Genomic DNA, 288,358 nt, shown 5'->3' with positions numbered 1-288,358 from the left:
CAACCGTTACTTACATGCACAATCACACCACCACCCTGCACAAATAAACTCCGTAGCCAAGACTCTCATCTCCAGAACCAAACGCCTGGCTGACAAAGACCACTTGACAACTGAGTTACAGAATCTCTCAAATGTGTTAATCGCCAATGGATACCAGAAAAACAGGGTTACGAAGCTAATCCAAAAAGAAACACCCCCCAAAAACCAAGACACAGAAGAAAACAATGGCATGGCCCTCCTTCCTTATATCAAGGGCACTACAGACAAAATCAGCAAAATCCTCCATAAACACAATATCAAAACAGCCTTCTGCACCAACCAAAAAATAGCCAATATCCTCAGAAACCCAAAAGACAAAATCCAGCTGGAAAACCAAGGGGTCTATGAAATACCCTGCAAAGTCTGCCCAGCCACGTACATTGGACAAACAAACAGACGAATAAATACACGTATCGCAGAACACAAGAATGCCGTCAAAAAAGAAGAAAAAACTTCCTCTCTTTTCCAACACATGAAAGTAACAGGACACGAAATTAATTTTGCAGATTCCAAATTGCTCTTTAACATGGAACATCACCACAAGAGAATAATCATGGAAGCCATCGAGATAGAGAAACACCCTCACAACATGAACAAGCGTGACGACACGTCCCGCCTGCCAGACATCTGGAAATTAGCCCTCCCCACAAAAACCGACACCAGAACCAGAGGCACACAGAACGCCGTCACCAATCAACCACACCAGACCCAAACCCAGACCCTCTCCACAGACATATTACAGACTCCATCCAGCAACCAAACTATAGTGGCACCTCCGGATGCTGCACCCCCCTGCAATCCCTACACAGATCTGGCTGGCACAAGGCACAAAACCATAGCTCGCCCCTATACACGAAGCCAAGCCAGAGCACAACTAAATGCAGCACAGCCATCTTCTCAGAAAAACTCTTCACAAGCTCAAGAGGTCAAGACACGAGAGCTTTAGCAATCTAATCTACACTTAATGACCCACCCAGTGATATTCAGAATATCACTCATGAAATCACCCAAGATATCCCTCAAGTAATTAATGACCCACCCAGTGATATTCAGAATATCACTCATGAAATCACCCAAGATATCCCTCAAGTAATTAAGGAACAAAAGAAGAAAAGGCACACTAATCTAGGAACTTCCTCTCTACCCAGAACGTTGGAGGCTATACACCACACCCCTCAACAGTATTTATAGGAACTCAAACACCAGACTCTGCTCTGTTCCAGTAACAAGAAGCCGAAAGCACCAGCCTGAAGATGACGAGTGAGACCTCGTCGAAACGTCGCACAGACACCCCGACTCTTACACGGGAAGACACCCGAAGACACCAAAACCTGCATATATATATATATATATATATGAAACACGTAACCTAAAAGGTGTGCCAATTCAGTTACAGAATAAATAAAATAATAATAATAATTACTCACAAATATTGGCACACAGATATCAGCTGGATTCCTAGATAGAAAAATGCAGTTTTGAGATCACTTTGGAAGATGGGTACTACACACACACACACACACAGAGAGAGAGAGAGAGAGAGAGAGAGAGAGAGAGAGAGAAACAAATCCGTTTCTACCATTCTTTTGTAATGCTTGTTACAAGATACCAATATCATATAGACCGTGATGTGTTTATTTACACCCATAATGGGATTTTGTGTATCTCAAAACCAAATATAGAAGCTTTGTAACAGTGGCAGTTCTGTCACAGAGATTTTCAAAGCGTCTTATTACTATGTGTACCTTTTTGTCCTTGTCAGTATATTGACAATATACTGCAGTGCTGCAGATGGGAGAAAGAAATAGGGCCCTGCTATAGCCTCCGTTTAAAAAGTTGTCAGGCAAAAAGGAGGGGAGGCCACACACAGCATAACAATTAAAATGCTACACTGAAATTCTTCTTTTCAGTTTCACCATCTAATTCATTTTCATTCTCTCTCTCGGCATTTATATACTAAAAATAAAGCTATCAAGTGCTTGCCATTTTAGAAATAGTTTGAAAGGCTAAGACCTCCATTGAGCAGAAAAATATAACTAGTTTCTATAAATTACTTTCATCTAAATGGAAAGACGCTCTTTTTCACTGAGTAGTGAATTGAATTATTTATTTTCCTCACAAATATATGCATTAGGAGATATCAGGTGGAATTAACAAGCAAAAAAGAAAAAAAAGAAAAAAGAAAGTTATTAGCCAATTCCATTGAATCTTTGTATGTTTCATTCTCGGGGAAATAAAAATATCTGATTTGCAGAAGGCGGGAGCAATCATTCAAAACTTAACCTACTCTTGTACCTCAGTACTTCATGTATTAGCCATGGTTAGATAGACTTGACCAGGGTTGCAGAGACGGCAACCACAGTTCATTTATTTTTATATTGTAAGTGAAAATTTGTTTACAGTGCATATAGGCTAAGAAATAAGTCTCACTGAGTTTAATAGGAACTATGTTCAGCTAGGATTGCTGCCTTAAAGTCTCCACTAGAAGGTTGAGCAACTTGTGCACAAGTATAAATACAGATATTTTAAATAAATGTTTATTCAAAACAAAGGAAAGAATGGACAAAAGTACAGACACTCCTATCTTGGTTTAATAAGCTAAGGTACGAATGCCATCTTTTGGCCACACAAACAGGTTCTTCCCTCCTCTCCTCATGTGAGCCACACAGAAAAAGCCAGAAAGCCTTCTGCTAACTGTAGTTTAACACTGAAGTTATTACCAGCCATGGTTGGAAGTTGGCTTAATATTCTTGTTTGTTCTGAGGCCCTTAACCACAGTTTCCCAGTTTGGTTGAAACAGGAAACAGGGCATCCACAAAGGTGCTGTCTGTTCAGCCGAAAGGCTCATTCATACTTTGGAATCTTAAGATGAGATAGATATCGACGAAGTAGTGAAAAGATAATATATATGTAACAAGAAATTGGGAAAAGGAAGGACATGGATAAAATATATGAGAAACTCATGCAGTGGAGTGAGTTGAAGAGATGGAAGATAGGATAAAATAATACTTAACCAAACATGAAGCAGTATAATTACTTACTTATAATAAAAGATAACGTAATAGCAAAGAAGCCCAGAGGAGGAGGAGAGAGAGAGAGGAAACCAGCCAGGTATGTAGAGAAAAAAGCTCAAGAAAACGGGGAAAACTTCAGAACAAATAATCCCTTTCACGGCAGACCTTTTACAGAGTCTAGTGTTATCGCACTGTCTGATCAAAAAGCTTTTGTCATCTGCACTAAAGAAACTATAAGGAATCACTAATTGAATAAGCCATTTTTTTAAAAAAAAAGCTATCGCTAATTCATATTTATATCATTATGTGATGTTTTTCAGAGTCCTTCCACTTTTGCCCGCAGAAGCTTTTAAAAATAGCAAGTAGGCAAAAGATTAGAACTTTGTGACAGCTAGAAATACACATTCTAAGCAGATGAGATCACTCTCTTCCTTTCAGTTCCCACAAAGCTAATCAAAAAAGGAAGCATAAGCTTTATGATGCACCACGAAGATAATTCAAGGTGATTCAAAATTAATAACTGATGCTAATAATGCTTTGGATGCAAGCTCACCATTTAATTACTCTGTGATAATCAGTTTCTAACATCCTCATAATTAAGTGCAATAGTTCATGGTAATGCTGGTGGTTAAAAATATGGATGTCACAAAGGATAGCAAACCCTGCATTTGTAATATGCATCTACTAGCTCACTGCCATGCTCATTTCACTGTGAGACAAGCATCGCCACCCACAAAAACGGTGCAACCCGATTACAATTAATTACAATTTGTCCCACTGTTGCACCTGTGTGACCAGCATTCATAAGACAAAGCTGGCTGCTGTTGGTACATGCTTAGGACTTTTTCTGTTAATGTTTTTTAACTCCTTACTTGGACTTACTTCTTATTGAGCATCCATCCCAATTTGTTTACACCAAGTTTGCAGAGAGGTGAGAAAATGTTCCGGTAACTTCTTAGTGAATAGCATACAACCTGAAAACTATAGGGGTACCTTGGGTTACATACGCTTCAGGTTACATACGCTTCAGGTTACAGACTCTGCTAGCCCAGAAAGTCCCTCAGGTTAAGAACTTTGCATCAGGATGAGAACAGAAATCGTGCTTCAGCGGCGCGGCGGCAGCAGGAGGCCCCATTAGCTAAAGTGGTGCTTCAGGTTAAGAACAGTTTCAGGTTAAGAACGGACCTCCAGAACAAATTAAGGACTTAACCCAAGGTACCAGTGTATATGGAAAAAGCTTATGCCCCAGTTCCAAAATTAGAAATCCTCAAGTTAAGCCAGAAAGTTTAATGGTGCAGAATGCAGGCCAGAGCCAAACCACCAAACAGAAGGGTCCAGGAGGCAGCTGCTCCTCAGTTTTTCCTCCACATATTTGCAAAGCCAGGACTACTAAAATGTAATGTCAGAAGTAGCCTTCCAAAAACACAGGTAAAAGTACATCGTCAGTGCTCCTGTAGAGTTCTGTGACATTACAGTAATTGCATGAGGAGTTGCTTTCTTTCCAGTACGTTTCCGGGCACAATTCAAAGTGTTGGTGCTGACCTTTAAAGCCCTAAACGGCCTCAGTCCAGTATACCTAAAAGGAGTGTCTCCAACCCCATTGTTCTACCCAGACACTGAGGTCCAGCGCCGAGGGCCTTCTGGTGGTTCCCTCGCTGCAAGAAGCCAAGTTACAGGGAACCAGGCAGAGGGCCTTCTCGGTGGTGGCACCCACCCTGTGGAACACCCTCCCACCAGATGTCAAAGAGAAAAATAACTACCAAACTTTTAGAAGACATCTGAAGGCAGCCCTGTTTAGGGAACCTTTTAATGTTTAATAGGTTTTTGTATTTTAGTGTTCTGCTGGAAGCCGCCCAGAGTGGCTGAGGAAACCCAACCAGATGGGGTTTTTTGATTATTATGATTATGATTATTATTTCCATCCCCGCAGACGACCATGATGAGAGAAGAAGAGAAGAGGAGAATGGAACAAGAACTGCAGTCACTGGTGCACTATATGACAACTTTATGACTAGCAGACAACAGCACACCAAGGAGAGTGGGGGGTGGGGGGAGGGGGACTAAGGATAAGGATCCTTTACATTTGTTTCTCTTCTTTGTTTCGTTTTGTTCAGTACACAACATGAAGCTTCTCTACTTTGATTACGATGTCCTGGTTCAATCTTCTTTGCTCCGACCCTGTATGTTTTTCATCTTCTTTTGAAAATCTAAGCCCCTCTGCAGAATATGTCCACACACACACGCACCCTAAATATTATTTCTCAGCTCTAATACCTCTTCAAGGCAACATGTGCGAATGACCTTTAAATGTTAGAAATCCTCAGAGGTCTAGGGGAATGTTTGTATCCTTTGCCATACCGGTACTTGTCAGCCTGTCAGGGCCGGAGCCTCGTAGTGTTCGGCTTGTTATACTTTTCTATGGGCAGCGGGGAAAGTATAAGAACTAGAAAGGCATAGAGGCGTGTGAATGGAGATTTCAGGACCCTTGTGTCAGATATTACTGCTCCCATGTGGAATCTGCTCAAACAAACATTTCTGGTGTTGCTGAAGTTGCCTGCAGGTAACCTTATGCAAACCAGAGGTTGGAAAATATTTCCATATGGAGATTCCCCCTATGATTGAGCCAATCCATCTGATAAGAGGCTTGCAAGCATTGCTACTCCTGTGTTTTTCAGTACACTTCATGTAGTGGGCTGGTGACAACTGAATTGGCTGTCGTGTGCATTTTAAGTTATCCTTCATAGATGTATGAGGTTACTCATGGGCAAAAAAGAGAGACATAGATTAACTTGACTTTTCATATGACAATCAATTTCCGTAGTTAGCAAATCCTTTGCTAAACTACTCACGGCGTGAAACATTTTTGTACCCCAATTGTGTTGCCACATGGCCCAATATTTTATTATCTAGTAATGGTCAGTTAAGATATGGAACATTACTATCACTTTTGGTGCCCTCTGATGAGAGGGAGAGCTGATATTCTGCATCTAGCACATTATAAAATGTGGCTTCTGGCTTTAACAATTTCTTGTCAACGCTTGTTATATTTTCAACTGCATATGCACACTTTTTAATACATAAAAATGCAATTAACAGTTATTTGGTGACGAATGTTGTACCATATGTCATCTGTTCTGCTCGCAAATGCTGCGCTCGACTTAAAAACAAGAATTTTACATTCATTTTTCAACCACACTGTAAATTAAAATGATACCCTACTTGCAAGATTGAAAGAACACACAGCATGAGTCCATGGTTTGATATTCTGAAAACTATTTTCCAACTGCTGTTAAAAACAATTAGAGGAATGTTTTTACATTATGAGATTCTGGTTTAACTTATTATGCATAGACACCATCCTCCACAGTCCTAAAATAATTTTAGGAATTTTCAAAACAACAGCAACTACCCCAAACAATAAAGGTATAGGTGTGTGTGTGTGTATAATTAAGCTAAAATCTATCAGCCCTACTCTTTTTCTTCCAGTTTTGCCAACTTGAATTTGTAACAAAGTAGTAAACATATTTTAAGCTTCCACAATTGTATATGGAAATATGAATTAGTTTACCGCATGCCACTTAGGTGGGTTACCAAGCCAAGGCTGCTGTTTCCATTGTGATCTATAGTTGTGTTGCCAATTAAGCAACATTTATGTATGGGCAGGGGGAAGAAACACTGTGCTATGAAAAGATGGCATCGTCTATTGCTAATTTCACCTGTCATTTTCAACCATCTGTTGCGGCGATGTCCAGAAAGTAAGATTTTTTCCCCCATCTGGAATCACACAGGCATTAATATAATCAGCATTAATATGAACCTAGGTTCCCTGTATAATAAATTGTATGGGTTACATTTAAATCCATGTTGTCTGATATTTTGCTATACTTAGTAAGAATGTATTTTAGTCTCCCATTATACCTGTGGAGCTCCTGTGCCTCTTCTTTTCCATTCCTGCTAACTGGAATCAGAAGTATCTTTTTTATGTTTTCTGCCCCACCTCCCTTCTCTTTGTGTTGATTTATCATTTCTGGTAGATTCCACATACTGTGATCAAAGGACTAGCAAGCTATACGTCACAAGACACACCCCCAAATTAGCAGAGGCAATCTGCATGTAGAAGCAGCCTTCAGAGAATGGATTACCTTGCCCAATATGACCCATGCATAAAAAGAGAGGTGGTGGGGCTTTTTAAAAATCCCACATGGGGCTACCTAAATGATGCCCTTTAGTGACTCACATGTGTCTCACTACTTATCCACACTTCCTGCCCTGCTGCCTTCCTTTTGGGAAAACCATTCTTTAAGCTCAATTGGAGCAAATGGCAATTTGGGTTTTCTCCAGATTGACGTTGCCTCCCATTTAGCACTAAGGAGCAGGTTTTCCCCAGGAAAGGAGAGAGGCAAGGGGGAAACCACATGGGGCAAGCAAAAGTGTGGACAAGCCCTCAGTCGAGTTGATATCCTCAGCTAAACTTTGGCTTAGCTCTGCATGGCGTGGCAGTAAAAAAGAGAGTGGAGAGGAACAAAGCAGTATATAAATTCAATAAATACGTAATAATAAAGCAACTGTGAACTCTCCAGAAGCCCAGTAAACTATAATTTGGAATGTGATATCATGTGAGCCAATTTTTTTCCATATGGGATTGTATGGGCAAGATTCGACTAAGGAGTCCCATCAGTGGAAGCCACGCACAAGAACCTCTGCTTGAGCAGTGAGGTTCCCCGTGCCCCACCAAGCACCCCTTGAATTGCTTGTGGGGGGTTCAGGAGAACCCCTGGAATAGCACATAGGGGGAAGATAGGGGAGATGGTTCTATCCGGCAGGTTCCTGGCAGAACAGTCGGAAAAGTGAAGCTGAATTCCTCCCCGTGTGTTGTTGAAAATAAGCAATGTGCACGCAATAATATAGTTTCCCATTTTCTTTTGGCTTGTGCTATACAGGCACATGCTTATGCAGACTAAGTAGTTTTTTTGTTTTTTAAGAGCTTAGTTAGAAGTACACACAGTAGATTCTACAGAAAATATCATAGCTGGACATGAGCTTGGAGGTGCGTGGGGTTAAATCCAGACTATGCCTACTGCCTCCACCCTTAGCCATATGTTTGGTGCTGCTTGGCGAGTGTGCCTGTAGGTGGTATCCTGTGAACATGAGGATCCAACTGGGCCAGTGCACAGCAGCAGCAAATTATTCCTCTGAAAAGCCTCATCTCTGTATGTAGTGGAGAACCAAAGCCTACTGGCATCTAAATCCCCTCAGGCAGCATTGTGATTAAGTTTTAGAAAGGAGCAGACAAAAAGGGGACCAGGCTAGACAATAGAGGAATGTAGAAAAATATGCAGACACACGAAAAGCTGTTTGAACGTCTACTGAAGATGGAGAGGTGCACGACATAATTAACTACCAAAATACTTGGATTGGAGCCTATCCGCCCCCCGCCCCCCCCCCTTGCACATGACAGTAATTTCATTGCCATTTCCACTTAACCTTGGTCCTCCTTAACAGTGGTGCTTCTTTCTGAAAGTTTTGCCTCAGGATGCTATCACGAAGTGTGAAGCAAACACAGAATCTCAGACGACAAAGGTGGGGAAGGTCGATTAAATCGCAACAGTCTGGTGTCAGATTTGACTCTGTGACTTATCATTTTCTCATTTGGGACTGTAGGGCTGTATGTGCTTTCGGGTCAGGCGGGGTGGCCCTTTTTAAACTAAATAATGCAGGCAATAATACAATTCCCATTTTCTCAGCTAACGCTGCACACAAAACACTCTTAATACAGCCTAAGTAGATTCTGTTAGAGCTTAGAGAAACACACGCACAGTAGGCTCCGCAGAAGATATTAAAATGTGTGAACTCTTACATTAACACCAAGTTTTACTGACATCTAAAAGATATACCGCCCCCCCCATCCTGACTGCCTTCACAATACTTTGCACATGGAGAACAGAGGCCCTATATTACTTGTGTTTGCATCCAAAAACTATTATCTTAACGTTATTGTTCCTAGGTGTCCTTTTCATGTCCTCATTCTACACTGAGGGGGAGACTCTATGCTAGCAATTGTTCTGGTGATTGACAAGTTTCCTTTTCATAAAAAGTTTACAGATGAGATGTCTGGGACATTACTTTCTCTAATATTGGACCGCATACTATTCACTGCAGCTAACTGTAAATCTCTCCCTGAAGCACTGAAAAGCCTCTTTTGTGAATTAACACTGTTCTGCTTATGCACTTAATTTCAAAAAAGACATTTCTCTATATGCAGTGCATGTTCGCTTTGCTTTTAAAATGACAAAGTTAGCAAAATATGTTGGATATATTTTCTTGGGAAATAGGATTTTTATCATACAATTCATCAAGGATTTGCCTTACCCTGACATTTGTGATATAAAGAAAGTCAGAAAAAAATGTAATTTTCTTGATCAAAAATATGTTTTTACTTCAATGCAAATAAATGTAGTCTCTTGCTTGCAAAATATCTTCTAATATAGACTGCTAAATAGGGTTAACACAAGCCTCTTTTGTTAATCTGACATTTAAATGCTGGACTCGCTGATGAATCTGTTCTTTTCCTTTTGTCTGTGCCATACATAACTGAAAACTCTAACAAATGATGCCTTCATACTAAAATGTTTGTGAAAAACAAAATCAGAATAAAACTTGTTCTGAGATTGAAGCTGAATTGCTTGTGTTCCATTGGCTCTGTGCTATTTAACATTGAGTTTAGTCCTATCAACATTGTCATTGATGTTTTGCCTGAAGAAAGAGTGCTCATGATGTTTGAAGATTATTCAAATATCGAAAAATATTGCAAAAGCTATAGAGAACATTATTTAAATAGGAAGATGCACAAAATTCTCACCACTGTTGAAAGTTCTGGCCTTAGTATAGCTGCTTTCACCAATAATACGCTCTCACCCTAAGATCATCAAAAGTATTGCTGAAATATCTGAATCTATACCAACACAGAAGTGTGTGCACGAATCACAAGAATTGGTTCAGACACCAATTCAATGCTTCAGGAAACAGACTGCCTCATCCCAAAGTGCTTTGACAGCTGCCTGAATCAGCTCAAATTTTGTTTTATGGTTGGTGGTTTGCTTGTTTCCTTTGTCTGCATGAAGGGCAGGTGGGAGGCACATATCCTGAGAAAGAGCACATGCCAAAGAGTTATGAGCTCTTGAAAAATTACCAGTGGCAATGTTTATCCCACACATTCTCCAATGATGCTTGTTACTTGCCAACTCAATTCTCAAGTAAGCCAAGGGAAGTTTGCCTTATCAAGGGGGCTGGAAAAAGTGTAGCTGTAGGATTGTCAGTATATTATGCTCTACACTATGAAGTATAAAACGTGCAACAAGCCCATATCTGGTAGTTGATGGTAGTTCCAAAAGAGAAACCCCAGAATTTCTTAAATATGGTAGCACTACAACATTTCCCTGTTTTTTAGTGGTTGTAAGAGAAATGTAAGGTTAAGGTAAAGGTACCCCCGACCATTAGGTCCAGTCGTGGACGACTCTGGGGTTGCGGCGCTCATCTCACTCTATAGGCCGAGGGAGCCGGCGTTCATCCGCAGACAGCTTCCAGGTCATGTGGCCAGCATGACTAAGCCGCTTCTGGCGAACCAGAGCAGCGCACAGAAACACCGTTTACCTTCCTGCCGGAGTGGTACCTATTTATCTACTATCAGACCATTAATCCATCAGTGTTTCTCAAACTTAGGTCTCCAGCTCTTGTGAGACTACAATGCCCATCATCCCTAACCACTGGTTCCGAAAGTGTGGGGTGATGGGAACTGTAGTCCAACAACGACTGGAGATGCAAGCTTGAGAAGCACTGAAGTTCATTCTGGTCAACACTGACAGATGGTGGCTCTGTCCAGGGAGATCTGTCTGGGATTTAGAACTTGGGACCATATTTGTGCAAGAGCGGATGCTCTGCCATTGAACTGCAGCTCCTCCAAGCAAGCAAGGAGGCTGCCACACATACATCTACGTGCCAGCAAGAAAACAGCACCAGACATCCAAACACATTCAACACAGATGCAGAAAGACATCCACCTGCTTACTGCTGATGGGCAATGACAAGAATTTCCTGCACATCAAATTTGGGAGGCAAAATTGTTATAAGAACCTGGCTGGAGTTGTTTTTTTGCTCTAACCTCACATACGGCAGATTTCACAGTGTGCTGTCTAAAGCAAGCCGTTTCCACAAAAGCCAAACAAGCTGCACAGGAAACCCAAGTATTTCCATAAGTAAAACCATTCAGCCAAAACAGCTCTGAATCAAAAGTTCCATCAACACAGCTAGCTACCCTGTTTTGAGTGCAATGATATTGTTATTCTGATCCTCCAGCTCGGGTCAGTAGTTTTCTTCTTCCCCTTGGAAATCCCATCCTGGTCCACTTGCCCAACAAATGTGCATGAGTACAGCTGGGGGGCAGGGAGGGGTCAAAAACGATAGGAGGCCATATCCACTTTGCTAAATGAAAATGATACAGCGAGAGCTTGGTTCTACAGCCACTCCAGATTTGGGATGAGGTTTGTTGAACATCGAAAGTGCTCCTTAGCCGTTTTTCCTCAATGAGATAATGCTGGTAAAGCAGACTATCTTTTCTAGCCTTCTGCCACTGTGGTTTTTGTGTCCCTGTTTAAAAGCCCAGAGTAAGAACAATTCAACAGTCAAAAATTCTTCCATTCATCTCATGTGTTGCCTGCAACTACCCTTGACAGCTCCACCCAATCCTTCCTTCCTTCCTTGTTGATTGAATATATATAACACCCTATACCACAAATCAGGTGTTGAGTTTGTACTTTTCAGGTTGGTTTGAGGTCCACATAAATCCCCAGCTATTTTTAAACCCATCTTTAGTGGAAGGGGCAGGGAGCAGGGGATACAGGCAAAAATCAGATTTTCAAACACGCACTACACGTGTCCTTGCACTTCTTATGTTGTTTCATCTTTCCTGGCAAAATGCTTAATCAAAATGACAAAAACTTGGTTGGAAATTAGGGAAGCTAAAAGGCTAGACTGGATGAATCCCAAGCCGGAATTAAGATTGGCGGAAGAAATATCAACAACCTCAGATATGCAGATGACACAACTTTGAAAACAGAAAGTGGGGAGGAATTAAAGAACCTCTTAATGAGGGTGAAAGAGGAGAGCACAAAATATGGTCTGAAGCTCAACATAAAAAATATAAGATCATGGCCACTGGTTCCATCACCTCCTGGCAAATAGAAGGGGAAGAAATGGAGACAGTGAGAGATTTTACTTTCTTGGGCTCCGTGATCACTGCAGGTGGTGACAGCAGTCACAAAATTAAAAGACGCCTGCTTCTTGGGAGAAAAGCAATGATAAACCTAAACAGCATCTTAAAAATCAGAGACATCACCTTGCCAACAAAGGTCCGTATAGTTAAAGCTATGGTTTTCCCAGTAGCGATGTATGGAAGTGAGAGCTGGACCATAAAGAAGGCTGATCACCAAAGAATTGATGCTTTTGAATTATGGTGCTGGAGGAAACTCTTGAGAGTCCCATGGACTGCAAAAAGATCAAATCTATCTATTCTGAAGGAAATCAGCCCTGAGTGCTCACTGGAAGGACAGGTCCTGAAGCTGAGGCTCCAATACTTTGGCCACCTCATGAGAAGACTCCCTGGAAAAGACCCTGATGTTGGGAAAGATTGAGGGCCCAAGGAGAAGGGGACGACAGAGGACGAGATGGTTGGACAATGTTCTTGAGTTTGACCAAACTGTGGGAGGCAGTGGAAGACAGGAGTGCCTGGCATGCTCTGGTCCATGGGGTCATGAAGATTCGGACACGACTAAACAACAACAACTCTAAAACATCCAGAGGGCACCAGGTTGGGGAAGGCTAGACCAGATTCTTGTGCATTTGAACTGCTGGAAAAAAAATATGACGTGGACTTCTAAATGCTGCAAATGTGGCTGTAGGTGGATGTCCTGATTCCTGAACTACAGTGACCTAGATAGACTTTTGCTCCTTTCAACTCTTTGCTTCTCTGTAACATGCTTTATGACAAGTTTTTGTGAACTATGTTGCTTAAATTAGAGTAAGGCCAATTGTGTTGGCAGGAGACGAGGATGCCCCCTCCCTTTCCCTTCTAGGTGGCTTCTTCAAGAAGATCTGCAGAGGTTGTTTACCATTAAGAATAATGTAGCATATTAACACTTCCGGGAAAACAAAAAAAATAATTGCATCCCTTTTCAAAAATGATAATAGAGCAGCAAAGTTTTTTAGTTGCTCACTGAGAGTTCTCTTCCCAGTGTGACAAATTAGTCCTTTGCCTTTGACTATCTTCCATTTAAATTAAACACAAGATAAAACACAATGAGAGGCATGGAGTGGTTTGTTTTGCAGAAAAATAAATACATCCAAATGGGGAGCCCGAGACCAGGAGCAAAAGGTCATAGGATACATTTAGCACTTTGGATATTGCTGCATAGCCATCCAGCTGCGATGGCTATATGACATGCGATGCCTGATTGCTTTTGTACAGTGGTAGCTCCTGCCTATTACTTTCCAAATTAAAATCTGTTGCTTTTGGTAGCGAGACCAAATCCGAATTCTGCTTCAACATAAACACTTGGGACAAATAGCCTCTCAACTAGCAATGTCAAGTTTCACTGGCCCTTTTCAATCCATTTCTAAGATTATCAAGTAACCTATTCATTTCAATAATTGCAGCTGTTCTGCTCATTACTCAATTATGCCAAATCTCTGTGGAGTCTTTGTTGCGATTTGTTTGTGGGGTGGTTATATGACAATGAGCATTCATCGTGGGTTGCTTGTGGGGTGTTTATATGTCTTTTCCTTAGTCGTTTGTCTATCCCACACTTCTCAGGGCATTTCCTCACCTAATTGCAGAAAGCTGCTGTTATTGTTTAAGTAGCTTTGTTGCATTGAGCAGTGGCGTAGCGTGGGTTGTCAGCACCCAGGGCAAGGCAAGTAATTTGCTCCCCCTAACCCGGTAGGGGCAGAGAGCTGTGAGTGCGAGCGCCCCCCCCCGATGTTGCGCTCGGTGCGGCCGGCCCCCCCTGCACCCCCCACGCTACGCCACTGGGTGACAGAACAATTTTATGCACTTTTAATTGCACAAATATTGGGCTCCAGTGTGCACTTGAATCCCTCCTGCAAAACAGTGACCATCTGCAGGTGAACTTAGTCCTTTGCTTGTTTTTCAGAGCACAAGCTCCCAGAATTTGGGTGAAGGGTAGCAATAGCAACATGTATCTTATATAGACATCACTAGTTCAACTGGCTTAATCCCCACTTCCTCACCCCAAGCTGTCCTGGGAGTTGTAGTTCTAGGAAAAGGAAGGGGAAAGCCATAGATCATTCGCAGAGAATTCTCAGCACCCTTGCCAGACAACAATCCCCAGGATTGTTTTCCCTGGTCCCCTGCTAGCAGTGTTCACTCACTTGCAACCAGATCCTCTACATATTTAACCATAAGCAACTTCCACTAATTTCAACGGGACTTGCTCTCAACTATCAGTACTGTCCACCCCGAACAGATAAAATGGCTTGGGGAGGCAGGCAGTTAGAATACCCAGTGATTTGTACATAATGCCAAACCATGAAAGACAGTCAAATCCCTACGGAGGACTTTTGAGCCTAAGTTCACATTTAAAGGCAGACTTTTCAAAAATTGCATTTTCCAAAACAATTCACAAACCAAAGTACAGCCAACCTTCAAAATTTGCACATCTCTGAATTTTGCAATGCAGTTCTCAAGCCAAGTAACGCTTACCAAAAAAAAATGCATGTAAGAGGGCAAAGTGCGCATAACAGTGCATTTCTCATAAATGGGGAAATTGCTTTGCCTAAAGAAATTTGCACTGACATTTTTTTTCTAAAAGACAACACCCAAATATTGCTGCAGAAATGTGGAGCATGGAATTTGTGATGAGGAAAATGAGAAACAGAATGAAATGAAACTGACAGATTTGCCTATTCCTGTTCCTCCAACTGCCTAATCCTCAATCCCAGGGTTCTTCCCCTATGGAGAGAGACAAATATAGGCAGGAATAATGGCAGAGACTCTTGGTAGCTGAGATAAAGCTTGGTTGGCCTCAAGCCTTGAGGAAAGATTTCTGATATATTCGCAACCATTGATTCTGCAAAAACAGCAAACTACTGGTCACTGAAGAAAACTTTTGATCACACAAACAATAGGATTTGGGATGGATCTCCAACTTCATCTGCATCTCATAGCCTTGTCCTAAAGTCTGAGTCACCCTGACCCTATCCTTGTTGGAAGGCCGTGTAGGCATTTAATACTATTAATCAGGCGTAGGCAAACTTGACCTTCCAGATGTTTTGGGACTACAACTCCCATCATCCCCGACCACTGGTCCTGTTAGCTAGGGATGATGGGAGTTGTAGTCCCAAAACATCTGGAGGGCCGAGTTTGCCTATGCCTGCTATAAATACAAATGCAAAGGAGCATATATCCAGCTCTACCCCCTGCAAGCTAGCCTGGATTTAGCAGGCAAATCCTGGTTTCCTCTGCTAAGCATGTAACTGAACAAAGCCAGCCAGGCAAAATAGATCCTCATTCAACTGTCTCCTGCTGCTGCATTGAAGTGCTGCTAATGAGTGCAGTGATAATGTCTGAGATCACAAACATGCTATTAAGCAGTGACTGGAAACACTGTCTAAAGAAGCATGCCAAAGTGAGCCTTCTCCCGTGATCAAAGAGTGGGATTTTAACTCCCACATAATACATTCTTACACCTGCCTCCTAGCATTTCAGGTGAGCAAACACTGACACTACAATGTAGGGTTTTCTCCATGGAAAACATGTACTAGCAATACCACAAGCTACAAAAATGGGTGCATGATCAATGACTGTAATGATTCCTGTAACGACTCCAGTGTATCAGGGGAAACATTGCGAATCCATATTCAAGACAGCTCAGAACATTGGATATTGTAATATGAATGCCGTCAGAAACAGTAGCAACTTTATTAAACATTTGTGAATGCCCAAAGGCTCTGACTACTTCATTTGTTTAGCACAAGTGGTGTGCTAGGTGCTGAACCCAAAGGGCTTTCAAGTAATGGATAAGAAAAGGAGAAAGATAGGGGAAAGCCAGGGACTGATTCAGAATAGTGTTAATTCAAGATGCCAGTAAAGTTCACCTGCCAAGCTTCCTTCAAGGAAACCCTTTGGAGAACCACAGACACAACCAGATCTACTTCTTAGTGTGCATTCATGATGAGTTGTGCTCATATTGTGGCTGCTATTGAGGCAGCCATAGACAATATCCCTTCACATCTGTTTGCACTTGCAAAAGTTTTGGGGCAGTCACACTGCTTCATTTCCAGTCAGTGCACATCCCATAACTTGCTGCTGATGTCTCACACAGGCATACACACACACACACACACACACACACACACAGAGCACACACAGTAGCAGTCCCAAAGTCGCAGTGGGGTTTAAATTGAGAAAGCAGGGCGAAAGCGTACAGCCGTGCAGGGGAAAATTCTAAGAAATAAAGCAGGCACACAACAACTGAATGGGGGGAGCGTGCAGCCAATAACTCACGCAAAACTTCCCTGATGAAAGAGCCTCCTTTTTCCAAGTAAAACCCACGTGGTCGCTTCCTCGCTGCTGAGCTCGCGGAGGAGATGCAAGGGAAGGTCCTGATTCGCGACCGGAAGGCGGAAAATGAGGCAGAATGGCTGGCGCAGCAGTAACATAAACTGCAATCCATGCCCACTCCAAGCCGCCTGGTTGGGCACTTACCTGTGGGCGTGGTGCGCCAGCCAGGTGAGTGGGTGATGCAGAAATCGCGTCCCGCCCAGAACACCTCCCCTCTTGGAGGGAGGAGAGGCTAACCACAAATGTTCTGCTTAATCTCATGTTCTGATCAATATCCATTTCAAAACAACAAATAACTTTCTGCTGGGATAAATACAAACACAACTACTCTGTTTGCACTTTAGTAAAGTACCTGATCCATGATCGGATGAAATAATATTCCTTAAATGTGAAATGTGGACCACTTATAAACACCATCTCCAACTCCTTGAAAGATTCCATCAATGGTGTCTTTTTTACACATCACTTGGGAAGACAAGTAAACTAATGCCAGTGTACTGGAAGAAGCAAAGATCACCAGTGTCGAAGCAATGATTCTTCAACATCAACTTCGTTGGACTGGTCATGTTGTTTGGATGCCTGATTATCATCTTCCAAAGCAACTACTCTATTCCGAACTTTAAAATAGTTAGCGTAATGCTGGTGGTCAACAAAAGAGGTTCAAAGACTCTCTCAAGGCAAATCTTTAAAAATGTAGTATAAACACCGACAACTGGGAAACACTAGTTTGCGAGCGCTCCAATTGGAGAACAGCTTGTACCAAAGGTGTCATGGGCTTTGAAGACCCTCAAACTCAGGATGAAAGGGAGAAACACGCTAAGAGGCAGACATGCTTGGCAAACCCTCACCACGATCAACTCCTGCCCGGAAACCTATGGCTCCACTGTAGAAGGATGTGTGGATCCAGAATTGGCCTCCACAGTCACTTACAGACTCACTTTTAAAACCGTGTTTATGGAAGACAATCTTACTCGGCTACGAGTGATCGCCAAAGAAGAACAACATGTTCACATGAAATAATATTCCTTAAACTGGCGAAAGTGGTTATCAACGTATATACAAGAAGCTCTATATGGTATAGTTTGAAAAAAGAGACAAAAGTTATGATAAAATGTAAGTTATCTTATTTGAGATAAATAACCAGCCGAATTCTCGGGGTCACTGTTCAGGGATTATTTTATACAGTTGTGACCTTGGGGAAGTAAAGGAGATCTGAAGAAATTTGTGAATGACACTGAGTTAGGAACCACAGTAAATGGGGAGAAGAATTGCTCCGTTACGCAGAATAAATTGCATGACCTTATAAAACGGAATGATAGAAATATAATGAAATTCAATAGTACATAGTATAAGGTCATGCACACAGGGATAAATAATCAACATTTTTGTTATCACCTGGGGACTCATCAGTCAGCCACTGTTGACTTCATTCACACGAGGGAAAACAAAATTCTGCATGTGGGGACAACTTTGCAGTCGGGATGAGAACTGCTCTGCATTTCTGACAGTGGTAGGACCAGTGTCTAGTGACAGATATGTGGCTGGTGTGTGTGTGTCATAGCTGTCAACTTACAGATTTGAAAATAAGAGATCAGCAGCCAAAATAATGGATTTTAGTCAACCAGCTGAAAGTTAAAAAGGACCAGATAATTTTGGAGAGCAGCACCGGTTTTTAGCCCTTCGTTTTCAGAGGTTGCTGCTCAAGACACCAGCTGATGAAACACTGCAATTAAATAACTACAAGCAGCAACCACTTTTCGCGCAAAAGGAAGTCCAAGTTACGAAGATGCTGCTGCAGTTCTGTATCTTTTCTCTCGTGCTCCATTTGCAGCTCTCAGTTCCATCAGCCAGGGCAGGAGGGAGGCGGAATAGCGCCCAAAGTAAACCCGTAGATCAGACCATCTATGCTAGTCTACCACTACAAATCTATGGGACTTGCAGTCCTTCCTCCACTTTCCCCCTCTATGGTTAGCCCTTGGAACACCTGCCTGCGCCTCCTCCTCCTCCTCCTCTCTCTGAACTGCTTTCTCTATGGTTGCCCTCGCTCTCCTCTCAAGGCTCCTCAGCAATTCATAGGCCGTGCCAGGCTGCCCATCTCATCTGGGGCCTTCGGCAGCGCAGCCGCAGTACAGCCTAGCGAGAGCAGCGGCGGCGGGGAGGCCCCAGTTATGTGGCCGCGAGGAGGATGGCGGTGGAAGGGTCCGAGGCTCCCGCCAGTCCCGACAGGGAGGGGCTCCTGGGGGCCGAGGCTGGTGAGAGGAGGCCAGAGGGGGCCGGGCCGGGCAGCCAAGCAACACAGTTGGAGCCTCCCTCCTCCCTGGCTGGCAGGGAGGGAGGGAGAGGAGCTGCTTCCTTTGAAACCCGGGAAATTTAAGGGATATCATCAATAAGGGACAGCAGCGGGACACGGCGCTGGGATAACGGAGTTTCCCACCACATAAGGGACGGTTGACAGCTATAGTGTGTGTGTGTGTGTGTGTGTGTGTGTGTGCGCGCGCGCGCGCATGCAATGTGTTCCAAACTGTGCAAACACAAGCTTATCTCAGCAACCTCAGGGCACATTCTACCAAGCATAACAATGAGTCATGTGTAGTAAAGATAATGTGGAATTTCCATCTCTTGGTCACACTTTCTGGGCGAGCTCCTGCCCATCAAATTGGTTGGGAGCAGAACAGCCATTAGGAACTCCACCTGAAGGAGGGAGCGGAAAGTGAAGAAGGCCTGTTGTGTGCCATTTTCAATGAGGCCAGATGGGCGGTAGAACTCCTTTCTACCCCCACCGTTGCGCCACTGCCAGTCCCACCAATGCTTTACCCGTTCCACCACAGCACCATTGCCCTCACTGCTGCCATGGGTGCAGCCGCGGGTGAGGGGGAAGTGGCAGGGTCAGTGGGAATGTGGGAACAATGGTGGGCACGGGAGGATGGGATAGATCTGCAGGGCAGCTGGGGCTGTGTGAGAGGGGTATTTTCCCTGCAGCGGCAAAACATCTCAGGCCAGCCCTGGGCATAATGGCTTCCTCTACTGTGTCCATGTTTGGATCTGGGACAGACATGAACAGGGATAGGGATGCCTTGGGGAAGTAAAGGCGATTTGAAAAATAGGGGAGGGGAGGAACAAAAACCGGAAAAATAAGAAATCAAGATAACAAACTTTTTATAAAAGAATGGAAATGGCTTGCTGAATATTTACAAACAAATTGTAAACAGGCAAGAACATTGGCAGGATTATTGTAACAACCTGCAGTTTCCTAAGAGTATAATATTTAAAGTAGATGAATAAATGAACAAATTAAGTTAACCTGGATATGCAGAAAATATTAAAAATAAATTTAAGGAACCACAGAAAGACGGGGAAGGAAGACATGTTTTTAAATGTTAAAATGACTATAAATTTATTGAAATGAAAAACCTGAAAATCATAAAGTTTTAAAAAATGGATAGGGAAGCTTGAGGTGTCTGATTTCAGGCCAGGTTCAGAAATGGACTTTGGTAGTGCATAAAAGCCTGCCTTAAAGGAGAGGCAAGCTTTCAAAAATACTGGATTCCTCCCCGACCCCCAGCTCATATCAAAATACAGGCCGCAGAAGGATTTGTTGTTTCTCCCCTCTCTTCAACCCAAGTCTAAGCAGGTGTGCTCAGAAGTAAGTTCTACTGAATTTACTCCCTCTCAAGGGATATTCAGTGTTAGGCGGCATACACACCATGCATTTGAAGCATGCGCGCGCACACACCGCAAAATCCTTGGGAACTGTAGTTTGTTATGGGTTTGTTTCTTGGATTCTGATATTTACTGTGAGTAGTAAATAACAGTTTCTTGCAGCTATCATCCTACTCAGAAGAGATCCATTTGTTTAAATGGGTCTACTCAAAATATGACTTAGTTGGATATCACCCTAAGTGCACTGCAGACTCAATTCCAAATAAGCATGCTTACAACTCGTTTCATGCCTGCAAAATTTATGTAATTTGTATATTTGCATAAGTCACAGTAACAGCCATCTGAATATCTCTCTCTCTCTCTCTCTCTCTCTCTGTGTGTGTGTGTGTGTGTGTGTGTAAATTACCTTTTCAGGACATGAAATTGCATCAGAGTGCTTCTCCGGGGTTTTGGAGCATATCTCCATTTTGTTCTAATCTGTGTGGTTACTCACATCCAGTTTAGCCCCTAAAATAGCACTTTAGAGTGAACTTGCTGGATCCTAGGGATGGATGGGGATTAGACTCAGTTCACTTTTAACATTCAAAGTTTTAAAAATGAATATATTTGTGAAAATAACATGCAAAATTGCGTCACATTACTGGAAACTGCCTTGCAAAAAATGCACATATTAGGAAAAAATTGCATGCAAAACTCTGTATTTGTGAAGAAATACACACCCAAATGCTAGTGTATTTTCACAAGACCTCTTTTTTTAAAAAAAGCAAACTGATATGGAAATGTGAACAACTGATATTTTTCCAAGAATGGAAAATTTAGAAACTGAAACAGACAGATTTACCCATCCCTAATCCCAGCATAAGGCTGCTGCTCTCTATTAGAAATTTCTCACGCCAATGTCAGAAAGGCATTGATGCAGTCCTTTGAGAAAGTGTTATAGCTTAAATAGCATTTATAGTCCACAGAAAAAGGTGATTAGAGGCTTAAGTTGGCACTGATGCTAGAACAGGTGTGGAATTAGTGAGGAGGCAAACTCCTTTCAGCTCAATTCAGAATTGACTCAATGTTACGAGTTGTCTCAGCAAGTGAAAGAAGCTTGCCTGCGTCTGGTGTGCTTGTACGCATGCAGACTATGACCTGTAGGTTTGTTTTTTTCTCTTTCAACCTATCCCATAGACACCTGAAAATTCAGTTGCCTGCCCCAGACACACACAACCAGAAACAACAGTCATAGGTAAGGCTTATAAGAAAGAACCAAGAGAACTGACTGACCCACAGAGTATAGAATCTCACCCAACAAAAGGCTGATTTGCTTGGTCAGGTAATCTGGGTACAGAGGTAGATTGAGGGCAGAGAGCTGCAACTATGACCTAGTGAACTGAGCAGAAAGGAAGTTGAGAAGCAAGGGGTGTCGTGGTCTGGCTGGCTGCAGAGAGCAGACTGGGAGGGGGTGCCGGAAGCTGAAGAGGTAACAGGGTTTAGTGAGAAGTAAGAGGCTGGGGCAGAGAGCAGTCCTGAATCGGAGGCAGGAGAGGAGTGGGGGCCAAGAGACAGAAATGAGGCAGGCCGCTGAAGAATCCAGGGAGTCTCCCCTTCTTGCTGCGACCTGCTCCCCTCCTCTCTGGTCTCCCAGAACATGCAGAGAAATGTAGAGGGTGAAGCAACAAGAGACAAGACAATGGAGCCTTAGGCTACTGGGGAAGGAGCCTTAGAGAATGGTGGGAAGGCAGGGACATTGTCTTTCCAACTGTTTCACTGGGGCAAGACCTACTGGGAAGAGTTGCTGTGACCACTAGGCCTGTGCTGTTTGGGTTTCTTTGAATAAAGTTAACTTCACTGACACCAGTGTTTTTTTATTGCTGACCTACTCCTAACAGGGTGCCAGTGAAATTTGAAAGACCAAAGCCTGCCCTTGCTGGGTATGTCATTCACTGCAACCAAAAGGCATTTCATAGAGCGCATACAATTAATACGAAATACCTCTGGACCTGCAAAGCAGCTGGCCCTGTTGCAGCTGACAGAAAGGCTTGGTGCACTCTAACCCTCCAGGTATACACTATACAAGTGAAGAACTAATGGGCCACGACTGCTGCCCCTACCCATCACACCCCTACGCCCTACAGTCTACCTTGATGCCCACTCATTGAGAAGAACTTTGGGTAAGTGAGCTCATTTGGATATAGTGGGATGTTCATAAGCTCTCCTTCCTAGCATTGCACTCAAATGTATGGACATGATGGACATTATGGGAGCCAGTGGACAATCTCCAGCTGTCCCTTCCACAAGCTGGCTATCTACATGGACGGAGGGAGGCCTCTTCTGAATAGCCCTATACAGTGGTACCTCGGGTTACATACGCTTCAGGTTACATTCGCTTCAGGTTACAGACTCCACTAACCCAGAAATAGTACCTCAGATTAAGAACTTTGCTTCAGGGTGCAAACAGAAATCGTGCTCCAGCGGCGCAGCGGCAGGCTCCATTAGCTAAAGTGGTGCTTCAGGGTAAGAACAGTTTCAGGTTAAGAACGGACCTCCGGAACGAATTGAGTTCTTAACCCGAGGTACCACTGTATTTTCACAGCAGTCAATGAGAGTTTCATCAGGAGTGAAAAGTAGCCTTAAGGAACTTCCACGAGTTCACTTACAAACTGCCAAATGCTAGCCACATATGCTCAGAATCTCATTTGGCATTCCTAGCTGGAGAAGAGCTACTCTGGGGAATGGCACTTGGTTCCTAACACAGCTGAGCAGTATTCTGGGTAAATTTGTATGCTGCACCAAGCAATTATGAATGTAATGCTGATAACATCCCCTACCCGGAAATACAGTCGCTTTGTAGGAGATGTTGTTTCGCTCCCAGCAATGCACTCCAGCAAGTCCTACCATTTCAAACTCTGTTGTCTGAAGCACCTTCAGTTTGGAGGGCAGCTCTAATTAATGAGTCAGGGTTTATTGGCTGTGATAAGCAGCTCAATGGGAAGGTCAAACGCAGACGGCGGTCTTTGTGAAATATTTCTCGAAATGGCAACCATCTACTAATTCCTGGCCCGCACCTGCCGTTTCCTAATAGAAATGCTTCAGGCTCCCATCAAGAATGCTCGGTAGTTTGGGAGAGCGAATGTAATTTAGCTTATCTCATGCAGGGCAATAAAGCATTTTGGTAGCACTGGCATGTGCATTTTATCATGGTCAATAAAGCTGAAGGTCACACCACTAAAAAAAAAAATCGGGGACTTCTCCCTTCAGAAAATGGCAGTAAATATTTGGCAGCAGCTTTTGATGAGGAATGTGCTAAAAACAGTTCGATATGGGAAAGGGGGCATTGTTCTACTTTCTCCCAGGTGCAGAAGGTTTAATAGATATGATTGATTTTTGGCTTTTGGAACCAGATCTTGAACCACTTAATAATCCAGATCAGTGGGCCGGGCTGTGGTTTCTTTGTGGAAATGGAAACTCACTCTAGCATGTTCTTGAACAAAATCTGAGCATGAACACTGCAGAGCCTAGTAGGGCACACCCTGGGTTTTTGTGGGTTCATGGCAGAAGTACTTGCACTGCAAGCCTCGTTCTTAGAAGACACCAAAAGGTCAAAGGAAACAGGAAAGGGAAATGGAGGTGGGAAATTAGAAGGATTCAGCTCTGCACCACAAGGAGCTTATAACATGGAAAAGAGCAATGAACATTAGTATATTTCTGTTGGGAATAAGAAAATATTTCTGGCAGTAAAAATAGAATAACAGTGGCAATGTAGCTACCATATTTTCCGCTCTATAAGACGCACCAGACCACAAGGCGCACCTAGTTTTTGGAGGAGGAAAACAAGAGAAAAAAAATATTCTGAATCCCAGAAGCCAGAACAGCAAGAGGGATCGCTGTGCAGCGAAAGAAGGGATCGCTGTGCAGCTGCACAGCCTGCATTAGCTCCATAAGACGCACATACACTTCCCCTTACTTTTTAGGAGGAAAAAAGTGAGTCTTGTAGAGCAAAAAATATGGTATTTGCTGGCCTTCCGTGACATCCAAAATCAGCTGCCTGAGTCAGCCACCTCATAACTAGCTCTGCCATTTTGATAGGCCATGATCTAGTTCTCTTCAGATATTAGACCAACTCCCATCAGCCCCAGCTAGCATAGGCAACGGTCAGGAATTATGGGAGTTGCATTCCAACACGGCTGACCCAGAGGGGAAAAAGGACCATGTAATATGTCTGCACAGTGCCAAACTTGTAGGACAGAAGCTCACTAGGCCGTCTAGCTTCCCAAAACCAGCTACAATATTGTTTATGGAATAACAAATGCTGTGTTGGCAAACTCATTCATTCCAGATGGAAACCAGGATCAGTCATCAGCTCTGGATAAATCCTCGGCTGAAGCAGAGTGCACTGGAGGGATTCGAGGTTTGTCTGGGGGTAAAGGAGGACCTTTAAGAAGCATGTGTGAAGGGTCAAAGTTGGGGGCACATATTGAAGCGTGTCAGGGTGCCTCAGACAGACACACACACAAAATACTTCAGACAAGTCTCTGCTCAAAGTAAAACCAATGTTTCCAAGCTTCTCATATAAGGAAATTGCTAGGGTGCAAGGGGAGGTGGGAGGTAGGGCAAACACCAGGGATGGGGTGGGGTGGGGGAGATTTGCTATGACTAACAAATCAAGCCAAAGGGGATGATTTTGCCCTGACTTTCCAGTATCAGCATTTTGGACGTAGAGGCGGTCTAATTCAATCCCTTTTAGTTCTCCACCCGCCTCCCCAAAAGTAAACTTTAAAGAAGATTGCAAAAACATAGTGGACTGATTTATCTGCAGTTTGGCAGGTTTCTTACCTAGGGGCGCCTCTCTAATGTGTGCTGTTTTTAGACAAATTGTCCACAATACATCATGAGAGATGAAGCGATTCCCATTTTTGATCCATCCTCAAACTGCAAAGTCTGCCCTTGCAGAATATCCACCTTCTGAACTTTGGCAGAATTCATCCTCTCACGTATGGCCCACAAACTTCATTTGATTATGTAAAAAAAGTAAAAACTATTATAGATGTTTCTTTTACAAAACAAAACAAAACAAAACAAAACAAAACAAAACAAAACAAAACAAAACAAAACAAAACCTAGTAGTGGCACCTGCCCTCTGGAATGCCCTCCCATCAGATGTCAAGGAAATAAAAAACTATCTGACGTTTAGAAGACATCTAAAGGCAACTCTTTAGTGGGAAATTTTTAATGTCTAATGTTTTACCATTTTTTTATGTGCTGTAAGCCACCCAGAGTGACTGGGGAAACCCAGCCAGATCAGTGGGGTATAAATAATAAATAGTAACAACAACAACAACAACTTAAAAGCCCCTGAACCCATTGCCCTGTAATTAGGCAGACTTAACTGATTTGGCGGAGGGACGCGGGTGGCGCTGTGGGTAAAACCTCAGCGCCTAGGGCTTGCCAATCGCATGGTCGGCGGTTCGAATCCCTGTGGCGGGGTGAGCTCCCGTCTTTCAGTCCCAGCTCCTGCCCACCTAGCAGTTCGAAAGCACCCTTAAGTGCAAGTAGATAAATAGATACCGCTTTATAGCGGAAGGTAAACGGCGTTTCTGTGTGCGGCGCTGGTGCTGGCTCACCAGAGCAGCTTCGTCACGCTGGCCACATGACCCGGAAGTGTCCTCGGACAGCGCTGGCCCCCGGCCTCTTAAGCGAGATGGGCGCGCAACGACTGGCCCGTACGGGCAGGGGTACCTTTACCTTTACCTGATTTGGCAGGAGTGGGGGTGGATAGTGTGTTTGCAAATTTCATCCCATCCAAGGGAAAAGTGTAATAGCTATTTTTAAATTTTCCAGCGATGTAAAGTTGTTTTCCGAAGTGTTGAATCAGGAGCTGAACCAAATCTTGTGGTGGATGCACACCCCGAACGGCAACACAAAGCTCAGTACCACGCTGCCTCAAAATATTTTGGTAGGCAGCGTCTTTAGAGCCACTCTGTAGAAGACCGAAATCCATATAAAGATTCACAGAGCTCTACTCTGAACAGCAGACAGCAGCTGAAGACAACACAGGAGAGGGAAGCAGGCGCATCTGAAACGGCAAATGGAATCTAACCCACAGTTGGAGTTGAGTCAATTTTGCAACAGGGGCATACGTAAAAATATATTTTCAAGCACCACCACCACAAAACTATGCTCTTGAGAAGACCTAATCAAGCAAAGCTGCAATTATTTTAATCATTTCCCTCACTGCCGCCATACCCATCCTGGGAGTATACTTCTGTTTACAGCTCTGCCTCGGCTTCAAATTCCAAATAATGTTTTGCTATGTTCTGTTTTGACAACTCGAGTTTGGGCAAGACAAGCAAACTGGTAGGTTTAGGGAGAGTAGCTTTGGGGATTATACTTTTCTATCCCACGCTGACTTTTCTTGTCAGCCAAGGTGTATCATGGCACACAGAGAAGCGGTCACCTGAATACAGATTAAGCTTGCCACCACAAAACGCTTCAAGATGGCTGTTTCTCAAGGTGCCATTGTAGTAACTTGACTTCCAGCCTTGTGATAGAGTACTCAGGCAGAAAATACCCATTTTATCTGTACAGGCAGGTAAACGCCGATAACATTTTGTAAACTAAGGTGATTGGACCACACACAGGAAAAAACAAGGATATAGTTTGAGTGTCTCACTTGTAGTCTTACAAATCATTTAATGTGTCAACACAAATTGAAGTTATTAATATTGCAGTTGTTGTATAGTGGGATTATTACTATGACTGAAATGTAATTGAAATTAGCAAGATTTTGGAACACAGAAATAAATAAAATCATCAAACCATCAATTCTAACACACGGGGAGCCACCTAAATTATATAATTTGTTATTTGAACGATTGGTATTAGTAATTGTATTATAAATTGGTATTGTTATAATGAGGCTATTATTGGAATGTAATTTAAAACTAAGAACAATTATTATCAAAGAAAAGAAAACCAAGGGGGTCGCATGACTCATTCCACAGTCCCTGTGTGGTGAGATCAGTGCCTCGCTGCCATTTTAGAGTCCAGTAAGAAGCAGCAAGATTACCTGCCAAGCTTGAAGCACTGCTTTCGTATATATCAAATATTAAATTGCAAATAAAACAAAACAAGAGTATATTTTTAGAGCATTTGTCATGGCTTTTTAAAAAATACACCTTACAATTATTACAGGCAACGAACATTTTACCGGTGTTCGATTGATGTGTGATTAAGCACACATTCGTCGCTGCAAAGCATGTAAATATGGGCCATACGATATTTAAAATGTGCCTTCCCAGTGAGTCCCAATATGTTCCCTTTTAGAAGCTATTTCCAAGCTTTCCCACTTCCCTAGCATAGAGTCCACATTTTTGATAAGTCATAAAATGGCTTACTTACAAACTCTCTGATTAATAGGCTTTTCCATGCAGGAGTCAGCAAAGGTGCGCAGGAAGTTGCAAATGTTGCTTAGTCACAAAAGTTTCTAAACTCTTAGGGCAGAAAAATGCTATTTTCAGACTCCATTCTGGCCTGAAATGAAAGAATGCTGCTTAAAGCCAAGCTCAGAGCTCCTTACCTATTGAAATCCACAAGGAGGGAGGGAAGAAGGAAGAACAAAGATTTGATGACCCATTTCCTCCCAAGGTTAGAGGAAGTGACATAGGCAGGACAGCTAACTCTATGGTTTTAACCTCTTCATGCACTAATTAGATCTAAGCACGCTAGGATTATATATGAGGTGGGGCCCTGCAATTTGGGGACTTGGGTAGAAAGGTTGGGTTCAATTTGGTTTGTTTTTTTCTCTGGGATGGAAAATAATACTGGGGCTTTATAATGCTCACCTCTAGCAGATATGGGGTGAAGATGGAGTGAGGGGATTGAGACTTTGTGCTGGCCATCAAGCATTGGCTTTTCCCCACTGCCTTGCCCCACCCTCCAGCCCAGCAGAAGCAGCTGGGAAAGGAGAAGTGGAGTTATAGGTTATATATATAATTTTATGAGTTGAGTGTCTTTGTTTTTACATGGTTTTGCTTGCACTGTGGTGTTTTATGCATTGCAGCTTGCTGTTATTTTTATTGATTGTAGTTTAGTAATTATGATTGTACTTGTACTTGTTAAGCGTGAATTTGTTTCATTTTCATTTGCTAATATATTACATGCTGATAATTGCACTGTGTACTACTCTATTCAAATGGATTGCTGAATATTATTTTATTTGACAGAAGTAGTTTAAAGTCGTGTTTTTATTATGACTTTTGTATTTGGTCAGATTGTGTTACAAGGTGTATGATCTTTGTCAGGGAACTGCCATCGGCTCAGGGGCAAGAGGGGAAAGGCTGGATGGATTACAGAGAGCCCCCAAAGATCGTGGGAAGCAGCACCTCCTCAGGGAGGAAGGAAGCCACGCCTCCAGTGGAGAGGAGCTTCAGGGCTCGGAGGAGGCGAGGCGGTGCCAGGACACCTTGCCTGAGCAAAGCAGGGAGGAGAGAGGTCCTCAGTTACCCATGCCCTCCTTGCGCAGTAGGCTTCCGTGCAGAGAGAGGAAGCGCAGACTGGGCGTCAAGAAACTACAGTGGTGTCTCGCAAGACGAAAAGAATCCGTTCTGTGATTCTCTTCGTCTAGCGGTTTTTTCGTCTTGCAAAGCAAGCCCATTGAAGGATTAGCGGATTAGCGCTATTAGCGGCTTTTAGCGGCTTATCTGCTGATCGGATCAGCTGATAAGCGGCTTAGAAAAAAGGGGGGAAACCAGCAGGAACTCGCAAGACATTGTCGTCTTGCGAAGCAAGCCCATAGGAAATTCGTTTTGCGAAGCACCTCCAAAACGGAAAACTCTTTCGTCTAGCGAGTTTTCCGTCTTGCGAGGCATTCGTCTTGCGGGGCACCACTGTACTCTGCTGGGGAAGGTTAAAGGACCGCCCACTCTCAGATTCTGCCAGTGAATGAGCAAGCCATGGAATAGCAGTGCTCTGCACGGTGAAGGTTGTTTTTTTTTTGACACCAATAACAAGGCTTTACAGCCGACCAGGGAGGCATTTGCCTGATTGCTCTCGAGCAACCCCCTGATACCCTTACAATCTTTGTGGCATTATTTTGTTGTTTCTTTAGCCTGTAGACTGCCTTGTGTATAGCAATATAGAAAGGCGGTGTAAAAAGCAAAATGAAAATAAAATGACTGGTGTAGCTTCCTCTTAAACAGGCTAAGCTAGCTGGTTCACCTTTTTGTGGAGACTACCATTAAGGCTGCAAGAGTGACTGCTTCAATGAGGGGCCATTTCTTCCAGAGATTTTGCTTTTATTGTCCTTCAGACGTTACCGTTGCTACTATATTATAAAGTGCTCCTTTGGGTAGAAATCATAAATGGGAGAAGTGTTGATAGCTTGATATGTGTGACAAGTGATGGGTTGTTTTTGGCTTTAAAAAAATTAATGCACTTAAAACAGATGGAATCTCCATGAATTCCATCACTTGATGATTTATGCCGTTGGAACAATTAATTGCTTTCCACATTGAGCTCGAGGCCTGTAAAGAAGTGCTTGGGGGTTAATAAGCTAAAGTATTTGCAACTCACAAAACCTTCACATCTGTAAAACCCTTCTGGGAAGTTATATTAACATCACATTACAGTGGAGAAGCTATAAAGCAGTGGGACTATGTTTCCACCTGATGGGGGAATCTGTCTGCATATAAAATTGTGTCGGAATTCACATATGCATGCCTGGAAGCAAAAAAGGGTCTGCACCTTCCAAAAATTGTTTTAAATCCTGGAGAAGAGAATGTTAAGTTTTCGGCGAAAAATCAGAAGAGACATTCTGATGATCAGAGCCACATGAAAAGTGGAATAGACAGCCTTAAAGAGGTGGTGAGCAATCGCTTGCCGGAGCTGTTTAAGCAGAAGCCAGGCAGCCGTCTGACACAGAGGCTGTAGAGCAGCGGCTTCGGCTGGATGAGCTTTAGAGGTACCTTCCAGCGCCATTACCTTTAAGGCTACAGTGTTGTTATAATATAATAATACTTTATTATTTTTACCCCTCCCATCTGGCTGGGTTTCCCAGCCACTCTAGGCGGCTTCCAACAAAGATTAAAAATACATCAAAATGTCACACATTAAAAACTTCCCTGAACACTTACTTGAGAGTAAGCCCCATGGAATTCAGTGTGACTTATTTCTGAATAGGATTGTGCTGTATGCTTTGTCATTGTCTCTGCGCAGCTCCCCTGCTTCCCCCTTGCTTTTGTACAGTCTAGGGCCAGGCAACGTTTACTTTATTTAAGTGTGTGTGTGCCAGGACATCTCTTACTATGACAGGGGCAGGGAAAGGTAGGTCTATCCAGCCATGAGGGCTCTTCCCTGGGAAATCCCCTTCCCTAGGCCACGCCCCTTCTTATGAGGCCACGCCCATCACAAGCACAACTGTATCCTCTTCTTGGGTGCTTTTGCTTGACTGGAATGTGTCCTTAAACTATGAAGATGCTTCCTGATTACCTGGATGGATAGGTGTGTGCATAGAAACCTCTGGATTGCTCGACTAGAGCCTATTGTACTCAGTTAATAGTTGCATCTATCGCCTCATCCACTTTTGCCCCTGCCCCTTCTCAACTGCAAAGCTGCCCCCAGGTTGCTGCCCAGGAGGCACAGCTGTCAACGTTTTCCTTTTTTTGAGGGAAATTCCCTTATTCTGAATAGGATTCCTTGAAAGAAAAGGGAAAAGTTGACAGCTATGCCAGGAGGCAATGAGGTCCCCCAGCTGAAGTGGGGTAGAGAGGTAGCTCTTAAGGTTTGTTTAACTCATAAAGCACCACCATGGCTTTTTCCTATAAAAATAATAAGAAAAACATTTGTTTGTAAGTCAAGCTACAGTCAAAATCTGGCAAGGTTTGTCTTTCAAACTGAAAGCACTTGCATCTGACCAGCTATCTTTCTCGCAGTGCTTTGGGAAATTTGCCAAGTTGCCTTTAATTAAGTGTACAAAGGCTATATTCATTCCAAGGTGCCATATTGATTGGAGCCAACGTTTGTATCAATCAATCATTGCAATTTAAACCCCCTGACTTTTCATTTAATCAGAGGAGATACAAATCAAACTATTTTGAAATGTAGATGAATTAATTCTTACAGGAAACAAATGCCAATATGAGAGACAGCTATCACTTAGGTGATTTGCAGCCTATGTTCTAATTGGTTGCTTGAATAGTTCTCCAGTCACTTTCTTTCTTCTCCATGGCCTGAAACGCCATCTAGTCAATAATTTTAGGCCCATTTTCCTGCAATGGAAATTTACCTATGACAAGGGGAAGTCACAATGCCAGGATCAATTCTGCCTTTTACTTCTAGTGGCAAATTTGTTGCAGCTGGCTAATTGGTGATGTATAAATTGCCTGCACTGTTTACTTTATTATTATTATTATTTCTCATGGCCCAGGGCCTGAGTTCGGAAAGCGGTTTGAGATACAACTCTGTGGAGTATTGGCCCTATCCTAAAACACACAGGACCAAATTTCACATCAGAAAGATGCTTCCAAAAAGGTGACGACTTTTTTCTTGTTATGTTGTTGAAGAAGAAGAAGGAGGAGAAGGAGAAGGAGAAGAAGTGATTGCTATTAATTTGCTGGAACGGATTCAGTTTATGACAGGCCTTAAAAATATATCACCATCTTTTTCTTCTTTTAATGTTCTGTGAGGAAAGCCTGAGGGAAAGGCAGAAATACCATACTTAGCATTCAAGTAGCACTTCAGAGTATTCAAAGCACTGCACATATATGAGCCCAGTAACTCTTCTAAAAACGCCTGTAGAATCACTGTGGTATAAGGAGAGAACAGTGGGCTGACTAAAGGCAGGGTTAGAAAACCTGTGACCCTGACCCCACCAGACATTGCTGGACTCCAGTTCCTATCAGCCACAGCCTCCTTATTGCTTCTTAGGGTTGCCATACATCTGGAATTCCTTGGACATATATGGAATACTGCAGTTGGCAGCAGTGTCTGGGCAGAAATCGGCAATATGTCCTTGAAAAGCCGGACGTATGGCAACCCATGTTGGCAGTGTGCTTTTTGCCACCAGGCCATCTGGTGAGTGAATGGCTGCAGTGTTGTTTCACGCAGGGCTTTCCCGGCTAACAACTTGCCTCTTAGCTACTGTGCTGTTCCACACCAGCTCTCAGACAAAGGCCTACCTGCTTTAGTAGCGTTGGCGTGTCAATCGCCTCGTGAGACAGCATGATGCATCCTCACTGAACACATGACAGTAGATTTGCTTGATACAGAATCTCGATACATGTCCTGAAATGAAAGCCACATGGATTGGAAATTGACAACTGCCTGGAGCCAAGCTTTTTGAGATACGGGGTGTGATCCTGCTGCTGCTTCCTTTGGAGTTGCCGGGGTGTTTCGCCTAATGAGCCCCATCAGCAGAAACAGAATAAAATGATAATAAATATTCAGGTGTGCTTTCCCAGTGTTGTTTCCTTTCATTTTAGTCTGCAATTGATTTTAAGATCCTTATGCAGTGGAACCTCGGTTCTTGAGCGTCTCGGAAGCCAAACGTTTTGGTTTTCGAACGCCAAAAACCTGGAAATAATTGCTTCTGTTTTCAAACGTGCCTCAGAAGTCAAACAGCTTCCACTGCATGTTTTCCAATTTTCTCAGTGGATTTTGCCAACCGGCCTTTGTGCCTTGGTTTTCGAACGTTTCGGAAGTTGAACGGTCTTCTAGAATGGATTACATTTGAAAACCAAGGTTCCACTATATTGTTAGTTATCATGAGCATCTTCCCTGCTGGGCGAAAAATTCAATACAGGAGCAGGAAGAAGCACATCATAAAAAGGCACCGGGGTCAGTTATGAGGAGGAGTAACACTTGAGTGAAAACCTGGACCTTTGCTGTCCGCTTGTTTCACCACCTTCAGAGGTTGGGAACGTCAGGCCCAGGCACTGAACGTGGCCCTCTGACCTTTTCTATTTGGGCCTTGGGAATCCCTACCCTTCCTAGACACTTCCCCCTCTCCCTAAGCCATGCCTCTCATCAGCCTTGCTTCACACCCAGAGCCGGCCCACCAGTGGGGCAGGGTGAAGCACCTACCTCAGGCAGCGGAAGCACAAGAGGCAACACCCCACCTGCTCCACTACTTCCGCCAGAATGCCCCCCTCTTGCCAGCGAGAGGGAGCCATGTTGGCGCACGGCATTGCCACTCCTCTTCCCCGCCCCGGGAGTGCCCTAGCTCTCGCCGGGTTTGGCGAGGTTGGGGGCATTCCAGTGGAAATGGCACATTCCCATCTTACCCCAGGTAGTGAACAAGATGGGACACCTTCCTGAGTGTTTCTTGCCTTGCTGGTATGCTGTCTTTGCATGCCTGGATGGATGTGTTTGTGTGCACATGAAACTAGCCAATTTTTACAAAGGTAAACCACCACTTTTGCCTCTGGCACTGCCCACCCCTGGCTTGCCGGCCCCTGAAAGGTTGCTCAGAAGGGAATGTGGACCTTTGGCTGCAAAAAAGGTTCCCTACCTCGCCTTCTCTGTGTGGCGGAAGAGTCATAAAAAAATGCAAGAGAGTTACTGAGAGGCTGAACAAGAGAGAAATGCTAGTAAACGTGACCGGCTGGGCCAAATAAAAGTCTCTCGGTCATCATATTCTCGCAGAAAGAAGAAAACTTTTACAAGCACAGAAAGCTTGCTAGGATTTTTTGTCCTCCGATAAGGGGTGAGTCACACCGATTTTGGCATGTGAGGGAAGTTTTTGGTTTCAAATGCTGATGAGCTGTGTCAAATTACCGAAAGGACCGGCATGCTTGCCGCAACAATGATACGCAGCGGGCAGGGAGATGCTACAGCAATTTCAAAAGCTATTACATATCCATGTACTGAAGGACACATTTCTTCATCTTACACTTCTCTCCCTCTCTCTTTTAATCTTCCCAACGCTCTGACAATGATCAAATTCCCTAGCTGGGGACCAGCTCTCCAGGCGGCAGATTGACAACTAATTGACAAGCTAGAAGCACTAAAGAGCCTCATGAGAGCAGAAAAATTGAAATGGGGCAGCTCAGGCCAGTATCCTGCATACACATCTCCTCCTGCCTCCTATTAATGTAGGTGATGTTCCCAAGCCCTCGCACGGATTGTATTTGATGCAGGTTAAAGTGTTTGCTAAAGGCAAGACGGGGTGGACAGAGCAATGCTTTATTGAACTCATTTATCTTTATGGGCTGTCAGGGGTCCATTTATCATTTGCTGCATTGCAGCTGCTGTCCCTCCCAATGCACTTTGAACTTGACCGATCCTGATAACATTGGCCTGATAGCTGAAGCCGCACAATCCCCAGTCCCTTGTTTGACTCACTGTCTAGTAAGCACATACGGAAGGTTGCTTGTTGCAGATGTATAGATTTCTGTTGGAATATCAAGTTTGCAATTGAAGGAGTCTATTTACTCCTGGCTGTTTGGGGTTTCACCACAAGGCAAACCTGCTATTGCAGAGGCAGTTGATTTAGAGTTTTTTAGACCATGGGTAGGCAAACTAAGGCCTGGGGGCCAGATCCGGCCCAATCGCCTTCTAAATCCAGACCGCGGACGATCCAGATCAGTGTGTTTTTACATTAGAATGTGTCCTTTTATTTAAAATGCATCTCTGGGTTATTTGTGTGGCCTGCCTGGTGTTGTTACATGAGTAGAATGTGTGTTTTTATTTCAAATGCATCTCTGGGTTATTTGTGGGGCACAGGAATACGTTCATATATTTTTTTCAAAGTATAGTCCGGCCCCCCACAAGGTCTGAGGGACAGTTGACTGGCACCCTGCTGAAAAAGTTTGCTGACCCCTGATTTAGACAGCAGCCCCAGCCATCCTCAGCAAGAGGAAAAACAAGGAAGTATTTTGTCTTCTGTATGGAGAAGATGGAGAGAGAAGGCAGAAGTGCTCCGTAGCCAAAAGGAAAACAGTGTCCAATTGGGTGATAAAGGAATAAATGGTGCAAAGAGGGAGATGCAGCCCAAGAAAGGAAATGAAGTGGCAAGGGAACACCTAGCTACTTTAAACAAATTGAAATCTCCAGGCCTGATGAGCTGAACCCAAGGGTACTAAAGGACATGTACATGTAATCTCAGAGCCTCTGTCTATACCTTTGAAAATTCTTGGAGAACAGGTGAGGTCCCTGCAGACTGGAGGCAGGCAAATGTTCCCTCTTCAAGGGGGGTGGAGGGGAGAGGACCCAGGGAAAGACCAATCAGGCAGCCTGATGTCGATACCAGGAAAGGTCCTAGAACAGATAATTAAAGAGTCGGTCTGTGAACACGTCGAAGAGGATGCTGTGATTGCTAACAGCCAGCCAGAGTCTTCAAAAACAACTCATGCCAGACGAATCTTTTTTCTTTTTTTTCTTTTTTTGACAGAGTTACAGGCTTGGTGGATCAGGGGAATGCTGTGGACATAGCATATCTAGAATCATAGAATCACAGAATTGTAGAACTGTAGAATCTTGATTTCGGCAAGCTTTTTGACACACACTCCCATGATATTTTTGCAGAGAAGATGGTAAAAGGTAGACAAGACAATGTTGCTGGCATGTGCATTTGTAGCTGAACTCGAAGAGTGCTCAAGTCCTGCTCCCATCAGCCTCAGACGGCATGGTCAACGGACAAGAATGTTGGAACTTGTAGCCCAACTCCCTGAATTTCAGGAATCTCAACTAGATCATACATGGCAGTAGTGTATTCTGAAGTTTAGATAGTGGCGACAGAGCTAAGTTGTTGATTTGTTTAACTTGTTTCTTGTAAAACACTTTACTTAAGAATTGATGTCACCATTCAAGTTCTCTACAGAAAACCTCTAAAATTAAGTGATACTTTGGCCAATATTTTTGGGTGCTGTAGGAGATTTTTTTTTTTATCTGTTCAGTCTCAGTTATATGTTGTCACCCAAGCTGGAGGGCTATTGCCAAAATCCACGAATAATTAGAACTTGGGTCTAATTGCACGTGTCTGACCAAATGGGGTGCTGTTCTTAAAAATTCAGACAGAATAACTGAAAATGTGCCTTATTTTTAATAAATACTGTTCATGTTTATCCACAAGATGCTTGCATGTTTTCAGTGCTACAGCAGGAATAGTTATGCATATTTTTGTCATATATTTATTATTGCAATAACTTAACCCCTTTCATCGCACATGTTTGAGAGTAACAGTTGATGGAGCTTTATGAGTAAAGAATTCCTGCAGCAAAATAGAACAGCTGCAAATGTAGCGGAAGGACTACAAAACCCTTGACACATTCCAATTAAAAAAACATATGCAACAAGATCCAGGGCCTACACTGACAAAGCAGGAAATGAGAGAAGTGCACATTGAAGCAGGTAATTTTAATTAGGGCAATAGATCTTCTTGGGTAGCTTACTACCCATAGTATAGGCCAAGACAATGGAATTGCCATTGTATTCTGCACAATCCTGTTTAACATGGTTTCCCCCCCTGTAAGCACATGTTGGACTTTGTCTCCATAAGAATGAGATCTTGCTTTTTAACAGCTAATTTACAATTAAACTCTGGCAGAATTTAGTTCAACAAACTAATAAAGAGGTTGAGACTCCTGGTGTCCTGCAAACATAATTCCCATATGAGCCCCATTGAAATGAATGGCATTGTTACTTTGTTCTCTTGCTCAGTTTCCATTCATTTCAATGGGTTTTGCAAAGGAGAATTCCAGTGGATGGTACTCTTAATTTAATATTATACCTAGAGTCATCATGTGTATTTTAAAGCAATCTTCATAAAAAAATCAAATCAACACAGAGCAAAAATGTTTAGCATGCCAGTGCCTTTCTCTGGAACTTTTCTTGAAGGACATATCCTTCCTAGTTTGAAATGCAAAAATGTAGAAATGGTGCTCATCATAAAAACATAAAACAGCATTGCATATGCACGAAACGAACAAAGCTACAAAATGAGGCAGTAGAGCCATTGTTAGCAAATTACACAGCTGATCTCAGCCATTTTACAGCCTTGAAATGCTAAATAACCAAGTCACCCTTAATGAACTGTAAAGCCATGATATTCATTCAAATATGCCATATTGATTGCAGCTCGCTCCGCACCCAATCCATCATGCCAATTTAAAGTTCTTGACTGCTACGGAAGCAATAAATGCACCCAATGGTTCATGAGAACTATTGATAATCTTGCAACATGTTTCTAAGAATCTTGCAAGTAATCCAGTATTTGAAGGCCTGTCGATAGCCCTACGCCTGCCTTCAATCACTGGACATTCTCAGCAGATTTTACTAATAGCTAGCTTTGAGTTGCCTTGGAGTTCTCCTGGTTATCAGATACATTTTTAAAAAATATCTAGCAAATAAATCTGCACCCTGGAATAAATATTTCAATATTTGCTTTCATCCAGATTGTATTTGATTCATTTTGCCATACTTTTAAGGTGGAAAGGCAAACGTAAGTTTATAAATTTCAGTCTAGGAATATCCTGCTTAAATCTGATTTGCATGACTGCGTGCCTAGCATGGCTGCCAGTACTTCTACCAGCAGAGCATTTTGAGCAGGATCATTCTCCTCCTCCTCCTAAAAGTCAATGTATACAGAGATCTCTTCTCCATTTTCATGCATGCAATTGCCTCCATCCACACTGCCAGTAGGCAGAAGTCAATGCAGTGGTGCTCAGAAGAGCTGGCTCTTAGTCTGCCATCATAACTTAAGTCATATACAAAGGAGCAGGTGCACCGCCTTGCCCCCATGACAGTGGGTACCCGGGGCGTGTGTGCATGCACATGACATCATCACACCCACTGTGTGCACGTCACATTGTCATGCTCGTGGCGTGCTGACGTCACTCCCACATGTGGCAGGGGCGTGCTGATGTGATACACACACATGCCCCATGGCATGTGCACACCACCGAGTGGAATCTGGGATGGGCAGCTCCTTCATTTAACATCTGTGGGTGCCTGGGCACCCAGGGCCCCACATATTCAGCGCCTATGCAAAGGAGACATCCCGCAGTTGACTGTCATGGAATTCTACTCAATATTGATCCAGAGTAGATTCCAATGTCTAGTTAGCAGAGTATAAACTTAAACAAGTTGCAGGATTCCACCCCAAAAATAGACCAGAGGCAATTGTATTTCATCCAGCAGAGCTTTACTGCTACTGAAGGCAAATGAGCTTAATGGTCACAAATCCAATACATTCAGGATTGGCACTGTCCCTAAGAAATCCAGTTGCAGAAGACTTAACTTAAACTTATAATAAGTCTAAACCTTAACATTATAGCATACTTATGTACAGAACACCACACCAGAAGGAAAAGAGATGGAAAGAAAAAGTAAAACCCAGGCTCCTTCTGGCCTTACTTTTACAGTCAGCATGACCTTGCCAAGAAAGGTCCGTATAGTGAAAGCCATGGTTTTCCCAGTAGTGATGTATGGAAGTGAGAGCTGGACCATAAAGAAGGCTGATCGCCAAAGAATTGATGCTTTTGAATTATGGTGCTGGAGGAGACTCTTGAGAGTCCCATGGACTGCAAGAAGATCAAACCGATCCATTCTGAAGGAAATCAGCCCTGAGTGCTATCTGGAAGGACAGATCCTGAAGCTGAGGCTCCAATACTTTGGCCACCTCATGAGAGGAGAAGACTCCCTGGAAAAGACCCTGATGTTGGGAAAGATGGAGGGCACGAGGAGAAGGGGACGACAGAGGACGAGATGGTTGGACAGTGTTTTCGACGCTACGAACATGAGTCTGACCAAACTGCGGGAGGCAGTGGAAGACAGGAGTGCCTGGCGTGCTCTGGTCCATGGGGTCACAAAGAGTCGGACACGACTAAATGACTAAACAACAAACAAATGACCTTGACAGAAAGAGATAACAGAACCAGTTTAAACCAGCTGTACAGTGGTACGTTGGGTTACATACGCTTCAGGTTACAGACTCCGCTCACCCAGAAATAGTACCTCAGGTTAAGAATTTTGCTTCAGGATGAGAACAGAAATGTGTGAATGTTGTGAATCCCTCCACCGCAGGCTCAGGTTGTGTATATGTGTTAATAAAACATATATAATAAAAACAACACAGTCTCCGCCTCGCCTCATTCCAAAAGGAAACATAAACCCTGGGTAATTGACTGGAACCCCTGCAGTTTCATGCTGCTCAAAGCATGCACCGATACTTAGCATCCATACAATGTTTTCAGCATGTTCTTTATATCTTATCTTGTGTAATAGGCCAGGATTTCGAGTCTCCTGTTGCAGAGTAGGGGTGAGGGTGGGAGTTGTTGGCTTCCTTGAGGCCATCAAAGCAAGTGCGTGGCTGAGATGAGATATGAACCAGCCATCTCCCAGCTCACAGCTTATTCTCTTGACCACTGAGCCAGACCGGTTTTATTTAGCTATGTCATAACCTGAGGAGGAGAGCACAATGTGAGGGGTGCAATACCGGGTGTTCCTACAGCATGAAATCTACCCAGAAGTGCAGGCCAGCCAAGATTTGTGTGTGTGTGTGTGTGTGTGTGTGTGCAGTGACGCACACATGTGTACAAGAGAGCCAACATTTAGGAAGAGGTACCTGAGGTACCTGAATGGTTTTGGTGGCAGCAACAACAAAGGGGTATGGAAAAGGCCTTGCTGCATGATGTGGCTACAATGAACCTGTTGTTACCTCTTTATTCTGCACCCCCCTTGTTCCAAAAGTAGGTCTTCACGTTCTTCCCTGGTGGGGAGGGGCCGCCACTTTGTGGTTCGCCTCAGGTGGCAAAATGTCTTGGGCCAGCTCTTTCACAAAGAAAGGATAATATGCAGAGTATGCATTCCCAATGTGAAAATACAGAATAGTGCTATAACCGGCTTTTGTGGCTGCTAAATATATGAATTCTGAAGGATCAGCAGCTTCAATTACCTACAACGTGGCTTTATAAAGTGTCCCAGAATTACACATGGTCAGAAGCATAGCAATATTAATCTGTAATCACTTGACTCAGTACGTATAATGGGGATGAACTATTATTACTTCATAATAAAAATTGCTGACAAGCATCAGGCAAATTGTTCAGTGGCATCAGTGGAAAAATAGTGATAAGCAAGCCAGAATTAACTTTGCCGAAGAGTTGTGTATGTGTGTGTGTATACAGAGTGGTACCTTGGTTTTCGAACAGCTTAGTTCTCGAACGTTTCGGCTCCCAAACGCCGCAAACCTGGAAGTGACTGTTTCAGTTTGCGAACTATTTTTGGAACCCGAACATCCGACAGGGCTTGCGCCGCTTCCACACTTCGGTTTTTGAATGTTTCGGAAGTCGAACAGACTTCTGGAACAGATTCCGTTCGACTTCCAAGGTACGACTCTGTGTGTGTGTAGTCAAGGAAGAGACACACAATTTCTTTTTTTCTTTTGCAAATGAGGAAATGGGAAGGAAAGGGATTGCTTTGGCCCCTCCAGCTGCAGTTAGAGATGAAATATGCAAAGATCAATATTAATGAGAAGCAGACAGTATCAGTGCCATAAATCTGATTCAGCTGCCTACACCATCTTCCTGTAACTTATATATTGCACAAAGTATGAAAGCCAGCCAAGGACCTACTGCACAGATGGGCCATTCTGTTCGTTGCAAACTTGGATGGGAGCAGAGTGGCCTTGTTTGCCAGGCTGTGAACTTTTCAAGCACTTATGCCATATGTGTACTGGTGATAGGATGCTGTTTCCCCCACAAAACGAATTACAGATGCTCCCTCTAGTCCGAATGGGCACATTTTCAATTTTCTTTAACTTCCAAGCTTCCACAGTTTGCTGTTGTTGTTTCTCTCTGCCCTCCCTCTCTCCTGAAGCCAGGACTGTGTGCTGTGGCTAATGTATGGGCTTGGTGACGGAGGAACAAGGACAAATAGTGAAATGGCATGTCCCTAAAGAGAGCTCTCTCTTTAATGAACCCTTCTGCTTGAATTAGTGAGCATCTTGAGGGACCCAATGTGGAGGGGCGGAGAAAAGAGGGGGAGAGGCTAGCAGCTCTCAAAATTTAATGAGTGCTGGATCTAAATGGCATGAATTACTAGTCCTGGAGGAAATAAAATGGAAACATGCCCAGGCTTACTCTGCCCAGGGAAGACTCTCAGAGGCATTTGTTGCAATGGACTTTTTAATAAACCCGCAGAACTGAAATTATCCTTCAGCTTGCCATTCATTTAAATGGGGGGACCAAAGCTATTTTAAAAGGCTTAAGGGGCCTGATCAGTAACCCACAAAAAAACAAACAATTCCCATTTACTCGTTTTATGGAACACAGCTTTGAAAACTTCAGCTCGTTTCAGGATCATTTAAAGGGGAAGCGGAAGGTGCAGCCTAACCTTTGAAAATGTGGGAAGATGCCTTTTCCCGAGGCAAGGAGGTAAAATAGGTGTTTCCATAGGATTGCTTCTGCTTATGTCAAAATGGCTCACTGAGATATAGAGGACTTGCTTTTACTGTTACTCCACAAACATGTGGCAAGACTATGATCACAGTGTACAAGCAAAGCAGCTGAGCATTTCATTACTTCCTACGTTATGGCTTTTCAGAATTATTTATTTATTTATTTATTTATACCCCGCCCATCTGGCTAGGTTTCCCCAGCCACTCTGGGGGGCTCCCAACAGAATATTAAAAACACAATAAAACATCAAACATTAAAAACTTCCCTAAACAGGGCTGCCTTCAAATGTTTTCTAAAAGCCATGTTGTTGTTTATTTCCTTGACATCTGATAGGAGGGCGTTCCACAGGGTGGGAGCCACTACCAAGAAGGCCCTCTGCCTGGTTCCCTGTAACCTCACTTCTCACAGTGAGGGAACCACCAGAAGGCCCTTGGAGCTTGACCTCAGTGTCCAGGTTGAATGATGGGGGTGGAGACGCTCCTTCAGGTATAGGGATCACTAATGACAAAAATCAGCTCCATATATCTTGTGCAGCAAACAACTGAACATAATTAGTAACAGGAAATATCCCTGTCTTTTGGGACATTAGAAAAGAGAGGGGAGATCCCTCCTGGTTGATAATCTTATATTAGGGCTGTATATAAACACCAAACACCTGCATTTAGAAGTTTTAATTTATGCTGCGGATGCTCTGCCCTGCCTAGATATGGTTTCCACTATCGTTTGGTATTAATCTGCAATGGATTGATGCCCAGCAAGTGCCTTCCCTCCTGCCAAATAAGAAGTTGCGTGAAGATCATGGCAAAATACATCATTTCATTCATGTCAGCCTGGTTGCTAGGACACCAGGTTTTGTTCAGTCGGAGAACTGATCTCTCTGCAGCAGCCAAATCTACATGATCAATTATACTGATGAAGCACTGGCGGGGAAGACCTCTTCCCGGCTGAAAATGACATTATACTGATAGAGCCAGAAAAATATGGGTGGTATAACCTCTCTGGGAGCCGACACAGTGCCCTCTAGATGCTGCTTAGAGTACAACTCCTGTCATCTCTTTTGTTGTTGTTGTTTAGTCGTGTCCGACTCTTCGTGACCCCATGGACCAGAGCATGCCAGCCACTCATGTCTTTCACTGCCTCCCGCAGTTTGGTCAACTGTTAGTAGCTTTGAGAACACTGTCCAACCATCTCGTCCTCTGTCGTCCCCTTCTCCTTGTGCCCTCCATCAGGGTCTTTTCCAGGGAGTCTTCCTTCTCATGAGGTGGCCAAAGTATTGGAGTCTCAGCTTCAGGATCTGTCCTTCCAGTGAGCACTCAGGGCTGATTTCCTTCAGAATGGAGAGGTTTGATCTTCTTGCAGTCCATGGGACTCTCAAGAGTCTCCTCCAGCACCATAATTCAAAAGCATCAATTCTTCGGTGATCAGCCTTCTTTATGGTCCAGGTCATCTCTTAGGACTGGCTAATGATGGTTAGAGTCCAACAACATCTGAAGGAGCACCATGTTGGCTCCTCCTGATATAGATTCTGTGTGTGAGTCTCTGTGTTTATGCCTTCTTTATGGTCCAGGTCATCTCTTAGGACTGGCTAATGATGGTTAGAGTCCAACAACATCTGAAGGGGCACCATGTTGGCTCCTCCTGATATAGATTCTGTGTGTGAGTCTCTGTGTTTATGCATGCTTGCTCCCGCCTAGCTTTGGCGGTGCCCATACCTCCTACTGGAATGCAGCCCCCGAGAGCTTTCCAACTCAGGTAATATGGCCTACAGGTTGAGAAAAGTTTCCCATCCTTCTCTAGAAAAGCCATAAAAAGAGTGCGCCAGGTATTGCACCCTTGATTTCACAAGGGCAATGCTCGCAGAAGCCCCCTCATAGGGTTGCCATATTTCAAAAAGTAAAATTCCTGACACCCGCAAAGCATTTTTTAATGAGGACCCCACCCCAAAATTGTTGAGCTTTTTTTTGAGAAATACACAAAGCTTTTTTGGGAAGCCTCCCCCCCCCCAATTTTTTTTTATTATTTTGGGAACTTTTTTCTTGCCATACACCCAGGTTTTCTCTGACATTTTGCCAATTCAGCAAAATTCCTCCCATCACCATTTTTACCAGGACAAAAACCAGGACATTTTCCTGACATATGGCAAGCCTGCCTCTCCATATGTTGCCTTGCTGTGTGGAGATAGCGGTGGAGCTGTGCCCTGACGCAGGAGCATGCCTGTGGCACATGCACATTCATTGTTGGGGTGAAGAGGGTCATCTGCACATACAAATGCATGTGAGCCCTCCACCCAAATGGAAATCCTGTCTGACCAGGGCTCTTCCTGCTCACATCTCCTGGAAGGGCCCATTTTCACGTGCATCTGTACACCTTTAAGGGCCTTTCGCACTGACGCCATGTACGCCACTGCCATGCTCTTTGGCATGCAGGAAACAGGAGGCTAATTTGATGGAAATGAGACATATAAACCTCCTAATCAGGGGTCTGCAACCTTTAAGACAAAAAGAGCCACTTGGACCCGTTTCCAAAGAAAAACAACAACTGGGATCCGCAAAACCATTGCGACATTTAAAGCATGCGCGCTGCTGCCCTCCGATCTGACAGCGGGCGGGAAGGCGACGTTGGGACGGTGCGTGACTAACGCATGCACCGCCCCGCATGCAACGTCACAGCCAGTACAGCGCCCGCCACAGTGGGGAGTGTCGGGGCGCACAATGCGCCTCCTCCCCTCGCTAGTATCCGCCCCGGAGCCGCGGCAAAGCTGTAAAAGAGCCACATGCGGCTCCGGAGCCGCGGGTTGCAGACCCCTGTCCTAACTAAATAATAATGACTAGCAGGCAGGATCCTACTTCCTTTCACACATTTGGGGAACACACGGGGGGTGAACATCTCTGCCGAAAATGATGACTCAGAGTCCCATTTTGAGTCCCACCGAGGCCACATTCATGGCATACATATAAAGCGCTATGATACTACTTTAAACAGTCATGGGTTCCCCCAAAGAATTATGAGAGCTGCAGTTTGTTAAGGGCGCTGGGTGTTGTTAGGAAAGCCCCAGTCCCCACCCAGAGTGGTTTAAGAATCAGTCCCTCTGCCCAGGGAACTCTGGGAATTGTAATTATATGAGGGGAATAAGGACCTCCTAACAACCCTTGTTCTCTTATAACGGCAATGAGACAGAAACTGAGTTCTGGTGACTTCTGGCTGAAAAAAGCCCCGCTTAGGCATATAGCCTCCCCCCCACCCCCGCAAAAAAAGAACAAAAGAAACCCTCACAAAAATACAAAACATCACAAAAGAAGCAGTTGTGATTAATTGGACTGCCACTACAACGTATAAATATTTAACAAAGATTACTGACGCTGGAGATGTAGCACAGATAGTGAAATAAATAAAAAAGATCTGAGGCTCTTTAAAGCATATTAGGAACAAAACAAAACAAAATAAGTCAGGGTTTGGAGCTATTATAGAATAAGAAAAGGAAGTTGGTAATAATGATGAGTGAAGAGACTGAATTAACTGGAGTTAATATTCTCTCTTTCTCATCAGAGTTCAAAGGAGGGCAATCTCTTCATATATGCAGATACGGAAAGGAAATCAGAGAACGGAAACTGCCTTATATTGAGTCAGACTAATTGTCGGCATTTTCTTTGACTAACTACTTAGTATTTAGGGCTCTACTACACATGCGTTTCAGCACGCGATTTTAGTTTTCCGTTTCCGCAAAAACACGCCTAGAGCACACACTATGAATTCCGCGAGCTTCATTTTTCTTCATTTTACGACAAATGCTAAGCGTATAAATAAGCAAATTAAAAAGTTTGTTTCTTTTTCCTCCCTTCTTTTGTAAATGAGATAAGGGGTAAACATGGTGTCTGACATAAGCATGATAAAAGTTAATTTGGGGGCTAAACTAAATTGGAGGGGCGCTGGGTAGATCATTGCAGCACATATGCTAAAGATGGCCCTTGCTGGGAGATGAGGGGAAGATGAGGGGAAGACATCTGTGCCTCTTCACAGGCCTGACCCATCTCTGCTTCTTGGCCTTCCTCTTCTGCTTCTGCTTCTGATCGTGGACTTTGCTCTTCCACCAACTCTCCCCACTCACTAAGCCCTGTTACCCTTTCAGCCTCTTACATCTCATCCTCACAGTCTTCTCCCTATGACCACCCATCGTGGTCCCCTGGCTCTGAGCCTTCTTCACTTGGGGGTTCCCCAGCTGCTTCCTCTCACCATTCCTCTGGGTCCAACTAGTCCATGACACCAGCCCATGCCAAAGTCAGAGGATTCTATGCTCCCTCTACCACTCCACCTAGACAAAGAGGAAGAATTTCAAGGGCATGTTCAAGCCAAACAAACATGCTCAAGGAGCTTGCACAGCAGGGCTGGTAAGGTATGTGGCTTAGGGAGATGGTGTGACCTATGGAAAACCTCAAGGGCCAACTAAGGAGGATGGGGGGGTGCATCTGGCCCCCTTGGACTGAGGTTGGTAGGTCCCATCTCGTCTCCCCCAAAGGGCCTTCTCAGTAGTGGTGCCTGCCCTGTGGAACACCCTCCCATCAGATGTCAAGGAAATAAGCAACGATCTGACTTTTAGAAGACATCTGAAAGCAACCCTATATCGGGAAATTTGTAATATCTAATGTTTCACAATTTTTTATGTGCTGTAAGCCGCCCAGAGTGGCTGGGGAAACCCAGCCAGATGGGTGAGGCATAAATTGTTGTTGTTGTTACGTAGAGAACTGGTATCAGAAAGGCCTTTCGGTAGAACAGATCTTAACCCAGCCATTCCCTGGTGGACGGTCATGCATAATGTTGATGCAATTATTTTTTTAAAAAATAAGGACTGCAACACACACACACACACAAAGCAAAGCATGCTTGTTTGTCTGCCTTTCTCTCCAAAAAAGCATAAGTAGCAGCAATAGTAAGGAACAGTAAATTGTAAGGGGCAAAGCAAAAGAGAAGCAATGTTATGATTCTGGAAGACACCAGCTTGAGGGCCTCAAGTGTACCATCTACAGCAGCACTCACTATAAACAAGGAGTACCTTTTAGATCTCGTAATGGTGATAAAAAACAATGGAGACAGTGAAGTTCATCATAGCAGCCTAGGAGAATGTTCAGGATAAGCCGAGTAGAAATGTTGTCTCTCACTTCCTCCTCCTTATTTTGAACAGGAATTTTTTCTTACCTAGTTTGAACAATAAAATACTGCAAAACACAATAAACCACCATACAGTATTTGGAAGTTTATTTAGCAGTGGCAGCACCTCAGTTGCAGAGGAGGGAGGGATTGCTTTAATGGCTTGATGACCTTAGTTAGTGTTGTGCATTGGCTAAAAGCATTTTGCAGTTGTTGCTATAATGTAAGTGAGAGGAAGTGAGTTCCAGGTCTGCAATTTTCAACAGCAAGAAAATCCGGGTTGCCAACGTTATGGTGGTTGGGAAAGGGGAAAGCCAGCCTGCTCTGTAAAGCATAAAAACAGGGGGTGGGGGGTGCGGAGCATTTATAAGATGCACTAGGAAGGGATATTAAGGTTATATCTCCTATGGTGAGTCAAAGAAGTATGGTCTGTTGCCAGAAGAGGTGAATAATTTACTGTTCCATCTGCTACAGCAAACGCTGCATTCAAAAATTATTTACTACTTTAGCATGTTGGTATTATGGCCCGGGGGCATTATATATACATGGATAGTTATTTTCTGCTCAAAACAAAAGAAAGAAAAGGAAGAGAATGGGAAATGTAGCTGCTGATTAATTGTAGATATGTCTGAACTGGTTTGTAAGCGAAACTCATAAAAGAAGCCGGAAGCTAGAGGCACTGTGAGATGTAATAGGCAGTGTGTTGACATTGGCAACTTTTCTGCCTGTGCAGGCCTCAGATGAACTTTGTATGACATGACGTTAGTCTCTTAAGCAGCCAGAGATGGAGTCCCAACTCAAGACACATTGGAATATACATCCTATGGTGCCATGAACAGCCAGAGATACAGCATGTCTACCTTACTGAGCAAACAGAGCCTCTATCTAGTTGACATTCTCCCATGGTCACTCAAACCAACAACCTGCCGGGCTTCTCTTTTAAAGGGAAATTTCGTTAAAGATTCGGAAATGCTGCTCAACCCCCTGTTGAGCTGTGAAAAGTTCAGCACGATACCTGAAGTGGCATATGATTTTGCTATCTACCTATTCTCTACCCCTCTTCTTCATTTCCTGGCATGTCTGGTATGGGGGAATGTTCAGTCACTGGCTTCCATGGAAATGGTTCCACGGGGGGAATAGCCGACCGAAAGGCAGGGAAGTCAAAAGAATCCTCATAGGAAATATTCCTTGATTCTATAATCATTGAGAGGAACGGCCCTTGAACCATCCTGCAAATTAGTATGCACTGGAAAGCTCCCCCTACATAGCTTCCACGTATAAGATGTCAGCTCTGCTCTATTTAGAGTCAGAGGTGTGTTGTTTGGCACCATCTAAACCAGGGATGGGGAACTTGTGGCTTTCCATTAGTCCTAGCCAACATAACCAATGGTCGAGGAGGGTGGGAGCTGGAATCCAACAGTGTCTGGAGAGCAAAATGTTAGCTTTTCCTAATCTGGACTAAATTCCAGTGGCCTTTTGCTCAATAGGACTGGAGGTTCCACTCTTTTTTGCTTTTCAGATTCCTAATAGGTAGAACATCCAGCTATGAAAACAGATATGTGGTGGTTTTAAAGCAGGGAATCATGCATTTTTAAAGGTACTGCATGAGTATTTAGAATAAGGTATCTCAACAGTAGCCTGTTGGAATCAGGAATGATTTTTTACTTCTTCCCTCTCTTCATTGAGCCACTGTAGATAAGATAATGGAAAAAATCTTATGGATTAGAAATTTGACGTTAACTTTGGATAATTGTGTCGCTTACACCACAATCAAGTTTGTGCTCTTTTCCATAACCTAAGTACAAATGCTTACTAATATACAGTTGCCATTCCATCCCTGAAACATCCACAAATACGAGACAAACTTTCCTACTCTTTAACAACTTTGAGTGCAAACTTGTGGCTTCAGTGTGTTAAATGATGAATAATCAGTGCTTTCTACAAGCAAAAGCATGTTAGTCTGTTGCGGAGAAAACAACAGAGTCTTGCAGCACCTTAAAAGCTAACAAATTTATTATGGCAGCAGCCTTCATGGAGCAAAGCCCACTTCATCAGATGCAGCATTCATCAATCAATGTTGCAAGCTTGAGCACGTACCATTGTACATCACTGAACAATCTGGATTCATCTTCATTCTTCTCCCAATACAATTTTGTAAAAGATTCAGAAATGCAGGAAAGTGGAGGTGATGTGAAACAGCCAGTAGATTGCCCAATTACTTTGCTTTGAAACTCTCATCTGGCAAACGGAGATAACACCAAAAAAAAACACCTACTTGGGTTTTCTTTTTGTCAAAGAAAGCTGATAATAGACATTGAAACTACGCACTGAATTCCTTCCTCTCCTCTGAATTAGCATGGAAATATAAGGAACTGTCACCTTATTGGTCCATCCAGCCTGGTGCAGTGTTTTCTGAATGGTTGCACCTCTGCAGGCAGCAAATTCTTTCCCAGTCTTTCCCCATATATATGTATTTTTATCTAGAGGTGGGACTGTATAAATGCACAGGATGTGGTCTCCCACTGAGCTATTTGAGTATGCTGATGAACAACGTAGTGTGTGCACACTCAGAAGATGACCTCCAAACCATCATAAATACCTTCGCAGAAGTTTACGAAAAGCTTGGCCTATCGCCCAACATCCCAAAAACCAAAGTGCTGCACCAAGAAGCACAAAAGAGCCCCTCTATGTTATTTCAGTTGGAGATGCCAAAGCCTGGGGTCTTCTGCACCCAGCATATGTGCTTGATCATGATTTACAGCCTTTCCCTGTTAGTCATCAGACCAGTTTTTAGACCAAATGTGGTGTAACAATTAGTCTCAGCCACCTTAAGTTCTGAGCCTATGTCAATATTCTTTGAAGGATGCAGTTGGGAGTTGCAGCACACAAGTAAACAAAGAGGCGAGACATTCCAACAACTTGGAAAACAAATGTTTCGGCATGATCATGTGGACTGAGTGGAGAAGGCAGAGTGAAAAATGAAAACTGTCTAGGAGACAATGAAGCATAAATAGCTGTCAGAGAAGAGGAAGCATTTGTGGGTGAACCTTCACTTGTCATAACAAGTGATGGAGATGGGTCATCTGGGATGGAATTCAGATCAGAGGAGAACATCAGGAATTTCTCTGAAGCTGCCAAAGTTTTGCAGAAAGGCAAAAGGAAAAGCCACCAGGAATATAATAAATGAAGAGCAAATTGTAGCAAATTGTAGAATATAGGAACAAACCTTTATTACTATTTTTAAAAATGCCTTCAGTTCTCTCTCTCTGTGTGTGTGTCCAGGGGACCACATCAAAAAGAGGAATCCGTGTTTCTGTGGGTCCTCTCTTTTCATTTGTCTTTGAAAGGAGATCTGCCAGCAGTAATTAAAGGTTTTATAGATGACATACATAAAATAAAAACCCTACTGGATTTCCCCCCTAGGGACATAGCTCACTATAATTTTGTAATGAGAATCTCCCTTTACAAGTGTTGATTTTCTGCTTGCTAATTTCATCCAAGTTCAATTAAAAGCCACTTGTGATGTGAGGGGAGAGTGATGATTCTTTAACAGAATTAAAATCATCAGGGCATCAAATGGCAGGACTCTAATGGCTGCCCCCATCTCCTCCTCCTTCCAATGATGGAGACTTAATCCTGGTTTTATATTTTGTAGATCTACTACTCCTTTGAGCTGTCCATCACAGTCGTCCTCATTAGGATTCTTACAGCACATGGCTGCTAATACTAATTCCATAATGACAGTGGAACAGTGAAGTAACATTTAACAGTTCCTCAGTTAATCATTAAAATTAGCCCATCTCAGTGGATGGTGGATCGTCTAATGTTTCAGGGCAATGTAATTTCAGATAATAAATGAGATTATGAAAGACGGGCTTCTTTTAAAAATATAGTATCACACCAGAGAGGGTAGTAATAGCTGCCTCCCCCCCCCCCCCGCACCTGAGGTTTTGGAGAGGGCTGTGCCAATCAATGTTGGTGTGTTTCTGAGAGAGAGTCTGTTTGGGTACATCTAGTATACATCAAGAAGTCAAAAATGCTTAAGCTAATCAAAGAGCAACAGAGCATGCACACCTTATGAGTGCATTGTTTTCCCCAGTACATTTTCAGAAATGTTACTTACAAAGTGAGGAAGCCCATGTTATCGCTCAAATTGATGTGCAGCATGATTAACCCCAGAAGGCATAAAAGTTCCCATCCTTCCTCTATTCTGCCAGGGTTTCTTTGGGTCCCCTCTCCCAACTCTCTTCTGGCCTGTTGTGACCCATAGATTAAAAAGACGCCTCTCCGAACCTGGAGGGACATTTTTAAAAGCTCTGACTTTACTACGAGGTTAATGAGGAAATTCCTGCTGAAGGCAGCTTTTTTACTAGAAATGAGACAGTAGGAAAATAAGCATTTTGTCATTTAAAAGACAAGTCTGACAAACAGCAAAGCAGACACAAAAAGGCACACACCCTCTCCCCATTCTTATGGACCTGTGGCTGGTAGGAAATCATTATAGCAAATACTTCAAAAATAATCACTATCTTCTATTCTTCTTCTTCTTTTTCCAGTTTCAAAGACAGCCTTTTAAAACGGAGGACTGAGTTCCTTCAGTAATTGATTCCGAATGTCAAGTCCTTTCCTCGAAGCAGCCACAGATCCAATTAGCAGTATAACTTTTTGGCCTTTTCTGGAGTGTGCCTGCTCCTTTTTATGAGCTATTGATGTGTTTTGATTGCAAAATAATAATACTTTGCATTTACAGTTGTGATTGTTTAAACAGCTGTTGTTCTGCAGGGGGAAGGCTTCTTATTTTGCAGAACTAAACAAGGCAGTCCCGCTTTTATAGCTGTAATCAGCAGCTCTGTAGGCTACTCACGAATACTGACTTGAATCATGGGGCCTTCAAGATGGATATGGAAGCTGGTGAATGACACAGCAGAGAATTGCATGCAGCACTCCCATGACATGAGCGGAACAAATTGTTGCTCATGCAGTGGGACCTCCCACTCCCCCCGCCATGAACCCTTATAATCTTTTCCATTGGTAAAGAAAGGAAATGGGACAGAGGTGGTGCTGCGGTCTAAACAACAGAGCCTAGGGCTTGCCAATCAGAAGGTCAGTGGTTTGAATCCCCGCAACGGGGTGAGCTCCCATTGTTCAGTCCCTGCTCCTGCCAACCTAGCAGTTTGAAAGCACGTCAAAGTGCAAGTAGATAAATAGGTACCACTCTGGCAGGAAGGTAAACGCCGTTTCCATGCACTGCTCTAGTTCGCCAGAAGCGGCTTAGTCATGCTGGCCACATGGCAAATGCCTGCTCCCTCGGTCTATACAGTGAGATGAGCACCGCAACCCCAGAGTCACCCGCAACTGGACCTAATGGTCAGGGGTACCTTTACCTTTACCTTTAAAGAAAGGAAGGGGAAGCTCCAAGGTAAAACACTTCAGGCGAGGAGAGGAGAGGAGAATGAATTATCCTATGTGAGACAATTTCCCCATTATACCCGTGACAACAGAGACACACTGTAAGGTGTGCGGTTGAGTGAGGTGCGCAGCAGAAGTTCTGTTGCTGCGTGCCTCCAGTCATTAATCCTTCTCTCCTGATCTTCCCAGATAAGAAGTGTATCTTTAGTCTCAGCAGGGCAGGTGGTATATAAAAGGGTCAGCATGTGTGTGTGTGTGCGCGCGTGCACACACACAATGTAGGGAGAAAATGTTTCAAGCACCCTTTGAATCAAAGGAGCACGAGGGGTAGTGTGCTCTGTTGCAATTTTCACACGTGATGCAGAAGTACGATAGCTCTAGGCAAGGTACTTCCCACATAACCAGCAACACATGTATTGCTAAATTGGGAAAGGGCCGCTGTCCTCACGCTCAGTTTGTGGACCTCCCATGGACATGTGGATGGCGACAGAGAGTACAGGATGTTGGACTAGATGGGCCTTTGCTCTGATCCATCAGGGCTCTTAAGTCCTTCTTAACATGGCCAACCTAAATGGCTCATTCCCTTTGAGGGAGATATGGTTCTATCCATGACTGCAGCAGAACAGGGAACATGTGGCTCTAGGGCCGGCTAGAAGATGTGTAAGAAAAAATATGTTTTGCTCCGTTTAGGGGTCACAAATTATGTAGTAGTTTGAAGTCTGTGAAACTAGAGCATGGGTAGGCAAACTAAAGCCCGGGGACCGGATCTGGCCCAATCGCCTTCTAAATCCGGACCGCGGATGGTCCGGAATTCACGTGTTTTTATGTGAATAGAATGTGTTCTTTTATGTAGATTGCATCTCTGGGTTATTTGTGGGGCCTGCCTGGTGTTTTTACATGAGTAGAATGTGTACTTTTATTGAAAATGCATATCTGGGTTATTTGTGGGGCATAGGATTTCATTCATTTTCCCTCCCAAAATATAGTCTGGCCCCCCACAAGGTCTGAGGGACAGTGGACCGGCCCCCTGCTGAAAAAGTTCGCTGAACCCTGAACTAGAGCATTTCCTGATATTCCTAACTTGACCCCTGTTCTATAGTCTGCTTCCTAGGGAAAGTGAGCTGGTAGGAGGAGATTTAAAGAGGAGGAGAAGAACAGATGGAGAAAGTCAGGCAGAATCTGCTGGGTATGAGATTTCTGTCTCCCTCTGTCCTCTTCCTGTTGGGGTAAGGGAAGGGACTGCTATTAAATTAAACCCAGCCTCTTAAATTAAAATATTGATGCAGGTATTTAACCCTTGTGGATGGATTGCACAGAAGTCTGTGATGGGAAGATGCGCTCCCCACTCCCCGCCTTCGAAATGTAAATCACTTAATGATCACACCATTTCATATTGAAGGTGTAAAATATGGCTAGAAGATGTAAAAGCTGGTGAGGCTAAGCTCTATTTTTATATTTTTAGTAACATGTTCACCAATGAATAGGGTTGTTTTCCTTTAGGGTGCTCCCAGGTGGAGGCCTTTTTTGTAATTGGTGCTGCTTCTGCACGCAAGTGTTTTATACTGCTCGCATGATGCCATCAAAACCTCTGCCTGAAATTTGTTCACATTTAATATGGGTTTCTTACTGCAGAAAACCTCCCCCCATCTCCATGTCCCCCACCATCCATACATTGGACTGGTATAAAAATAGTCTCTACATAACACCATCTATATGTGCAAAAAGTTTTTTGGGGGGCGGGGAATAGTCACAGTACTTTTTGACAGTGAGGGTAGGATCTAGTTTGTGTGTTCACACATTTTTTCACTTTGGGGGGGGGGGCATCTCTTTCTCACCCCTCCCATTTCCCTCCCTGGGAAGATTCAGAGTCCACAATAGGCAGAGCCTGTATGATAAATGGCTGCCTTTTGAGTTGACGAAAGTAGATAATATTTATGGGTGCTCATGTTAAACTGTGGTTTTATTGTTGAGTGGTAAGCTGCTTGGAAAGCAGCCTATGAATAGCCTACACACACACACACACACACACACACACACAAGCAGGCTCTAATTAGAGTGTAATACATGAAAATGACATTTCAACTGTGAGACTATCCCTAGGCAATGAGGATCATCTTAATAAGAAATGCAGTGGAAAAGAGATGGTTAGCTTTATCCACCCTAATGAATGTGATGAGGACAAATACTCTGTTCATCAGCACCCTTTTGGCAACATGGTTAATTTGTTACACCCAAATGGACACACACAGTGAGCCCGTTCATCTTCATTAGGATGCATGAGAATCAACGGCAGAACAGTAGCGGCATTATTATTACGAACTGCTCCGTTTCCTCTTATAAATGAAGGGGCGCAAATTGCCTGGGTGGAGCTCCTTTCGTCTTCATCACAAATGGTACCATCCTCACATCTACCCCCTAACCGTGGTGTAAACACCGCTTCCATTATTTCCAAAGGTCACACAACACTTTACTTATGTTGCAGTCCCAAGGCTGGAGTGCGTACAAATGTAATCCGGAAGTGGTTTAACCTCACAACCTTAGAGAAATGCTTTTACACACCTTCCTCCATTTTGCAAGGTTTTTGTTTTTGTTTTAAACAAAAAAATAAAATAAAAGGAAAAAGGAAATCAGCCCCTCCCACGCACATTTGAAACAGGGGGAGGGAGGAAAGAAGGAAGAAATTTAGCACATCAGTTCAGGATCTGGTCTAAATCTCTAGTTTGGCGACAAAGTAGGAGACTGGGACAGCTTTGGACCCTTTGCATCCCACATCCTTCCCGGCACCCCCTCCCATATGACACCTCTACTTTTTGGCTATACAGTACCGGTGGAGATTCAATGTGTTTGGGGTGGGACAGGGCATTGGAGGTTTCCATGGGGAGGATCTAATATTGACCTTTTCGATCGTTGGATCTCTGTCTTCAGTGCTGAGGGAGATCCAATATATCCTAAGGGCCAAGGGACATCTATCTCCCAGGGGCTACAGCAATACAGTCATACTCATTTATAGTTAATTGTCTTATTCACATAGTTTACGGCTGACACAAAGCCAGGCTACGCATTCTTTTGGGCACAGGAGGTCTGTGATTGGATTTCCCAAGGTTTCCATTTTTCTTTCATTTGCATTTTGTTTCCCATTGAGCATAAAATTAATAGCCGTTTCATCTTGTCAAAATCCAGTTAAGAGAAAGTTTCAGGTTTACCACACATTAAATAATCAAGTTCCATTGCCTGATTCTTTCTTTCTTTCTTTGCCAATAATTAATACATGATTTCTGGTTTTGAGAGAATCCACGGCAGTTCAGTTGTCTTTTTTAATATTATTAAATAATATAATTTAATAATATTATTTGTTGATTTCCCAGCTAGTCACAGAGGAGGTACCAGGGGGGGGGGGTTGAGGAGTAGCACTTTGGGAGGGAGAATAAAAGGAGCCATTTCTGAGGGAGAGAGATAGGGCTTGATTTGAGAAGATAGGGTTTGGTTCTGAGATAGGGCTAAAGTCAAGAGATAGGGTTTGATTTGAGATGGGAGTTAGGGAGTGAGATAGGGAGAAGGAAAGGATTTGACTGGTGGAGAACAGGTTGGGCTTTGAGTAAAACATCTACATGGAGAGAGACCTGGTTCTGATTTGAGTTAGAAATCCACACTGAGGGAGAATTGGTTTGGATTTGAGTTACACATCCATATGGAGGGAGAACTGGTTTGGCTTTTAGTTAAACATCCACACTGAGGGAAAACTGGTTCAGATTTGAGTTAAACATCCACACTGAGGGAAAACTGGTTCAGATTTGAGTTAAACACTGAGGGAAAACTGGTTCGGATTTGAGTTAAACATCCACACTGAGGGAGAACTGGTTCGGATTTGAGTTAAACATCCACACTGAGGGAAAACTGGTTCAGATTTGAGTTAAACACTGAGGGAAAACTGGTTTGGCTTTTAGTTAAACATCCACACTGAGGGAAAACTGGTTCAGATTTGAGTTAAACATCCAAACTGAGGGAAAACTGGTTCAGATTTGAGTTAAACATCCACACTGAGGGGAAACTGGTTCAGATTTGAGTTAAACATCCACACTGAGGGAAAACTGGTTCAGATTTGAGTTAAACATCCACACTGAGGGAAAACTGGTTCAGATTTGAGTTAAACATCCACACTGAGGGAAAACTGGTTCAGATTTGAGTTAAACACTGAGGGAAAACTGGTTCGGATTTGAGTTAAACATCCACACTGAGGGAGAACTGGTTCGGATTTGAGTTAAACATCCACACTGAGGGAAAACTGGTTCAGATTTGAGTTAAACACTGAGGGAAAACTGGTTTGGCTTTTAGTTAAACATCCACACTGAGGGAAAACTGGTTCAGATTTGAGTTAAACATCCACACTGAGGGGAAACTGGTTCAGATTTGAGTTAAACATCCACACTGAGGGAAAACTGGTTCAGATTTGAGTTAAACATCCACACTGAGGGAAAACTGGTTCAGATTTGAGTTAAACATCCATACTGAGGGTAAACTGGTCCAGATTTGAGTTAAACATCCACACTGAGGAGACTATCTATAGCCAGAGGACAGACAGGAGTGTTCTGGGAGGGCTATGGCTGAGCCAGGAGAAGGAGAACCTGTGGGAATTCAGGCTCCCTGGGTCTCTTTCTGGCCATGAGGGAAGAGTTCTTCTAGGTACAGAAGATTCCCAAAGCAGTAACAAGGGGTGAGGTGATCCCCTGGGTCTTTTATACTATTTGGAATACCTCAGGAGTGGGATTGTTAAGAGAGTGGGTAACTGAGGAAAAGTGCCCCTCACTCATGAACCAGAGTATTAACCTGTGAAATAAACTGTGTTGCATTAAAAGGATTAAACTGAACCGCCTGTCATAACTAAGTAACAGAAACTGAAGTATAACAACTGGTTTTGACTGAAGAGAGGCTAAGAGGAGCTGTGACCGTAACACTGGGTTTAAGCTGGGGATATCTTATAGTTAGTTAAAGTAAATAAGTTAACTTCAAACTGAAAGTATGCAATTCCTGCCCAACTTCTTTTCTTGAAAATAAATTTTCCACCTGAGACTTTAAATCTAACTTTCCCCCTCACACAAGTTCCTCACAAGGCAACCTGTGGTAAACTGGTAAAAGTTTGCATAATTGGTATACAGTGAGGTGTGTACACTATATTTGATAGGACGCAGAGAGCTGGGTGAATCTCCCACATTATTAATTGGAAATAAGTGGTTGGATCTGCTACAGCTGGAGTAAAAACATTTGGAAACCAGGATAATCATATACACTCAGGGCTTTTTAGAGCTCACCAGAGCTCAGGTCCAGCACCTCTCAGGTGGGCACCATTGCCATTTTAAGAGAACAAGGAAGAAGTTTGTGGTGAGCTCCGGCCCCTCTTTTTCTAAAAAACAGCACTGTGTACAATATTATTTATTAGGTCAATAATTATTATTATTATACTTTTTGACCCAAAGGTCCACCAGCAGTGAACAGCATATTAAAACAAAATTATACAATAACACAGTACAATAAAGCAGCATGAATCAATCAGCAAGCAAACAAACCATACGAGACGGAAAGTCACAAGGTATGAGAGGGTGACAAGAAGCCCGTTCCAAGCCAGAGGGCCACAAAAACCAGTTAAAAATTAAATATGTAAAAATCAATCACAGTAAGTATTCTGCATTTTTATTAAGAGAATAAATATTAGATGAATTGGCTAACAATTTCCCTAACCATCTTCTTAATTGGACTGTATCACCATGTGCATAAAAGGCTCCATTCACTTTACTATATTTTTCATTCATTTTCTTTTAGGTTGCTTTCCACATGTGATACATGCAGACTTTCTAGATGATCTGCTTTTAGAGTGAGATTTCACCAGTGGCTTTTAGCTTGCACACTTACATAGCAAACTTAAATGTAGGCTCCTTTCCCCCCGGGAATTACTACCCAATAACACAATACCTCTGGCACATATCGATCTGTTCGTGGAAGATTATACACAGCTGTTGACAGATAAGATTTTTTTAAAAAAAAAATGAAACAGGAAACTCTTAGTGCTCGTACCGTACAAAACAGTTATTGAATAGCAATCTAAACATTCAGGCTGTTCCACTCAATAACCTAATGTTTTCCCGTGTTAGCACCTTCCCATAGAATAAAAATCATTACGCCCATATTGTTTGGGCGCTAGCTTTTTGAACTCTTATTCTTCTTCCTTTATTGTCAGCTAATCAATAAACCTTAAAAAAGAAGAAGCGCATTTTATACCTAGCCTTTGCAATAACCTCATGCATTTGTTGACCTTTTTTTCCCCCGTAAGCCTATATTTGAGTCCATTATGAAATCATGGCCTAAATCAGCTCTTAGTGACAAAAGCCCCATCTGTGCACATCCAGCTGAGCTTCACATTGGCCTCATCCTTTTAATTTCTTTCACTGATAATAATAATAATAAAAAACCACACTGTATTAGAAGTCAGACATCAATATTTCATGTTTTCATTTCTCATTGTTAATTGCTGCCATTCGTTTATTAATAAGCCGAGCAAGAATTGCCATAGCAACTCCAGCATGATGTTATTAGAATTTACAAGCAGCAGCTGCAGCAACCACGCCATAAACATGGGGGGGGGATGGGAAGATATCAGGTCAAGTTCACCCCTGCCTCCTTCATAATCTGTAAATCATCATCACCATCGTGGAAGGAAGCATGACACTGCCGTCTTATCTAAGCCCTCTGTGTGGCTGACCTCCTCTGGGTACACTGCTATCAGTGCTCCTCAGTCTCTTGACATTGTGTGCCTCTCAGTGATTTTTGCTAGACATCTAATTGCTTAATGAACAACAGATGCTGAGGACTCCACTCCACTCTCTGTCTCACACACATGAAGTCCCAAAGATAGAAGTCCAACCACATTGCACAATGTCTCTTTTCTACATCCCTTCCAACGCTTCCAGTGGAGACATCCTGGAAAACCAATCTGGGTACCATTTTGAACTTCCTTCAAACTTAAGAGTTAAACTAAACCTGCCCAGCTTCTCCAATGACTAATAATACTAAAAAAAATAAGCACATGAAACTGTTCAGAGTATGATGCAAAGTAGCAAATAAATTCCAGCAGGCATATTACCGAGTCTATATTCCAAATAGGATTTGAGAGGTCAAAATGTAGGAAAGAACAAGCAAAAAAGAAAAGCTCACTCTTATAGTCATCTATTTCCCATCCTTTCACCTTTTCCATTTTCTTTCTGCTTGCCCCTTCTGCTCTCTGTTCTGGGAATCATGGTCTTCACACCCAGACTATAAGCACAGCTAGACTCACACACACAAAAACACGTAGAAATAAATAGCCAAATCTGCAGTTAGGAACTTTTTTCATTACGTGGTTAAAATGCAGGTGGGATGCGGGAAACACCTTGTTGCCAGTGGAGTGTTAACTCTTATCATCCCTCATAGTTGGCCAAGATGGCTCGGGCTGAGAGAGCAGGGGTCCAATAACATATGGAGAGCGGCTGGCTTCCCACCCCCAAGTCAGAAGTTCATTTAAATTGGTTTTGCAGATGGGTTAAACGTGACAAGAAATGGCCAAGCATTAAGGTAAAAGGGAAAGAACTGGAGCTGACCACATCAGAATGCAATTCCTTTATTTGCTTTCTGAGCTGGGTTGTAGATATGGCATGATTTGTGTATGAATGGCGAAAGATGTATTTTCTAGCAAAATTGCCAACCAGCAAAATTGCCAACTTTCACTGAACAGTTTGTTTTTTAATCCATGCCTTCTCCTTTTTCAGCACTATTCTCTCCGGAATGAGGTTAGGAAACAGATGTAAAATCTGGGACATTTTCCAGACGGGTTTCCACATGCGTGAGATGCTTTCATCATTGGCAGCCAGCATCTCAGTGTCCATAACAAGGCTGTCAAGAGCATCAGTGATGCACTTTGGACACATCTGGTGTTTGACCAAGTAGTTTTTTCAGTTGTTTAGTGGCGACTAGCATATCTGCTTTCATCAATAAGAACAAGAGGACTGGACTTTCTTCTCAAGTCGTTGCGACTTGTCATTGCCTCAAGGCAATAAGCATTCTGGAAAACATTATTGCAGAGAAATAGTGGACACTGTCAACTTTAGCTTTAAAATCTTCCAGCGTTGGAGAGAATTGAAATGTATGTGCTCCGAACTTTAGATGCTTCATCTACCAACATTTCTAGGGTGCCTTCAGGGTGGCTTTTAAGCCTTTCATGCGACCAGAGTGGGAAAATGCAAATGCAAATGCTGTGTGCCAGATATGAACAATGCCAGTGAGTCCAACTCATTCTGTTCAGCCTAGATCAGATTCTGCTTAATTCACTATAACTCAGGGTGGTCCAACTTTCATACCAAGTGGGCAGCAAGAGCACTTTGACATGTAACCCGCGGGCTGTGCACGACCTTGTCATGCAGGGTGGAAGGAGCTCAGTCAAAACTGGATGCTCCCCACAGCCGTTGCACTGCCCTCCCAAAGCCAGGTAAACAAGGCACTGGGCTTTAAGAAATAGGTGTGAGGTTCTGGCAGGTCCTAGAGCCCTCCCACCTCCTTCCCAAAGTTGGGAAAACATTAACTAGGACCCCTATCAGAGCCCTCATGTCTCCTTTCCAAAATTCAGCACCTTGCTTTGGGAAGGTAGTGTGAGGGCCAGGGCATGGTGGCATCAAATGTTGCTGAGAGCTGCCAAAATCTGCCTTGAGCGTAGGGATGGGTGAATCTATCAATTGTAGTTTCTTTCGGTTTTTCATTTCTCCAGGCTTACATTCAGAGTTTCCATATCAGTTGGTGGGTTCTTGTTTTTTTAAAGTCCTCATGAAAATTCATCCGCGTTTTAATGCCAATTTCTCTTCATATACAGGTTTGTATGCAATTTTGCCTAATTTGCACCTAATTCTGCCTAAAATAATGTATTTTGTAGGCTATGCTCACTAGTACATGCATTTTATGGATATTTGAGACCAGTATCATTTTTATACGTGTTATTTGGCTGGTGAATTGCACAGCAAAAATGGGAGAAAGTGTAGTTTTCAAATGTTGGCTATGTTTCAGTTCTCATAGGGTTTTGAAAACTGCAGATTAAGAAGATTCTGCTGCTTTGGATGTGAACTAAATCCCCCCCTCCATCCCTACTTGAGAGGGGACGGGAAGGCTGAGCAATCTTCAAGGGACAGGTTGGGAAAAGCAGAACTGTGCCACATCCTTTCCCACAGAAAATCCAATAAGTTAAAAAAACACACCAAACTGTTGCCAATGACTCATTGGTGATAAGCAACAGCCTCCCAGTCTGGAACGACCCTTGGTCTACAAACACCAGTTCATATATTTCTGTTGGAAGCCATAACAGAGTTTTTGCAGCACCTCTGTGATTGGGTAAGACAAGTGATGCTCTTAGGGACATTAGTGATCTCAGAATAAACTTGTCAAACAGAAAAGCATAAGCCAAATCAAACTAGAAATCAGCAGACTGAAAATGTTGCCTCTTGCTAAAGCTGTTGGCAACCGAGGGAGCAGGAATGAACCACTAAATAAAATGCATCATGAACAAATTAGCAAAATGCATTACAACAATAGTGATAGCTAATGACCTGCCATGAATTACCAAGGTCTTCAAACCAGTTCTCCATCAATGTCTTGATATGATTAAATCTGGAAAAGCACCAGGAAAAACACAAAAGGAAAGCCCCCAGTGCAATTGGCAACACAGAGCAAACATTTTCCTTTAGCTCTGTCACTGTTCTTGACATTCTACAAATTAAACTTGATGTGAGGCTGCAGCATCGTTCAGATCAAACCTTCAGAGAAGGAGAACAGAAGCCAAATGATACATTGGCAGTTGTGAACAAATTTCTAGCAAAGGGGTCTACCCTTAGCAGCCCCTTTTAGAGGTGTCCAATCTTAATATATCTAGTACATGACTTTTGAGAAATGGAGAGAGAGAATCAACATAAAAAATACCAAAGAATAAAATAAAAAATCACTTGGCCTCTAATTTTGATGCCTGCATTTCTAGTGCATCAAACTAACAGTCAAATTAATTCTTGTTTTTTAAAAAGTTTATTCTATTGTTTCTAGAGATAGCATATGTCAGATAGCTAATGAATGAGTGCTACAAAACTGTGGAATGACCTTGAAGAATTGTTTCTCGTTTGATGGATGGCCCAATGGGAAAATGAATATGTGTAGTAGATTGCACACAAGATGTCAGTGTATCTGTTGTACAGCTGCATTGTTGTTGTTATTTTTTTTGGGGGGGGGTCAGTGCCTATCCTGGTGTTCTTAGTGTACAAATGAAGCAGAGAGTTGTGCCTAATGTGGGGTGAACTCCCTCCCTCCCTAGCCCACAGTGACCATATCTCCCTTCCAGATCTGTGGCCACTGCTACTGTAGAACTGCATGTCAACCAATAACATTAACAGATTGGAGAACTGGCTTAAAATGAAGAAATGTAATAGGGATACAGTGGTGCCCCGCAAGACAAATGCCTCGCAAGATGAAAAACTCGCTAGACGAAAGATTTTTCCATTTTTTGAGTCGTTCCACAAGACGAATTTCCCTATGGGCTTGCTTCGCAAGACGAAACGTCTTGTGAGTTCTTGCGAGTTTGTTTCCTTTTTCTTAAAGCCCTTAAGCCGTTAATAGCCGCTAAGCCGCTAATAGCCGCTAAGCGTCGCTAAGCCGCTAATAGCCGTGCTTCGCAAGATGAAAAAACCGCAAGACAAAGAGGATTGCGGAATGGATTAATTTCGTCTTGCGAGGCACCACTGTAAATGTAAGGTAGAAAGAAACAGCTGCACAAATATAGGATGGGGGACAGTAGTGATGTCTGTTTGAATCCAAGGCTGCAACTATGGGAGAAACAAGGCTCTTTTGGGGTGCTGATGCTGTGAACCCCTCCATCGTAGGCTCAGGTTGTAAATATGTGTAAATAAACCGTATATCACAAAGACACCATGGTCTCTGCTGTGTCTCATTCCCAAAAGGAAACACAAACCCTGGGTAAGTGCCAGGGACCCCTGGAATCTCGCACGGCTTGAAGATTGGGATGGTATGCAACAGAATAATGGTCTTTGGTAAGGATTACTGAACTAATGCATATGAAGGGCTGTAGACACTTGAAATAAACCATACTGATTTCAATTGTAATTGAGTCAATCTGATGCCCAACTGAGGTTGTGCTGCTGGCAAATGAGCCTCCTCAGGCATCTTGCAATGCCTTTGCTATAAGACTTGTGTTCTCACCTAGCACCAAGGCACTACCCAAAGCCCAGGACTGTTGCACGCTGAGCAGAGAGCTTTGGTGTGAATGTACCTAAAAATCACAAATAGTAAAGGTAAAGGGACCCCTGACCATTAGGTCCAGTCGTGGCCGACTCTGGGGTTGCAGCGCTCATCTCACTTTATTGGCCGAGGGAGCCGGCATACAGCTTCCGGGTCATGTGGACAGCATGACTAAGCCGAACCAGAGCAGTGGACGGAAACACCGTTTACCTTCCCGCCGGAGTGGTACCTATTTATCTACTTGCACTTTGATGTGCTTTCAGACTGCTAGGTTGGCAGGAGCAGGGACCGAGCAACGGGAGCTCACCCTGTCGCAAGGATTCGAACCACCAACCTTCTGATCGGCAAGTCCTCAGCTCTGTGGTTTAACCCACAGCGCCACCCGCGTCCAAAAATCACACATACAAATCAGCATATACATACATTTCCATTGTGAAGGCACTGTGTCAGCTCACTAATTTATTATCCAGCCCAGTCTTGCCTACTCTTGACTGGCAGCTGTCCCCCAGTGTCTCAGCCAGAAGCCTTTTCCAGCCTTGCAACCTGAGATCCTCTCAACTTATGGTTGGGAAGCTGTGGTCCCCCAGATGTTACTAAACTCCAACTCCTATCCATCAAAGCCAGCATGGCTGATGGATAATGAAAGTGGCAGTCCAACAGCATCTCCAGAGCCAAATGGTTCCCCTCCCTTTAGCTGGAGATTGCAGAGATTAGAACGCAGGCTAAGGCTTTCTGCATTATTACAATTTATTATTAATTATTCTCCCTGCTGCCAAATCTCGTTTGTACCACAATGCCCCTGTAGTACAAACGCCTGTTGTCATGCAGTACCAAAGCATGTATGGTGTTTGATCCAAATTGTTTTCAGTATAAACAGGACCCAAATTGGCCACAGGGGAAATTAGTATAGATTCCATTTGGATCTCTCACTTGTCATGTTTCATCAGATCTAGAGGGGCTGTTGCAACGACTGCAGTGGTTAAACTACCAGTGAATGGGAGTCAGTGTTAAATACCTCTGTTTTGTTTTTCTTTCCTTATTGAATTCAGTGCACACTTTTACAAATGTTAGCAGCAGCGTTGCTATTACAAAGAGCATCACTTGAGATATGACCACATAGTCCTTGTCTCTTGAAAACAGGGTGATATGAGATGACCCAGTTCTGACATGACCCTTGCATCCGTGCCAATTGTATGTATGCAGAGGTTATTCCCCAGGACCAAATAGATCCCAAAAGTACACTGAGGTCCAGCGCTGAGGGCTCCCTCATTGCGAGAAGCAAAGCTACAGGGAACCAGGCAGAGGGCCTTCTCGGTAGTGGCGCCCACCCTGTGGAACGCCCTCCCATCAGATGTCAAAGCGATCAACAATTACCTGACATTCAGAAGACATCTTAAGGCAGCCCTGTTCAGGGAAGTTTTTAATGTGTGACTTTAGTGTATTTTTGGTTTCTGTGGAAGCCGCCCAGAGTGGCTGGGGAAACCCAGCCAGATGGGCGGGGTACAAATAATAAATTATTATTATTATTATTATTATTATTATTATTATTATTATTATAATATAAAAGATTCCATGCCATAGTGTCAACTGCTTAGGACCATCCACACACCTGTGAAGAAACCATGTGCAAACACACTGCGGAGGAAAGAAGCCACCAACCCAGCATGAATGTGTGTTCTTGCATTAGATGGTTTCCTCTAGTTGATAGAAAAATGATGGGATTTTGCAGATATCAGATAAGGAAGGCCTTGTTTTGGTCCCTGATCAAATCCCTAGCACCCCTTTAAACGGCAGCTGAGCAGGTTTATGAGGGGCAATTCAAAAAGCGGGAACAAACTAGCTGCCATGAATGCAAAATGAGTGCAAAGGAAAGCTGTAATCACAGAGGGACGCATGCTGTAGGTGTTTATCACTGTAGCCCTTGTTTTGGCAGTTAATTAATAATGACTTGGAATCTTTCATTGGCTCTCATCCAGCACTATATGCGGAGAAAGCATGCTACGTGCTTTTAATACGATATGAGGGGGGTGCCTACATTTAAAGTCTTCGTAAAATAATCTTCATTTTGACTTTGCCAAAGTTGCCATCCTGTTATAGTTAGTGTGTGTGGTCCTCAATCTGTCTGCAGTGTGAAACTCTGGAAGTCACGTCATAGATAAAGAGTCAATGCTAGTTCTTCCTAGAGTAGACCCATTGAAATGAATAAACCCAAGTTACTGATGCGACTTAGTGTGTCTATTCTGAGTACAACCAACAATTGGCTGCGACCCACAGTAACTGAGGAAAGGCAGCTGAAAGCCAGAGCTTCTACCTTAGAGTCCTTCAATGGAATAAGCTGGAGGACAAATACAAAGAGGTGGAAAGAAAATGTGGAAAGGAAGGCTGCATGAGGCTGAGTGGAACTTTGATCTTTTGGAGGTGACTTTGGCACACACAAAAATGCCACAGGTCTTAATGACATTCTTTTCACCTGTATAGAAATCAGTGATTCAAGGCTACATTCATTTTCTACTGGAGAAATGCCTTGTCCTAAAGAATGATGTAGATGGTTTTGAACCCTCTTGGAGTGGGGTGGAAGTCTCCAAACAGTGGGATCCCTGCTTAGAAGTCCAGAACACCATTAGCTTTGTGACAAATCAGGTTTTCAGGTAGTGAGTTGGTGGAGAAAGGGTTCAAAATAAGTAAATCATAAGCTATTTTAAACACCAAGAAGCATGGGAATGTAAAACCGAGGACAGTGGCTTCCTGTTTCTGCATGGTATACAGTTCAAGGAGGAAACAGCACGATAACTATTCATTCATTAGACACCACATATAAAGTTCTCCACAAATGATTCAATCAAAATGTGGCTCAGTTTCCAAAGCACATCCATCCCATGAGTTATGGCAGGTTTGGATTTATTGTTCCTTGAACAGAAGCCTCCACTTGTTCTGTATGGCAAACTATTAGATCCAGGGGTCACCAACCTAAGGCCTATGGGCCGGATGTGGCCCAATCGCCTTCTCAATCCGGCCTGCGGACGGCCTGATAATCAGCGTGTTTTTACATGAGTAGAATGTGTCCTTTTATTTAAAATGCATCTCTGGGTTATTTGTGGGGCCTGCCTGGTATTTTTACATGAGTAGAATGTGTGCTTTTATTTAAAATGCATCTCTGGGTTATTTGCGGGGCATAGGAATTCGTTCATTCCCCCCCCCTTCAAAAAAAAAATAGTCCAGCCCACCACATGGTCTGAGGGACGGTGGACCGACCAACAGCTGAAAAAGGTTGCTGAACTCTCCATTTCACCATTTCCTAACAAACATGCAACAGATATAAGCTTTGATCCAAACTAGGCCTCCAAGGATGGGAGGGCTGCTTCTATGATGGAGCGAATTGGGGTCCAGTGGAGGCTCCTGAAAGAGTGTAAGGACAGGGTGGCATTTTCCACCTACATGCCCTTCCCATTGAAGCACCTGTCATGCTCCCTTAGTGGTTTCTCCAGCCCTCCAGAGAAGCTTTTTGAAGGAATCGCATGGGAGAAGACAAGATGGGTGAAAAATGCAAAGAAGACCCACAACCTTCCACTGGTGGGAGTATCCCATGAGCGCAAATCACAGAACGCTGCTGAGGATCTCAGCCATAATACAAAAGAAGTTCATAGAACGGACTCATTTATATGAAACAATTGTTAGATTAGTATACCCCGAGCACTGGAAATCATCTCACACTTAGAAGAATGGATCGTAAAAATGCAGAACGTTGTAGTCATGCCTGCACTGATAAACCACATAATATAAAAGGGAAATTGTCAAAACTGGGCTCATTTTCATGATAAGTGGCCACTATTTGTCAAATTTTGCTGACTCAGTTTATTAATTCCTAGCCCACATATTTGTTTCAAAATGATCTAAAGGGTTGCAATTAATTATTTCAGAATAGCTGGATTAATGGCTGTTATTTAAAATTATACTGAAATAGATTGTTGGTTATGTCTTCTGCGTGCATTCCTAGTGATGGTACATATATAATTTGGAGGTTTAAGGCATTGTTTGCTAACTTTGCTTCAAGTTTTCTTAAATATATTGTGATGTAGTAGAGGAAACATAATTCTCTGTGTGTGTTCATATTTTTTGTAATAGCAGCCAGTGGGGACCAGAGGCTCTTCACACACTCTCTCTCCCAGTCCTCTTTTCTCTTCTAGGTAACCCTTCCCCAGCTGCTTAAACCTTCCTTCCTCTGCCATTCCTGTGGCAATTGACCCCATGCTGTTATTAGCCTTTTCGCTAAGCTGAATAACAATGGCTAGGCAGGGATAGGAGTGGGATTTCCATCAGAAGTATGGGGTTGGGAGGGAAGGTTTGCACATTTCCTCTCCCTGCAATTCCCCTTGTGCTTCTCAACTGGCTAGGGCACACCGGAAAGTGGCTGAAATGGAGTTGGGACCGCATAAATAAACTGGTCTTTATCTGAAGCCCTTCTTCCCAGTACTTGACCAGTCATTGGGAAGGTATATTGTGACACATGTAAGATCAGGCATCAGGCCAGAAGCAACTTGGGGAGCGAAGACTGCACACTTCTGAACAGGAAATAGGAAAAAGGCATGTTTCTTGGGGACTATGCATACTGACTGGAGAATGTGTATATTGCCTAGATATTGTATAACATGTAGGTGAGATATGTACACACACACACACACACACCCCACCTGTTGGAGATAACAGCTGGAGAATGTACCAGATTTACTCAATATATGCACATTTCCAAAGGTCTGTTGGAGAGCATTTCTGTTGGCTGGAAAATGTGCACAATTCCCCCTCTTTGTGGAAGGATTACATGAACATTCTCCATGAAGCCTGGAGAATGTGCACAATAGTAATGGGGGGGGGGTGAAAAGCTTTCTTGTCCCCAATGTTTTTAATATTTGCAAAATGTTTGGGTTGTTTAGAATTCTCTGCTGAAAGAACGCCAGGGAGGAGGAAAGCAAGTAGGAGATTTCCTCAACTGGCTTTCCAAGAGGCACAGTGTACATAAAACCACACGGTCAAGTAATTAAAATAAATTCTAAAATCAATTCAGAATCAAATTAATGGCAACCATTGGGCTAGAGTTCTATGAGGATTACAGGAGAGAGGGGGTCAGACTGTGCCTTGGCCAAAGGCCTGGCGGAACAGCTCCATCTTGCAGGCCCTGCGGAAAGATGTCAAGTCCCGCAGGGCCCTAGTCTCTTGTGACAGAGTGTTCCACCAGATTGGGGCCACGGCCGAAAAAGCCCTGGCTCTGGTTGAGGCCAGCCTAACCTCCCTGTGGCCCGGGATCTCCAAGATGTTTTTATTTTGCTGTATGGGCAGAGTCATAAAGGTTAGAGGTAAAAAGAGCAGAGAAACAGTAGAAAAAGAAGGTAGCAGGGGAAAAAGAAGACCTGTTTAGTAAGGAAGGGAGGAGGAGAGATGGGTTTGGAGAGTTCAAACAATGTATGGTGCAGAGGAAGAGGACTAGGTTTTATGGAGTGGAGAGAAGACAGAGGAGGAAGGGAAACTGAGAGAACAGAAAGAGGAGAACGTGCCTCAGGGGTGTGCAGAGAGCACGGGCAATGGGTTAAGAAAAACTTAATCTAACAGAATCTAACAAAAACACTATTCTGTAGTTAATGTAGTGATGACTCCCTCTTGGATTTATAAAAATAATAATATTTGCCCTCAGAAACATTTGTTGTGCACCCGTGATCTGTTAGGTCAGCCCAGAAAGTCCCCTTTTGCCTGTGAAATTTGAGAGGTGATGCAACTCGTGATGAAAGAGCTGGGAGCTGCGATAATAAAAGCTGAACCCCTGACATATTTTGGATACCCTTCTGCACGGCATCTGCATCTCTTTCAATTATTTCTTTATGGCACATGTTTGCAGAGCTCTGTGTGAAGAGGGTCACAGTCAGTCCTCGAGCACAAATGAAAATTGAAACCTCGATTTTCCTGCCCTTATTTCTGGGTTTATGTCACAACAATGCTGGGCCATGCCTGTAAAATGATGGCTGTGTCAAAAATTCTATTATAAACCTTTACTGTCAGAGGTTTATATCTTGGCGGTAGAAACCACCTGAGTTCTCACACAGTAAATTTTACTTGTGAGCTGAAGAAAAGCCATGCTCCTTGGTTTGAGACGTTGACGTTTTGGTTGCTTAATTTTACAGCAGAGGGGCAGGAAAAGAACTACTTAGCATTCTTTTTCTCCCTTGTTTTTCATGGTTGCAAGAAAGAGAAGATGTGTTCGCACAGGATGCTTTAAACACTTGAAATTATATTAAAATACCTATTCAAAATTGATGCTATCCTTTTCTAAAAATGTGGAGAAGTCAAAATGGCCACATTGGCATTTTTGCTATTTATCACAGTATTTATTTGTTTGGGTTTCCTTTTGTTTTAAAAACCTACTTGCTGAGGAACTCAAGCCAAGCTGACAAGTCGAAAGAACAGAACAATATTTCAAATCTAAAACAGTCCCCAGGTTTAAACCAATCAAAACTACCATAATAACCCCAAACCCACAGTAATGATTTCCAATGCTGTTAAGCACCAGACCTAAATATAATCGGCTGAATTTTCCGATCTTGCACTTTTCTGTGACAGTGCCTGACAGGGCCAATATCCAATGCAATGCTTCATGTGTTGGGGAGTAACACTGACTGCGCATTCCTTGATGCAGCACCATCTTTCCCCTATCCACAGTATGTGTAGATATAGGACCAGATAAGAGAGCATGTAATACCTCTGCTAAGTCAGACCAAAGGTCTATCTGCTTTAGCAGTGGCCAACCAGATGTCTTGGGGACGCGGGTGGCACTGTGGGTTAAACCACAGAGCCTAGGGCTTGCCGATCAGAAGGTTGGCGGTTCGAATCCCCGCAATGGGGTGAGCTCCCTTTGTTCGGTCCCTGCTCCTGCCAACCTAGCAGTTCGAAAGCATGTCAACGTGCAAGTAGATAAATAGGTACCGTTCTGGCGGGAAGGTAAACGGCGTTTCCATGCGCTGCTCTGGTTCTCCAGAAGTGGCTTGGTCATGCTGGCCACATGATCCAGAAGCTGTAAGCCAGCTCCCTCAGCCAGTAAAGCTAGATGAGCACCGCAACCCCAGAGTCGGCCACGACTGGACCTTATGGTCAGGGGTCCCTTTACCTTTACCTTTAACCAGATGTCTTAGTGAAGCCTATGGCCCCATCTCATTGTTTGTCTCCCAGCAATTAGAGATAAACTGCCTCTACACTTGCAGATTTTCTCTAAGCTGATGGCTGTTGACCTCCATGAATACGTCTCGTCTTCTTTCGTTCCCACTTAAACCAACAGCTGGAGAACTAGATTCAGGTAGGTAGCCTTGTTGGTCTGACACAGTCGAAATAAATAAATAAAATGTCCAGTAGCACCTTAGAGATCAATTAAGTTTGTTCTGGGCATAAGTTTTGGTGTGCATGCACACTTCTTCAGATACACCGAAACAGAAGTCACCAGACCCTTATATATAGTGGGAGGGTCAGGTGGGGTTTTTCTCAGAAGGGTAGTTGTCTCATTACACATGCTAAAGCTATTTTTGGTCATCTGCATACTGCTTTTTCCTGTCGGACTAATTGCAGTCGTTAACAGTTGTCAACAGGTTTACCATACTCATTGAGTCAATCACCCATCTCCTACTACCCTCCTGAGAAAAACCCCACCCCACCCTCCCACTATTTATAAGGGTCTGGTGACTTCTGCTTCAGTGTATCTGAAGAAGTGTGCATGCACATGAAAGCTTATACGGTGGTACCTTGGGTTACAGACACTTCAGGTTATGTGATTTCAGGTTGTGCACTGCACTGAACCCGGAAGTACCGGAACAGGTTACTTCCGGGTTTCGGCACCCGCACATGTGCAGAAGCACTAAATCGTGCTTTGCACATGCGGAGAAGCGCCAAATCACAACCCGCGCATGCACAGACGTGGCGCTGTGGGTTGCGAACATGCCTCCCACACGGATCACGTTCGCAACCCGAGGTTCCACCATACCCAGAACAAACTTAGTGGGTCTCTAAGGTGCAGCTGGAGAGCTGTGTTTGAAAACCTGTTTCTGTGTATAGGTCACACTTGCTGTAATGTTAACTATATTGACGGTTGTCTTGGACTGTTTCCCCCTCCTCTGCTCCCACCTGCCTGTTTGCAAAGCAGAGCACCAACCGGCAAGCAGGCAGTGGCGTCTCCTGCTCCTCCTCACCGCCAAACAGGCATAAGGTATGACTTTGCAACAGGTTGGCTCTGTTTAAAATGAATTAGTTAAATCATGTGAAATTATAAGCAGAGGCCGAGGGGAGTCGGAACGTCTAATGGGTGATCATGCTAGAAGAGTCACGTTGCTGGGTTTTAGCTTTTATTAAAGATTGCAAAGCTTTGGAATTTGAAAAGCATATTCCGTATTAAAGATTGGCACACTGCTAACTTGAGCTTCAGGGGAAGAGGATTAGGGTTGAAGTTGTGGGTGCATGGAGCTTACGTTGTAAATGAGCACAATATGCAAGGCTCCCCCACCAAAAGACCTTTTGCATATATGGTACAGAAGTTAAGATAAATACCTTGTTGCAATGTCTATTATTTTTAGATCCTAATATAGACTTGCTTTTTTGAAAAGGAAATTCACCGAACTATACCTGTATGAATAATCAGGGTTTATAATAGTAATTAGATGTCCTAAATTTTAAGGTGCTGAACACAGTTTGCTTACATAATCCCATTGTCTTTATATCATGCCTGCAGGGGAGGCCATTCCCCCCCCCCGCCCCGCTTTTATTATCTTCACACTGGTGGTTTAAGATGTGTATTAAGCATACAGTGCAGTCCATTGTTGTAATCCTCAAAGTGCACTGAGGCAATGGGATAAAAGCTGAGAGAGGGGGTGGCTGACAGAAATCCTGGAATGCGGAGTTAAGAGCTATCTCAGAAACTCAAAACACATGCAGTTGAGATCACCAAACAAAGCAAATCAAAGTCACATGCTGCAACTGAAAGCACAATATGGATTGTATAGACAAATAATTAAATAAGCATAAATTAAAAAAATGTATGCCTTATCCATTTTGGCCCTTTCCGAAACTTGTTCTGCTTATACCCATCTCCCTGCGTCAATTCTGTGACAAACTGCAAGTTTGCTACAAGTTTGCATTTCATAATGGACAGAACTTTCAGACCGCATAGTTATAGCATTTTGGGAAGAGTTCTCTTGCCTTAAATGCTAGAAGCTGCCCTTCTTGCAGCCTTATAACTGATCACTGTCTAGTCAGTTACTTTGGATCATTAGTCACTTTCAGTATTTGCTGCCTCACCATGATTTTACTTGAGCTTAATTCCGCTAGTCTGCATTCCTTTTTTATTTCCAACGAATCGACCTGATTCACAACTGCAAGACACTCTGTTTGCCCTGCCTGTACAGTATATGCATATGAAATCTTTAGCACTTGCAAGAATTAAACGTTTCCAGAAAGAACTGAGAATTAAGCTGCATCGTGCACCAAGGTGCAGCATGTATTGACATTTCTCAATTAGGTTCATGTAATGAGTGTCTTGCCAGAATATGAATAGAAGGCCTCATACTGATATGATCTGCTCCTATGGGGACACCTTCATGTATTCACATTCCTTGTCGTGTCGAAAGGTTTCTCAGATGACTGCAGAACTCTCCAACCTTTGCACATCTCTGAACTGCTCAGCATTTCTAGCCCTGCTTTGGGAGCAAGCGCAGCCTGGTGGAACGACTGCCATGACACCGGTGAGTAATGTAGAAAGCATCTGACTACAGAAAAGAAGCGACTTGCAGCATATTCAGGCTGCCTATCTATTCTAAACCAATTTGGGCTTGGCATTTATGCCCCCTAATTAAACTGGCAAGCTACTCTTTCAGCTGGCATCATGCCACACCAACAGATGGCTAGGTTGAGAGCTGGGCTGGGACCATGCCTTGGTTAAGGACAGAATTTCCAACTTTGACAGCTGGAATTTAGCAAGCCTAAGACTTAAGAAAATGCTGTACTGTGCTCCAGTCTTGACGGAGATGGAAATTGAACATGGAAAGATATTTGCCCTCTGATGAGCACCAAATAAGGCTGTGCTGTGAAACCATTTGAGATTTCTGCAAAGAGTTCACATTTCAGGATTCATAGATTTTTTTAAAAAATCAAATCTGCTGGATCTGGACTGCACTAGTTAATCTTCTCCTTATAAGGAATATTGCATTTCCCCAGTACTCTAGCATATCATCTTGTCACTGGGAAAATTTGCATTTTCCCAGATGCATTTGTATGACACTTTGATACATAAGCTCTTCCATTGTTGTTTTAGCTGTCTAAGGCTGCAAGCCTAACCCCACTTACCTGAAAGTTAGTCTTGCCTAAGTTCTGAGTAAACATGGGTAGGAGTGCAGTCTTAGCTTCCTACGTGTGTTCCTTAAATTTGATGTATGATCCAGAGCTTGTTTGAATTAATTTACTTCTTTGCCTTGGGATACTGATTTTATTATCTTCATCTAGTTTTGTTTTTACATTTGCATGTAAAATACAGTCATACCTTGGGTTACAGACGCTTCAGGTTGTGCTTTTTTGGGTTATGGACTGCCAAAACCCGGAAATACCGGAACGGATTACTTCAGGGTTTTGGCAGTCGAGCATGTGCAGAAGTGCTAAATCTTCTTTGCGCATGCGCAGAAGCACCGAAATCACATCCCGCGCGTGTGCAGATGTGCCACTGCGGGTTGCGAACGCTGCGGGTTGTGAACGTGCATCCCGCACGGATCACGTTTGAAACCCGAGCGTCCTCTGTATAGGATAAGTCCTGTTGTTGAATTGCAAGGGTGCCATAGTTGTTTAGCTTTTTATTCTCCACTGTTGTGGGGCAAGGCCATGTGTGGAGGTGGAGAGGAGCTGCGGGGACCAAGGTGACTCCATTGTAGCAGTCAAGGACAAGGCACAGGCAGACAAAAAGGCCAGCTGCAAGAGAGACCATCATCAGCTGCAGCTGATTGTCACTCCTGGGTAGTCTGCTTGCCTTCAGGATCCAGGCTGACGTACATGCAGGGGTTGTCGACCTCTTTGGGCACATTTGCGAACAGGAGAAACAGTTGTGGCCACACAGAGACATACATACCATAACCAAGCATATCCTGCTACCTGCTCTATTGACTACAACAGAATGCCTCTTTCAAAACTACTTTCAGCAGGGAGGGCAGCCTCTGTAGGAACCCACATACACCTGAATGATGACTGTTGCCATACAGATTGCTGGTGCAATTCATGAACACCAGATTGGTCTGGATATCACTCACCCATGATTTGATTAGTGATGAGGTAGCAAACCTAGGATGGGGAAGGAGAGATGAGCTGGCTAGGCCAGTTATTACCCAGCTGGGTATGCAAGCTTTGGCCCACTTTAGTTATTCTTTGGCACCAGTTTTTTTCTCCAGCCTGATCTTGAAGAACAGAAGAAGAACAAGCTGTGTACCAGTTTACAAGGCCATGTTAATTAAAAAGGTTTAATCAGCGAAGGAGGATGGTACTTCTTAATTGCATTTTGTTATTTGTTCTCATTGTTTGTCATTTTTTTCAATTGTTGCAACCCACTCCAAGATCACAAGTGATGTGGGGTGGAATATAAAACATACAGCTAGCTATGTAAGTAAATAAGTAAAGGCAACCCTTATTCGATGGCATCACTGCTGCACAGTAAGAACAATCACGTGCTTTAACCAGTAACTGGGTTTGGTCACCTTCATGACAACATTTATGCCACCTGTGCTGGAAACTGATGGGGCAGCTGGGGTTTCCACATGTCTGCAAGAGAACCTGAGAGTGATTCTGTTGATGATCTATTCTATTCCACCATTCCACCCTGCGTGCAGGGCTTCAACTGGATCACCAGCTTTGTCAACAGGAAAATCTCACTCCCCACCCCAGCATTCAAGTATTCCTTGGATTCAGTGGCAGACTTTGGGTTTTAAGATTTCAACAGCACCCTGTGTGATGCCAAAGTTTGGTGCACCCTGCCTCTTGCCTTCCATCGTTTGTCATTGTTGCAGCAGCCTATCAGCTCAGTGCCCAGTTGCACTTTCCTGTTGCACTTTCCTAAATTTGCCTCTGCTGGGACTCCATAAGTCTCTGGGGAGGACCATCACGATATTCCCTCCCCTTGGGAAAGTAGAAGTCTGACAATGTGAGTGGAGTTATTCTCCTTCCCTCAGTTGCACCAGTCCACCACCCCCTACCCCACTTTTGGGGACAAAAATTAAATCAAGGACATGAGCTGTTTTGTGTGTTGGGTTGGTAACATATTGAGACAACCTCATGAAGTCCCAAGCTGGACCAGTTTCAGAGGACTCAGCATGAATGTTGAAATTTGGGGGCTCTCCAACACCACCCATGCCCAGGCTGCCTCCATCAGCTCAGGTAGGAGGTTGCTTTCCATAGGGTGGACGACACACTAGTAACAAACCTAGTCAATGTTTTGGGCCCAACAATAGGGGAAAGCCTACTGCCTCAGAGTGGAAAGTCCTCTTGATAATGGAAATGAAATCAATGTGATTTAATTTAATCAAGAGCACATTGTTTTTTTACAAGCGGCCTCCAATTCATTTGTATTATGAAGCCAAAGTCACTCTTCAAAATCAACCAATCTCTTCTCATTCTTCAAATTAGAATTCACGACTGACCCTATCAAAATTTAGTTTGCTGAGCTTGTTTAGATCTCTGGCTGAGCTATTTCTGTAAGGCAGCCTCTTCTCCTTGTGGTGGGTGGTTTCTGATGCTTCTCGGAGTGCATATGTGCAACATGCCAATTACCAGCCATTCTGGTGAGAGCTAAATGAAATTGCTACTCGGAGGCACACAGATCAGATTGCACAAATTGCCTTAGGTCTGGTGAATCTTAAACAGATGGGCAGCTGTGTGTTATCCTTTGCCTACACTTAGCCTTTAAATAAAATCCTCAGGGTGGAAATGGAACAGACGGCAAAGAGTGACATTTTAGTGTCAAGAAGAACACTCGCTTTGGAGACAAACATTGGCAAATATTAAAGAGACATTGCTGGGTTTCCAAATTGAGTTCATTAACAAGCATGTGCTCAGAACAGTTCATTGGGAGGTGAAGAGGACGGCCATAAAGCAAAGGCATGCTAAAACAATGGTAGACATCACTCCGTCATTGTAACAGTGATTCAAGTCAAGGAACATGTATGTCAAGCACACAGAACCCCCAGATGTGGTTCAACTCCTGGCTTTCATCAGCACCAGCCACCATTGTCAATGATCAAGAATGGTGGGAGTTGTCCATCCCTAATGTTGTTGTTGTTTAGTCGTGTCCCCATGGACCAGAGCACGCCAGGCACTCCTGTCTTCCACTGCCTCCCGCCGTTTGGTCAGACTCATGTTTGTAGCTTCGAGAACACTGTCCAACCATCTCGTCCTCTGTCGTCCCCTTCTTCTTGTGCCCTCCATCTTTCCCAAAATCAGGGTCTTTTCCAGGGAGTCTTCTCATGAGGTGGCCAAAGTATTGGAGCCTCAGCTTCAGGATCTGTCCTTCCAGTGAGCACTCAGGGCTGATTTCCTTAAGAATGGAGAGGTTTGATCTTCTTGCAGTCTGTGGGACTCTCAACAGTCTCCTCCAGCACCATAATTCAAAAGCATAAATTCTTCGGCAATCAGCCTTCTTTATGGTCCAGCTCTCACTTCAATACATCACTACTGGGAAAACCATGGCTTTAACTATACGGACCTTTGTTGGCAAGGTGATGTCTCTGCTGTCTAGGTTTTTTAATTTCTTTTAATTTCGTGACTGCTGTTACCATCTGCAGTGATCATGGAGCCCAAGAAAGTAAAATATCTCACTGCCTCCATTTCTCCCCTTCTATTTGCCAGGAGGTGATGGGCCCAGTGGCCATCCCTAATATTTTCCATCCTTAATATTTTCAGTAAATAGCAAGACAATATGATTTTGCACCTACCCAATAGAAAACCAGAAATACTGGACACTAGGAATTTCTACTTGGGGGGGACCACATGGACCCAAGAAACAGGGCCAATTAGCATCCAGTTGCCAGTATCCCCTTTGGGGGGCAAGATGCAAGAATAAGTGGGTAGCCATTCCAGACATGAATGCTACTCTTTATCTGCAAAGTATTTGGAGCATATTTCTTATTAGTGTCCTTGTTGCTTTAATTTTGTAAGGTTCATTGAGATCTCTGATAAAAAGCAGCATATAAATGTTTTAAATATATTATTTATTTATGTCCTAGACTAAAGGCACTCTATCCGCAAACACACATTATCCTTAACTGTGTGACGAATATTTTCTTCCTTAAATACCTCTCATACTCTTCAGGAGGGGAAGCCAAACGCAGGCGGGTGGGCAGGCAGGGAGTTATATTTTAAGAAGCTTTGAAATGAAACAGTGAGGAATCGTGGTTGATATTAGTGGGAAGAGCATGCGGTGAAGCTAAAGCAAAAGGATGGAGATGAGAGACAGAGCAAGAAAGCTGAGGTCGAACATGATGACAAAAGTGGAAAGAGCGAAGAGCACAAGAAGGAATGTAACAAGAGATCAAAGATGACAAGTACAGAGGGGCCAAGGCATTCAAGGCTTTACAAGTAAGAAGCAACAGTCTGAATTTCGTATGAAAGATAATACAGTGGAGTGAACAGTAAAGAGGCGAGATATGATCAAAGCACCATGCTGGATGGATAATGTGGGCAGCCAAATTCTGAACAGCAATGAAAAGGTTTAATGTGTGAGAGAGGAAGACCAGAAAACAAAAAAAAGCAATAATTCAAAAGTGAAACGAATCTCAAACCAGTATATTTAGCCGTGAAGAGAGAGAGAGATGTTTTGTGTGTGATTAGAAAGGGCAGGGATAGCTTAAATGTGATAAGCAAAAAATAAAAATAAATAAATAAATAAAAAGACACCAAGGCACTGAACCTTTGCCAGAGGAGTTGGGGAATTGATCAACATCAAGATAAGTACAGAGAGACAGAATTTTGGTTTGTATGTATTCAGCTTAAGATGCCTCTGGACCATGAAAGTGGAAATGGCCCGGCTTACAAGTCAGCAGTACCAAGGAGAGAAAGGGGCAGAAAGAGGGCTTGTTGTTGACAGCACAGAAATGACAACAGAGACCAGCAGAAGAGATGAGTTTATCAGGAAATAAAAGAGTGCAAACAGGACCAAGAATAGAATCCTGAGCAATGCCCATAGGGAGAACGAAGGGGAGATGAACTGAAAGAACCTGAGAACATGCAATTTCGCTGGAAATAGATGTGTATCTACGGTATTCTGTATTATATCTGCACACATCTGAGGACTCTGGTAAGCATCTAGGGCAAGAATGTTGGACTCCATCTTCCCTCTGTCTCATCAAGCATGGTCAGTGGTCAGGGTTGATGATAATTCCAGTCCAACATCTGGAGGGCCACAGGTCCCCCATTTCTGATCTAGTGTACATGGAAGGTTACTTTGAGAGCATGGTGGAAGACCGACAAACCAGTGGCGCCACCCCACCCCCTCATAGATGGCAGGAAGTCTCTTTGACACAGCTGTTCCTCCCTATCCTCTTTGCCCCTGTGTTTGGGGAAGGGAGTACAGTGGTACCTCGGGTTACATACACTTCAGGTTACATACGCTTCAAGTTACAGACTCCGTTAACCCAGAAATAGTGCTTCAGGTTAAGAACTTTGCTTCAGGATAAGAACAGAAATCCTGCTCCGGCGGCGTGGCTGCAGCAGGAGACCCCATTAGCTAAAGTGGTCTTCAGGTTAAGAACAGTTTTAGGTTAAGAACGGACCTCCAGAACGAATTAAGTACAGATTTGCCTCAGGCCAGCTGCTGACCTCACCACGAGCTGTTATCCCTGTGCCATTGGGAAAGCCATCTTATTTCTTAAAGCATATGCAGAAAAGTTTTAGAAGAAGAGCAACAGCTTATGATATCTCCTGAAGAGTGGACTCACTCAGAACATGCTGGTCTTGGAGCTCTGTTCATATGAAAATTATGCCTGAGATGAAAGCTTGTTCACTTACTTTCTTGGTAGGATTCAGTATATCGGTAAAAGGGAAATAAAACCAACCTCCCTGGCTCATTCGGCGGTGCCCCCCCCCCTTATGCTGAGCCTTTTACTGTCCTGGTGACATCAGCAGACATGGCTGCCATTTTCAGCCTCGATTGAGGGCATGAGGGCAAAGCAACATCATGAAACTAATCAGAGTATGGGCAATAGTTTGTTTCCTTCCTTGCTCCCTGCTTTTTAGAACAACGGAAATGGCATAAAAATAAGCAAGCTACAATCAAGTACAGTGGTACCTCGGGTTACATACGCTTCAGGTTACATACGCTTCAGGTTACAGACTCTGCTAACCCAGAAATAGTACCTCGGGTTAAGAACTTTACCTCAGGATGAGAACAGAAATTGTGCTCCGGCGGTGTGGCAGCAGCAGGAGGCTCCATTAGCTAAAGTGGTGCTTCAGGTTAAGAACAGTTTCAGGTTAAGAACGGACCTCCAGAACGAATTAAGTACTTAACCCGAGGTACCACTGTATAGCTATTGGAGGGGGTTTTTCCTGTAAAAAGGCGATCACTTGGCAAACTTGGGAGGAATGAAGTACCAGTAGCAAGTTACACCGAAGAAGCCATATTAGAAACACACAGAGTAGCAAGACAACCAATATTCCATAGCCATAAAAAGGTAAAGGTAAAGGTACCCTTGCCCGAGCGGGCCAGTCTTGACAGACTCTGGGGTTTGTGCGCCCATCTCACATCTATAGGCCGGGGGCCAGCGCTGTCCGGAGACACTTCCGGGTCACGTGGCCAGCGTGACAAAGCTGCATCTGGCGAGCCAGCGCATCACACGGAACGCCGTTTACCTTCCCGCTGGTAAGCGGTACCTATTTATCTACTTGCACCCGGGGGTGCTTTCGAACTGCTAGGTTGGCAGGCGCTGGGACCGAGCAGCGGGAGCGCACCCCGCCGCGGGGATTCGAACCGCCGACCTTTCGATCGGCAAGCCCTAGGCGCTGAGGCTTTTTACCCACAGCGCCACCCGCGTCCCTAATGACCATAGCCATAGTCATATGAAAAAGATAATATACAGTATACAGGTAAGACCTGCAAGGGGGTGGGGCAGAGACTGCAAGGAGAAAAGCAAGTAGACATGGTTAGAATGCATTGCTCGTCTCTTAAGCAGGCAATCTAATGCAATGTTCAAAGCCTAGCTCCGCGTAGGCTTGGGCTAAAAACAGAGCTAATTCCTTCGTATGGTATTTATCCTCCTCCCATCGGCAACACCCAAAGCCACATCCAGACAAATTACCTGTGTGCAGATGCTTAATTCTGACAATCATTGCCTCCTTAATCCTCCAGACAAATCTAGTTAACTGCAACACTGAGGATAGGAAGAGAAGCCAGCACCTGAGCTGCTTCTTGATTCTGATTAACTGCCAAGAACAGAGGTGTCAGCTGTTTGCAAAGTCTTCCATCTGTTGCCTTTGATCAAAGGGAAACCCACACTGAATGAAGATGCTCAATAGCTGAAGACTTTTTTTTCATTTTAATAATAATAATCACGGAACTTGGTGAGAAATGAGAGCACCCTAATTAATAGGGGTGTCACCACCTGGTCTTTTGGCAGGATGCATGTCTTTAATAGGAGCATGGAAGGTGGAAATTCACAGGTGATGTTTCATCCATCACTACAAATTCTACCAGACACTGCACCTGCTTGATTCTTTTGTCACGCTGTAGATGATGGACTCTCGTCTTCCATAGGATCCTGCTCCACCTTTAAAATCTGCTTCAGAGATACTCCTCTGGGGGCTTCTGCCATCAGAGTTCAGGCAGCCAAGGACTTCTCAGTGGTGGCACCCTGTTTGCAGAATACTTTCCTTCAACACATCAATGGCATACAAACATTAGTGCCATTCCAGAGGCCAGTAGATGCTTTATTATTCTCAAAGTCTTTTCACTGGGTGACTTGCACCCCTGTTGCTTTTCCTCTGCTTTTATCGTTGTGCCAGAATACAGTGGTACCTCGGGTTAAGTACTTAATTCGTTCCGGAGGTCCGTTCTTAACCTGAACTGTTCTTAACCTGAAGCACCACTTTAGCTAATGGGGCCTCCCGCTGCTGCCGTGCCGCCAGAGCACGATTTCTGTTCTCATCCTGAAGCAAAGTTCTTAACCTGAAGCACTATTTCTGGGTTAGCGGAGTGTGTAACCTGAAGCGTATGTAACCTGAAGCATATGTAACCCGAGGTACCACTGTACTTGTTTGCTGGTGAGCTGCTCTGGACAATTTTTTGAACAACAACCCAGAAATGAACAATTGTAAAGGATCCCTGTGCGAATAATCATGGTGACTCTCCCTCAAAGCCTCAACTGAAATAGTGACTTGGTTCTTTGGTAGTGGGACTTGCTAGTATACAAGCCACAGGCGAGTGCTGGCCTCATGCTGGATTCTCACCTGCCTGTGCGTCTTTGGGTTGATGCTTGCAGCCGAACAATAAATCCATTAATCGTTTTGCCCATGAAGACAACTGCTTGCCATTTAACATCCCAGTCCTCAACAATGTTTACTTGGAAATAAGTCCCATTGATCCATTTCCTTGAACCTTACTTCCAAAGCAAGGTCACTCCGGATTGCAGCTTAAGGATGTGTGATGAGGGCGGTGGAGAGCAATGAAAGGAGATGTCACTCAATTAACAAAGATCAAATTGACCGCAGCATTGTACAGATGTCTGAAGGGCCTGCCTAGTCCACATTCCTTAACATATTATTATAAAAGGTCAGGGTGTCTGGGAGGGAAAGGGCAAAAGACTCAGGAGGAGCAAAAAACCATCCACCTCCTTTAGTCAAATGAAGAACCTATACAGTATCTGTTTTCCTGGCTAAAACTCAGTTTATAAAAGCTCTGATGTCCTGTGCTGTGTGGTGTCCTGTCCCCACATGAGTCCAGTTATGGGGATGATGGACTGCAGAAACCTGCATGGGCATCTATTGCATCAGGTGTGACATTGTGAAGCCATCAGGAGCCTACCACTGATTCGTCCTAAGAGAGGATAGTCGGAGCAGAGCATCTTAAAGTAAAGGTAAAGGGTCCCCTGACCATTAGGTCTAGTTGTGGCCGACTCTGGGGTTGCGGCGCTCATCTTGCTTTATTGGCCAAGGGAGCCGGCGTACAGCTTCTGGGTCATGTGGCCAGCATCCAGCAAACCAGAGCAGCACATGGAAACACCGTTTACCTTCCCACCGGAGTGGTACCTATTTATCTACTTGTACTTTGTGCTTTCGAACTGCTAGGTTGGCAGGAGCAGAGACCAAGCAATGAGAGCTCACCCCATTGTGGGGATTCGAACTGCCGACCTTCTGATCGGCAAGCCCTAGGCTCTGTGGTTTAACCCACAGCGCCACCCGCATCTTATTGTGCATTAAATATAGCCATCAAAAGGTGTGCCATTTCTAGTTACAAGCAGCTAGTTGGAATGCCTCAAAATTTCCCATGTAGGAAAAATAGAAAAAGGCACAAGGTGTTAGCAGCAGAAAAAAATATTGGGGGAGGGAGGGCAAAGAAGGGACAAAGTGCATTTCAGCAGCTGGAAGGGAAGATGACGAAACATTTTATATTGAAAATCTCACTCCATCCAAACATATGAGTTGGGTTGAACACGCCAATGCCCTCTCTTTAGTGCCTCCCGTGAAATAAATGATCACTGACCTATTCCCAGAGCTGTGTTGTTGCAAAATAACCATTCATGTCATTCCTGATTCCTCTCTGCTGGTCTTGATGGGAAGGGAGTGGGGGCACAATTTGCTGCTCTGCCTTAGGTAGCAAAATGTCTTGGGCCACTCCTGGCCAAGAAGGGGCAATGAGCAGGTGTTGCATACAAAAGCCCCCCAAAAGCCCAGGATATTCATTCAGAACACTCTCTGTTGTAGAAAAAGAAATCTCTTCATTCTCTTATTGTTCCTTTTTTTCTCTGTGCTGAAACATGGTGACCGTGTTCCTACCAGGCATAAAGGAACATGATTATTCTTTAATTTTCTGAGGCTACGTCAAAGTGTTTCATTCCCGGTTTATCTGCGAAGACCTATTGAATGAAGGCAAACTATAATAGGAGGAGAGCAGTGTTTCATTGTTAAATATGCATTGTAAATATTGTGATGCTGCGGTTGTGTTTTAATGAGTTTAGTGCACCTCTATATCAAGTGGGCTATAACAATGAGAGAAGATGATACAGAGAGCACTTAACCTGATTAAACATACATACTTTAAATATTTTACTAACTTTTTTTAGATTCAGGTAATTCAAGCCTGCATGCACAAGAAGCAGCTTTTTTGGGTGGAGGGATCAGAGAGAGCTTGCTGGTTCAACCTATATTTGCACTGCATTCAGTTGCAGTCTCCTTTTCCAGCATGAGGATATATTAAAGGGAAAAAGGCTGTTTGCTTTCTTATTCTTCATGGTTAAATGGGAAATTGGTTGCACAACAGATCAGAGTTTCAAGCTTTTCCGTGGTTATAAACTGACTTTGCAGTTTCTGAAGGGAGGCATGAAGCAAGGTAAAAGAGCAGCCTCACTTTATTTCAGCCCAGAAGAGACTTGGATTCCTTTTCAAACACCACCTGCCCTCTGACCTTCTCTATGAGGTCTGGGAAGAGTAGGCAACAGCTGCTTTCTAGAGGAGCATTAAATTATGAATGGCATACAACTCCACTCCTTGCACTGATGACATGTATGTTTCCAATAAAACTGCACATTAGCAGATTAGATCACGGAAGGCACAGCGCTGAACGTATTAGCAGAAAGATCCTTGAAAAAAAATCTTTGTTAATGAAACTAGGGAAGCTTCTTCCCATCAATAAATGAAATGAGTGGCATTTGCACCCACAATGCATTTTTGCTTGTTCCCCCTTTCACACTAGCTAGAGTTCAGAAATTGAATCTGAAATACTATTACATGGTTCAAAAGGAGAGAAATAAACAGATGACTACTGCAATTCTGTGCATGTACACTCAGAAGTCAATGCCACTGAACATAATGGGACTTACTTCCTCGTAGGTTTCGTCTTTTGGAAGTTTTATCTCGCCTGTTGATTATGCTTTTTAAAAATCCTCTTGCTGGTTGTATTGGACTTAATTCATTTCATTATATTTGAATTGTTTTATTAGGAGCTGGTTTGGAGGTTGCTAAAATTATTACATATAAAATTTCGTGTAAATTTATTACATATAAAATGCTTATAACATGTGTATTAAGGATTCCAGTTTGGGGCTCGAAAAGCTATACACTTACCTGGGAGTAAGTTCTACTGAATGGAATAGGATTCCTGAGTAGACATGCGTAGCTACAAAAAAGCTGCAAAGCTACAAAAAAGTTGTTTGAGTGGAAAATAAAAAGCTCCCCCCTATTTTTTTTGGTAAAGTAAATATTTTGCAAAGTTTTTTTTTACTGTAACTGTTATTTACAGTAAGCAATTGCCAATATTGTCATATCTCCACTTATGATTGTTGTAACGGATGAGTTGAATATGTTAAACTTAAAGCCAAACAATTCAATAATTAATTCAAATGTATGGAAGGCGCAGAGGAATGCCTTTTCTGCTCCCTTTCAATGAATAGTCAAGCCCATGGCAAGACCACTAAGGGACATTTTAAGAGTTTGAGAGGCAGGGAAGAAACATAACATTCAAGCTGGTCATTAGAACTAGCAAAGGGAAGTCAACTTTTTTTTATTGACCCACAATAAATCATCTAGCACAATGGCAGAGAGCCGATGATTGGCTATAAATGTATCGTGCATGAGTGCAAGTAACATAGTAAGTGACAGCTTGCAAAGATTTATCCTCTGCTAATGTTCTTAAAGCACTTTCAAATACAGAAGGTGGGAAATGGGCATAGCTGTGGTGTGTATGTGTGTATTTTTTAAAAAAAGCAAAGCAAGGAGGAAGAAGAAGAAGAAGAAGAAGAGGAGGAGGAGGAGGAGGGGTTTGGATTTGATATCCTGCTTTATCACTACCCGAAGGAGTCTCAAAGTGGCTAACATTCTCCTTTCCCTTCCTCCCCCACAACAAACACTCTGTGAAGTGAGTGGGGCTGAGAGACTTCAGAGAAGTTTGACTAGCCCAAGGTCACCCAGCAGCTGCATGTGGAGGAGCGGAGACGCGAACCCGGTTCCCCAGATTACGAGTCCACCGCTCTTAACCACTACAATATTGCTGCACAGATTCTAAGCATCACTCCCAGGCCACAAGGTTCATTTCCTAGCAGGTTTGAGGGACCTAGTGCCCTCCAAATGGTGCTGGGCTCCAGACTAGTGGCCTCTTCCTTTAGGAATCTCCACTACTCAGGAAATCAGTTTACACTTGGAGAAGAAGCCAGGCCTAGAGAGGATATAAAGGTTAACACAAGAAGGGTCTTGCTGGACCAGACCAATGGCCCATCTAGTCTAGCATTCTGTCCTCACATAAGGCAACCAGATTTCTTCAGGAAGCTGAAAAGCAGAGCCTGAGAGCAACAACACTTTCCCCACTTGTGATTCCCGGCAACTGACATTCAGCAGAGTTCAAAACCTCGGTGCAACAAGTTGCCACCTCTGAGCTGTCCAAGGTTCTGCAACTGCATCTTGATCCTACCTGCACTTAGCTAGTGCCCTAAAATGTGGGGTTTGGGGGGGGCAGTGTTATTGGATTGTTGCTTATACAGTGGTGCCCCGCAAGTCGAATGCCTCGCAAGACGGAAAACTCGCTAGACGAAAAAGTTTTCCGTTTTGGAGGTGCTTCGCAAAACAAATCTCCTATGGGCTTGCTTCGCAAGACGAAAATGTATTGCGAGTTCCTGTGGTTTTTTTTCCTCCCCCCCCTTTTTCTAAGCCACTAAGCCGCTTATCAGCTGATCCGATAAGCCGCTAAAAGCCGCTGAAAGCTGTTAATAGCGCTAATAGTGCTAATCCATCAATGGGCTTGCTTCGCAAGACGAAAAAACCGCTAGACGAAGAGAATTACAGAACGGATTCTTTTCGTCTTGCAAGGCACCACTGTATTTTGATTATGTATTTTGTGCTTTTATGTTTTGAATTTATTATGTGAACTGCCCTGAGACCTCCAGGTATAGGGCAGTATATAAATTCTAATGATAATAATAATAATAATAATAATAATAATAATAATAATAATAGGTTATTCCCCTATTCCCACACTACTCTTGCCCTCCACCTCAGTCTGCCACCCGCTTGCTGTGAGATCAATCGTAAAAAATTGCTGTAGGATACAAGAATTAAGTGATACATTTTAAAAAGTATATTGATGTATATATGCCTTTATCTGGAACATCACATATAAACAGGAGCTTCTCCCTTTCTCTCCTCTTGGTGGATCACTGGACAGGGCACGATAGGTCAGTATGGAAAAACACTTAGCATGGATGACTTGGTGCAAATCTAGCAATACAAATTATATACATTGTCTTCTTGTATTCCTTCACTCTCTGGGAAAATCAGCTTCCAGCACTTTAACGGATAAGAGAACAATTGTGGAAGAAGACCTATTTTTAAAACAAGCATAAAGAGAGCTATTAATAGAATGCCTTGCTCACAACAAACCAGTCACTCAGTAAACTTTTAAATGGATTAGGGTCCACATTTTAGGGATGGGAAAGGGAGAAAACAGGATATCATTCATTGTCTGACGACCACAGGATAAACAGCTTTGTGCCTTGACCTCCAAAGGCCCATGTCAGGAACTGTTTTTCTCTGTTTAAAACAAACTATACACAATAGTAAAATTCCTAAAATACCTGCAGAGCAGGTTGATGAGAATCTACTGCTTCAGTTGCACACATAATGGCAGGCTTATCCTAAATATTATTTGGGGATTTAATGCATGTCTCAGCAAGGAGGCAAGCAAAAATAGCGTAGCATCGTGGTGGAGTATGAACTCTGAACCGGGATATCTCCGGTTCAAGTGTAAGCTTCCCCAATAAGAGGCTTAAGCAGCCACTTGTTCTCTCAGCCTGGATTTGAGAGAGCAATAAGGTGCAATGTGGATGCTTGGGGAACATAAGCCAGAGGCTTACTTCTGCAGCTATTTATACTAGGACATACATACAAGGACCCTCTGTAAATATGAATGCTGCTACAGAATCTCAATCTGTTTTGCCAAGCAAGAACAGTTAACAGTAAGAAAAGTACACAAATCACTATGTGAAGTGCCCTAGCTGGATTCCTTACCTGAGAAAGCAAAGTGGAAAGGATGGGGTTGGGACATAGATGTTCTTTTATATGATTTTCAGTTTTATACATTTCAATAATTTTACAATCATTTGAACAATTCAAAACTTGACTTCCTTCCCCCTCTTTCTGCAATTCCTTAAATTTATTTTTAATATTTTCTGCCTATCCAAATTAACTTAATTTGCTCATTTATTCGTCTACTTTAAATATATACTCTTATAAAACAACAGGTTATTACAATTATCCTGCCAATGTTCTTATCTTACAGTTTGTTTGTAAATATTCCATAAACCATTTCCATTCTTTTATAAAAAGTTTGTTATCTTGATTTCTTATTTTTCCAGTAAGTTTCGCCATTTCTGCATATTCCATAAGTTTATATTTCCATTCTTCTTTTGCTGGTATTTCTTCTTTCCGTTTTTGGCTAAGTAACATTCTTGCCACTGTAGTCGCATACATGAATAAATTTCTATACAGTTTGGGTAGTTTTGTCCCTATAATTCCCAAAAGGGACATCAATGTTCTTTAATGGAGAATTACTGGAGATGGCAAAACATGGCTCCTGTCTTCTTAGTTTCCATCAATGGCTACTAGTCATGATAGCTACGTTAACCTCATCTCTCTGAGGCAGTAGCCACTGAATGCCAATTTCTGGCTTTGCATAGACATCTGTTTGGCTACTGTGAAATCAGGATATTGAAGAAGATGTACTTTTAGCATGATCCAGCAGGGCTCTTCATTCTTAAGATCTTTTCTCTTCATGGTCCCAAACCAATATGGCCGTGGATCTTAGCAGAGGGGTGTAGTTTTGATGGCCAGATAACTGTGCTAGCAGTGGGGAAGAAGTGGGTCACTCCCAATCTGCTAAGTGATCCCTGCTGCCTGTAAGGATGAACAAAAATGTCCACCCACATAATATATCTTTCAGTAAACCAAGACATCCCCAGAGGGAGACGGCAATTCGACTTGCCGGGAGGCTGGCAGCAGCAACAGGCTGTAACATATGAGGTGCTAGTTGGCTCCTGATCCCTTCGGCTCCCCGGCCCCTAAGAAGAAAAACTCTGGCTTCTTGATCTCATCGGCTGATTATCCCATGGGGGTGTTGGCTTGGATGAATAATGGATGGTAAAACTTCAGCATAACCCTATCACAAATCTCTCCCCCTCCCACGTTATGGAGTACTTGAATCCGTTCGATTGCTCTGCTGTGATCACATTCTGCCGCCTGCTGACTTTTTAATATTTACGCTTGAAATTCTCCTCCCCGTAGTGCTGTCCAAACAAACAGTAAAATCAACCAAAGGAATTTTCTGCATTCGTTTCTCATATTTCACAGAGAGAGAGAGAGAGAATGAGAGAACCTGTAAAGAAGATAACAGAGAACTTGTAAATAAGTCAGCTTCAAGAGAAAAGGGAGAGGAGAGGAAAAGGGATTGAAAAAGAACACAGAGAAGAATGAAGGATTTACAAGGGGAAGGGCAGTTTTTACAGGGATGGAATCCCATGTGCAGCAAGACCTCTGGAAAACTGGATGCCATTTTCTTCTGGAACACAAGGTCAGGTTTTTGCAAACTAGTTTGTACAAAGGCCAAGAGGAAATGGGAAAAATCTGAACAGAGTTCTCAGTTACACCCGTATTTGCAATATAATGCAACATGTTCAGCAGTTACTCGTTGAAGTAAACATAGTAGAAAGCAAGATCTGCTCGAAGGATATAGCAGCAGAGAAGATCGTATGAAGCCCAGCATGGAATTAGGTTAATTAATTTGCTGTGAATGTGCACCTTTTCCTTCTTTTGGCCTGGGCTCAGTTACAGAACCTCTCATGATTGTGCAACTGTGTGCCCAGTTACTGATAGAAAAGTAAACAGCTTGGCAACAGAAACATTGTGGCAGTAACAGTGTTATAAGCATTCTATTTTTAAAATAAATTTTATTAGATTTTATAGAGATACAAAGATTATTATCAAATACATTTTTTGTCCAGACTAAAACATTAATATAAGTAAAATAAAAACATAGATCCAGAGGAGAAGAAAGAAGGGGTGGTAGAAAGAGAGAGAGAGAGAGAGAGAGAGAGAGAGAGAGAGAGAGAGAGAGAAGAAGAAATAAAAAGAAATAAAGTTAAGCAACCAAGGAACTTCTAATTCTTCATCTGCCGGCTATATATAAACATCATTCAACTCATCCACTCCAATATAACACCCAGCACGACTACTGTCTGTTATAAACATTCTGGAAATAATGTGTCATGTTTATTACCCCAAATCCTGTTTTATTACGTGTGTATGTAACTAAAAAACAACCAAGCTGATACAAGCAGAATCTTACATTTCTCCTGCAAATGGGTGCACGAAACATGTTCTCTTCTTTGCCCGGTAGCCGGTGAGATTTCTATGAGGATGGGAGTTTTTCCGGAAGGCATTTCCCAACATTCATTCTCATAATATTCTCTGTCAGATCAAAATATATAAATAAATAAATCCTGAAGTGGAGCGGTTATCTAGATGAGGGATGGACGAAGTCTGGGTCATTAAGGACTGCTCTGTTCCCCAGACATTGTTCTGGGCTGAAGGTGTATTTTATCACACACAATTGTTACTGATTCATTTGGTTCAGCTGCAATTCCATACAGGCTCCAAAACTATATGGGACCACTCACTTTGCTCTGAGCAATGAGGGTGTCATTGGGGGTAAATCAGGGAAGGCTCCTGTTTGTCGAAGTCACCACTGATCTCAGCATGTGTCAGTCACAGGTTGAAAGCTGAAATTGCCATATCTAATGCAAGTAATGCCCTATGCTGTGTCGATTGATTATTCCTTGTGGGCAAACACTTTCCCAGCAAACAAGCAATTAAACCAAGTGTGTAGGTATATATTTTATATATCCTGAGAAGCCCAAGTTTGTGCCTCATTCAGCAAGGGCAAGATTGCTTTGTTAGAATAAATTCTGAAGGCGCAGACATGCCTCAATGGCTTTGTTTTGCCCTGTGGCATGACCCTTCATTGGGATGACAAGCGATGTCCAAAGAAATTTTCCACCTGTGTCCTTTTGCCATCTAATGAAGCTTAAGTCCAAGCTTGGGTCTTTCTTTCTTTTTTCCTTTTTGAAAAATGTCTTTGAAATTCAGGATTCACATTCCAATCCCAGTTTGTTCAGCTTTGGGGAATGAATCTAGAACATTTTAAAATGTTGTGGATGGCAAGGAAAGCCGACTTCTCTTCCCATTTCTTTAAACTTCAGCTAGATTCCGGCCTTGCTTCTGAGCTATATTTGTGATTTTGCTTTGGGAGTAGTTAGGATTCCTCAGTGGAAAGGCACCCAACCATGTCTTTCTGAGGGGAAAAATCGGTATGTTTCTAACTGAATTGGAAATGTTCTAAGAACATTTCAGGATAGCATAAAACAACAGAGTTTTTGTCAGCCTCTCTGTGGTTCTCTGTGGTTATTGTAGGCAAAGGAAGACCCTCTTTGACTGTACCAAAAAGAACCAATAAGAAGCCACAGTCAGCTCCATAGTAAACTCCTAGTCCATTCATGGTAGTGCACTTCTAGGTAACAGTGAAGAAACCGAGCTTTATTTTGATCCAATTTCTCTTTACTGTTGGATAGTTAAATATTAGCACGACAGCTTTCTTCTTTCTTTTTTTTTCTATCCATGACATCTCACCTAGCTCTGAATCTTGTGCAACTGGAAAAACTACAACCTTGAATGTAACTTCTCCCCTGTGCTGCTGCTTCCACCTTCTGCAAGGCAAAGCTGTGCCAATAAGACACGGCCCCATAACTCCATATTCAGCACTTGTCTGAATTTGCAGGTGTTTGTCCTGTCCTTCTGCTCTGAACATGCACCTCCCATCCCCAATTTCTGGGAAGGCTCAAATTGACTCCCAGACAGACAGACAATTTAATTCCAGATTTTTCTTGTCTTCCATTTGCAACATTACAGGAATTATCATCAGCAGAGTACTGACAGTTCTTTTGGCCTTCTTCGCCCAGGAACATATGTTTTACCACCCAAATAACTCATGAGTTATTGCCTACTCACATTTGGAAAATGGTATCTTCCGTATTATTGTCACAGAAGGAGCATGTCAGTTTTGTAGATGCAAAGTTCAGAAGCATATATTTAAAAAAAAGCACTCTCAGTACAGTGGTACCTCGGGTTAAATACTTAATTCGTTCTGGAGGTCCGTACTTAACCTGAAACTGTTCTTAACCTGAAGCACCACTTTAGCTAATGGGACCTCCTGCTGCCACCGCGCCGCAAGAGCCCGATTTCTGTTCTTATCCTGAAGCAAAGTTCTTAACCTGAAGCACTATTTCGAGGTTAGCGGAGTGTGTAACCTGAAGCGTATGTAACCTGAAGCGTATGTAACCCGAGGTACCACTGTACTTAGGTTTTTAAAGCAAAACACTGTTCTGGGTGTGGATTGGGAAGAAACCTTTTCAGGGTTTCAGTTGCTAAGATATTTTGGGGTTTTCAATATGTAGTTAAACACTAGTAATAGCAACATTGGTACTTGTTTGGGAAGTGAATTTTGTGTGTAGATTTGTTTTTTTAAAATCTGGTAATCCGCTCTGAGTTTTTGAGAAAGGAAGAAAAGGGAAAAAATCAATACAGTTTAATGATCTGCAGCATGATGTCTGCACATAACCTGCCTACCATGAATAGGGAGGCAGCTCACTGGAGAGACGGACAACTTTGCCAATTTTGGTCTCTCTGTGTGTCTCTTTCACATTCCCTCAATTCTTTTTTATTATAAAAATAATAATTCAAAGTCCTAGTGAAAATTAATCAGCCTTATGGAGATTATAAATAACAATGTGAAAATATTATCTAAAATGTATAGGATGCTGTTAGACTGGAACTTAGGGGACGAGGAAGTTAAATCAAGTAATGATTCACTGGGCCAGAGATGTGGGCCATAGTATACAATTCGAGGACTGGGAAAAACTATGGAAGGAAGGTCTAAATTTCACGGCGTGTATAACGGTAAAGGAAAATGTCATGAAGATGTTTTATAGGTGGTATATAACACCTGTGAAACTATCGAAAATGTACAAGGTATGCAGTAAGTGTTGGAAATGCAATGATAAGGAGGGCTCCTTCTACCACATGTGGTGGGGGTGTGGGAAGGTGAAAGAATTTTGGAAAAAAACATATATCGAATTAAAGAAGGTTCTAAAATACACGTTTACAAAAAAGCCAGAAATCTTTCTGTTAGGGATATTAGGGAATGAAATAAAAAAGAAAGATTGTAAATTTGTATACTATGCAGTTACAGCAGCAAGGATAATATTTGCCCAGAAGTGGAAAAAGCAGGAAATGCCAACGATGGAGGAGTGGAGATTAAAGCTATTAGACTACGCGGAGTTGGATAGACTGACAGGGAAGATTAGACATTTAAGAGACCAAAAGTTCATCAAGGAATGGGGAAAATATGTAGACTATCTGGAACATATTAGTGAGGGACAAACAACGCTAATGGGATTCAGAGAAGCACTGTGAAAGATTAAGAGTTATTGTCTAAAGAAAATAGAAGAGAGAGAAATGTATAATGACAATATAAACTAGGAAATGCGTAACCTCAAATATTATCATGAAAGATTTACGGACAAGCTGAAGGAAGTCTAGAAAGAGATGACAACGTAAAGTTTTGGGTGAAAATCTTTTTTTTCTAATTTATGTATTTCCTTTCTGTTATGTGTCTTTGTTTTTTCTTTTTTTTCTGTATGTGTTTTTTTCTGTTCTTTGGAAAATTAATAAACATTTATATGAAGAAAAAAAAAGAAAATTAATCAGCCTTGTAGGTGCATTTTTGCTAACGTACACATTTTTGCATGCAATTTCCCTTAATGTACACATTCGGCAAACAATTTCTCCTAATCAGGAACAGCCCAAGACATTTTGGCATCTGAGGTGAACTACAAAATGCCTCCCCTGCTAGATAAGAAAGGTTGAGTGAAGAGCCGCATCAAGAATAAGGAGAGAATAAAGATCTACAAAGGGATGTGGGTGGCGCTGAGCCTCTTGGGTTTGCTGATCAGAAGGTCAGCGGTTCGAATCCCCACGATGGGGTGAGCTCCTGTTGCTCAGTCCCAGCTCCTGCCAACCTAGCAGTTTGAAAACACATCAGAGTGCAAGTAGATAAATAGGTACCACTCCAGTGGGAAGTTAAACAGCATTTCTGTGCACTGCTCTGGTTTTGGTGTTCCGTTGCGCCAGAAGCGGCTTAGTCATGCTGGCCACATGACATGGAAAACTGTCTGCAGAGCAGACAAAACGTCAGCTCTCTCAGCCTGTAAAGCGAGATGAATGCCGCAACCCCAGAGTCGTCTCCGACTGGACTTAACTGTCAGGGGTCCTTTACCTTTTAAAGATCTACAACAGGATCTTATTGGTCCTTTGAATTCTGCCACCTGAGGCCAGCCCTGCCTTTAATATAAGCAGAGGTGAGATGGCCATCTGTCAAATATGATCTAGCTGAGATTCCTGCATTGGAGAGGGTTGGACTAGATGATTCTCACAGACTCTCTCAACTCTACAAATTCTATGAATCCATGGTTCTACAATGCATTTTTTTGTATATTACTCTCACGAATGGACTGCAAGAAGATCAAACCTATCCATTCTTTTTTTATATAAATTTTTTATTGGTTTTTCACCTTTTATACAGACAAAACACACACAAAAAAGACAAAAGACAAAAACATGTATAATTTCAGAAAATCCTACTTTCCTAACCCTGTTCCCTGACTTCCCCCACCCCCCTCGTGCATCCCAATTCCCAAAATTGTGTCAGCAAATTGGTATTTCTCCTCTTAGCCATCTTAATATTACCTCTTTTATAAAGAAATATAAATTTTTCCTAAGTTGGACTCAAATTCCCTTCCATCGATTTATCATTTTGTCTTAGTTAAAGGTCATATTAACCAAACCCAAAGGTCTTGAGTGTTTTTAAAATTCTATTCTTCCCTCCCTCCCATCCCCGGTTTTCGTCCCTTCCCAATAGATGTCCAGAATAGCAGTTCTTAGCCTGGGTTCCTCACGTCCGAGGCTTTCAAGTCTCTTTCAGTCCCTCTCCGCCGGTCTTGTTGGTAGTCCTTTATGTCGGTCGTCAAATCTGAAAAGAGTTCTATTTCCATCAAATCATATTCTCTTCCCACAAGGACATTTGAAAGCAGCTGCTGGAAAATTTCCACAAAGCCTGCATCTTCAGAGCCAGAGTCAGAGTGGAGGCCCCAATCATATTTCTTTATTTTAAGTTCCTGTATTCCATAAACTCCCGGGACCTCCTCCTTCGTCTTTTGCATCTTTCGCAGATTTGTGGTAGATATAATCCAAAAGTCTCCTTGCTTGTATTCCACAGATGTCAGCTTCTGGTTGGTACTTTCCAACTTTACTTTCTCTTTTTCTTGTTTAGTCTCTTCCACTTCTTTAGATATCATTTCCGATTCAGCTGTGGATTCTTTCCAAACCTATCCATTCTTAAGGAAATCAGCCCTGAGTGCTCACTGGAAGGACAGATCGTGAAGCTGAGGCTCCAATACTTTGGCCACCTCATGAGAAGAGAAGACTCCCTGGAAAAGACCCTGATGTTGGGAAAGATGGAGGGCACAAGGAGAAGGGGAAGACAGAGGACGAGATGGTTGGACAGTGTTCTCGAAGCTACCAGCATGAGTTTGACCAAAGTGCGGGAGGCAGTGGAAGACAGGAGTGCCTGGCGTGCTCTGGTCCAGGGGGTCACAAAGAGTCGGACACGACTAAACGACTAAACAACAACAACAATTGGTAGGAGAATGCACTGCAAAATTCAGGGAAGAGGGAATTTTGAAGGCGGGTTGTGCTCTGTGCACACAAATGTTTTCAGGAAGTGCAAGTTGGGTAGAGTTGCTTTAAGATATGAAGTGGACTGAACTACTTCCTATCACTAGTTCACACTTTGGTTTCTAGGGTCCATTGCTCACTAAGATGCAAAGAATCTCAGATTCAGGTTTCCAATTCAACCCAGAGGGGTATATGAAACTTTGTACATAAAGGGAGGTGCTTCTCTCTACTGATGCCGTAAGGGGGGTGGGGGTGGAATTTCAGCGACTTTCTGCTGCTCTTTTATTATTTGTCCGATTTCTTAACAGCCCTATTGCATAAGGCCTGTGTCACGCTTCGTGAGAAATGAAAAGAGAATTAAAACAGATCAAAAATCTGAGGAAGCCTAATCTTAAGCAGCTCATTCCATTTTCTGCTTAAACTCACCGATGCATGTACATTATTTGAGCTAATCTAAAACTAGTAATAACTTTCAGAGCATCACTACACCCAAATCCTTGTATGAAACCTAGAAAAGGAACTCAGGTGATTTAAAAAACAAAAAAACGGAAGTTTTAAATACCATCTCAGTTTCTTTCGTAGGTCTACTTCTCGGTTTGCATGATTCTATTCATTTTCCTTTTGGGGGAGAAGAGGCCAAATTGTAGATCAGGCTTATGGATGTGTATGCCAACTATTTCCACATATCTAATCTAAGTTTGAGGTATATCATCTCTAACTAGTACCACCAACTATTTCAGGGGTAGACAATGTGGTGCCTCTGGATGTTGTCAGATTACAACTCCCATCTGCCCAGCCAGTATGGCCAAGGATCAGGAATGATGGGAATTTTGAGTCTAATAACACCAAGAAAGCACAATGTTGGTTGTTCCTGAACTACAATATTTCTGGTATACGTGTATGTGTCTATTAAACATGGCGCTCTCTGTTGTCAGGGAAACAATCCTCTGTTAAATTTTTAATTCTTTAATTTAAAGTGCTATATTCTGAGCAGAGAAATTCATGAAAATTGTATGAGGGAGGGCTAAAAAATATCTCCGACGAAGTAGTCCCTCTACTTGTGGCAAAATTGATGGGGCACTGTAATTACTCCAGGTTACAAAGGGCAGTTGGAAGATGTAGCTTTCATGTTAAGACTGTTATTAATGTTTCTACACATGAGTTATGATGAGAATTGTGTGAGCCATTTATTCTTCCCATATACATCTGTGGTAAAAGGTGCCAGCTGGAATCACAATTTACCTTGTGTATTGCAATTTTTATGTAGGAGGCAGGAATGATCACCATGAAAATGGCTGCCACAAGAAGACAAATTCAGTTATAGAAATGGTAATTTGAATTGTATACTTTAGCAATTTGAACCCAAACTTAGTATGTTCAGACTGATGCATAGGTGAATTCTGTACATTGAGAGTCCCCCAATTCAGGGATTTGAAAAGTTTTGAAAAATGCAACTCCAAAACACTCCAAGAAAGACAGTGTACAAATGGCTTTGGTGTTTTTTTTTAAATTAGGTGTGGGTCAAGCCCCCACTGTTAAAGGCATTACTCAATAGTACAATTATACACATAGTGTTGTGACAGGGGAAATTCAATTTTGCCAGGGGTCAGGATGTGAGGCTTGTATGCTTGTAAAATAGTTCTTTTTCCGCAACAAGAGAGGCACAACTTGATAGAAAAAGTCTATATTCCCAATCAGGAAGGGATTACAGGAGTGCCTTTGTCTCGCCCACCCCAAAGAAAAGTGACATCTGCACACATCGCTGGTTACAGGAACATAAATACTCAAACAAAACAAAAGGGACAAAACTGGAATCTCATCCTAGATGATCAGTGCCCCATTGATCCCATGAACTGTTGCCTCCATTCCTTCACACAAGCTGCATTATTGTTTACTTTCAACACATAATTGATGTGTGTGTGCATGACAGCGCAGCAGGAAAAGAACTGTAAAATGCAAAGAGGTTTGTCAGAAGTTTGGCTCTGACTTTCCTCGCACAATAGACTATAAATCCAGGAAGCCCCTGACATATGTGAAATATTTCAGGCCTGGATGCCAAATGTCTCTGTAAATTTGCAACGATCTACTACCTAAACCTAGTAAAAGCTAACGTAGGAGTTTAAAATAAAAATGAAAAGCGCACTCTCACACCTTAAAATTATATTGACTCACTGGCTTTAAAAGAAAGCTTTAACACTGGGAGAAAACATGTTTCTATTTTCAAATTCATCTACAGACTAAAAAGTCTGACTTGTATTGAGTTGGGAGTTGCCAGGTGTGTCGTATCATGTAATTTCTGAGTGGCCACATTTTTTTTTAATAAAAAAGATGCCTGTGTTGCTTGGCTGTTCTCTGAGTACATGCCCCATTTGTACAAAATGATCATTTTTCAACAAACAAATTGGCAGACAGGGATTTCCTATTGGTATAGGCAGAAACAAGTGGATTTGAGCTTTAACTGAGAATGCAAATATACTCATACCTTAGAAGTTGAATGGAATCCATTCCGGAAGTCCGTTCAACTTCCAAAATGGTCGAAAACCAAATTGCAGCTTCTGATTGGCTGCAGGAATATGTTGAGTAGAGACTTCACCTTGCCAACAAAGATCCGCATAGTAAAAGCTGTGGTTTTCCCAGTAGTGATGTATGGAAGTGAGAGCTGTACCATAAAGAAGGCCGATCGCCGAACAATTTATGCTTTTGAATTATGGTGCTGGAGGAGACTCTTGAGAGTCCCATGGACTGCAAGAAGATCAAACATATCCATTCTCAAGGAAATCAGCCCTGAGTGCTCACTGGAAGGACAGATCGTGAAGCTGAGGCTCCAGTACTTTGGCCACCTCATGAGAAGAGAAGACTCGCTGGAAAAGACCCTGATGTTGGGAAAGATGGAGGGCACAAGGTTTGACTAAACTGTGGGAGGCAGTGGAAGACAGGAGTGCCTGGCATGCTCTGGTCCATGGAGTCACAAAGAGTCGGACACGACTAAACGACTAAACAAGTGTTGATCCAAATGAGACCCAGCATAAACAGGGATAAACCCTCTGTTCATATGCAGAATTTAATTTTTCCAGCTCACTTAGTTTCTTACAGATGCTATTTGCATGGATGCACTTCCACTGTTCTTGTAACGACAAAACGGACTGCAGTCATTGAGAGCTTAAGCCACATTAGATCGATTAGTCTTTAAAGTACTGATGGAGAAAATAATGATTTCATATAACTATCATTTTGACGATTCCATTTTCTTTGGAGTCTATGGCTTAGCTAAATGGAAAAGTCCTGTGCCTGCATTTTACACTACAGAACTAGTTGCTTTCAGGTACCGTATGTAGCGAATCTTCATTCCATAACACTGAAAAGAATAAACTTGTTAGAATCCATGGTGACCATTGCATGCATGAAAAGAAAATCCGCTAGGCATAGCGGTTGTGATTCATCTTGAATTGTTTTGTAGATAGATGAAAGAGAATATTGGGAGACATTTAATGAATAGGAAAATTAGTCAAAAGTTTTTTTAAAAAAAATATTGAGAAATGATTATATGTAATCACACGATATTATGATCTGGAGAGCTAAATAGTTTTGATTGGTTCAGGATGATGACACTGGGTTGCAACTGCTAAGATTGCTGTAATCTTTTGACTGCCAAATAGAAATCATGTGTGTAATCTGGGAATGTATAAGAAACATTGCTTTGGATGTGGTTCTTTGCAGCTGCCTCCTTATTTATGAGAAATTGCTATTTCACTTGGAACATGCATCCTTGTCTGTTGAAGTTTCTGAGACGGATATCTCCAGTCTTAGGGACCCCTTTTCAATTCCCCCAACAGTACCACAAGACTCTTTGCTGTTTTCCCCCACAACAAACTTTCAAAGTTACCTCTGTTGAAAAGATTGTGATGGATATTTATTTTCTTTTTCTGCCACAGTTCACATTTCCCAGAGTCACAATGCCACTCCCTCCTATGTGAACCCAGCATTTGGTTGTTTTCAAATTATTAAGATGAATGTATCTATTCCTTAATATGAATAGAGAGCGTGTCTGCTTTATTACTCTGGGACATCAGTTGTTTGGGGATTTAACCCATTTCTGGCATGGTAAACCCTCCACTGTGGTTGCTAGTCAGTCCTGAGAATTTTCCAGCCCTATCTCTTCTCAGTAGCTATGGGGTGGGAATTGGGGCAATAATACGAAAAAACATTTTATGACAAAATCCAGAGAGGGGAAATGTCTCAGCACTCCTTCTGAGCCAAGAGATTTTATTTATAGTCCATTTTTCTTCCAAAGAGCTTGAGGTGACACACACAGAATCTTGAGCCTGTGGGAGGACTGGCTGTTGACAGGCAGATCAGGAATCCTTCACTTAAATGTGAAGTTATATCTTAACCTTAATTATATCTTATTTAGAAAGACTGACTTGTGCCCTCAAACACATGTTACTAAAATCCGTTAATTTCAGCTCTGGTCCAACATTGTCAAATTTAGGGATTTAACTGATAAAAGAGCAAGCATCAAATTCCTTTGTTCAAGCTTAACCAAAATAAGGAATAAAAAATAATGTCGAAGCAATGATTCTTCAACATCAACTTTGTTGGAATGGTCATGTTGTGCGGATGCCCGATTATCGTCTTCCAAAGCAACTACTCTATTCCGAACTTAAAAGATGGAAAGTATAATGCTGGTGGTCAACAAAAGAGGTTTAAAGACTCAAGGCAAATCTTTAAAAATGTAGTATAAACACCGACAACTGGGAAACACTGGTTTGCGAGTGCTCCAATTGGAGAACAGCTTGTACCAAAGGTGTCATGGGCTTTGAAGACCCTCAACACGAAAGGGAGAAACGTGCTAAGAGGCAGACATGCTTGGCAAACCCTTACCATGATCAACTCCTGCCCGGAAACCTATGGCTCCACTGTAGAAGGAGGTGTGGATCCAGAATTGGCCTCCACAGTCACTTACAGACTCACTTTTAAAACCGTGTTCATGGAAGACAATCTTACTCGGCTACGAGTGATCACCAAAGAAGGAGGAGGAGGAGGAATAAAAAAATAAAAATCCACAAAGAGGCATTTAAAAGGCCTTGGACAGTCCATGGATGTGCTATTGCCAGTTGTCCAACAGCAACTGTGCTGAGGAAAGTTAAGTGCATTATCTATTGTTGAATAGGGTTAACCCCTTTGTATCAGGAGGTTAGGTGCTACAGCAACATTAGTTTGATAGAGGTAAAAATCATTGACGTTTTGATCCAAGGGTTACTTTGAAACGGTGCAGTTACACACATAGATAAGGGGAGGAGGTATCTAGGTCATCTGGAAAATAGACAGAGAATTCTACTATGCCAAGGTGCAAAAACAATTGCTAAGACCAGGAAACAACAACCATAATTTTAAACCACTTTTATGTTGCTTTTCATATATACAAGCAGTCAGCAAGTGCTGGGCCTAAAATGAGACCGTGGGCATCTTATTATTAACATTCAATGTATGATTCAAGAAGTTGTGGCTATATAGAAGCAACATCAGTTTCTGTGATCTTCATGGATGCTTCCCAGCCTCCAAAATCATGGAGGCAGCTATAAGCTGAGTGTCCAACCACAACATTAATTTTAAGTATCTGAGAAGAATCCCTAGGACAACTTGCTTGAGCTAGAAACGTGACGGTCAAATCAGGTGCAACTTTCAAATATTTTATTTTAAATTAAAATAATTTTAAAGTAAAACAATATACTGCCTATTATTAATAATTAAGGCAGTTTACAGCAATAATAAATGCAACAGAAGCAGCAGCAACAACTATCTAAAATGAAACAAGTCATACTAACCCAAAGTCCTGAACGAAGGAATAGGTTTCCAATAAACACCAGAAATAAATGACCTTGGTGTCTGATTTCTTAGCAGTTTTGCAAGCCATGCCTTGCTGTGTTTGTCTATAGAGTACCACACTGAAAACTGTTGAAAGAAGATTATTTGGGAGATAAACTCTTTTTTTTAAAGTCCAGCGTGATGTTTCTGAAAGTTCTATCTAACTAACTCACACTGAAAGCAATCTAACAACATAGTTATAACTAACTTAGGTGATTGATGTCTGTGGGTTTGAGCATGACTTACTTGGATATTTTTTTAAAATGTGGAAATTAAGAGTTTTCTGTTATTGGATGTGATGGTTACATCTGAACATTTAAAGGGCATCATGCAGACTGCAAGAGAAATTTTAGGACACAGAAGGGGTAAGACATTCACGGTTAGGTGAATTATTTTTAACAGATTTTGCAAGGTTAAATGAAACCACATAGGACTTAGACATAATCCCTCACAAATACTTAAAGCTATGTTAATCTCTTTCCAAGTAGTGCCTGATCTGCTTTCCCAAACTGTGACTTTCACCAGGACCCTTAAAATCAAACATTTATTTCCTCTGTAACATTTAAGCCAATTACGTTATCGATCACTTTATTTTATGCATAAAATTATATGCATATATTGTTCTCTGTCCAATAATCCCCCATTATTTTAGGCCTAACTTCCTCCACAAATCCTTACTTTGTATTTCATTAGCAATTTAAAACGTTTCCCACACTATCATTTGCTCCCCCCCATCTTCACCCCCCCCCGAAAAAAACAAACCTTTGGTATTCTAGTCTTAAACTAGTTGCATTCCAAGATTAGTGTGGATTCAAAGTCGAGGGACAACTAAGACATGCTTTTAATTGCTTATTGGCTCAGTCACAGAGACATTCTCTGGATCAGGATCATGACAAGAGGGGAAAGTTATTTTTTAAAAAAATGCTTTTAAAAACCCCTTTTGATTCAGTTGCCTTCTTGCTGTGGCTCTTTGCCCTTAAAACAGCAGTGGGAAATCTACAAACTCCAGCCCACCAGGTCTATGAATCTGGCCCAGGAACCCAATTTGAGCAAAGCACACCCACCTGACATGAGGCACAAATAATCTGTTCTCTCTCATCTAAGCACTTAGTTTGATGATTGGAGATTTGGGGTCTCTTGTCTACCTTAGTGCTTAAGCACCACAACGCTAACATTGGAGGCTAGCATCTCCCCGCTCAAACCTAGACAGCATCTTAAAAAGTAGAGATATCACCTTGCCAACAAAGGTCCGTATAGTTAAAGCTATGGTTTTCCCAGTAGTGATGTATGGAAGTGAAAGCTGGACCATAAAGAAGGATGATCGCCGAACAATTGATGCTTTTGAATTATGGTGCTGGAGGAGACTCTTGAGAGTCCCGTGGACTGCAAGAAGATCAAATGCATCCATTCTTAAGGAAATCAGCCCTGAGTGCTCACTGGAAGGACAGATCGTGAAGCTGAGGCTCCAATACTTTGGCCACCTCATGAGAAGAGAAGACTCCCTGGAAAAGACCCTGATGTTGGTAAAGGTGGAGGGCACAAGGAGAAGGGGACGACAGAGGACGAGATGGTTGGACAGTGTTCTCAAAGCTACCAACATGAGTTTGACCAAACTGCGGGAGGCAGTGGAAGACAGGAGTGCCTGGCATGCTCTGGTCCAGGGGGTCACAAAGAGTCGGACACGACTAAACGACTAAACAACAATCTCCCTGCTCTTTGATACAGGCTTGTCTCCAGTCTTAGTGCTGTGGTGCCACAGTGCTAAGGCTGGAGGCAAGAGATGCGTTGCATTATACTGTCAAAGGGAAGGTAGAGGCTTACTTTCTATTGTGCATAGGAAAGTGCTAAGTGAAATTATGAAGCTTGGAGCAGGATGTCATTGTGTGTTGACGGCACCGAGGCACTTCCGCCAAATCCCGCTGTGGTTTCCTCTGACTCATCTCCTGCATTGCTAGCGCTAACCTAGGTATCTCATTATTTGCAGGCACTGAGGATACGTAATGACAACCACAGCTGATTTCTAGGCCTGCGGTGTTCTTATCTAGTTGTCTGTGCCTTGAGCTTCAGGTTGTTTGGATCTTGAAATCATCAGGTGCACATACACTGATAATCGGCAAAGGAATGACAAGTTTTGGAGAAGCCTTTCAGGCACATTCAAAGTCCAGAGAGAGACATAAATTGAAGTACAGAACACATTCCTTTTATAAGTGAGGTCCTTACTCTAAATGACTACATGAATGGGGAGGAAGGAGTGTGGGAGGCCACACTATTTTACTATATACACAAAGCATGTGTTTGACCACCAAATCACACACAGACAAACACACACACACACACACACACACACACACACACACACACACACACAGTTTCAAAGTTTGTTCATAAAGCTATTGTACTACCAACCTTACTGTATGCTTGTGAAACATGGACAACTTATAAACGACATCTCCAACTCCTCAAAAAATTCCATCAATGGTGTCACTGAAAAATTTTACACATCACTTCGGAAAACAGGCAAACTAATGCCTGTGTACTGGAAGAAGCAAAGATCACCAGTGTCAAAGCAATGATTCTTCAACATCAACTTCGTTGGACTTGTCATGTTGTGTGGATGTCTGATTATCATATTCCAAAGCAACTACAGTGGTACCTCAGGTTAAGTACTTAATTCGTTCTGGAGGTCCATACTTAACCTGAAATTGTTCTTGTGGCAAATCTTTAAAAATGTAGTATAAACACAGACAACTGGGAAACACTGGCTTGTAAGCGCTCCAGTTGGAGAACAGCCTTTACCAAAGGTGTCATGGACTCTGAAGATGCTCAAACTCAGGATGAAAGGGAGAAATGTGCTAAGAGGCAGGCACACTTGGCAAACCCTTACCGTGACCAACTCCAACCCAGAAACCTATGTCCACACTGTGGAAGGACGTGTGGATCCAGAATTGACCTCCACAGTCACTTACGGACACACTGTTAAAACTGTGTTTATGGAAGACAATCTTACTTGGCTACCAGTGATGGCCAAAGAAGAGAGAGAGAGAGAATAATAATAATAATAATAATAATAATAATAATAATAATAATAATAATAATTTATTATATGTACCCCGCCCATCTGGCTGGGTTTCCCCAGCCACTCTGGGTGGCTTCCAACAAAGATTAAAATATATATTCAACCACTGAACAATAACTCCACTCATATATAGCCTAACTCAGTTTATTTTTGTCAGCCTAATTCAGCTGGAGGCTGTATGTACGTGGGAAGCAGGCATTCGTGTGATCAAACGTAGCCACAGGCAAATAGGTGCCAAATACATTTCTCCAGGAGCTGCATAGGTGTAGCCCTTTTTCTTTTTCTTAAAAAAAGCCCAAATCTCACTGGAAGGTTTGGAGCAGTGTGTGCATGCATGCACAACACGGAAGATAATGTTAAGGAATTCAGTCCTAATAATGCAAATTATGCAGATCCGTCCTTCAGAGAGAGCAGATACTTTTCAAAGCTTAGTGAAGCAGGGCTGGATTCTGAAAAATCTGGTCCGGCATAAAGTGATGACAGAAGGAAATCTATTCCTGCATTGCTAATTCACTGCATTTCCTCACTGCTGCCTGAAAACTGGAGACCCCGGGCACTTCCGACCAGATTGCTGCATTTCCTTTCCTTGCACTGAGAAAGAGGCATCCCTTATCAGCAGACAGAGAAGTAAAAGCTGGAAAAGGATTAGTGTGCGCATGTGATACAAATAAAGTGGGGTGTATTTAGTTTTAGTACCCTATAGATTTCTTTTGGTGTGTGTGATGTGCAATAATAATGTGTGTGCTTCGGTCCCACTTGCAAATAATATGCAACTTGCAATTGTTCTCCCTTCCCTGAGTAAATTTGGCTGTTGGGGTGGGGAATAACCCCCCCCCCTTTTCTGGTTTAATCTACAGTGAACTGTAATGGATCTAAGGGTACTGCCCATTAAACTGTACAGTGGTACCTCGGGTTAAGTATTTAATTTGTTCTGGAGGTCTGTTCTTAACCTGAAACTGTTCTTAACCTGAAGCACCACTTTAGCTAATGGGGCCTCCTGCTGCCGCCGTGCCGCTGGAGCAAGATTTATGTTCTTATCCTGAAGCACTATTTCTCGGTTAGTGGAGTCTGTAACCTGAAGCATATGTAACCTGAAGCGTATGTAACCCGAGGTACCACTGTACATAGATATATGTACAGGAGAGACATTGCAAGGGCAGTTTCAGGTGCTTGGTGGGCCTGAGAAATCACATAAGGAGTATTAGAAAAGGAATCTGTTAATGGACACCATGTTTTTCCACACAAGAGCCCCTTTTGGAGTAGCAGTAGCAAATGAATTAAGAGATTCAAAGATACAGCAGGCATTGTCTTCAATAGACACCTGGCATATGATCCAATTGGCCTTGGAATGAGGGGGTGAGAATGGGGCTTCCCAGGAACCGATCTTTGCCTGGTGTGGTTGGCTGATCATCTAATATGTGGGAAATTTGATGTTGTTGAAATAGTAGAGAAGAGGAGGGCAGACAGACAAAGACACACACAGAGCGAGCATAGATAAATGAAAACAGACCCCATTAGGTTTGTTTTAAAAAGGGTGGGTGCTGTGGGTTAAACCACAGAGCCTAGGACTTGCCGATCAGAAGGTCGGCGGTTCGAATCCCCACGGCGGGGTGAGCGCCTGTTGCTTGGTCCCTGCTCCTGCCAACCTTGCAGTTCGAAAGCATGTCAAAAGTGCAAGTGGATAAATAGGTACCGCTCTGGCAGGAAGGTAAATGGCGTTTCCGTGTGCTGCTCTGGTTCTCGGCTTAGTCATGCTGGCCACATGACCCGGAAGCTCCCTCAGCCAATAAAGTGAGATGAGCGCCCCAACCCCAGAGTCGGCCACAAGTGGACCTAATGGTCAGGGGTCCCTTTACCTTTTTTAACTAACTAACTAACTAACTAACTAACTAACTAACTAACTAACTAACAAGGTGTCTAACTGTTGGATATGTGACAGGGATAATGCTTCTCTAAAACATGTTTTTTCATTGTCCTATATTGAAAGATTTTTGGCAGAACTGAAACCATCAACAGATCTGTATGGAACAACCTTACATTTACAGAGCAAAATATCCTCTTGAATTACATGCCCAGCACATGAAACCTTACAAAAGGACAATACAAGTGGAGTCTCCATGCCCTAACCACAGGAAAAAGACTGATACTGATGAATCGGAAAAATAAAAATGTGTCTCCCTTCTACAACTGGATTGAAGACTCGTATAAACTCACAATATATGAACAACTTGTTTTGGTTTTTTTAAAATAAAATATTTATTAAGATTTTACACAAAACAAGTTTTTTTTTAAAGTTAAAAATAATTAAACCAACTATTACACATACAAAAAAGAAAAAAGAAAAAAGAACAACAGCTAACAAGAAAATTACCAAAAAAGAGACCTAAAAAACCGGTAGTTGAAAAAATAAAAAAATAAGAGAAAAAAGAAAGAAAAATATCTTAAAAAGAAATAATCCATTTTTCAATATCTTTAAGTTCATTTGCTTATTTCCTTGACCTCCTCACACCTCCCCTTTTGTATTCCCGTTTACAAAGTCCTTTCAGCAAATCCTTACCCTCTTTCATTTATCTTTACTCTACAATCTTAACCTATTATAACTATATATTTTCATCCAAATAACTATCTATATTTACATATTCTTATTAGCCTTAATACCAAAACCACTTATTTTCAGTCCAACATCATTTTAACATTCATTAATTTTACAGTATTTCTGTAGATAATCTTTAAATTTCTTCCAGTCTTCTTCCACCATTTCTTCTCCCTGGTCTCGGATTCTGCCAGTCATTTCTGCCAATTCCATATAGTCTTCATCTGCCATTCTTCCAGAGTGGGAAAATCTTGTGTCTTCCAATACTTTGCAATAAGTATTCTTGCTGCTGTTGTAGCATACATAAAAAAAGTTCTATCCTTCTTTGACACCAATTGGCCGACAATGCCTAGAAGAAAGGCACCTGGTTTCTTCAAGAAAGTGTATTTAAATACCTTTTTCATTTCATTATAGATCATTTCCCAGAAAGCCTTAATCCTTGGGCACGTCCACCAAAGGTAAAAGAATGTACCTTCAGTTTCTTTACATTTCCAGCATTTATTATCGGGCAAATGATAGATTTTTGCAAGCTTGACTGGTGTCATGTACCACCTATAAATCATTTTCATAATATTCTCTCTTAGGGCATTACATGCCGTAAATTTTATACCTGTGGTCCACAACTGTTCCCAATCAGCAAACATAATGTTATGTCCAACGTCCTGTGCCCATTTAATCATAGCAGATTTAACAGTTCTGTTTCCAACTTTGATTTTTCCACCTGGAAGCCATTTTTTTTTGTCTAAATTATAGGCCTCTCTTATTTGATAATAGTGAAGGCAGTCTCGCACTTTATCTTTTAGTTTCTCAAAACTCTGCAATTTCAGTTTATCTCCTTCCTGCTCCAAAATTTCCCAATATTTTGGAAATTTTGGAGCAACTTGCATATAAATGCCAGACTTGTCGTGGACAAATTCAAGGATATTTGGAATCCATTCTTACAAATACTGTAATAGGTTAAGATCTGGTGAAGTACAATAACAACCTTGTAAAAGAGAGGAGGGAATGAAAACAGGCTTGCATCAAAGTCTAATCAAAAGTCTAGGCTAGGGAGGTGATGAATATGGTATTCTCAGCCGTCATTATTGTGACTGTAGAGTTCAGCCTAGAAGAGGTATTCTGGATAGTGAATAGAGGGTTGTTTGAAAGAGAAATCTAGCAATCCAGTACTCTTACACACACTTTTAGATTCACAAATGAATCTAGAATACTCTGACTTTTTTTGTAGCTCCATCCTAATGGGAGAAGTTACCCTGGAAACTGACTTAGACAGCCCAATTTCCTTCTGAACAGAACTCCTATTATTAGCACTAATACAGCTATGGAATAAAAGTCTATGAAAATCCTACACACAGAATCCCTGCCTTTTGCAACAATAAAATCAAGATTAACTTCTTCTGCCTAATACTAAGAAATCTTTAAGGCTCAGTTTTGATGAAATGGAGAATCTTTATTGTACTTGAAGATACAGAGAGAAAGAGAGCGCTCACAAATGAGTTTAGCAGTACCTTGAAGATAGTTACAGTCGGTGGTTTTGCTTTTTAAAATCTTTATTATATACAGAGTATGTACATGCCTCCATTGTAGGTCATAATATTTTTTTTCAATTTGTACTTCTACAAAATGGATATTGCTGCCTCTATACATGTGCAATTCTAAATAAGCCCTGAGTAAATCTTAAAGCGCATTGAAATAGTCTAAATTCTTTTTCTTGCAACTAAGGATCAGTCAATGATAGCATTATACCTTTATGGGGGAAAATAAGTTTAAAAAGTAAGATTCCATGCTGCATTTCTTTTATGCCTAGCCGTGAGCACAATATGATACATAATATACAGTAACAATCCATATAATTAGAAAATGTGAAAAGAAGCTGACCTCATTCCCCCCTCCAAAAAATGCTGTTGCTTCCTTTTCTTTTGAATTAATGGCAAATGATTCACTCAAAATCTCAAGTCTTCGGATTACAATGATGTCCAGTTCTCGGTAGATTATATTTTGTAAACATTCAAATTTAAGGTAATATGCGGAAGAAAATGGCTATGATCAAATAGATAAAGTGCAGTTCTTGAGATAAACAAGGCATCATGCCAGTATTTTTTTTAAGCGGAACAGGAAACCTGCTTAAGATATAAATAAGCTTGTCTGCCTGCTGAAAACATAATCAAAATAACTTGGAAACAGTAATGGAAGGCTGTATCTCTCTGTATTGCAGAGAACATGTGCAAAGACCTTTGGCCGTCAAGTGGTCTCAACCGTGTGTGAAACTTGCATTGTTTCTCAGACCAATGTAAAGTAGAAAACTTTTAAAGTAGAACCCAGAACTAGGCAGAAGAACCATTAAAAATGCTGTTTTCAACAGTCAATCGTTTGGGTGGAAATTTTCCAGGAATGGCAACCCAATTTTGTTGCTGAGTTCATGGAGCAGCAAGGAAGACAAGATAAAGTGTATTCTTCGGCTGGAAAGTGAGGCTCCCAATGGTTAACTTGTGCCATGGCTGCTGTAGTCAAAAACACCTTTCTTGAAGAACGATGAGAACTCACAGATCGCATGTTTTGAAAGGGCCAGGCCCTCTTTGTTTACATGCAGTGGTGATGATGGAGAGTTGAGCATCACAGCAAAGAAATTTCTGAGATATTCCTGTGGAGGGAGAGAAAAACAGAATCACAGCTGTTATGCAGTGAATACTGCGCTTAGAGAAGCATTACAAATCACTAGAAAATTAAGAGAATCATACCAACTGAAATACAAAACCTTTAAAACTATTCATCTTGACTAAAATCTTAAACATTCATTAAAAATCTATCTTCCTTCTAAACATTTCCCAATTTTCTACTAACAAATGTATTGCATGTTATATATCCAACTAACAAACCACTGAAATCAATGGACTCCTATCCACGGATATACAGTGGTACCTCGGGTTAAGTACTTAATTCGTTCCGGAGGTCCGTTCTTAACCTGAAACTGTTCTTAACCTGAAGCACCACTTTAGCTAATGGGGCCTCCTGCTGTTGCTGCGCTGCCGGAGCACGATTTCTGTTCTCATCCTGAAGCAAAGTTCTTAACCTGAAGCACTATTTCTGGGTTAGCGGAGTCTGTAACCTGAAGCGTATGTAACCTGAAGGTACCACTGTAAATGGGTCTTCTCTTCAATTCTTTATCAATGTATTCTGCTCATTGTTTATTATTTTAAATAAAACAATACAATAACTCATACTCCAAAACATGTGGCCCAGAATTAGTGGAATATTTTCCTTTCTCAACACTTTTCTATTCCCCATAAAACTGTCCCAGAATCCCAACCTCTAGATGCTCAAATCACATAAGACTAACTAAATTAACAAAAACAGAGGGGGAATAGGGGAATATATATTTTCAGAGTGTCTCTGACAGTTGTCTTGGGTAATCACACAGCTTTGACAAGAGGTGGAGGAAGTTGTGCCAGATATGTTCAGACTTATTAAGAGTCTCTCTTCCAAAATAAGCTGCTTTCTCATTGTCTGCATGACTCAAGAAGTTGCAAGACCTGTTATCTCTAGCTGGTCTCCTTTGGGCCCTCCATTTGTGAAAGATCATTGTCTTGGCAATCTCTACTGCCCTTTGAAAACGCATTGTTCAATTCTTGCTTAGGCCTCCTCTTCTGCTTGGTTAACCATATAAATCACTAAATAGAATCTTAGTAAATACTTATTGTCCACTATATAGATGAATTTTATCAAATACATTGGGTGTAATATGGTTTAATATTTGGAATGCCCAACCTGCCTTTTACCTTAAAAATCCTTTGATTAACTCTTTTTTTTTTTTTGCTATTTTCACCAAAAAATGTACATGAAAGAAGTGTTTGCCACTTTGTCAAAACAACATTCTGAGCCATAAAATGAGATTTTTCATGTTGTATTTTAATAGCTCCATCTGTATTCATCTTTACTGTATTGTTTATCTTCTGAGGTAAATATAGCTTTGTCAACTTTAAAACAACATTTACCTCAGAAGATAAAGAATACAGTAATAATGAATACAGTATTGAAAAGTCACAATGTTTGAGTTTTGTGAGGTATATAAAGATGCAAAATATCTAACAATGTGAAGTACACGAAGGTTTGCAGTACTTCTTAACAGTGTTAGAAACTCAGATATAAATGGCTCATTAAACAATTACAGTCAACGAAACAGAACACCTAGTTGCCATTTTAGGGCCGGATGACTTGAAAGTCACTATTTTTCAATATGACTTTTCAGTTCTTGACTTTTGTTCTGATTGTGAAGATAAAACAACATGGATAGAATTCTAATGGATGTGTTGTTAGTGTGTGAAAACAGTCAAGATACGAGGATGGTGGAGATATCAGGCACTATCCTGGCGCCCAGGCATCTTCATTTTGTCTTGTGGCTGATTGCCAGGTGCAAAATGTGCAAATTTTGAACACTGTTTCTTAAAAGAAATTGATGTAAAAGTTGCATTCAGGGGTTTTTTTATTGGTAGAATGAAATTTTTATGTCTACTATCCATCAGTTACCTATCTTCCAACTTTACAATATCCTGTGGATTTTATACACTTCAAAATGTTCTAGCATCTTTATGGTGATCCCACTAACCCCCCCCCCCAAAAAAAAAACACCACATCTAGTCTGGCCCTATGATAATGTCCTGCATTTCTCTTCCAATGCTTCAAGCTTGGGTTACAAGTGCTTGGGAAATATCAGTAAATGACCAGCAATTCCATGAGTTCAGCTTTTGCAATATCAAGACCTGTTCTCTCTTTATTATAGCTAAATTTAGAAGAAGTTCGGACATTTTTTTCATCTCTCATCATTGCCCCCTTGATATGGGTAGCTTTGAGCACTGTAGGAATCCAGTAACTCTAACATTTGAAGAGGGAATTTGAAAATCTGCCCTACAGAAAGATACAGAGACTCCAGATACGTGGGCATTTTACTATGGGTAGATTATAGAGGATATACCAGAAAGTACCTATGTGCCTATCATTTCTGCATTTGCTCCCTGATACTTTTTGTGGAGTCCCGAATCGTGTGTAAAATTCACTATAAATAATACCTTAAGAATTGCAAGTGACCAACTGTCATGGCATGAGGAGAATTTATGCAAAACGTATCTCAAACTCCTGGTGAAAACAATGTAATATCTGAGTGGAAAACGAAAGCATGTGAAATGCCCAAATGCACATAAAACGTATGATGGAGAGTAAATGAAGAGGTGAAATGTAAGCAGTGGTGATGGAAATATTATGTACAGTAAAAAGGATCAGGCTTGCTCGGTAACAGACTGGATAATAACAGCCTTGCTGTATCCCAGTGACACTGCACACTGTAATTGTGGACTCAGGGGAGAAAATAATCTATTTACTAAAGTATCCTTTGAAAAATGCACAGTTCAGAGAGTTACATGGAGCATCAAATTTATTTTGAGCCGCTTTCCCCAATAAAGTAGAAATTTCATCTTCAGGTGAAGTTTTCCCATGTAAACATGACTGACGTGTCTAAATACTGCTAAAGTTCTCAGAGGTTTATTACGCAAATACTTCAAAATGTTAAGCAAAGCGAAAAGCTATTTTATTGGTCTTTTTTTTTTTTTTACTGACTGTACTAACCTCCATACCAACGCTTTGCTTTGAGATGCACAACAAAATCCCTGTAAAATGAATGTCTACAGACAAAACAGTCATTTAAATCAGTGAACAGATGTGTCAGCCTGAGTTATGACTAGTTCGCAGAGCAAGGTCTCCTCTGTTTCATGCTCATTCCCTCTCTAAGACAACGAAAACACAAATGTTGGATGCAGCAGCTGAGCAGCGGGCATTTCAAAAATGGGTACAGCTGGGTAGAGAGTTAAAGTGGCTAAACTGCAATAACAGTTTGATTTATTTATTATTTATTCAAGGGATTTTTATCCCACCCTCCTCGCAAGAAGCATTATAAACAACTTAGGAGAATGCACCAATGTCTTACTCAGAAGATGTATTTGCAACACCAACGTTTTAAATATTATAGACCGGTGTTTTGTCTTAATTTTCTTTGGATATATACTACTACCTATTTTTTGGGGGGGACCCTATGTTCTGAAGGCATGGCATAGCTACTGGCAGAATCCGAGACCAGGGAGAAGAGATGGTGAAAGAAGACTGGAAGAAATTTAAAGACTATTTACAGAAATATTGTAAAATTAATGAATGCTAGAAGGATGTTGGATAGAAACTAAGGGGTTTCCAGCTGTAATGCTTTAGGAGATACGAAAAAAAAGGTTTACAAATGGGTAAAAGCTTAATGGTAAGGATTTGCTGAACTAATAAATTGAGGTGGAATACAAAGAATGAAGGTATGAGGAGGTCTGGGGAAATAAGTGTAAGGAAGATATGTTATGGAAAATTATTTGTTTTTTAACTGTTTTTATGTTGTATTTTGTTTCTTTTTATTTTTCATTTTCATTGTTATATTTTAAAAAAACTTTAATAAATATCTTTAAAAAAATAAATGAAGGGATGGCATAGCTGGTTGAGCATGAGACGCTTAATCTGAGAGTTATGGGTTCAAACACCATTTTTGGGGAAAGGGGTTGGACAACAACTATGATGATGATGATTATACCTCGGGTTATGAACTTAATTTGTTCTGGAGGTCTGTTCTTAACCTGAACCTGTTCTTAACCTGAGGTACCACTTTAGCTAATGGGGCCTCCCTCTGCCGCCACGCAGCCGCTGCACGATTTCTGTTCTCATCCTGAGGTAAAGTTTTTTACCCGAGGTACTATTTCTGGGTTAGCGGAGTCTGTAACCCAATGTGTTTGTAACCCGAGATTGTTGTTGTTTAGTCGTTTAGTCGTGTCCGATTCTTCGTGACCCCATGGACCAGAGCACGCCAGGCACTCCTGTCCTCCACTGCCTCCCGCACTTTGGTCAAACTCATGCTGGTAGCTTCGAGAACACTGTCCAACCATCTCATTCTCTGTCGTCCCCTTCTCCTTGTGCCCTCCATCTTTCCCAACATCAGGGTCTTTTCCAGGGAGTCCTCTCTTCTCATGAGGTGGCCAGAGTATTGGAGTCTCAGCTTCAGGATCTGTCCTTCCAGTGAGCACTCAGGGCTGATGTCCTTCAGAATGGAGAGGTTTGATCTTCTTGCAGTCCATGGGACTCTCAAGAGTCTCCTCGAGGTACCACTCTATTATTATACCCCGCCAATCTTGCTGGGTTTCCCCAGCCACTCTGGGCGGCTTACAATACATCAAAAATTGTAAAACATTAGATATTAAAATTTTCCCAATACAGGGGACCCCGTGGTCTCTTCCAACTCTACAATTCTTTGAAAAGATCCATATCGCCTTGGAATGAGGATGGATTTATCAGGTTAATCAATAAATGAATTAGGGATGTCTATAGCTGGATGTTCTTCAATTCCTCTGACATGCAACGTCAGTTTGGTAGTTTTTCCTCGCTGCCTCTTTTGTTTTATGGCAACTTTTCTTTTTAAAGCGTTCTATCCACTTACAAAGACGGTTGACAATCTACAAAGAGGTTGTAGCGCCAAACGTGGACTTGTTTCAAACTTTTATTTGAGGCTCAAAGCTGCTGCTGCTGCTGCTGCACAGAGCGTCTGACCCAACATTTGAAAAGGTGACAGCAGCACTGCCCTTTTGGTTTGTCCCACATAATTATGCCCTTTAGACAGCCAAACCAGATCCATACGGTGTGAGCTATGCTTAGTTCAAAGCTTTAACCTTCCAATTCAAACACCCCTGAGAGGAAGAGAAAAGAAGCACGAGTAAGCCTGCGAAAACTCAGACCTGCTTCTTTATTGACTGGGCTGAGCAACTTTGCTCAAGCGTTAATTAAGGCAAGAGTGATATTGTAGCCATTTAAAAACCTTATTGGAAGCTATTTTAATAGACCTGTACTCTTTAACTCTAGCCTGGTGTTCATGTGATAGGCAATATTTCAGCAGAGAGATGTCATTCTAACGTTTTCTGCACCATCTCACATCGTAGGGGCTCGGGTTTTCAGGGTATGTAGCATAAATCCTGGTTTAATTTAAAGTTATCAAAATTATAAAAAAAATTAATGGCTCTTCTGGTTGTGACATATTAACAGGGAACGTAGCTCACTTGCACTGTTCTCATAATCTATTGCAAATCTTTGAAGTCAACAGCACAATTTAACTAAAAGTTTTCTTTTTTTAAATCATGATTTCCAATACCTGCACTGTTTTAAACCTTACGTGGTAAAAAATACTCTGAAGAAAAGGAAAGTTGGGTTTGCAACTGACAAAACCAGCTCTCTGAGGTTGGATTAATTTTCTGCCTCCAGTTCACAGAAAGCATAATGAAAGGAGGTGGGGAAATTGAGGGTTTGGATAGATTTTACAAACACAACATGCATGTGAACATATGAAGCATATGAAAATGAACGTGTGAAAAAAATGGAGAACTCTTTGTCCTATATCTCTAGCTGGTTAAGAACCAATGTTTTGAAGTATTTACAACATGAGCCATACATTGAAAAGCTCTAGATTTAAATCTAGGTATAGTATGCATGCCCGCCAATAAGAAGAATCAGAATACTAATTACAGTCGTACCTTGGAAGTTGAACAGAATCCGTTCCGGAAGTCCATTCAACTTCCAAAATGTTCGGAAACCAAAGCGCAGCATCTGACTGGCTGCAGGAAGCTCCTGCAGCCAACTGGAAGCTGCGGAAGCCCCGTCGGATGTTCGGGTTCCAAAGAACATTTGCAAACCAGAATACTCACATCCGGGTTTGCAGCATTCGGGAGCCAAAATGTTCTACTTGCAAGGCGTTTGGGATCCAAGGTACAACTGTATTATTTCTACCAGTACTTTTAAGTCTGCATTTCTACCAACGGTTGTTCTGAACTGGAGAGAAGCCATTGTCTGTAACAGCATAGCTGAGAGCTTGCTTTTCACACCCAGGTAAAACGTAGCATTATAATCTGCAGGTGTTTCTTGCACCGATCTCTGCTTTAGTGAGTTTCCCAGTGCACCTCACATTATGTTGAGCCTTACAAAACCGACTAAATGTCCAAGCAAGTAAAGTTAAAGCTGCAATAATTATCTACAATAATGCTTCCTACTACACCCATATACAGTGGTGCCTCGCAAGACGAATGCCTCGCAAGACGAAAAACCCGCTAGATGAAAGGGTTTTCCGTTTTTCGATGCGCTTCGCAAGACGAATTTCCCTATGGGCTTGCTTCGCAAGACGAAAACATCTTGCAAGTCTTGTGATTTTTTTCGCTCCCCCCCTTTTTCTAAGCCGCTAAGCTGCTAATAGCCTTTTAGCCGCTAAGCCTTAATAGCCGCTAAACCGCTAATAGCGCTAATCCGCTAATAGGGTTGCTTCGCAAGACAAAAAAACCGCTAGACGAAGAGACTCGCGGAACGGATTATTTTCGTCTTGCGAGGCACCACTGTATAACATTAAATTCATTCAGAATCTCTAGGATTTAATATTCCTTACAGCACACACAAGCAATAAAGCTTATGTTCTTTGCCACAGATGAAAACAGCAGCAACACTATTTAAACTGTTGGGGGAACCTAGAATTTACAGGGGTTTTGTAGTTTTGTGAATCTGTTTTTTTTTAGGGATGTGTTAAGGCCCTGTTTGAAAAGTTCAGAATATGCCTGGCTAGTGAAGGAAATCCATCTTTCCTCTTGAGCACTAGTTAAAAGAAGTCTTGTCAAAATCCATTTGCAGACAACAACAAAGGAATTGAATTTCCTACGCATCTCTGGGTCAGCAGTGACAGGATGTCATTTGCTGGAGTGGTCCTGGCAAACGGCTAACCCAACTGCTTGACATGCATCACCCTCAACTTCCTTTGGTGAAATCAAAAACTGAGGGATGATTGATAAGGTTGCTCTGAAAAGGGACAGGACCAAAGTGCATCTTGCGTCCTTGCCTGAGTGGTCGCTTTATTGATACACTCGAGCTCTGAACGTGAAAATCACAGTTTGAAAGCTATACAGGTACACAGCCCCAGCGCAGACTGGCGAGCACATTTGAAAAATTTGCTCTGATCTGACAGCAAAGGAAATTAAATAAGGTTAAACTGGAAAACAATGTATTTCCCCCCCAGAAACACACTAATATTAGTCACTTCGTCCTCCTTTTCCTCTAAAATGAAAACCATCTGCGGCCAAGTTGAGATTTCTAGCATATAAATCATACCGTGCCAGTTTCAAAAAAGTTAATATATGACCAAAATGAAAAAAAAGTAGCAATTTAGTAATCTTTTAAAACGTCAAACTGGCTGAGTCAAAGAAGCAAAAATGAAAGAAAAAAAAAGAGGAACAGTAACAACACAGGCCTAAAACTGGAGAAGCCAAGATAATAAGGTGCTGCCTTAAAGCAATTCTTGCAAAGCTCTGGAACTGGAAACACAAACAATTTTCTTAATAATTTTTTGTCAACTGACATCTAACTAGCAGTTTTGACAGCTCTTCCTAACTGAGCACAGTTGCATAAAATCCCACCAGAAAAACATAAATGTTTCCCTTACTACTGTTTTCAGAAGAGTTCCCCTTCTCCTTGATTTGACTGGATTCCCCCCCCCCCACACACATTTTATCTGAAATAGGGTAAGGCATATGAGCAACTAGAGTGATTAACATCTTGCCTAAATGATTACATTTAAGGAAGAGCCATGGCAAGTTTGTTCCTGCAAATGCCACGTGCTGTTCAGTTCTTCAGGGTGGGGTGCCGCTTTGCATTGTTCTGCTTCAGGCAAGTCTTCTCTTTGCACCTGGTTTTCTGAAGCTTTGGGTGTCTCCTTACTTGGTGTCTTAAAGGACATAGGGGGCAAGTGTCCAAGGCAGGAGGAATAAATGCTGCGCCACAGCCCCACAAAACAGTGCTGACCCCCACTGGTTTTCTGAAGCCAGCAGCGACATCTTTGAAGGCACATATTGGGGTTTGGGCAGCTGCTATGATACCTACAAAGCTCTGAAGCTCTGGGATCAGCCCAATGTGAATGGCCAACCCCTACAACCAACCATCCAAGTGCTAAGGTAAAGGGACCCCAGACCATCAGGTCCAGTCGTGACCGACTCTGGGGTTGCAGAGCTCATCTCGCTTTATTGGCCGAGGGAGCCGGTGTACAGCTTGTGGCTAGCATGACTAAGCTGCTTCTGGCGAACCAGAGCAGCGCACGGAAACGCCGTTTACCTTCCCGCCAGAGCGGTACCTATTTATCTACTTTAACTTTGATGTGCTTTCGAACTGCTAGGTTGGCAGGAGCAGGGACCGAGTAACGGGAGCTCACCCCGTCATGGGGATTAATACAAAAGGGCTGACCAACAGGCTTGAAGAAACCCCAATGATTCAGATTATTAAATGACAAACTGATAATGACAAGTTGATAATCTTTGGGTTTCAGAAGTGGCCATAATCCAAAAAGTATGAAGGAGACTGGGTAGAAAACAATATTGCCTTACTTCCCCTCCTCCCCATATAAAAATCATTCTGTGGTGTGCTTTGTTATGATGGCATGTCACCGAACTGAATCCTGAGGATGAAATTCCATTCGTTTCTGCAAGCAAGCTCCATTGCACGATCTTCTTTTACAACTGTCTACTGCTAGGCATCAATGTGATGCTGTTTATATAATAACTCGACTCTTCAATCTGATAAAACTAGTAGCATATGCCCTTCAGAGCCTTAAGCAACTCGGTTTGATGTACTGCAACATTCGTGGCATTTGTTTATTCCTTTATCTTGACGTGTAGGCAGCAAATGAAAGCCAGGATAGAGATTCAGGAAGTCTAGTGTTTCAAAGGTCAGGATTTTTGTAGGCTTTATTTTTACACCTAACACGGAACTGAGGCACAATACCTGGAACACCTTTTTTCTTTTAACCTCGTAAGTATCAGTATAGAAACCCGACAAATCTTGTGTTTTTTAGGCAAGTGTTGTAAGAATAAATGGCCATATGCTGAATCCCTTTTGCAGGCATTAAGCTGCACATGCAATTCCAAAAAGACATAACTTATCTGAAAAGCACCTAATGACAAGAAATGGCTGTGTTAATTAGCACTAAATACAACTGGGCAAAAGGAAACAGGAAAGTGGAAAGTCATTAAGACAAAAGAAGATTATTGTTATGAGTTTATGTTATGAGTTTGTGGGTGCTAGGCACTTAATCCCCGGACCCAGCAAATGTTAAAAGCTAAAAGCTAAAGATAGGCTAGTTTCCTCAAGAGGTAATCAATCGCCTAGGAGATAAGCCATTAAGAAAACAAAGGAAAAGTAATGAGCCATTAAGAAAGCAAAGGCTCTGGGCCAGACGGCCAAACTGAGATTTCTAGCATACCATGCCAGTTTCAAAATCATACCATGCCAGTTTCAAAAAAGTTACCTAATATATGAGTTGCTTGGAATAGCCAATACTGACAGCGTGCCCTTTGTTGTGGTTCTGGAACACATTGAACTCCACACTCTGGAGCCAGACTTGAGGAGAAGAAGAATATTTCCTAGGCAATTTCCTTTGAAGGTAGCAAATTTGTGATGTCAACCAATAAATTGACTCACAAGCATGTTAATTTAAACTGATGTATTTTCTGAGAACAGGAGACAGCAGTAACGGAAAGCTATGCTTATGAACTACTGGGCACAAAGTGTGCTGCATCAGTGCAGTACCACACTTTGTGGTGTGACAGTGGCCATACAAACAGGTGCAGGATAAGCAGTGGCTATCAGCAGTACAGGCAGAAGTCAACTACTGCTAGATGTGCAATGAAGCAATAAGTCAGCATTGCATGGTTCACAAAAATGTTGGAGACGGGTTACAGTGTAGGCCGGTATAACAATCACATGCTGAACAAAGGTATCTTTATCAACAAGCTGTGAAATATCCTGCAGAACCCAACATATGTGGTACAATATATGATGTTATAAGATGTTATAATGTGGATTTACATGTTCCATTTGTCTCATAATGCTGTAGCCATTTGGTGTGACTTTTATAAACAGTAGCTAAAGTGAGGAGGAATTAAAGAACCTTTTATTGAGGGTGAAAGAGGAGAGCGCAAAATATGGTCTGAAGCTCAACATCAATAAAACTGAAGATAATGGTCACTGGTCCCATCACCTCCTGGCAAATAGAAGGGGAAGAAATGGAGGCAGTGAGAGATTTTACTTTCTTGGGCTCCATGATCGTTGCAGATGGTGACAGCAGCCATGAAATTAAAAGACGCCAGCTTCTTGGGAGAAAAGCAATGACAAACCTAGATAGCATCTTAAAAAGTAGAGACATCACCTTGCCAACAAACGTCCGTATAGTAAAAACTATGGTTTTCCCAGTAGTGATGTATGGAAATGAAAGCTGGACCATAAAGAAGGCTGATCGCCGAAGAATTGATGCTTTTGAATTAGGTTTGAAATAGGTTGTTTTATGCTGCTCCAGAGAAGTGGACACGGAGCAATGGATCCAAACTACAAGAAAGAAGATTCCACCTAAACATTAGGAAGAACTTCCTGACAGTAAGAGCTGTTTGACAGTGGAATTTGCTGCCAAGGAGTGTGGTGGAGTCTCCTTCTTCGGAGGTCTTTAAGCAGAGGCTTGACAACCATATGTCAGGAGTGCTCTGATGGTGTTTCCTGCTTGGCAGGGGGTTGGACTCGATGGCCCTTGTGGTCTATTCCAACTCTATGATTCTAAGATTCTATGAATTATGGTGCTGGAGGAGACTCTTGAGAGTCCCATGGACTGCAAGAAGTTCAAACCTCTCCATTCTTAAGGAAATCAGCCCTGAGTGCTCACTGGAAGGACAGGTCCTGAAGATGAGGCTCCAATACTTTGGCCACCTCATGAGAAGAGAAGACTCCCTAGAAAAGACCCTGATGTTGGGAAAGATGGAGGGCACAAGAAGGGGATGACAGAGGACGAGATGGTTGGACAGTGCTCTTGAAGCTACCAGCATGAGTTTGATCAAACTGTGGGAGTCAGTGGAAGACAGACGTGCCTGGCATGCTCTGGTCCATGGGGTCACGAAGAGTCAGACATGACTAAATGACTAAACAGCAACAACACACATTCACAGCCACATCCCAAGCGCAGAGTTGTTCAGTGCTCATTTTGTGATGTCCAAAAGACTGCATCTTAACAAATCTGGTGCAGGTGTCCAACGGCGGCTAAGTTGCTACTTTTCAAGGGGAGTAATTTTAATACTAAATTTTGTTATGCTTTACTTTTCCTTCTTTAAATACACACACCCGCACAGCCATGGTTTTAAAAACAGTCAAATAATGACAGCTTTCCCCTATTTATAGTTATCAAATGGCATGAATGGATAAACAACATTAACTTCTATTCATTAACTTTAATCAACAAAATTCTTGGCTGTGTCAGTCAAGACAGATTTAATTAAGCAAGGGTGGCTTTAAAGTTAAATTGCAGTACTTAAACTGCTGAACAATTAATTTAGAGTTTTACCATGCAACAGGCCCTCATAGACCACTAAATTAAAAGTTGACAAAATAAGCCAGAGATTTAGGCTTAGTTCTCACTGAGCTGGCAAACTCATGCCTAGGTGCCTTCACTTCAGACTGCAGGTGGGGACACATATGACTGAATGCTCCACCTCACCAAATAAATCCATGCATACAGAAAACTAGGGTGTCAGGGGAAAGGATAGGCAAGAACTGTTTTCCCTAACGTCTATATTCAGGGAAGTTTTTTGTGAAGAGGAGTGCTGTGAGTCCCTATCTGCAATTTGGACTGATAAACCACAGATATCGTTTTGCTAGCTCAGTAAGTTCTTTTAGAAACTTTCCCTTCAAAGTCTTATCTAACTACTGTGAACAGCAGCAGCGACAGAACACATTACTGCTTAACTATTTTATGACCAAAAAAAATTCTTAATCTTTGAGAAATCTTATTGTTTATATTTCATTTTAATTTCCCGTTGAAATACTTTTAACTCCCATATGGGAAAAAAATACCTTTCAATGCTCTGTGCAGTCTAGTCTGATGTGAGAGAAAGCTTTTCACAGAAAGCTAAAAATGAAAGAACTGTACCAGTTAACGGGACTCTGTTTTACCATGGGCTATTTCTGAATCCACACATTTCCTTCAATAACAACTACCAAACCACCATTCACTGAGATTCACATCCCACCATGGATTCTCCTGCCAGAAACTGGTTCCTACATATTCATTAAATTTGCTGAAGTCAGATGCTTGCAAACTACCAGGAGAATGCAAATAACACTACTAGGCTACTGACTAGGTGAGAAGCATCCTTCATCAAAGCAATAAACATTTACTGACAGGGATGCCATTCTCTGCTTCGCAGCTGCATGTGGATATCTACAGTTGACAATTTTCAAAGCCCAGCAAACCTTGCTTCCTGATCAAGGAGCAGCGCTCAAATTTTACAGCCAGCCACCTGGTGCTAATGGCCTTTTGCACTATCCCTCGAGGTGACAAGCAGAGACAGTATCTCAGCTGCTGCCAGCCAGTTCCATAAAGAAAATCTTGTCTTGGCCTACTGACCTCAGACGAATGTGATCGTCTGCTTATGGAATAAACTGACTTTCTATGTGAAATGAAGGGACCAGCCAGGCTGTTTGATGTAAACACAGTTCATTTGGTTGGCTTCCAGTTATGCTTCCCCCCGAAGTTTAATTTGCTTCACTTCTATTTTATTTCCACCAGTGCCTCCTAACCGGGTGGTGTTTTGCTGACTGCTGTTAAGCTGGCTCTCTAGCACTGAGATGCCTTCAGAAGTAGTCCACAATGAGAGCTACTTTTTGTCTGAATGCTGACCTAATTATGCTGATTGCTGTGCTGTTTTCCTGCTGGGATGCCTTTGGCAGCAATCGATGTGAGCGTTGATCTTCTGGCTGTGGCATAGCAGGCACCTTCAGACTGGTACTATTAATAGTGCACTTGGAAGCAGCAAAACACACTTTAAAAGGATGTGTTTTGGGGTGTTCTTAGGAGCTCCAGTTCAGAACGAATTGCTGAAAACTTGGGGAAGCCCAGTGCTGATATGCAACTGCTGGGGGGCAATGTAATGTGTGGGAGATGGGGAACTAAATATATTGCCTATTTGCTGGGGGCCCCCATGTTGTCGTCGTCCCCTCCCCCTGAGCTTTTGGTGGGTCATATGCAACCCTCCTTTAGATCTTCTTGCTGAATGCGAGAACGTTGACGGGTGAGGCAAGCCCATGTGGTCCTGCACCTCTACATAGCTGTCAACTTACAGATTTGAAAATAAGGGACCAGCAGCCTTGAAAATAAGGGATCAGCAGTCAAAATAAGGGATTTTCCCAGCACAGGTATGTTTGACTTCTGAGCCCCTCCAAGCCAAAGGCAGAAAGCCCAGCCAGCAGCCAAACGAAGCCTCAAGCTGTTGTTCCCATAGGGCAGCAATCTGGCAAAGGGGATGCAGCAAGGAAAACCACCATCACCTCTCCGCTGGGAAGCGCTGAGCAAAGGCGAGTCCCCAGGCAACATGGCCGATTTGATCGGCACAAGGCATGCAAGCTCCACCCCCCCAGTTGTTCTTAGACTCCTTATTGGGTGAGCAATGCAGCCAAGCAACACAGTTGGAGCCTCCCTCCTCCCCGGCCGGCAGGGAGAGGAGCTGCTTCCTTTGAAACCCAGGAAATTTAAGGGACATCATCAATAAGGGACAGCAGCGGGACATGGCGCTGGGATAAGGGACTGTCCTGCCATATAAGGGACGCTTGACAGCTATGCACCTCTACCATGGTTAGACATTTATACTGCTGAGAGAGGACTGTACAGTACGCTATTCTAGGTTGCATCAACAGAAGTATAGGGTTCAGATCAAGGGAAGTAATAGTACCACTGTATTCTGCCTTGGTCAGACCACTCCTGGAATACTGTGTCCAATGCTGGGCACCACAATTTATGAAGGATGTTGACAAGCTAGAATGTGTGCAGAGGAGGGCAACCAAGATGACCAAGGGTCTGGAAACTAAGCCTGATTGAGGAGCTGGGCATTTTTAGCCTGGAAAAGAGGAGACTGAGAGGAGATATGATAGCCATCTTCAAATATCTCAAAGGCTGTCACATGGAAGAGGGAGAAAGCTTGTTTTCTCCTGCTCTGGAAGGTAGAACTTGAACCAATGGCTTCAAGTTACAAGAAAGGAGATTCCGACTAAACATTCGGAAAAAACTTTCTGACACTAAAACCTGTTTGACAGCGGAACAGACTTCCATGAGGGGTGGTGGACTCTCCTTTCTTGGAGGTTTTTAAACAGAGGTTGGATGGTCATCTGTCATGGATGCTTTAGCTGAGATTCCTCCATTGCTGTGGGTTGGACTAGATGACCCCCAGGACTCTTCCAACTCTAAGATTCTATGAGAATTTTGTTTTCTTTACTCTGAGATACAGTAGTTAATAGTTAGTGCCTGTCCCATGCATGAATAGTCAATGCATTAAAGGGAAGTACATATAGTAATATTCTCTCTGTGTGTGTGTTTGTGTGTGTGTGTAATGCTGGTATTGAGGCCACAGAATCTGCATCTGGTCACACTTAATTCTGGAGAACTTGAAATTTTGCATACTGTTTTGTGATATTTTGGTGGTCTAATAAAACTACTGCCCTTATACATATTTTGGTGGGGTGTTCTTATGGGTCTATATAGCTCCCTTTACTTTTGATGTGAGTCAAAACAGCAAGTTAATAATTCAGAATCAAAAAGATCTATAAAATCTTCCCTCTGTTCTAAATACTCATCTCATTCCCAACCTCTTAGCCCTCTAATGAACATATTTCCTACAACTCCTACGATGCTTCTTTACAAGACCATAAGAATATTTCTGATCTATGTGCCACATTACTTTATGATATACTGTTGCCATCTTCCATGCCAAATGAAGCAGCTGCAATTGCCCATTTACCAATGGGCTATTTAATTTCTACCACATGGAAATGGTTCCTATTGGTCAAGCAGACAGAACCGTGTAAATATATCTAAAGGAAGTAGTTTTAAAAAAATAAAAATAAAATTCTATTACCTCTAAGTGATTCCGACGCTCTGCGATGACTCGTTCATCTTTGTTTCCAAAGAGCTTCTTGGGAGGAAATTCTAACATAGCCAGCTGCAAGACGCAACAGAGAATGAATCACCTGAGAAATGTTCTTAGCAACTATGAAATAAGATACAGAGGGGAAAGGATGTACATGGGTAGCTTGCTTGTACAGCATTAATGGCAACAGCATTCTCAAACTCATTTTTAATATACAGTGGTACCTCGGGTTACATATGATTCAGGTTACAGACTCCGCTAACCCAGAAATAGTGCTTCAGGTTAAGAACTTTGCTTCAAGATGAGAACAGAAATTGTGCTCCGGCTGCGCGGCAGCAGCAGGAGGCCCCATTAGCTAAAGTGGTGCTGCAGGTTAAGAACAGTTTCAGATTAAGTACGGACCTCCGGAATGAATTAAGTACTTAACCCGAGGTTGTAATTGTGGGCAGGACAAGCCTATGTCAGTCAAACTATCACAGAGTCTTGTGCTTTAAGGTTACTTAAGTGTAAGCCCCACTGAACCAGGTATGTCTGGCATATTATTGCACTACAAATGTTTTACAAAAGAACGGAAGAGGTCATGCGTATACTAGATTATAACCTATGGTTATAACCTAAACCTAGATTATAACCATAGGTTATAATCCAGTATACACAAGACCTCTTCAGTTCTATTGTAAAACATTTGTAGTGCAATAATATGTCAGACATACCTAGTTCAGTGGGACTTAGGTAAAGGTAAAGGTAAAGGTACCCCTGCCCGTACGGGCCAGTCTTGCTAGACTCTAGGGTTGTGCGCTCATCTCACTCTATAGGCCGGGAGCCAGCGCTGTCCGCAGACACTTCCGGGTCACGTGGCCAGCGTGACAAGCTGCATCTGGCGAGCCAGCGCAGCACACAGAACGCCGTTTACCTTCCCGCTGGTAAGCGGTCCCTATTTATCTACTTGCACCCGGGGGTGCTTTCGAACTGCTAGGTTGGCAGGCGCTGGGACCGAACGACGGGAGCGCACCCCGCCGCGGGGATTCGAACCGCCGACCATGCGATCGGCAAGTCCTAGGCGCTGAGGTTTTACCTACAGCACCACCCGTCAGTGGGACTTATACAGTAGTGCCCCGCAAGACGAATGCCTCGCAAGACAAAAAACTCGCTAGACGAAAGGTTTTTTCGTCCGCGATTTGCCTCGCAAGACGAATTCCCCTATGGGCTTGCTTCGCAAAACGAAAACGTCTCGCGACTTTGTTTCCTTTGTGCAAAAACCGTTAAAACCAAGGGTGCTTAGCTTGAGCAGCTGCAGTTGCGACTTGGCTTCGAGGAGCAACTGTTAGCACGTGGTTTGGTAGCCTTTTATCAGACTTTGCTCACTTTTGAAGATTTCCCAAAACTTTTCCAGAACTTCTCTTTCATCCATTTGGTAAGTTAAACTTTTATAACTTTTTTGGGGGGTTTTGGATTTTGGGTTGGGGTGTTTGGGATTCAAGGACTTGGTGTTGGGAAGGGGTTTGCGATAATCTGGGGGCTTGTTGGCCTTTTTTTGGAATTTTTATGATTTTCTGTGACCATTGGGCCAGGTTGTTTATTTTTGAAAATTTTTCTGAGTTTGAATTTCTGAGTGCTGGCTGGCTAGGGGAACAGTGGGGGAGGTTTCTGAAGAAATCTGGGGGCTTGTGGGGGTGCTTTGGAATTTTTATGATTTTCTGTGACCATTGGGCCAGGTTGTTTATTTTTGAAAATTTTTCTGAGTTTGAATTTCTGAGTGCTGGCTGGCTAGGGGAACAGTGGGGGAGGTTTCTGAAGAAATCTGGGGGCTTGTGGGGGTGTTTTGGAATTTTTATGATTTTCTGTGACCACTAGGCATGGCTGTTTATTTTTGAAATTTTTTTCTGAGTTTGAATTTCTGAGTGCTGGCTGGCTAGGGGAACAGTGGGGGAGGTTTCTGAAGAAATCTGGGGGCTTGTGGGCCTTTTTTTGGAATTTTTATGATTTTCTGTGACCACTAGGCATGGCTGTTTATTTTTGAAATTTTTTTTCTGAGTTTGAATTTCTGAGTGCTGGCCATGTTGTTATTTTTTGAAATTTTTTTTTGTCTGGGTGGGGAAGCAGTTGGGGAGGGGTTTGCAGCAGTAGGGGAGGGGCTGGGGGAGCAGTTGGGGAGGGGTTTGCAATTTCTGTGTTGTGGGTGGGTTGGTGCGTGTCTGTGGGAGCAATTGAGGTTTTTGAAGACATTTTTGAAGCCTTTTTGAAGCTTTTCCTAAACTTTTTTTGCAGCCATTTGAGGTTCCTGAGGACTTCGGTGGTTGATTGTTGAAGCTTTTCCAGAACTTCTCTTTCATCCATTTGGTAAGCTAAACTTTTAAAACTTTTTGGGGGGTTTTGGGATTTTGGATTTGGGGTTGGGGTGCTTGGGATTCAAGGAAGGCCTTGCTTCTGGGTTTTAATTTCTGTGTGGTGGGTGGCTGGGTGCTTTTGTATTTTTTGGTTTTGAAGCACATCACTGATTTTTTTTCCTGTTTCTTAGTTTACGAAGGTAGGACCTGTGCTGCCATGGGATCCAAGAAGACTGCTGCTGCGGTGGCCGGCGAGAGGAAGAAGGAGAAGGTGACGCTGGAAATGAAGAAGGACATCATCCGGAAGCACGACGGCGGAATGCGTGTGACGGACATCGCCAGGGAGTACGGCAGGAACCCATCGACCATCGGGACCATCCTGAAGATGAGGGAGAAGATCATGGCGACTGATGCAGCCAAGGGAGTCACCAGGATCATGAAGAACCGCCCAGCTGTCCTGGAGGAGGTCGAGAAGTTGCTGCTCATCTGGATAGAAGAGAAGCAGCGTGCAGGGGACACAGTGTCTGAGGCCATCATTTGTGAGAAGGCCAAGGCCTTGCACGCTGACCTCATCCGGGAACAGCCAGGAACCTCAGCCGAGCCAGAAGTCTTCAAGGCTAGCAGAGGTTGGTTTGACCGGTTCAAGACAAGATCTGGCATCCACAGCGTGGTCAGGCATGGAGAGGCTGCCAGTTCTGATGTTCCTGCGGCTGAAGAGTTTGCAGCGGAGTTCCTGGAGCTTGTGAAGACGGAGGGCTACGTTCCGCAGCAGGTCTTCAACTGCGACGAGACCGGGCTGTTTTGGAAGAGGATGCCCAAAAGGACTTTCATCACTCAGGAGGAGTCCAGGCTGCCTGGCCACAAGCCCATGAAGGACCGTCTGACCCTGCTCTTCTGTGCCAACGCAAGCGGCGACCTGAAGATCAAGCCCCTGCTGGTGTACCACTCGGAGAACCCACGGGCCTTCAAGAGACACAAGATCGACAAGGAGCGGCTGAGTGTCATGTGGCGATCCAACAGCAAGGCTTGGGTCACACGTGTGCTGTTTGTGGACTGGGTCAATCTTGCTTTTGGCCCTGCTGTCAAGCAGTACCTGCTGGACAACGACCTGCCGCTGAAGGCTTTGCTTCTGATGGACAATGCTCCTGCCCATCCTAAAGGCCTTGAGGTGGACTTGTTGGAGGAGTTCAGCTTCATCAACATCATGTTCCTGCTGCCTAACACCACGCCACTGCTCCAGCCGATGGATCAGCAGGTCATCGCCAATTTCAAAAAACTCTACACCAAGGAGCTTTTCAGGCGATGCTTCGAGGTGACTGACTGCACCACCATCACCCTGCGGGAATTCTGGAAGGACCACTTCGACATCGTCACCTGCTTGAAGATGGTCAACACGGCCTGGAAAGGGATCAGCCAGAGAAATTTGAATTGCGCTTGGCGCAGCCTGTGGCCGGACTGTGTGGCACCAAGTGACTCTGATGCACCAGAGTCAACAGTGGTGCAGGACATTGTTGCCTTGGGGAGGACCATGGGCCTGGAGGTCACGGAGGAGGACGTCTGCGAGCTGGTGGAGGGGCACGACGACGAGCTGACCACCGTGGAGCTGGTCGAACTGCAGGCAGAGGCTGCGCAGGAGCAGGCCTCACTGGAAGAGGAGGAAGCAACTGAGGAACGGCTGTCCTCCGAAAGACTGAGGGACATTTGCCAGAGGTGGAAGGAGGTGCAGACTTTTGCAGATCTACACCACCATGAGAAGCACGTGGCACATGACGCTGGGAACTTTTATGATACGAGGGTCATGTCGTATTTCAGGGAGCTGCTGAAAAGGCGGATAAAGCAGCAGACTATGGACAGGTTCTTGACCAAGAAGCAAAGAGTGGAAGAGGAGCCTTCTTCAAGTGGTCCCCCAGAGTCTTAGAAAATGTACTGTATACTGTACTTTGTTGATTTTTAAATGTTTTTCTGTCATGTTTATAAAGTTAATTTATTTTCCCTTAAATTTTTGAACTGCTCTTTACAGTATGTGTGACTTTAAAGAGCAGTTAATAAACTGTTGTTGTACCAAATTTGGCTTTGTTTGGACTTTTTTTGACCATAGGAACGCATTAATTGATTTTCAATGCATTCCTATGGGAAACCGTGCTTCGCAAGACGAAAAATTCGCTAGACGACAAAAATTGCGGAACGAATTAATTTCGTCTTGCGGGGCACCACTGTACTTAAGTAAATGAATTCAGCAGTAAGGCCTTAAAATGCAAAAAAGCAATCTGGAGAAGGAATTCAACATTACAAATGTTTCATCAGCCTAAGCCCAATGGAGCGACCTCACTTCTCCTCCCCCTGTGTGCTGTTTTGGGGGGGGGTCTACCACACGCACCCGAGCCAATGAGGGTCATGGGGGGGAGGACTGTTGCGCTTGTGTAAACCCTTGCATTGGCTTCTGCTAGCGGGACCAGTTAGTTGAATCTGACCCGATATGCTTAACAATCCTTCTTCCATTCTTTGGAGACAATTTTTTAGAACTGCCTAGAATTCTAAGCCACTTTGTCATAGCCTCAAAACAGCTTCCAAGCAAGCAAGCAAGCAAAATGGTATTTAAGATAGCAGGGGGAATGCAACCAAAAAACCCCACCCCAAAGCAGTTTTTACTAACTCAGGCTTTGTTCATGCCACCCACTGAGCCACAGCAGTTAGCTGAAATAGGTGTTCCTTGCAGCCTTTCTCCAGAGGCAGCTACCAAGTTCGGTTTTAGAACTCCGCAGGAAGACTGTTCACAGCCTTTGGCAATTATGATAGAGGCTTTGCTTCTCCTTGCCTTGATGAAAGATGAAGCAGGGCCCCATTTGAGGAATGTAATTATGATAGCAGCCAAAATAGGCAGAGGTGGCTTCTACGATGTGTTGATTCTATGCTTTGAAGGGCTTTAAAAGTCAGCATCTTGAACCGGAAGTGCCTTGGCAGTCAGCATAGATAGACGGACCACAGATTGTATTCAGGAGGCAGGGGCACAATGTGGAGCAGCTGATGTCTCCAGCTCATCACACAGAACACATGTATTATAAGACACACACACACACACACACACACACACACACACACCAATCAATCAATCATCTGTCTGTCTGTCTATCTATCTATCATCTATCTATCTATCTATCTATCTATCTATCTATCTATCTATCTATCCCCCTCAGGTATGATGATGGAAGAAAGGTGGGATATAAATGCAACTATAAATAAATGAAATAATAAAAAAGCAGTGCCAGTTTTTTTCATTTTCAAAGTATAAGAAATCTGTTTTAGTGCCCCCAATACAGATTGTGGGTGTGAGAGGGGGAACTTTTAAAGAAAAGAGAAGCAGAGTATGAGCAGAAATAATTTTTAATGTTTCATTATGACTTGATTTTTGTGCATTAGCCTTTCAAATCTACAGAGAGAAATATTAAAATAATGTCACTTTAAGAATTAAGGTATTTAACATTTTCAGGCCTAGATTTTATCAGTTTTTCAAGGGCTATGTCTGACTTCTGATCCTTTGTCCTGGTTTTCTATGTCTGATTCGAGAAAAATCAGAAGTGGTCTCTTTCTGTAGATAGTCAGGGGCTGCTTCACTTACTTTTGAGCTTATAATGAAAAGGGGGAAAAGTGTCCTAGTTTAAAGTTTTTGAAGTTTAAACAAGTAACTCAAGCCTCATCTTCTAGAGAAGTCCTGAAACTCCTCGAGTAAAGGAACCGGACAAAAAAAAAAGTTCTTAAGTTGGAAGTAGCACTATATATTTGGAAATTTGACAACTCTTATCTTTCTTGCCTTGGAAGATTTCTCCAGTAACTTATTTGAGGATAAAACAGCTTTTGCCTACATTTCTACAGAGCTTTCAAGAGGCACGGTAAGAAAGGCAAAACTGCCTTACTTATAGCTTATAGCTTCTTACAGCAAGCAGCTCTAAAACAGGTCAGAAGGGGAAATATAATTTGAACAAACATTTGATTAAAAAAGCCAATTAAGGCAAAGTAAAACCTTTTTCAAACTTTTTACAAGGGAGAAGAGTATCACCTATTTCAGGTCAGGTCATATTTCTGAAACACAACAGTTCAATCAAATAAAGGGTTTCTTTCGTCCGTTTGCTGTCCTTGGTTCTGTTTGAAGAACACCAAATCTTATGGCCTAGGTCCCTGAACTGCTTGTACTGTCTTGGCAGGTCACAATGATGGGATGCAGGGCTTCCTATTGTCACATCTGCAATTTACGGAAGTAAGTGCATGACTGGCTATGATCTACTGAATGGAAACTGATCTCTTTCTCCTTGCCAACCCCCAAAAGTAGGGGTGCTCTCTTTTTTATATTGGGAATCTGTTCTGTTAAATACCATTTCCTGATGGCATCATGCTTAATACCTGGTCTATAAATTATGGTACAATATTTTCATCATAGGCTAAGTAGACATTAATTAAACTAAAAATGACAGCATGGCTTGATTTCCGTAGCCAGAAAAAAATGAGCAGAATCCCACCCACTTCCACATAGACTTGTAGAGGAGATCTAGACACCATGGTTTATTGCATTATTATTTTAACATCGGTCTGCCCGATGTTATTAAGGAAACAAATTAAATTCTGCAGAAAATTTTTATCCAGATTAGGGACATCTTTCATTCCCAAAAGCAATTTTTGGGGGGCCTAGCTGGATATAGCAGTAAACACTGGTAGTATCATGGATGATAGGTAACATCATTTGATAAACGACTTCACCGTTGTGTTCATTATAAGTAGTCTAGGGTAGTGTTCATATGCAGAATTCTAATAAAAAGTGAGTGGAGTGCAATTTAGAAGTTCATGCAAACCTTTTATAGTGCTATAAACACTATGGAGCCTTAACTGGATTTTAAATTGCGTACAAAAAAAATCAGGACTAGTAAAGCCACGGGCTATTTACAGAAATAAATTTACCATAGAACCAAGTTTATTCCCTCAAGTCATACCAGTTTTATCCTTATGTGTTCACTGCCCCAGCCCTTTTTACTTTGCTTCATGATAAAGTAAAGGTAAGGGACCTCTGGACAGTTAAGTCCAGTCAAAGGCGACTATGGGGTTGCAGCACTCATCTCGCTTTCAGGCCAAGGGAGCCGGCGTTTGTCCACAGACAGCTTTCCAGGTCATGGAAAGACCAGCATGACTAAATCGCTTCTGGCGCAACGGAACACCGTGATGGAAAACAGAGCGCACGGAAACGGCGTTTACCTTCCCGCCGCAGCGGTACCTATTTACTGTATTTTTCTGTGTGTAAGACGCCGCCATGTATAAGACGACCCCCTTTTTTTAAAACCCAAAATTAAAAAATTAAATTGTTTAGCTTTTTTGGAGGGGGTGGGGGAGGTCACTTCCGCCAATCGCTCATCTGCCTGCCCGCCACTTTCGACTGCACACCTTGCTGCAGCCGCCAATTGTCTGCCCTCTCGCTGCCACCAACAGCCCACCTGCCCATTTGCCTCAGCTGCTAATCGCCTGCCCAATTGCCACAGCCAATCGCCAACAGCCACAGCCAATCGCCAACAGGCCTTGCTGCAGCCACCAATCACCCACCCATTTGCTGCTGACAATCTCCTGCTTGCTGCTGCCATTAATCGCATGTCCCCCCTCTGCATTCACTGTCTGTGTATAAGACAACACCCAATTTTTGCCTATTTTTTAATAGCAAAAAGTATTGCCTTATACACTGAAAAATACGGTATCTACTTGCACTGGTGTGCTTTCGAACTGCAAGGTTGGCAGGAGCTGGGACAGAGCAACGGGAGCTCAGCCTACCGTGCGGATTCGAACCGCTGACCTTCCGATCAGCAAGCCCAAGAGGCTCAGTGGTTTAGACCACAGCGCCACCCGCTCTTTTTACTTTGCTTCAGGATATGCTCAGCTATATCCACTGAATTTCAAGATATGCTATGCTAATACATATATATTGTTGTTGTTGTTTAGTCATTTAGTCGTGTCCGACTCTTTGTGACCCCCTGGACCAGAGCACGCCAGGCACTCCTGTCTTCCACTGCCTTCCGCAGTTTGGTCAAACTCATGTTCGTAGCTTCGACAACACTGTCCAACCATTTCGTCCTCTGTCTTCCTCTTCTCCTTGTGCCCTCCATCTTTCCCAACATCAGGGTCTTTTCCAGGGAGTCTTCTCTTCTCATGAGGTGGCCAAAGTATTGGAGTCTCAGCTTCAGGATCTGTCCTTCCAGTGAGCACTCAGGGCTGATTTCCTTCAGAAGGGATAGGTTTGATCTTTTTGCAGTCCATGGAACTCTCAAGAGTCTCCTCCAGCACCATAATCCAAAAGCATCAATTCTTCGGTGATCAGCCTTCTTTATGGTCCAGCTCTCACTTCCATACATCACTACTGGGAAAACCATAGCTTTAACTATACAGACCTTTGTTGGCAAGGTGATGTCTCTGCTTTTTAAGATGCTGTCTAGGTTTGTCATTGCTTTTCTCCCAAGAAGCAGGCGTCTTTTAATTTCGTGACTGGTGTCACCATCTGCAGTGATCATGGAGCCAAAGAAAGTAAAATCTCTCACTGCCTCCATCTCTTCCCCTTCTATTTGCCAGGAGGTGATGGGACCAGTGGCCATGATCTTCGTTTTTTTGATGTTGAGCTTCAAACCATATTTTGCGCTCTCTTCTATATTCAAGTTTATGAAAGAGTCCCACGGATCCAAAGAGTGCAAGCCAGGGATCTGTAAAGCTTTCCTGGATCTAACCCACAGCCTTTATAGTCCAGCATCTTGTTCTCACAGCTGCCAACCAGATATCTGTAGGGAAGTCCAGGAGCAGAACATGGGCACAAATGCCCTCTCCTACTCATGAACTCCAGCAAAAGGTATTTAGGTACACTGCTTTCAATGTTGGAGGTAATCTGGCCACCATGACTTGTAGCCATTGGCGGCCTTTCCTTTTAATCTTTTAAAAGTTGTCCAAGTTGGTGACTATCAACACATCTTGTGGCAACAAGATTCCATAGCTCAGCTATGTACTGTGTACTACTTTGACTCTTCCCAACATCTGGTTCCTCTGTTCTCTAGAACTGAACATAGCTTTTCTATATGTGGCCAATTTTTTTAGAATCTTTCCTAGATAACGATAAATTTCTCTTTCCGAATACTCATCCAGAATAGTAATGAATTAACTACTACAATCTGAATGTATATCTAATGTATCTATGATGACGATCATCTGTTTTGTTTTGTTTTTCAAACGTGACTTCCAGCTGTTCACTGAGGGCCAAAGAACACAGTATGTTACGCATACACTTTTTTAAAAGCATGTGTACAACAGGCCACTGCTCAACTTCCTGTTGAGTTTTCTTTTGTTGGTTTTTTTACTTCAAGTGCAATATTATCATTTGTTTATGTGCCTCTTCTCTCAATTTGACTGACATCCTATGCCCTTTTAAAATGTGGTGGTTTTTTGAGGTTGTTGTTTTTATTTTGATTATATATACTATGGTTTTATATTCTGATTTGTTCTGTGACCTTCGGGTATAGGGCGGTATATAAATTCAACAAACAAATAATACTTTCATTTTTTTCTTTTTTTTGCAAAAGCTGTCGCCGGCACTCCAATCAGGACTGGAACAGCAGATCAGCAAATAGCTTCTCCAGAGTTTAGGAATTATATCTCCCTCTTGCCATGCTCTAATCTGGGTCAAATTCCTCCCATCCCTGCAGCAAGGGAATGCTTAACTTTATCTGGATTGTACTATTTATCTGAGCAAAATAATAGAGAAATGTTTTTTTGGGGGGGAAGGACGGACTGAAACCTTCCCAAATTTTTACACTTAACCTAATTTACGCTGAACTCCATTTAGTTCAAATTGCACTAATCAACTGCACTACACAAACAGTTTTCAGGGATGCCAACTAAAGAGGACAGTTGAGTATTTACATGCAACAGTGCAGGTTATATTTTCCATTTACAATGGAAATGCTACAATTATTTTACGCTATTGGTTTTTAAATACCAATAAAGATGCAAACAAATGCAGAAATAAATAAATAAATAACGTATATTTGTAGAGCCTGGAATAGCGCCTTTGTGATCTAACACCTTGAACGCAGCTGAAGTACCATTTCTTTTCTTTAATGCCCCAAGGAGTGTTTTAAAAGCAAAACAATTTAAGCAGGGACCAATACTGGCACTCTTCATACCTTAAAACATTTGCTTGTGGCTCAGTTTGTAGAGCATGAGACTCTTAATCTCAGTTGTGGGTTTGAGCCCCACATTGGGCAAAATATTCAGGGGGATTGGACTAAATGATCCTCGTGTTCCCTTCCAACTTTACGGTATTTTATGATTTTATAAATGTGATTATCAAAGGAGAACATATAAAGAGTTGTATGTCTTAGAGGCATAAACTATTGTAAGGCTATGTTTGCACAATCCTTGGCTTTTTAGTGGGTTCCCCCACTAAATTGATAAGAATGTATTGACTAGGTTCTGACTTGTCTGATCATTATGTATTCTAGTCACAGTCCTGAAATTGACAGGGTCTCACACTCTGGCTTCTATGTGAAACAAAAATCTCCATAACCACATTAACGTGCCCCTCCAAAGATGATTTTACAGTCCCCTCTAAAGATGATTTTCTCACTGCACAGAAGCTCAGCTGGGTAACATCTGGCAGCATTTATGAAACCTTCTTGTCTTATGAGACCAAACAGTGCTGTAAATTTCAGCCACCATTGCCTCTGAGAAATGCTAATAATGAAAACTCATCAAAGGATAGCAATAATTCTTAGTGTTGATGAGATGGATGTGTTTCTGACTTCTCAGAATTAATAGCAGGCCCCAGGGTCTAAAAGAACAGCTGTCACATAGAAATATACCTGCAGACAAACAAACAACCTCCCTTTAAGTTAAATCTGGTGCGAGTAGTAGCAGATCTTCAGAAAGGGAAAAGGGAGGGGAGTGCAATTTCTGCTTTACTCCAAAGCATTTTTAATGGTATTTTAGTTTAGAAAACCTATACTGTGTTTATACAAATTGCACAAAGAGGTGATTAACCAAAAATATAACAAGCAAATTTCGGATAAGCCTAAGGTCTTCTGCACTGAGTATCTCTTTGCACTTTTTAGAGCTCAGATCACCAACAGCAGCAATACACCCCAAAACCAGGGAAATATTGTCAAGAAGATCTTCGACATCAGGAACTGAGAGACAAGCAGCAAAGGCAAGAAATAAATCTGTACCAGCTGGAATTTTATTGTTATTATTGTTACTATTTAAATTTATTAGACACTTCCCTGACATAGATGCTAAGCAGCATGAGAGATAAAATTGAACTGAAGGCTCCATGGGGCCAAACATCAGTCCCCAAGCACCACCTCATGAAAGCAATATCCAAGTAGACCTGGAAACACGACTGAGGGATGCCACCCCCCAGGGGCCCCCATCGTGTTTTGCCACTTGAGGAGAAATGGAAAGTGACTTCCTGCCTCGCTGCACGGGTATTGGTGCTGATTTCAGGCAAGCTCTCTCATGCTCTGCAAGATCTCGCATGATCTTGACGAGATCTTGCTGGAAATTGGTACCGCTTCTCTGCCCCGAGATGGCGGCCTCACCCTACCCAATAGCTGGGCTGACCCTGCCACCCACCTGTCTCTCCATAAAAATGCCACAGTCGTGGTATTGAAAGCCACTGAGAGATCAGGGCTAAAAGGGACATGATTCTCCAGTTCTCTCCTGACAGAGAACTTCTTACAGAGCAACTAAGGCAGTTTCCATACCCAAGCTGGACCTGAACTCAGCTTGAAATGGATCTAGAAAATTTGTTTTAGCCTGGATTTCTGGACCACTCATTCAAGGACCTTGCTCCAGAAGGAGGGAGTTGGTGACCAATCAGTAATGGCTTCGATTTTCTAGATCCAGTGAGGGTTTCTTAAGGAAGAGGAGGAGGCTTGGTAAATATACACTATGTACAGCCCTGTAAATAAATAGAATAAAATAACCGAGCGTACTCAGCTATTAATTGGTGGAATTCATTAACCGAATTATATTTATAAGCTCTTTGCTACTGTATGGAAATATAAATAACAAACCACAACAGAATGACTCAGTGTGTATTCTTAGGGTCAACAAAAAGCTTAATTTCCTTCCCCCCTCCATTTTATCCATTTCTATTTGCAGTCCACTTTTCCTCAAGTGTTGATTCTATGCAGTCAACATGCACATTGCTTCTTTATAGCATTAGGACCGTGTTGTGAAGCGCCATTTTAATCTAACATGCTACAAGGTCAGGAAATAATGAGTCTCTAAATGCCAGAAGACATTTAGGCATGATTTAATACCAAATGCATAATTAATACCCAATGTTTAGTGCTTGACACCACCAACATATTAGTCTCGAAGTGAGCACGTCCAACATTTTGACTGGATGCATTCATGTGGTCATCAACAACAACTTGTTTATCTGACTCGACAAAATAATATGCTGCAAAATTTCAAAACTGTAAGATGACAGCATTTCTCTTTTAATAAACTGTTGGAATTTTACCTCCCATGATAAATCAATATTTCAATACACTTATTTTGGAAAAGTGGTGGCGGAAACATGAAATGCATCTTTAGATTAAGAATACAGAGGCAGTAGCCCAGAACTGAACAGCTAATGAGCTATAAAGTTCACCTCTACAGGACATTGCATAAATTAAGCAAGCATGCATTTCTCTATGTACAATAAATATAAATCTGGAGTTAGAAGATTGTGAAAAAGAGCCCTGCAAAAATAATGAGCACGCAGGATTTGGGATTCTGCCCCCGCCCCTTTTGACATTAGATATTTGAATTTATGGACCTTTAACCATTCTTCTACTTAAATAGCAAGAGTGCTATTTTAAAGCTCACCCAAAACCTCTGTAATCATGGGGTTGGACCAAAAGGTAAGTGCACATACAGAAGCATACCATTTCACAGAGACATCTAAACTGCATTATATTCATTTACAAATATATGCAAATACAATAAGCCTGCAACTTACGTTGGGGCTACGAACTGGGGAACATGCCTAAAGCCAAAATTCATAGAGTCAAAGCACACTGGGTTCAGTGACAGGTGGGAATGCCAAAGTCTTTTTTCCTGGACGCCTTCCCCACTTTTCCATTTCTTTGTTCTTTTTTTGCCAAGTGTGTACAGCTGAATGCACACAAGTTAAATGCTCATATGTTGCAAGCTTATTGTATGCATTTTTAAACTACTAGGTACTTCTATACCATAAACCAGGGATTCAGAAAATTGTCAGTGCCCAGGAACACAACAACAGAAACACGGGAGCTTCTACAACGAAGCATATATAGAAACTGAATTTAAGTACAGTGGCACTTCGGTTTTTAAGCATCTCAGAAGCCAAACGTTTCGGTTTTCGAATGCCAAAAACCTGGAAGTAATTGCTTCCATTTTCAAACACGCCTCAGAAGTTGAACAGCTTTCGCTGTGTGTTTTTCTTTTATTTCCATTGACTTTGCCGACTGCCCTTTACGCCTCAGTTTTTGAACATTCCGGAACGGATTACGTTTGACAACTGAGGTACCACTGTACTGTTAAATAAGCACATTTCCCTTTAAGATCTGCTTCTCTTAACTAATTTAACAACAAATACTCAAAAAGACACCACAATCAATTACATTATTAAAACACTGTTGGCAGGGGAGGGGGGTGTCATTTTGTAGTGAAGAGAGAAGGTGCTTTCTGTTGTAACTTTAGATTATCCAGAGCAGAAGACATTTGTGAACTTCCGTGGTGAATGTGCACAACTGATTTATTAACCAATACTAGAAGAGGCAGACAGTTGAATACAGCATCATGCAGTAATCCTCTAATACTCTGAAGTTCACTTCACTAGAGTTATGAATAAAATGTCCAAAGAAAGATTACCTCCAAGCAACTATTGTTCTTAATGGATAAAACACCTGTCCTGAAAAAGAGGACATAACTGCATCACTGTGGCCTTTTTCACTCCTGAGCTCTACAATGATCATCTGGAGGCAGCCATCATTTCCCCTTTAAGATTCTCACACTGACTGGGGAAAGCTACTATCATATTGTATGACCTGCACTGATCTCCCCAAGTTTTTCCTCAGCTACTAGGAAACCAACAGAAGCTGTGGAATAAAGAGGATTACAGGCACTTTATGATCCACTGCTTGGTTTTTCTTCTGCACTTTTTTTTTCTTTTTAACCGAGGATGCTTCCAAATCCTTATGTTGCAAATCATCGTGTTTATATATTAAATGCATGTTTATTAGAAAATTACATAGAATTTTTCACAATTAAAAACTACTACAACAGAATGCTGGGAAAATACAAGAGAAACGGTAAAAAGGTGATGCAGAGAAAGATTCAGTATGTTCATGAATTCCTCTACACTCAAAAATTTCAGAAGGAACCAACACCCCAAATATCTATTTTGAACTTTTGTTTCAGTGATATTATAAGAAACAACAAAATCCTTCTGTAATTTTGGTGGGCTTCATAGTGAAACACACACACACACACACACACACACACACACACACACAGAGCCTTGTAAATGGTAGCACAAAAATCCTTCCAGCGCTTTCTCTGACAAAAGAAGGAAAAGGAACAACATGTAAGTAAAAGACTGAATCATGGTAGCAGATCTTGAAAGGATCATTTGTAGTGGAAATACAATAAATTGTGCGTTCCTGGAGCAGAAAAGGCAAGATGAATACAAATGTGGATATAATTTAATTAGAAACTTACCTCTGGGTATTTTAATTTTAATGTTTGATGCATTTCCCTAAACCGACTGTACCGCCTGAATACTGTCCACGTCTCATCTAGGACTGATATCTGTTATGAAGCGGTGAAAAGGAAAATAGCAAAATTAAGATGAATGAAGAATATATAGGAACACAGATACTATGGCTCCCTGCAATGGACAATTTTCTCCTATCAAACTATTATTATCGGGACTGGCTCATCTTGTACATGGGGAATAAATGCATTCATTGATACAGGATTTGCAAGAGAACCACATCCGCACAATTGACTCAGTGGGCAAACTGACAACAGAACGCAGAGCTGATTTTATAATAGTAAAATCCATAGAGAGTGCCCGTGGTTTTAAGCTTCCTATAATAAATGCACCCAGTTTAGATTCTTCGTGAATCCCTGTAGTTCTCTCTCCTCCCACTCTAACACACACCCCTTTCATTTTAAAAAGAAGTTAAATTTCTTACCTTTATTTCATATTCACAGTGCTCATCCATCCCTTGTCCACAAAGGACATAGCGTGGAATACTAATTTTAACTGGATTCTTTAGGTCATCTGGGTTTGTTTTAACAGAGCGGCAGATCATTCGCTATCAAATGAATATCAAACAGGAAGAACAAATTAAAACGTGCATCACTTCATCAACAACAGTCTGTAAGGCCAGAAATACGTTTTCTGACGGAAAAGTAAAATAAAGTAAGATTGTTATTATTATTAAATGGAGGGTTTATGAGAAGCAAGTGGTAATCCTCTTGCAATTGTTCTTTCAGGGGCAGAGAGGAAAATAGAAATAATCTCTGCAAGTGTTGCTTACTCTTTTTGCAACCTTAAGCACAATGAAAAACAGATAAAACTTTATAACCACTTTTATGATCACGTAAGAAACACATCTAAAAGCCTGTCTGTTGGAAGGAGGTGAGGAAACAAATTCTGACAATTCCTCTTTCTCCTGAAAATCTCTGACAGAGGTTCTGAGAACCTCTGGAACAATGTGGGAGATGTTGCAGGGTCCTGAAAGGAAAGGAGGAATTGGTGAAAATTACTTTCCTTGCCCTCCAGTAGGATCCTCTCCATTTACAGAAGGAAAATTCAGAATGCAATCCGTAGTCACAAGCCTTTCTGATCAGAAAGAAAGTAACCTTTGCTGCATCAAGGAAAGCTTAAAGAAAGCTGGCAACTTGCTATTCCTTAAAATTGATCATTCAGTTGGTTTTTCTAAGATTTTACTAACATATTTATTAAAATATTTCAGCATATGGTGAAAGTAGCAATCTGTACAAGATTACGAAAAAAGACTTCCTATTATCATAAAAAACTATTTTTAAAAATCATACAGGCATCAATAGCTTTATCAACTGATGTAGTTTAAGCCATAAAATCAAGGCCTATGCTTACTGACACTGCAAATTTTAGTGCTTCTCATCATAAAACCATGTGGGTTTTGAAAGTTCTCACTATCTCCAGATAGCACTTGGGTAGCTGCCCTAGACAATGTAAGCGATCAAACGCACAACAAATTTGGTGGTTTTACTTGGCACCACCTATAGAACATCTCTGTATAGAACGGACCTCACTCTTGAGGAGTCCTTAAAATCTTACAAGCATAGGCTTAGCAAAGCTTGACAAAATAACAGCACACAGAAATGTTAACGTAGCAAACAACAAAAGAATTGGTTAGATAGTTCTGTAGAAGTAGTGTCTTGAGGATGGGTCTCTAAAAATAAATCAAAGCTGCATGGACTCAGAACGTATGGCAGCCGTGCAAGATTATATCGACAAGGTTGTTTGTTTTTAAGGAAACAGTGATAAATAACAAGCAGCGGGAGGAAACCTATATAGAGTAACACTGGAGGGAGATGCACCACACGCTCTTTAATGGTGTTCTGGGAGGGATAAAAAACAGCAGAGTCCTGTGCCGTGAGAGGGTCAGAGAAATAGTGCAGACTATGGCCAAGGTGGGAAGTCACATTAAATCACACCTTAAAACAAACTATGTGTTCGAGCCAGTCTATGAACGGCCTCATATAAGGCAGGAGTGTACCAGGGAGGGCAGAACTATCAGCCAGCTAGACTCTGGGATGAGTGGGAAACATGGATTTTATCACTTATTCAGGCAACTCTTCTCCAGCTAAATCAAACATGATGAGCCCTGCTAGAGCCACACACAGCCCCCAACTTATGAGCCCCTACCTTCCCTCATATGCAGAGATTAGAAGTCTCTATTCCCAGTCTGTGTTGGTTAACAGTTTGCAAATCCATCCAAACAACCAACGATGGTTTGTGCTTGCATGCATAACTGGCTTGTGGCCCTGGCTTGCAGGCAAGGACAAACCATCTTTGCCCGTTCTCTGCATGCAAGGGAAGAAGGTAGCACAAAGACTAAGCAAGTGGTTGCCAATCGTTGCCTGCCCACAGACTACTTGAAAATTGTCAAGTGTCTTGATGGATCATTGTAGCAATTGACGTTTTTATCATTCAGGAACAGAAACACCCTCATTTTGGGAGGAAAAAGCTCAGGAAATAAATATCCTTTTATGGGCAGGTTCCATACACATAAATACATACAGTTAGGGGGGAAGTACAGTGGTACCTCGGTTTACATATGCTTCAGGTTACATATGCTTCAGGTTACAGACTCTGCAAACCCAGAAATAGTGCTTCAGGTTACGAACTTTGCTTCAGGGTGAGAACAGAAATCGTGCTCCGGTGGCACAGCGGCAGCAGGAGGCCCCATTAGCTAAAGTGATGCTTCAGGTTAAGAACAGTTTCAAGTTAAGAATGGACCTCCGGAACAAATTAAGTACTTAACCCGAGGTACCACTGTATTTGATCCCTTGGTCTTGGTCATGGTGGCAACTTTGGAATCTGCTGGACTGATTGCTTCTGTCGACAGGTGTCTTTTGTACAGGTACTGTAACGAGCTGGGATTACAGGTAAAACCTCTCCCTTACAGCAGGTGCTTCTAATCTCAGCTCATTACATACGGTGAAGATACCAAGTAGCCTGACATCTGGTTAGTTGATAGGGGATCAAATACTTATTTCACTCATTCCAGTGCACATCAATCTCTTGCTTTTGTCTTCTGGGTTCCTGTGGGTTTTCCTGGCGTTATTCTGTCTCTCGCAGCTACAATAAACCTACCATTAAAATTGTGGACTGGTCATTTCTTCATCAGAGGGCAAATGGGCAAATTTAGCAGGGGATCAAATACTTTCCCCCCTCACTGTAGCATGAATAAGAACAAAGCATTTCCACATTAGTATTATTATTTGAATTTATATACCACCATCTCAGGGCGGTTCACAGAACATGTATGTAAGAGGGAGGGATATTGCCTCCCTCCTCCCTCTGTTTTGGAGCTGATATGACAGGCTGGTGCTGAAGGAGGAAGCCAAACCACCTCTTGGGCATCTTTTGAATACTATTTAATTAAGCTGCATATGCACACATTTTAAAAATACAGCCTTGGAACTTCAGAAAGTTTACAAGGAAGATTAGAGAAATCAGAAGCATAAATTAAAAACTAGCCAATATAAAATAAAAACCTACATTAAAATTAAAAATAGAAGCAACGCAAAAAAGGAAGATAATGTAAAACATCAAATACTTGACAAAATAAAATATATATGACTTAATTGGTACCTAAGAGAAAGAAAATTGCACCACGTGAATGTGTCCACCAACAGGGTGCCGACACAAAAAAGGCTGTTTTCTTGATAACCACCCATCTAAACTTGGAAGATGGGGGTTAAGCCAAACCTCACAGGAAGGGCAGGAAGTACATTATCATTCTACACGGTACGGCTGCAATAATATGCACACTTATCTGGGTCAAAACTGCAAGGAATTGGTGGGACTTCCTTAAACAAAGATGTGTAGGATAACTCTATCCAAAATTAGTTATCCTTGGCCTCTATTCATTTTATTTCTCTCCTGGGCCATATACCTGCAGATGTGACGCTGGTTTCAGAGTAAAATGCACATAACAGGGCTGATGCAAGTTGACTTTTCGGTCCCCTCCTCCCTGTGGAACTGGCTCTAAGAACTCCAAAATGCTCCACTGAAGGACCGGGGATCTTGCTGAATGGGAGCGAATTGTGGCATGGGGGAATGGGGGGGGGGCTCTCCAACAATTTATTTAAGCATGCCCTTTAATCCAAGTTTAATCCAAATTCTTTACGGCATGATGCCTTGAAGATGTATTTTATAAAGCAGTATGCTAATTTGGATGAAAATAGCGTATAAAAGGGAAAATAAACCAGTAAGACACTGAACAGTCTCACTTCCATTACAAACTGAAGTAGTAGTAGTAGTAGTAGCAGTAGTAGTAAAGGTAAAGGTAAAGGGACCCCTGACCATTAGGTCCAGTCGTGGCCGACTCTGGGATTGCAGCGCTCATCTCGCTTTATTGGCCAAGGGAGCCAGCATACAGCTTCCGGGTCATGTGGCCAGCATGACTAAGCCGCTTCTGGCAAACTAGAGCAGCGCACGGAAACGCCGTTTACCTTTCTGCCGGAGCGGTACCTATTTATCTACTTGCACTCTGACGTGCTTTCGAACTGCTAGGTTGGCAGGAGCAGGGACCGAGCAACAGGAGCTCACCCTGTCGCGGGGATTCGAACCGCTGACCTTCTGATTGGCAAGTCCTAGGCTCTGTGGTTTAACCCACAGCGCCACCCGCATCCCTAGTAGTTGTTTTTAAAAAAACAAGAAAGAAAGTATGTGGGCATCCACATTTGTCATAGTTCCACATATTTATGCAACAGTAAAAAGTTACCAAATGAAGTTTTCCCTCAAGAATTTTGTGCTGTGTTAGAATGGTAACTTGCCATTTAAAAGAAGAAAACCCAGCTCAGTGCCTACTTTTCCTTAAGGCTATTATTGATATTATGACTCTGTCTATTGAAAGATTTAGCAGTAATGAGCATAAAGCTGTCATTTGAGGACATAGCATGAAGATTAATTTCATAACACTTTTCTCTTTGATACTTAAATAAATGCTGGTTTCAGGACAGATATCATAATTGTTTCTTATGGTAGTTTCACGTATTACTTTCCCTGTGAAGGCAACTCATCTCCACATGGGGATTGTAATGTTTGAAATCTGAATTGGGTGGTTTTTCATTTTATTTTTGTGTCTCAGTATATGCACACTACCCCAGCATTTACACACTAATCAGTGAGCTATGTATTGACAGTTTCAAGGCAGTCCACAGAAACAAGAAATAAAAACACCCTAGCAATCAGATCATGTACCAATGAAGGTGAAGGCAGCAAAAGTTTTATTCAAGAGGAGCAAAAGGGAGAAATCATTGCATCAGCATTAAACCCGCAGACAAGCTGTTGCTTTCCATTAAATCATTTTTGGATTAAGGCAGAGAAGCACATCTTTACATGACTTCTGACTGCTAGTGTTGTATTAAATCTTCCCTGTTCATACAGAGATCAGTTGCCACATCTATGGATGGCTGTCGTTGTACCTCCAATGTAAAATCATGCCTTCCCAAATGTGAAAGTGTTCCGAATTGAAGATACAAGTGCATGAACATGAAATACCCAAAACTCAGTTCCTATATTTTTTGTCCAAAACAGGGCATGAGGATATTAGTGCCTTCCTCTCCTACCATAAAGAATATTTAAAACAGATGCTTAACACCAATAAGATAAAGGGACCCCTCATCATTAGGTCCAGTCGTGACCGACTCTGGGGTTGCGCGCTCATCTCGCTTTATAGGCCGAGGGAGCAGACAGCTTCCGGGTCATGTGGCCAGCATGACTAAGCCACTTCTGGCGAACCAGAGCAGCACACGGAAACGCCCTTTACCTTCCCGCCGGAGCGGTACCTATTTATCTACTTGCACTTTGACGTGCTTTTGAATTGCTAGGTTGGCCAGAGCAGGGACCGAGCAACGGGAGCTTACCCCGTTGTGGGGATTCGAACCGCCGACTTTCTGATTGGCAAGTCCTAGGCTCTGTGGTTTAAATTTCAGATACATCTTGGATGTAGTGTAAAGTAACTCTGAGCTGAAATTTTTGCATGACTATTTCCATAACACAGCCCTGCTTGCTAAGACTTAAGTATGTGTCTCATCTGAGAGATTATTTACATGAAAACACACATTTGATTTGCATTATTTTGAACATAACATCTAAAAAGCACCCAAATTTACTGTCCTGTCAAATGCAGCATTAGCTTAATGGCATCTTCATTTGAACTGAAAGTCAATTTCCAGATATATGGTGGAGTGCTAGGTTGGGCATGACAAAAGGGTGAAACAGTTCTCGGCTGGGCAAATGCCTCTCTCTGAGAAATGCAAGCCAAACTGCGGGATGAATCACAGCCAACCTTACCTGCATGAGAAAATACAAGCTCAATTTCGATTAGATTTTCTTTCTCCAGGACAACTATACACTTGAGCTCACTCAAACAGTGCAGCTGAATTTTGTCAAATTGCAATTGGTCAGCCAGGGAATGTAAAGGGCTAGGAACTGGGCAGAAGATACTATCTTCCTCTACAAGACCTACATGAGTATTTGTAAGGACTAGTGATCGGATTTTGCCCTCTAGTTTTACTGTTGTATACAGCAGTATCTGAATTTCTCCTAAAGGGGGCTTATTGATTCCCATGTTTCCATGGAACATGTAAACCAGATCAGCTAAATTGGCCTCAAAACTGCATGAGAGACACACACCATTTTCAAAAACCAAATCGGAGATTGCTGAAGCCCAGTCAAGTGAAAGGTGCAACAGATCTCCTTTCAGGAGTGGGTGATTTAAGTAAGCAGACTCAGATGATGATATTACAATGCTAAGTATGTCATGGCAAATTCTTTGTGTGAAATATTTGTTAAAGGTAAATATTTTCATTATGTTTTCTTCATTAGAACACAAAAGTCTGATGCTCTGTCCAGCATAGCCAATTTGGATTTCTCTTAATGTAGTAATTGGGAAAACATGAAAATTTTCCAGAGAGTCCTGACTGTTCTCCAGTGGATTGGCTGATGTAGTAATGGCATACAGGACTGAACCAAGTAAAAGCAAGCATGCCGGCTCTGGTCCAGTTCTGTTACGGTTTCCTACAGCAATCCAGTAGATTCCTTTTAACTCATCAGGTTTGGCACAAATTTCTGGCAAGATATAGCTCACATATTGCAACAGTTCATCCTGAGAGCACAGCTGCAATTTCAGAAGCCCATCTGAAAAGCACACAAAATTTTGCTTAAGCACAAGGCTAGTTTCCAGTTTTTCCCTTCTGGGAAAGTAAGTATATCTCTCAGAATGATCTGCTGTACACATATCAATTGAAATGCCGGAGTGTAAGAACTTCATATCTTCATCTTTTTGCACAGGACTTCCTGGACTGATACTTGCATCCTGGAAGCTATTCTTGTTCACACCTAAAAGAAGATTTAACTGTATTTTTTTAATAAATGGAAAGTCTTTTACATATGACACCATTTGTGTACACGTCTCATTTTTGTCACACAGACTGGCCAGACCTTTGATCTGCTTAGAAAACCAGCTACTCTTAAACACTTGATAGTTGTTATCACTGTAAATACTGGAGAATTTGCTGAAGAGATGTCCCAACCCATAATGCTGCTTTGTTCCCACATGGGACTCTGGGAGAGGTCTCTGGCTGGCATTCGTAGCTCTCTCATCTAACTGCTGGTTTGGAATCTGGGCACAAATTTGGGGGATCTGGTTACTGTGTTCTCTGAGAGAGAGAGAAATGCAAGCTCCGGACTGATGTTTGGCAGAGGCTAAAAGTTCTGAGGGAGGAATACGGCAGTCAACAACAAGATCAGATTCTGTTCCCAAACTACTGGGTCCCCAGATTGTAGTAGCTAAGCCTGTGCTGTCGAAATGAGAGCAAGCAGATTTGCTTTCTGATGAATGAATCATTCCATATCTGTCATGAGCCTGAAGATGAAAATCTGCAGAATATTTGGAGCAAGTTCTCTTGCTATTTATGACTTTGGGTTGATTCGAGTCACATTCATTACTGCACAGCCAGCGGATGTATTCTTGTCCTAACTGTCTTTTTTTATTTGTAGTTTTTTGAGTCATGCAGAACTCCGGGACTCTTCTCCAATGAGGATTGAATGCATCTATGCTTTCGTCCTGCTTACTGATGTCTGCTATTCTTGTATCTTCACTTGTATAACATTGGCTGTCATTAGTAGGTAGAGCGAGAAAGCCATAAAGGGGTATTTTCTGTTTAAAATGTCAAAAAAACAAACACAAAAAGGCACTTCTTGTGTTTAACCGAAAATGTATTCTCATGTAAATTTTCAGATGAGGATTTTATTGTTTTGTTCAACTCTGGATTAAACAGCATTGACACTATGTTAAATCAGTGGGATCAGTTGTGATTCCAACCCATAATTTACCTTTAGCATAATCTTGCATTTTGAACAGTATCCATTTCACTGAGGTAAATACTGAAGAATCGATCCACATCCCTAATGGCAGAGCTACCGATTTGAAAAATAAAACTGAAATTTATATTATCAGTCCACCCAAAGAAGCAAATGTTCTGATAAAAATCGCCTAACCAGCTTTGATAAAAAGCTGTTATTTAAGCATGTCTTTTTGCTCAGAAAACAGGAAGGAAAGCATATTACCAGAAGCAAAGAAACTTACTGTGAAAACTAAAGTTGGGCACCTGCAACAGTTTGCATGCGGTATTTCTGCATTATGACTGATCATTTGGAAAAGTGAACTTTAATTTTTCCAGACTATACGGGCCATGCACAACTGACTAGAAGACTGTGCCCTTTCATACCATTGACATAGGTTGGAATTCAGAGCAGGTGATTGACTGATTGATTGAATCTAAGTTGCAGGATATCAGGGTATTCAACCAATTACTTACACCTAAATATATAAATATTGTTTCTAAATTATAGATCGCTTAAACTGTTGCAGTGTCAAATATATATATATAATAATAACATACTATGACCAACCAAAGTTTTACCAGAGCAGAAGCTTTAATTTTAAGCCTCATTCCATTGGCTATTAATCTTGCAGGAATACAGAATTATAATTATGCTGCAAAATGTTAAAGAAATTTAATTACAGAGCATGCCATAATTTAAGATGAGCACTTCTTCAAGATGACAAGCTATAACTTACCTCATACTTCAACTTGCGTTGAGCAGTGTCGTTATAAAACTTCTCGTTATCCTGGAAATCAGGCAAAGTTCAAATGTTCAGAAGAGCGGCACAAAAGTAATCAAGACAACAAATGGCCCAGCTCAGCAATGCCAGCCTATTTAGTCCAAATACTCAGATTTGGCAAATGGAAAATGTACCAAAGTGAGCCCATGCTAGTCTGCCTATCCCCCTAAAGCTCACTCCCACACTGTAACTGTAGCAAGAGAACACAATCCCTTGGCATCAGCACCCCGTCTATGATGGGGTACACTCAGTGCAGGCTGAAAAAACACACCTTACTAGCCCAGAGATGGAAAGAAGAAGAGTCCCTACCATAGAAGAATGGCAGATAAAGTTGATGGACTATGCTGAATTGGTAAAAATGACCAGAAGAATCAGGAAGACCAAAATTTTAATAAGGAATGGGGAAAATATATAATTTACCTTAAAAACCATTGTAAACAATTAAAATTATTAGGAGGATTGGAATAACACTTGTAGTTTAATGTTAAATTTTGGGTATAAAGGAGATTTAATAGATTTGGAGGACCATAAAGAAGGCTGATCGCCGAAGAATTGATGCTTTTGAATTATGGTGCTGGAGGAGACTCTTGAGAGTCCCATGGACTGCAAGAAGATCAAACCTATCCATTCTCAAGGAAATCAGCCCTGAGTGCTCACTGGAAGGACAGATCCTGAAGCTGAGGCTCCAATACTTTGGCCACCTCATGAGAAGACTCCATGGAAAAGACCCTGGTGCTGGGAAAGATTGAGGGCACGAGGAGAAGGGGACGACAGAGGACAAGATGGTTGGACAGTGTACTTGAAGCTACCAGCATGAGTTTGACCAAACTGCGGGAGGCAGTGGAAGACAGGAGTGCCTGGCGTGCTCTGGTCCAGGGGGTCACAAAGAGTCGGACATGACTAAATGACTAAACAACAAGAACAACAACAATAACAGATTTGGATTAATAGGCAAGATGCAGGAGGAAAATGTTAATATAAGGACCCACAAAGGGGAGGAAGGAAGTTCAGGAGATTTTTCGGAATTCTCTTTCTATGTTGATTGGCTGATAATTGTTTGTAAAACTCAATTTATTCTTTTTAAGAAAACAACACCTTTCCAAGCCTCATGTAGAAAGCTGTTTTGTATTCTCTCGTTGCTCTCTTCCACTTCTCAGCCACAGGTTCAGGAAATACATGTACACAAGGGGAATGCTACAACATTTTGTTTTATCATTTCTCATTTACAAATTATTTGGTACCAGCTGCAATAACCATGTTGTCAGGGATTAAATCGAGGGGAATAAGTGGGTCTGACTGCATGTACAAAAGCAAATGTACTTCAGAGAAGCAATTCAAACTCCATTTTACTGCCGCTTGAACCATTGTGCGAGAAAAAGGGAAGCAAAAGTTAAAAGTGTGTGGTTTCTCTCTCTTTCTGAGTTGGCAGTTATCAACACATAGGCGAATATGAGGGGAATACAACTTTGTGGAGACATTCCCCCTCCCCGATGTGATCATAAACTCATGCTTAGGGACAGACCAATTATATTTTCTCACCTTTGAAAGTTCTGCAGACTGCAGGAGGCTATTATTATTTTCTCCGCATGTATAGTGTATGTTTTGAAGACGTCTTTGAACTTCTTCTTCAATAAAGGCATTTATTCTAGATATTTTTAAAATTGCAAATAAAAGAGAGAAGAATTACTCAACTATGTAAAGGACCATTAAGGCTCTGTCCCCTAGGTAACCTTGAACAAAAAGATTAAGTGTCTTTTGATGGTTAGAGATAGGGCAGGATGATGGAAGTGTTAATAATGAACAGATTTATGGTCTTAATATATTGTTACCTGTCCCGAGACTTTGGAAGGGGCAGGCTACACAATAAATAAGTAGTACATTAGTACAGTCACTTCAACTGCAGGAGGAATTGCTTGCCTTGCTCTTAAGTTTTCTGCACTTACTAATTGCAGTAAAGACAAGAATTAGTGACAGCCAATTCCCCCATTAAGTTAAAACATCCAGTGGCAGCCATAGGCTGTAATTATCCATTAAAAATCTATGAAAGCTTTGCTGTTGCCTTCAGTAACAACAGGATTGCTTCCACGGCTTTCAGCATATAATTCTAGTTCCCACTGTGAAATTTGCTTATTTATAATAAGAGAAAGCATTATCGTAAGAGTTGCTAGAGAGAGCACGATCTTGGTTAAAAGCAACAGAAGGAAGAGCAAAACGGTGCACACAATGATAATGTTGTTTTTTAAAAAACCACCTCAAGGGTGCTTGCGGGGGTGGGGAGATTTGGCTCTCTGTATGCTATTGGGTAATATTTTATATTCTCTTGATTACATGGCATTAAACAGATTTCCCAGCCGCTGTGGAACTACAATCATAAAACGCTGCAAGCCCCTGGGCTCTGTTTTTAAGAGACCAAACTCATGAGCTTACCTCAGGTAAAATCAAACAAAGTTCAGAGTCTTATTTGGAAAACATTTCAAACGCCTCAAAGCAAAAAACTGTGCCATTATAGTCTGATTACAATGAGAGCATTCTTTTAGCAGTGCTATTAAAAGACATCCATCTAAAAATACTTCTGAAGAAAATTGCATTATAGTTTTTTGTTTTTTTTAAGATGTAGAAGTTGGGTTGGGGTGAAATCAGGAATACATACCTGTCATCTACCAATGGAATAAAGTGGGGTTGAGATTTTGTAACACTAGAAGGGGAACTGCTATGGGACAATCTCTCTTCTCCAGCTCCTAGGGACCCTTTTTCAACCCCATCGCCTTCATATATCTTCTGCTTTAACTGCTGTATTTGCAAGTCCAGGCTGTCGGCAAAATTTCAACACGTATTATTTAAGATGCATCAACACAGTAGGGTTTCTTAAAGCTTTGCTGCAGTAAAAGAAAAGCTGCACCCCGAACCCCTCAGTTTCAGCCTATAGAGACAAAATAAATTGAGGCAATTTTCAGCTGGTAGGTAATTCTTATCCTGGGGGTAAGAAACTAAAAGACTCTGGAAAAACAGGGGTGTTATTTCTTGTCCCTGGCACAATCAATAAGGTGGTGGGTGAAGGGGTGGAATACTCATACTAAGCTGGATTGTAAGAGGGTCTCCCTAATAATAATAATAATAATAATAATAATAATAATAATAATAATAATTTATTATTTATACCCCACCCATCTGGCTGAGTTTCCCCAGCCACTCTGGGCGGCTCCCAATCCAGTATTAAAAACAATACAGCGTTAAATATTAAAAACTTCCCTGAACAGGGCTGCCTTCAGATGTCTTTTAAAGATAGGATAGCTTTCCTTCACATCTGAAGGGAGGGCGTTCCACAGGGTGGGTGCCACTACCGAGAAGGCCCTCTGTCTGGTTCCCCCTCAGCGCTGGATCTCAGTGTCTGGGCTGAACGATGGGGGTGGAGATGCTCCTTCAGGTATACAGGACTGAGGCCGTTTAGGGCTTTAAAGGTCAGCACCAACACTTTCAATTGTGCTCGGAAACGTACTGGGAGTACTAATAGACTGCTCATATGTGGACCCAATTTCAACAGTGCTTACTGCCTCCAATCATACTTGTGTCTAATATGGTAGACACAAAAATGGAGCCAATATGGTTTGAGAAGAAATTAAATCAGGATGTTATTCCATAAGGGGCATTTCCTTAGACTGTAACATTCTTTTTGTCAATATATGTGCCTAAGTAGTCATTTGTCAACAAGGAACTTCATTAGGATTTAAATATATTAGTTAAACAAATGAACACTAGTAATTTTCACAGCAAATATCTTAGTCAGCTCATTAAAGTTAGATTGATTCATGAGTCTTAGGCCATTAGCAACACTTGAGTAACCCTGCCTCATTTCAGAGCATCAACAACAATTTCAGCAATTGAGTCTCCAGAGGAACTGGCTGAAGTCAAAAGATGCCATTAGATTTAAACAAATGAACACAAACATGTTTTTAAATGTTCAAGTATTTTAGAAGAGGGCAAACTTCAACAGAGCAGAAAGTCCATGATTAGTGGGTGCCTCTTTTAAACCTGGAGTAGAAAACTAGTATGCTAAAAAATAACAACTAGGTAGACAATTTGCTTTCTGTGCTTTCAAATGCAAGCAGCCTTGCATATCCTGACAGTCCATACACCTTAAAGATCACTCAAAATGATCATTTTGAAGGGTTAAATGACTCGTGGGTACTTTCCAATTCCCCTAGAATAGAATTCTATGATTCTATGAAAATTTGAATCTAATACCTGCACTGGAAAGTATTTAAGAACTTTAACAATTCCCCTCCATCCACCCCAAAAGTTAGCTGCTTGCTACATGTAGACATGCACAGCTGATTCAAATTCAAATTTTCTACTAGAGGGAAAAAGAAAACATCACTCATTCCTTTCTGCGGAACTGCTGCAATGTTAAATGAGCAAGATTATTTGTTTAGACGTATGGTTTGATCCACATCCAAAAGAGCCGAAACCAAAATATAAAGTTGTATCTTCATTCCACAATGATTCACTGGAATAGGAATTTAACATCTCCCTCACAAACTAAAAAAAGTTCTTACTACAAGAAGCAATCTACAGCTGCCATTAGTTTGGAGGCTATCATTCCTGCTGCACTGAAGTTAGGCTTGCCCATGAGTTTGTCATTTTTCTGCTGTTTGTGTAATGGTTATAATTCTTAACGTGCAACTGGAACTATACAGAAAAATCTAGAAGGTAGAACACAGGCACAATAGAAGTTTAAAGAAGTTTTCAGCTTCTCCCCTCAGAGACTGGCCATCCATCTGCCCCCAAAGAGGCAGTTTAATGGCCAAACTAGACACGGCATTTAATGGGTCTTTGCCTTCAACATGCACTTCTGGAATAAATGCAAATAACATCTGCTGGGGTGGTACTTAGCAGAATCCTAGGAAATGGGGAGTGAGTTTAACCCTTTCCTGCTGTTGTTGTGACAATACAGTGGAACCTCGGTTGTTAAATGCTTCAGAAGCTGAACAATTCAGAACCCGAATGCCAACAACTCGGAATTGAATGCTTCCGTTTTTGAATGCGCCTCGGAAGTCGAATGGCTTCCAAGGCATGTTTCTCCATTTTTTAAAAGGAATTTGCCGACTGGCAATTGTGCCTCGGTTGTCGAACGTTTCGGAAGTCGAATGGTCTTCTGGAACTGATTACGTTTGACAACTGAGGTTCCACTGTACAGTGGTACCTCGGGTTAAGTACTTAATTCGTTCCGGAGGTCCGTTCTTAACCTGAAACTGTTCTTAACCTGAAGCACCACTTTAGCTAATGGGGCCTCCTGCTATCGCCGTACCGCCAGAGCACGATTTCTGTTCTCATCCTAAAGCAAAGTTCTTAACCTGAGGTACTATTTCTGGGTTAGCGGAGTCTGTAACCTGAAGCGTAACCTGAAGCGTATGTAACCCGAGGTTCCACTGTAATTGCTTCTCTGAAAACCACTAGGAAAGCAAAGGAAGCGCCTACAGCTAAAAGGAAAAAACCTTCACAACAAGGAGCCTTCAACTTCCATAAATTTGGGTGACTAGTACTTTTGGGTGTATTAAAACTGGGTGGCCTTGAAAAGCTGCAAGTACGTGTTTATTAATGATAAAATTGGTTCTTACTGTTCTCTGTCTTCTTCCAAGGCTTTTTGTTCTGCCTCTAGAGTAGCTTGCAGGCCTGCCTGCTCGCTGCAACTGCTGTTCAGAGTTGCAAGCTTCTGTTTTTGCTCCTCAATTTCTATGGTCGAATGACGTTGCAAAGCAGAGTGTCGCCTTTCCAACTTAGCCACCGCTTGCTCCAGTGCCTCTCGCTGCTGCTTTTGCTTTGATTCTAGAATTTCTTTCTCCTTCTTCCGAACTTTCTCCTCTTGACGAGCTACATTGGCAGTGAATTCAAATGTCTCTTGGAGCTGCTGCAGCTGGCTGGCACTTGCTCTGTACTGCGCTAGCTGGTCTTCTTTTTCTTCCATTTCTTTTTCAACTTCATAAAGAGTATTGTCCAAGTTCTGCAGGCCTCTATCGAGAACTTCAGAGGCTCTCTGCTTTTCTTCCAGCAAAGCCGGCAAATGGTTATTTGTCAGATACAGAAGCTGCCGTTCTTTAAGCTGCAGCCTGTATTCACATGATTTTATTTTGTTACATTCTTCAACTGTCAAGGCAGCATCCATTTCATCATTCTTCTCAAGGTTTAAATGTTGCGCGTGTGCAGACTTCAAACGGTTCAGATTTTCATGTTCATCAGCTACGTCTTTTTCTAGATGATCCCTTTGCTGAACCAAGTCTCTCTCTAAACTAGTTAGCTGTTCTAGCTGCCTCCTCTTGAAATCCATGTAGTTGTACTGTGCCTTTTCTAACTCTTCGCTGTTTTCATCTCCTTCAGATCTGGCCTCTTTGACTCGCAAGAGGGACTCTCTGATGTCTTCAAGATTCTTCTTCTCTTCTTCAGCCCTTTGCACATCTCCTAGTTTGACCAGATGTATCATGGCTTGTTTGTCTCTGAGCTGCTCTTCTAAGTTTGCCACCAGTAATACTTGATCTCTTTCTTCCTCTTCCAACCTTCTTTTTTCCAATTCTAACTTGATATACTGCTCCTCTTTTTCCTTTTTAAGCTTTTCCAGTTCTCGGAAAATCTGCATTTTCTCCGCTTTTTCATTCTGATTGAGCTCTTGTAATCGCTGAAGTTCTTCTTTAACTCGAGCAAAAAATTCTTCTTCTTGTTTCTTTTTTTGAAGCTCTATTTCTTGCTGCTCACGTAATCTCTCTTCTTCAAATTTCTCCTTTTCTGCCAGCAAGTCTTTCATCCTGCTTTCTATATGAAAGCTTTTCCTTTTAAGATTCTCCTCTTGCTTTCGGATTTGCAGCTGAACTATTTCCGTTTCCTTACGTTGAGACTCCACTTCTTGCTGCATTCTTTCTAGTTCAGCTTTGTTAGACTTTTGCTTTTCCTCCATTTCTTCTATCAGCTTTCTAAAAGTTTTTTTAAGAGAGAGAGAGAGGAGGAGGATTGTATTTTTTCAAATATTTTGTATCTAGGACATGTACAGGTGAAACTCGGAAAATTAGAATATCGTGGAAAAGTTCATTTATTTCAGTAATTCAACTTCAAAGGTGAAACTAATACATGATAGACTAATACATGATAGACTCATGACATGCAAAGCAAGATATGTCAAGCCTTTATTTGTTATGATTGTGATGATCATGGCATACAGCTGATGAAAACCCCAAATTAACAATCTCAGAAAATTAGAATATTAAATGAAATCAGCAAAACAAGGGTTGCAAATAGAGCGACATTGGACCTCTGAGAAGTAGAAGCATGCATATGTACTCAGTACTTGGTTTGGGCCCCTTTTGCATCAATTACTGCCTCAATGCGGCGTGGCATGGATGCTATCAGCCTGTAGCACTGCTGAGGTGTTATGGAAGACCAGGATGCTTCAATAGCAGCCTTCAGCTCTTCTGCATTGCTCGGTCTCATGTCTCTCATCTTTCTCTTGGCAATGCCCCATAGATTCTCTATGGGGTTCAGGTCAGGCGAGTTTGCTGGCCAATCAAGCACAGTAATCCCATGGGCATTGAACCAGGTTTTGGTACTTTTGGCAGTGTGGGCAGGTGCCAAAGTCCTGCTGGAAAATGAAGTCAGCATCCCCATAAAGCATGTCTGCAGAAGGAAGCATGAAGTGCTCCAAAATCTCCTGGTAGACGGCTGCATTGACCCTGGACTTAATGAAGCACAGTGGACCAACACCAGCTGATGACATGGCTCCCCAAATCAACACAGACTGTGGAAACTTCACACTGGACTTCAAGCATCTGTCACTGTGTGCCTCCCCATTCGTCCTCCAGACTCTGGATCCTTGGTTTCCAAATGAGATGCAAAAGCTGCTCTCTCAGAAAAGAGATTTGGGGAGCCACGTCATCAGCTGGTGTTGGTCCACTGTGCTTCATTAAGTCCAGAGGTCCAATATTGCTCTATTTGCAGTCCTTGTTTTGCTGATTTCATTTAATATTCTAATTTTCTGAGATTCTTCTATGTGGTTTTTAAAACAAGTTATTCATTAAAAATCATTATTAACACTATAAAGAGGTGTGCATAGAATGTGAAGAAGTATAATGAAGTTTACGGCATAAAAACATACTTTAAAAATTCATATTTGATTGATAATATGTACAGTACAAAAAAACCAAGGTAATTTTATGGACTTCCTTGTTTGTCCTTCCATGTTAGACTTGTCTAATGGAAAACTCTGCAAAGCCTGAAAGCTAACAAATGAAATTTTCTTCCCCATTTCCCTAAGATTTAATGTGTGAATAAAATATTCCAGTAAAAGAAATAATATAATTCCTCTTCTTTCTACCAATTATCAACATGCATCTTTACAGTTAAACATCCATATCAGTTACCTTTTACTTTCTAATTTTTCGAGTTCTTCTCGTTGCTGTCTCTCAAATTCTAATCTGTGTTTTTTTTCAAAGGAAAAGGAAAAGCAACATTAAATTTTAAAATAGAAATTATGACGAATGGTTAGAACTGACACTTTATATAATTTGATATACTGTATAATTTAACATACTCAATAACTTGTGAGTTTTATATTGCATATAATTTATAACCAAAACACAGCCACATTAAGTAAGACAGTTGAACGATTAGCACGGCTTCCACAAGTTAGGGACATGCAGGTATAGCAATCAATATAATGAAATTTAGTGTCTCTACCTTAGACAGATTGGTCCTTTAATAGGGAAAAGGCTGCCAGAGGAGGTAGAGAGAAATAAAGTCATCAGTAAAGAAAAGAATGTATAGGCATAAGATTAAAGAGAAAAGCAGCAAAAAATAGTCTGTAACATAAACTTACGCTATCACAAATATTTCTGCTGTCTATCCCCTCCTGGAATCACTTACTATTCTTTTTTTGGAGGGGGGGTTATCTCTCAAACCTTTGAAAAGCACGCCATGGTTAAGGAACGCTTTGGTTTTGGAACAGGCTTTCGGAACGGATTAAGTTTGAAAACAAAGGTACCACTATACAGTGAAAATCAGATAGGAAAAGTTTTAAGGCTCCAATTTGTGTGCTTTAAAGAAGTGCTTGGACAACCCCCACCCACCTGCAAATGCTATACAGTGGTGCCCCACAAGACGAATGCCTCGCAAGACGGAAAACTCGCTAGACGAAAGGGTTTTCCGTTTTTCCGTTTTTGAGCTGCTTCGCAAGACGAATTTCCCTACGGGCTTGCTTCGCAAGACGAAAACGTCTTGCAAGTTTGTTTCCTTTTTCTTAACACCGTTAATACAGTTGCGACTTGACTCCGAGGAGCAACTCATAGAACGCAGTGTACATAGTAGCCTTTTTTGAGGTTTTTAAAGACTTTGGTGATTTTTGAAGCTTTTCCAAAACTTCTTTTGCAGCCATTTGGTAAGTTAAGCTTATAAAACTTTTTTGGGGGGGGTTTGGATTTTGGGTTGGGGTGTTTGGAATTCAAGGACTTGGTGTTGGGAAGGGATTTGCAAGAATCTGGAAGCTTGTGTGTGTTTTTTCTGCATTTTTATGATTTTCTGTGATCATTTGGCCACTCTGCTGTTTTTTTAAAAAAATTCTGGGTTTGAATTTCTGTGTGCTGGGTGGCTGGGGGAACAGTTGGGGAGGGGTTTGCAAGAATCTGGAAGCTTGTGGTTTTTTTCCTGCATTTTTATGATTTTCTGTCACCATTGGGCCACTCTGCTGTTTTTTTTAAAAAAATCTGGGTTTGAATTTTGAAATGCTCTTTACAGTATTTGTGACTTTAAAGAGCACTTAATAAACTCTTGTTGTACCAAATTTGGCTTTGTTTGGACTTTTTTGACCATAGGAACGCATTAATTGATTTTCAATGCATTCCTATTGGAAACCGTGCTTCGCAAAACGAAAAATTCGCTAGACGAAAAAATTCGCGGAATGAATTAATTTCGTCTTGCGAGGCACCACTGTATTGTAATTGTTTAAAGGAATATTAGACAAATTCATGGAAGCCAGGTTTATCAACGGCTATCAGCCATTACAGCAAAAGAGAGATAGAGGTCTGAATGCCAATTGCTGGGGACTGCTTCCTTTGTGGGTTTCCTAGAAGCATTCTTCTGTGAACCAAGCTACATGTTAATGCCAAATGCATGATCATATTTAACATATCTGGTGCATTATTATTTTAGTAGATACTTCCTTCCAATACCCAAAAGCAGCTTTGATGGCATATGCTGCAAACATGTGTTCAGCACCGCAAAACTGTTGTGGGAACTTCAACTGTTTCCATTATGAAAAGTCCCAAAGAAGGCAAGAATATAATGAGCACAGAGATTTATAGAAGTCAAAGACTAAGAACCTTGGGAAAGGACAAAAAGCAAAACTGGACTTTTCCTCGGCTGCATTATGACCGCCATCCCACACAAATACAGTGGTACCTCGGTTCTCGAACGTAATCCGTTATGGAAGACCGTTTGCCTTCCAAAACGTTTGAAAACCAAGGCGCAAAGGGCTGGCTGCAAGTTCAATTGGAAAAATTGGAAAATACGCAGTAGAAGCCGATTGACTTCCAAGGTGTGTTCTAAAATGGAAGCAATTTCTGCGTTTGAAAACCGAATCATTCAGCTTCCGAGATGTTCGAAAACCACTGTTATTCAAGAAGAGGGACACAAGTTGACTCAATAGAGAAGAATGTGAATAGTTATGTTTAGATATGTGTCTACTTCTACATAATGAAGACCAAATATGCCAAGCAACATTACTTAACGAGTAGCTTGATAAACACCAAGCTTTCACATGCACCAGCTTAGTTAGGAAAAGTGCTCTTTTCAAAGGCTGACATTACGCACATGCACACAAACACACACATGGACTTGATATCACAAGGAATTGATATTTGGAACATACTCACCCTGGATTATACAGCATAACTGCTGAGAGGTTTTCACAAGATTTTGAAAGATCTGACATGGACAAACTGAAGGAAGAAAGCAGTCCACTCTAATAAGACAGCAGAAGATCAAATAATTACTTACTACTAATATCAAAGTACATTTCCCTTAAAACTGTTCACATTTCCCCAGACAAAATATGCATTAATCTCGTAATACAAATTAGGGCAACGTGCCTGTCTAATGCAAAAAAGGCATCAATAAGGTACATAGGAAGAAATAGCCCAACTCACCTTTCTTTTCTCTCTCAATTTGGCTGCTTCCTTCGGATGATTGAAACGAAACATATTTGTTCTCCCAAGTAATATTACAGCACCTGGCCAGAAAGAAACATAATTCAATTGACTACATAACACATTAAGGGAGCTTTTTTGAGGGAGTACAGATTCTGAATACACACACACACACACAGAGAGAGAGAGAGAGAGAGAGAGAGAGAGAGAGAGAGAGAGATCGTATTCACATCTAACACTAAACATTTCAAACAAGCCTGTGTTTAGATGACATGCGAAGGCAGCACATTTGAGCAATCTCTGTAAGCCATAGTTTTGCTTACCAGGACATGTAAACTAGGGCAATTAGTTTGCTCCATCAAGTAGAAAGCAAAACTGAGCCAAAAAAATTAGGTGCAGAGAACTGCCAAATTTAATATACTTAAGCTTATGTTCTCTTTCACTACTGCTTTAAAATGAATTTAATAAAGAACAGAAGGGTCTTGCCTACCCATTTATGAACACGTCAAAGCAACTTATTGGCAGCAAACATTATCTCTCAATACTATTCTTATACGTGCCCTCAAGGCCTTTTGAAGGGATCAAAGTGGAATAAAAAAGTGTTTCAGTTACCACAGTCATATACATTCTTACCCTTTTCCTGTAAGTTTGCCATTATTTCCAATAAATGAAACACACACACTTTCATAGTACAGTGGAACCTTGGTTCTTGAACTTAATCCATTTCAGAACTGCATTCGACTCCCGAAATGTTTGAAAACCAAGGAGCGGCTCCCAATTAGCGCAGGAGCCCCAGAAACAATAGCCAAGAGCCGCATTGGATGTTCGGCTTCCGAAAACGTTCGAAAACCGGAACACATCTGGGTTTTCAGCATTCGGGAGCCAACTTGTTCGTCAACTAAGCCGTTTGAGAACCAAGGTTCCACTGTATTTAGCTAAGACAGAAATGTGAGTGTGAAGAATGGCATGCAGGCCTATGTAAGCCCCACACACAAGGTTCAGAAAGCAATGTGTAGATTTCTGTGTGTTGCCACTGTGCAGTGCTTTGAGTCACAAGACTCTGTTTATATTCCAGAGACATTCCAGACTGTTGGAAGTCTCACGGAAGACAGGAGACGGATGTGATGTTACTGTTTCCCGTTCCTTTGTTTTTTTTCAGTTGCTCTCTGTCTTTCACAGAGAGAGGATGATTTCTTTTCTGTCTGCGTAGCTAGCAATAAAACTCTTTGTGATGTAGCTCATAAATCTCGTCACTTCTGCTGCTTTGAAACTCTGCTGAATGGGGAATGTGCCTGGAGGCTTATCTAAGGCTCAGGCCGTTAATTATCGTCGGAGGAGAGAATGAAGGCGGAGGAGTAGCGGAGGCTCCAACACTTGGACCCATCTCAGCTGGCTCCATGCTGCTTTTCGTACCCAGACAGACTTGACCCAGTAGTCAACTGCAAAAGGTAGCATGGTATGATTGCCAGAATGGGGAACCTGCAGCCTTTATGGTGTAGCTGGACTCCAGCTATCATCAGCCGCAGCCAGCATGACCAATGGTCACAGTTGTTGAAAGCTGTAGTAAACAACGCGGTTCCTTATGAATTTCCTGGCTCCAGATTAGAGACTCACAGCAATTTGGGCAGTCTGACACCATCAGTTCTAAGTTCTGAGGTTTTCCTAATGCACAAAACAAAATGCACTAGCTTGTTTCTGAACAACTACTTCCAGAGCCAATCAAATCAGCACGGTCCGCTTCTCAGTTTGAAAACACAGATGGGGAGACATTCTAAAAATGAGCAGAATTAGGACAATCCCAGGGATCACAAGAAAACGGAAACATGGGATTTCAGCTTCTTTGATTTCACTCTCTCTGGTGTCAAAAGTGCAGCCCCAATCATTACCCTTCAGTTTGATCTGTTTGCTCCAAACAAAAGCAGATGCTATCGAGTCATCTTTCCATGTTATGCCTTAATTATTCTTGGAACAGCTCAAACAGTTTTCTTGACTTGGAGAGATAAAAGAGAGCTCTAGAGGTTCCAGCTACAAACTAGATCACATTCTGTAAATATCATAAAATACCATGTGCTCTGGAAAAACTATTTCAATAATTCAGTAGGGCAAAAGGAGGTGATAAAAAGGAGGCATGATTTGTGTTTTTAAAGACGAAGAGGCAAATACCGTTTGCGAGTTGGTTTGGAAGACTTCATGCATTATGTCAAAAATACTCAATCTTGAATCCTCATTGCCAGTTAAACACACTGAGTGCAGCATCTTTGGTTAATTCTATCAATCCATTTATATTTCGGCCACTTCAACATTTCCAGCAATTTCCACTAACTAGAGCAGAATTGCATTTTAAAAAGAACACTACAGCTTATGGATGAAAGCAAACGCCAAAAAAACAAACATAATCTCAATGCAACATGGCTCAGAACAATTTTCTTCGCATATTTCCATCCAAGGACCCCCCCCTTTTTTTAAATAATATGCCCAATTCACTATGGAAATTAAAATGTAATAGAGATTGTATGACAAGTATACTTTGCAACCTATGCCAAACCGCCTCTTGGAAAGGCAGAATCCAGTGTTTTCTTTCAATTCAAAATTATGGTAACATTGCCTACTGCACTTTATCGCAGTCTAATCTTAAAGAAGATTTACTGTTCATAAAACTTTATGCAGCAAAGCTATTTCAATACTATCACCGTAATTTATGCTATGCACCAGGCTGGCCTTCCTTTCAATTGGGATATTTTTATGAAACTATAGTCAAGGGTCCCAGCTGGTTACAATTCTGCCAGCTAACACTGTAAAATAGTTTTCTCTCTTAACTCTTTCATATGCTTGTTACTTCACAAAGCGTTTCTCATCCTTTTTGCCACCCTGAAAGTTAAATTTACTATTTTCCTTTGAGAAGCTCAGAGAGTGATTTAAGCACACTCGCTCAGCTGTTTTGAAATAATGGCAAAAAAGCAGCTCTAAATGGCACATTTATATTCCAGCCCTATAAAGATTCACACACATGCTTCCCTAAGCATATAGGGAGTCTCAGGCTGCAGACTGACTGTGCAACTGAAGCCCTTATGACTTTGCAGGAACAGAATGTGGCCGCAACATTTGCTTATACATAGAAGAAAGTAGATTTCTAAAAAAAGAATTAACATCTTGAGAAAAGAGATGGCCCTGGTGCTGACTGCACAACATTTCCGAGTCTGTTTAACTATTCAGAGCTTGTAAAGCACTCAGAGGATGTGGTTGATTTGAGTGGTATATCAATGCCCAAAAAACAAAACTGCAATGCCCACGCTGATGGAACACTTGTAACAGCACAACACTGAATTCCACGCAAAGTTTGCATCTCTATCTGAACCAGGGAAACAATGATTTGTGCAAGCCATAGTTCACTTGCTAACCAGGGTTACAAGTCCAGTTCATACTGTAGCTTGCAATCCTCCTCTTTGGACAAACTGGGACGGCTCGGATGTGCTGGCAAGCAAAGAGAATTAGGAGAGGAAATCCAAGAATCAAACAGAGAAGGAGAGATAGTTGAAGCTTGTTTGCGTATCACCAATCCAAATTCTGGTGTTACATCTGAACCACCCAGCATTTCCGAAGCTCAACCGGGATTTCTTCGCTTGATTTCAAATGGCTTTTTAGGGTTAATTTTGAATGATGCCAATTTCAGTGAACATATCATGCTCACCATCTTTAAGATTAAAAAGGGGTTATGCAGGAAGGAAGAGTGAAGAGAAATCAGCATGCCTCTATCACGCCAGTAAATTAAATGTCTTCTGTCTGCATTGGATGACATTTCCTTTAACTAATGTTAATTAGTTTATAGTTGAAAATCTAGACTGCAAGTTCACTGGGGTGGAACTATGTCATGTATGTTTATGGGCTCACAAATAAGCATTCTTGGTGGCTGTGGTTTTGCTTCCTCTGCAGATTCACCAAAGCGTGAGACAGTATTTTTTAATGGAAATGGGATGAGATGCTCTTATTCGGCTAGGCTTTGGGTGGCTAAAGCGGAATACTGTATTTAACATGTTATTAACTATCCAAACCTCTTCAGATGGTAGTTTACTCAATGACAAATACAGTGGTACCTCTGGTTGCGAACGGGATCCGTTCTGGAACGCAACCCGTGTCTGCGCATGCGTGGGTCGCGATTCACTGCTTCTGCGCATGCACGTGATGTCATTTTGTGCGTTTGCGCATGCGCGAGTGGCGAAACCCAGAAGTAACCCTTTCCCGGAAATAACCCTTTCCGGTACTTCCGGGTCGCCGCCAGACGCAACCTGAAAAGATGTAACCTGAACCAAACGTAACAAGAGGTATGACTGTACACAGTGTTTTCTAGTAAAATTGGTAGAGAATATGGAATGACAACCATTCCTCATTATTTTAAGTCCTAACTCTAACATGAGCCATAGAATTGTAGCACTGGAAGGGACTCCAAGGATCATCTAGTCCAACTCCCTGCAGTGCAGGAATCTCATCCATGACAGAGGGCCATCCAACCTCTCCTTAAAAATCTCCAAGAAAGGAGAGTCCACAACCTCCTGAGGGAGACTGTTCCACTGTCAAACAGGTCTTACTGTCAGAAAGTTCTTCTTGACGTTTAGTCAGAATCTCCTTTCTTGTAACTTGAATTCACTGGTTCGAGTCCTACCCTAAAGAGCAGAAAAAAACAAGCTTGCTCCCTCCTCCATGTGACAGCCCTTGAGATATTTGAAGATGGCTATCATATCTCCTCTCTGTCTCCTCTTTTCCAGGCTAAACATACCCAGCTCCTTCAACCATTCCTCATAAGGCTTGGTTTCCAGACCCTTGATCATGGGTAGTCAAACTAAGACCTGGGGGCCGGATCCGGCCCAATCGCCTACTAAATCCGGCCCGCGGACTGTCTGGGCATCAGTGTGTTTTTACATGAGTAGAATGTGTCCTTTTATTTAAAATGCATCTCTGGGTTATTTGTGGGGCATAGGAATTTGTTCATCCCCCCCCCAAAAAAATACAGTCCGGTCCCCCACAAGGTCTGAGGGACAGTGGACCAGCCCCTTGCTGAAAAAGTTTGCTGCCCCCTGCCCTTGATCATTTTGGTTGCCCTCCTCTGCACATGCTCCAGCTTGTCAATATCCTTCTTAAATTGTAGTGCCCAGAACTGGACACAGTATTCCAAGGGGTGGTCTGACCAAGGCGGAATACAGTGGTACTATCACTTCCCTTGACCTGGACACTGTACTTCTGTTGATGAAGCCTAAAATAGCATTAGCTTTTTTTTGCTGCTGCATCACACTGTTGACTCATGTTAAACTTGTGGTCCACCAAGACCCCAAGATCCTTTTCATATGGACTGCTAGTAAGCCAGGTGTCCCCCATCTTATATTTGTGCATCTGGTTCTTTCTGTCTAGGGACAGAACCTTACATTTGTCCTTATTGAAATTCATGTAGAAATATAAAAATAAAAAGAAGCACCTGCTATCATTTTTATGCAATTTTGCTTTTCTCTGCCCATGAGCCTTCTTCACATTCATCATCAAATGCTACTTTTTCTGCAAAAATATGTGACCCTCCAAACACATAATACGGAATACCGTTCCCAAGAAGACAACTTGCTACTACACGCCCTTTGGTTTTTACTCTACAAGATTTCACATGTAACACCATGCAAGATATCTGCTTTCAGGATGGAGAACAAGGTAATCCCAGGTTTATTAAACTCTAGGAGCTTAATTTTATTTTTTTAAGGGGCAGCATTTGGATTTATTCCTGGTCCCTCCTAGTTTTGGCTACATTTTACTGACTGAAAACCAGTTCCACTTTTATTGCATTTGGCTATGCTAAATTTAAAAGACACATTAATGCCATCTCAATTAATTTTGACAAAGGCGCGGTAGCTAATTACAAGGCATAGTCCCCACAACTCTCCCAAAGAGTTTAACACATTTTTTGATGCATGGCAATTCTAAAAGGAAAGTAGATTGTTAAGTGCAAAAGGAGCTAATCAGAAATATCTGAAGCAGGTATTTAAAGGTGCTGTGACTCCAGACTGTAAGATTAAACACTATTTAAGAAACAGTGCTAAAACATGCATAATGAAAGCTAGCATGAAGACTTTCCAGCTTGTGAACTGTGATTTGGTGTACATGTTGCTGCCGTCTATCTACATTTAAGTTGGTTGTCTTGGTTAATCCAGACTCTAAAGTTTTCTTCCAAAACACAGGTTCTCAAATGTAAGCCTATGAAGATATGAAGGAGGCTGGGGAGAATTCTTTCGGCCTTCCCAATTTCATATATACAAAAGTGGATAGGCTAGTTAGCAGCACTCATAAAGAAACACAGCAAACAGGATAGAAAGGATCAGGAGATTGCTTCAATAACCTTGGGGAAGAAACACAAGGGGGGAAATGTTAAAAATAATATGGCGTTCAGTTAGGTGTCAATACTCAAGCTTTGTAGGCCACTTGGGTATATCCACCTTAAAACCAGTTTAGTGGAGAAACTGATGAAAGGTCTTGCAATCCCCAGAGCAACTGCCTGGGCATTGTTCGCGACACTCAAAAATACAGCAGTCTAGCAAGCTCCCGTCTCTTCCCTTCATCTTAATAATACTCAACAACTACATGAAGCTGTTGTACTGAGAGAACGGCAGCGAAAAATGAAGTGTAATCCCCTTCTTTCAAGGGAGTGGTGGAAAATGAAATTGAACAGCTGAGCATCATTGCAGTCACAGCTTTAGTGCGAACACTGAGTCCAATTAAACAGTCACCCCCAAACTCAATCCAGGCCACCAATCATTTTCCTCTTTTTCTGGAATGGCCACACCTGAACTGCATGGAGATTACAAGCCAGTCTGACGATCCCTAAAATATCTAGAACGTATGGATGGGGGGGGGTTGGGGGTTTGGTGGGTGTCTAAATAGAGATTGTTGGCATCCTCTGACTTGGAGGCAATGGAGGAGTGCACTTTTGGGGGTGAAGTCAAATGTTGAAGAGTTAGAGCTCTGGCTATGGTTTTAGAGACCAATACGTGAGAGACATGTTTTATTGCAGTTAGGGCAGACGAAGGCATCCAGTTATGCCATGGTGCATATGGAGCACACATACTAAATAAACAAACTGTATGTTGTACTTCTAATCACTGTATCATTTGCACAACGAAAATAGAAGTTTGATATTTAACAGAAATTGATATATAGAAAAAGAACAGCAGGGAAATTAGATCTCAAAATACAATGGATTTTCATTGCAAAGAAGAAATGTATAGATACCTTGGTTGAGTTGTATGGCCTCTGTGATCTGAATTCCATTTACGGAACATTGCGCTCCACTCAGTGGTATTAAATTAACTGTTCCATTGAAATGTTCAAAGATGCAGTGCTCACTTTCCAAATCGAGGCCATGAAGGACTATGAAATGCAAACATTTTTCTTCTATTAGTAAACAAGAAGATAAGCCAGGTACTTATGATACACAATTTACAAATCTATTGACTCTCATTCTATTCAAAGGAAAAAGAGATTCCTGATTTTTAAGCATCTTCTTGCATTGTGTGTGTGTTTACAAACAAGAGAGAGAGAGAAATATGTTGTATCCAGGAATTTCCTGCTGCAACCAAAAGGGCTCCTTTTTCTTAAGAGGCAGGACCCTGATGCAGCAGAGACTCTCAAACTGTTAACCGGATGTTCCTGTAGGCAAAAAGTTATTTTGCCAATCCCCTTGCCTGTGTAGCCTCTGTATTATCTCCCACAATGCTCTGGAGGGTCCCCCAAGCCTTCAGAACAGACATGGGGGGCTCTGGGGGCTGCTGGGAGAAGGGAGAAATTAGATAAAAATATATCCTTAGTTTCTGCTGCAGGAGCATCTAATGCAACTTATAAAAAATAGTGTAAAGGGAGCAAATACAGTGGTGCCCCGCAAGACGAATGCCTCGCAAGACGGAAAACCCGCTAGACGAAAGGGTTTTCCGTTTGTGAGCTGCTTCACAAGACGAATTTCCCTATGGGCTTGCTTCGCAAGACGAAAACGTCTTGCGAGTGTTCAGATTTTTTTTCGCTTTCCCCCCCTTTTTTCTAAGCCGCTAAGCCTTTAATAGCTGCTAATCCGCTAAACTGCTAATAGCGCTAATCTGCTAAGAGGGTTGCTTCGCAAGACGAAAAAACCGCTAGACGAAGAGACTCGCGGAACGGATTATTTTCATCTTGCGAGGCACCACTGTAAAGTTAAGTGGTCTCACTATGAAATCCCTGTATAAAAGTAGATTCAAGTTGGACAAATATTACATGTATGTCCTGGTAACTTAAACAGAACACTTCACACATAAAACTAATTCATAATTAGTGGAAACTGAGGCCCGCTTCATTTACTGTTAAGAGAACTATATGTTAAGAGAACTATGTATCTGCAGGTAGGTTGGTCTGCCATAGTCGAAACAAAATAAATAAAATAAAATTTAAAAATCCCTTCCAGTAGCACCTTAGTAAAGGTAAAGGTACCCCTGCCCATCAGGGCCAGTCATGACCGACTCTACGGTTGCGCGCTCATCTCGCTCAAGAGGCCGGGAGCCGGCGCTGTCCAAGGACACTTCCGGGTCACGTGGCCAGCGTGACGAAGCTGCACCTGGCGAGCCAGCACCAGCGCAGCACACAGAAACGCCGTTTACCTTCCCACTAGAAAGCGGTCCCTATTTATCTACTTGCACTTAGGGGTGCTTTCGAACTGCTAGGTGGGCAGGAGCTGGGACCAAACGACGGGAGCTCACCCGGTCGCGCGGGGATTCGAACCGCCGACCTTTCGATCAGCAAGTCCTAGGAACTGTGGTTTAACCCACAGCGCCACCCGCGGTCCCAGCACCTTAGAGACCAACTAAATTAGTTATTGGTATGAGTTTTTGTGTGCATGCACACTTCTTCAGATATATCTGCAGCGTGAGGAATATCCCCCCCCCCATGTTTTAGGAAGATAACTCTAGACAGGGTTCTCCCCGTCCCCTCTTATTTCATTTACCAATATCCTGTTCTGATGCAGCATCTTCTCTGCCAACGTGTGTTTGTCCCTCCTATAGAGAAGAGTAAAACTTATTTACTATGGAGCAAAAATAAAATGATTCCACATAAGTAGAACAACAATAGCTAAAACTGCTAATGAATTAAAGAGCTTTTATCAAGGAAATATTGTTTTCATTACTGTTCCTCCTTAACAGGCAAGAAAGAGCATCCTGAAAGTTTCCAAGCAGCATCAATTCACGGCCACAGCAAAATGAATGAACCAATATGCTCCACTAGGGTGCCATTCATCTGTCATTGACTCTTGGGACAGATACAGGCAGTACTGACTGATACTTTTATACTAAACAAATTAGAGTACCTAACAGCTGATGTCACATTATTGCAGGGATGTAATGGATGCTTAGCTTATTTAGACAACAAATTAACACTATCATTAAAATTGCCCATTTAGGAACAGGAAGGCAAATAAATATTGAGTTACCTTCAGGTGATACAAGATGATGCCAGTACTGAGAAGATCATCATCAATGCCTATTAGGTGAGGCAGCTCAGAATCTAGCACAACACCAATTCCTTCTTTCCTCAGCGCCAAAGTTTGCTCCTGCAAAAGTAAACAGGAAAAAGCTACTTACTGGATTTATTTCTGTATGTGAATTCTACTGTCATAATAGTTAAAGAGAAAAAAGTGAGTGAAATCACCATCACAGAAAAAAAAGGAAAGATGATAGGCTACACAACACAAGATCTTACTATTGAATGTGACTGTTTCTTTATTGGAAAAGAAACAGCCCAGTTATTTTTAAAAAAGCAAACAGATGAATAAAAAATGTATTGCAGCTTTTGACACTTACCTGTTTAAGGACAAAAAGAATTATCTATCCTATGATCCTGGTGCATTATTAAGTATTATTTATTATTAAGTATTTATTAAGTATTAAGTATTATTAAGTATTAAGTATTTATTTTATACCACTTCTCTGTTATAAAATACCCACAACACAGCTTACAAAAATCAAGATCTAGAATAATACCGCACATACAAACAGTAAGAGAAAAAGCCTTTGGAAACTGCAGCAGATTAAAAAGCAGGAAACTAGCAGAATAACCTTCTTTTATATAAACCAAATGGCAAAAAAAACCTTCAGCGGTCATTGCTACTGTTAAACCTCCAACAACTTAAGACTTCTTGGGACTGATTACTCATTACACAAATACTAATTTGAGATTCAAAGGCTTTGGTATCAGAAGGTATTTAACCTAGGTAGGCAACAGCATAGGCAGAAAGATTTGCAAGTGTTAAGTTCTCCTTGGACAATTCCTGCGTATAGTGAAAAGTTTAGGAGGTTGAAACCTGCCCTGAGAACTGTAGGGCATTATTTCCTTGGCTGGAAGATTAATGTAAGCAGATGTGCAGTAGTCCTGCGCCAGGTTCAATTTTCAGTACACAAGCTCCCATTTCAGAATGGGAACACAGTTCTTGCCAAAAAGGTTGCAAAAAGCCCCCGAGAACTTGCTGCAGTTCTTACACCAAACCATCTCACTTTCTTTGCAAATGTTTCTTCAGAGAGAAGCCCTGAGACTGCACTGCACAGTGAACTGTGGATTATCCCCTTTTGAGTCTCAATTTGAGCTGAGTCTTTGTTCTGACTACCTCCATTGCAAGGATCCTTCATAAGGGAGTTGCTGCCAGGAGCATTATGCGCAGGTGTATTTTGATGCACGGAACAGAATGAAAGTTTCTGAGTGATGGCGGAAGGAAGAACATTCAACAGGACTTTGTTTGTTTGTCTTGTTGCTATTTTGTTAAAGTTATTAATATTGATTTCTAGATATGAATGCCGTAGTACTTTGTGAATCCTATACAGTCGTACCTTGGAAGTCAAACGGAATCCGTTCCAGAAGTCCGTTCAGCTTCCTAAACGTTCGGAAACCAAAGCGCAGCTTCTGATTGGCTGCAGGAAGCTCCTGCAGCCAATCAGAAGCTACGGAAATCCCGTCGGACATTTGGCTTCCAAAAATAGTTCGCAAACTGGAACAGTCACTTCTGGGTTTGCAGCATCCGGGAGCCAAAACGTTTGAGAACTAAGCTGTTTAAAAACCAAGGTATGACTGTAATATGATTTTTGGTGTAACTGTGATGTTTGGCTTATTTTTTAGTTGTTTTGTTAATAGTTTTACATAGATGGCAATTGTTTTATTTGTGATTTGTGACTGTTTTACTGATGATTTGTTAAGTATTCTATACAATTTATGCTGTTCCATTATGTTATTTTTATCTTTTGTTTGTAAGCCGCTTTGGGGTTCATTTGAATAAAAAGTGGCATAGAAACAGAATCAGTCAGTGAGTCAGTCAGTCAGTCAGTCAATCAATCAATCAATCAATCAATCAATTCCTACTTTAAGAGAAGGGATTTGCATGTCCTCCCTCTGCCAAGAGAGGGGAGATTCAGATCACACAGTAAATCGCCTCCTTTAAAGTGGTAGGTGCTACTTTTAAAAGAGGCTAACCGATGAAACAGCCCAGTTTTTATGCCGTATAATGGGCCCCAGATACAACTCTAGCAACAGCATTCTGCTACAGTAGATGAAAACAAAAAAAGGAAAAGGCTTTTAAAAAGAAGCATCTGAATGCTCTTTCAGGGCATTCCCATAAATAATACCTTACAACAGCCCAGTCTAGATATGACCAAGGCACTGCTGCAATTTGCATTATTCAATGGTGACTCAAAAAAGGGCTAACAAAGTTGTGCAAAACCCATGTGATAGTGCCAGTGAAATAATTACACAGAAAATAGGTGGGTTTTTTTCCATTTTAAGACCAATCCCCCCCCAAACATGCAACCTTCTGCTGATGAAGAACAGCCAACTAACATAACCTCCCATGAATGCAGTAACTGGAGAAAATGCCAAAATGGAAGAACCAGCCAAAATTCATAGAGGCAGATTTTTAATAATCTGCTTGAGTTGGAAAAAAGAGAACTGGAAATCAATGTCTCCTGCAGGATTCATACCTGATTTGTTTAGTTGTTAAGAAGTTAAAGCAGGCTAGATTGTCATGCTAATCTGATTTAGCCGAAAGCAATTGCAATCCATGCTGCAAAAGCAGTTTCTTTTAAGCTATAAAACATTACTGTTGTCTATAATTTAGCTTGTTTGGTTTATGGCTACCTGGTAATTTGCAGCTAATACCAATTGATTAAGAAGTGATCAGGTTACAAAGAGAAACCAGCTGAGCACATATAAATGTTCTTTGCAAATGATTTAAGTATCTTACTATCATTACCAGTCATTATTCAGTTCTCTTGTAATGTAACAGAAGATTCTATTGGTTCCAAGCAAAACAAGTAGATAAAATTTATAACATTAACACAAAATAAAAATGAGAGAAGTATAATTGAACACAGCAGAACTAAATTAGTCTTCTGTCCTATATAACAGCCGCAGGAAAACGTGCTGACATACTGTGAGATATTGATATCTTCATTATGATAGGCATTGCAATGTTAAATCAGGCATGGAAGAGAAATGTTGGGACTACTGTCAAGTACATAGCTAAATTCAACTGATTTCAAGTGGGTTGGATAGAACAAGCCTATTCACATCAATTCAGAAGGAAGTCCCATTGAATTCAGTGGAACTTACTCCCATGAAAGGGTACATAGCCCCGCTCTCAATATATACTGAATGTAGGATACACATAACATGGCTAGGAGTATTTATACTTCTGTGTATATCTTCACTATGCATGAACATGTTTGCGTGCACTGGCTATATGACAAAAACAGTATCTGAGAGCTGGGAAAGAAAAAGAAATGGGAGTCACCAAACAGCCTTCAAAACAAAAGCTATTTCACTGAATTGTCTCCATGTCAAAATAAATCCCTTAATGCTTGAAGTTCTGATATGCACAGAGCACCTACATTTCAGCCCAATGAAAGAAGCTGGAAAAGCAACATCTTTGACCTCTCATTTGAGCAGTACTGAGAGTTGGTTCCGCAAACAACACATGTTTACATCAGGTAAAAAAATCAGTGGTAAAGATCAGGTGCCTCATATGAGCTGAAGTTCCTTCCACTGACGGTAAAGGTAAAGGGACCCCTGACCATTAGGTCCAGTCGTGGCTGACTCTGGGGTTGTGGCGCTCATCTCGCTTTATTGGCCGAGGGAGCCGGTGTACAGCTTCCGGGTCATGTGGCCAGCATGACTAAGCCACTTCTGGCGAACCAGAGCAGTGTATGGAAACGCCGTTTACCTTCCTGCCAGAGCGGTACCTATTTATGTACTTGCACTTTGATGTGCTTTTGAACTGCTAGGTTGGCAGGAGCAGGGACCGAACGATGGGAGCTCATCCCATCGCGGGGATTCGAACCGCCGACCTAGCAAGTCCTAGGCTCTGTGGTTTAATCCACAGCGCCACCAGTCATAGAATCGGAAGGGACCCCAGGGGTCATCTAGTCCAACCCCCTGCAGTGCAGAAATCTCCCCTGAAGCCATTCATGACAAATGGCCTTCCAACCTCTGCTTTAAAACTTCCAAGGAAGGAGAGTCCGCCACTTCTCGCATGAGTCCATTCCACTGTCAAAGGGTTCCTCCTGTCAGAAAGTTCTTCCTGTTGAGTCAGAATCTGCTTCCTTGCCATTTAGATCCGTTATTTTGGATCCTCCCCTGTGAAACTGGGGGAAACCCCCCCCCCCAAGCTTGCTCCATCTTCCATGGATGAAGCCACCCCTCGATACAATTCACTGCCCAGGGATCAGAAATTATACTACCTGTTGAGGTAACTGATGAAGCCATTACCACCTAACATTCTCCAAGAAATAAAGGTTCATTTTCATCAGAGCTGATCTCAATGGCCCCACACTTAAGTTGTGAGTTAGATATGTCGAAAGCTGCCTTATACCAAGTCGGTCCACTGGCACATCCAGCTTAGTGCCGTTTACATGGACAAGCAATAGCTTTGCAGGGTTTCAGACAGTTCAGTCATACCTCGGGTTATAGATGCTTCAGGTTGCATTTTTTCGGGTTACGTACCGCCGAAACCTGGAAGTACTGGGTTATTGCACAAAAGCAATAAATCACACTTTGCACATGCGCAGAAGTGCTGAATTGCAACCCGCACGTGCGCAGACGCACAGCTACGGGTTGTGAACTGCAGGTTGCGAATGTGCATCCTGCACGGATCACATTCGCAACCCAAGCATCCACTGTAGTCTCTCAAAGCCCAAACTGGAGATGCTGGGGCTTGAAGCATGAACCCTGTGCATGCAACAGAAATGCTCCACCACTGAGCTATATGGTCCATCCTCTTTGGAAGCCTAATACAAAACAGCCATCGAAAGGTCAGAACACAGCAAACTCAAAAGGTGTACTCGTGCTGGTTTCAAGTAAAAAGATCAAGTGTTTCCACGAAGACAGATGAAATGGCCTTTAAAAACCTATCAGTTTGATTTTGTGTGCCCATACCATAAACTAATTGGTGCTCTTGCTCTCTCAAATGTCATAGGTAATTGGCTGGTCAGATAGCTATGGATTTTGATATCTTTCGTACTTCTACAAGCACACAAATCCTGCTATGAACTCCATAACTGTTTCTTAAGCCACCCAATTTTATGTGCTCTGTTACTGATGCAATACAAATAAGTTTCAAAATAACCTCAAAGCTGAGCATTATGGGCACCACTGTATTCACAATTACCTTTTACCTTATAACGGGAAGCTGCACATAGCACATAATGCAAGAACAAAACCCCGGGACAGTTAAATCCAAGGACTCCTGGACAGTTAAATCCAGTCAAAGGTGACTATGGGATTGCGACGCTCATCTCGCATTCAGGCCAAGGGAGCCAGCGTTTGTCCACAGACAGCTTTTCTGGGAAATGTGGCCAGCATGACAAACTGCTTCTGGTGCCACAGAACACCGTGACGGAAACCAGAGTGTGTGGAAACACCGTTTACCTTCCTGCCACAGTGGTACCTATTTATCTACTTGCACTGGCATCCTTTTGAACTGCTAGGTTGGCAGGAGTTGGGACAGAGCAATGAAAGCTCACTCCGTTGTGTGGATTCGAACTGCCAACCTTCTGATCGGCAAGCTGAAGAGCCCTGGTGGTTTATAGACCGCAGAGCCACCCACATCTCGCCCTTCACTATATACTCAACAAGGAACCACATCTCACCATGGCTTCTTGATGTTTGCATCATATAGATATTATCCTTTGCATCTTACTTTAAATTTCTGAGTACATATACCTAAGATATGTTAAGCCAGGCATCCCTAAACTCAGCTCTCCAGATGTTTTGGGACTACAATCCCATCATCCCTGACCACTGGTCCTGTTATCTAGGGATGATGGGAGTTGTAGTCCCAAAACATTTGGAGGGCCGAGTTTGGGGATGCCTGTGTTAAGTGCATACCTAAAAAGTATGTGTGTTGCGGCCTTTGCTTTTGTGTTTCACATTTGGGCATTGCAATGATCCACCAGCAATTGCCCCAGTCAAAGTGGTCCTATCCTGACTGTCCATTTAAGACTGCCCCAATTTGCCATTCCAGGAGCCAGGACTACTGCAACTCAGCCAGTATTCCCAATCATGTAAAACTAGGATATCAAAAATCCAAACCCAATTATAAAAGCCTTCTTGCTTTTACAGGTGGTACAGAATGAGTATTACAGACATGAACATCACATTCCCATGGACAGCATTCTGCTCAGGAGACTCTTAAGTCTATATAGATGATTACTGAAAGCTTGTCTAATAAGTGAGAATTGGCTTGATTCTCAATGCCTTCCATCAGGCTCCGTTAAGTCAAAATACTGAATTTTTTGAGAAAAAATAAATAGCATCTGGGTATGAGTGACAAGAAAAGTAATGCCAAAACCTGTTGTGAGAAAGTTATTCTGACATATTTGATATTCATACTGAAGTGATAAGATGCCCATTAAGGAAGGAGAAACTTATTCCGTGGGCCTTGCTAATGCGGTGCCGGTTTTTTTAAAAAATCGTTTAAAAGTTTTTTGGGTGCACTGCCATGCTGTACAAACTCTGTAACTGACTTTATAAACCTCAGTTCAGCATATAGTTAAACACTCATACAATGGAAATCTGTGTGTGCAACATTGGTTTCTCTTCTCCCCTCTCTCCAACTCTCCATGCACCCCCTAAAATCTGCTCCAATGTGGTGACTAATCCTCTTAAGCTTTATTTTATTTTATTTTGGGGGGATGACGGGAGCTACAGTGGAAGGAGAGATTTTTAAAATCTCCTCATGCAAATAGATGCTCGTTGAATCTCTCCCAATATCCAGAAATCCCTCCAGGAACAGAATCAAGCTGTCTTTGTCTTTTGACATTCAATTATTCCTCTACCCAAATAGTAAAAAAAGGTACAATGGTACCTCGGTTCTCCAACGGCTTAGTTTCTGCTTGAGTGCAGGAAGCTCCTGCAGCCAATCGGAAGCCATGCCTTGGTTTTCAAACGGTTTCAGGAGTCAAACAGACTTCCGGAATGGATTAAGTTCGAGAACGAAGGTTTCGCTGTATATAAAGAAGATTCCTAGAGTCTAATTATGTGGCAGGCATTCCAAACGAACTTCTAGAAACTAGATTGTCGCTTCTTCCAGATAAGTGAAGTCTCTTCCACTGACTACTGGCGGCCATCTGTTTTTAAAAGATCAAAGACTATTCATAAAAATATAGTGATTTAAAAGAACCTGTGTTAAAAAGCGCACACAAAAAACATACACAACACAGATACACACACAGTGCTAAGCTGAAATGTCCTAGTAAGATCTCTCTCTCTCCCCTTATGTTAGGTCATACTATCCCCATCAATCGGAGGTGCGGGGAGAGAGAGCATTAAAGAACACACATTGAGTTTTGAAAAAGCAAGCAGAGGGAAGAGAGAGAAGATGACCACATTACACAAACACAGCACTGTAGAGAGCAGCTTACTGTGAAAATACAGGTGGTGCCAAAACAGCCCACACAGACATCAATAGGCCTCCAAAATAAATGTCAATTAAAAAAAGGCAGATGTAGCATGCAACTCTGTCCAAATGAGCAGCTACTGGCACAGTTAAGTTATAATGATGTGCAATTAATGACAGAATTCTTTTAGGGTGGTAGAGGAGAGGGAATTACAGGCCCATTATAGATCTTATGAATTCAGTTTACTTTTTCCATTATTTATTACTCGCCTCTCCCAAGAACTGTTTGCTAACGTAGCTATACAAATATTGACGTCTGTTAACACATAAAAAGAAATTGTTATTGCCACAATCACAAAAACTAGCATAATTAATGTCCGCATTGCTAAAAATCAAGTCTCTGCAAAAAGAGAGAGAGAGAATAAAACATTTGCACAGGCAAATCTTTCTCTAAAAGATTGTTACTTCGATACCCAATACACCTTTTGGATTTTGGTGGTGACAGAATTTAAGGAAATATACGTCATCAATACATTGGCTAAAAGGCAGATTGTTGAAAAGGACTAAAGAATCTTTAAAAGTGACTGATAGCCTTTCAAAGAGGGTTTGATTTTCAGGGGGATAAAGATTGAGGGCACAAGGAGAAGGGGACAACAGAGGATGAGATGGTTGGACAGTGTTCTCAAAGCTACAAACATGAGTTTGACCAAGCCGTGGGAGGCATTGGAAGACAGGAGTGCTTGGCGTGCTCTGGTCCATGGGGTCAAAAAGAGTCGGACACGACTAAACAACAACAAAAAAGCACATGAATTTGATAAACAGCACACTTGTCTAAGTCACAGAAGATGCTTTCATGTTCACATAGGTAAAGGACCCCTGCATACTTAAGTCCAGTCAAAGGTGATTATGAGTTGAGGTCATCTCACTTTTCAGGCAGAGGGAGCTGGCATTTGTCCACAGACAGCTTTCCAGGTCATGTGGCCAGCATGACTAAACTGCTTCTGGCGCAACGGGACACCGAGACAGAAACCTGAGTGCACAGAAACACCATTGACCTTCCTGCTGGAGTGGTACCTATTTATCTACTTGCACTGGTGTACTTTGGAACTGCTAGCTTGGCAGAAACTGGGACAGAGCTTCTGGGAGCTCACCCTGTTGCACAGATTTGAACTGCTAACCTCCTTCTGATTGGCAAGCCGAAGAGGCTCAGTGGTTTAGACCACAGCACCACCGGCATCCATTCACATAGGAGTGGGAAGGGAAGACTAGAAAATTCAGATGGGCTTAAGCTGGGTGGGGGGCAGTTATGAGATCCTGGATGTTTTGTTATCTTTCTTCCTCAGAAAGTCAATGCTGAGTGACATGTGAGCAATATAAAGCTCACCCTTCCAACATGGCATTGAAACTGGTAGGACTGAACAGTGATCTTCTGAAAACTGCATGCAGAACCTAGGTTGCTCATATAATTCCAATGAATATGCAGAGAGGACAGCAAGACACCCAGTCCCTTGACTAGTTCATGGCAGCCAAAGATCACACAAAGCTGCACTCACACAGAGTTACAGGACTCAGCTACATTAGTAAAGAAACTGCACACTGAATGCATTTGAAACATGCAACACTAGTTGACGCCAGAGAGTCAGAACTGTTTAAAACAAGATTTCTCATTGGGATTTTTTTTCTTTTGTTAAAGTGATCTAATTTCTGAATTATTTATAGTGGGGTTTTTTTCTTGTGTTTAGATCCACTCACATTCCCACCTGGGCATACAGTGATACCTTGGTTTGCAACTGTTTTGGATTACAATCATTTTGGATTACAACCACGTCAAACCCGGAAGTACGTGTCCCTTTTTTGGGGGATTACAACCCCCCTTTTTTTGGAGGTCCCATTGGCGAAAGCGTGCCTTGGGTTACAACCTGTTTTGGTTTACAACCGGACCTCCAGAACGGATTATGGTTGTAAACCAAGGTAACACTGTATGTACCTCATTGTGATGAGGCTGCATTTTAATATTTTAATGTTTCAATATTTTAATGTTGTATTTTAATCTTGTTTTTAAGTTGTATTCATTCAACTTGTTTTTATTATTGCTTGTTAGCCACCCTGAGGCCAGCCTTGGCTGGGGAGGGCGGGGTATAAATAGAAATTATTATTATGCACTTGCTTCTGAATTGCTCACAGAAATATTCTATACCAAAGTATATAGGCTTGAATCTTAAATTGCCCTTCTGTTCATTTACGGATTCAGTTCCATAAAGGCTCCCATGATTGCAGGTGGGGGAAATATATTTTTACCTCCCTCCCTTGCAGCCCCCGTCACCCCCTCCAATGTTTTTTGTAGGATGCTCCAACATTATGGAGCAGAATTGGGAGGCACAGCAGCAAAACTGCCCCCTTCCTTTCTTACAAGGTCAATATTCTATGAGTAAAGATCCACTCATAGAATCATAAAAGTCTAGAATTGGAAGAGGCCACAAGGGCAATCTAGTCCAATCCCCTGCAATGCAGGAATCTTTTGCCCAACTCGTGGGGGCTTAGGATCCTGGGCATAATTTTTTTCCTCCCTTCCAAATGAGGATTATGTTTTATGTAACCAAACTGCATTCCTCAGAAATGTACTACCTTCTCTGCGGGGGTAGAGACACCCTGAGGAAGCAGGTAATAGGCTCAACTGGAAGAGTAATTTCACTTAACTCCCATGTAACCAGAACAGGAGTTAAAGCACATTAAACCAGTAAAAGTGCATTTATCAAATTACACTTCAGTACAAAGAAATAGCTCTAAACAGGCTAGAACAGAGTAACAAAAACTGAAAAATATACCAACAGAGTTCAGTTAAAACAGTGAACAAATTTTCAGCTTAAAATCTTGATGTGACGATAGATATGACTTTGCACTTAACATGCACTTTAGAAAACTCAGTTCGGGAGGGGGCTGATAATTACTGAGGTCATAGCAGAGGAGGAGCCGAACCCTTTCTATCCCAGGGCAAAAATTGCTCTTCAAAAGCAGCTATTTGCATTGGGAGGGAAGGTCTCATTTCTGCCAATGGGAAATTTCCCAGCAATACATATAAAGCAGTTTCAGACGGAGAAATGGGCCTTCTGTTATGAGCACTGCTGTTGCAAAACCTACCAATGGTATTTGGAATAAGCCACAAGGAAAACTAATTAATATTTTATCTGTTTGTGCAAATGATTGCACATCGCAGCAAAGAACAGCCGTTCACAAGTTCTTCAGTCAGAATTACATTATCTTGTTACAACCTACACCTATAACAATGTTTTGCAATTCTTCAAACTGCTATCTAGATAGAACATGAAGCCAGATTATTCCAAACCATTTCCCTTTGATGCATCCAAAGAGCCCGTCATGCAGAGGAAGCAAATTCCTGCATCTGCAGTGACATCTAGTGGTGAGGAAAACAAAGTGTAGGTAAGTTTTGAACAGTCTCAGGACAGGATATTTTCTTCACAGCTGAATAATGCAATTTTAAAACTATAGCCTTGGTGACTTTTTAGAAGTTATGGGATTTTCCAGAAACATTCTAAACACTTAAAGTAAGCTACAAAGGGGAAATCAATGATAAAATAAAATAACCACCGGGATCAATTTGCAGAGCAATTCTGCCAGGATGTTGTGTTTATGGGGCAAAGGAATTGGTACTGAAAAAGTCATCTATTAAGCTTAGCCACAAGCTCAGAGCACAGGGCACCATATCCTTAACCAACTCACTTTTGCAAAAGACTGAGAGGATGTTGGCAACTGGCATTTTGGGACAGTGGCGAAGCATAAGCCGCTTTAACGAAACTTCAGCCAGTTCAATGGGCATGGTAACCAACATGCCAGAAGTGCCGTTTGAATTTGCCCTCGGGTTTCGGGAGAAGGAAAAAAAGATACAATTGTGCTTATTCGTTTTGAGAGGCAGCCGCCTGTTCAGAGATCTGAAAGTTTGGCAGAGAAGAATGCCAGAAGCCTCGGCCGGGCATTAAACCGTTGACCTAATGACAATAAAGCCCTATGTAAGCACAGAACATATTTGTGGGAAGGATGAATTTCGACTGGGGAGCAGCAGGACAAAAGTTTGGAGAAGAAGGGGAGGAAGGCTTTAAAGCTTTAAATCCCCGCTTTATATTCCAGCTTGTTGGCATTGTTGTCATAGTTATATTGCTACTATTGTTGAGGGACAAAGAGCCGTAGCACGCTGGTGGGAGGACAAGCAAGCATGCAGAACTTCTTAAGGTGAAGACAGGAGGGCTGGGAACCATGACACAGATGACTAAGCATAGTAAATCAGCAAAGAAGAGCAAGGATAAGAAGAGGAAATTAGATAAAGTGTGTCTTGGGGCGGGGTGGAGAAATGGGAAAGATGACCAACAAAGTGAGAAAAGAGATTATGTGGGGTGGTGGGGATTGAATACTGAAAACAATTATGTTCAAATTCCGGGAGCTCTGTGTAACTAGGTAGTGATAGCCAGAGGCATTGTTTAAGGAGAATTGTACTTGGATAGCACAATTCAAATTTTGTACAGAAAAAGTCATGCTGACCACAAAGAATTAAAGCTAAGAGAAGTGAAGACAAGGCGTGCTCCTTGGAACCGAAAAATAACTTATTTATTCAAAGCGTCTATATCGCATTTTTCAGCACGAAAAGCTCCCAGGGAAGCTTAAGGATGAATCAAGCTATTTTAATAAAAGAAACACCATTTGATCCTAAACAATTTTTCTTAAATGACTCTAAGCATTTTTCTGCTATTGTTTGCTCATATTTTGCACACACGTGTACAAAATTAAGTAGACGTGTGAAATAAATAAGCTACATTTGGTTGACTAATATACAAAAACACCGTCTCGTCTCCTCCAATCCTATTAATTGATTCAGTTTGAAGTGCTTGCAATGAATTTCCTTCTTCCTGTAAGATCAGGTATATGGTAGAATTAATTGCTCGAGTTTTATTGGTGTGGTGTGTTCAACGTGCAAAGGGTTAAACTGGGGACAGAGAAAGGGTGCAAACACAAGCCCTGCTCCCAGCGCCCCCTGGTGTCCAGACAGCTCTTCAGGTTTTTGTGCGATCAACAACCATAATTCAGAGCATCAGCTTATTAAAGGCAGCCAAGGAAGCATTCTGAGCAACTCAGTGCTCACCCTGAATTTTTAAAAATGTCTTATTGGTTACAGGATGTTTTGCACAGATTTCACACTATATGACCCATCTGATAAACAAGCATATGAACTGACGCCTGCTCTCCCATTTTTAATATGCAATGTTACTATAGCATAGCCTTCTGTCAATAACACAAGACAGTTACAACCATCGTGGGACAAATGTGGCCTGCTGAATCCATTCAGCTGCTAAGGCAGAGCTTTAGATCAAGTTACAGAGATATCAAAAACATGAAAAATAAAGAAAGCACCCTCTTCATTCCCCAATCAGCAATCCTTTCATTAAAGAGAAGTGATACTGAGCAGTTTTAATAACACACCTGCATACACAAGAACAATTTTCCTCCAAAAAACATAGTTCATAGTGATTAGATTTTGCATCGACAACGCTGGGAAGGCAGTAGTGGAACCTCTGGATGCGAACGGGATCCGTTCCGGAGTGTCTGCACGGGACGCGATTCGCCGCTTCTGCACATGCGCGTGACATCATTTTGAGTGCCTGTGCATGTGTGAGTGGGGAAACCTGGAAGTAACCCATTCTGTTACTTCCGGGGCGCCGTGGGACGCAACCAGGAAAGATTTAACCCGAAGCTACTTTAACCCGAGGTATGACTGTACACAGCAGATGGGTCAAACTAGTCAACACCTTACTTGGATTTCAAAGATAAGGAATTTGATTATAGACAGAAATACACATGGGGGGGGGAGGCATTTGAGTATGTACGTAGAGCACTCACAAAAGCAGACCCTATACTAAACTGTTTTGCTTTCCTTTTCTTGGAAATCTCCCATTTCATGTTACCTGGGAGGTCACATCAGAAATAAACAGGTTAAGGATGTGCCTTGTCATGTCAACATTTGTCTACTTCCCTCAATCTGTAATGTACAAAACAGATCTCAGGTTGAGTTTTTCAAGATAGGTATATAAAGGAGAGCAAAAGGAGAGCGAGAGAATGCTGAGTTGCAATTGAAAGTACAGGGGGAGCCAATATAAGCTCTGGAAGGCCAGCTTTTCCAGCTGTTTTATGCTGCAGAAGCAGTCTATTTTACGGTGTACACTTAAAGTTTGCTTCTTCCCAGGACACAGAATTTTAGCATGCAATAGTGAAGTAGAGCAGATAAATTAGTTGATGTTTCCATTTCCCCTAAAGCAACCATGTTGTACAGATCCAAGCTAAAATATGAAACATAAGCTAGTTACACATGACTGGCACATCAAACTTGGGTGGAGAGGGGAAGAAATCAAATGAGAGAAGCAAGGCTTTGGAGGGGGGGGGGAACAGCACCACGAGAGTGAGAAATTACTTTTACTAAGAGACAATGGCATTGTTTAAAAACCCTTATATTGTAAAAAAACAAAAACCCTCACAAAATTCTGAAGTATGTGAATATTCTATTTCCCAATTCAATATCTGGGCAGAAATTACACAAATCAGTTCATTCTGTCGCACCATCTGCCAGGCAGTTTTCAGTTCAACACTAAATTCCAGACTGCGTACTTTATTTTGAAGTATGATATCCTTGGGTCATTGACAAGTCCGTTAACGCCACACATACGCAAAGTGAGTTGCTTAAGTTTCTACAAAATGTCACTATGTTGGAATGGCTTTGTGTGAGGAAGCAGGTTCAGTATGTCCCAGATATGAAAAGGGACTACAGTTCAGTAAGTGATATTTAAATGAATGGTTATTCACGCAAAGACAAGATTAATGAACCCCTTGAATCTGTCTATACCTATTCAAACCTTTTACCACATTTGAAAAGTCAAGACTCCTTACCTGAAAAACAATAATTTCCATAAGTAACTGGGTTATTTAAGTGTTGAGCAAAAAGTATGAATAAACCAGATTGCATGAAAGTCTTGACCACTTTTAAAGATTTAATTAATTTGATATCCTTAAAACTTGCATGTTTGCTTTAAATTCTTCCTCACAAGTTCTCTCTTAAGCTTTTAACATAAGCTCTTTCACAAGGGAGAATTTTTAGTAAGAATTAAGGACTCTACTTTTTTACTTTCATGATGTTGCACTATACCCTGTATAAGACTATGCACTACAAGGTGTAAGTAAATTCAACAAGCACAAAATACAGGAGCCCATTCTGAAAACATTTAGATTTAGAAAATCAAGAAGCATTTAGGTGACCCTTACTTTTAGAATATTTTGGGTTTCATTCCACTTGTTGGTCCACTCTTTAGTAAGCTCTTGCACCTACAAGATAAACCAAAGTATTATTCACAAATAAAACCCAAAGTTTTAATTTTCACATTTTTTCTGTCTGTTCTCCAGGGAAATCAGCATAGCCAACTAGAAGCTCACTTTTATTCATTTATGCCTGCATCCCAGTTCTCAGTTTGCATTAAAAAGCAAAACACATATGCACGTGGTTCTGATTCTGTTCTATTTTTAGGCTACAATATTCAAGAAAAAGTATATTCAATTAAAAGAAAAAAGGCTTTCATTTTTCTACTGAAACATGGGGAATAGAGAGTTTAATCCATACAACCAATTAATTATTGCATTAAATTATAGACTATCATAGAGTACAGGGAGAAATTCCAGTCATTATGCTTGCATTAATTATCATGAATCAATCATGCAACATACTAATGAGGTTAACAAAAGATAATAAAAAAGCGCTCGATATACTTCCTGCATAGAACTATATTTCTGAACAGGGTAAGGATTGATTCCTGCAAGATAATGAATAATATATTCCATTTTGCATCCATTGTGAAGTTTTTTATTTTGAACTATGTTCACAACAGTTAGTAGCAAACATAATCTTATTTTTCCCAGGGAGGCATGCAGACGTTTGTTTGACTTCTTTCTCACCCCTCTTTGAAAAAAAAGACACGTTAATGAAATGATATTTATTTAATTGCTCTAACTTTTGACATTTGCCAGTATTGGACATCAGAGTTTGACTGCAACTATGAGGAACATTTTGGAGAGGTTAGGTTAGGCTTCCAAGGGAAATGATAATGGATAGATCTGAGAAGCAGAATCTGACATATTGGCCACTTTACTCAGTTGCTATTTTTATTCAGGTTTTCTTAAGAATTGTCTTTGCCCCATGAGTGCCATTTCACACCTTACGCAGAGGCAAGCATGATACAGCAAATGAGGAAACATTCAGGAGGGAACAAAAGCCGATCGCAGCTTTGAACTGAGTATGAGTACATGAAACCTAAGTTTTCAACCCATTTTACCTCATTCACATTTCATGCTATGTTTTCAAAAGTCATTTTAAACTCTGGTTTCGTGCAAGAGTGGCTAACTTCTGTCTCTCCAAACGCTACAAGCATGAGGGCCGCATAGTCTAACACAGACACCCACAAATGCACATCGCACTCAGTGCACACACAGCACTGGAAGAAGAGGGTTCTTGGTTCAGTGCTGTGATGGAGATTCAAATCACCATATGCTGGGCCATATGGAAAGGTGTCAACCTCTCCTCTGAGCTGTGCTGCAATGGGGTTAGGGCTGGCTGGCCCCCTGACCTGGCTTGATGGAATGAACCCAGCCTGTGGGCTCACCAACCCTAGATCATGAGACATGAAGAAACCTAGGCTCCTCTCAGGCTTGTAATTAAGAGTAGTTTGGAAGGTTTTACTTCCCCTTTTGGTTACTGTCTGAACATGGAATTGTGGTTAACATTAACTATGATTGATTTAAACCAGTGTCTCCCAGACTTGGGTCTCCCGCTGTTTTCAGACTACAGTCCCCATCATCCCTGACCACTGGTCTTGCTAGCTAGGGATGATGGGAGTTGTAGTCCAAAAAAACAGGCGGAGACACAAGTTTGGGAAATACTGATTTAAACCAAAGTCAACTTTAGACATTAATAGTTCAAAATTAGCATATTTTAAACTAAACATCGTTAATGTTAACCACAGTTTGTCTGTTCAGATGATGTATCAAACTGCAGCTACCCAAAAGCAGAAGCAGTATATATGCGTTTCACATAAGCTAAACAACCTATTTGTGAATATATTGAATTCTTTCCCTTCTACCCATCCTACTGGAAAAAGCAGCAATCATGGAGCATTAAGAGCCTATAGAACAAGGCTGTGTGTATTCCCCATGATTTCATAAGAACACAGGGAACTCAAAATGAGTTATTGGCTGTACAGTGGTACCTTGGGTTAAGTACTTAATTCGTTCCGGAGGTCCGTTCTTAACCTGAAACTGTTCTTAACCTGGAGCACCACTTTAGCTAATAGGGCCTCCGGAGCACGATTTCTGTTCTCATCATGAAGCAAAGTTCTTAACCCGAGGTGCTATTTCTGGGTTAGTGGAGTCTGTAACCTGAAGCGTATATAACCTGAAGCGTATGTAACCCGAGGTACCATTGCACTGTAATTCAGTTTCCTGTGAATCCAAGCTTTCGTTTATTTTTTAGAAGGGGAGAGCAAAGTCTCAGAAGCCAGAAGATTTCCAGTGGTCAAACGATTTGGTTCCAGTGTCCTATGTAGCTTCTTGCCTCTCCTAACAAATAGTAGAAGCAGATATCTACCTATGTGAAGTGTTTTCATAATTTGTACAGACCCCTGAATTCAATTCAGGATTTAGGTTACTTTGACTCCAAATTTTTGTGTACAAATTTTAAGTAGCCCAGTTTAAGGGCTTTGGAAGTCAAGTTGAAGCAAGATTTGGTAGGCCTATTGCTGGATGGTAATCCTGCGAGCAGCGATTTGGGAGCAAGCCATGCGCCAATATAAGGGCAACTATTGGTGCTAAAATGTAAACTACTCCTTTAGGCACCAGGTACCCCACTACCATAGCAAAGGTAGAATGAAAGTAGTGGGAAATGTGTCCAATGTTCTCTGAGTTCACAACTATTCCTTTGAAAGACTTACACACTTAGCAAAATGTAGTACAAGCAGAGAACGTAAGGGAGTGTACCTTAAGAATTAGACCAAAACTACATTACTGTAGATGGAAACATGTGTGACTTTAGCTCAGCAGTTTGTTTTGTGTTTCTTTCTTTGGGTTTTTCCCCAGAAAGGCACTTCTGGATGGGACAACAAAGTTTGAATCATAGAATCATAGAATCATAGAGTTGGAAGAGACCACAAGGGCCATCGAGTCCAACCCCCTGCCAAGCAGGAAACACCATCAGAGCACTCCTGACATATGGTTGTCAAGCCTCTGCTTAAAGACCTCCAAAGAAGGAGACTCCACCACACTCCTTGGCAGCAAATTCCACTGTCGAACAGCTCTTACTGTCAGGAAGTTCTTCCTAATGTTTAGGTGGAATCTTCTTTCTTGATTTGAATTCAAAATATTTTCCTCTCCTGTTTTTATTCTATTTTATTTGTGGATTTTTAATTGTTTTATATATTCTACAAGCCGCCGTAACCATGTTTACTGAAGTACAGCATATCAAGCATCTTAAAACAGAACGCATAACTTAAAACCTGCAAATCTGCCAAGAATTCAGACATAGATGAAGTGTTTGAACTAAAACTTACTCTGGCTTCATTCTGTTGAAGCTTTTCTTCCATACTTAGGGCTGTTGGAGAATCCAAAAGCGCAATCTAGGTGAAGCAGACAAAATAAACATTAAAGATATAAAAACAAAAGATAGCCTACAATGCAATGCCACTGATTTCTATTTAAGAATTAAGTCTTGTTGGGTTCAATGAGTCTTACTCTCAGGGACATGCAAAGGACTGCAGTCGTACACTGCAATTTTAGGCCACTGTCCTTAGCCATATATCAATAGGTCTTTGCATGCCTTAAGTGGAAGTCATCTAGGAGTAATGATTCTCAAAAGAATCATTAAAACAATTTGTTTTTATTTGAAAAACGGGATCATTGGTTACTGGCTGCAGTTTGTTCTCCAGCTCTCGCACTGCACCTCACAGAAGACAGATGTTTCTATACAAGTCAAGGAGTTTCTAGGTCTTTCAGGAAACTTGCACACAAGAAGCTTGAAAACATCCACAAATGGTATACTGTATTTTTCGCTCTATAAGACGCACCAGACCACAAGACGCACCTAGTCTTTGGAGGAGGAAAACAAGAAAAAAATATTCTGAATCTCAGAAGCCAGAACAGCAAGAGGGATTGCTACGCAGTGAAAGCAGCAATCCCTCTTGCTGTTCTGGCTTCTGGGATAGCTATGCAGCCTGCATTCGCTCCATAAGACGCACACAAATTTCCCCTTACTTTTTAGGAGGGAAAAAGTGGGTCTTATAGAGCAAAAAATACGGTACTTCCTTTAAAGTCCATACAAATTCTACATCCTCCTCCTAAGCACTCTCTGGCTCCTGTCCAACGTAAAAAGCAGGTAGAACAGGTCTGTTGGGGACTCATTTTCTTTATGCTGCTTCTCCTACATCACTCAGTCCCTTGTCCTGCTTCATGCACCCAAACAGTGCTTTGTCCTGTTTTCTTCTCTCTAACGTGGCATTCCAGCTTCTCTTCCTACTCCCCAATTATCTTCTCTCTCTGTCTCTCTTTCTCTCTCTGTGTGTGTGTATGTGTTTGTGCATGTGTGTATTTAACAATCCTTAAGATACAGAAACACATAGTGTCACTCAGGGCCGTCTTACCCATAGGTGCTGGGCTCTCACGGGCTCTCACGGGCGCCAGGCCGAGAGTCCGGGGTCTGAGAGTTGAGTCCGGGTAAGAGCCTGCCCGTTGGTCGGAGCGCCACGGCAGGCTCTTCTGCTGCGGCCGGCTCTCCACCCCAACCCCCTGCCCTCCAGCCCAGCATCTGACGGCGGAGTCATTGTAAAAGTCTTAAGGTGCTGTGGGACCAAAGTGAGCGTGCACTCCGGGCCCCCGGATGGGCTTTCTCAAGCCGCCCGCAGAGGCTTGACTCTTGGGTGCCTGGCGGCTGTTAGCCTTAACTTTCCTCCTTCCCTTTCTCTGCCTCCCAAATTCTAGGCACCTTGCTGGAGACAGAGGGCAACATGTAAACAGGGAGGGCAACGCAGGCGACAAAGAAATTGGCTCGGTGCAGTCCCTGGCCATTTTATTTGATTTGTAACCCCCTCCCTGACGCCAACACCCGGCATCCGACCAAGCTGTGGCCGCAGCAGCTCCGTCCGGGGTGGCGTCGCGCTGGGCGGATTTTTTCACCCCGGCGCCACATATGCTTAAGACAGCCCCAGTGTCACTCAAAGAAACTACTCATGTCTCAGGTGCAAAGCTAACCTGATTCCCCTGAGCAAGGAGAGTTTTCAGCCGGGCTATTTCAGCTCGAAGCTCACGAATTAGCTTGACGTTCGGATCCTCATTAATGGTAGGCTTGTTGATTATGTTTTTAGCTCGGTTTGCATAGCGAAGGGTGCTTAAGGTTTCTCCGTAATTGACATCAGCAGGTGAAATGGCTAAGGAAAGTAAATTCAAAATTAAGTTATACGTACGTATATCATTTAGAAATCTTAGAAACCCAGTGTGGGTGGAGAGAAAGCAAACGGTATGTTGCACGGTTGTGAGTAGGATGGCATTTTAGGGGGGAAATACTGCATTAATTTGGTTCACAGTTTCATTATGCAGCATTAAATATCCCACCATTCCAATTTTCTTTGAGGACAAAGGGGGGTATCCTACAAAATATGATACACCATAATTTGGACATTATCTAAACCAGGGGTCAGCAACCTTTTTTAGCCGTGGGCCAGTCCACTGTCCCTCAGACTATATTTTGGGGGAAATGAACGAATTCCTATGCCCCACAAATAACCCAGAGATACATTTTAAATAAAAGCACACATTCTACTCATGTAAAAACATGCTGATTCCTAGACTGTCCGCGAGCCGGATTGAGAAGGCGACTGGGCCGCATCCGGCCCCCGGGCCTTAGGTTGGTGACCCCTGGATCTAAACAAGCAAATAATAATAATAATTTTTTATTTATATCCCACCCTTCCCATCCGAAGCCGGGCTCAGAGCCGCTAATAACAGTAAAATAATACAGCATTCTAAAATCAATTCATTATAAAATCAGTTCAACTCAAATTGATGGCAAGAGTCTTGCAGCATCTTAAAAGACTAAAAAAAAAAGTGCCTGAGGATTTCTAATAAAGACAAAGGCAGTTTGTTCTCTGCCTTGTTTCCAACAGTGAAACAAGTTCACTTGTCCCTCCCAGAGGCAGACATTGCACAAAGTTGATGGCCCAGACCTGCCTTTTGCCTATGAATTGAGAGCGAGGCCTCATGACTAGTGGAAGTGTCCAAAGCACACATGATGCTCTTCCTCCAGTGCCCTTTTTGCAACAGGCTTCAAGGTTGAGTGTAGGGCATGAACCTTAACCTTTTTGGGGAACTTCCTCTAAGCCCTAAGTGGGGGGCTTGGGAAACCCCCCTCTAAAGTAGTCCAACAACTGGTATGGGTTTCAACTGCACCTCCCCTGAGATGGATAGAGGTAGCAGGATCTCACCATTTATCTTCCCAAGATCTGCACAGCGGAAGAGCTGAGTGTTACATCCCTTGAGTATGTGCTCTCAGATGCCTAACCAGGGGGAAGCAGCGCATTCAATTATTCTGCAGGAGCCTGGCACCGTGTACTGACTCTGCTTTCATCTCTCCACTCTCCCGGCAGGATATTATTCAAGCTTTGTTGTGAAGACAGCCCCATTAAAAATAGCAAACAGCAATATTGCTTAATGAGTCACTTGTAATGCCAATCAATTGGATGCATAGATAACCTTTTTAAAAAGGCAAAGCACTGGGAATTAAGGTAATTCAGCACACACTCACTTGCAATCATTATTGTTTTAGAGTTTCCTCCTAGGCTATCTTTCAAAAGCCATGTCAAAACAGAATCCCTGTAAGGCACAAATACTTGCTTCTTCTTTGTAAGGGGGTTTGAGGCATCCTGAGATAAATCAGCTGTAAAAGAGCAAAACAAGGAGGCAACACTACCATTAGAGAGAGCTGGATAACAAGTTTGGTACTCAATTAAGTCGATAAATTAAAATAAACAGAGACTTACCTAAGGCAGAAATTACATTTCCCAGAGTAACTAGGGATTTGTTAATATTTCCTCCTTCTTTTAATCTGACACCTGTAGCTCCAGTAGCATCTGCTCTCTCACTTCCAGCAAGGTCTACCAAATGTATTTTGCTAACTGTTTCACATGGCATCTCATCATCAAACTTTGCCTACAGAAAAACAAGATGTTGGGCTATAACATGGAAGTCTACGAAGAAAGGAGGAACAGTTTCTATTTCTGTTTCTCAGTTGTAATAGAAATACAGTGGTACCTCAGGTTAAGTACTTAATTCGTTGCGGAGGTCCGTACTTAACCTGAAACTGTTCTTAACCTGAAGCACCACTTTAGCTAATGGGACCTCCCACTCCCACTGCGCCGCTGGAGCACGATTTCTGTTCTCATCCTGAAGCAAAGTTCTTAACCTGAAGCACTATTTCTGGGTTAGCAGAGTCTGTAACCCGAAGCATATGTAACCTGAAGCGTATGTAACCTGAGGTACCACTGTACAGAAAAACTAGGGGTACAACTATACTATATCATTTACATAGCAGTTCTTTTCTATACATACAAGTAATTTACACACGTGAAATCCTTTTCCAAGACACATAAGTGCCAGAGAAACTGGTGTGAAATGACTTGAAATTCAATACTCTCAACATAAATATTTCCATTTGCAGCCATTGGGGGGGTGGGGGAGTATTGTTGTTTACACAGAGAATTCCCATGAATAAAGTTGCATTCCAAGTCTGTCAAGATGAGAAAATAATTCACAATTTTATTCTCCCTACTTTTCTAGATAACAGTTTAAAAAATTAAGCTGTGCAGGTTGGGTGGAGAATTATACTAGGTAAAAGGGGAGGGGGTATTAATTTCTCCTCCCTTAGAGCCACTCCCTAAATCAAATTTATAACTCCACAAGCCAAATTGAAAGCAACAATTAAAAAACCTGGGAGATCCTCTCAGATGCTCCATCACAGGAGACCTTCAAAAACTCATTCTCCTGTCAAAATTTTTGTGCTGGATCAAGTGAGAAAGAGCGTGTCCCCTCTCCAACACAAAGTGGTCATAACCAGAATATATACATCTTTTATTAGAAGTAAAACTGTCTTGTGAACTGCCCTCAGATCTTTTGATGAAGGGCAGTATATAAATCAATTAAACAAACAAACAAACAAATAAACAAATAAATACAATTTTAAAATAAACCTAGAGACTAATAGTTACATCTAAAAAAGGCTTCAGCGAAAGCACTTCTCATTTTATAAATACTGCATTAAGCACGTATATCTCCTTTCCAGATTTTTTTTTGAGAGGTGGGGTGTGGCAAATTTCCACTATTTAATCCGACAAGGAGTGAAAGGTCGTATTTCAAGTCCCTTTCCAAATTTAGTTGAAGCTGAATTTGAGTTGCACCTAAATCTGAGAAATGTCAACAATTCATTGTGAGCTGCTCCTTTTTGTACCTGAGTGAAGTTGACGGTGAAAATGGCATGGGATCGGCTGCTGACATCGTTCATTCCAGTCGCAGCAGTGGTCCGGTTTATGTTTCCTGCTTCCATAAGTTCTTCTACGTCACCATAATTTTGTACTAAGTGTTTGGACAAGTCTGAGGAAAACACAAACACAAGCCAGCAGTTATGAGGACTGCAACCTTTAACCAACTAATAGTGTTTAATCCACTGAAGAGGCGTCCCCAGTTCATCAGGTAACATCTTTTTAAAGTTATCCGCATCTTTAAAATAACTATTTCTAAATGCAGCTGGTGGTAGGGACAATCTTAGAAGAGAAAGCCTCACACAGGTGGCCATGAGGTGGCAATACAGTGGTGCCTCGGTTCTCGAACATAATCCGTTCCAGAAGACCGTTCGACTTCCGAAATGTTTGAAAACTGAGGCGCAAAGGGCTGGCTGCAGGTTCAATGGAGGAAACCTAAAAACACACAGCAGAAGCCATTCGACTGCCGAGGCACATTCAAAAATGGAAGCATTTACTTCTGGGTTTTGGGCATTCGGGTTCCAAAACGTTCTGCTTCCAAGATGCTCAATAACCAAGGTACCACTGTACTTCTTCTAATTTGGCACTTACTGCAACAGATTCATGAACCACCTGAAAGCAAAGTTTTGGATGCAGACAAACCAAAGGCCTCCCTTCATGGCACAGAAGGGACTGATCCAATGGAGGCTCCTGCTGGAGTAAGGGAGAGAGGGAATTTTTTGCCTCTTCCACAGGAGAAGTTTTTGACAGGGTACAGGAAAGAAAAAAAGCTGAAAATCATCTTCCCACCCCCTTTCCTCCAGTGTAACATCACGTGAATGGCACTCTACACATGACAAGTGTGGATCTAACTCAGGGGTCAGCAAAACCTTTTCAGTAGGGGGCCGGTCCACTGTCCCTCAGACCTTGTGGGGGGCCGGACTATATTTTGAAGGGGGAAAAGGGAATGAATTCCTATGCCCAACAAATAACCCAGAGATGCATTTTAAATAAAAGGATGCATTCTACTCATGTAAAAACACGCTGATGACCATCTGCGGGTCAGATTTAGAAGGTGATTGGGCCAGATCCGGCCCCCGGGCCTTAGTTTGCCTACCCATGATCTAACTCAAAGAAAGCATTTTTCCCCCTTCTAAAATGGCAATTGGTTAGTCATATGCAAATGTACTGATTTAACTTATTTGAATGATTAAAATGTATTCAACTGACAAACAGTGTTAAGTATTGCGAAGTTAAAGAAAACTTAGGAGTGTATATGGGGAAACTGATCATGTCCTTTTTTTTATTGCAAAATAGTACATGGCAAGCTTGAATTGGCCGTATTTATTTTAGCAGAAGTGAGACTGCTAGACACGTTAAACATACAGAATGTCAATCTGAAGAGAAATCTGCAGTCTTCCTAAACATTGTGTACTCTCAGGACGCTATAGCATAAATTGGAAGGGGATGGATTAAGCCAATTAAGTTCTAATAAGTACTCTTCCATCACAAGTGCCTTTGATTTATAAGTGAGACCCATCATTAGTCTCAATTAGTAGGACATCACACTCCAGGAGAAATCTTTAAAATTTTCATTGTAACTGGTGACAAGCTACACACAAATTAGCGCACCCAAACAGGGTTCATAGACTTTTATAACTTTGTTTACACTGGCCTTCAATTTACAACAAAGACAAATTTATACAATTAAAAATACAACTGGACGTCCAACAAACAGAAGCATTCAGCTCTTTAAATCCCACCTTCAACATAAGGACCTTCTTTCGGATGCTCACGAATTCTTAAGTTATTTGTTTTTGTAGACTTGCGCCTCAATAAATCTCTGACACGTTCATTATATATTTCCAGGTAACTGAAACAAATATACTTTAATCAGAAGAGAGTCCGAGTTTAAAAGCCTATCCATTAAAATGAATCTCACATAAGCACAACCTTCATATGTGCATTTAAGAACATAAAGAGACCAAGGCCCATCAAGTCTAGCCTCCTGTTCTCACAGTGGCCAACCTATGGCCAAAACTAATCATGATTCACAGTAGAATACCATTTTAAAGGATAATCACAGTACACAGCATTCCATTGGGTCTCATTGGCTCTTAGGTATAGGCCAGTGGGATGGCAGATATTGAAATAATTCAAAGTTATTGGTTAGAGGGGTCCTGACTGAAACTGTATAAAAGGTCAGTCACAGCATTGTCCAGGAGCAATGTGGTCTAGCAGTAAGCAGAAGAAGAGGTGAATCACTAAAGGCAGACAGTGCAGAGAAAACTCCCAGATAACTTCTGGCCAGAGTGACAGCAGAGGGCAAAGTTGGCCTCAGGAAGCAAGAAGACTTCTGAGGATGCAACAGTGTGACATCTTCTTTACTGTGTCCTGATATTCAAGTCCCTGACCAGAAAGAGGATTTCAGGGGAAGCTGAAGCCAGCCAGCCAAAGAAAGCGTATGTTTCCAGAAGCTGAAAGCTGATTGTGAGTGACAGCTGGGAGACTCTGTTCATCCTTGCACTGGCCTAGCTAAGTTCCTGACCAGGGAGAAAAAACTTCTTATCCTCTAGGAGAGCTAACTGGGATGACTTTAGAAACAGTACACATTTAATGTCAAGCACTGCTGAAGCATTTTTTTCAACATCCATTCCTCTTTGGCTAATTAAACAATCTATGGCCTTTTGTTTGTTACTATGTTGTGTTATTGTTGTTTTTATGTTGTAAACCTCCCTGTCATAAAGGACTGTCTAGAAATGTATTCAATTAATATAAATACATAAATATATGATTGCGGTATGACATTCATCTGATCTATTACTGATTTATTATTTTCTGTAAATAAAGGTTGATAAATATAAATATTTGCTTTTTTTAACTCTGTGTGAATGGGGATAAGATGTTGGGGTGGCAGCAGGATTGCAAGGGATAAAGAACTAGAGTATGTTTATAGCACATTTGAGGAAGGATTAGTCAACACTTCGGGAAGGTTCGGTAGGATTAAAGAATTCTCCCCCTCCATCTTCCACATTTGGTGTCACTGAAATTAGGTGTAATACCCACAGTTTTTGCAGGATCTTAAATGGAATAGAAATAATAAGCAGGCCATTGAAATAGCTATATGGGTAAAAGGTAATGCAATCCAGACTGAAGTCCTATATGAAATCTTTGCTTTGTAACTGTTTAGTTCTCTCTTCCTCCCGGACGAACATAGCCTATGAACTTCTGCAATGAACTAACCACCCAATAAGCTGAGACATGGATAAGAAAAAGGAAGGCAAAGACAGTCAAGACAATTTTGGTTGTATACAGCCATGCAGCTGCTCCACAAGCATACCTGACCTCTGTCCGAAAAGAGGCTTCATTCCATCTTGTTTTTTCATTTATTCGGTTGAATAATCCTTCACAAATCCGAGGTATTAAACCGAGATCCCCCTGCAACAATGATAGCCATTGTCATACTGCACTCTGTTTAATGTAGCCATCACAATCTGAAAAAAACACTGATAGACTATTCAAAGCCATAGGAATTGAGCTCCAGTCATGGAACTGGGCGTTCTCTGCTCCCCTCTACGCATTCCTGTAGTCCTATGAGCCCTGAAAATGGGCTCCGCAGAGTTGCTGAAACAAAAGGCAAAGAAGTGTGCAGCAAGGGAACATTGGCAAAAAGTACACTTTCCCCTTCTGTTTAAGGAAGGGCTCCTTCCCTTTGTGGGAGACTACTTTCTGGCCCAGGGACGTGGGTGGCGCTGTGGGTTAAACCACAGAGCCTAGGATTTGCCGATCAGAAGGTCGGCGGTTCAAATCCCCGCAACAGGGTGAGCTTCCGTTGCTCAGTCCCTGCTCCTGCCAACCTAGCAGTTCAAAAGCACGTCAAAGTGCAAGTAGATAAATAGGTACCGCTCTGGCGGGAAGGTAAACGGCGTTTCCGTGCGCTGCTCTGGTTCGCCAGAAGCAGCTTAGTCATGCTGGCCACATGACCCGGAAGCTGTACGCCGGCTCCCTCGGCCAATAACGCGAGATGAGCGTTGCAACCCCAGAGTTGGTCACGACTGGACCTAATGGTCAGGGGTCCCTTTACCTTTACTTTCTGGCCCAGTTTAGAGAGTGTATCTCAGGCAGATTGAAAAATAAATAAATAAAATTAATTGGCAAATACGAATTAGTCTATCAGGTCTATATCATGATATCATGCTGTTTGAGATTAAACTTTGTGCCAGAAAGCATGCATCTTTTGCTTCCCAAGTATACAATTTGGGCGAGCCACGATGTTCACATCTGCATTAAGCATGCCCAGCTAAAACAAAATATAATGCAACTGGCTTGTACATTCTCTTGTCCATATCTGTGCACAAGCAAATGAGGCCTTGCTAAACATCAAAATTCCTTTAAATTATTCTATTCAATCCAAAATTGCTAGAAAAATATGGCAGTTCCTTGTAACTATTTAGAATATATGTTGCTCATCTTATATACATAGAAGAAAAGCAGCACACTTTTAAAAGGCATGCATTTCTACAAAGTAAAGTAGAATTCTGAAAAGCTTTACGTACAGCATTTCCCATCATGGTATATGACTTCCCAGATCCAGTCTGTCCATATGCAAAAATACAAGCATTATAACCTTCAAAAGCAGATTTGAGGACATCACTGCCAAGGTTCTTAAATACCTGGAGAAATAAAAACAGAGGGAGACTAGCAATGTTTCATAGTATAATTAAAAGCAGAAGTTTTAGTTAGTTCTCCTCAGCAGAGTATCACAACATACTATAGAAACTGCTCACTTACTGAAGTGCTTATGAAAGATGATCAGTTCAAGTGTTTATGAAAAAAATAGTAATTCTGTGGGTTCTCAAACAGTCTACACGGGTGGACCTTAAGATACATATGATACTGCAGAACATTAGCTTGGGATTTCTTTCCAAAGGCCACTTACTACTACTTCATTTTACTAGTAAACAAACTAGTATGATATATGAAAAGTATTTTCTCCCCTTGAACCAATATAAATAAACAAAAATATTGCAGAAGAGCTGTGCCAAATCCAACCTTCACAATTTATCACTCAACAAACTGGATGTAGCCCAGCAGCCATAGTTGGTCTTCCATCAGAGATTCAGTTAATCTCTTTGCTGGGATCCATTTTTGGTTTTTTGACCATGCCACATGGAATCACAAACTGTTTTTGCTATTCCCCTCAGGGGTCCCTTCCAACTCTACAATTCTATGATTTGGAGTGCTGCTGTTTGAGACACAAAAGCCCAAAACTTCTTTAGGAGTGCAAAACTAGTTGTGTAGTTCTTTGCATGCCCTGCTTTTGCAGGCTCCCTTGAACTGCAAGAGAACGGCAAGCTACTATGCTAATTTATATCATAGCTTTCATGGTAAATCTACTGTACAAAGGTTTTTAGCAGCTAAATTGTTTAAAATCCTCTCCCTAACATCTATGGGAATCCAAATGTGCAGTTCTTTGTCACTAATCTATTTTTGAGTCATTCTGGGAGCCTTTTTGGCAGGTTAAAGCACTTTAAATATAAATTTTAAAAATGCACTTTGACATTATGTTTTCATTCTGAAAGAGAATTACAGGTTTCTGTCTGCCTACCATTTCCTGAGATGCATAGTTTGGACTTTTTGCATCGGCTGAGAAGTAGGAGAAGTCATATGTGAATGTTTTAGTCCGTTCTCTTCCAAGGTCTCCAGTTCCTCCCTCTGGTATCTAAGAATAAGAATAAGCCAGAGCATTACCATATTGCTCCCTTAGATAATAACTACGTATGTTTCCAACATTTCTTCTGAGAGCGCAATATTATTACTGCCAATATATAATAATAATAATAATAATAATAATAATAATAATAATAATATGCTGCCCATCTGACTGGGTTGTCCCAGCTGCTTTTGTCAACAAAACTGATTTAAGCATAAAATAAGCACTTATTGAGTATATGTTAGAAACTGGCAACTGAATAATGTCATAGTTTAGAATGCTATCCTGCTAGGGCAGAATGCTTATTTTTGAACATGGCTATCATTATTGTTGCAACATAGTATCTTCAGTTTAAGGTTATAAGAGCAAATCAGAAAATGTATATAAAACATTTCCTAGGAGAGGTTCTGCATATTGCAACCTAAAGGTATCTTCTCCAAAAGTGAAACCGGCTGAAAATGAATTGCTTCATAAAACTTGTATCACAACGAAAGGACGCAACACCCTTCCAGTTCGATAGTTTTGACACTGTAACCAACTGTTTGATAGGTGCAATCCCTAGGTTGTACTTATGCATTGATAATAAGCACAAATGCATAGCTTATTTTCAATGCATTTGTTTTCTTCCTTAAATTTTTAAAAAGTTACTATATCTCAAAAATATTTACAAGTATTCCAGTAGGAATAATTTTCAAGCAAAGCTTTTAATTTGTTTGAATATTTGAACCGCATTTTGTACACTTTCTTGAATTTCCCCTCTAGTTGTTTTAGTTAAAATACTTTTGGCTACTGGGCAAGAAAAACGAGGTTAATGCTGCGTTCTTAACCCCTGGCTGGAAGCATCAGAGCTTAATAGAATGTTGCAGCTGTAACCTTGCCACTTGCACCAGACAGAGGAGAAGGGGGGAGCAAAGTACAAAGGACCCTCCCATGGGTGGGGGGTCAGAAGTAGCTTTTACCCACCATTTGGGCAGAAACATCAAGCGTTCTTTGCCAGCAGAGCTCCCCACTAGGTGGAAGGCAGCAGACCTGGGCAGGACTTAATGAAGGTTACATCACCACCCCACCCAGGCCCCATTCATCACAGGGGACTTGAAGTCTGGATAGCTCTGTTTTACAGCAAGTACAACTAACCTGGCATATTTCTTTAGTCGTTTAATAAGTAAATCCAATATGATAAGTCAGGTCCCAGTCAATTTAGGGCACCTGCAAAATCTTTTGTGCAGTTTTCTAAACCAATAATTTCCAATGATAATTTTACACCAGCACTTTGTGGGAAGGAGACTTACTCATCCAGGTCCACTAATCACAAGTTCTGAAGCCATCATGACAAAACCCAGAGTTTGCCAGGAGGAGAATAAAAAAAAAGAGCAAGTAAAGCAAGAAAGAAAAATTTCTATGATTGCTTAAAACACTCACCTTCATATTTGTAATGGTTGTTTTATTTTTCTCCATTGAAATAATAAATTTAGCATCCAAATCCTTCTCCCTGTGAAATTAACATATTACAGTAGATTAAGAAACAATTATAGGGAGAATCTGATAGCTGTTGTCAGCAAACTACTATTTTCCTTAATACATACATTTTACCATAAACTCCAGTTTCATTTCTCATTGTGGAGTTTTGTGAGCAGTTTTTTGCCATAGCACCATGGAGGGGGGGTCACTTTTTCGCTTTATATCCAACTCTAATGTTTCCCCTAGTTGCTGAATTAGGAAAGGAAGGCATATCTTACAAGGGAAGGGTTGTCTTGTCTCCGCCTTTCAGGCAGAAAGCACAATAACTAGAAAGCATAAAAATAAAGGTAAAGGGACCCCTGACAATTAAGTGCAGACAAGAACGACTCGGGTTGTGGTGCTCATCTTGCTTTACAGGCCGAGGGAGCCGGCGTTTGTCCGCAGACAGCTTTCCAGGTCACGTGGCCAGCATGACTAAGCCGCTTCTGGCGAAACCAGAGCAGCGCACCTGCCACGAACCAATGATGAAGTTCATCAGCAATTTTGAAGTGGCTTTCCTAAGCACCCATCTTTGCCTCAGTCCCTCCTCCTCACCAGAGCATACACAAGTGAAATCTAACACCTTGCTCGTCTAGCCATAACTGCCTTCCTACTAAAATTTCATGGGTTGCACCAAGCTCCATAAAGGAAAACAACTTCTTGGCTTATAACCAGCAATGACATGCGAATTCCTCAGGGATATTTCCTGGCAGCTCATATAATAAGGTAATATCTTGCAGCACTGTCTTAACCATGTCTCCTCAGAAGGAAGTCCTGTTGAATTCAGTGGGGCTTTTTCTCCTGGGTAAGTGAAGTTAAGATTGATCATTTTCATTCTAAGGCTGCAAAGGCAACAAAATGAAGGCAAAACAATTCTGGCTAATTTAGTAAAGGGAAAAGAGTTTCCTCTGCTAAGACTGCATGGCTAATAAAGCTATTAAGGCTTGCCTTCTCATTATAGTGTTGCTATAAAATTTATTTTATTTCATAAAATTTATGCGCAGCTTGATTGGTGGTGAGGTGGGGAAACAAAGAAGAAGAAGAAGAAGAAGAAGAAGAAGAAGAAGAAGAATAGTAGTAGTAGTAGCAGTAGTAGTAGTAGTTTGGATTTGATATCCCGTCTTTCACTCCCCTTCAGGAGTCTCAAAGCGGCTAACAATCTCCTTTCCCTTCCTCCTCTACAACAAACACTCTGTGAGGTGAGTGGGGCTGAGAGACTTCAAAGAAGTGTGACTAGCCCAAGGTCACCCAGCAGCTGCATGTGGAGGAGCGGAGATGCATACCCGGTTCCCCAGATTACGAGACTACCGCTCTTAACCACTACACCACAAGAAACCCTCAAAGCAGTTCTATAGGTCAGGAACAGATAGAAGGTTTCCAATTCCCATTATTAAAAAAATCAAGGGGTGGGGATTAAAGGTACAGTAGAGTCCATGCCACAATATATAAAACACAAACTAACAAAAAGCAGACAGATATAATAATGCAAAACGTAAAGAAGATATACAGGTGAAGACGAAACAACAACTACGGAGCAAGTTTGAACAAGCAATCCACAAGGTCATGGTTGAGGGAGCCGGGTATGTTTAGCTTGGGAAAGAGGCGATTTAGAGGAGATATGATAGCCATCGTCAAATATCTCAAGGGCTATCACATGGAAGATGGCACAAGCTTGTTTTCTCCTGTTTTGGAGGGTAGGACTCAAACCAATGGATTCAAGTTACAAGAAAGGAGATTCCAACGAAACATGGGAAGAACTTTCTGACAGTAAGAGCTGTTTGACAGTGGAACAGACTCCCACAATAGGTGGTGGAGACTCTCCTTTCTTGGAGGTTTTTAATCAGAGATTGGATGGCCATCCGTCATGGACACTTTAGTTGAGTTTCTTGCAATGCAGGGGGTTGGACTAGATGACCCTTAGGGTGCTGTAATGGGAATTGGGGTTGCTTGTGCGTAAACTGCAAACTGCTCCAAGCTAGCCGTATAGCTAAAACTTTCCCTGGTTGACAGCCCTTGAAACGCGACTGTCTTAGTCACTGGCAGAATCCGTCAGTGGGCGGGACCTAAATTTCCTCCAACATAAAAGTTGCTTGACTCCAAGTCTCCTCCTAGATTCCCTGCGCGGAAGCCTTCTGCGCAGCGTGGGCATGCCAAGCGGAGGTCCTGTGCTCTCTCCGCTGATCTCACTGGAAGAGTCTCTGAGCCTCCCCTCCGCCTTACTCTCAGCTTCCCCTTTCTCCCTGGTGTCCACTGGATTTCTTTCCCCCGTAGAAGCCCCCTCTCTCTCCTTGCTAGTTCCCTCCCCTGCATCACTGGAGCGACTTTCCTCTCCTCTTCCCTCTGATGGCAGTTCCCTGACAGGTGCCTTCCAACTTTACAATTCTATGATGGTGAAGGGATAGCTCAGTCGGTAGAGCATGAGACACTTAATCTCAGGGTCATAGGTTTGAGCCCCACGTCGGGTGAAAGATTCCTACATTGCAGGGGGTTGGACTATATTATTCTCGCGGTCCCTTCCAATTCTATCGTTCCATGATTCTATGACACAAAGCTGTTACTGCTGAACTGCTCAATGAGATGCTGAAGGGAGGGTCATGTGACTGTGCACTGGTGGTTAAGAAATTTAAATGGAAAGTGAAGATAAGTGATTATGGCCCAAACAATCTATGGGCCTCTGTTTAAGAATGATCATAAAAGCAACATATTATCTAGCAATGAAGCATAATAAAGCCAGCTGCACCACAGTGAACTCTGAACAAAAGCTTTATTTCTTGCACACAAGTCAGCCAGTTTTGACTATTCGGCAGTTAACCAAAACGAAGCTTCAGCTTTGAATAAGCAGCTTAACCTAGCAACTGTTTGTAATTTTGCTCATATTCTTGAGAAAGGGAGGAGCAGCAGAAACAGAGCTCAGTGCTGTACCTGTCTAGCTAGTTCACCCAGTTGCCCTTATTTCCAATTTTCAGTGTGATATCTTACAATGGTCCATTAACTACAGTGGTGCCCTGCAAGACGAATGCCTCGCAAGACAAAAAAACTTGCTAGACGAAAGGGTTTTGCGGTTTTTGAGCTGCTTCGCAAGACGAATTTCCCTATGGGCTTGCTTCGCAAGACGAAAACGTCTTGCGTTTTTTGCAAGTTTGTTTCCTTTTTCTTAACACCGTTAATACAGTTGCGACTTGACTTCGAGGAGCAACTCATAGAACGCGGTGTGGTAGCCTTTTTTGAGGTTTTTGGTGATTTTTGAAGCTTTTCCAAAACTTTTCCGACACCGTGCTTCGCAAGACGAAAAATTCGCTAGACGAAAAAACTCGCGGAACGAATTAATTTCGTCTTGCGAGGCGCCACTGTACTGGTGCTACTTTGTAATCCATCCTCTTGAGACAAAGTTTCATTGAAGCTGCAAAAGAGATCAGATGGGTTCAACAGTCACTCAAAATAGAACATATCTCAGAAGCACTACCATGGAATATGGTGCTTGTGTAAAAGACAGTAGCCTGTCTATTGCAGAAGAAGAAGAAGAAGAAGAAGAAGAAGAAGAAGAAGAAGAAGAAGAAGAATTTATTATTTATACCCTGCCCATCTAGCTGGGTTTCCCCAGCCACTCTGGGCAGCTTCCAACAAAATATTAAAATACAATAGTGCATCAAACATTAAAAGCTTCCCTAAACAAGGCAGCCTTCAGATGTCTTCTAAAAGTCTGGTAGTTGTTTTTCTCTTTGACATCTGGTGGGAGGGCGTTCCACAAGGCGAATGCCACTACCGAGAAGGCCCTCTGCCTGGTTCCCTGTAATTTGGCTTCTTGTAGCGAGAGAACCGCCAGAAGGCCTTCGGAGCTGGACCTCAGTGTCCGGGCGGAATGATGGGGGTGGAGATGCTCCTTCAGGTATACTAGACCAAGGCCATTTAGGGCTTTAAAGGTCAGCACCACCACTTTGAATTGTGCCTGGAAACGTACTGGGAGCCAATGTAGGTCTTTCAAGACTGGTGTTATGTGGTCTCAGCGGCTGCTCCTAGTCACCAGTCTAGCTGCCGCATTCTGGATTAGTTGTAGTTTCCGGGTCACCTTCAAAGGTAGCCCCACATAGAGGAGATTGCAGTAGTCCAAGAGGGAGATAACTAGAGCATGCACCACTCTGGCGAGACAGTCTGCAGACAGGTAGGGTCTCAGCCAGAGTACCAGATGGGGTTGGTAAACAGCTGCCCTGGACACAGAATTGACCTGCGCCTCCATGGAAGAGCAAATATTTAATTCTACCAGCCTTTAAAAATGTAAATGTGTTTACAAGTTGGGCATATGATTTCAATATCTCCACCGACCATGGAAATAAATGTTAAGTATCCTTAGGTAGGAAAACCCAGCTCTCCACTCTGGTTTGTGCAGAGATGCAGTATTCTTCACCAATACTTTCTGAAGCCTCTCTTAATACTTATAGTAACCAAATTGCTCCCATTCCAGCTTTCAGTTTATAGCAGGGAGGAGCATGAAATCACGAGTCCTGAAAGTCTGATAACTTCAGAGAAGTATTACCAAAATTACAACTCCACTCCAAATTACCAATACTTCACCTTCAACAAAGTTACTTCCAATAACAACTTTTTAAATAAAAGATCTCCAAACTGGCAACATCCCCTTTTCAATTAAATTCAGGGGGGGTGGGGAAACACATCAACCAAGGTTTTGTTTTTTTGTTAATCAATCTGAAATCAATAGCAATAGAAAATATTTCTGAAATTGTCAAAGTTGTTGAGTCTCAAGTAAAGTTAACATACAAGAAAGGAAAGCACTTTCAGACCCCCAGAAAATAAATCAATGTTGTGGCACCAGAGAACCCCTAAACTGTGGGACATCCCCTCTTTGAAAAAAGCAGCAAATGCCCAAGGCTGTTTTGAGTTCAGAGCACATGCTTTTAGATGTATCATGTTCTGTCGCAAAGCAGCAGCGTTGTGTTCAGAGAGTGGGAATGCAACTTAGGTAACACTTATACCCAAGGATAACAATTTAAATGTTGTTAGCCGCTCTAGGGAAGAATGGGATACAAAAACAAAACAATATCATCTAAAAGTAGCTGATAGGGCATTTCTTGTGCAGTCATGAGCTGACTACAGTGGTGCCCCGCAAGACAAATGCCTCGCAAGACGGAAAACTCGCTAGACGAAAGAGTTTTCCGTTTTGGAGGTGCTTCGCAAAACGAATCTCCTATGGACTTGCTTCGCAAGACAAAAATGTCTTGCGAGTTCCTGCGGGGTTTTTTCCTCCCCCCCCTTTTTCTAAGCCGCTAAGCCGCTTATCAGCTGATCCGATAAGCTGATAAGCCGCTAATAGCGCTAATCCTTTAATCCGTCAATGGGCTTGCTTCGCAAGACGAAAAAACTGCTAGACGAAGAGAATCACGGAACGGATTCTTTTCGTCTTGCGAGGCACCACTGTAGTCTGTTCTGCTTCAACAACATGGGCCACGTTCAAGGCTCTTGTGTTAATTTACAGGGCCTTAACAACATGGGTCAAGGATATCTTAAGGACTGCCTGATCCCTTATATCATGGCCCAATCACTGAGATCTTTGGGGCTCATAACTTCTGGAAACTGTACATTCAGTCTAATGGGTCAAAGTCTGTGGATCTCCCTCCCAGCTGAGATTAGACAGCTCCTTGCTGAACTTCAGGCCCATGACCATTACTTTGTTGTTGTTGTTCCAGCAGGCATTTTAAGGTAGTGTTTGTTTTATTGTCCCATTTTCTGTGGATTTTTTTAATGTACACCACTTAGAAATGCAAATTAATTGTGTGGTATATAAATATCTTAAATAAAATAAGCCAACAATGGCCAGTGTTTTGTTCAGTAGTGCTACAAGAATAGAGTTCTGTTATGCTCCAAAAACTGCAAGCAGCAGCTATGGAAAATCCTTGTTTGTGTATTTTCAAGAACTTAAAACACATTTTCAAGAAGGTTACATAAAGATAAATGCTGTGAGCTTTATTGACTTTGTTTCAAAGCAAAAGATGCATGTACCACATTTACAGATTATTTAAAAAGCACTCTGTCATGATCCCTATATACTGTATGCAACCACTTCTGTGTGTGTTGAGCATCTATGTGTACCACAACCACAAGATCCCACACTGCTTGAATAAGGTTATTGAGTTCCAACAGATTAAACACACAGAACTGTTAAGGACAGAATGTTTTCTAATGCCAAGGAGAAGGATTACCTGTCCAATATCTTTTCAATCTTAGACACTGAAATCTCATTATACTGCTTACTTCTTTCAAATTAAATTTCACCACACTAGTTTCATTCATTGAAATTATACCCCTTAAATTACCTTTTCTAAATCCTGTCAGACTGGGAAAACAACACAGTTCTACTCACAAAGAATCATACAATTTTAGAATTGGAAGGAAGCCCAAGGGTCATCCAGTCCAACCCCCTGCAATGTGTGTAGGGCATATGTATGCAGAATGATGAACAGGGTTAACTGCTTTTAGCTCCACCTCAGCTTCATTTATTACCGTATTTTTCGCCCTATAGGACGCATTTTCCCCCCTCCAAAAATGAAGGGGAAATGTGGGTGCGTCCTATGGGGCGAATACAGGCTCTCGCTCTCCAGGCTTCAGAAAGCTCTGCACAACCCTCCGGAGCCAGGCGCCAAGCCGCGCCGGCCTCCGGAGGGTCGCGCAGAGCTGCCTGCATTTCAAAGCCTCTTCAGCGCGCCCAGGCTTCGCACAGCTGTCCGCAAGCCTGGGGAGACCAGCGCGGCTCCCTAGGCTTGCGGATAGCAGGCTGTTCTGGGGGCTGGGGTCGGGGGAAGCTCGAGCTTCCCCCGCGCCAGCCCTGTGCCTGGGGGGGGATTTTTTTTTTCTTTATTCCCCCCCCCCAAAAAAAACTAGGTGTGTCCTATAGGGCGGTGCGTCCTATGGGGCGAAAAATACAGTATTTCAGTAACCACACATGTGAGGGAAAAACCCCAATGCATTTTCACAAGTAGGTGCTCAACATATTCCCTACACTGGTCACTTGCAAACTCACCCCAGAACAACTACAACTATGTAGGGAGATGCTGAGTTGTGGCACCTTCCCACGCTAAGATGACTTTCGTAACAACTTTGAAACAAATAGATAACATATAGAGCTATAGAGGTGTGATGAAACCCACCTTCCTACATGTCTGGCTGACATCTGCCCTTCCAAAGAACTGACATGAACCTTTAGTGAGTTTGCAAGAAGCCGCCAGGGACAAAACGATCAATCATCACCAGTTTATACAAAAGCACAAGCTCAGCACAAAGCATCATAAAATTACTTTGGCAGAGTTTCACAGCTGGCATGCTTTATTTAAAGGGTGTGTGTGTGAACATATATGCACATTTAAGCATGTAGTGTGTACACCTCCTCAATTGTTGTGGGAAAAGAATGGGGAGGCGTTATGTACGCCACCTTGAACACCTTTGATGAGAGGCAGGCTATAAAGGTGATGAATAAATAAGCAGATAAATAAAAATACATTATACTTTCCCAGATCTAATAAGTTAGGGTGACCAGATTTAAAAGGGGGGGGGGGAGAGAGAACAGATTCTCCTGTGCCCTTTATTTGTTAGTTCCAGGGAAGAGACTCTGGCAGCTGGGGGGGGGGGAGTCAGAGCACCTCCCCAAAATGCCACAGTCACAGGAGCCTCCTTCGCACCTGGCTCCCCAACAGGCGTGACAGCACATGCCACTGTTCTGCTACCCTAGCAATGAGGCTGCCAGCAAAGTTTACAGGGTTTGAACAACAGAGTTCAAAGAGACACCAAGGGTCATCTAGCCCAACCCCCTGCAAGGCAGGAAGCTTTTGCCCAACATGTGGCTTGAACCCCCAGCCCTGAGACCGAACTATCCCAGGATGGTTTACACCGGCATCTCATCCAGCAGGGAGGCAGTTTGTCCTTTTATTACGCAGAAAAAGGGCATTTCGAGCAGGTGCCCTTGTCTTGTTTTGTTTTCCTTGTGGGTGCCACTCTGCCAGAACCTCTTCCGTAGAAGGAACGAATAAAAAAGGCATAGCTCGGTCGGTCGCTACAGCAAGGAGATTCCCGGTCTCAAAGTCGTGGGTTCGAGTCGCACGTTGGGCAAATGACCCCCGCCTTGCAGGGGGTCGGACTAGATGACCCCCCCCCCCACTCTCCGATTCTAAGAAAGAGGGAAACTGTTCTCTCTTCTCAATCTCATTATACCAATTACTCTTTTTTCGGTTTTTTTGTTTTGTCCCCCACCCCCCGCCCCCAGCCCATCATTGCGCCACGACACGCACCCGGGAGCTGACAGGTGAGGGAACAAGTTCTGCGCGTGCGCGTGACAGTCGCGGCCGGGCGGGGGAGGGAAGACCCACGAGGGGAGAACGCGGGGGAAAAGCGAGCGCGGGGGGCGGAGTGCGTGAGGGGAGGGGGCGGAGGGCACGAGCTCCTCTCACTCGGCTCTGGCTGCCTCACCTGCGGTTTATGGGCCGGACTCGGACAGCCACCTTCACCGACGCCATGGCGCCGAGACCCCCCCCCTGCCTACTCCTCGTCGCTCTCCCGGACGCGGCCCGCTCCGTCCGGCGGCTCCCCGCGCGCTGCCAAAGGCCGCCCTCCGCCTCGCCCCGCCCTTCAGCCGCCCCGCGCGCCGCTTTCGACTCCCGCAGCACCGCCCTGCAGCGCCGGGCGCCGATGGTGTAAGGGTGCCGCCGGCGGACAAACGCCGCCGAACGCGTTGCGCGATCACCCGCCTGGCCCGGACCCTGGGGAGGACCCCGCGGCTCTCGGAGGCGCGCGAGAGAAGCGGGGTAGGGGGTGGGTCAGGCCCAGGTTAAAGCGGCGGGAGGGGGGGTGATAGAATCGTAGGCTTGGAAGGGGGACCCCACCCCCCAGCGTCGTCGAGTACAGCCCAACCCCCCGGCAAGGTAGGAATATGCACACACGCACATGGCGATCGAACCTGCAACCTTGGCATTATCAGCAAGCGCCACAGGTCTGGGCAACCGAGGTAAAATGCCAACAGCAGGAGTTGGAAGGGACCTCCTGGGGTCATCTAGGCCAACCCCCTACAAGGCAGGAATATGCACACACACACACACACACAGATTGAACCTGTTCAATGAGATTGAGTGTTTGGGGGGGGGGAGGGAGGCTCGGTTAATTTCATTGTACACGGGTGGCGCTGTGGGTTAAACTACAGAGCCTAGGACTTGCCAATCAGAAAGTCGGCGGTTCGAATCCCCACAACGGGGTGAGCTCCCGTTGCTCGGTCCCTGCTCCGGCCAACCTAGCAATTCAAAAGCACGTCAAAGTGCAAGTAGATAAATAGGTACCGCTCCGGCAGGAAGGTAAGGCGTTTCTGTGCGCTGCTCCGGTTTGCCAGAAGCGGCTTAGTCATGCTGACCACATGACCCGGAAGCTGTACGCCGGCTCCCTTGGCCAATAAAGCGAAATGAATGCCACAACCCCAGAGTCGGCCACGACTGGACCTAATAGCCAGGGGTCCCTTTACCTTTACACAGGTTGTACATTGACAATAAAGGTATTATCATCATCATCATTATTATTATTACCTGCAACCTGGGCATTAACAGCAAGTGCCACAGTTCTGGTAAAACGTCAACAGCAGCAGGAGTTGGAAGTGGAAACCCCGGGTGTCATCAAGTCCAATGCACACCCACCCACCCACCCCCCCCAGCAAGGCAGGAATATGCACACCCACCCATGGGGATCGAACCTGCAAGCTGGGCATTATCAGCAAGTGCCACAGGTCTGGGCGACTGTGGTAAAATGCCAGCAGCAGGAGTTGGAAGGGACCCCCCAGGCGTCATCAAGTCCAGCCCCCCCTGCAAGGTAGGATTATGCATGCACACACAGGGATCAAACCTGCAGACTTGGCAAGCGCCACAGGTCTGGGCAACCGGGGTAAAATGCCATCTAGCCCAACCCCCTGTGAGGCAAGGAAGTTGTTTTGCCCATCATGGGGCTCGGAACCATGATCCAAATCAGGCCCGTGGCGCACCTAGTCCAGGGATGGAAAGAAACACCAGGATGTGAGTGGTGCAGAAGCTGTCAAAAGTCAGGTGTCATCCTTAGCTTAAAAAAAAAAAATCTAGAAAAACCTGGGCAAGGTGCTGGCAGGAAGAACCAACTGCACAAATGTAAGAAGGGGGGTGCCTGGCTTGCCGGTAGTACAGTGGTACCTCAGGTTACATACGCTTCAGGTTACATACTCTGTTAACCCAGAAATAGTGCTTCAGGTTAAGAACTTTGCTTCAGGTTGAGAACAGAAATCATGCTCTGGCGGCAGCAGGAGGCCCCATTAGCTAAAGTGGTGCTTCAGGTTAAGAACAGTTTCAGGTTAAGTACGGACCTCCGGAACGAATTAAGTACTTAACCCGAGGTACCACTGTACATGTGAAAAAGATCTAGGGGTCTTAGTATACCACAAGCTTAACATGAGTCAACAGTGTGATGCAGCAGCAAAAAAAGTTCATGTTGTTCTAGGCTGCATCAACAGAAGTATAGTGTCCAGATCAAGGGAAGTAATAGTGGCACTCTAGTCTTCTTAGTCAGACAACACCTGGAATACTGTGTCCAATTCTGGCCACCACAATTTAAGAAGGATGTTGACAAGCTGGAATTTGTGCAGAGGAGGGCAGCCAAGATGATCAAGGGTCTGGAAACTAAGCCTGTTGAAGGAGCTGGGTATGTTTAGCCTGGAAAAGTGGAAACTGAGAGGAGATATGATAGCCATCTTCAAATATCTCAAGGGCTTTCACATGGAAGATGGAGCAAGCTTGTTTTCTCCTGTTCTGGAGGGTAGGACTCGAATAAATGCATTCAAGTTAGAAGAAAGGAGATTCTGACCAAACCTCAGGAATAACTTTCTTATAGTCGGAATTAATGACAGAAGAAGCTCTCTGGATAACTTGGGCATCTAACTCTGGCTTTTCAAATCTTACTCCACACATCTAATGGGAGGGGGCAGTTGAACAAAATTCAGAGCAAGTTCACAGTTTAAATTGGGTGAGAGGCAGAGCTCAGAGTTGGAGGAAGGTGAGGCACTCTCTTCAATGCTAGTTTTAAGTGCATGGCTTTAAAAGAGGATTAGACACATTCATGGAAGATAAGTCTATCAGTAATTACTAGCCATCATTGCTAAGTTCTGTCTCTGCTGTCAAATGCTGGGATATGCAAGTGCAGAGAGTTCTACTGCTCAGCCCCCAATATCTTCCCGCACAGATGCTGGTCTAGACGTGCCTTTGGCCGGCCTCTGCTTATGTTCTTAAGAATATTTATTCATTTCCCTCCCTTCTGATGCAAAAGCGCCGCTGGGGGCTATTTACAACATTTGCAATGGAAACGTTATAAAAACAATAATATTTAAAAATAACCAGCCCAGGAGGCGGGAACAGCAGTTAAAACCACCAATGAAAACAGTATCTGCCACATAGGAATAAAATGGACTTTAATCACGTAGGGTGAGGGCCAGCTAGGGACAAGGCATTCCAGAATTGGGCTGCCTCTCCTTCCCTTTGGGGATGAGGCAGTAGCTGTGCATCTCAAGGCAGGGCTGGGAGCGACCTCTGCTCCAAATCCCGCTCAAATGCGCTTCTGTCCTAGATCGGATCCAGAGAATGGCTTTTCCTTTGGATCTTAGTGAAAGGGTCGGGGATATGGAAAGATGCAGTAGTTGCAGGATTCCTGCAACGTGATCCCATGGGCATGTGCACAGCAACATCTTTGCAGCCGCATCCTGGACTAGCTGGAATTTCTGCAATCTTTTCAAAGGTTGGGCCACATTCAGGTAGTCATTCAGGTCACTGTTCTTCAACCGTGAGTCCTCAGATGTTTGTTGGACTACAACTCCCATCATCCACCACCAGCTTAGCCAATGGTCAGGGATGATGGGAGTTGTAGTCTGGTAACACATGGGACCCAAGTTTTAAGAACACCAACCCAGGTAAAAGCCAAGTGAAGGAGCACCCAGGCTGTCAACCTGAGGAGTACTACCCCATCCGAAACAGAGCTCAATGGCAATTTCAAAGTCCATTTATTGCCTAACCAGGAGTACCTCTGACTTGCTGGGATTAAGCTTCAATTTGTTAGCCCTCATGCAGCCCTTAACTGCATGAGATCCGTTCAAAGTGTCAACAGCTTCCTTGGTATTACAGTGGTACCTCGGGTTACATACACTTCAGGTTACATACGCTTCAGGTAACAGACTCCGCTAACCCAGAAATAGTACCTTGGGTTAAGAACTTTGCTTCAGGATGAGAACAGAAATCGTGCTCCAGCGGCAGCAGGAGGCCCCATTAGCTAAAGTGGTCCTTCAGGCTAAGAACAGTTTCAGGCTAAGAACGGACCTCCGGAATGAATTGAGTACTTAACCCGAGGTACCACTGTATATGAAAGGGACTTGGGCAGGTGGGAACTTCCCTCAAGGCTAGCTCTAATGTAATACCCAGGAAATGTAAATCAGAACTTTTATATTGGGTTGATTTAGACAGTTCCCTCCCCCTTGGCTCATTTTGATGTTTCTTTCTGAGGTACGGTGCTGGTGGGAATGAGCACAAGGAACGGTCTGTGCGCAGAATTCAGTTTTTAAACTTGACAAAGAAAGCTGTGCCAAAATTGATTTCCCAAACTAGCAGCCATCATTGAGGCCTTCCCAGAGTTGTCATGGATCACAGAAAGCAGCATTGTGAGCAAGCAGCTTGAGGGTGCGCTGCTCAATTTGCTCCAAGCTGTGAAACTGCCATCTCCCCCCCCCACCCCATTTCCTCCCTCTCCAAGATTGATCTGTGGCTCATGAAATATCAGCAAGATGCTCTTATTCAGGGAAAGCTTTGAAGGCAATGTCATCTCACAGCTGTAGATCAGCCCATCTCCAGAACTATCCTTTCCTTTGATCCCTGATCCTGAGCACTTGGGGGGGGGAACTGCTGATCAACCCATCAGCTGATCCATTCTGTCACTCTTTAAAACTCTCTCTATGTGGAGCACCAGGGATGCCACAGCATTCTTCATTTCTTGCTGAGCCTCATGCTGTTATTAGCTATCGCTGATAGCCTTTTTTTAAAAAAAAAATTTGCCTCCACTCTAAGGATTTTACTGCCCATTGTTTACATTTTGTCCTCCTGTCATCCACTCCTTGTACCACATACTCAATAGTGTATTAAGAGTCACCAATCATGTTTTCCTCCGTCAGCTTCCCAGGGAAGATGGCATTGATTTCATAGGAACCGTGCATTTGTGTGCCAGCCTTGAAACATTCATCTTCCTAAAACACCGGTAGAGCTTGCATACACATGGCCCTCAAATGGCTATGCATGTGAACATGCTGCAGTAACTATTTTGTTCTTGTGGAGTCCTAGGCAAGAGGGCACGTGGTGCAATTTTCTCTTTCCTGCAGAGGGGACTTGCATTTTTTAAAAAAAGTTTTAAAGGCAAAAAAAAACCCTATAAGAATTTCAGGTATTATGTAATTATTCAGCACCCAAAGTTTTATCGCCCTATCACTCTGCCAGGCATCTCACTGTAATAATTATGCATTTCAAAACAAGCAACTTTCCCTCCCTCTAGTGGTCTACCTGGTGCATTGGCAAATCTGAAGACTTCCAGTAAGACCAAATAAATTTAACAGCACACGAACGGAGCATTATTTTGCAAGAAATACAAATACGTAAAATACACAACTTCATGGGTAGAAATGCACATGCATTTTTATTATCTGCACAGCAAAGGGCTGCAGAGTACACGAAGCTGATACAGAAATATTTGAAGATAATGAAAATCCTCAGTCAAAATACCACTGAAGACAATGGATATTTTTATAACACCTCTCTGGGGTGGGGGTGGGGGCTGGATTTAGATCCAGGCAAAAATTATTTCAGAGTAGATGATCATTATAAATCCCATTTTTGCTTAAATTCCACAATAGAAGCCTGGGGCTTTTCAGATATATGCAGATATATTTTCAGGCTGTTGCTATAATTCGGAATCTGTTAATGACTCCTTTTCAGACATTTTTAAAGCAGACCCATCCATGAAGCTTTCCATTCTTAATATGCCACTAAAGCTTATAATGTGTGCAAATTTCTGCACCTCAGGCAGCTCTTAGGAAATGAGCATATTATTCTGATTTAACTATCAGAAAGACTCTGAGTGGATTAATTGGATGAATTAATTGTGTAGACTAGAGTGGAAGATTGAAGACATCTAATTTCGAAACAAGTGCAACTGTAGCATCTTTACTGTTCCTCCCTTATTAATTTTCCTGTCTACAAATCATGGAACCCTGAAGATGTATAGAATCAAACACCCCTCTTTGGAATCCTACATCGCTTTTCCAGTGGCATAGAGGAGATGTTGTACCCTAGTCGTTTTAATGGCAGAGCAACATCCTTCACTGAAATAAATAAGGCAAGCCTCTGGTGGTTACTGGGTGGGTTCTGTGTTCTTATCCTGTCCTCTGTATTCAGAATTACTCACTAGATTGAGTTGGTAGTCTTTTACATGGCTGGGGGTGAGGGATTGTACCCTGAGCCTAGTTTCACCTAGAAGGCAGGGGAGCCCAACAAGCTGCACCAACAAGCACAAAACAACCCCTCCGCAGCGCCACATATCCAACATTGGAAAATGACAGTGACCTCTCCTACCTTTCCACAAGGTCAGACATTGATGCCAAAATCCAGCATCGCCTGAGCTCTGCGAGTGCGGCTTTCTCCCGATTGAAGTGCAGAGTGTTTGAGGACTTTCGCAGGGAAACCAAAATGCTTGTTTACAAAGCTATTGCACTACCAACCTTACTGTATGCTTGTGAAACGTGGACCACTTATAAACGCCATCTCCGACTCCTTGAAAGATTCTATTAACGGTGTCTCCAAAACATTTTGTACATCACTTGGGAAGACAGGCGAACTAATGACAGTGTACTGGAAGAAGCAAAGATCACCAGTGTCGAAGCAATGATTCTTCAACATCAGCTTCACTGGATTAGTCATGTTGTTTGGATGCCTGATTATCATCTTCCAAAGCAAGTACTCTATTCTGAACTTACAAATGGTAAGCATAATGCTGGTGGTCAACAAAGGAGATTCAAAGACTCTCTCGTGGCAAATCTTTAAAAAATGTAGTATAAACCCCGACAACTGGAAAGCACTTGCCTGTGAGTGCTCTAATTGGAGAACAGCCTTTACCAAAGGTGTCCTGGGCTTTGAAGATGCTCAAACTCAGGATGAAAGGGAGAAACACACTAAGTGGAAGGCATGCTTGGTAAATCCTCACCATGATCAACTCCCGCCTGGAAACTTATGCCCCTACTGTGGAAGGGTGCGTGGATCCAGAATTGGCCTCCACAGTCACTTATGGATTTGCTTTTTAAACCGTGTTTATGGAAGACAATCTTACTCTGCTACGAGTGTTCGCCAAAGAAAGAAGAAGGTACAGTGGTACCTCAGGTTAAGTACTTAATTCGTTCTGGAGGTCCGTACTTAACTTGAAACTGTTCTTAACCTGAAGCACCACTTTAGCTAATGGGGCCTCCTGCTGCTGCCGCACCGCCGGAGGACAATTTCTGTTCTCATCCTGAAGCAAAGTTCTTAACCCCAGGTACTATTTTTGGGTTAGTGGAGTCTGTAACCTGAACCGTATGTAGCCTGAGGTACCACTGTAGTCTTTTACATGGCTGGGGTGGAGAACTGTACCTTGAGCCTAGTTTCACCTGGAAGGCAGGGGAGCCCAGAGGGAGGGTGAGAGGGAAACACTAAAATGGATGAAGTGATGATGGAAAGATGACTGAGGGGTGCCCTCTGCAGCCAACCAGTTCAGATCAGGAGTGACTTATCCTTACACTAGCAGCCTGCCACAGAGGGAGGGAACATGAGGTGGCAAAGATGGGTGGGAGTGGTCTCACTGAGTTTTGCCACTGGTCCTGCTCACTGCTGGCATTTGGTCCCTGACAGATTACTCCTAGGAGAATGCAGCCCTCAACGGAAAAAAAGGTTCCCCACCTCTGGCTATGATTTGTAAAGACAACAACAACAAGGAGCTGTTCCCCAGGCACCAGACAATTAGCATGGATATACAAGTCAAATACCTTTTACATTTTTGATATAATTTGCATGGAACCAGACAGACATTATAATATGCAGCCTTTGTACAGTGGTACCTTGGGTTACATATGCTTCAAGGTCACATACGCTTCAGGTTACACACTCCGTTAACTCATAAATAGTGCTTCAGGTTAAGAACTTTGCTTCAGGATAAGAACACAAATCGGGCTCTGGCGGCAGCAGGAGGCCCCATTAGCTAAAGTGGTGCTTCAGGTTAAGGACAGTTTCAGGTTAAGAACGGACCTCCGGAACGAATTAAGTACTTAACCCGAGTTACCACTGTACAGTGGTTTCAAGTGTTCAAAGCATTTCACGTGCATTATCTAGTCGCAATCCTTACAACAACCCTGTATGACAGGCTGGTATTATTATCCTCCGTTTCGCTGTTGGGTTTGGGGAGGGTGAATGAAGCAGAGAAGAGAGAGAGTGTGTGCTCAGCAACTCTGTTCACAGATTTCTGATTTGGGAAATTGTACGATGTGGTTTCAGCATACAGTTCTTTAGAAACAGCATTAAAAAGGGAAGTTCTGAGCCTAGCCTGTACCCACTAAACCACATTGTCATAATTGGTGAAGTAAGATTCAGCCACAGAATGAGGAGGCAGGGAAACTCATCTCGTCCTTCAACTCAGCCCTGGATCGAGATCTTCCCTCAAACACTTGTGTCAAGTCAAGACACGTTCTCATTGCTCAGGGAAACACCTGACAGGAATAGATAAAGAGATGCGTTCTTATTAATGGTGTTTAAACGAGTGCTTACTCCCATAAAGACTCAGAGACCCTTGGCAGATGCTTGCAGGATATGTTCCGGCTGACAATTGGCAGCTGGCCACAGAGAAGCATTGTGTACAGAAGCTGGAAGATTTACAGAACAGCTAATAAATATCAAGCATCTGCGAGAGTCAAACAGACCTTGAGGATCCATATGGTTCTAAGGCTGTGTCAGGAGATAATTCACTTCCCCCAGGACTTGACCCTTGCCTTGCTGAAGAAAGGGGTAAAGTCTGCAGTTAATGATGCTATTTGTAAATATGCCAACTCAGAAATAAGCCCCACTGGTCATAAGAAGAACTTTGCTGCATCGGGCCAGTGTCCCGTCTAATCCAGTATCTGATTTTCATATTGGCCAACTAGTTGCCTATTGGAAGCCCACACGCAGAAACCGAGGGCAGCATGCCAGCAATATGTTCAAAGGCATCCTGACTGAAAGCACAAGTTGAACGTTCCCATCAGTAGTAGTCACCAGTAGCCTTATTTACTTGACTTGTATGAGGGCTGTGCAAGAAGAAGGAAGAAAAGCCAGGTGGTTACAGTCTGTGAGGTAGTTTCTCACATGCAAGGTGTGGAGACAATTGCTCCTTCAAATTTTGGGTGTGCCTTCAGCATTCAGCAATTGGTGGAAATAGACAGATTGGTACTGTTTAAGATGTCTGAAACTAAATGGCTAGTTTGTGCTCAGGTGAGGAACAAATAGAAGTGGCAGTGTGGAAATAAATGTAACCCACTGAAACAATACATCATATTTGTAATTCAAACATGAATGACCATCCCAGCAACTTGCCCAGTACTAATTTGCTTTGAAACTATGTAGTCTGATATTAATATTAGATACACCTATAATAATTATAAGGCAGCTGGGGCACTTAACACTCACCTATTTTTAAATTAGAAAGCATCTTCAGTAGAGCTTCCTTGTGGTTTAGTTCGGTGTAATTTCTAAAGAAGATGTTCCATTCTTCTACAGATTTATTAGTGAAATGACCTTCCCAAGTTTCCATTAGACAGTAGATGCTGCTGTGATTTCAAATGAAATAGATCCCCATATCTGTAGCATTCAGGATTAATGCACCAGCCTCACGTCAGCCCTGGCAAAAGGTTGAAGACTCATCACCGTTCCCTGGCAACACAGAACTAAGAAGCTCTAAGCCTAAGGAATGTTAACAATGCTTATGCATTGTAATAACCCTTCTCTCAGCCCTCCAGATTTCCTGCTTTCATACCTGTTTCCCTTGGGTGAAAATCATAATTCTCGGTGTGACTTAGTAGAGACTTTTCTTTCAGTTTCCCAAGGAAATAAATTATAACGTTCCTCCTATTTTTACACATATTGTGTGGAGCAAATCTGTTCTTTAACCTACAGGCAGACATTTAATTATATTAATATATGAGGATAGAAAGATCAATACTAGAACTGAAAGATATATGCAATTAATGAATCAGTGAGTCACCCCTATTCTTTGTAGATTATGTTTGCTCAGATTTTAACTAGTGTTATTACCTGGTAGGTGTGCAAGGGTGATTTACAACTAAATCACACTTGGAGAAAACCCACTGATATTGATAGACAAGTTAGCTGTATATCTTGATAGGTTAATTTTTGAACAATGAATTATTTGTCTTCATTACCGAGTTAAAGAAAACTATTATCTTCATTAAGTATCATTGAAATATTGAATGGAACGGGATCCAGTAGAAATAGCTATATCAAGGAATAATCAAGAATGAAAATTGACACTTTTAAAAATCTGATGCAATTAAATTCACTGCATTGGTTTAATTCCAAACCATGCTGTCCTTTAGAAAATGTCACCCACTGTGGCACAGTTCATTCGTAAGTAGACATTGACTAGCAACAACAAAACTGTAGAAAGCCAATAAGCACAATATTAGATGCAATTAAGAAATGAAACATTTTGCTACTATTTCCAACAAAAAAAGTTATAATGGAGCCAGATGGCACTGTGCCTAATCAATAACGACCCTCTAAATAAACTTAAACAAATTAGAATGCATTTTTAAACCATCTGAATGAAATTAAAACCATCCACAGGTTTCATCTTTAGTGTGCTAGCATGGGGAAATGATAAAATAAGCAAACAGGGAAAAATGCAAACATGAATGGGCTGATAAGGTAGCATTTATTTTTTGGTAAAAGTCATAGATTCCACATGATTGGAATTGGAGCAATAAGTGTATGTTTAAATTTGGCAGAGATGAGATGGTTTTAGTGAAATCGGAGAATGATCAGAGGTGCAAGGAGAACTTTTTGTGAACTCAATAACCAAATGTTGACCACATCAACATAATGTTTTCACCACCCATAAACCACTAGGAGAGTCATGTAGTGTACATGCACTTTATAAGAGCAATGGAAGTGTGGTGGTGATAGGCAAACAACTCCTGGCAGATGTGTTAAGACACAGAGTTTGGGTTATCAAGATCAGATCCTTAGGGGTAGGATTATAGTCTGGAGAGTCATGATGCAGCAATCTGGATTGCCTGGATCAGCCAAGAACCCCATATACATGATGCCTTGAGCTCCGCGTGCATTTTTTTAAAAACAAGTTTCTTTTAAAAAAAAGTGTAACTGTTATAACAGCACAAAAGATATGCAACTGTGCACGGTTAAATTACAGATAGTCAGTACGTTGTAGTAGTTAGAGAAGAAAGTCTACTGTAGAGCATGAGATTCCTGAATCGTAGGGGGTGGGACTAGACAATCCTCGTGGTCCTTTCCAAATCTACAATTCTATGATCCAATGGAATCTCCTCGCAGCCGAAAAACTGACTGGGTGATCTTTACTGAGTTGTTTTAAGGCTAAAACAAGGGTAGGAAGAACCATATGCACTGCCTTGCATTGCTTGGAGGAAAGGGGGGGGGGAGGTTTATATGAGAGAGAGAGAGAGAATTAATGAATAAATATGGAAGTTATTAATTTCTGGGGACACTGTAGCCTCATATCTCAGATCCATGTCAAGGTACAATTAGGATAATTTGCTAGCGAATTGTATGGAAGCCATAAAAATGGATCCCAGAACCTTGTGATTATTATTACTGTTGCTGAAGGCTTCCCCCACCTTAAGGAAACTAAGTCATGGGTGTAGTTGTTGCTATATTTTGTTTTAGGAACATAGGAAGTTCCCTTATCCGAAGTCAATCCATTGGCATGTAACATAGATGGTATAACACTGAGGTATGGTTCTTCCGTCAAGAGGCGGCCCACGTTCCTGAGGCTGATACATACTTTATTTAAAATCAGAAAATGACAAGTGCACTGGATCCACACATTCCCAGCAAATGAAGGAATGAGAAAACTCTGAGGGCACACGGGCAACTTTCATATCACACGCCTGATAATCACAAGGACCTCATTGTTCTTGGGTTGTGCTTTAATGAGTAGCGCTCATTGCTTGCCTCTTTTCTATTCCTCCTCTAAATGATATTTTATTTCTGCATGGCTGATAAAATACAAAGATGGGGGCACGATTTCACGCTTTGCGTGAGATGCAATTAGCTACAAATGTCAAGAAGATAGTACAACTTTATTCATCCCGGTTCATTTAATGAAAGTAATTAGAAGTTTTAAGGACTGCAAGTATCTGTGTCAAAAGTGGCACGAAATGCCATAATAGAAGTGGATAGATGGAAATGTGATGTGGCAAATGAAATGAATCTCGCCATCTGGAGGGAATGATTTACCTCCGTGATAATTTAATGGAAATATGCACACCCATGCTCTGTCTCGAGAGACTAGTCGCATGAAACACCTTGTTGTGCATGACAATCTCTGGATCAGGATCCCATTGTGCAAAAGGCTTTCCCTTGTGAGCTGGAATGTCCCATACCTTAGCTTCCTCCTGAACCCCCAGAATCTGTTCTAGGAAATCTGTTCCTTGTTTAGGGAAGTTTTTAATATTTAATGCTGTATTGTTTTTAACACTCGATTGGGAGCCACCCAGAGTGGGCTGGGGAAACTCAGCCACATGGGTGGGGTATAAATAATAAATTATTATTATTATTATTAATATATTATTAGGAAGCCTCTGGAGAGATTTTTGTGACTACAGGGAGGAGGTGAGAAGCTGAAAGGCCAGTCGAACAAGCATAAATCCTTTGCTTAATCCGAACGATGTCATTGGATGCTATGCAATGTATTTTCCCCACCCTGATTTATAATCAGCAATTGGAAAGGCAGGATGCAATCTATGAATAAATGAATGAATGAATGAATGAATGTGTTAGACCTTAATGTGATTCACTTCCTGGCCTCACAAGATGGAGATCAATTTACATCTAGAATTGATTTATTTATTTATCTGTCAACTCTTTTCTACTCTGCTAAATGCTGGGGTGGGTGTTGGCGGTTCCGAACTGCTGAATGACCCCTTTCATCGCAGGAAAGGAAACAGGGACACCACGCAGGGCCCCACAACAAAATATTGCAATGTGTTGCAAAAGGTTATACAGTGGTACCTCGGGTTACATACGCTTCAGGTTACATACACTTCAGGTTACACACCCCGCTAACCCAGAAATAGTGCTTCAGGTTAAGAACTTTGCTTCAAGATGAGAACAGAAATTGGGCTCCCGCGGCGCGGCAGCAGCAGGAAGCCCCATTAGCTAAAGTGGTGCTTCAGGTTAAGAACAGTTTCAGCTTAAGAACGGACCTCCAGAACGAATTAAGTTCTTAACCCGAGGTACCACTGTATGGGCATGTGGCTGGAAGAACACACACACACTGAAATCAAAGACTCGAGTTCCTGCTCTAACTTGGGTCATGTGCAAAAAATAGTTCTCGAAGATTAATAAGTGCAACCAGTCTGCACGCAACTCAGTGCGGCATAAGGCTTTTGTATTCAGCAGAGTGCTTGTCTCGGGAGGAAGGGACAACTTAAGTAACTTGGCGTTTGTTGCAACCTGAGAGGTAAGGGAGGTTTCTGACTGGGAATCCAAACCAGACTCAGCCCCACCTCTGACTTGTAATATCCACAGTCAGCTACATTGCAGGGCTGTCATAAGCAAGTCTCTCTCTCTCTCAGCACAGTTCCGCAGTCTGCAATAGGAAAAAACAACCCGTGAACAACACTGCAGGGTTGCTGCATGCCACTCTCACAGCTCAACCTGCAGTGCAGGGATAAAAGGAATTACACTGTGCATTTGACCTCAGCAGAAGCGGCTTAGTCATGCTGGCCACATGACCCGGAAGCTGTACGCCGGCTCCCTTGGCCAATAAAGCGAGATGAGCGCTGCAACCCCAGAGTCGGCCACGACTAGACCTAATGGTCAGGGATCCCTTTACCTTTAGCCCCACCTGTCAGCAGTTCAGCATCATTTGGAAGCCTCCTGGGTTGCTGTGGCCACAACATTCTCACCTGTCACCTCCACCCAGTTGATTCCCTTTCCCTTCTTGCCCATTTTCTTTTCCAACAAAAAGATACATTAAAAAAAAGTTCAGCACTCATTACTGAACTTTGGAAATAGAGGGAATTATGACTTGCATTGCGCTCTGCAGAAAAATGTTTCAGTGTGAACTAAATACATAACCTAAACACCAGGTGCCTTATTCATTTGTTCTACATATCTATTAGCATTTACCAGGTTAAAAGAACAATCTGATACACACCTGCTCAGAAGTAAGCCCTGTTGAGTTCAAGGGGACTGAACTCCCCTTGAATATTGGGGAGTGAATATTGGATTGCAGCCTTAGCCCTCCTGTTGAAACTCCTTTTGGGGGAAAAAATATAATTTCTCATTCATAGAAACCAAGACATTTTCTTAACAAACTAATTCCAAGCATTCATCCATCATACTTTAAGGAATGTTTGTTTATTCCTCTGGGCAACTCAAGAGAAATTAAAACAAATATTTTGGTAGTCTTTGTATTTCAATAATTCAAGGCAATATTGTATTGAATAAACATTCTTTGTCTATAGGCATTACTAAACTGCTGACATCACTGGTTCTTCATATTTGCTGAGTCACATACTAATCCTGTCGGGAGAACAGTAATAAAAACTTAACATGCACTCCCTTGCATAACAACTCCATTTATCATGCAAGGCTGAAATCCAGGGAGTAAGCTCTGTTGAACACTGTAGGACTTACTTCTGAGTAAACTGTGCAGGACTGCATTGCACAATATCATTCTGGAAGGGCAAACGTCTGTAACATATCTTTGTCCCTTGACTGCTGAGAAAAACGATTCTGGTTTGCACATTCTTTTTTCTTACCTTACAGTTATATGCTTGAAATCTTCTAAATTAAAATTCAGCTGCTTAATTTGTCACTTGTAGCCATGGGTGAGAGAACCTGTACGCATTCATGGGAGTGTTCGCTGCTCAGCTTTCTTTGATCACTTGTGCTGCTGAAAAGGCCAGTCCCTTTTCAGCTTAAATGCATGCTTCTGGACTGCCACCATTTTCAGGTGGGATTCAATTGCATATACTATAGCAAATACAGGTTGCACAGTTAAAAGTTGATTTGGTGCTTTGTGCAACAGACCCACTCCCCCCCCCCGCCCCAGTTGGACTTTATGCAATAAGGAAAGTGATGTGAAAATGCACTGGAAAGTGAGAGATAACAGTTGGATAACCTTCTCACAAACAGATCAGGATGAATGCCCAATTGAGGCATCTGATCAAGGCCTTTATTTTAAAATGAGCTTAAAGATATATTTGCAAATGTTTGTATGTTTCATGCCAGGCAGAAAGCAGCTGGCTAAGTACTTTGGCAGTTGTTTATCCTCCTGGACAAGGGCCCCCCTGATTTATAGCAGTACCTCAAAGTTGTAAAAGGGAATTACAGGCTGGGAGCAAAGGTTACATTGACCATACATATTACAGAATACAATCAAGCTGCAAAAACACTAATTAAGAGTTGGTAAATAGTAAGATTTATTGTTTAACAGAAAATAATACCATGTGCCTCCCATCAGACTCGAGCCACATCTTCCTAAGGTTAAAGGGCAAGAGCTAATGGGAAAAGCAGCTGGCTGGGAAAGGAGGTTGTAAACTGAAGAGGCTTTTTTGAAGCTGTTTTACTTAGTTCTTTTTTACTTTGCAAAGGCCTTTTCTTCTAAAAAGCTATCTATGTTAATGTATGGGATTTGTTGGCTTAAATGTAATTATGCAAAGGATTTAGAAAGTAAGAAATGTTAGATTTTTATGTTAGATTCTTATTTCATTGATGGCGTGTGAGAATGTGATCTCTGTTTAGATAGAATTTAAAACCATGAGCCATCTGTTTCAGCCATTTGTTTTGGAGTGTAGGGGACGCGGGTGGCGCTGTGGGCTAAAGCCTCAGCGCCTAGGGCTTGCCGATCGAAAGGTCGGCGGTTCGAATCCCCGCGGCGGGGTGCGCTCCCGCTGCTCGGTCCCAGCGCCTGCCCACCTAGCAGTTCGAAAGCACCCCCGGGGGCAAGTAGATAAATAGGTACCGCTTACCAGCGGGAAGGTAAACGGCGTTCCGTGTGCGGCTCTGGCTCGCCAGAGCAGCGTTGTCACGCTGGCCACATGACCCGGAAGTGTCTTCGGACAGCGCTGGCCCCCGGCCAATAGATGTGAGATGGGCGCACAAACCCCAGAGGCTGTCAAGACTGGCCCGTTCGGGCAGGGGTACCTTTACCTTTACCTTTACTTGGAGTGTAGGGGCAAAAGGTGATCTGGTAATTAAGGTGCCTTGTCGAGGCAAATGTAAGATATATGGCTACTTGTCTGCCATTTATGGATAGAAGGAAATAAAGCTCTTTGTCTCCCATAAAAGGTAATAGGAAGTGGGTGTATCTTTTATGATTGGTTCTAGCAAACAGCCAATAGGATTTTTTTTTAATTTTTATTTTTTAATTCATCATTAATACACATATACAAGCATACAAACATACATTTCATACAATCTTTAAGCATGTTCAAACATACTTACACTCAATCCCACAAATAGTTCCTTTCCCCATCACCATCCACCAACCCTTCACCCCACCTTTGTGTTTGACTTCCAATCTACTCAATTACAATTTCTTTCCACTTCTATTACTTTCTTTCACACACCTTTACCCTAATTTCATACTTCTTTTTCTATTACACATTGTTTTCCATCTTATTTGATATTTCAGTATTTGAAACGGAACTTGTTTATTCTAATAGGAGTTCTGATTTTTCGATATGATTTTGCAAGTATCTTTTAAACACCTTCCAGTCCCTATCTATCTTTTCTTTTGAAATCCTTCCAATTTCTTCCATTGTTTTGGATATATTGTAATACTCCAATAATTTGGCAAGCCACTCTGTTTTTGTCGGTATTATACCACTTTTCCAGTTTTTCGCAATCAATAGCCTTGCTGCTACTGTTGCGTATAAATATAAGGTCTTATCTTCTTCCTTTAGGCTTCCTGGTACTATTCCCAATAGAAAACCTTCTGGTGTTTTCCTAAATGAGTATCTAAACATTTTTTTTTCATTTCATTATATATTATTTCCCAAAATTGTTTGATGATTAAACAATTCCATCATATACGTATAATAGTACCCTTTCCCGTGTTGCATCGCCAGCAGATATCGCTACAGTTTTTATTCATTTTTGCTATTCTTTCAGGTGTTAAATACCATCTATGTTGCATTTTAAGGTAATTTTCTTTCAGTATATAACACATGGTGAATTTCATATCTTCTTTCCACAATTTTTCCCATTGTTCAAACATAATATTTTTCCCAATGTCTTGCGCCCATTTAATCATTGATGCTTTAACCAATTCATCCTTTGTTTCCCATTGCAATAATTTTACAATCATTTTAACATTTCAAAACTTGACTTCTTTCCCCCTTTCTGCAGTTCCTTAAATTTATTTTTAATATCTTCTGTATATCTAAATTAACTCAATTTGCTAATTTTTTCATCTAAATATACAGTATACACTTATAAAACTGCAGGTTATTACAATAATCCTGCCAATCTCCTTATCTGTTTACAGTTTATTTGTAAATATTCAATAAACCATTTTCATTCTTTTATAAAAAGTTTAATATCATCATTTCTTATTTTTCTGGTACGTTTTGCCATTTCTGCATATTCCATACGTTTTTGTATCCATTCTTCTTTTGCCAGGACTACTACTACTTTCCATTTTGGGGTGAGTAACATTCTTGCCGCTGTAGTCACATACATGAATAAATTTGTATACAGTTTGGGTAGGTCTGTCCCTGTAATTCCCAGGGTTGTTGTTTTTAATAAACATTATTTTAAACATCTTTTCTCATTCATTATATATAATTTCCCAGTAAGCTTTAACCTTGCTACAAGACCACCACATATGATAAAAAGAACCTTCTTTCTCTTTAAATTTCCAACACTTCGATTTGGATTTAGACATTTTTGCAAATTGTCTTTTCCTTTTTTGCCCTGATGTATATAATTTTTATTACATTTTCTGTTTTACAATTAATACACTCATTTAAACACCATTAAAATATAAATGAATTCTGTTCTTCTCTTTCCATGGTTCATTTTGCATATCATAAATCCCAGCATACTTTACAAAAACTAATTTTTTGCCCATTTACTCGGTTTTCAGTACCATCGATAGTGGCGCCTGCCCTGTGGAACACCCTCCCAGCAGATGTCAAGGCAGTAAGCAACTATTTTACTTTTAAAAGGCAACTGAAGGCGGCCCTGTTTAGGGAAGTTTTTAATGTCTGATGCTGTATTGTTTTTAATATTCGGTTGGAAGCTGTCCAGAGTGGCTGGGGAAACCCAGCCAGATGGACGGGTATAAATAAATAAATAATAATAATAATAATAATAATAATAATCATTATCATTATTATCATTTTCTCTTCCACGTGCAACGAATTATTTCTAAAAGGAAGTGTTTTGCCTCTTTGAATCTGAATGGCTGCTGGTAGCAGTTCAGAGGGGCTCTCTGTACGTGCTTAGAGGCACCTTTCTTACAAAAAAAAAACACCCCAAGACGTAGCAGCAGTAACAACCACCCGCGTGAACCACACGTGTCTGTATCGTTGTATCAGCTGCGCTCGCAAAGCGGTAATGAACCAATCGATAGCCGAAAAACTCGTCCCGAATCAGCCGTCCCGGCATTGATTGAGCGGCCTCGAGCGAAGAAGGCAAATTCTAAAGAGACGATAAAGGGGGATGGCTAGAGCGTCTCCAACTTCCTTTTACAGCGCTTCTGGGATGGGACTTCCCAATGCTTTACCATAGATACGAGGCGGCGCAGAGCGGCCCTACAACGGAGCCAATGATGGGTTTCCGGATGTTGTTTTTTTCAACCGGAAGTTCAACCTGCATGCGTTACAGGTTTTCTTCCCCCCATCCCCGCTCACCTCTCTGGAAAAACGTTCCCCCTCAGTGGCGGTTGCCCTCTATAATGGAAAACTTCACCGAGGGCCGCGAGGGAAGAGCGGAAGTGCACCTCACCGCTGGCCGGAAACGGAAGGGAAGGCAGGAAGGAGGCATGTCGGGTGGTGGCGCGCTGGAGGAGGCAGTTTGAGGCATCGAGACGGTACAGGCGGAGCGAAGGAGGGGAGGGGTGGGGGAGTCATTGGGTTCCCTACGCTTTCCGTGGGTGGTTAGCGGCGGCACTACCGGGCTCTTTAACCTCCTCATAGAAGGGACCCCCCAGGGTCATCTAGTCCAACCCGCTGCAATGCAGAAATCTCGGCTAGGCCACAGGTGGCCGACCCGGCCTCTGTTTTGTGCGAGAAGCACCAAAAGGGGTGGCAGTGGAGTGTCCCCTACTTGCATCCACTCACATGCATGCTCTCCCCACGCCTCCCCCCCCCCATCTACCGGGCTCCTCTTCGTAATATTATCCAGCTCCATGGGAGAGGGAGGCCTTTGTGAGTCCACCCACTCCCCTTTGTGGGGGTGGGGGTGGAAGAGAGGAAAACAGGGCGACTTAGTGAAATCTTGCATGGTATATACATACACACACGTGTACATACCCATCTCGCTGAGCCTAGTTGGTGTAGCCAAATCCTGCCCCTGTAGACACCTAAAGTATCATTATTATTTATTGAGTTTATACAGTGGTACCTCAGGTTACATACACTTCAGGGTACATACACTTCAGGGTACAGACTCCGCTAACCCAGAAATAGTGCTTCAGGTTAAGAACTTTGCTTCAGGATGAGAACAGAAATTGTGCTCTGGCGGCGCGGAGGCCCCATTAGCTAAAGTGCTGCTTCAGGTTAAGAACAGTTTCAGGTTAAGTACGGACCTCCGGAACAAATTAAGTACTTAACCTGAGGTACCACTGTACCGCCCTATACCCAGACATCTCAGGGCAGTTCACAGCAAAGATCAACATAAAACCCACAATATACATAATTAAAATAAAAACAACAACCCAATAACACCTGAAAGCAGTGCCCCAGCCCAGTTTTCTTTTACCCCCTTGCTGGTTTTTTATTTTATTTTATGCAGAGGGAGCTAGGCTAGGAGGGATTTGGCATCTGAGCTAAAAACTCATGTGGGCGCACATGTTGCTAATAAAAATAAAGTTATGTACAGGCTTTTGAGGAGCAGCTAGTGCCAGTTAATGCATGTTTGTTTTTTTAACTTTGCACCCTGCCTTCCCACCAAATGGTGCTCAATTTGGCTACCAGAAGTAATGTAAATTAGTACGATACAATCTGTGGTGCTTTCGCCAACCCTAAACTAGGATAGTGTTGAGCAGAAATAGCTAGCAATGCCCACTAATTCTTTTTAAAATTAAATGTTGTAGTCTGATAAGTCAGCTATGATCTTTAATTTTAAATATGCTGTATTTTGTTGTACAGAGCCCTCATCATTTAGTGGCTGGAGCGTTGGGACTTGGACTGGGGAGACCTGTCTTCCAGTCCCTGCTGGCTGGGTAGGCTTGGGCCAGTCACTATATCTCAGGTACACCTCTCTCACATTGTGATTACAAGGATAAAATCAGATAACTCAATGTAAGCTGCTTTCAGGGTTTTGGTTTTTATAGAAAGTACGCTAAATAAATTCTTGGTGTGTTTTTTTTCCAGGTCAGTTTGACGGAAATTAAAAGATGGATATCCGACCAAACCACACACTGTATATCAATAATGTTAATGACAAAATTAAAAAGGAAGGTATGAAAATAAATTATTCCTTATTCTGAACACTTAGTCAAGAAACAGAAAGTTTTTGTAGGAAGTAAGCTGCTTCATGCCCTCACTTCTCCACCATGAGAGAGGATTGGTCTTTGGTAAATTTTTGTAACTCAGCTTTTCTGGAGAATGTTAATAATGCACAGAGAGGGGGGAAGAGCATTCAAATATAAATGATTTGTTAGCCATTTTCTCCAGAGTGATAAATTGTTATCGATGTTTTGAAATACCTAGTGATGGCACAAAAATTTCCCATGAGGGGAATTGGCTGGGAGCAGTTAACATTTCAGGAAACAATGGGTAAGAGAGGTGATGATGGAAAGTATAATATTTTTGGCATGTTGCATTGTCAGACTTTTCTGATTTTGGAGTGAGAAACTTGGCTGGCTTCCCTGCCCAAGTCATGTGCTGTCTCTTGGAGTGATTGCCCTGACCTTGAAGATGCTGTGGTGTCTTAGAAGCAGATAGATACAAGTATAATTCTCCTTTTCTTCCTTCCCTTAACAGAACTGAAAAGATCTCTGTATGCACTGTTTTCTCAGTTTGGCCACGTAGTGGACATTGTGGCTCTAAAGACGATGAAGATGAGAGGACAGGCCTTTGTTATATTTAAAGAACTTGGCTCCTCCACGAATGCCCTGAGACAGTTGCAAGGCTTTCCATTTTATGGTAAACCAATGGTGAGTTTTATATTTTACTGCAAAACATGATAAGAGAACAATGTGGCTGGGGATCTTGTGGTTTCTCTGCCTAGAGCAATAGGTAGTATATTTAAAGTTTTTGGTCTGTTCACTAGACTCTTTAAACACTAAAGGGAGAAATTCAGCACCCTGCTATGCTGATCATTCTCTCAGGGCAAGTGATTTGGCTTGTCAGATGGGATGTTCCTCTCTCTTTTGCCTCTCTGCACTGTTCCAGAGGTTCTCCTGACTCCTCCACGTGAGCCTGTTTAAGGGAGTGGAGAGAGGGGAAGCTGCATTGCACAAGTGGACGTTCTTGTTCAGGGCTTCTGCTGGCAGGACTCATTAGTTGAATCCTGCCCTCTACAGCCTAGGACACTCGTACCTACGGGACCGCCTCTCCTGGTATGCCCCACGGAGGACCTTACGGTCCTTAAATAATAACATTTTGGAGGTCTGCAAATAGTAACATTTGGGAGGTACTGAGCCTCAAGGAGATTACACTGGCCTCGACCAGGGCCAAGGCCTTTTTGGCCGCAGCCCCGGCCTGGTGGAACACTCGTGTCACAAGAGACCAGGGCCCTGTGGGATTTGACACCTTTCTGCAGGGCCTGCAAGACGGAGCTGTTCCGCCAAGCCTTTGGTCGGGGTTTAGTCTGACTCCACCCCCCTTTCATAAGAACTTGCATGGAAGTGGCCTCCCACTTTTTCTCACAGGCCCATATAAGTTCAGCACAAACAGTTTGGCCTGGTGAGCATTTAAGGTCCCCAACTCTAATCTGCAGGTTGCCATTTGATTGGATTTTATTCTGATCCTGAACTGATTTTAGGGTGTATTTTAATTGATTGTCTGATTTTATGTTAATGTGCTATACATCTGATGTTAGCCGCTCTGAGCCCCGTTTTGGCTGAGGAGGGCGGGATATTAATAAATTATTATTATTATTTTATTTATTATGTGAAAATTCTATCCTGTCAGATCATAACAAGGCCCTTCATTGGAAACTCACCATACCAACTATAGGCAAACAAATAATTTTAAGCTTTCTCTTGGGAGAAACCTATTGTCTTTCCAGGGCAGATCAATGCTGCAATCCTAAAAGCACTTACTAGGGAGTAAAATCATTGATCAGTAAGACTTCTAAGTAAGCATGTTTAGGTTTCTTCTGTAAATAAGTTTCAGTTCCTTGTTATAAGACTGCTAATTTAATGTAACTGTCAAAAGCTCTCTTTTGATTAAAATACAGCCAGTGAAGTGTGTTAGGAACACCTCGATCAACTCATTCCAAATATATTTATGGGTAAACAACTTTGGAAAATGTCCAAGAATTGAACAGAAGTAAATGTCTTAAGGGGACTGTTCTAAAAACATGACTAAAGACCTGAATCTTCTGTATGAAAATCCTATTTTTAGTATGTATTTTTAAAATCTTTATGGATTCCATGTTGATACAAATGCATTGTGAAAACCAAGTATTTTGTGGATGTTCTTCCCTACCCTGGACGATATCCAATGTTTTGTTTGGAGATGTACCTTGTTTCTGGCTAGGGTGGCATGCAATGGCATGGTTGTGCCATCTCTGGCAGTGCGCCCAACAGCACTGTATGTAACTCAGGCTCTGAGTTGGACTCCAGGTGCCAATACATAACACTGCCTTAGCTTTTCAAACAGTTCATTATCTGGATACTCTGTAACCTTCAACCCACTCCCCTTTATTCCTTGTCTGTTCCAAAATGTCAGGCTCAAATTTGTAGCTTTGATGCTTAATGCCGCATTCTAATTTCAACAGCGCATCCAGTATGCAAAAACAGATTCTGATGTGATTTCTAAAATGCGTGGCACGTTTGCTGATAAAGAGAAAAGGAAAGAGAAGAAGAAGATCAAGTCTTTGGAACAGTCTGCTAATGCTGCAAAGAAGCCAAATCAGGTAAGCGAGTTTGTCCAGATCTCATTGCCGTCCGTCAAAGAATAAGCCTCTTTCTTTAACATTTGCCTATAACATTAACAAATGGTAGGGCACATGTGTTGGGAGACATGTAGAACAGAACTATATATTATGTAAGCTGAGTTAAGCCTCAGTTTCAAAACAATACAGTGGTGCCTCGCAAGACGAAAAGAATCCGTTCTGTGATTCTCTCCGCCTAGCGGTTTTTTTTTCGTTTTGCGAAGCAAGCCCATTGAAGGATTAGCGCTATTAGAGGCTTTTAGAGGCTTTTAGCGGCTTATCTGCTGATCGGATCAGCTGATAAGCGGCTTAGCGGCTTAGAAAAAGGGGGGGAAGGGGAAAAAACCAGCAGGAACTCGCAAGACATTGTCGTCTTGCGAAGCAAGCCCATAGGAGATTCGTTTTGCGAAGCACCTCCAAAACGGAAAACTCTTTCGTCTAGCGAGTTTTCCGTCTTGCGAGGCATTCGTCTTGCGGGGCACCACTGTACAGATAAAAATCAATAGTTGCTTAACCTGAGAGTAAGATCAGCTGGACTTGCTTCTGAGGAAACAGAAATATGATTGTGAAATTGAGTCTGACAGTTGTTTTTTTACTAGCTATATGCGATTAACAAAAAATGTACTTTTCCCTAGCAAAATTACTGATCCCCTTTGAGCTAAGAATATTTTACCTACCAGGTGATATTGCTGCCACATGTAGGATAAAAAAATCTCCCAGATTTGTTCTGCTTGGATATTATGTGCACTGTTATTGTGAGAAGAAAATTATTTGAGGAATCCAGTACTTTTGCTTACTTTGCAGAGCTGTTTGGATTTGTTTGTCTTTGAGCATTTTATATTTCCTTCCAGCTATCCTGTCCATCTTTGTTTTGCAAAAAAACAAGACTGTGGAGTTGTGGGGAGGGAATAGGAGGGCAAAGTCACTTGTATGTGCTGGTGAATTAGGAGGCAGCTGTGTGTGTGTGTGTGTGTGTGTGTGTGTGTGTGTGTGTGTTTGCTACCAGCAACTGTTGGCAAAACCACAAGTGGCAAGGCTCCCTCGACCTTGAGCGCCGCAACTCCAGAGTCGTCCGCGACTAGACTTAACGGTCAGGGGTCCCTTTAACTCTTAAAAACATAAGTCCATGTAAATAATTTTTTCTATTTAAAAAATGAGCCTCTAGCAACTCTTTAGGGTAAATCATAATATAAGTGGTTTTTTTTAAAGTGACTTCAGGTCTCGAAGCATAATTTAAAAACAAAAAAAACCCTTTTTGTTTCTCAATAGGGAGCAAACCAGAATTCAGCAAATTCCCAAGCAAACTCGCAGAATCAACAGGTAATCCTTAACATTCTTTGCACTGGAAGTATACCAATTTCAGATCACCACGTTGGTCTTTTTAGAGCTACATATTTTGTATACAGATATATGCATTTTGGAAGCAACATGCTTTATTTATATATGACCAACTTCTGTAAATGATTAATTAGCCGTTGTTAAGTGTTATCTGCTAGTATTTGCTTAGAGGGACTGTAAATATATAACTGTACCTCCATTTATTGTTGTATAAAAAACAGTGTCCAAAATCTGTAATTTAATCCTATCATTCTAATTGTGCCAAGTCCTTATTAGGATAACAGAGATGATAGCACACCACAAACTGAATACTTGGTATGTGAGGGTTTTGTTTTTAAAGGTACTACTGGGCTGACAGCTGTTGAATGCCTGAAGTGCCAACTACCTGGACATTTTGCAGGAGAGATGTCGTGGAGTACACTATCTAGATGTATTCTTAACTAAAAATGCTCAGAATAGCCACCTGATTGTATTAGACTGCTTAGCTAACTTAAAAACCTGTGAAGTGCAGAAACAAACAAACAACTTGAAGTTGTTTACGTCTTCCCCAATTATCTTATGTCAGATGAAGAATTGGCAGCTTCCTGGGTTAACGTCAATGAGTTATGCCAAAATAGCTATTGTTAACATTTATAAATATTAAAGCAAATGTGGTTTTGGCGTACCATAGCACATTATTTGCTGCTTCCTTTACAGGTGCCTGATAATCCACCGAACTACATACTTTTCCTCAACAACTTGCCAGAAGAGACCAATGAAATGATGTTGTCAATGCTGTTCAATCAGTAAGTTCATCTAGATACATATATATACATAGTTCTACAATCCTTTACACCTGCATTTGAAACTATCAACAAAATTGGTGGAATTTTTTGTAGTAAACTGCACAGGATTGGGCTGTTAAGAACCCAGTGGTGAGATATGTGGTCTTCTAACCTTCTGTCATTTGCAATACATTTCACCATCTGAACTCAAAGAATGATGTCTGGTTCTGTGCAACTATGTTTTTGCAGTTTGGATGGGCTGAGATAATGGAGCCTTCAGTGAAGGCTATGGAGGGCTATGGAGATCCAAGACTCTTTAGAAACACACCTCCTTCTTTCAAGCTGCCATTTATATGCACTCATAGAACAAAAACTCATTGTTATTGTGAGATGTGACTTAAGAATTTGCCTCTTTGGTTATGTTCAAGCTGAATGAATTCAGTTTTTTGGCCTCTGGTGGCAAAGACATTTCAAATAACAAAGAAGTGGCTGTTCATGCAACTTTCATGCTGCCTCTTAGATTAGCTGCTGATTTAAATTTATATTTATGAGTAAGAAAGGCAGAATAGCCAATGGATTTCTAAAAATAAAACTGGGATGCTGGTAATGAGCCATGTTTGAGGGACAAGGAAAGACAATATCAAACATGGCTTTTAACCTGTCTCGGATTAAGTGCAGGATGTCTGTGTTTATAGTCTGACTCAGCATAAGTTTTAGAAACAGTAGCCATGCAGACTGTGATTTTTACAGTTTAATGTGAAATACGTTGCATTTAAGGTATAGAAATATTTGGCAAAACATAAATACCCATTCATTGTATACTTGGGTAAGTGTACATCATGTGACTTCTAAGTTAGTCATTCTAGTGATTTATGCTTTGTCAAGGCTGGATAGAGATTGTGTTGAATTAGCTCTGTAGGAGAAGGTTTGGAAACAGAAGAACAAATCCATTCTTGGAATCGTATCTGTTGAATGGAAATTAACTGAAAAATAGTTTGGCACGAAGTGGGCTTCATAAAATGAAAAAAATTGTCTGAAGTCTGTAATTCCTGCATTTCAGCTGCTCTGTTTTTCATTGTGTTACAAATATGTTCCTGGCATCTTTGGTATGTTTTACTTGGCAAATTCAGCCTATAGCTTTATTTCAGCTTTATTTTCAACAGTGAATTTCAATTTTATAAACTTTTTTTGGTTGAAGAATAAGAACAGCCCTGTAACCTGCAAAATTAAAGCATGTCATCTTGTTTAAACTTTTATCTCTTAAGGTTCCCTGGTTTCAAAGAAGTGCGCCTGGTGCCTGGCAGACACGACATCGCATTTGTGGAGTTTGAAAATGATGGGCAGGCTGGAGCCGCTCGCGATGCCCTCCAAGGATTCAAAATTACCCCTTCGCACGCAATGAAAATCACTTATGCCAAGAAGTGATGGAAGGAAACTAGGATCCCTGAAGGACTTGCTTAGTTTGGTTTTTCTTTCCCCCTACATGCTGTAGGGTAATTTGGATTGACTGAAGTGTGGTTCCTTGAATTTAAGGAAAACATCTGGTATGGCATTGTTGGGAGTTAGTCAGTACAAGTATGTAAGGATTCTAAACACATTCAAGGAATGCCAGCTGAAAAGCTGGAAGCTGTAAAATTTGGTTGTTGTACATAAGTCCATTTTGTATACTGTGACTGGAGGGGCTCCTTCACAGTAAAGTTACCTGTTCAGAAATAAAGGTGCATTTTCTCTCTTGAAACAGTAATCTAAGGCGTACTTGTGTTTCATCAAAAGCAATAGTTCTTGCCAACTTGCTAGGGACTGGAAATGTACTTGGAAATGCTAATAATTTGAAATACATGCTCATTCCATTAGTTCTTTCACTACCCCAAAACCTGCTCTGGAGGGCTGGGGGAACCCTAAAAACAGATTTGGAGTAAGGGGCACAAGGGAGGAGAGTGAGGGAGTGCTCCCTTGTGCCAATGGGATATCTTCCTTAGATACAACTCCAGGTGTCCTGCTGAAGATACAGATAACTGAGAGGCTGTTCTGTATTTTGAAAGAGTTGTCAACAATCTTGGATGAGCTGCTTGTGAAAATAATACTGTCAGGGATGGGATCTGTCTAGAGTAGACAATGCAGTATAGATTATTTGGAAAGATGTATTGGATAAATAGTCATACCTTGGAAGTCGGAACGGAATCCGTTCCAGAAGTCTGCTCAACTTCCAAAACGTTCAAAAACCAAATAGCAGCTTCTGATTGGCTGCAGGAAGCACCTGTAGCCAATCAGAAGCCGTGGAAGCCCCGTCAGACGTTTGGTTTCCAAAAGAACGTTTGCAAAGTGGAACAATCACTTCTGGGTTTGTGGCGTTCAGGAGCCAAAATGTCCGAGTTCCAGGGCGTTCAACAACCAAGGTATGTCTGCATCCAAAATTGGACCAGTATTTTACCATAAAGATGTAAATAAGGAAATACATTCATCAGTAGTCACTGACTTCAGTAGTCTTAGTATCACTATTGGGGAAGGGGGTGATTTGCAGATGTCCATATGTATACAGTGTCCACCTGAAATATGCAGTTGGTATCACTAAGCCCCTGCAGTAATAGGGAGCTGCTATCCAGATGTTTCCCCAGAATCTGAACAAGCCACACGGTGAACTGAATGTGAGCATGATAGTTTCATTTTAAATGAACCCATTATCTGCAGAATGTAATATAAGAAGTCTTCATAGCAGGGGGGTGTCAAACGGGTTTGAATGCTAAACTCCCTATTCAATAATAAGGTCACTGAAATACTGATTCTGTCTGAATTCAGCGCCATTGATGCTCCAAAGCATTGTGCTTGTATTCGTCTCTGCTTGATGTTGTGTTCTTGGATACCCAGCTTTTAATTTAGAGTGACCCTGGGTGGTTGGGGTCAGTGGAAACTCTAGGCTTATACTAAGCACATCTGGTTCTTAGCCTTGAATATAGTTAAAAAACTTGTGTAGAATGGGTGTTGGTCATCACAAGCTCCCCTAAATTCATTTTCTGTTCTGCCACCTACTTCTTAGCCAGGTCCACCTGCAACTCCAGATGTCCCTGGGAAGCCCTTTGTACGATAACATTTACTGCCAAGGAGCAGAAGTTTGCCATAAATAATCACATACCTGTATCCCACTCTTCTACATTTGTAATCTGAGCAGATGACAACACAAAACAGAAACAAAACACACTTGAACCAAACAAATAGAAGGCAGCAATTCATGACATGCGATGCAGTTAAGGTCAAGCCAGAGGCAACAGCAGATTTAAACATTAAAAGCCTATAGAAAGAAGATACACTTTCAGATACTGTTGAAAGGAGAGGAGGCTTGATGCAACACGACAGTAAGGGCCTTCCAGGACCATTCAATACATTACACCTTTTTGCAGATTCATTACAAACTGATTTGGGGGCCAATGTTGGCTGAAAAGAGATATGAGACTTTCTGGAAAGGATTTTGATTCATTTTGTTTGTTTTCGTAATTCATACCCCACTGAATGTCTCAGTTTCTAAATGGAGGTGGCTCTTGCTTGTCAGAAAAGGTAAAGGTACCCCTGATGGTTAGGTCCAGTTGTGGACGACTCTGGGGTTGTGGCGCTCATCTCTCTGTATAGGCCGAGGTAGCTGCCGTTTGTCCGCAGACAGCTTCCGGATCATGTGGCCAGCATGACCATGCTGCTTCTGGAGAACAGTGCATGGAAACGCTGTTTACCTTCCCGCCAAAGTGGTACCTATTTATCTACTTGCACTTTTGACGTGCTTTCGAACTGCTAGGTGGGCAGGAGCTGGGACCGAACAACGGAAGTTCACCCCATTGCTGAGATTTGAACCGCCAACCTTCTGATCGGCAAGTCCTAGGCTCTGTGGTTTAGACCACAGCGCCACCCGCGTCCCTTCTGCTTGCCAGAAAAAGGGGAATAAATTCCTACTTCTTCTCCTTTCAGCCCTTATGTCCTGCCTTCCTTGCTGTTCTGGAGGGTCATGAAACCAGCCACAATAGGATGTGATAATTTGTAATGGCCTTACATTTGACACTCACATATCATATAGTAGCTCAGTCATCTGTATTCTTCAGGTGCTTTGTGAGGCCATACGTTGCTGCAAACTTCAAATATAACCCTTTGAGATAGCAACTGGCTCATGGAATGGGGATCAAAAGCAAGCATCTACATATAAACCCACAACTTGATGACTGAAATCACATCCCACTCCTATGAGCTGCATTACTGCCGATGTGGCTCATAAGCTCCTCCCCCCCCAATTTTTTTTAATTGGTTTTCACAAAATTATAAACAAACAAACACATAAAACAAACAAACACAAATCATAACCTTATTAGAAATTACACTTATTAACATTGTTAAGCGACTTCCTCGCTTCCCCTTGGTTGAATTTCAATGCATATCCTTTTAATGGTTTTCCAAATCACAGTTCTTATAAAGTTTAACTTAAACATTAACATCCTTAGATCTTTTCATTTTGAAATTAAACATATAAATTCACCACTTAACTTTTATAAAATCCTAAGGCAATTAGGTATCTGCAAGCTGTTTCCAATTAATTTAACTTGACATATTTAACTAATCATTAAATTTAGTCCATTCTTCCTGATACTCTTCCTCCTTCTGGTCGCGGACTCTTCCGGTTAGGTTGGCTAGGTCCGAAAAATCCATCACCTGTGGCTCATAAGCTCCTGATGGGGGAAGATGGCTTGTCTCTTTGCACTGGAATCGGTCTGGTTTTTGTTGGCAAAGTTCCTCTGCCACTTCCTCCCCAGCCCATGGCCAACATAGGACTCTTTGTGTTTCTGCTACACTTTAAACCAGCCCGTAAGATTGGAAACCTGTATAATTAATGGGGACCTGTTGTTTTTCATCCTTGCACAAAATCTGCTGAATGTGATGTTGAGCTTGACTTAAACTGCAGCAAGAGGCAGGCATTTAAAAACGCCTGGCAAATAAAGCAAAAGGGTCCCCCTGAAGTTTCCCCTGCTCTTTAAAAGCGATGGAATGTTGCCCTCACAACTTCCTATTGGTCAGAGAGCTTCTCATCCCCACCCTCCAAAATTGCATCTTAATGGTTTTTTTATACATATATAATAGAGAGCTGTTCCTTAACCTGTTCCTTTTATGTAAGGGAGTGAGAGTGAGGTGCCTGGGAGAGAAGAAAATGCCTCACACTGTTAGCATGCTGATGTTTCTGCTGTTTCTTGGATTCACTTTCCCGATGGTCGCGAAGGGAATTTTTATGGACAAGCTGGCAAGCAAGAAGCTGTGTGCCGATCAGGAGTGCTTATGTAAGTCACCCGTTTGTGAAACTGTGTGCTGAAAATGTGAACTCTTGCATGAATGAATCCCTCTGTGGTTTGCCATATCCCAGGCATAACTTTAAATTTATGGATATATTTTTCATAAATATATATTGGTGTAGCGGTTAGAGGGTAGGACTGGGATTTGAAGACCAGAGTTCAAATTCCCACTAAGTCCCCATGTTCACTGGGTGACCTTGGGCTAGCATAACCTCACCTGCTTTGAAGGGTTGTTGTGAGGATAAAATGGGAACGGGCAAAAACATGTACAGTGGTACCTCGGGTTACAGACGCTTCAGGTTACAGACTCTGCTAACCCAGAAATAGTACCTCGGGTTAAGAACTTTACTTCAGGATGAGAACAGAAATCGTGCAGCAGCAGCGCAGCGGCAGCGGGAGGCCCCATTAGCTAAAGTGATACTTCAGGTTAAGAACAGTTTCAGGTTAAGAATGGACCTCCAGAACGAATTAAGTTCTTAACCTGAGGTACCACTGTACACCACCTCGAGCTCCCTGGTGGAAAAGAGTGGTATATAAATGTCAAAACAAAACAAAATGTAGATAGCTTTTGCAGACTTCTCAGAAGATGAACTGTGAATGTGGAAAGGGATGCTTCTATGATTGCCTTTGCAAAATTAATGAGGATTTCCTCTTCTTACCACCCAGCCCTTTAATTCTGTATAAAATCTTACTGGTGTTTTTTCCCACCCCCAGATGCCATCTCCCTGGCAAGGGCGGAAGACGATTACAACGCGCCAGACTGCCGATTTATTAACGTCAGAAAGGGGCAACTGATCTACATTTACTCAAAGCTAGTGCCAGAAAGAGGAGCTGGAGAATTCTGGGCTGGGAGTGTAAGGACCTTCCCTATGTTAAATCACATCTTATGTCTGCATGGCTATTTACTCCCCAGTATCCACAGTTTTTAGAGAAACCCCTGGACAGGGCAAGGCGATATTCTCACAAGCTCACCTGTATGTTCAGAAGCATCTGTTCCCTTCCCTCGCTCAGCACTTAATGGGGAGGGAGGTTAAAAAACACTCAGCCTTCTTAAAAGAGAGAGAGAGAGAGAATGAGATTTGTGCCAAAGAAAGTAAAAATAAGAAGGGGTGGGGAAGGTCTCTAAAGTGGACTGATGAAATACCTTAAGAAAACTTTAAAAATACATTTATATGTTACATGTATGCCTCACCTTTCTTTCGTTTTGGAATTCAAAGCAAGCATACCAAGGGGGATTGGATTCACAGCTGCCTGGCTTGAGAGGAAAGACATTTTCACTCTCAGAAGATGGCACTTTTGGGAATATTGTCCCGTATTGTCCCTTGCCTCATTCCAAAGGCTTTCCTTGATCCTCAAGTGGGTGTGTGTGTGTGTTTTTCTAGGGAGACTGTAGTGAGGAGGGGAGAGAGCAGGGAAAATTTTGTAGGAACAGTGTTTGGCAGTGCTGCTTGGGGGGCAGTTTTCAAGCACTCGGGTATTAGCCAGGCCTGGACTTTGTCTTCAGCAAAGGTCCCCCCCCCCGCCATGCCTTCAAGCTATTCTTTGGGTCTGTGCTATGTATGTTAGACCTGCTTTTGCCCAAAGCCACTAGGTTCTAGTGAAACACTGGAATATTTCCAGTATTTATTGAAATGCCCAGGGCAAGGCCAGTGTCAGTGCACATTATCTTGACAGCTGAGCCTCCCTCAAAAAACTGGTTTGGCATTCAAAGTGAGACCAGTTTGATGAGTCCAAAAAAATGGCCTCTGCTGCTGGGCTTTTTAAAATTTTTAGTCTGAACTCTCTGGAACTGAATTCTGGCACCTCTCAGGTGGGTGCCATTGCCATTATAAGAGATCAAGGGAGGCGTTTTTGGTGAGTTCTGGCATCTCTCTCCCCCTGAAAAATAGCGCTGTCTTGATGTATTGTCATTCTGGAGCATTGTGGGAAATTTAACTCATGGCTAGACCCAGCTACGGAGCACTACTTCAAAATGCCTCAGCACCAGTTACTCCACCAGGCTCCATTGTCAACAGAATGCGAACCTCTTGCCCAGAAACCCTTTGAAATGGAGTTGGGTATTGTCCAGGGCAAACCTTTTCAAGAAATCCCAGTTTAAGGAAATAAGGCTTTTAAGAATATGATTAGTCAAGTCTACAGAAGAGGAATTAAAATCTGTATGATCTCACATTTTTCTTGGTCTCATTCTTGGAAATGCAATTTCTTATATGTGCCTTTTGGTAAACAACAACAAGAACAAATCTGTTTTGTTAGTACCTTATGCTGACCGAAATACAGTGGCGTAGCGTGGGTTGTCAGCACCCGGGGCAAGGCAAGTAATTTGCGCCCCCTAACCCGTGGATTTGTGCCCCCTAACCCTAACCCCCAGTTGTTGCGCCCGGTGCGCCCGGCCCCCTCTGCACCCCCCATGCTACGCCACTGCCGAAATAATCTCAAAGAGTGTACAGCGCGACTGGGGCAGCCCATGCTTCCAACAGAGCAATGAATTCATTTACTCTGAAGAATGGTGGCGCTTAACTCCAGGCTTGTTTGATCTAACCCGTAAGGTTTATGCAGAGCAGTACGAGGACCAGATGGGCACTGTTGGATATTTCCCCAGGAATTTAGTCACAGAGCAGCACATCTATCAGGAAGCAAACGAGACAGTTTCCACGAAGGTAAGAAATGAGCAAGCTATGCAAATGTTGCTACACAAATGCTTTGATGGTTTGTGGCCGAAGCTTCCGCAGTGGCTGAATATTGGTGACCCCATAATTGGTGACCTCATACCTTCTGCTAAGGTAACTTGAGTGAAAGTTTTGCATCCTTGAAATTACTGAATGAGCCTCTGCAAGATGTTTCTTATTGATTTGGTTCTGTGTACGCTGAGAACAACACTCCTCTGGGCACAAGGTATGCTCTGTGCTTGTTTGGTGAGACTGCTTCCAATTGCTTTTTCCTGATTGCACTGTGTTTTACAGTCTCACCTTCTGAGTTATTGGTTTCCTTCACAGAGGGACATTGACTTTCCTTGTTTGTTTTTCTCCTTATTTGAGTTCTGAAAGCACTACAAGTTTCTTTCCTAAACGTAACTTTGGCTTAGTTCTCTCTGAGGTGGCAAACCAGCCACCTGGGCTCTACGCAGGCACTATTCTAGAGGCCTTCTCATTGGGGAGGGCGAAGATGGAGATGTTCTTCAACTACCTTGACTTCAGGTTTTAAGGGGGAACCCAGCTCCTGTCGTGGAGAATACAGCATCAGAGGCTTTTTGTGGGGCGAAGAGGCAGGAAACGCAACAAAATCCTAAAAGCTGCCAGAACAGCCTCCATCCCTGAGGCTACTGCAGCTTGTGCTAACCAAATACAGAAGTGAGACTGGGTCTTAGTATTTCCTGTAATGCAACATTGCTCTTGTATGCAACTTTGCAAGAAACATGGGACATTTGCTTTTCAAAAAGCCAAGTCAGAGGTGGTCCTAGAAGACACTGGGGACTCAGCTATACAGCTGCAAATATAGTGTTTTAAGTGCATTTTAAGTGTGACTCTAGATGTGTGGCACTAAATATGACACTAGATGGGGCTGATGAGCTAATGGCAAATCCCATATATATTTTACGTTTTTAAAAAAAGCATTTTCACAGTGTTTATATCTGTGTAGTTCCACTCTGGATTGAATCTAGTCAGTCATGCTTGGAGGAAAGCCGCTGAAGTAACCTAAGAACTCTTGAGTTCAGTTGGGCCTCAACAAGGAGCGTGGCTGTCTGGACCCAACGCATCATGTTTTCAAAGCAACTGATTTTCCACAACTCCCTTTGTTCAGAATTGGCTCTGATTGCTTACTGTGTTTAAAAACTATAACAGTGAACCCAAACAACAACAACAACAACATGTTCTCTTTCTCAGGCCATCGATTTCTTCTGTGAATAGAAGTCTGTAAAGTGGTCAACCAGGACAGTTAAAGAAAGGAAGTACAGAAGCGCTGGGCAAAAGAAGATCTTCCGCCTTTCCTGTTGTAGATTTTAGGGAAAAACAGAAAGCCTCCTTTTCCTAAACACCTTTTTTCCAATAGAAAGGGTAGAAAAACACATCAATAGGGCTAATATGTAATTTTGATTTACTTTGCAAGTGATTTTAACCAATGCCCCAAACTGCTATTGCCTTTTAAATGACAGTATTCTCTTTGTTACTTTTCAGAGCAATAAATGCTAAATATTATAGGCAGGTGCCTACCATTTGTGCTTCGTCCATTTGCCTGAGCCTGTTGTTTCCTCTAATGCCGTGGTTCCCAGTGTGGGGCACATGCCCCACAGGGGGGCAATTTGATTTTTGAGAGGGGCAATTCGAGAATGAGTTATTAACAGTTAATGGCCTTTTAGGCTTCCTCCACATGAATAGGAGTTCACTTTTTGAACAATAAAAATTATATGTCGGGGGGGGGGAATCAGGATTTTAGGTGGGGCATGGCTCCAAAAAGGTTGGGAACCACTGCACTAATGTGTTTTGTGTTGCTAAATAAAAGTCAAAAGGGAAACATTTTATTTTGCTATGTCACAATTTGAGGTTATCAAGGATACATTGTTTAAGGGAGGTTTTTGCCGTTCGGGGGGACGCAGGTGGCGCTGTGGTTTAAACCACAGAGGCTAGGACTTGCCGATCAGCAGGTCGGCGGTTCAAATCCCCGTGACGGTCAGTCCCTGCTCCTGCCAACCTAGAAGTTCGAAAGCACGTCAAAGTGCAAGTAGATAAATAGGTACCGCTCCGGTGGGAAGGTAAACAGCGTTTCCGTGTGCTGCTCTGGTTCGCCAGAAGCGGCTTAGTCATGCTGGCCACATGACCCGGAAGCTGTATGCTGTCTCCCTCGGCCAATAAAGAGAGATGAGCGCCGCAACCGCAGAGTCGGCCACGACTGGACCTAATGGTCAGGGGTCCCTTTACCTTTACCCTTGCAGTTTGGAAGGCAGCAGGACATACATTCATTTTTCATTCCCTCATATGCTTCTGTCTTGTGCTGACAACAGCTATGGGCTGCATTGGATTACTTTACCTGTCAGTTTGATGGGCAAGCGAGCTCATGCATAAGTGTGTAAGGAATAAGCATGCGTTGGCCCAGATTGCGCCGTGTGAGTCTTGGATTTTGTTTTACGATTGGTGCAGTTCTGATCTATTCAAGCTATCCATGCCTTGGCTGTGCTCTCCAGACACAGATGTCTAGAGTGTCGATAGCAGGGCAGCAACATGTAAGTATTCAGAAGTAAAGGTAAAAAAAACACAACAACAGGTAAAGGACCCCTGGACGGTTAAGTCCAGTCAAAGGCGACGATGGGGTTGCGGCACTCATTTTGCTTTTCAGGCCGAGGGAACCGGCATTTGTCCACAGAAAGCTTTCCGGGTCATGTGGCCAGCATGACTAAACTGCTTCTGGTGCAACGTGACACTGTGACAGAAACCGGAGCGCACGGAAATGCTGTTTACCTTCCCGCTGCAGTTGTACCTATTTATCTACTTGCATGCTTTCGAACAGCTAGGTTAGCAGGAGCTGGGACAGAGCAAAGGGACCTCATCCCGTCGCGGGGATTCAAACCACAATCGACGTGGGTGGCGCTGTGGTCTAAACCACTGAGCCTCTTGGTCTTGCTGATCAGAAGGTCAGCGGCTTGAATCCCCGCATTTCTAGTTCTTGTACTCCTTCCCCAAGATCTGCAGCAGCCTCTGCTTCTCTTCTGTTGGAAAACTCATTTCTCCCTTTTGCTATGTGCAACTGGCTCTACATCCTGCATTTTTCTCTGTTGCATCTTTGACCAAGGCAGGTGAGGAGTTCCCCTTTGTAGATTTCATACACAGGTCTTCAGTAGGTTTATGCTGACCTCCAGTGGTTGTATTACACTTTAGATTTTAATTGCCTATGTATATAATTCACTGCTTTCTTCTCAACCTAGGCCTCTTTTCTGCTCCTGTGTGCTGAGGATATGGCCCTTTGGTGGAGCAAGGCAAACCAATGAGCTGCCATTTTTTATTTTTGGGGGGTTAAATAATTTTTATTAATTTTCAATTACAAAAATCCAATATGCGCCAAGTTATATTAATACCAAATAACAATACCAATTCAGATACAAATCAAATTACATATTAATTATAAAGTTTGTATGGCTTCCCACGTGCTGTACTTCAGGGTCTGATTCCCTTTAATTCTGAGTCCTGACTATTGCTCAAACCAAATACAATCCATTCTGGATAAAACCCCTTATACCACAGCTACAGTGATTAACTTCAATTCGCATTAACACATATAGTAATTTGTAAATTCGCAAATGAAGTTCTCCTTTCTTTTTCCTGTGTGAGGTTTTAATTTCCATCCATTGCTTCTTTATTCCTTTATCAAATATTATGTCCATATTAATTATTCCTGATCTCCTTTGTTGACTCAGAGTTACTCTGGAGAAGTCTCTCTCTTTGTTTTCAACTTTTCTGATGCAGCTGTAAAATTCCACTTTCGATTTCAAACAGTCACCCAACGTCCTGCCAAAGCCCTGTCAATTTAGGTGCCACCAGAGGCATTATAAAGGGGCAGATAATATGAGTTGGTGGTGCATTTTGGTTCTGAAAGCAGCTCTTCCTATTCCTCTCTGCGGGTTACTGCAAGCAGCTTGCCATGCCATCTGCTTTAATAAAAGCCACGGGGTCTATATTGTTTGGTTGCTCATGTGCCAGAGAGTAGATTTTTCAAATTAAAACCCTCTAGGAAAGATAAACCACAATCCTACACATGTCCCCCCCCCCCAAAGCAAATCCCCACTATGTTCAGCGGTGCTTATTCCCAAATAACTCTGCTTTGGTTAGTAGCTGTAGGCTTTTTAGATCCCTGAGTATCAAAGGATCATAATGAATAAGTCTTTCATGCTCACCAATTTCTTTGAACTTCAGTATGAATATAAAGGTAACTAAGAAATGGGGGTTGAGGGACGCAGGTGGCGCTGTGGGTTAAACCACAGAGCCTAGGACTCGCCAATCAGAAGGTCGGCAGTTTGAATCCCTGTGACGGGGTGAACTCCCGTTACTCGGTCCCTGCTCCTGCCAACCTAGCAATTCGAAAGCACCTCAAAGTGCAAGTAGATAAATAGGTACCGCTGCGGCGGGAAGGTAAACGGCGTTTCCATGCACAGCTCTGGTTCGCCAGAAGTGGCTTAGTCATGCTGGCCACATGAACCGGAAGCTGTATGCCGGCTACCTCGGGCAGTAAAGCAAGATGAGCGCCGCAACCCCAGAGTCGGCCACAACTGGACCTAATGGCAAGGGGTCCCTTTACCTTTACCTTTTTAAGGCATGGGGGTCATTTCTGAGGTTTGCAAAATATATGCATGGTGTGGTTTCCCCCTCCCACTTATAATATTAGATCCCAGGGTCACTCTGTCAAACTGAACGGCTGTAGATTGTAGGCAGAAAACATTGTCTGAACTTGGGATTTCAGTAGGATGTTATGGGACAGGCACTGATTGGTAATGAAGCTGTGTGACCTCCCCCAAACTTTTACAGGGGCAAATAATATTGAAAGCAGGATTGTGCATGTGACTATGCTGATAGTATCATGAGCCCAAATCTCTTTCTCTCCTTCTCCCTCTCCCCCATCCACCCGAGCAATACTAGTATAGGAACACCAGACTACCAGTGGCATAGCGTGGGGGGTGCAGGGGGGCCGGCTGCACCGGGCACAACATCTGGGGGTTAGAGTTAGAGGGCGCAAATCCACGGGTTAGGGGGCGAAAATCCATGGGTTAGGGGGCGCAAATTACTTGCCTTGCCCCGGGTGCTGACAACCCACGCTACGCCACTGCAGACTACTTCACAAGGCTGATGTAACATGTGCTTTCCATTTAGTCCACGGTTTTAAAAGAAAGAGAGCATGCTCATCTTCTCTTTAATTTTTCTAAAGAATATTTTTATTGGTTTTCTAACAGAGAAAAATATGCAGATAGAGAAAAGAAAGAGTAATACAATCTCTTCAAGTAAGCACACCATAGGCCTCTTTCTGGATCAGATTATTCTCCAACTATTCCAGCATTCTTTGCAAGAAACCCAGTAACCCAACAGTTGTCACAAAAGCCACTTAGAGCTGCCCAAAGGCCTGCTGGTCGGCTGCAATCTTATCATTTGCTCTCCCCTGCATTGTGCAGGGATATGCGCTCCAGTAAGGCAGAGATCAATGCAGCACTAAAAAATTGCCAGGGTTTCCAGATAGGCTGTCATGTTACATGCACACCTGCTTGGTTACCGGCAGAACTGGGTGCAGCTCTGTCACGTGTGATAATGATTTTGGAAAACAACCACCGTTTTGGGCTTAGGTTGGCTTCATGCATCCTTTCACCTCTAGAGGTCCTCCTAGCTTTATTTCAGTCAAAAAGCTACGAAACAGAACAGCAGGGTTTTTGAAGGAAAAGAAACAAATATGAGGCCTGGTGAGGGTTTCTGGGCGTCTTAATGCTGTGGGTTCTCTGTCTTTCCAGTAAGACACATTCTCCTTCCCCCAGCAATTCTGCCACATACCCCATGCTGCCATGGTGCTTACGTTTCGTATGGAAAATAAGACCTAGATGCCACAAAGGATGCTGTCACAAGGTGCTCTTGTTTTGACATAAAACCATCCTTTAGCTGAGGAGCAACACCAAAGGCCAGAAGAACGTGGTCAGTGGGAACAGAGTGCTTGATGATATTTAAGGGAGCGGATGGCGCTGTGGTCTAAACCACCGAGCCTCTTGGGCTTGCCTATAGGAAGGTCAGTAATTCGAATCTGTGTGGTGGGCTGAGCTCCTGTTGCTCTGTCCCAGCTTCTGCCAACCTAGCAGTTCAAAAGCATGCCAGTGCAAGTAGATAAATAGGTACCGCTGTGGTGGGAAGGTGAACAGCATTTCCATGCGCTCTGGTTTCCCTCACGGCGTTCTGTTTGCCAGAAGTGGTTTAGTCATGCTGGCCACATGACCCGGAAAGCTGTCTGTGGACAAATGCCAGCTCCCTTGGCCTGAAAGCACCCCATAGTCAAGTTTGACTGGAGTAATCCATCCAGGGGTCCTTTACCCTTTTTTAAAAAACCTTTGATGATATTTGTCCTATTTAGTTTAGGGTTGCCATACGCCTGGGTTTCCCCAGGCATGCTCTCTTTCTTGGGGCCAGCATGCCCATCCAGGTGGATTTTTGCATTTGATGTGAAGTGTCTTGGGTTGGGGTTTTTAATTTAATTTTATTTATTTTGGAGCGCACGCTAGGCCTTGCACAGTTTCTGGTGTGACCTGGCGTGATCTTCCCAGGGCTGCTCATTCTCGCATCGTCTGGAGAGATGCAGTATCTCTTGAGCAGGGGGCAAAGACAGCAAAGAGAGGAGAGGGAGGGGGGGTGAGCAGGTGAGCGAGGAAGGGGTCAGCGGCAGGGGGGTGGAGAGCAATGGAGATGCGGGAGTGGGTGCCCCCAAATGTGTCTGGGTTTTTGTTCTTTGGAATATGGCAACCCTAAAGGTAAAGGTAAAGGGACCCCTGACCATTAGGTCCAGTCGTGGCCGACTCTGGGGTTGCGGCGCTCATCTCGCTTTATTGTCCGAGGGAGCCGGCGTACAGCTTCCGGGTCATGTGGCCAGCATGACTAAGCCGCTTCTGGCGAACCAGAGCAGTGTGTGGAAACGCCGTTTACCTTCCCGCCGGAGCGGTACCTATTTATCTACTTGCACTTTGATGTGCTTTCGAACTGCTAGGTTGGCAGGAGCAGGGACCGAGCAACGGGAGCTCACCCTGTTGCAGGGATTTGGACAGCTGACCTTCTGATCGGCAAGTCTTAGGCTCTGTGGTTTAACCCACAGCACTGCCCGTGTCCCACAGCGCCACCCATGTCCTAAATTCATGGCAAAATGGGCAAAACCAAAGCAAGCAGATAACTCCACAAGGACCTATTGTTCTAAAACTTAGCTGACATGTTCCTATGTTCCTGGTGAGTTTGGCTAGCCTTCAAGTCAATGCAACTTAAAAAGAAGAAGTGGAAACACGCTGCCAGAAAGAGGTTTGCGTACAATTTGCATGTGCTGATTTGCATGTGTAGAAGAAAAATCAGAAAGTATAGGTATAATCTAAGCAGACATGCCACGCAGCTCTCATCATGGTGGGGAAAACACTGACCAGATGAGCCATGCAGCTGAGCAGGCTACTTTCTAACTGCTGGCTTTTCATGGGTGTGTTCAAAGCCCCAGACTTTCCTTCTTAGTGTTCTTCATCTTTAATCAGACAGCCCTTCAAAGAGAGGACTGTGTTTTGTAAAGTAGGACACATGGCCACCTAAGATTTGTTAGAAATGTAAGGTTATTCCCCTATGGCAAACTGAGGTCTAAGCAACACAGGCCATAGGTTTTTTTGTTTTGGATCCATACAATTCAAATCGTAATATGATAACATACAATATAAGAAACAAAAGAAGCTATAGAAATGCAAGTAGAAATCAACTTGTCCATTTAACGTAGGAATGCCACAGACCACGTGAATGAAGGGTGTGCATGGACCATGGTTTCGGCACTCCTGCTGTATATTCAACCTTACTAAAGAGACAGCAGTTCTAAAAGAAAGATTTTGGCACTGATAGTAGTGAGGATAGTAGTGAGGATCACAGTCTTTTCAGCTACATACTAATAGTTCAGATGTTAGAGATAGTTTCTTTATGTTCAGCTTTTTTTACCGCTGACCTGGTTTCTTCCACTTTCTGCTAGACTTCCTCTGCTGGCTCGGCTGCTTTCTCTGGCAAGACTGGTTGCTTTACTTTTTGGAAATGCCTCTTGGCATTCAGTTCTCACTTGCCATGTGCTCACTGTCATCTTATTAAGGCTAACCTAATCTTTTGGATTCCCCTGAGATATTTCATTAGAAGTAACTCAGGGCAGCTTATTCCATCTGGTCTGTTCAAAATAACCAATCCTTTGACACAGGCCCATCAGATCCAATTACTCATAAAGGAAAGAACTGTTGCAGGACCCTGTGTGATAGGATGAGATGAGTAAACCTGGCACAACTTTCTTTGTATAGTCCTTATTGGGAATATGTTCCATTTGAGGATAAACACACAAGACTGGCTCTTTCCAGATTCATCTTGGTACAAGGGGATTGGGGCAACTAGTATTCTCAAGCTTGCAAAACAATAGACAGGAACATAGGAAGCTACCTTATACTGAATCAGACCCCTGGTCCATCCAGCTCAGTATTGTCTACACTGGAAAGCAGCAGTTCTCCAGGGTTTTATGCTGGTGTCTCTCAGCAGGTGCCCAGGATTGAACCTGTGACCTTCTGTATCTAAAGCAGATACTGAGACATACCCAGCTGGTGCAGAATTCAGTGGTCAGGTTGCTCACCGGAGTTTATTAGGTACTTAAAGGTAAAGGGACCCCTGACCATTAGGTCCAGTCATGGCCGACTCTGGGGTTGCGGCACTCATCTCACTTTATTGGCCGAGGGAGCCAGCATACAGCTTCCGGGTCATGTGGCCAGCATGACTAAGCCGCTTCTGGCGATCCAGAGCAGTGCATGGAAATGCCGTTTACCTTCGCGCCGGAGCAGTACCTATTTATCTACTTGCACTTTGATGTGCTTTTGACCTGCTAGGTTGGCAGGAGCTGGGACCGAGCAACGGGAGCTCACTCTGTCGCGGGGATTCGAACCACCAACCTTCTGATCGGCAAGTCCTAGGCTCTGTGGTTTAACCCACAGCGCCACCTGTGTCCCTTATTAGGTACTTACTTTGGTGCAAAGCCAACACACTCGGTGTGTCCCTAATAAAGGGCTGTTGTAGATGTGTCCACAAAACTGAACTTTGCTTCCAGGAATTGGTTTACTAATGCCTGGCTGGTATTGTTTGCAGCTCGCCTATAAAACGTGGGGGATGGTGCTACAGGCTCCAGTATTGTCAAGATTCATTTAAGACAAATCACAATGGATGTATCTGACATCTGAATCTGTGTGGGCAGAGGGATACTTTTCAACCGAGTACTGATATGTGCTGACAGACTGCGCACTGTTGAGCAAACAGGCTTGACAATTAAAATGTGCTTCTTTGACGTGGTTGGAGAAAGATGCTATGCATCACCTTCAAGCCTTGGGGGCAAGATGGAATTTAGGTACATATATTGCAAGTAGTTTCTTTTCCATAATGCAAGCAGTTTCTTTCCCATAATGGTTAGAAGGGCTTTGTTGCAAATGTTACAACAAAGAATAGCAATGGTGAAGATGGCCATGTGTCCGTGTGCGCGCACACAAGCATGTATTTAACCCTTTCCTTGTCATAAAGGTAAAGGTAAAGGACCCCTGACCATTAGGTCCAGTTGTGGCCAACTCTGGGGTTGCGGCGCTCATCTCGCTTTATTGACCGAGGGAGCCGGCGTACAGCTTCTGGGTCATGTGGCCAGCATGACTAAGCCGCTTCTGGCAAACCAGAGCAGCGCATGGAAACACCATTTACCTTCCCACCAGAGCGGTACCTATTTATCTACTTGCACTTTTGATGTGCTTTCGAACTGCTAGGTTGGCAGGAGCAGGGACTGAGCAACGGGAGCTCACCCCGTCGCGGGGATTCGAACTGCCGACCTTCTGATCAGCAAGTCCTAGGCTCTCTGGTTTAACCCACAGCGCCACCCGCGTCCCGTGTTCCTTGTCATACATGTGTCTATTTAACCCAAGGCTATTTTCTGTCATCAAGTTCTCAAGTCCCTTTTACTCTGCAAATTTCAGTGGTGCCCCATGTGATGTTAAAAATTGGTGCCCCCTGCCTCTCACACCCTGTTCCACAGCATTGTTGTGGCGCCCCGTGCAGACTGGTGCCCAGTGCGGTCGCAGTGGTTGTGCTACCCTAAAACCACCTCAGACTCCACAAGTGGCTGTGTAAAGCACAGGGTATTTGCAAGAATGGCAGAAGAAACATATCCTGGTGTACCCTAGTTGCCATTCCTGAGAGGAGTTGAATTCACTCTCCTGGTCTGGGGAAAAGCAAGAGCTCCTTGATGGGTGCAAATGCCTTATTCCCTTGCACACAGCCAGCATAGGCAAGCACCTCTATTTCTATCATCATCATCATCATCATTTATTTATACACCGCCCATCTGATTGGGTTTCCCCAGCCACTCTGGGTGGCTCCCAACAAAATATTAAAAACATGATAAAACACCAAACATTAAAAACTTCCCTGAACAGGGCTGCCTTCAGATGTCTTCTAAAAGTCAGATAGTTGTTCATTTCCTTGACATCTGCTGGGAGGGCGTTCCACAGGGCGGGCGCCACTATTGAGAAGGCCCTCTGCCTGGTTCCCTGTAACCTCACTTCTCGCAGTGAGGGAACTGCCAGAAGGCCCTCGAAGCTGGACCTCAGTGTCCGGGCTGAACGATGGAGGTGGAGACGCTCCTTCAGATATACTGGACCGAGGCCGTTTAGGGCTTTAAAGGTCAGCACCAACACTTTGAATTGTGCTCGGAAACGTACTGGGAGCCAATGTAGGTCTTTCAGGACCAGTGTTATGTGGTCTCGGCGGCCACTCCCAGTCACCAGTCTAGCTGCTGCATTCAGGATTAATTGTAGTTTCCGTGTCACCTTCAAAGGTAGCCCCATGTAGAGCACATTGCAGTAGTCCAAGCGGGAGATAGCCAGAGCATGCACCACTATGGCGAGACAGTCTGCAGGCAGGTAGGGTCTCAGCCTGCGTACCAGATGGAGCTTATAGACAGCTGCCCTGGACGCAAAATTGACCTGCTCCTCCATGGACAGCTGTGAGTCCAAAATGACTCCAAGTTTGAACACCTGGTCCTTCAAGGGCACAATTACCCCATTCTGGACCAGGGAGTCCTCCACACCCACTCTCCCTGTGTCCCCCCAAAACAGTACTTCTGTTTTGTCTGGATTCAACCTCAAGCTGATTTGATTAGCCGCCATCCATCTTCCGACTGCCTCCAGACACTCAACACAAGCATTGTCTCTACCTGGTGATCAACGGTTCCTTGGATTTCCTAAGAGATGGATCCTCCACCTCCTTTCTGGCCAATCAGAGAACAGTGAAAGCATGGCTGCAGGTCTGCCTGGCCAGTGGCCTGACCCCCACTAGTGGGCCTGACCCCTCCCATCAGGAGGGATGGGAAGTGGCGTTGTGTGAACCTGAGCCTTGCTGTACCTCACAAAGCAACAGGCATCAGTGGCTGTCTCTACATTGATTGTGCTTGATTTGAAAAGCAGTCTGGGAATTTTGACATTACTTATTAATCATTTTGGACCATAACACTGCTATTTCTTTGGTTAAATAAATATCTGCTGGCATGTTAGAATGCTCTTGTTTGTCATTGTAGCATTTATAAAACCACTCTCAAAGCTCACATCTCTAAAAAAAGCAAAAACCACCCTAACGATTTTGGCTTTGCTTGCTTGCCAAGTTGGAAATTATGAGACCTCTGAGTTTGCTTATACATATAACAGAACACTTTTAAATTACAACACTGCCAGCTACAGTATTGAGATGATCTCAGTGTTTGGAGAATTGATGGTGTTTCCTGTTTTCCTGAAGCTATTGCTATGATGTTAGTTTCTTCCTTGTCTGAGGCTGCAATCCTCTACCCACTTACTTTGGAGTAAGCCCCATTGAACTCAGTGGAGCTTACACCTCAGTAGACATGCGTAGGACTGCGCCGTGCATGTGTAAACTTCATGCATTGGAAACCTATCATTAAGGTGGGAAAGTAGGTATGTTGCAACTGGGAATGGTACAAATTACTGGGACGGGGGCAAAATGGGCAAGATCTTCATCCTTTATTTAAAAAGATATTCTGCAAAAAGATTCTGCAAATACGGCACTGAGGGATGGATTAAATTGGGGCCACCTGCTATTTGTTGTACCCTCTATTAAGACAGTTTGGAATATGGCATTGAATGCTGGTGCTTTTTGGGAAACCTACACCTTTATCTATGGCCATTTCAATGTAAATACAGTGCTTTGTATCCAGCGCTGCCCCAGTCGAGTTCTGCTTGGGCAACAGGATTTCTGCGCCTCCAATTTCTCCTACACAGAGTACCCCCAATGCTCCAGAACTGATTTTGAGGCATGGGAGGCAGGACAGAAGAGGAAGTTCTGTGGCACATGCAGAAGTCCTTTCCTCCCAGTTCAAAACATCTTTGAGCTGTTAAATTCGACCACATGTTGAAATTCGGGTTGCACATCTTTTGATGTTGACTTGTGCAAGAGTACGGTACTACTGCAAATGGCAGTGCCGGCAGTGGTGGCTCTGGAGTGGAGAAATGGGATGTCTCAGGATAAATTCAGACACTGAGATGGCTTCTGTAATTCTGGGATGTTCTGGAAAAATCAGGACACTTGAAGGATATGAAGTTCTGTTCTAGAGCAGCTAGCTCAACTACAGCAACAAAGGCATCTGGGTTTCACTGGAAATTTCTACAGGATGCCACAATAAAACAACACTTTGGCACATGAAACCTACTCAAGGAGAAACTGAAACTTCATTTGGAAAAATAAATCATAAGATGAAAAAGAAACACACCCTTTTCTCTGCTGTGATATATATTCTAGAATATTCTTAAAACATTTAAAAGCAATCTTTGACTTTCAGTATACCTGAGGTAGCTAGTTAGCATACTCTACATTATTTCACCTTTATTTTCAACTTTCTTGGGCGCATGAAACTAACCACAATTACCTTGAATTTCTGCTTAACCCTCAAGAAAGAAGGGCATTTTCGCTGGCCAGGTTTAATTCAAATCCGTCAAACCTCCTTTGGGGAAGTTTCTCAGTCAGGGTGGAAGGAGAAAGAACTTGCCAATGTGAAGACCACCTGGTGGAAACCCTTACTGTTATGTACTGAAGTTCTCACCCTGGGCCAGCAGGGGGATACTGTAGATAGTTTTCACTCAGGTCCACATATGCAAATAGGGGACTGAAAGTAATGTTCAGTGATTGGATAGTTACAGAAAGTGGTTACTGTTGCACTGTAGCGGAGCTCTATATAAGCGGGCTGGCTGAACCCTTTAGTTCAGTTCTGTTCCAGCCTGTGAATAAACAAGATCTGTTTGACAAAACACTGTGTTGTCTGATATGTTCACCCACAACTTAACACTTACACATATGGTTCTTAATTGTAAACTATATGCTGATCTCCATCAGCAATTTCTAGATCAACTCTGTATCCCCAAATGGAAACCATAGTTGGAGGTCATGCATTTTCTATTCCTGGGGAATGATCAGGAGCTCACCAAGTTAGTGGCTAAATATCTCTATTTGGGTTTTTGTCGTCAAAATACACTGCAGACGTCTGATCTCCCTGGAGACCTAGAGATGTGACGATAGATTGCTCTGCCTCCTTTCTTTTAGCAAATGTTTTGTGCCACTGGGGAAGTGGTAATTCTGTATTGATTTGTTTTGGATGTTTGTATGTGATGCCAATAAAAGGTTTGATGATGATGATGATTTCATTCAAGAATTTTAATCGCATTTTCATCCTGCCTGAGGATATCAAAGTGTCCTGGAGAAATTTTGCTTCTTTTTATTGAAACATCATGTGAAAATTTCAATGGTTTTATTTAAAAGTTAAATCCTTTTATTGGAGCTTTCCTTGAAATGGCACAACCCTTCACTGTTGCGATTCTAAATAAAACATACCTGTTAGACTGAGCCTGGTGTTAACAAAAGTCATTATGGGTTCAGGAACTTACATAAACAATACCTTTTCTCTTCCAGTCATTCTTCAATTTTAAAATTGTGATTTTTGTGGGGTGGGGGGTGGGGTAGGTTATTTTTCCATTCCCCCCCCATTCTTCGGTTCAATATTGCATGCATTCAGACCTCATGAGTTCAGTGCCCCAAATTATGAGACTTTAAATGAAAACAGGAATAAGAAACATTAAGAGAGTATTGAAACTGTACTGCGTGTTATGATGATTATAATTTCAAAGCCCTAGAAAGATAAAAGGGGCTTTGAAATGGTAATACAGTCACCAGTTAGCATAGTTCAGCCGCCCCTTTCTCTTTCTTTTCAGAGATTTGCAAATCTGACCATTTTATCTAAATTCAAAGCAGGGGTATGTGAACTGAAATACTTGCTTTTGAATTTGTAACAATGTGGATCCAGATGTTGGGTGCAATCCAGAGAAATTTACATATTGTTCAGTCCCATTAGCTACAAAGTTCACGGAGAGGAGTGGTATAACTTCATTATACGCAGCTCATGCAGCAGCGCGGTGTGATGCGACTGGGAATGGCGACAAATCAGGCCTCATTTATACCTGATGCCAGCAAGCAAGAACTTAGCCATGTGGCATTGAATGTGCCCAGTGCTGTACTAAAACTGGGCCTTCAGCTGCTACACATGGCTTTGTCACGATTAAAATTCATTTCGAATCTATGAACATGATTTTAGTAAGCTGGCAACCCTAATACGCAGAAGCACTAGGGTCAACGTGCATATTTGGCCACCGTGAACGTTAATGGTTCTTGGAGACATTACACTTATGGCATAGTCATGTATGATGCTTTTGAAAACATGTATCAAATCTCTCTCTTCTATGGTGAATATGTATAATTTATCTTAAAAATCACTGTAAACCGTTAAAACCATTAGTAGGATTGGAATAACACAGTTTAATGGTGAAATTTGGATATACAGTGGTACCTCGGGTTAAGTACTTAATTCGTTCCGGAGGTCCGTTCTTAACCTGAAACTGTTCTTAACCTGAAGCACCACTTTAGCTAATGGGGCCTCCTGCTGCTGCCGCGCCTCCGGAGCACGATTTCTGTTCTCATCCTGAAGCAAAGTTCTTAACCTGAAGCACTATTTCTGGCTTAGCGGAGTCTGTAACCTGAAGTGTATGTAACGTGAAGCGTATGTAACCAGAGGTACCACTGTAATGGAGATGTAGAAGATCTGGATTATTATAAAAGATGCAGGAGGAAATGATTAACAATAGGACCCACAAAGGGGAGGAGGGAAGTCGAGATTCTTTAGAATTTTGTTTTTATGATGTATGCTGGACATGTGATTGTAAAACTTTCATTTGAAAAACCAACTATATATATATATATATATATATACACCCGAAGACACCAAAACCTGCATATATATATATATATATATATGCATGCAGGTTTTGGTGTCTTCGGGTGTCTTCCCGTGTAAGAGTCGGGGTGTCTGTGCGACGTTTCGACGAGGTCTCACTCGTCATCTTCAGGCTGGTGCTTTCGGCTTCTTGTTACTGGAACAGAGCTCTGAAGATGACGAGTGAGACCTCGTCGAAACGTCGCACAGACACCCCGACTCTTACACGGGAAGACACCCGAAGACACCAAAACCTGCATTCCTGTACCCGTGAAAATCTACGAAAGCAAATATATATATATATATATATATATATCTTTGTTCTAATCTATTCATAATTAGCAAAGATGTGTTGGCAGACCCTCCAAGTATCTCTGTTTTCCAGGGATTGTCCCGGATTTACAGAAGCCATCTTGGTTTCAGATTTGATCCAGGAATGCCCCGCTTTTCCTTAGGAGAAATGTTGGTGGGTATGTAATAAAACACCCCTATTTTCATTGGAGAAATGTTGGGGTATGTGTTTGTAACCTATTTTGAAGGGTAGCAAGAAGATCTTCTGCCTTTTAGGTTTTAATTACTTCTCAAGAACAACAGATAAGCTTGAGTGGTTGCTAGGAAAGCACATGCCGGGGTGTGAGTGAGGTCTGTGTGTACAGTGGTACCTCGGGTTACATACACTTCAGGTTACATACGCTTCAGGTTACAGACTCCGCTAACCCAGAAATAGTACCTCGGGTTAAGAACTTTGCTTCAGGATGAGAACAGAAATTGTGCTCATATGTATAAATTGTGCTGCACAATTTATACATTTTAGACAAAATTTTACATAGCCAGGTCTTTACCAAAGGTGTCATGGGCTTTGAAGAAGCTCGAACCCAGGACGAAAGGGAGAAATGTGCTGAGAGGAAGGTGCACTTGGTAAACCCTCACCGTGATTAACTCCTGCCCAGAAACCTGTTATTGTGTAGTCGTTTTGTCGTGTCCGACTCTTCTGGGAGCCAGTGTGGTGTAGTGGTTAAGAGCGATAGACTCATAATCTGGGGAACTGGGTTTGCGTCTCTGCTCCTCCACATGTAGCTACTGGGTGACCTTGGGCAAGTCACACTTCTTTGAAGTCTCTCAGCCCCACTCACCTCACAGAGTGTTTGTTGTGGGGGAGGAAAGGAAAGGAGAATGTTAGCCGCTTTGAGACTCCTTCGGGTAGTGATAAAGCGGGATATCAAATCCAAACTCTTCTTCTTCGTGACCCCATGGACCGGAGCACGCCAGGCACTCCTGTCTTCCACTGCCTCCTGCAGTTTAGTCATACTCATGCTGGTAGCTTCCAGAACTCTGTCCAACCATCTCGCCCTCTGTCATCCCCTTCTCCTTGTGCCCTCAATCTTTCCCAACATCAGGGTCTTTTCCAGGGAGTCTTCTCTTCTCATGAGGTGGCCAAAGTATTGGAGCCTCAGCTTCAGGATCTGTCCTTCCAGTGAGCACTCAGGGCTGATTTCCCGAAGAATGGAGAGGTTTGATCTTCTTGCAGTCCACGGGACTCTCAAGACTCTCCTCCAGCACCATAATTCGAAAGCATCAATTCTTCTGCAATCAGCCTTCTTTATGGTCCAGCTCTCATTTCCATACATCACTACTGGGAAAACCATAGCTTTAACTATACAGACCTTTGTTGGCAAGGTGATGTCTCTGCTTTTTATGGGAGGACGTGTGGATCCAGAATTGGCCTCCACAGTCACTTACAGACTCACTGTTAAAACTGTGTTCATGGAAGACAATCTTACTCGGCTACGAGTGATCGCCAAAGGAGGAGGAGGAGGAGGAGGAGAAATACCCTTGGTGCACTGCACACTTGACTCTAGCCCTATGCCTTCCCCATTGCCTCGAGGCCTTCAGAAGATTGCCCAGGGGAAAACATGGCCCTTGTGTTGAGAAAGCTTCCATTGGCCATACTAGCTGGGGCTGGTGAGAACTGGGAAGCCAATAACATCAGCCTCCCTCAGATCCTGTGGAGGCCCTCAAGTTCTCCAGGGAACTGCCCCGGAGTGCTCAACCTCAGAGGAGAAGACCCAGGGGTAATTTGACCATGAAGATGAGTTATGGCCTCTTCAGTCTGTTTGGCATGCTGTGTGCAGTTCATTTCTCTCTGCTAAACAAATATTCTTCATTACTGGGTGAATCAACATTTGCTTGCTTGAGTGTCTGATAGGAAGAGGGGTTAACCTTCTCCCTTAATGGCTTTTCATGCATAGTCCTGGCAAGCGGACTGCTATTAGATCTCTCTCTTGCCTCCCAAATTATATTCTGTCACATGATAAATGCCTTTTATAAGAGACAGAAAAACACCCTAGCCTTGGCTTTCTCTGTTTGTACTTCAGAAGCTTCTGCAGAAAGTACCCGGCCTTTTGTTTGCTAATTGTTTTAATTTGCTGCATGGCGAGAAGAGTTAGCAAACCACTGATAAGCTTTCCTTTAGGCATGAAAGGAATCACATGGTAAAGTGTTCAAGCCTCAGATGAATAGGCTCTGTCTATATGCTTTGTGAAATGCAGAATAGGCCCTTGTATAAATTATGGGTTAGCGAGAACAGTGGGCTTTGTGCACCCATCTTGTCCATAAAGTGCAAAACACACAAGTAAAAAAGCCAGTTTCTACCTCTCTGCTCTGAGAATAACATACAGCAAAGAACATGTAGTGCTGAAACGAAACAGAACAAAATGGTCTTGTGTTGGCGTCATCCTACTGGACAGCTCAAGAGTTGTTCCAGTGCAGCAAAGAAATCCTTGATGGGGCTGTAGCTCAGTGGTAAAGCATCTGTGGGGTGACCTGGAATACCCGTTGCTGAGATTTTTGGTTTTTTTAAGTGGGATATTAAGACATTTTTTATTTTAAAGGAATGAAAAAAGGAATTCCACAATTGCAGTGTCATCACCAAAAAGGGCCTGTATCTGGCATCTACCAAAATTGTATGGCTAATGGAAGTGTGCCTGAGAGCAGGGTACAAGCTTGTTCATACACAGAGATAGTCCTTCAGGATTGCACTTTAACTGGCTGAAAAGTGCACATATATTTCTTCATTTCCTCATTTCACTTGATAACACAATCCCACACTTCTTATAGATACAGGTTTAATTTTCTGGAAGCATTTTGTATTTAATACATAATCGCCATGTGACTTCTTCTCCAGGTTTCAATTCCCTTTGAAATAACTTGCTTTTGTTCCTGAAGAGTGGCCTTTTCTCATCATTCTTCCTGTCCAAGTGACATCCCAACAGAAATCCTAGGGGAACCAAAGTGACGGCCCAGTGGTCTCACACAAGATGCAAAATATTCACCATAGTTACTGGCCTGAAGGCCTACAAGCGCGATCCCGACCTGATTTGCAAGTAGAGAGAGTGCTGTTGCGCTCATGTCCTGCTTCTGAGAACCAGAAGAATCATTATTTGCACCAGCCACTAGCCATAGCGATAAAATAAAATAAAATGCATTGAAATAGAGGCAAAAACTTAACAATAGAAAATACATTTGGGGGGTTTACATCAATAATCAAATAATAGATCTTATTCCAATTGCCCTTGCTAAAAACCTTGCCGTTTTTGCTGTCACCTGTTCATCTTGATCTGCCAAAAGAAAGGACATTCTAGCGATGGTTGAGAGACCAGGCATGGACAATAATAGAGGGGTAGTAACCTCACTCCTCAAATCTTTATAAAGAGTGCAAGCCAGAATCACATGAGCCACTGACTCAACACTGCCGTCTCCACAGGCACGTAACCATTTTTCCAGTGGAATTTTTTTTAATCGACCCTCGAGCACAGCCGAAGGAAGTAGACTCAATCTCGCGAAAGTGAAAGCGCACCTGTATTTTGGAATGGTTAAATTTTGCAAATAGGGTGCCAAAGTGTCAAAATGACTAGGTTCTGCACTTCCCATGGGTATCTGGTTGGCCACTGTGGGACCAGGATGATGGAATAGATGGACCTTTGGCCTGATCCACTAGGACCAGCCCTGGGCCAAAAGTGTCCTCGTAGCAAAGTAGCAAAAGTCCAGACTGCTGACTTGCATCGCACAGAGCCCATTTTCTTTACGTGGAGAGGAACTTTTCGTAAACTTGGGGAAAGTCCAGATTGCCTGCATCACAGGCCCAGATTTATTTATTTTTATTTATTTATACTTTTCATATTTATACATTTCATGGATTTTACAATCATTTTAACATTTCTAAACTTGACTTCCTTCTCCCTCTTTCTGCAGTTCCTTCAATTTATTTTAAATATCTTCTGCATATCCAAATTAACTTAATTTGCTCATTTATTCATCTTCTTTAAATATATGCTCTTATGAAACTGCAGGTTATTACAATAATCCTGCCAATGCGTTTAATCTGTTTGCAGTTTTTTGTAAATATTTAATAAACCATTTACATTCTTTTATAAAAAGTTTGCTATTTTGATTTCTTATCCTTCCGGTAAGTTTCACCATTTCTGCATATTCCATAAGTTTTTGTATCCATTCTTCCTTCGCTGGGACTTCTGCTTCTTTCCATTTTGGGGCAAGTAACATTCCTACCGCTGCAATCGCATACATGAATAAGTTCCTATGCAGTTTAGATAGTTCTGTCACTATAATCCCCCCCCCCAAAAAAAGCTTCTGGTTTCTTTACAAACATTATTTTAAACATCTTTCTCATTTCGTTATATATCATTTCCCAGTAAGCTTCAGCCTTACTATAAGACCACCACACATGATAAAAAGAACCTTCTTTCTCTTTACATTGCCAACACTTATTTGATTTATATTTGCTGTGGTACCTCAGGTTAAGAACTCATTGGCATTGCTGGAATTGAGGGCACTCTCTCTCCAGCAGGTATGTAGTCTGACCCTGGGCATATTTAACTCAAAAGTGTTGAGTCTATCGGAGAATGTGCACAGGGTTGTACCCTTACTTGAAAGTTCTCCACGAGATCGCCTCAAAGTAGGTTTGCATGGAATTGCGATTTCTGAATTGCGTTTGATCCCCACCAATTTCAGTGGAGTTTGCTTCCAAGTAAGGCTCCCTGGAAAGGCTCCTCTTCTGTGATTCTACAGATAATTATTCTCCTAGACTGTGTCAGCAAAACAAGCCAAGCTACTCACTCTCCCTAACATTGGAAAATAGTTTGTCATCTATTTCTGGGCTTCATATTTGAGGTAAATGTTATGAGTCCCTGAGGCTTATATATGAAAACACAGAAATATGAGTCTTGGCAACATCACTAATTATATAGATAGCCAGAAACTCAAAAAGTGTCATATAAGGATTTGTGTGGATTGTGATCCTAAATGGGTGTTCTTGGGAGCATGTTCTATTGAATTCAGTGAGACCTTTTTCTGAGGAAACATTGATAGGATCGTGTGTGAACATGTCTTCAAAGCAGCATAAATTATAAGCTTATCACACTACCGTGTAGCTTTGCTTTGTTATTCTGCAGCTGGAGATAAGGCATTTATACACCAGGGTGCTGCTCAGACCCACGATATGCCATTTCTTGTTCAATCTGAGATTTCTTTGAAACCACACGGCCTACTTACACCACTTAAATGAGGCAATTTGCCGTATCTCTTCAACCTTCTACCTTGAGTTCTGTTATCTGGCTCCAGGAAGAAGATAAGAGCAGCAATTTGAAGGCATTCAGCATCGTGGTACATTCCTGGTCCTTCTAAATAATAGTCATTTCCCAATGTGAGGCAAAGTTGAAATGTGTTCTAAGGATATTGGGAAATGGCAAAGCACCTTCAAAGAGTAGCTAAATTAAAGTGTTGTGTGCCATAGAAACTACCCTAGAAGACCCCACAAGGCAAGGATAATGGATCCTCTGGCTCTTTAAGAAGTTGCCAGACTCCAGTTCCCATCAGCTCCAGCCACCATGACCAAGAATCAGGGATGATGGGACTTCTAGCTGAGCAAGTTCTGGTTCTCCATTCTCCTCTAGGGTTTAGAATAGGCATCAGCAACCTTTTTCAGCCCATGTGGTGGGCTGGATTATATTTTGAAGAAAAAAGTGAACGAATTCCTATGCCCCACAAATAACCCAGAGATGCATTTTAAATAAAAGGACACATTCTACTCATGTAAAAACATGCTGATTCCTGAACTGTCTGCGGCCGGATTGAGAAGGCGATTGGGCCGCATCCAGCCCATGGGCCTTAGATTGCCTACCCCTGGTTTAGAAGCACTACAAAGCAATCCTTTGCCAGAATCCTTGCCTGCTCTTTGGGGGAACTTCGCCATTGATAATGAAATATTGTGGAATATTGCTGGGATTTAAGCAAGGGCCTGTCCATGGGCAGCATCTAATGTTGCCGTTCTGCTGGTGCAGTCGTTTTCAGTAGCAGAAAGCAGGAGACGCATGATAAAAGCATGTTGGCAAAAACATTTAACTGTGATGGAGTGTTTTAAAAGTATTTCTTTTTTCTTTTGGTTTTGATATTTCTATGTTGGGTTTTTGGTCTGTCTGTCTGCCAGTTTGGGTTGCCCTGGGCAAGATAAAGTGACTAACAAATTCATTCATTCATTCATTCATTTATAAATAAATAAATAAATAAATAAATAAATAAATAAATAAATAAATGTGATGGGGAAATGCATGATATGAAAACTGTGGGATGAATGAATGATCAGCAGGAGGACATATAAACTTGCAAGCAAATCAAAATGTATTCAGGATGAATGCTCTTTGTCATATTTGTGGGATAACCAGTCTCATATAACCAATATGCTTAAGTTTAATTAATGCATGAAGGGGTTAAAACCATAGAGTAAGCTGTCCTGCCAGGCTTAGCTCATCTTGGGAGGGACTAGGTCAGGCTTCCTCAACCTTGGCCCTCCAGATGTTTTTTGCCTACAACTCCCATGATCCCTAGCTAGCAGGACCAGTGGTCAGGGATGATGGGAATTGTAGTCTCAAAACATCTGGAGGGCCCAGGTTGAGGAAGCCTGGACTAGGCCATCAAGCCTTTGTTCGCCTTCTAGTCTACTCAAAAAGCTCAAGCTGTGAAGAGGTTTGAGACCACATGGGTGTTACAAGCCTCTCTTGAGTTCCTAGAGCAGTAATTTAGGAACTTTCACCACTGTAACAAAGCCAAGTTTTACTGCTTGTGCTACTTTCTCTGAATTCTGTATGGAAAGTGCAGGTCTAGCTTAGCTCTGGTGCATCAACAGTCCCTGCCCATGGAAATGTGTGCGAAAATCATGTCATCTAATAAGATGATTTTTTTTTAAAAAAAATATTTATTAACCTTTCAAAATTTATACAAGAAAGACAAAAAACAAAAATACAAAAATTAAAAACACATATAATTTCATTCACTTATTTTCTTTTAACTTATTTCTCGGACCTCCTCATACCTCCCCTTTTTGTATTCCAATTCAAATTATTCATTCAGCAAATCCTCACCCTCAATTTTCACTTAATTTTACACCTTTCTTTCTTCTTTCCCCCCAATTATCTTAATCATTACAGCTGGTAACCGCTTAGATTCAGTCCAACATCAATCTAACATTCACAAGATGAATTGGGCAAGAATTTTCAAGCAGCCTTTGGTTCCTGAGGCTTTTGAACACATTCTTACTGTTCTACGAGGAAATGAAAATCAAAGCCTGTTTTAAAAAGCATTTAACAAGGGACAGTGGACAGAAATGCCTATGTAGCTTTTTAGTTACTTGTACAGTGGTACCTCGGGTTACATACACTTCAGGTTACAGATGCTTCAGGTTACAGACTCCACTAACCCAGAAATAGTATCTCGGGTTAAGAAATTTACTTCAGGATGAGAACAGAAATCGTGCTCCGGCGGCATGGCGGCAGCAGGAGGCCCCATTAGCTAAAGTGGTGCTTCAGGTTAAGAACAGTTTCAGGTTAAGAACGGACCTCTGGAACGAATTAAGTACTTAACCAGAGGTACCACTGTAGAGGACTGTTGCAGCTACCAGATTCAGAGAGCAATTGTAGTATTTTTGATTGAAATCCTTAAATCTGCAGCTCGGGGGGGGGGCTGCCTAAAAAAAAGCACACATTTGGGTAGTTTACTATATAAATAATTCTGTAGTCGAAGCCCTATGTATATGTATATGCTATGGTTTAGTTCATGGGGATGTGACTTGAGTCTTAATAATGCTTTTAAAATATTGAAGCCTTTTGTAGGAACTCATTCTGTCAATTCATTCTGTGATGGCATATCAGTATGCATCTGTGTTACGTGGATCTTACTTGCGCTATGAAATTAAAAACGCAGACACAAGACACGGGCAACAATGATTACTACCGAAGTGAATAGAAATCTGCATTTTGCTTCTTTGCAAGGAAGGAGTCCTAATCTCTTCCATCTATTATGCTTGATGAATTAATATCTGGGCTTTGGTGTCTTCTTAATGTGCTTGGTGTAATCCTATTGTCCTTTTCCCACATAGACATCTCTGGCTCATTCTCTGAGCACTGATACTTATTTAGCCATAATGGCACCTTTCATGAGAGAGAGAGAGAGAGAGAGCGCAGCAGGCTTTGGGGAACACAACTGTTTGTGGAAATATAAATTGTTGTTGTTGTTGTTTAGTCGTTTAGTCGTGTCCGACTCGTCGTGACCCCATGGACCAGAGCACGCCAGGCACTCCTGTCTTCCACTGCCTCCCGCAGTTTGGTCAAACTCATGTTGGTAGCTTCAAGAACACTGTCCAACCATCTCGTCCTCTGTCATCCCATTCTCCTTGTGCCCTCCATCTTTCCCAACACCAGGGTCTTTTCCATGGAGTCTTCTCTTCTCATGAGGTGGCCAAAGTATTGGAGCCTCAGCTTCACAATCTGTCCTTCCAGTACCTTTAGGAAAAAACCTGATACATGTTGGAGGAGAAGAAATGGAGTGGACATAGGCAACTAACTAGAGTCTTCTGCAGGTGTACTCCATGCAATTACATTTTGGCACCTTCATTATACACCTTTAGATGCCCGGCAAAAATGTTCCTTTTTAACTAGGCCTTTGATTGATTTGATTGACATCCTATTTGAAATGTGGTGTTTTTTTTGAGGGGGGTTGTTATTGGGTTGTTGTTTTTGTTTTGATTATACAGTGGTACCTTGGTACTCAAACAGCTTGGCTCCCAAACACATTGGCTCCGGAACGCTGCAAACCTGGAAGTAAGTGTTCTGGTTTGCAAACGTTTTTCGGAAACCGAATTTCCGACGCAGCTTCTGCCTGAATCCAGGAAGCTCCTGCAGCCAATTGGTAGCCACACCTTGGTTATTGAACAGTTTCAGGAGTCGAACAGACTCCCAGAATGGATTAAGTTTGAGAACCAAGGTAAGTAAAGGTAAAGGGTAAAGGGACCCCTGACCATTAGGTCCAGTTGTGGCCGACTCTGGGGTTGCGGCGCTCATCTCGCTTTATTGGCTGAGGGAGCCAGCGTACAGCTTCCGGGTCATGTGGCCAGCATGACTAAGCCGTTTCTGGTGAACCAGAGCAGCGCATGGAAATGCTGTTTACCTTCCCATCAGAGTGGTACCTATTTATCTACTTGCACTTTGACGTGCTTTCGAACTGCTAGGTGGGCAGGAGCAGGGACTGAGCAGTGGGAGCTCACCCCATCGCAGGGATTTGAACCGCAACCTTCTCATCGGCAAGTCCTAGGCTCTATGGTTTAACCCACAGCACCACCCGCGTATATATTGTCGTTTTATATTTTGATTTTGCTCTGTGAACTGCCCTGAGACCTCTGGGTATAGGGCGGTATATAAATTCAATAAATAAATAAATTTTGTTACAGCACCCATTTGCCATTACCATTTTTATTTTAAAGAAGTGTTCTTCACTGCATTGAAACATAAGGAGTCTGTACAAAATCATGCTTCATATTGCGTGCGCATATCTCTGGGTAACAAAGACATTTTGGAATTCAAAATGAGAAATGCTATCACTCCAGCTCAATGACTTGATGGGGGGAAAGTGAGAGAACCTTGGCTGAGATGAAGGTTCCTAGAGACCATTTAGGTGTGTGACATCATCCCTGCTTCTCTGCCCAGCCCAATTCTTCCTGGTCTGGGAAGTCAGGACCCTGGACAGTTCCAAAGCCAAAGACTACTCCTGTCACTCAAGATGCATAGAATCCTCCGCAGTATGGTTAGGGAACATTTGAACATGATTATTTATTTATTTTTAAGCTTGCCAGCGGGGGATACAAAACGCCATCTTTATGAAATGCGATTAATATGTTTACGTTTTTTGTTGCACCCCAAAATTGATGGTTTGTTTACTCTTCTTGTGAGAGCTGCTTCATAAAAAAAATTGAGGATTACGATGACGACGACAAGGCGGCCAGAAAAATGTCTGGAGGAGATTCTGTGAATTTCTCTCTCTACATTAATAATTTGGTAGTAGAGAGCACAAGCTTTGTGAATGAGTCACCGAGTTCCTCGCAATGCTTAATTATTTATTAAGCCTATAGATGCTCTCCGAGGCTAAAATATAGTTTGTGGCTGCAGGTTTCTTCCTGTCGAGATAAATTGAATGTGAAAACAAGACGTATATGTGGGTGCAGGGAGGCAACTCTTATTATAAAATAGCCTTACTAGCACTGGGGGGGGGGATGGGATGTTAGGAGAAGGGTTGTACCTCTGGTGGGGGAACACATCATGCTCTTTCTGTGGTAGTTCGCCCACTTGTCAGCAGGCTAAAGTGGCTGGCTAAACCAGGTGTCAGGAACTGGGCAGAGGCGGAATGGTGGAGACTGCCTCCCCAGCCTGACCCTTCCAGGGAGGAGGAAGAGAAGACAGTATACATTTACAGCAGGGGTTTGAGGGAGGTCACAGCTCAGGGGCGAGCGAGAACAACACAGGGCTGACACGTTGTCATTAGAAAGTATCCCAGACCCTCCATCTCCCAGAACCCGGTGAGCCTTAAAAGTAGGAGAGCAAAGAGCTCAAAGGCAGAGGGCACTTAGTGGCACCGGTAGAGGAGGTGATGATGATGACGACTGAGTACCTGGACAGAGTAACTGGACTGAGCAGGCACACAGGTCACAGTCTTCCCTGCTATGGTGAGTTGGACTCTGTTTCTGTTTGATTCCTAGTGTTGGACTGGGATGTGAGAAAACAAGGTTAGAAAGAAATAATAAATCAGTTAGTGTATAGGCATGAATATAACATGATGCAATATAAATGCAAATTTGTGCACTCTTTTCTGGCAATGGGTTCAATAGCTACTCCTTGACCTACTTGTTTTGTTCCTCCTCCTCCTCCTCCTCTCCTTTGCATGGGCATCTTGCAACCTTTTGCTAGCCTCTTCTTTTTCTTGCCTGATAGTGAGCCCTCTGCCAATCTGCCCTGGGATTTTGCAGCCTTCCTGATCTTGTACCTTATCGTGTTTCCCAATTATGGTTCTATGGCGTCTAATCCAATCATGGCAGTTACATCTCTCTGAGGCCTCGACAGGCAGCTAGCTGGTGAAGGTGTCCTCTTTCCACATAGCAGATCATGAAAAATTGCCACAGTGCAAAAATACCCATCGCCATCTCATTAATGCTCTGCGTAGGTGTTGCAGATAAGTGTCATAAATTTCACAACCCGCGCTTTACAACAGGTGAGTCCTGCCACTCATCACAAAGGTGTTAAAATTAACAGCCTTGCTAAGGGCACTTTGATCTGACTCTCCCATATTAAATTCCCAAGGAGCGTTATGCTTTAAAGAAGGGGGGGGGGACGGTCAGGCTGAGCTTCTTCAAGACAGAGGTGTCACATTAGTCAAAATGAGCAATCTGCCTTGTAGGTGCATTTCACACTTTTCTTGGGAAAATAATTCTCCCAAGACCTTGTCAACCCTGTAAAAGGGCATTGAGTGCGCAACTTTATAGATGAACAAATAACACAGTTGCTTCCTTGTCTCAGGGGATTCCCCTCCCCAAAGCATACATACGCCACTGATGCTCTGAATACACAACTGTTCACTCAAACCACGCCATTGCCATTTGTTTTACATTCAAAGAACCAACATGTCCTATTTATAAGTGCATATGGATGAATGTTTTGAGGCTTTGTCTTAAAATTAAGGTAGAAAGGTCCTTCCATGGCGGTCTTGGCAAAGAGGTTTGGGTGCTCCTGATGCCCACTTCAAGTGAGAGGTGAGGTGTAGTTTAACTACACACCACATGAAGCAATTTCTTTTGTCTTTCCTGAACCTTCCAGAATTCAGCTTTATTGGACATGTAAAAGGTAAAAAGGTAAAGGTAAATGTGATAAAGGCGTCTTCTTCTATTTGTCCCCATGTCAGTTACAGTTTATTGGTTAATTTTTCTAGTAAGGCTGTTTCCCATACTATTTGGCACCATTGGTCCATGCTTACTCCTGACAGGTCTCTCCAGTGTCTCTCTGTTATATTTCTGGCTGCTGAAAGTAGGTGGTTTATGATGTTGGAAGTGTAAGGAAAAGGAAGGGACATTTTATCATATGTGGTGGGATTGTAATGTAATTAAAAAAAATTGGGAAATGATATACAACGATTTGAAGAAAATGTTCCATCTAACATTTGTTAAAAAACCTGAAGCATTTTGTTAGGGATTGTAGGGAAAGGCCTGCCAAAAAAGCTGAAAAACATCTTCATGTATGCAACAACGGCTGCGAGAGTTCTAATAGCACAAGGATGGAAGACTGAAGAAATCCCAACTAAAGAATCATGGCAAGAAAAATTGACAGACTATGCAGAACTGGCAAAACTGACATATAAGCTACGGGACAAGGATAACTGTGACTTTAAAGATGAATGGGAACCCTTTGCAAAGTATTTGAAGATGCAACAAAGTGAACTGGACTCCTTGGCAAGTTTTGAATAAACATTCACAAACTTTTATTGATAATAATCAGCTAAATAGTTTGAGGATCTATACAACTTTGTAACATGCAGAAAACAGCAGTCTCAGAGAAACCAAAGACTGGAACTGAGGGAAGTCGGGGAGTGGGGGTGGGTGGGTTTTGTGTGGGATGGTGGGAGGAGGGAGGAAAAATGGGGGAAAAAACAAGGATGATATGTTTTTGGATAATATGTTTTGTTTTAATTTTGGGAAAAAAGTAGGTGGGTTATGAATTCTTTGTGGCATTATTGCCACACAGCCCAACAAGACAATGACAAAAATCCACCAGCAACATACAAATCAATATGGCTAACCTGATCCAAAACACCCACCCGACCCACTCACACACAAAAACAAAGATCACCACAGCCAATCACAAACAAACAACCACACCCTAGGCCAACCCCAACCTCTCTCACCACCAAAGAAACACAAGTGAATAGCAGAGAACCTGCACAAGCAACGCTGACACAAAACCCCACATATATTAATTAAAATAGATACATCGCCACCCGACCCCACCCCCACTCACCTTTCCCCCCTCCACCTCTTTCCCCCTTTTCTTCCTAATGTCTTAACAAATGAAACTGATCTGTAAAAAACATTACTTGAAAAAGAAAAGACCCAGACACTGCACATACTTTTGTAAACAAAGAAAATATTTAATAAAAGGGGGGGGGGGAGATGAAGGTAAAGGTAAAGGACCCCTGGACGGTTAAGTCCAGTCAAAGGTGACTATGGGGTTGTGGCACTCATTTTGCTTTCAGGCCGAGGGAGCCGGCATTTGTCCACAGCATGTGGCCAGCATGACTAAACCACTTCTGGCGCAACAGAACACCGTTCCCCAAGAGCTAAACCTAGGCTTTATGTTAGAAGGATTCCACCCAGGATTGGATTAACCATTAAACAAAATAAGCCCCCTTCCTACGCTATGCCACTGCTTGGAATAGCTGCTCACCAACAGCTCCAAAATTCATATTCCTTAAAAAAACACAAAACCATTCGTTCTCTCCTTCTCATACAGACAGTATTGTATTGCTCCACCCCAAAAGGCAAAGCTAGCAAGCAAAATCCCAATATTAGTTAAAAGCCAACACCCACCGTGCAATCTATGCTTATAATTCACAATTTTAACTGAAAGGTCACTCGTTAGACTACAAAGCAGCTGAAAACTTCTGCTCTGATGATGAGACAAAAACGGATTATTATTATTTTTTTAAAAAATATGATTGGAGTAAAATTGAAGTAAGGAATTGTGATGAGAGGCTCTGTATCACAAGCATTGTCAGGTAGAGTCATTTTTATTCCTTACAAACACCTTTTTCATACCAACGTGGAAGAGCTCCTCAAGTTCACAGATAATGTATAAGCTTGGATTCAGACTGGCCAGAAGCTTCTTGCAATTATGCATGCTTACTCAGAATTAAGTCCCAGTGGGCTCAATAGGACTTGTTCCCATGTAAGTGGGCATCTCAGATTGAATCCCAGACTGAGGATCTGGTTCTCAATTAGTTTCAGTTGTTCTGAACATAAAGGTTGGAAGAAATGGCCAGATGTTTAAAATAGTCCCATCTGCTCTGTGACCAAATGAAGGTAAAGCAGGTGGTATTTTTCCATTCATTGACTATAAAAAGCACTATTCATTCCTTGAATCCGGTCAATTTTGCTTTGTACATCTTTTTCCTTTTTGAAATAAAGTACCTCATTGAATGAACTTGACGTCATGAGCCTTGTCATGGCGGCGGTTTTTCCATGACAACCCATAATTCTGCATTGCTGAATCAAGAAGAGAGGTATACAGAAATGTTCCTGTGCATAACAAGTTTTCATTTAGGTTGGCAGTCAGTGCGTCCTACTAAGTAAAGTCGCATGTTATGCCTGATGGTGGATCTGCCTTGTAAGCTCTCAATGACCTACCTTAATAGTTGTTGCTCAGAGATACTGGCTTGCCTGGCTTCTGCAAAATGTCAAAGCAGCTGGTAACATATTTTTTAATACCAAAAAATTGCAAATATATACTTAAATTCTAGACAGCATCTTAAAAAGTAGAGACATCACCTTGCCAACAAAGGTCCGTATAGTAAAAGCTATGGTTTTTCCAGTAGTGATGTATGAAAGTGAAAGCTAGACCATAAAGAAGTCTGATCGCCGAAGAATTGATGCTTTCGAATTATGGTGCTGGAGGAGACTCTTGAGAGTCCCATGGACTGCAAGAAGATCAAGCCTCTCCATTCTTCAGGAAATCAGCCCTGAGTGCTCACTGGAAGGACAGATCGTGAAGCTGAGGCTCCAATACTTTGGCCACCTCATGAGAAGAGAAGTCTCCCTGGAAAAGACCCTGATGTTGGGAAAGATGGAAGGCACAAGGAGAAGGGGACGACAGAGGACGAGATGGTTGGATAGTGTTCGCGAAGCTACCAGCATGAGTTTGACCAAACTGCGGGAGGCAGTGGAAGACAGGAGTGCCTGGCGTGCTCTGGTCCATGGGGTCACAAAGAGTTGGACACGACTCAACGACTAAACAACACTTAAATTCTGGATAGAAGGAAATGAAAACACGGTCAGGTAACCACAGGTATATCTTTGCATTATTACCAAAGCTGACATAAGAGGTGATTTCTATGAAGGAGGGATGGAAATTCTCATGACCCAATCCTCTACATGTTTACTGAAAAGTAAACCCCACCAATATCCATGGAAGTTACTCCCAAATAATCATGCATAGTATTCAAGCCTTTTTCTGGCCTCCGCAATTGTGACCTGGTTTGTAACTGCCACTTTTGACCATTTGGAGCCAAGATGAATAATTTATTGCTTAGATCCTGAAACTGCTTCATAGCCAAAGCTCTTAAGCTGTGAAAAAGAGCCTTTAATGTTATCTGCCAGCCCATTAGGGGTGGACAGAACTCCCCTTATGTTCGGCTGCCTCAAATAAATGTGCATACCTTAGCTTCACTTCAAAGTGAATGCTTTCAAATTGGATGGATAGGGATGGTGGCTAATGTCAGGGATAAAAAAAGGTAAAGGGACCCCCGACCATTAGGTCCAGTCGTGACCGACTCTGGGGTTGCGGCGCTCATCTTGCTTTATTGGCCAAGGGAGCCGGTGTACAGCTTCCAGGTCATGTGGCCAGCGTGATTAAGCCGCTTCTGGCGAACCAGAGCAGCATATGGAAACACCGTTTACTTTCCCGCTGAAGTGGTACCTATTTATCTACTTGCAGTTTGATGTGCTTTCTAACTGCTAGGTTGGCAGGAGCAAGGACCAAGCAATGGGAGCTCACCCCATTGCGGGGATTCGAACCACCGACCTTCTGATTGGGAAGTCCTAGGCTCTGTGGTTTAACCCACAGCGCCACCCACGTCCTATGTCAGGGATACACGGCTTCAAACACCAGTTGTGGGATCGCAATGGAGCTGGCTAAAAGGGCAGTGCGCACACAACCCAAGACAATTGGTTCGATTGTCAAACTGTTGTTGCCTTCAATAAGTTTATTCTAAAGCTCAGTTGAAACCACCCCTTGCATAACTCAGCCAATTTGATCTTAACTTCTAATTTAAGCCTATTAGTTTTAACATTTGGCTTAACATTTTAAAATAACCTTTCTAAAAAAGACCCACCCAGAATTTTGGGAATTATAGGGACAGAACTACCAAAAATGTATAAAAACTTATTCAAGTATGCGACTGCAGTGGCAAGAAACTTACTTGCCCCAAAATGGAAAGAAGCAGAAGTTCCAGCAAAGGAAGAATGGATACAAAAACTTATGGAATATGCAGAAATGGCGAAACTTACCAGAAGGATAAAAAAATCAAGATAAAAAACTTTTAATAAAAGAATGGAAATGGTTTATTGAATATTTACAGATAAATTATAAACAGATAAAGACATTGGTGGGATTATTATAATAACCTGCAGTTTTGAGAGTATATATTTAAAGAAGATGAATAAATGAACAAATTGAGTTAATGTGGGTATGCAGAAGATATTAAAAAAACAAATTTAAGGAACTGCAGAAAGAGGGGGGAGGAAGTCAAGTTTTGAAATGTCGAAATGATTGTAAAATTAGTGAAATATATAAAATTAGTGAAATGTATAACCTTGAAAAGTATAAAATAAAAACACATATTTGGCTTAACATGATGGCTTAATTCCATCTCTCACCCCCAGCATACAGTTTAGGAGTTGCTGCCTTGAGAGCAGCGCCCTGCTGTGCTCAGGTAATTTACCATACAGGTATGAAAAAGTAGCCAGCTGCCCAAATCTTCTCTGAGGCACCAAGAAGTGAAGATGTCCAAGGAGTGAAGCGAGTTGGCAATTGGAAACGACCTTTCCATTGGAAAGGACAGAGAATGATACGGCTGCCCTACGACCTCCCCCCAGTCACACATTCCAGCTTCCTCTTTATAAGGCTCCATTTGAGAAAGCTAACATAGTGTGTGAGGCAAATACGTGTTCAGCGATCCTGCTTAATAATATCTGATGTTAATGGGCTGAGCGTAAGGGCTGTTCCAGATGACTTGTTATTGAGCGTTCATCTTGATTTGCTTGCGCCAAACATGCACGGAGCTCCTACAACATCTCTGTTTGTTGGACATCCATTCGGATTTGCTTGCGTCAAGATTATACAATGTTGTTCAGCAACACTGTCACCCTAAACTTCTCAGTGTAGTTCCCCATCACTTTTCTTACCTCAAATTCTCAGGCTTTTTTTGGGGGGAGGGGGGAGGAAATGGGTTTGTTGCGCAAGAGTGCCAAATCCACTTTAGTTTCACGTATCTGCAAAATAGTGACCATTTGGAAGTAGTCATTATTGTCTTGAAGCGAACCGTGTACGTTCCAGTGATGTTGACTTGAACTTGATTGTAGCACAAGGCTGGCGCAGAGATCATTAAGAAGGTTCGACAGCAAGAAGCATTCGTCATCCTAAATAAACTTTGAAAAGGTCAGTGGTTTTTTCCTGACAGGGCATCTGTTTCCCAGCCCCCGTGTTTAGTCAGAAAGAGATGGATGCCTGTAGAGAACGTCCACAAACTTATAAAATTTCTGTGAAAAGATGATCACACAAACTCCCTTACATGGTTGCAGCTTGCCTGCAGTGTGAATTTCGCTTTGTCTCCTGAAAACACATTTCTATTACTGATGCGAGACTCCACTCCACAAAGTCACTAGGGGCTTAATCCCAGAGCTTGCGGTTCATCAAAGATCAGTTTCTGCAGATCTTATGTTTGTGCAACTTTTTATTCCTGCCTAAGTGTAGAACATTTAGAAACTTTGTGCAAAAAAATGAGAAAGAAAGAAAGAAAGAAAAGAAAGAAGAAAGAAGAAAAAGAAGCAAATCTGGAGCAAGAAAAGTATGTTGTTTTGTAAGATCGTGGTGCCTTAGCACTGCAAGCTTTTAAAGCAAAAAAAGCTGTTACTGGGAAATCTAAATGCTTGAATAAAAAGCCACCATCAGACGACTGTGCATACCAGGACCTAATTGGAAATCATATATTTTTTGCTCTTTGTTAAATACCATGGTGCTACAGGGAAAGGGACATCAAAGGATTAACACTTGCATTTGATGATGTTTAGTAAATATTTTTATCATTCTCTTCTATTAACATGACTTACAAAAACAGCAATACATTAAAGAATAATAACACAATGTTATAAATCATGGGGTGACAGCTAAGGTTAGTAAGTGGCTTAAAATCATGGGGTTTTTATGGGTTTACTCTGAAAATTTCTAACATTGGATATCATCCTACAGAATGAAAAACAAGGACGAAGAACTGCAGTGAGAATGATGAAAACAGCAGCATGCTAGGTTTAAAAGTTTGTTTAGAAAAAAAATGGTTTTCAATTTGTGCCCCCCATAAAATAACAGGATGGAAGCCAAGCTAATCTCTACCGGAAGGCCAATCCATAGTGTTGACACCAAGCAGGTTCTATCCTTCTCACTTTCTCGACCATTTCTGATGCAGCCAGAAATATCTGAGGCGGATCTTAAAGCACAAGCAAACTGTCAGGTGGTCCTTGAGAAAACTGGGGCCAAGATAATTTTAGAGCAGGAACCTGTGGTCCTCTGAATGTTGTGGGAGTGCAGCTCTCATCACCCCTGACCATTAGTTATGTAGCCTGGGGTTTAAGGAAGTTTGAGTCCAATAATACCTTGAGGGCCACAGGTTCCTGGCCCCTAGAATCATAGAATCATAGAGTTGGAAGAGACCACAAGGGCCATCGAATCCAACCCCCTGCCAAGCAGGAAACACCATCAGAGCACTCCTGACATATGGTTGTCAAGCCTCTGCTTAAAAACCTCCAAAGAAGGAGACTCCACCACACTCCTTGGCAGCAAATTCCACTGTCGAACAGCTCGTACTGTCAGGAAGTTCTTCCTAATGTTTAGGTGGAATCTTCTTTCTTGTAGTTTGGATCCATTGCTCCGTGTCCGCTTCTCTGGAGCAGCAGAAAACAACTTTTCTCCCTCCTCCATGTGACATCCTTTTATATATTTGAACATGGCTATCATATCACCCCTTAACCACCTCTTCTCCAGGCTAAACATGCCCAGCTCCCTTAGCCGTTCCTCATAAGGCATCGTTTCCAGGCCTTTGACCATTTTGGTTGCCCTCCTCTGGACATGTTCCAGTTTGTCAGTGTCCTACTTTAGGGCTTTAGACTTAGAGGATTAATAGAAGAGCAGAAAAGTGCCACTACCCAGCCCACCGGCAATATTTTCCTTCCTCCTTTCAGACCCAATCTGCAGTCGAAACCGGACACACTTTTCACACCGTACCTTGAGAGATAGAAACTTGTTCACGTTTCAAAGATGAAAGCTAAGGAGGCGCAGGTCAATTCTGTGTCCAGGGCAGCTGTTTACCAGCTCCATCTGGTACACAGGCTGAGACCCTACCTGCCCGCGGACTGTCTTGCCAGAGTGGTGCATGCTCTAGTTAACTCTCTCTTGGACTACTGCAATGCGCTCTACGTGGGGCTACCTTTGAAGGTGACCCGGAAACTACAACTAATCCAAAATGCGGTAGCTAGACTGATGACTGGGAGCGGCCGCCGAGACCACATAACACCAGTCTTGAAAGACCTACACTGGCTCCCAGTACGTTTCCGAGCACAGTTCAAAGTGTTGGTGCTGACCTTTAAAGCCCTAAACAGCCTTGGCTCCAGTATAGCTGAAGGAGCACCTTCACCTCCATCTCCACCTTCACTGAGGTCCCGCGCCGAGGGCCTTCTGGCAGTTCCCTCGCTGTGAGAAGCCAAGTTACAGGGAATCAGGCAGAGGGCCTTCTCGGTAGTGGCACCCGCCTGTGGAACGCCCTCCCACCAGATGTCAAAGAGAAAAATAACTACCAAACCTTTAGAGTGGCTGGGGAAACCCAGCCAGATGGGCGGGGTATAAATAATAAATTATTATTATTATTATTATTATTGATGGCAGCACCCATTGGTGGGATGACAGTACTCGTTTTAGCCAGAGATTCTTTGGATATAGACTAGTTTTGTTCCTAATATGATGGCGCCTTTTAAACTGTGGGGAGGGTTGATGTTATAGAAACGTTATGCCGCAGAAAGGCATGATAAATTAACAGTAGCTTCTTATCTAAGCACTTCATCTATAAACTCAGGTGGCTGATTTCAGCATGTTAACGCTTTTGAAGATGTTCGTGATGGCTCTTCAAGGTCAAACAGTGAGAATGAAGATTAATGATTCCAATAAGTCTGGTGCTTCCATTAAAAAGTGTGGAGCAGGGGAGCAGGGTGTTGTTAGCACATCTTTTCTAGCACAAAGGCAAAGGGACTTGGAACCCTTTGGTGCAGTCAAAGGATTTGCTTAAACAATTAAACACATCAATAAAACAACAAAAATAGCAGAAATACAAAAAGAGAAGAAAGAAAGAAAGAAAGAAAGAAAGAAAGAAAGAGCAGTATATCCAGAAGAGACTTAAATCAGGAAAGTGGAGTACTTAAGACCATTAGAAAAGCCACATTCTGCATTGTACCATTTGTTTCTGTGTTTGTTGTATATAAGATAGAATCCCACTAAAGAGCATAACATTATTTTATTTTATTTTTTGGATATGTTTTGTAAATCGATTTCTCTCCTCCACCCCATGCTTCGTATTCCTGAATCCAGGAAATTCAGGAAATATGGCTGTGGCGATCACACAGGGTCCTCGGACGTTCAACGGTCTATTGATCCCTGTGCCACCACTATGCTCGCTTCCCCGCTGCCACCAACCCGTTATTCTCGGGTAAAACACTGAGTCCAGACAGTTGTTAAAACTGAACCAAATAAACAAGTTTATTTTATAAGCATTAACAAGTTTATGGTTTCTCAGATAATATTCCTGCCAGTTTCTTAACTTTAGTTTCTTTACTGGCCTATGCCTTCCTAATACCTTCTGACTGATTATCTCAACTGTTTGACTGACTCCTCTTAACAGATTCTCTTACTCTCTCATATCAGACTAGCCCACAGCCTTATCCTCTCTCTCTTCTCCAACTCCAGACTGATTTCTCAACTGCCGGGTTTCGGGTTGCGAACGCTGTGGCTTGTGAACATGCATCCCGCATGGATCACGTTCGTAACCCGTGCGTCCACTGTAAACACAATCAATTAATCAATTGACTGTGAGGTAGCAGAAGAACAAAACATTCACTTTCTAAGACAAGAGATCAATAGAGGAAGGTTTTAATTTTTTACATGTTACGACGGAACGAGCAAACCTGTCTATAGGACCATGGAACCAGAATGAACATTAGGCATGAATAAGCAAACAACAGCAGATGGGGAGAAGGAGAGAGAGAAATTCTTCAATCTTCTGGAGGCTGCAGCTATTATTCATCTTGCTCTTGTGTTTACCGTGATATGCCACACAATAAATCTTTCTCGCTTAAAGCGACGCTCCGCGACACAGTGTCTTTGTTTCATAGTGAAGGTCATCGGAATCTGTGTAGTTGACAACATGCACTTGCGTGATAATGAGGCATAAGTAGGATGCAAACCAAACAAGTTTGCCAGCATAGTATGCAGTGGCCTGGCAACTAAATGAATTCAGTTATCTTGAAAAGCGTAATAATGAATAATAAATGTGAATATCTTTTTGTGACACCTGCCCCCCCCCCATTGTTAGAATTCCTGCTCTGTGATTGCAGTCATGGGATTGTTGTCTTTCACATGACGGTGTATGTTTTGACTCCATAGTGGGAAGTGAGGAAGACAGGATGTTTATGTTACTGTGTTCTGTGAAGTGGGACTATTGTCCTTTGTCCTTTTTCTCTTTGCTGTCTGATGCTAGAGAGAGAGAGGGAGCCATGTTGCAGTGCTGTGCGTGTGTTTATATGTAAATAAAATAGATTAGCCAAAATGCAGAGTTGCTGAGGTCTGTTACGCAAAGCTGAGAAGACTCTGTGGATCCCTAAGTGTGCCGATGTCGGTTGGCATCAGTCGCTGTGATGTTCGGGCAGAAGAAAGCTTTTGAAGCTCCTGAAGGATCGACCAGGAGGGAGAGAACATTCCAGTCAGGCATGTGTCTCTGCCAGGGTCCTACTTGAGTGTAGGCTGAGTTCCTAACACCCATGTCATGTGTTGAAGTCCACGGAAGAGGCCTTGATCAGGACTCCTGAAGTGGAAGCCACAACAAATCATTGCAGTGTGGAGTGCTCTGATTCAGGCATACTTTCCCTCAAGACCCTCCATTCCCCTCCTCCATGGCTCTCCACCTCTCCCCTACAGCCAATCAGCATTCTGTGCCCACTGAGCATGCTCAGTTCCCATTAGGCTGTTCTGGAGTTTACCCTTCTGTTACAAGTTGTTTATGTTTAGGGCGGTGGGGTGGACACAATTTTGTGCCCAGCTAGGGCAATAGATATGGGACACAATATAGGTTTTAATCTCTGGGGAAATTCTGGAAAAGTGAAGTGAAGACTTGGAGTTTACAGCAAGTTATTCTTTGAAGGAGAACTACTTGGAAATGATATATAGATGGTATTTAACTCCAAGTAGGCTTGCTAAGATGTACAAGACTGAATCAGATAAGTGCTGGAGATGCAAAGATGTGGAGGGAACATTCTTTCATATGTGGTGGACCTGTAAAAAGGTAAAAGAGTATTGGGAAATAATCCATAATGAATTGGGAAAAAAAAAGTTTAAAAGTACTTTCCCCAAAAAACCAGAGTCCTTTCTTTTGGGGATAATTCAGACTGATATTCCCAGGTGTCAAAAAAGGTTATTTATGTATGCCACTACTGCGGCCTGTGTTTTGTTAGCCCCAAAATGGAAAATGAGCGATGTCCCAATGAAAGAAGGATGGCAACTTAAGTTGACAGAATATGCACAACTTGCAGACTTAACATATAAGATAAGAGAACAAGAAGAGCATGCGTTTAGAGAAGACTGGAAAACATTTATTGAATATATGGGAAATAATTGTGCACAGCTAAAAACACCGGCAGCATTAAGATGAATTCAGCAGTGTAAACAAGCTTTGATGGATGCAATAATGGAATACCAAATGGTGTAATTTTTATAAAATATGAAGGGATTTATGATATGTAAAATGAGCCATGGAAAGAGAAGAAGGGAAGTCATTGATGTAAACATGAGTATTTTAAATTGTAAAACAGAAAATGTAATAAAAATTATATACAAATTTGTGCTCAGCTCCATTAGTGTGCATGGGCAGCTTTTCTTTCTGGCCACAGGAACATAAATTGCTCCTCAATGTGATCCTGGATATGATCTGTCTAAACATTGAGAGGGTTCATTCTGTCCTTTTAACATCTCTCTCTCTCTCTCTCTCTCTCTCTCTCTTCCCCTTTTAATTTTGATATCGGTTAACAAGGAGTTAACAGAGTAAGATTTACCTTTGTGTCCCAAGGTTGAAATGCATTATCTTGATAAAACAAACAAATGCTGGAATGGGTTTAATTTGCTAATTGATCATGTTTGGCTGCTAGGCGATAGAACTCGTGACTTTTGTCAGCGCTTAAAGAAAAAAAGTCTATTTGCTTTCACAACGGAAAATGTGTCAGGTGTCGGTAGCTGGCTGTTGGATTCTGTGTTTTCCATACCTACTGAAAAGGCTTTTAAGAAAAATGCTGATACACATTTAACTATCATTGCCAATTGTGGCATCAAGCAATAGGGGAAAGCAGACACGCACACTGATAGGGTTAGATTGCTTCGTAATGTATTTTGTCCTCTGTTGTTTATAATGGCGGGGAAAACCATTACAGAAATGTACGTAGTATAAAAATGTTAGGCAACAGCTATTTATGTCGGTGCCTGTGTAGACTGCTATGCTTTCTCACAGCCTTTTGCAAGTGAAAAGTACAAGCTTTTACCTAAAGTAAGAGCTCACCTTTTGCCTCACTCTTTCCAGGAAAAGCTTTCCGTATCAAAGCTCCTCTCCCTTTTTTTGCTCTGTACCTTTCCCCGTGAAAACCCACTCTTTACAGCTAAAGCACAACAAACGACAATTTGGGTTTTTCGTGGATAGCCATTTACTCTGAGGAAAGGTAAGTGTGGGAAAGCCCTAAAAACATCTGCTTCCACTAAGCACAGACCCTCCAAGTGTCCCTTTTTCCCCAGGGACAGTCTCGGATTTACAGAAGCCTTCCTGGTTTCTGATTTGATCCTTGAATGTCCTGCTTTTCCTTAGGATGTCCCTGGAGGGTGCTCTCAGGGTATGGTGTGGATGTGACCTTTGTGTAATAATAATAATAATAATTTATTACTTATACCTTGCCCATCTGGCCGGGCCTCCCCATTGAGGGCCAGGGAGTATTAAACAGCTCGATGCAGATGTAAAGGAAGCCAAGGCAGTATGCTGATGACACTCAGCTCTGTTTCTCCTTTACATTTGCAGGTGAGGCAGTGGAAGCGCTGGACCAGTGTCTTGCCTTGGTAATGGACTGAATGAGAGCCAACAAACTGAAGCTCAATCCAGATAAGACGGGGGCATTGTTAGTGGGTGGTTCCCTAGACCGGATGGGTAGGAAATCACCAGCTCTTGATGGGGTAACAATTCCTCTGAAGGAGCAGGTTCATTGCTTGGGGGTACTCCTGGATCCTTTGCTGTTGCTCGAGGCTCAGGTGGCCTCAGTTGCTCAGACTGCCTTCCTTCAACTTACACCCCTATCTGGACAGGGATAGCCTAACTACTGTTGTCTATGCGCTGGTAACCTCATGGTTAGATTACTGCAATGCGTTATACGTTTGGCTGCCTCTGAAAACAGTTTGGAAGCGTCAACTACTGCAGAATTCAGTGGCCGGAGCAATACAGTTTGAGCATATTACACTGAGCCTGGTCCGACTGCACTGGTTACCAATTAGTTTCTGGGCCCAATTCAAAGTGCTGGGTTTGACCTATAAAGCCTTAAACAGCTCAGGACCACAATACCTCAAGGACCACCTCTCTCCATATGAACCTACCCAGACTTTGAGATCATCTTCTGAGGCCCTTCTTTCCTTGAGAGGTCCAGAGGGTGGCAACATGAGAACCGGCCTTTTCTGCAGTGGCTCCCCATCTATGGAATGCTCTCCCCAGGAAAGTTCACCTTGCACCTTCAGTACTTAGGCGCCAGGCAAAAAGGTTCCTTTTTAACCAGGCCTTTGGTTGATTTGATTGACATCCAATGCCCTTTTAAAATGTGTTGGGGCTGAACATGGATTAAAAGCCATATAAGCAAACGTAGGAGTGTCAGTTGAGAGTAGTGTCAGTTCGGTGCTGGTGGTTGCTAGGTTGCGGAGTTCCTTTTGACACGCCCTTCATTGTGACACTTCCCTCTGCTGGCTCATTGGTTGCAGAGTTCAGTGGCCAGGTTGCTCACCGGAGCAAGACGGCTTGAGCATACTACATTGATCCTGCTCCAACTGGACTGGCTACCCATTAGTTTTGTGGACCAATTCAAAGGGCTGGTTTTGACCTATAAAGCCTTTAACAGCTCAGGACCTCAAAACCTCAAAGATGTCCTCTCTCCATATGAACTGTCAGGGAACTGACATCGGAGGGAGAGGCGAAGGGGAGGCTCCCAGATGATGCTGGCTAAGGACCCAGCAGCAGGGGGAGAAACAGCTCAGTAGAGGGGGAAGCCAATCAGCGCAACACCAGGGATGAAGGGGGACAGACGGGGGAATTGGAGAGAGGGCTCCAGGACTCCACTGGACATCAGTGAGGAGAGCCCAGGTCCTCCGCTACCCACGCCTTCCCTGCGCAGAAGACTCCCGCACAGTGAGAGGAGGAGGAGACTGGGTGTCAAACAACTTTTATGTTGGAAGAGGTTCAAGAAACACCCACTGACGGATTCTGCCAGTGACTGAGAGAGCCACGATGAGAAGGGGCTGTGCAGTCAGAAAGGTTTAACAAGGCAAATTAACCGAGAAAGGCACCAGCTTACGCACGAGTAACTCATACCTATTACATGAACCTACCCAGACTCTGAGATCATCTTCTGGGGCCCTCCTTGTGTGCCTCCTCCTTGAGAGGTCCAGAGGGTGGCAACACGAGAACGGGCCTTCTTTGCAGTGGCTCCCCATCTGTGGAATACTCTCCCCAGGGAAGTTTGCCTGGCACCTTCATTATACACCTTTGGGTGCCAGGCTAAAACGTTCCTTTTTAACCAGGCCTTTGGTTGATCTGATTGACATCCTATGTCCTTTTAAAATGTGATTTTTTTTGGGGGGGTGTTATTGGGTTGGTGTTTTTATTTTGATTATATATTTTGTGGTTTTATATTTTAATTTTGTTCTGTGAACCTCCGTGAGACCTCCAGGTATAGGGCGGTATACAAATTCTAATAATAATAATAATAATAATAATAATAATAATAATAATAATAATAAAGGCCCATCTACTTATACAGGAGGAGATTCCAGGAAGTCCAGCTTTTCTTGCCTCGGCCCAAGAAGGCTAACTTCTGGGCCCCTTGACACGTGGCCCTGTTCTAAACAACCATTCAAGGTAGAGGAACCGCTCTCCCCCTTTTCATTTTCCCGCACTTAATGGGGAATCTAAAATATATATGCAGGATGGTTCCACATATATTTCGAGAGCATCTTCATGAAGATTGTTGCCATGGTAACCACCTCTTTTCCTTGTGTGCAGAATGTTAGACTGCACCTCTCATAGTGCAGCTCATATCAGATATGTTTGTGCAGGGCGAAAAGCAGCACCAGGAGGAATTAGAAAGTCGATCAAAATATCATGCTAACAGAGATTGTTTTGCAGCACACTTTCAGAAAGATGCTGTGGATTATGATTATCGGATTTCCCTTCTGTATTACTTTCCCTGTTGCTGTGGTGCGGACCAATAATTAGCAACTATCTGACGCATTGGAGGCAGTGTAAGATATGTCTTTAATTAACTGCATCATACATATTTTCCATGCAAATGTTACAGCAGCCGTTTTCTCATTGTCTTCCAGCTATTTGTTTCTATACTGCTGGACCCAGTTAATTAACGTGCATTGAGATGTGTGACAAACCTAGTTATTAGATCATTTTGAGGCACGGAAAATCCCAAGAGCAGGAGGAATGAAGGCTAGCCGATCACGCAAATCGGTCCTGTTATCTGTGACGTTTTTCACAAAGGGCCTAAAGGCGCAGCAAGTTTGACAAGCAAGAGAGGGTGAGGATAATCAGTTTGTCAACCTCAGTCCCAATGGGGTTCGGCAGGACATTTTCTGGGGTGAGGAGTGGAATATTCTAAACAAATGTAACAAGCATCAAGGAGCAGGTCTACTGTTAATAGTATATCTGAATATTAAGAAGAGTTTGGATTTGATATTCTGCTTTATCACTACCCGAAGGAGTCTCAAAGTGGCTAACATTCTCCTTTCCCTTCCTCCTCCACAACAAACACTCTGTGAGGTGAGTGGGGCTGAGATATTTCAAAGAAGTGTGACTAGCCCAAGGTGGAGGAGTGGAGACGCGAACCCGGTTCCCCAGATTACAAGTCTATTGCTCTTAACCACTATACCACACTGGCTCTCAAGTCCAGTCAAAGGAGACTATGGGGTTGTGGTGCTCATCCCGCTTTCAGGCCGAGGGAGCTGGCGTTTGTCCATAGAAAGCTTTTCAAGTCATGTGGCCAGAATGACTCAACTGCTACTGGTGCAACAGAACACAATGATGGAAGCCAGAGTGTACAGAAACGCCTTTTATCTTTCCGCCTCAGCGGTACATATTTATCTACTTGCACTGGCATGCTTTTGAACTGCTAGGTTGGCAGGAGCTGGGACAGAGCAACGGGAGCTCACCCCATTGCGCAGATCTGAACAGCCAACCTTCCGATCAGCAAGCCAAGGAGGCTCAGTGGTTTAGACCACAGTGCCACCCGTTTTGTAGCATTGCCAATAATCCATGCGATCACAAATAAGGATGTAGGCTGGTTAGTGTAGTCAATTTTTTTTGTGTCTGAAAGTTACCAACACCTCCATATTGGCCAGAGTTTAGTACAGTGGTACCTTGGGTTAAGTACTTAATTTATTCCAGAGGTCCGTTCTTAACCTGAAACTGTTCTTAACCTGAGGTACCACTTTAGCTAACAAGGCCTCCTGCTCCTGCCGCATCGCCACACCGCTATTTCTGTTCTCATCCTGAAGCAAAGTTCTTAACCCGAGGTACTATTTCTGGGTTAGCGGCGTCTGTAACCTGAAGTGTCTGTAACCTGAAGTGTCTGTAACCCGAGGTACCACTGTATCTGGAGATATTAAAGTTTATAGAATGTAGCTTTTTTAGTTATTGTTGCTGCAGAAGAGTTTGAATAGCTTTCAGAAAACAAACAAAAACACTATTACTAATAAGGCAGTTACTCAGTCACCAAGTACCATTTTATTAGAAGGGCTCCACTTTTCACACACGGTACCTAAAAAACAATTCTTAATAAATGCCATCTTCCTTAATAAAGTAAATTGCTAGCACAATATTTTCTCCCTCTCCAAAAAATTAGCTTCTCATGCTTTGTAAAGTGTGTCGCTGAAGACCAATTATTCTCTGTACTCATTTGTTTAGGTACAATGATAGATAAACTATAAAATAACTTTTAGAGGAACATTTATAATTAAGGTGCTAAATGAGAAGATAAATGAATCAGTAGTAGCTGTTGTGTGCCAAGCCTGCATGTAAAAATAAATCATCCTGAACTTTGAGTGCGAAATTACTGCTGCTCTGCAATTTTCACCATGAAACTTCCTGTTTCAGGATAGTGCTGGGTAAAGCATTTGCGTAAAATCCTCTGTAGTGATAGAGCTTGTAATTTGTCAACACTCCCTTAGTGTTAAGTATACATGATGATATCATAGTAATTTGCAACCAATCAAATATGGCTATGTTTTGATGCCATTGAGAATAAATGAGGTCTTATAACATCACAGTGAATAGAGAATACATCCCTGTTGCTTAGGTTAATGCCAGTGTGCTGGAAGAAGCAAAGATCACCAGTGTCAAAGCAATGATTCTTCAAAAATCAAACTTTGTTGGACTGGTCATGTTGCTTGGATGGCTGATTATTGTCTTCCAAAGCAACTACTCTATTCCAAGCTTAAGAATGGAAAGCGAAATGCCGGTGGAAAACAAAATACAGTGGTGCCTTGCAAGACGAAATTAATTCGTTCCGCGAGTTTTTCGTCTAGCGAATTTTTCATCTTGCAAAGCACGGTGTTGGGAAAGTTTTGGAAAAGCTTCAAAAATCACCAAAGTCTTCAAAAACCTCAAAAAAGGCTACCACACCGCGTTCTATGAGTTGTTCCTCGAAGTCAAGTCGCAACTGTATTAACGGTGTTAAGAAAAAGGAAACAAACTTGCAAGATGTTTTCGTCTTGCGAAGCAAGCCCATAGGGAAATTCGTCTTGCGAAGCACCTCAAAAAACGCAAAACCCTTTCGTCTAGCGAGTTTTTCGTCTTGCGAGGCATTTGTCTTGTGGGGCACCACTGTAGGTTTAAATACTCTCTCAAGGCAAATCTTTAAAAATGTAGTATAAACACCGACAACTGGGAAACACTGGTCTGTGAGCGCTCCAGTTGGAGAACAGCCTTTACCAAAGGTGTCATGGGCTCTGAAGATGCTCAAACTCAGGACGCAAGGGAGAAATGTGCTAAGAGGAAGGCATGCTTGGCAAACCCATACCGTGATCAACTCCTGCCCAGAAACCCATGTCCCCACTGTGGAAGGATGTGTGGATCCAGAATTGGCCTACACAGTCACTTACGGACTCACTGTTAAAACCATGTTCATGGAAGACAATCTTACTCAGCTACGAGTGATCGCCAAAGAAGAAGACATCCCTGTTGCTTAGGCAACTGGACTAAAATGTTCTCCATCTTGTGGCACTCTGTTGGTGGTATCTTTGCCCTCCAGAATCACATAGCAAGACTTTCTGCCTGGTCTACAATAGTTGATTCTAGTGTGCATGTTCAAGACTCATGGAAATTGGGGGAGATTTCAAAAGAAAAAGAAAGTCAACTATACTTTTTCTTTCTTTCCCGCCCTTCTGAAATATAATCTCACTATGCTATACACTATAGTGCTAAAGGGTTCTGGTTCTCATATATAGCAGCAACACCTATTCTAAGATGGTGTTTCTTGTGTTCATCATCTAAAAGCAAAAAAATATGCACTTCCTCCCCTCCACAAATATTGTTTGTCTTCATATTCAAGTTGAACAGGAGAATTGAATCCCCCCAATAAATATAAATTAAAGTTTCTAATGAGTAAAGCTCAAAATATTTGCCCAGTCAGATTGTGAATAATTTTACTAGTCAGTTGACCAGGTTTTTAACTCTACCATTCTCCTTGCGTGAAAGGAACACCCCCCCAAAAAAACCCCCAAAGAACTTCACCACACATAAAAGTACATGTAAAAGGAAGGCATTTGTTAGTGAACTTCTGGAAGTTTGGAAGGCTTGTCTGATATATGTAAAAGATATGTGCTCTCA

General features: G+C 42.4%; 5 protein-coding genes and 1 long non-coding RNA gene across 17 annotated transcripts in view; 3 read left to right on the top strand and 3 right to left on the bottom strand.

Moving 5' to 3' along the window:
- MACROD2 (mono-ADP ribosylhydrolase 2) overlaps nucleotides 1-9,726 on the top strand; it is a 1,043,571-nt gene extending 1,033,845 nt beyond the window's left edge. For all 7 annotated transcript variants that reach the window (XM_082215586.1, XM_082215585.1, XM_082215587.1 and 4 more), the window contains one exon: nucleotides 4,984-9,726. The gene's annotated coding sequence lies outside the window, so the exon portion shown is untranslated. The remainder of the gene's footprint in view (nucleotides 1-4,983) is intronic.
- Nucleotides 9,727-108,626: 98,900 nt separating this feature from the next.
- KIF16B (kinesin family member 16B) lies at nucleotides 108,627-208,959 on the bottom strand. 4 transcript variants are annotated; one of them, XM_082215408.1, is made up of 27 exons: nucleotides 208,895-208,959; nucleotides 200,348-200,417; nucleotides 198,824-198,937; nucleotides 197,772-197,888; nucleotides 196,556-196,653; nucleotides 194,979-195,088; nucleotides 193,206-193,348; nucleotides 191,743-191,911; nucleotides 191,508-191,639; nucleotides 189,959-190,134; nucleotides 188,266-188,331; nucleotides 184,940-184,999; nucleotides 170,180-170,299; nucleotides 169,697-169,748; nucleotides 167,962-168,099; nucleotides 160,702-160,784; nucleotides 160,429-160,517; nucleotides 158,240-158,272; nucleotides 157,924-157,977; nucleotides 155,140-156,483; nucleotides 152,175-152,333; nucleotides 151,064-151,169; nucleotides 149,480-149,530; nucleotides 140,804-140,926; nucleotides 140,325-140,414; nucleotides 125,224-125,307; nucleotides 108,627-109,838 (listed from the first exon to the last, which is right to left on the bottom strand). In XM_082215408.1, exons 1-27 carry the CDS (start codon nucleotides 208,939-208,941, stop codon nucleotides 109,680-109,682), a joined length of 3,987 nt encoding a protein of 1,328 aa, XP_082071534.1. In that variant the 5' UTR covers nucleotides 208,942-208,959; the 3' UTR covers nucleotides 108,627-109,679. The 4 variants fall into 4 exon arrangements, with proteins under 4 accessions (XP_082071534.1, XP_082071535.1, XP_082071536.1 ...); XM_082215409.1 differs by lacking the exon at nucleotides 158,240-158,272; XM_082215410.1 differs by lacking the exons at nucleotides 198,824-198,937; nucleotides 200,348-200,417; nucleotides 208,895-208,959 and having other exon boundaries at nucleotides 196,561-196,653.
- LOC309528205 (uncharacterized protein) lies at nucleotides 145,586-149,471 on the bottom strand. Its single transcript, XM_082215551.1, has one exon. The coding sequence runs from the start codon at nucleotides 148,406-148,408 to the stop codon at nucleotides 146,504-146,506; it is 1,905 nt and encodes a 634-aa protein (XP_082071677.1). The 5' UTR covers nucleotides 148,409-149,471; the 3' UTR covers nucleotides 145,586-146,503.
- Nucleotides 208,960-215,519: 6,560 nt separating the features above from the next.
- On the bottom strand, nucleotides 215,520-217,497 carry LOC309528361. The gene is made up of 3 exons (XR_014217708.1): nucleotides 216,818-217,497; nucleotides 216,110-216,580; nucleotides 215,520-215,881 (listed from the first exon to the last, which is right to left on the bottom strand). It is a non-coding gene; the product is annotated as an uncharacterized lncRNA (long non-coding RNA).
- Nucleotides 217,498-227,629: 10,132 nt separating this feature from the next.
- SNRPB2 (small nuclear ribonucleoprotein polypeptide B2) lies at nucleotides 227,630-235,911 on the top strand. Of its 2 annotated transcripts, XM_082215673.1 has the most exons (8): nucleotides 227,630-227,830; nucleotides 229,110-229,212; nucleotides 229,335-229,421; nucleotides 229,947-230,119; nucleotides 231,910-232,047; nucleotides 233,335-233,385; nucleotides 234,100-234,188; nucleotides 235,433-235,911. In XM_082215673.1, the coding sequence occupies exons 3-8, from the start codon at nucleotides 229,358-229,360 to the stop codon at nucleotides 235,590-235,592; spliced, it is 675 nt and encodes a 224-aa protein (XP_082071799.1). In that variant the 5' UTR covers nucleotides 227,630-227,830; nucleotides 229,110-229,212; nucleotides 229,335-229,357; the 3' UTR covers nucleotides 235,593-235,911. The 2 variants fall into 2 exon arrangements, with proteins under 2 accessions (XP_082071799.1, XP_082071798.1); XM_082215672.1 differs by lacking the exon at nucleotides 229,110-229,212.
- Nucleotides 235,912-236,535: 624 nt separating this feature from the next.
- OTOR (otoraplin) lies at nucleotides 236,536-243,881 on the top strand. Of its 2 annotated transcripts, XM_082216312.1 has the most exons (5): nucleotides 236,536-236,563; nucleotides 239,311-239,470; nucleotides 240,197-240,336; nucleotides 242,029-242,139; nucleotides 243,364-243,881. In XM_082216312.1, the coding sequence occupies exons 2-5, from the start codon at nucleotides 239,344-239,346 to the stop codon at nucleotides 243,385-243,387; spliced, it is 402 nt and encodes a 133-aa protein (XP_082072438.1). In that variant the 5' UTR covers nucleotides 236,536-236,563; nucleotides 239,311-239,343; the 3' UTR covers nucleotides 243,388-243,881. The 2 variants fall into 2 exon arrangements, with proteins under 2 accessions (XP_082072438.1, XP_082072437.1); XM_082216311.1 differs by lacking the exon at nucleotides 236,536-236,563 and having other exon boundaries at nucleotides 238,867-239,470.
- Nucleotides 243,882-288,358: the final 44,477 nt, after the last annotated feature.

The sequence above is a fragment of the Podarcis vaucheri genome (assembly GCF_965113315.1).
Source record: "Podarcis vaucheri genome assembly, chromosome: 3".
NCBI lineage: Eukaryota > Metazoa > Chordata > Lepidosauria > Squamata > Lacertidae > Podarcis > Podarcis vaucheri.
This window is presented reverse-complemented; position numbering and strand designations above follow the sequence as displayed.

Excerpts from the sequence above, each read along its gene's own strand:
- LOC309528205 (XM_082215551.1), bottom strand. The coding sequence starts at position 148,408 with ATGACTCAAAAAACTACAAATAAAAAAAGACAGTTAGGACAAGAATAC.
- KIF16B (XM_082215408.1), bottom strand. The coding sequence starts at position 208,941 with ATGGCGTCGGTGAAGGTGGCTGTCCGAGTCCGGCCCATAAACCGCAG. Across the intron at positions 197,889-198,823 it reads ACTATGCATCTCAGGAAATG|GTATTTAAGAACCTTGGCAG; the intron begins GTAGGCAGACAG and ends TTATTTCTCCAG. Across the intron at positions 157,978-158,239 it reads AAAGGACCAATCTGTCTAAG|ATTAGAATTTGAGAGACAGC; the intron begins GTAGAGACACTA and ends AAAAAAACACAG.
- SNRPB2 (XM_082215672.1), top strand. The coding sequence starts at position 229,358 with ATGGATATCCGACCAAACCACACACTGTATATCAATAATGTTAATGAC. Across the intron at positions 232,048-233,334 it reads CTGCAAAGAAGCCAAATCAG|GGAGCAAACCAGAATTCAGC; the intron begins GTAAGCGAGTTT and ends GTTTCTCAATAG. Across the intron at positions 233,386-234,099 it reads CAAACTCGCAGAATCAACAG|GTGCCTGATAATCCACCGAA; the intron begins GTAATCCTTAAC and ends CTTCCTTTACAG.
- OTOR (XM_082216311.1), top strand. The coding sequence starts at position 239,179 with ATGGAATGTTGCCCTCACAACTTCCTATTGGTCAGAGAGCTTCTCATC. Across the intron at positions 240,337-242,028 it reads GAGAATTCTGGGCTGGGAGT|GTTTATGCAGAGCAGTACGA; the intron begins GTAAGGACCTTC and ends CTAACCCGTAAG. Across the intron at positions 242,140-243,363 it reads ACGAGACAGTTTCCACGAAG|GCCATCGATTTCTTCTGTGA; the intron begins GTAAGAAATGAG and ends TCTCTTTCTCAG.